This window comes from Ranitomeya variabilis, chromosome 4, assembly GCF_051348905.1.
Source record: "Ranitomeya variabilis isolate aRanVar5 chromosome 4, aRanVar5.hap1, whole genome shotgun sequence".
Classification (NCBI taxonomy): Eukaryota; Metazoa; Chordata; class Amphibia; order Anura; family Dendrobatidae; genus Ranitomeya; species Ranitomeya variabilis.
Genome location: NC_135235.1, coordinates 478,986,888 through 479,230,680, shown reverse-complemented (window position 1 = coordinate 479,230,680; position 243,793 = coordinate 478,986,888). Strand labels below are relative to the sequence as shown.

Genomic DNA, 243,793 nt, shown 5'->3' with positions numbered 1-243,793 from the left:
TTGCAAACTGCTCCAGGTTTCTCATATTTGAAGGTGCGTTCTCCCAACAGCAATTTTACAGCAAACCTGTTAGCAGGATTTTGCTAAGTAAACTACAGGCATTGTCAGATTGACAGATAGAGATACAGACTGTTTGTGCTTTGGGGCGGCCTGAGGGCAGTTCTCTTCTTGGTTTCTCTGGCCTAGAGCACCAATACTCGGTGTACAGTCCTGCCCCGAAGAACTGACATTTCATTAACTGAAAAATTCTCTGCAAAATCCTGCTGACAGGTTCGCTTTAAGATTTCTCCATAAGAACTCTCCAGCGCTTTGTTTCCATCCATTTCTGGGTGCTTTTAGAAGTTTGTTTAGGGTCACTGCCCTGCTGGAAGATCCATGACCTAGGACATAAACTCATTTTTTGACACTGGGCACTAAAACCCTTGGCAAAAATTATGGAATCACTGGCCTTGGAGGATGTTCATTCAGGTGTTTAATTTTGTAGTAAAAAAGCAGATCACAGATATGGCACAAAACTAAAGTCATTTCAAATAGCAACTTTCTGGCTTTAAGAAACACTAAGGTATGTGCACACGTCAGGATTTCTTGCAGAAATTTCCTGAACAAAACCGGACATTTTCTGCAAGAAATCCGCATGCGTTTTTTTTCCGTTTTTTCCGTGTTTTTTGTGCGTTTTTTTCCGGAGCATCCCAATGCATTAAATAGCGGGAAAAACGCGAAAAATCCACAAAATTAATGAACATGATGCGTTTTTTACCGCAATGTTTTTTTTTGCGGAAAAAAGCGCATCATGTGCACAAAAATTTCAGAATGCATTATAATTGATAGGATGCATAGGTATGCGTTTTTATCGCGTTTTTATAGCAAAAAAACCGCGAAAAAAACACGAAAAATCCCGAATGTGTGCACACAGCCTTAAAGTAATCAAGAACAAAAAATGTAGTCAGTAATGGTTACTTTTTTTAACCAAGCATCGGGGAAAAATTATGGAATCACTCAATTCTGAGGAAATAATTGAAAAAAAAAGGTTTTAAAAATATAAAAAAATATAGAAAAAAATCAAATCACTCCCCTTTTGCCCCATTCAAAATAAAACAATAAAAATAAAATCAAACCTACAAATATTTGTTATCGTCGGGTTCAGAATCGCCCAATCTACGGTATCAATAAAAAAAGGATTAACCTGATCGCTAAACGACGTAGCGAGAAAAAATGTCAAAACTCCAGAATTATGCTGTTTTGGTTGCACTAATCTGCACCAAAATGGTACCGTTAAAAACATCAGCTCGACACACAAATAATAAGCCCTCATCCAACCCCAGATCACGAAAAGTGGAGATGCTACAGGTATCGGAAAATGTTGCATTTTTTTAACAAAGTTTGGAATTTTTTTTCGCCACTTAGATAAAAGAGAACCTAGACATGTTTGGTGTCTATGAACTTGTAATGACCTGGAGAATCATAATGGCAGGTCAGTTTTAGCATGTAGTGAACCTAGCAAAAAAAACAAACAAAAAACAACTGTGGGATTGCACTTTTTTTGCAATTTCACCGCACTTGCAATTTGTTTCCCCGTTTTCTAGAACATGACATGGTAAAATCAATGGTGTCATTCAAAAGTACAACTCGTCCCGCAAAAAACAAGCCCTCACATGGCCATATTGACGAAAAAATAAAAAAAGTTATGGCTCTGGGAAGAAGGGGAATGAAAAACGAAAACGCAAAGTCGAAAATACCTCCAGGGGTTAAGTGGTTAAAGGGATAATCATTCAAAGTTTGAAAATTGCTAATCTTTTAACATTTTTGTCAAATGTGATATTTTTTATAAACACAAAACATATTGACCTAAATTTACCATTATCATAAAGTGTAATGTGTCACGAAAAAAACAATTTCAAAATCACTGGAATTTGTTGAGGCATTCCAGAGTTATTACCACACTGGTCAGATTTAAACAATTTGGCCCAGTCACTGAGGGGTTAAAAGGACTGTTCAGCTGATTAATTCTGCCCAAGCCGCAGGCAGTATGATCAGAGCAGAGCTGCATGATTACACCCGGGCATGTTCTTCTCAGAAACGATCAGCGAGTAAATATGAGGGTATGTTTCCACATCCAGGAAACGCTGCGTGTTTGACGCTGCGCAGAGCTGCAGCGTTCAATCCGCAGCGTCCAGATGTTACAGCATAGTGGAGGGGATTTTATGAAATCCCGTCTCCACTATGCGTGGTAACACGCATCCGTCGGCCCTGCGATTCCGGACATGCTGCGCGTCTTTTTAGAACGCAGCATGTCCGTTTACCTTGCAGCGACGCTGCGCCGCCACAAGGTAAAACACAGGGCCCTATGTGTGGGGTGCGATGATGGTGGATGTCTGCAATGAACACATCCGGCATCATCGCGTCTACAGAAGGCGGCGGGGCTTAGGGCGGAGCCGGTTTGCCGCTCCGTCCAAACCGCCGGCCATCCTGAACGTGGACACATACTTAGAGATCCGCTGGGGACCATGAGGAGAGACTGGACGGCTCTAGGTGATTGACGGGTGTCTCCTGTGTGTACAGACATTATCAGGGGACAAGCAGCCTTGTTGCCCATAGCAACTGCTGTTCCAAGTGACACTAAGGGAATGGAAGCGTAAGGCTGCCGTCACACTATCAGTATTTGGTCAGTATTTCACCTCAGTATTTGTAAGCCAAAACCAGGAGTGGGTGATAATACAGAAGTGGTGCAGATGTTTCTATTATACTTTTCCTCTATTTGTTCCTCTCCTGGTTTTGGCTTCAAAATACTGAGGTAAAATACTGACCAAATACTGAATGTGTGACGGCAGCCTTATTGTGACTGGCTGAGACCTGTTCTCCCCGGAGACTGCATTGGTGCTCTGCTTGAGCCGCCTGCAGGCAGTGTGAGACGTGCTTAACCACACTTCTGTCAATGTAAACCAACCACACATGCGCTTTCCCCACCAGATTGCTTTGCGCGTGCGCACTGCGCCATCTGTTAAAGCTGTCAACTGGAAAAAACATAAACAACCCGCAAACCCCGCCCCTTATAAGGCGGTAGGGGGCGGTAACGAACGCCTACACTTTACACCCTCCGAATCCGCCCACATTCTGAGTGAACTGTCAATCATACTGACACGCCCACATTATGAGTAAACTGTCAATCACACTGACACGCCCCCCGAAGGCATTTCATGGAGTCTTCTCTACAAGTCTCCACCCAGTTCTATGGGATACGCCCCTCCTGAGAACTTATCAGCCAATGAATGACTTGAACGGTTGGCAGCGCAGTAACTCATTTGCTTGGCCGCGCCCCTCCCTTGGCTTCTTGTCAGTTAGCAACAAAATGGCCGCAGCTGCCCATTTTCTGCCTCCCATCAGCGGAACAGCGCTGGAGCTCTGAGGGGAAAAGCGAGGAAGACAGCGAGCTGCTGGAGAGGAAGCCCTCCCCCCTAAGCGCCGCCAGGCCCCGCACACACCGGCAGGAGGTGACAGCGCCCCGCACAGGAGCCTGGCCGTGTCCCGGGGGAGAGGAGCCCTGAGCTGTCAGCCGCCGAGCCGAGCGCGTCCTCTCCGCAGCCACAAGCCCGACTCGTCCCGGCGCTGCCTCCCTGGACCCCTGCGCCTCAGCCGCCTGTGCCCCCCTGAGACTGGCCGAGCGGAGGGAGGCGGGAACCGAGAGCCCAGAGCGGACACTGCCATCAGGACCCGGGGGAAGAGGAGAGCAGGTACCGGGGGATGGTGGGGGGCGCGGTACATTCCGCCCGCACTCATTCATGGCTCCTCATAGGGCGCCGAGGGCGCTGCAGCCGATCATCGCTCAGTCAGGGCGCCGAGAGCCCTGCAGCCGATCATCGCTCAGTCAGGGCGCCGAGAGCCCTGCAGCCGATCATCGCTCAGTCAGGGCGCCGAGAGCCCTGCTGCCGATCATCGCTCAGTCAGGGCGCCGAGAGCCCTGCAGCCGATCATCGCTCAGTCAGGGCGCCGAGAGCCCTGCAGCCGATCATCGCTCAGTCAGGGCGCCGAGAGCCCTGCAGCCGATCATCGCTCAGTCAGGGCGCCGAGAGCCCTGCAGCCGATCATCGCTCAGTCAGGGCATATAGATCTCTGCAGCCGATCATCGCTCAGTCAGGGCATCGAGATCTCTGCAGCCGATCATCGCTCAGTCAGGGCGCCGAGAGCCCTGCAGCCGATCATCGCTCAGTCAGGGCGCCGAGAGCCCTGCAGCCGATCATCGCTCAGTCAGGGCATCGAGATCTCTGCAGCCGATCATCGCTCAGTCAGGGCGCCGAGAGCTCTGCAGCCGATCATCGCTCAGTCAGGGCGCCGAGAGCTCTGCAGCCGATCATCGCTCAGTCAGGGCGCCGAGAGCCCTGCAGCCGATCATCGCTCAGTCAGGGCATCGAGATCTCTGCAGCCGATCATCGCTCAGTCAGGGCGCCGAGAGCCCTGCAGCCGATCATCGCTCAGTCAGGGCATCGAGATCTCTGCAGCCGATCATCGCTCAGTCAGGGCGCCGAGAGCTCTGCAGCCGATCATCGCTCAGTCAGGGTGCCGAGAGCCCTGCAGCCGATCATCGCTCAGTCAGGGCGCCGAGATCTCTGCAGCCGATCATCGCTCAGTCAGGGCGCCGAGAGTCCTGCAGCCGATCATCGCTCAGTCAGGGCGCCGAGAGCCCTGCAGCCGATCATTATCTGCTCCTGTAGGATTGCCAGTGACAGCCCAGTCCCAGAGATGCCAGCACAGACTGGCAGGGGCATCGGATGTAGGCGGGCAGTGTGGGGGGGGCTTATATCCTGCACTTACGCCGGTGTTTTGTGTTTTTCTTACCTAAAAGTAATTGGGGCTAAAATTTTAATTTTTGCTATTTGGTTTCCTTAATTTGGAAGCACTTGCCTCCTATAGCCCTGTACATTGTCACTGGCTGCAGAATGAGGTAACTGAGAATCTGTCAGTGAGCTCCATCTGTTGCTCAGAGGGAGACTGTGGCTTCTAGGCTGAGCTCCTCTCTGCTGATTTCTGCCCACAAGTCATATCACAGTTGAATATGCAGGCAATCAAAGCGCCCGTGCAACACTTCTGATAAAATGATTCTGACCCAAAAATACCATAAGAATGGTCAGGATCTGTAAAGGGAACTTGTCACTAATGGGAGTCCTCAGGAAATGCACAACTGGCAACTGGTTGTTACCCTTCTCCTGGTGGGAGGGGCAGGCTCCTCCTACTCAGGCACTGTCTGCAGTGATTGGCTGATGTTAGGACACGCCTGCAGCAGACAGTCCTATATATATCTGTAGGAGGCATAAGAGGAGCCGCACAAAGTTGTAAGGAAAGAGGGCGCACCATAGTATTATAATGCGGGCCTAGGCATCAGTGGGCAGGAGATTACTATAAATCCCATCTGCAGCGTCGAAACCGCACCGAAAGCTTATTGTGGGAATGTAGCCTCGTTAGTTGTTTTGTTTTGTCGCTACATGTTACAAAATTAAAGCAAAAAAAAAAAAAAAAAGTAGCAAAAGTTTGTAAAGGAGGCCGTTTTTACAATAAGGACTTTCCTACAGATTTCCGGCACTGCTGGAATTTTTCCTATGGTGAGTGTCTTGGAGATGCCCCATATAAAAATAAAGATGATTATTATTATTATTATAATATGTCTGGCACCGATGGGGGATTTAAAAATGTAAATAATGGGATATTCAGCGGGAATAAAACGAGCGATATTGATCACTTTTGTCTGGGTGACATCCCCATTTAACACATCTTTTAAGGGGGTTGTCCACTCTGCTGATAATGATGACCTATACTTAGGATGCGTAGATTCATTATCGGTCCTAAATTAGGGAACAGTATGATATGAACACACGGTACTACAGACGGGTATTTCCGATATATCCTGGTGAGACTGTCCGTTTAAGAATCTGCGCTTCGATATCTTGTGTTCATCTGTGACTGGGGATGTCACTGTGTGTGTGTTTTAATCCCAGCATTATAGGGTTAAAGGTTAATAGGCTTTGTGCTCTCTCCGTCCGGCATTACGTGGCTGGTACCGGTGATTTCGGCAGCACACAGTGACACTTCATCCAATACTGTAGCAAGAATAGTATAAAATGTATTTTCTCATTGACCCTGCTGGGAAGATTGGGGAGTAGGGCACAGTCTCTGGCAATGTCTCCTATGTTTCCGGGGAAGAAGGGTGTTTTTAGCTTTCCCAGAGAGTAAATCGATCCTGCCTGTGTGATCTAGCGGGGGTATATTGTGAGCCATGGCGGTTTTTATGTACCGCGTGGGCGGAGATGTCTTACAGGCCACACCCACTTTCCGCCGGAGTCCTTCCTAAATGCAATAAGGGCCGCGTTTCTGCCAGGTATGTCATTGCCCGCGCTCCGTCTAGGGAATGTGAGGTTGGCAGGACTGGCAGCGGGTATAAGCATACTATATGGCGCTGGTGCTTGTGACCAAAATAAAAAAATGGCACTAAGGGGACGTTATTGTGCGTAAGACCTAGAAAAGGTGCAGGTGTTGGCCGTAGTGATGGGGATTCACTTAGGAAAAATCGTCTCGCCGTCATCCTTAAGAAATGCTCTTTATTGTGTTGACTAGCGCAACAATTGGATGTCAGCCTGTACTTTTGAGTGATTTGTTTGATAATTAAAGGAGGTGTCTGATTGGTGGCTCTTGGCTACTGCACTCTCATTGTGCTTTCGCTCTGAGAAACCTCATTCAGACTAACGCATTTTACATCCGTCTGCAAATGTGTGTTGTTTTTTTTTTTTTTTCTCTTTTCACGCAGCGTGTACTGATCTGACCCCGCTTTGGAAAACATCGCCTGTTACAATCAATGGGTGTCTTTAAAGTAATGGATGTCATGGGGGCGCCATCCATATGGCATCAGCTTTTTACACATCAGTCACTGATATGGATTTTATCCGTTTTGACATCTGTGTGACTTTAGTTATTATACAAATATCCAAAATAACTCGGCACTCAACAATTTATGAGGAAAAAGAAAATACAGTTTATTTTGTGTGCAGACATAGAACCAGTTTGTTGAACGGTTTCGGTCCCAGGTGGACCTTCCTCAGAACAGTTCAATTTATCTGGAATGTTAGGATAACACGTATGGCCATTAGGGAAGTCCCTCTAAGAGAACTTGGTTTGCCAGTACTGTGATGCTTTGGGATGCTGCTCTTGACTTCATGTGACAGCTGCAGGGCCTTGTCATTAGCAGTAGTGTGGTTGAGGAAAGTTAAAGCACCAGATTTCACAATCCAAAACTACATAATTTATTAAATGAATTGTAGACCTGATGAAGCTGGTTCATTTACTTTGAAAATCCAAGTCCTAATGGCTGCATAATATTTTGTGAAAGTTTCCATACTTAATAACTAAAATAATATGAGCTTTTTAGGAGTCCATTGTTCATTTTAATTTGCTTGGCTATTCTAACTTAAATCTTCAATAATAGGATTAGCTTTCCATTTCTGATGTGTCACGGCTAGGGGATATTTTCTGGCAAATTATTTTAGTACTGTGTAACTCACACTCTAAAGTCACATCCTGATGATTATTTCAGGATTTCATACCAGCTAGTCTATGATGAACAGGAAGAGCTGCCATACTTTTGAAGGGGTTTCTCCCCAAATCCCAACAATAGTGTATTAACTATACTGTGTTATGTTGATGCATAAGACAAAAGATAATCCTCTACCATATGCATCAACAAAACAGCATTTGCATTTTCACATGCCGGATCTGTCGGCAGCAGGCAACAAACACAGCTCAGCTTCGCACTGCTTAGTAATTACAAGTTGTGTTGTGGAGGAGGGAAGGACAGCTCAGTTCTTCTATAAAGCTGCAAACTGATGTATATACTGATATAGTGGGTGGAAGATATCGGTCAGGCGGGGGACTACCGTATATAGGAGCAGAGTGCACAGAAGCAGAAGGTGGATGCTACACTTAGATTAGCTCCATGATAACTCGGAGTGATGAGGCTAATCAGAAGTACAGAAGAGGGTGGTGTCTGTAGCAGTGAGGAGAAGCAAGGTACTTCTGGGAAATGTAGTTTAAAAAAAAAAAAAAAAAAGAGAGAAATAGGACCACCCATTCTGCTAATAACCATAGAATTTACATGGTTGGAAAACCCTGTTAAAATTGCAATCCATGAGTAGGACCTAAGATGGGAATTCATTAAGACTGTTGTTTCACCATCTCGAAGCAGAAGTTCATCTGAACACCATGTACCAGTATGAGGCGTATGTTAGATTTTCAGGCGCTCTGATAACCAAATGTCACCAATAACATTGCACAGGTTCCGGATTTAATAAAGGCTTTTTTTTTTTTTTTTAATTCTACATTATAGTTATTTTGTTGTGTGCTAACTGGTGACACCTCCTTTTTAACTATTTATGGACCATAGCTCATTTTAATCAGTATATTTTGGAATAATAAGTTCTGCAATTGGATGTGTTGTAAATAAAAATGTTCCTGTGCTGAGATAATCTTATAAATGTGCTGTGTAATGGCTGTGTCTGACCCTACAGGTACATGGTCTAATCATACCACAGCTCCTGGGCAGGGGAGGAAGCAAAAGAGTATACAGACATTACAGCAGGGGATCACAGCTGATTCTTTCTGTGAGGTAAAATATTTACCTGTCTGTTCTTAAAAATGTTTTACCTCAAAAAGAGAATAATTTGCGAGGCTCTGCTCTAATGTCTGTATACTTTTTTCCCACCCAGGAGATGTGGCACGGTCAGACACAGCCATTACACAGTACACAGCAGGGGCACATGTATAAGATTATCTCAGCACAGGAACATTTTATTTAAATACATCCAATTATGGAAATTATTATTATTCCAAGATCTATTGATTTTAAAACTAACTTTTGTTAATTTAAGTTTACATTATACCCGGACCACCTACTTTATGTATAGAGCTATGTTATTTCCCCTACATTTGTAGGCCATCAGTTGGTGATCGAAGAAACTTTATTCATAAGCTAACCCAGTGGTCCCCAACCTTTCTGACCTTGAGAGCCACATCCAGGTCCCGCCCCCTCACAGTAATGACAACCAAAGCCCCCATTATGGGTATAATACTAGCCAAAGCTTTTCCACATAAATCACCTAGGAGCAGAATACCAAGATCCAGGGGTTCCCACAGTACCCCGTTCAGTTTTCTTCCTACACTTCCTACTCTGAGGCCAGGGTTACACTTGCGAGTTCAGTGCGAGAAACTTGCGCCTCAATACCGAAACTGCCGCCAGCACTGGGGACCGGAGCGTGCGGCTACATGTATTTCTATGCAGATGAACGCTCTGAACCGCCGACGACAGTGCTGGGTATTGAGGCGAGAGACTCGCATTGAACTCGCAAGTGTGACCCCCGACCTGCCAGGTAGGATCATCCTGTCTCCAGCATACCATACTTAACCCCTTAATGACCAAGCCAATTTTTTACAATTCTGACCAGTGTAACTTTATGAAGTTATGGCTGTGGAACGCTTCAATGGATCCCGCTGATTTTGAGACTGTTTTTTTCATGACATATTGTACTTCACGTTCGTGGTAAGATTTCTTCGATTTGACTTTCGTTTCTTTATGAAAAGAACAGAAATTTGGCACATGTTGAAAATTCTGCAGTTTTACAAACTTTTAATTCTTGTGCCCTTAAATCAGTCATATCGCACAAAATAGTTAACAAATAACATTTCACACATGTCAACTTTACATCAGCACAATTTTGGATATATATAGAGATATAGATATTACAGTACAGACCACAAGTTTGGACACACCTTCTCATTTAAAGATTTTTCTGTATTTTCATGACTATGAAAATTGTACATTCACACTGAAGGAATCTAAACTATGAATTAACACATGTGGAATTACAGTGGGGCAAAAAAGTATTTAGTCAGTCAGCAATAGTGCAAGTTCCACCACTTAAAAAGATGAGAGGCGTCTGTAATTTACATCATAGGTAGACCTCAACTATGGGAGACAAACTGAGAAAAAAAAATCCAGAAAATCACATTGTCTGTTTTTTTTAATCATTTTATTTGCATATTATGGTGGAAAATAAGTATTTGGTCAGAAACAAACAATCAAGATTTCTGGCTCTCACAGACCTGTAACTTCTTCTTTAAGAGTCTCCTCTTTCCTCCACTCATTACCTGTAGTAATGGCACCTGTTTAGACTTGTTATCAGTATAAAAAGACACCTGTGCACACCCTCAAACAGTCTGACTCCAAACTCCACTATGGTGAAGACCAAAGAGCTGTCAAAGGACACCAGAAACAAAATTGTAGCCCTGCACCAGGCTGGGAAGACTGAATCTGCAATAGCCAACCAGCTTGGAGTGAAGAAATCAACAGTGGGAGCAATAATTAGAAAATGGAAGACATTCAAGACCACTGATAATCTCCCTCGATCTGGGGCTCCACGCAAAATCCCACCCCGTGGGGTCAGAATGATCACAAGAACGGTGAGCAAAAATCCCAGAACCACGCGGGGGGACCTAGTGAATGAACTGCAGAGAGCTGGGACCAATGTAACAAGGCCTACCATAAGTAACACACTACGCCACCATGGACTCAGATCCTGCAGTGCCAGACGTGTCCCACTGCTTAAGCCAGTACATGTCCGGGCCCGTCTGAAGTTTGCTAGAGAGCATTTGGATGATCCAGAGGAGTTTTGGGAGAATGTCCTATGGTCTGATGAAACCAAACTGGAACTGTTTGGTAGAAACACAACTTGTCGTGTTTGGAGGAAAAAGAATACTGAGTTGCATCCATCAAACACCATACCTACTGTAAAGCATGGTGGTGGAAACATGCTTTGGGGCTGTTTCTCTGCAAAGGGGCCAGGACGACTGATCCGGGTACATGAAAGAATGAATGGGGCCATGTATCGTGAGATTTTGAGTGCAAACCTCCTTCCATCAGCAAGGGCATTGAAGATGAAACGTGGCTGGGTCTTTCAACATGATAATGATCCAAAGCACACCGCCAGGGCAACGAAGGAGTGGCTTCGTAAGAAGCATTTCAAGGTCCTGGAGTGGCCTAGCCAGTCTCCAGATCTCAACCCTATAGAAAACCTTTGGAGGGAGTTGAAAGTCCGTGTTGCCAAGCGAAAAGCCAAAAACATCACTGGTCTAGAGGAGATCTGCATGGAGGAATGGGCCAACATACCAACAACAGTGTGTGGCAACCTTGTGAAGACTTACAGAAAACGTTTGACCTCTGTCATTGCCAACAAAGGATGTATTACAAAGTATTGAGATGAAATTTTGTTTCTGACCAAATACTTATTTTCCACCAGAATATGCAAATAAAATGATAAAAAAACAGACAATGTGATTTTCTGGATTTTTTTTTTCTCAGTTTGTCTCCCATAGTTGAGGTCTACCTATGATGTAAATTACAGACGCCTCTCATCTTTTAAAGTGGTGGAACTTGCACTTTTGCTGACTGACTAAATACTTTTTTGCCCCACTGTATGTACTTAACAAAAAACTGTGAAACAACTGAAATTATGTCTTATATTCTAGGTTCTTCAAAGCAGCCACCTTTTGCTTTGATGACTGCTTTGCACACTCTTGGCATTCTCTTGATGAGCTTCAAGAGGTAGTCACCGGGAATGGTCTTCCAACAATCTTGAAGGAGTTCCCAGAGATGCTTAGCACTTGTTGACCCTTTTGCCTTCACTCTGCGGTCCAGCTCACCCCAAACCATTTCGATTGGGTTCAGGTCTGGTGACTGTGGAGGCCAGGTGATCTGGTGTAGCACCCCATCACTCTCCATCTTGGTCAATTAGCCCTTACACAGCCTGGAGGTGTGTTTGAGGTCATTGTCCTGTTGAAAAATAAACCGGATGGAATAGCATGCCGCTGCAAGATGCTGTGGTAGCCATGCTGGTTCAGTATGCCTTCAATTTTGAATAAATCCCCAACAGTGTCACCAGCAAAGCATCCCCACACCATCACACCTCCTCCTCCATGCTTCATGGTGGGAACCAGGCATGTAGAGTCCATCCGTTCACCTTTTCTGCGTCGCACAAAGACACGGTGGTTGGAACCAAAGATATCAAATTTGGACTCATCAGACCAAAGCACAGATTTCCACTGGTCTAATGTCCATTCCTTGTGTTCTTTAGCCCAAACGAGTCTCTTCTGTTTGTTGCCTGTCCTTAGCAGTGGTTTCCTAGCAGCAGCTATTTTACGACGAAGGCCTGCTGCACAAAGTCTCCTCTTAACAGTTGTTGTAGAGATGTGTCTGCTGCTAGAACTCTGTGTGGCATTGACCTGGTCTCTAATCTGAGCTGCTGTTAACCTGTGATTTCTGAGGCTGGTGACTCGGATAAACTTATCCTCAGAAGCAGAGATGACTCTTGGTCTTCCTTTCCTGGGGCGGTCCTCATGTGAGCCAGTTTCTTTGTAGCGCTTGATGGTTTTTGCAACTGCACTTGGGGACACTTTCAAAGTTTTCCCAATTTTTTTGGACTGACTGACCTTCATTTCTTAAAGGGCCACGGTCACCCCCTCCAGCCGTTATAAACTAAAAGAGCCACCTTGTGCAGCAGTAATGCTGCATTCTAACAAGGTGGCTCTTTTAGTTTCAGGTTCAAGTATACCCCAAATAAAGTGTTTTTATACTTAGCCACAATTCCTGTCTCTAGCCAGGTAGGCGGGTCCTCACTCCCCAGCTTGGCCAGCTCCCCTGCCGTCACTCACATCTTCCTGCGCTTTCGGCGCCGCCCCCTCAGCGCTGTTATCGTTTCAAAACCGGCGCCTGCACTGTGTACTGGTGTCCTGCGCAGACGCAGTAAGCTCTGGCCGTCTGATGTCCCAGCCAGGCTTGCACACTGCGCCTGCGCGGGCATTGCGGCCAGCCACCTTTGGAATCCCCGCCCCGCACTGTGTTATGCATTATGCACAGTGCGGGGCGGGGATTCCAAAGGTTCCACCTATACAGAATATTCCATGTAATGGCTGATACCAGAGAACAAAAGACATCCACAGAACACCAGGATGGATCGCTGCACATTAAATAGCTGTAGGACCTGCGATGACGTCACTGCCATGTGATTGCCCTAATCACATGGCAGTGACGTCATCGCAGGTCCTACAGCTATTTGCTGTGCAGCAGATCCATCCTGGTGTTCTGTGGATGTCTTTTGTTCTCTGGTATCAGCCATTACACAGAATATTCTGTATAGGTGAAACATAAATATATACTGATAAGAAGACGTTTTCCGGGGATTCCAAAGGTGGCTGGCCGGCGGCCGCAATGCCCGCGCAGTGTGCAAGCCTGGCTGGGACATCAGACGGCCAGAGCTTACTGCGTCTGCGCAGGACACCAGTACACAGCGCAGGCGCCGGTTTTGAAACGATAACAGCGCTGAGGGGGCGGCGCCGAAAGCGCAGGAAGATGTGAGTGACGGCAGAGGAGCTGGCCAAGCTGGGGAGTGAGGACCCGCCTCCCTGGCTAGAGACAGGAATTGTGGCTAAGTATAAAAACGCTTTATTTGGGGTATACTTGAACCTGAAACTAAAAGAGCCACCTTGTTAGAATGCAGCATTACTGCTGCACAAGGTGGCTGTTTTAGTTTATAACGGCTGGAGGGGGGTGACAGTGGCCCTTTAAAGTAATGATGGCCACTCGTTTTTCTTTACTTGGCTGCTTTTTTCTTGCCATAATACAAATTCTAGCAGTCTATTCAGTAGGACTATCAGCTGTGTATCCACCAGACTTCTGCACAACACAACTGATGGTCCCAACCCCATTTATAAGGCAAGAAATCCCACTTATTAAACCTGACAGGGCACACCTGTGAAGAGAAAACCATTCCCAGTGACTACCTCTTGAAGGTCATCAAGAGAATGCCAAGATTGTGCAAAGCAGTCATCAAAGCAAAAGGTGGCTACTTTGAAGAACCTAGAATATAAGACATATTTTCAGTTGTTTCACACTTTTTTGTTAAGTATATAATTCCACATGTGTTAATTCATAGTTTTGAAGCCTTCAGTGTGAACGGAGTATTTTTTAGTGCTCGGAGATTTAGTTTTCATCACGGCAGCTGAATGATTTACAGCTACTAGCCAGGCTGAGTACATGTGGGGGTTGCCTTGTTGCTAGGGAATCCTCACATGTAATCAAGCTGGCTAATAGCTGTAAATCATGCTGCTGAGGCGATGAAAACTTAATCTCCGAGCAGTCATAAATACTCGGAGACCACCCGAGCGTGCTCGGGAAAACCCGAGCAACGAGTACACTCGCTCATCACTATTGACCAGCGATTTCTCATTTTTCCAACAAAATTTACAAAACCATTTTTTTAGGTACCACATCACATTTGAAGTGACTTTGGGGGTCAACATAACAGAAAATACCTCAAAGTGACACCATTCTAAAAACTTCACCCCTCAAGGTGTGCAAAACCACATTCAAGAAGTTTATTAACCCTTCAGATGCTTCACGAGATCTAAAGCAATGTGGAAGGAAAAAATGAACATTTAACTTTTTTCACCAAAAATTACCAACCTTAGATCTAAACTTTATTTTCTCAGAGAAATGGACCACAACATTTGTTGTGCAATTTCTCCAGAGTACACAGACACCCCGTATGTAGAGGAAAGCCACTGTTTGGCAGGGCACGGAAGGGAAGGAGCACCGTTTGACTTTATTTATTTATTTATTTATTTTTTAATTGCAAAATTAGCTGGAATCAATGGTGGGTGTCATGTCGCGTTTGGAGACCTCCTGATGTACGTAAACAGTGGAAACACCCCAATTCTAACTCCAACCCTAACACAACCTTACCTCTGACCCTAATCCCAACCGTAACCCAGCTCTAATCCCAACCCTAACTGCAAAGAATGGAAATAAACACATTTTTTTTTTTTTTTTAATTTTAATTTTACCTAACTAAAGGTACCTTCACACTAAACGACTTTGCAATGAGAACGACAACGATCCGTGACGTTGCAGCGTCCTGGATAGCGGTATCGTTGTGTTTGACACGCAGCAGCGATCAGGATCCTGCTGTGATATCGCTGGTCGTTGCTGAAAGTCCAGAACTTTATTTGTTCGTCAGATCGGCGTGTATCGTCGTGTTTGACAGCAAAAGCAACGATGCCAGCAATGTTTTACAATGGTAACCAGGGTAAATATCGGGTTACTAAGCGCAGGGCCGCGCTTAGTAACCCGATATTTACCCTGGTTACCATTGTAAAAGTAAAAAAAAAACACTACATACTCACCCTCTGATGTCTGTCACGTCCCCCGGCGTCCGCGCTGCTGCTCAGAGCTTCCTGCACTGACTGTGCAGTGCCGGCCGTAAAGCAAAGCACAGCGGTGACGTCACCGCTGTGCTTTAGGGCCGGCGCTTACACAGTGCAGAGAAGCTGAAGGCAAGGGACGCGACAGACACGGCAATGTAAGTATGTAGTGTTTGTTGGTTTTTTTTTTTACATTTACACTGGTAACCAGGGTAAACATCGGGTTACTAAGCGCGGCCCTGCGCTTAGTAACCCGATGTTTACCCTGGTTACCCGGGGACTTCGGCATCGTTGGTCGCTGGAGAGCTGTCTGTGTGACAGCTCACCAGCGACCAAACAGCGACGCTGCAGCGATCGGCATCGTTGTCGATATCGCTGCAGCGTCGCTTAATGTGACGGTACCTTAAGGGGTGATTTTACTATTTTTTTTTTTTTTTTTTTTTTTTTTTTTGATCACTGTGATAGACCCAGGGACACCAGAGGTAATGGGGTTCTCTTTCTTCTGGTATGCTAGATCATATCAGAGGAGAGAGATATGAATGGAAAATCTGACTTTTTGTTTTGTTTTGTTTTGTTTTGTGATTACTGTTATTTGGTGAATAACGGCAATCACAAGACCTGGGGCGGTAAAAAACCGAGCCGAATCATGTTCTCCGGGGTCTCCGCTATCCCTGGTAGCCGAGACACCGGAAATTTTCCGATGCTGGGGGGCGCAATAACCTTATTTCTCAGCATTGTTAAACAGCGGCGCTGAGGAATAAGTACCCTTAACTGTCGCCTTTAAAAGGCATATCGGCCGTCATTAATTTAACCCCTTATCTCTAGACCTCTGAGACCAGTATATGTGCTTCCAGATCTACTCTTCTCTGCCGGGCTACTCGCATAATTCACTATTTTGAGATGTGCTCTTCATACCTGTTTATTACACCTGGAGCTAATGCACTAAGCTGGCAGACAGCAGTGAGCCACAATTCATGGGACCGTGAGCCACAGGTTGGGGACCCATGTTCTAACCACTTGGATGCGGTGATTGCTATTAACCTCTAGTGGGTTACAAAGCCAGTATCCGAGTGATCTGATCTTGATTGTTATAGCGACTTGAACGCTTTGGAAGATTTTAATGGTGCATCTCTAAGATATGCTAGGCAGAAGCTCAATTACAGGAATGGTCAATTCTTGTTGGCTCTGCTTTCTTCTGAGATTATATGGTTAGCCTTTAAAAGGAACCTGTCACCCCCAAAATCGATGATGAGGTAAGCTCACCGTCATCAGGGGCTTATCTACAGCATTCTGTAATGCTGTAGATAAGCCCCCGATGTTACCTGAAAGAGGAGAAAAAGAGGTTAGATTATACTCGCCCAGGGGCGGTCCCGCTGCGGTCCGGTCCGATGGGTGTCTCAGGTCCGTTCCGGCGCCTCCTATCTTCATTCCATGACGTCCTCTTCTGGTCTTCATGCCGCGGCTCCGGCGCAGGCGTACTTTGTCTGCCCTGTTGAGGGCAGAGCAAAGTACTGTAGTGCGCAGGCGCCGGGCCTCTCTGACCTTTCTTGGCACCTGCGCACTGCAGTACTTTGCTCTGCCCTCAACAGGGCAGACAAAGTACGTCTGCGCCGGAGCCGCGGCGTGAAGACCAGAAGAGGACGTCATGGAATGAAGATGGGAGGTGCTGTCCCGGACCTGAGATGCCCATCGGAGCGGGACCGCCCCTGGGTGAGTATAATCTAACGTCTTTTTCTCCTTTTTCAGGTAACGTCGGCGACTTATCTACAGCATTACAGAATGCTGTAGATAAGCCCCTGATGACAGTGAGCTTACCTCACCATCGATTTCAGGGGTGACCAGTTCCCTTTAACTATAGTGGACCAACTATGTGGTCCATGGTTAGTGCCAATAAGAGCACTCAGAATATAGAGTTGGTTCCATTTAATCCTGAGCTTACTCCAATGTTGTTCTAGAGATTGCTGGAGGGAACAGTGGCTCGACTTCTGCAAATCACACATTGATGGCAAATCTTATCTGTGTGCATCAGTCTCTGTCATTCAACTTCCCTTTTAACCATATTCCTGGTAATTATCTATGATATGTGTCCTTGCTGGCTGACCATGTATTGTGCACAAGTATCCCAAATGCAACTTTGTCCTCATTATGGCTCATGACTATTTAATGGAGCACATTTCTAGATTTGTAGAGTATTTTTATATCTTTCCATGTTTTTCATTAGCTGCATCCCATTTTTTAATGTTTTTAAGCTTTTTGGGTTTGGAGAATTCTTGCACACAATTTTGGATATATACAAGTAGATAACCACTTTAGGAGGCATTAAAGCCTAAAGAATTCTCAATGCTACCTTTCCAGCAGACATAGTGTACCATGGAGCCCTAAGCCCCTATAGTGTACCATGGAGCCCTAAGCCCCTATAGTGTGGCCTCAAGGACGCAGTCAGACTGCCGTATAACACAGACAGCGATCACATCATTATGTTTGTAGCCATCGCATCATTATGCTCGGACTGGCCAGCAACTCTTCTGACCTAGGCGTGACGGCATGTATTTCTATGCAGCTGTCACGCTTGGGTCAGGAGAGCTGATGGCCAGTCCGTGAACTGCGATCACTGAGCTCAGCGGCCCTGTTGATGTAGATGGCATGGACCGCTAACTTGTGATTGGCTGCAGAGAGCTTCAATGGACCCAGAGAGGGTGCGTACGTTCGGTATTTGCGGAGATGTAATAGTGGAAAACCCCATCAATGAAGCCCTTAAACTCATCTGAAAATTGCCTGTTGGGTTGGTCTTCTAGAACCTATGGTCATTGCTGCTCTTCTACATGGGGTATATCTTTAGTTCCCATTTGGTATTTGCTGTGATTAACTTAAGGAGTGTGATGAGTTTCTACATAAAAGCTCATCTATTTGACACATGCCTGAACATACTGTAATAAGCCCCAAAATTAGAAGTCCGATGATCAATTGCTTATTCTGAACACTCGATCCCTTGCAGATGCACCCCTTATTGGCCAAAGGGAATCTGTGAAAATTAGTTGTTTTTTTGGCTTTGTGAATACGTGGCATAATCCTCTCCATATTAAACAAGTAAAATAGGGGGTCTTCTGACAGATGGGATCCTACTCTGTAATGTGAAGTCCTGGAAAATAATCCCATTCCAGAGCTCACTTGAAACTCCAGGTCGCTGGGTTATGTCACTATCACTGCTATTGGAATGAAACTCTACAGAGTCCAAAAAGCGATGGACTCAAGACTGGTAAGGTTCTCTGCCCAAAATAGTGGCTAGGTTAGGCTACTTTCACACTTCCGTCTTATGGCGTACGTCGCAATGCGTCGTTTTGGAGAAAAAAACGCATCCTGCAAAGTTGTCTGCAGGATGCGTTTTTTTTCCGTAGACTTGCATTAGCGATGCATTGCGACGGATTGCCACACGTCGTGCGACGGATGCGTCGTGTTTTGGCGGACCGTCGGCACAAAAAAACGTTCCATGTAACATTTTTTTGTGCGTCGCGTCCGCCATTTTCGACCGCGCATGCGCGGCCGAAACTCTTCCCCTTCCTCTCCAGACTGCAGAATGGGCAGTGAATGCGTTGGAAAACTGCATCCGCTGCCACGTCTTGCAGTTATTTCACAGCGTCCGTCGGCCCGACGCATTGCGACGGGCCTGTACCGACGGATGTGTGAAAGTAGCCTTAAATGACATGAAGGCCTATTCTGGCTCTTTCTGGCCATTGAAATGACTAGCGCCTGCTAGGGTACAGAAACAGAAGAGTGTATATATCTTTGTGACTTTTGGGGGAGCTCTAATAGACGAGAAATTATACTTTTGTCTCACGGTAAATGAGTCGGTAAGTGCCCAGTGGGTGGTCCCAAATCCGACAAGTGCACAGGCTCTCCACAGTAAAATGTTGCCCCGCTTCGCCCCCTTGGTGTTGGTTGACTTCTCCCAGCGTTCATTCCTAATTTTTAGTGCTGAATTGTCACACATGCGCTATGGAAACCGGGGCAGGCGCCGTTCTCTTCCCTACCGAGTAACGCCACCTTCCTAATTTGCTGCATCCGGGCATATGTGCAGGGAAAATACTGCACATATGCCACAATTAATGCATGACGTTTCTGTGCAAAATTATTTGTAGTACCCTGGTCCAACGACCACACCGGTAGCCAGTGCCTGCTGGACCAGAGCCCTGTGAACTTCCTCTTCCCTGCTGGCATCTTCTCTGATTAGAGGGTCCACCTGTGTCATGCCGCAATAATGACAGCACCCTAGGCATGCTAATGAGAAGAGGTCCGAGGAGGTTTGCAGGGCTCCAGTCCGTTCTGGTGGCCAACGACTTCTGATGCAGCTGCTGACTAGGATCCTGCAAATCTATATGCTAAAATCTAGTGTGGAGTAACCCATCACTGCTATTGGTATAATGGACAGAAAGAAGGTGACAGATTCCCATTAGGGAGTCAGAAATGCACTTTTGTAGTTGATGATACCTATTTTTTTTGCTTGTTATATAAATTGATATCCTCACCTTTTGTGAACCATAATTGTTCTACATAATTGTAGCATTTGTGCTTTCATGAGCCTGTCTGGGCAAGCAGAAAAACAAGCAGTTTGAGGCGGACGTAGGACTACATATTGCTTCCAATAATGCACCAAAAATGAAACCTAAGAGAGGATAGAAGAATAAATACTGTCCGTATTAAACTTGGTGGCACAAATTCTTATCCTAGGAAGGACAAACCCCACTCTCTGTGATTTCACCTGATTCGGATGGGACCAGAGATGGAGATGGGTGGGCTCTTTGGTGTCTTCGAGCTCTATTTTTCCCTGCAGAGGTCATCACAGACCACTCCTGATGGACAGAGTAGGTGCATAGGTGCGCTCGTTTCTTCTTCTCTTTTAATGTTGACCATTTGCTTCTCGGTCTGGTTTTCTGGGTTTTACAGTGCGCCTTTGCTGGCTCTTCGACCACACAAAGCTATGTCCAGGCCTGCTAATCTGAATGTGTGGTTAGGGCCCATTGTAGGACTGGGCCTCAAGTATGTACAATTAGGGATTGTAGTGAGGGCCCGGATTAGGAGCTGGCTGCTTCTGTGGTGGTTTACAAGCATGAAGGACTCTTGAGAGCTGGAGAAAGCTATTTGAGCTGCCTTATGGCATTTTTATGGCTCGCTGCCCAGATTGGATTCCCCTTATACTGCACTGTAGTCTGCTGATTGCTCTTCAGGGTTGCAGAAGGTATAACCTATTTCTTAACCTTTATTAGAAGCAAAGACAGCGAAAGCATTATCCAGCGGTGACCGCCTGATTCTGCTCGTGACATGGGTCTGATTTTATTTTTTTAATTTATTTATTTTTCTTCTATTTCAATGTATTGGATACATCCTGTAACTCTGTTGTATTTGTTCAGTGCTAAAACATTGCTAAATATATACATACATACACTCTCTCTGGCTACCCAGTGCCATAAGAGGATTTGCTACCTAGCTGTGGTAACATTGCATGCTGTTGTACAGCAGATGGCCTCACTATAAGGCGGCAGAATAAATGGCAGATTGCATGCATTTCTTTATATACATCACTATATAGTGCTTGCTACAAGTCCCTCTCTCCATGATCTGAATTCTCTATCGATTATAATTTTTGAGTGGGAGGAAAGCCGCGTACTTGGAGGAAGCCCACACAAACATGGAGAGAACATAAGACGTTCATATTGCTGCCTTCCTCTTATTCCGTTCTTCCACAGCAGCCAAAGGTGAAATTGTGTTGAATCTGACTTACGGACTAGCGTTATTAGATAACTTATTAAAAAGTAGGTACATTTTGGATAATTTTTTTTTTATATATATATACCCTTTATTCTGCGCAGACCAGTGGGAATCTGCTTCCCGGAACCCCCACTGACCACTCAAAAGACCTCTTAGAAGTGTGCAGCTCAGGAATGCATGGCTGTCTGAGTGCGATCACAGAGCGGAGAATGTATTTAGTAGAAAGTCTTAGACCCCGACTCATAAAGACCAGCTTTGTTCTGGCCGGTCTTGATAAGGGGGCAAGTTGGATTCCGAAGATCCTGATAAATTAGGAGACACCTGCCTCTTAATGAATCTGGAGCATCTGGCAAGAATATGCATGTCCACGTATATTGCCCAGCCCGCATAGTATATTGCCCAGTGACGTAGTATACAGCACAGAGCCACGTAGTATACAGCACAGAGCCACGTAGTATACAGCACAGAGCCACGTAGTATACAGCACAGAGCCACGTAGTATACAGCACAGAGCCACGTAGTATACAGCACAGAGCCACGTAGTATACAGCACAGAGCCACGTAGTATACAGCACAGAGCCACGTAGTATACAGCACAGAGCCACGTAGTATACAGCACAGAGCCACGTAGTATACAGCACAGAGCCACGTAGTATACAGCACAGCCACGTAGTATATTGCCCAGCCACGTAGTATATTGCCCAGCCACGTAGTATATTGCCCAGCCACGTAGTATATTGCCCAGCCACGTAGTATATTGCCCAGCCACGTAGTATATTGCCCAGCCACGTAGTATATTGCCCAGCCACGTAGTATATTGCCCAGCCACGTAGTATATTGCCCAGCCACGTAGTATATTGCCCAGCCACGTAGTATATTGCCCAGCCACGTAGTATATTGCCCAGCCACGTAGTATATTGCCCAGCCACGTAGTATATTGCCCAGCCACGTAGTATATTGCCCAGCCACGTAGTATATTGCCCAGCCACGTAGTATATTGCCCAGCCACGTAGTATATTGCCCAGCCACGTAGTATATTGCCCAGCCACGTAGTATATTGCCCAGCCACGTAGTATATTGCCCAGCCACGTAGTATATTGCCCAGCCACGTAGTATATTGCCCAGCCACGTAGTATATTGCCCAGCCACGTAGTATATTGCCCAGCCACGTAGTATATTGCCCAGCCACGTAGTATATTGCCCAGCCACGTAGTATACAGCACAGCCACGTAGTATACAGCACAGAGCCACGTAGTATATTGGCCAGTCACGTAGTATATTGCCCAGCTACGTAGTATATTGCCCAGCCACGTATGTCAGGCTGGTTTCACACTTGCGTTTTGATCTGCAGCGTTTTTTTTCCTATGTTTAACATTAAAAACGCATGCGGTTTTTTTTTACGCGTTTTGCCGCGTATAACAACGCATGCGTTTTTTTGCTGCATGCGTTCGGTTGCAGAAATGCAACATGTAGTAATTTCTAGAGGCGTTTTTTTGCCGCAAAAAAACGTATTGCTGTCTATGTAAACGCATGCGTTTTTAAGCACATGCGTTTGTTTGCGTTAAAAACGCATGCGTTTTTATAGAAAAAAACAAGAATACACACTGACAAGCCACCCCCACCATCAAGGTGATAAAGGGATCCAAACCCTAACCCTGACAAGCCACCCCCCACCATCAAGGTGATAAAGGGATCCTAACCCTAACCCTGACAAGCCACCCCCCACACCATCAAGGTGATAAAGGGATCCAAACCCTAACCCTAACCCTGACAAGCCACCCCCCACCATCAAGGTGATAAAGGGATCAAAACCCTACCCCTAACCCTAACCCTGACAAGCCACCCCCCACCATCAAGGTGATAAAGGGATCCAAACCCTAACCCTACCCCTAACGCTATGACAGTCAATACTCTACGAGTTTATATTTTTAGTACTCTATAGCAATACCGTATATCTTGGGGTGTCCACATTGAACAAAGCTTTTTATTAGAAGAATGTCCTGGTCACCAGGTCAACATAATAGCCAATTCCTATGGATCCCTAGGATCCCTAGGGGTAGGGTTAGGGGTAGGGGTAGGGTTAGGATCCCGTTATCACCTTGATGGTGGGGGGTGGCTTATCAGTGACCTGGTGACCAGGACATTCTTCTAATAAAAAGCTAACCCTAACCCTAGGGATCCAAACCCTAACCGTACCCCTAACACTAACCCTAACCCTAGGGATCCTAACCCTAGCTATTTCTATTTATAGTGGGTTTTCTAGTTGATTTTGATGATTGGCAGCTGTCACACACTTCTCAGCATGCGTTTCAAAAACGCAAACGCATGAAAAAACGCATGTAAACGCGTCAAAACGCAGCGTTTTTTTTACCCAATGCAAAAACGCATGCGTAAAAAAAGCAGCGTTTTAACGCGTTTACATGGGTTTTTTCACCACCTGCGTTTTTTTTTTAAAACGCTGCAGATCAATTTTCAAGTGTGAAACCAGCCTCACAGGTTTAAAAAAATAAATATTTTTATATTTTATATATATTAATAAAAAATAAACATATACTCACCTTCCAGGGACCCATGTAGTCCTGTCGCTTCCTTCTCGCGCAGGCCCTGTGATGACGTCGCGGTCACATGACCGTGTCGCAGTCGCAGTCACATGACCGTGACGTCATGGCAGGTCCTTCTCGTAGACCATCGTTGGCACCGGAACCTGCCGCTTGCATAGAGCGGTCACCGGAGCGTCGTGAGGAGTGGGGAAAGGTGAGTATATAATGTTTAAAAATACTAATTAAAAAAAACAAAAACATTAGATGTTTTTACTATTGACGCTGCATAGGCAGCATCAATAGTAAAAACTTGGTCACACAGGGTTAATAGCGGCGGTAACGGAGTGAGTTACCCGCGGCATAACGCGGTCCGTTACCGCCGGCATTAACCCTGTGTGAGCGGTGACTGCGGGGAGTATGGAGCGGGCGCCGGGCACTGACTGCAGGGGAGTAGGGAGGGACTAATCGGACTGTGGCCGTCGCTGATTGGTCGCGGCAGCCATGGCAGACAGCTGGCGAGACCAATCAGCGACTAGGATTCCATGACAGACAGAGGCCGCGACCAATGAATATCCGTGACAGACAGACAGGAAGACAGACAGACGGAAGTGACCCGTGGACAATTATATAGTGTGTGTAAAATATATATATATCTAATATATAATTGCCTAGAATACTACTTCCTGCAATTTGTGCCAACTTCCGTGGCTTTGGCCGGAGCTAATGTCCGGAGATAATGTCCGGAGCTAATGTCCGGAGCTAATGTCCGGAGATAAGTGACGTCACCAGTGTCCTACACCCAGGCAGAGCACAGGGGCCCCAGGCAGCATATGGGGCCCCAGGCAGAGCACAGTGGCCCCAGGCAGAGCACAGGGGCCCCAGGCAGCATATGGGGCCCCAGGCAGAGCACAGTGGCCCCAGGCAGAGCACAGGGGCCCCAGGCAGCATATGGGGCCCCAGGCAGAGCACAGTGGTCCCAGGCAGAGCACAGGGGCCCCAGGCAGCCTATGGGGCCCCAGGCAGAGCACAGTGGCCCCAGGCAGAGCACAGGGGCCCCAGGCAGCATATGGGGCCCCAGGCAGAGCACAGTGGCCCCAGGCAGAGCACAGGGGCCCCAGGCAGAACATCGAGCCCCAGGCAGAGCACAGGGGCCCCAGGCAGCATATGGGGCCCCAGGCAGAGCACAGGGGCCCCAGGCAGCATATGGGGCCCCAGGCAGAGCACAGGGGCCCCAGGCAGCATATGGGGCCCCAGGCAGAGCACAGTGGCCCCAGGCAGAGCACACACCAAATCGGAGGCCGAGGGGCCCCGCCAACCAAATCGGAGGCCGAGGAGCCCCGACCACCAAATCGAAGGCCGAGCGGCCCCGCCCACGAAAGCGGAGGCCGAGGGGCCCGGCCCCGCCCACCACAGCGGAGGCCGAGGGTCCCCGCCCACCACAGCGGAGGCCGAGGGTCCCCGCCCACCAAATCGGAGGCCGAGGGTCCCCGCCCACCAAATCGGAGGCCGAGGGTCCCCGCCCACCAAATCGGAGGCCGAGGGTCCCCGCCCACCAAATCGGAGGCCGAGGGTCCCCGCCCACCAAATTGGAGGCCGAGGGTCCCCGCCCACCAAATTGGAGGCCGAGGGTCCCCGCCCACCAAATTGGAGGCCGAGGGTCCCCGCCCACCAAATTGGAGGCCGAGGGTCCCCGCCCACCAAATTGGAGGCCGAGGGTCCCCGCCCACCAAATTGGAGGCCGAGGGTCCCCGCCCACCAAATTGGAGGCCGAGGGTCCCCGCCCACCAAATTGGAGGCCGAGGGTCCCCGCCCACCAAATTGGAGGCCGAGGGTCCCCGCCCACCAAATTGGAGGCCGAGGGTCCCCGCCCACCAAATTGGAGGCCGAGGGTCCCCGCCCACCAAATTGGAGGCCGAGGGTCCCCGCCCACCAAATTGGAGGCCGAGGGTCCCCGCCCACCAAATTGGAGGCCGAGGGTCCCCGCCCACCAAATTGGAGGCCGAGGGTCCCCGCCCACCAAATTGGAGGCCGAGGGTCCCCGCCCACCAAATTGGAGGCCGAGGGTCCCCGCCCACCAAATTGGAGGCCGAGGGTCCCCGCCCACCAAATTGGAGGCCGAGGGTCCCCGCCCACCAAATTGGAGGCCGAGGGTCCCCGCCCACCAAATTGGAGGCCGAGGGTCCCCGCCCACCAAATTGGAGGCCGAGGGTCCCCGCCCACCAAATTGGAGGCCGAGGGTCCCCGCCCACCAAATTGGAGGCCGAGGGTCCCCGCCCACCAAATTGGAGGCCGAGGGTCCCCGCCCACCAAATTGGAGGCCGAGGGTCCCCGCCCACCAAATTGGAGGCCGAGGGTCCCCGCCCACCAAATTGGAGGCCGAGGGTCCCCGCCCACCAAATTGGAGGCCGAGGGTCCCCGCCCACCAAATTGGAGGCCGAGGGTCCCCGCCCACCAAATTGGAGGCCGAGGGTCCCCGCCCACCAAATTGGAGGCCGAGGGTCCCCGCCCACCAAATTGGAGGCCGAGGGTCCCCGCCCACCAAATTGGAGGCCGAGGGTCCCCGCCCACCAAATTGGAGGCCGAGGGTCCCCGCCCACCAAATTGGAGGCCGAGGGTCCCCGCCCACCAAATTGGAGGCCGAGGGTCCCCGCCCACCAAATTGGAGGCCGAGGGTCCCCGCCCACCAAATTGGAGGCCGAGGGTCCCCGCCCAACAAATCGAAGGCCGAGCGGCCCCGCCCACCAGAGCGGAGGCCGAGGGGCCCGGCCCCGCCCACCAAAGCGGAGGCCGAGGGGCCCGGCCCCGCCCACCAAAGCGGAGGCCGAGGGGCCCCGCCCACCAAATCGGAGGCCGAGAGTCCCCACCCACCAAATCGGAGGCCGAGGGGCCCCGCCAACCAAATCGGAGGCCGAGGGGCTTCGCCAACCAAATCGGAGGCCGAGGAGCCCCGCCCACCAAATCGAAGGCCGAGGGGCCCCGCCCACCAAAGCGGAGGCCGAGGGGCCTGGCCCCACCCACCAAAGCGAAGGCCGAGGGACCCCGCCCACCAAATCGGAGGCCGAGGGTCCCCGCCCACCAAATCGGAGGCCGAGGGTCCCCGCCCACCAAATCGGAGGCCGAGGGTCCCCGCCCACCAAATCGGAGGCCGAGGGTCCCCGCCCACCAAATCGGAGGCCGAGGGTCCCCGCCCACCAAATCGGAGGCCGAGGGTCCCCGCCCACCAAATCGGAGGCCGAGGGTCCCCGCCCACCAAATCGGAGGCCGAGGGTCCCCGCCCACCAAATCGGAGGCCGAGGGTCCCCGCCCACCAAATCGGAAGCCGAGGGTCCCCGCCCACCAAATCGGAGGCCGAGGGTCCCCGCCCACCAAATCGGAGGCCGAGGGTCCCCGCCCACCAAATCGGAGGCCGAGGGTCCCCGCCCACCAAATCGGAGGCCGAGGGACCCCGCCAACCAAATCGGAGGCCGAGTGTCTCCGCCCACCAAATCGGAGGCCGAGAGTCCCCGCCCACCAAATCGGAGGATAAGGGGCCCCGCCAACCAAATCGGAGGCCGAGGGGCCCCGCCAACCAAATCGGAGGCCGAGGGGCCCCGCCCAACAAATCGAAGGCCGAGCGGCCCCGCCCACCAAAGCGGAGGCCGAGGGGCCCGGCCCCGCCCACCACATCGGAGGCCGAGGGGCTCCGACCACCACATCGGAGGCCGAGGGGCCCCGCCCACCAAAGCGGAGGCCGAGGGGCCCCGCCCACCAAAGCGGAGGCCGAGGGGCCCCGCCCACCAAAGCGGAGGCCGAGGGGCCCCGCCCACCAAAGCGGAGGCCGAGGGGCCCCGCCCACCAAATCGGAGGCCGAGGGGCCCCGCCCACCAAATCGGAGGCCGAGGGTCCCCGCCCACCAAATCGGAGGCCGAGGGTCCCCGCCCACCAAATCGGAGGCCGAGGGTCCCCGCCCACCAAATCGGAGGCCGAGGGGCCCGGCCCACCAAATCGGAGGCCGAGGGACCCCGCCCACCAAATCGGAGGCCGAGGGGCCCCGCCCACCAAATCGGAGGCCGAGAGTCCCCGCCCACCACAGCGGAGGCCGAGGGGCCCCGCCCACCACAGCGGAGGCCGAGGGGCCCCGCCCACCACAGCGGAGGCCGAGGGGCCCCGCCCACCACAGCGGAGGCCGAGGGGCCCCGCCCACCACAGCGGAGGCCGAGGGGCCCCGCCCACCACAGCGGAGGCCGAGGGGCCCCGCCCACCACAGCGGAGGCCGAGGGGCCCCGCCCACCACAGCGGAGGCCGAGGGGCCCCGCCCACCACAGCGGAGGCCGAGGGGCCCCGCCCACCACAGCGGAGGCCGAGGGGCCCCGCCCACCAAAAGTAAGTGCGGCCCCAAAAGTAAGTGCGCCCCCGGGTGCAAAAGTAAGCACGCCCCCGGCCCCGGGTGCAAAAGTAAGCGTGCCCCCCAGTCCCGTGTGTGAAAAGTGCTGCTGTAAAGCTGGTAGCGCTGTTCAAGCACCATGTATTTCCTTCAGGAAATGCACATCTATATATATAACTAGACTGTGGCCCGATTCTAATGCATCGGGTATTCTAGAATATGCATGTCCCCGTAGTATGTGATTCGCGGCAGACTGTGCCCGTCGCTGATTGGTCGAGGCAACCTTTATGACATCATCGTCGCCATGGCAACCATTATGACATCATCGTCGCCATGCTGTGCCCATCTCTGATTGGTCGAGGCCGCCCGACAAACCGTCGACCACTCCATATAAGGTATGGTCTACAAACCGCCGACCACTCCATATAAGGTATGGTCTACAAACCGCCGACCACTCCATATAAGGTATCCTGTTTGTAGACCATACCTTATATGGAGTGATTTCCAGGACAGACAGACAGACAGACAGACGGAAAAACCCTTAGACAATTATATATATAGATTGTCTAAGGGTTTTTCCGTCTGTCTGTCTGTCTGTCCTGGAAATCCCGCGTCTCTGATTGGTCGAGGCAGCCAGGCCTCGACCAATCAGCGACGGGCACAGCATGGCGACGACGATGTCATAATGGAAATCCCGCGTCTCTGATTGGTCGAGGCAGCCAGGCCTCGACCAATCAGCGACGGGCACAGTATCGACGTAGATGTCATAATGGTTGCCATGGCGACGATGATGTCATAAAGGTTGCCTCGACCAATCAGCGACGGGCACAGTCTGCCGCGAATTCTGGAATCATCATTGTCCATATACTACGGGGATATGCATATTCCGTGGCTTTGTCCGGAGCAAATGTCCGGAGCTAATGTCCGGAGCTAATGTCCGGAGCTAATGTCCGGAGCTAATGTCCGGAGCTAATGTCCGGAGCTAATGTCCGGAGCTAATGTCCGGAGCTAATGTCCGGAGCTAATGTCCGGAGATAAGTGACGTCACCAGTGTCCTACACCCAGGCAGAGCACAGGGGCCCCAGGCAGCATATGGGGCCCCAGGCAGAGCACAGTGGCCCCAGGCAGAGCACAGGGGCCCCAGGCAGCATATGGGGCCCCAGGCAGAGCACAGTGGTCCCAGGCAGAGCACAGGGGCCCCAGGCAGCCTATGGGTCCCCAGGCAGAGCACAGTGGCCCCAGGCAGAACATGGGGCCCCAGGCAGAACATGGGGCCCCAGGCAGAGCACAGGGGCCCCAGGCAGCATATGGGGCCCCAGGCATAGAGTGGTCCCAGGTAGAGCACAGGGGCCCCAGGCAACCTATGGGGCCCCAGGCAGAGCACAGGGGCCCCAGGCAGAGCACAGGGGCCCCAGGCAGCATATGGGGCCCCAGGCAGAGCACAGTGGCCCCAGGCAGAGCACAGGGGCCCCAGGCAGCATATGGGGCCCCAGGCAGAGCACAGGGGCCCCAGGCAGCATATGGGGCCCCAGGCAGAGCACAGTGGCCCCAGGCAGAGCACAAGGGCCCCAGGCAGAACATGGGGCCCCAGGCAGAGCACAGGGGCCCCAGGCAGAGCACAGGGGCCCCAGGCAGCATATGGGGCCCCAGGCAGAGCACAGGAGCCCCAGGCAGAGCACAGGGGCCCCAGGCAGCATATGGGGCCCCAGGCAGAGCACAGGGGCCCCAGGCAGCATATGGGGCCCCAGGCAGAGCACAGTGGCCCCAGGCAGAGCACAGGGGCCCCAGGCAGAACATGGGGCCCCAGGCAGAGCACAGGGGCCCCAGGCAGAGCACAGGGGCCCCAGGCAGCATATGGGGCCCCAGGCAGAGCACAGGGGCCCCAGGCAGCATATGGGGCCCCAGGCAGAGCACAGTGGCCCCAGGCAGCATATGGGGCCCCAGGCAGAGCACAGTGGCCCCAGGCAGAGCACAGTGGCCCCAGGCAGAGCACAGGGGCCCCAGGCAGCATATGGGGCCCCAGGCAGAGCACAGTGGTCCCAGGCAGTTTATGGGGTCCCAGGCAGAGCACAGTGGCCCCAGGCAGAACATGGGGCCCCAGGCAGAGCACAGTGGCCCCAGGCAGAGCACAGTGGCCCCAGGCAGAGCACTGGGGCCCCAGGCAGAGCACAGGGGCCCCAGGCAGCATATGGGGCCCCAGGCAGAGCACAGGGGCCCCAGGCAGCATATGGGGCCCCAGGCAGAGCACAGGGGCCCCAGGCAGCATATGGGTCCCCAGGCAGAGCACAGTGGCCCCAGGCAGAGCACAGGGGCCCCAGGCAGCATATGGGGCCCCAGGCAGAGCACAGTGGTCCCAGGCAGAGCACAGGGGCCCCAGGCAGCCTATGGGTCCCCAGGCAGAGCACAGTGGCCCCAGGCAGAACATGGGGCCCCAGGCAGAACATGGGGCCCCAGGCAGAGCACAGGGGCCCCAGGCAGAGCACAGGGGCCCCAGGCAGCATATGGGGCCCCAGGCAGAGCACAGGGGCCCCAGGCAGCATATGGGGCCCCAGGCAGAGCACAGGGGCCCCAGGCAGAACATGGGGCCCCAGGCAGAGAACAGGGGCCCCAGGCAGAGCACAGGGGCCCAGGCAGCATATGGGGCCCCAGGCAGAGCACAGGGGCCCCAGGCAGCATATGGGGCCCCAGGCAGAGCACAGCGATATTTTGGACCACTGTGCGGTGTTTCAGACCCCCTGTGTGATGTCTGGGGCCCTGTTCTTAAGTATATTAAAGATTAAAGTAACGTATATTAAAGTATATTATAGATCAAATTTGACACGTTTATGAGCACCATTGAGTGATATACTCAAGAATGACATAATTTTTCAACATTTTATGGTTTCAAACTGTAAACACTCAGAGTTTTTTTTACTTCAACCAGAAAACCTTAACGGTTCATAAAAAACTTGACTGTTCAGGATATGATAAAAGTCATAGTATTCTGAATCTTTAACTTATAAAGATACCTTTACATGGGGTGATTATTGGTTCCAGAGAGGCTTTCGGCCGATAATCGTACACATGGCTGGTGACAGGACAATACAATATAAACGTTCAAAGGTAAACACTGATAACATTAAAATCTAATATATAATTGCCTAGAATACTACTTCCGGCAATTTGTGCCAACTTCCGTGGCTTTGTCCGGAGATAATGTCCGGAGATAAGTGACGTCACCAGCGTCCTACACCCGCTCAGGGTGGACAAAGATATATGCCTTCATGGTGCGCGGCACTTTTCTGATTGGTTGCCGCCTGCCGCGAGCGACCAATCAGAAATGTGCCGTACTGTCAAGAATTGTCAAGAGCTGGTGAGTGCAGCCATTTTTTGTTCTTTCTTACTATTATTTATTAATTGTATTATTCTTACATTTGAATAAATAAAGTATATATGGATTCTAGACTCCCGATTCTTTAGAATCGGGCTGCCATCTAGTATATATATATTATCTATTATCTCACACAACACTATGGAGAAATAAAACATTTATAGGTCTTAATATATGGCAAGTGGCAACCCAACCCACCCCCTAAAAAATGTGGTGTTGTTTTTTTGTGAGACTAGTAATATCTAAAAAAAAAATAAAAAATGTAAAGTAGGTCATTATTGTATAGGCCTGCTAAATAAAGTGAATGTGTAAATTACGCTATCGTAAATAGCGATTGGTGTCAGGAATTCTTTCACTTGTACATTCCACCTCCAATAAAATAGCATATAGTAATTAAAAACTTGTATGTACCAAAAATGACAGCATTGAAAACATCTTGTCACTCAAAAATAAATAAATAAAAGCTATCCTATAGCTCAGATGACAAAAAAAAATGTAAGACACATGACTCTGAGTACAGCGACAGAAAACAAGTCACAAAACATTAATAAAACTATAGACATTTGACTTCAATATAATCTTGCTGAGCCGCAGAATGAAGGTAACGTCTTATTTGTGCAGCAAGTAAATAGGGCGAATGTTAATAAAAATAAAAAACTGCGGTTTAGTTTTTTTCCCAATAGTTAACCCATCTTTTATTAGTTATATGTACCCCAAAATGCTGCCACTGACTTTTACAAGACATCTGTAAAAAAAAAACAAAAAAAACCCCAATACAGCTACATCAACAGAAAAATACTGTGGCTTCTGTACAGTGACTGTGGGGGGGAAAAAATGCTTTGTCCCAAAGGCTCAAAATGGGTACGTCCTTAAGTGTTTAAAATACAAAATTAGGAAACTGATAGGGACTTTATTGAGACCTATAACTCTTCCTAAAGGATGGGAAATTTCAGCAGGCTCATTATCATCAGAGACAGGATTACAATGAATGGTTGGCACCTCTATACATGGCTGGTAACACAGGATTCACCAATCACAGTAGACGATGTCACCGCTCTCCCTCCCTTCAGTCCCAGGGCCAGTGTGAAAATGACGATTTCTTATTTTTATTTTTAATAAAGGTTTTGATGTGGGAAAAAAAAAATCATTGGCCAAGTAAAAAAAATAAAAAAATAAAATACATATATCACAAGAACCTGACTTAAAGGGGTTGTCCACTACTTTCAATTAACCCCCCAATGTATCCCCCCAGGGCCCCTGATGAATTGTGCAAATACCTTCCGTTGCCGTTTTCGCCTGTGAGCGGCGCTATGCTGGCGGCTGAGTCCGGGTCACGTGACCCCCAGGCTGCAGCCACCGCTTATTTCCGCCGACGTCACATCAATTTCCAGACTCTGGAAATTGACGTGACGTCATGAGCAGGCGTGACCAGCCTCAGAGTCAGCAGTCACTCATCAAGAGTGACTGGGCTGTGGGCTGCAGGGCTGTGCTGGGGGCGGGCGGGGCTAGGCCGGTATGTGCGTGCCGGTGCGCGCCGCTATGGGCGGGGGTCTGAGTGCCGGCGCCGGGATGTGCGGGCGGTGCTGGGGTCTACGGTGGGTCTGCTGGCCGTGCTGGGGTCTGCTGCGGGGCGGTGCGGTGGTGGTGGCGGCGGGGGTGTCTCTCTGTGCAGGCTTCATCCGATGGGACTACAAGTCCCATTGTGCTATGCCTGCTACAGTGACAGTAAGTGACACATTAGCCAATGATGGGACAGTAGTAATCCCATCATCCGGCTAATGTGTTGAATGTAAAAAAAAAACAAAAAACACATGCACATATACAGTACATACATCACGTGACATGTGACATCATGCGACAACATGCAACATACGACATGCAATGACATGCGACATGCAACATGCGATGACATGCAACATGCGACGACATGCAACATGTGACATGCACCATGCGATGACATGCGACATGTGACAACATACGACATGCAACATGCGGCGACATGCACCATGCGGTGACAACATGCGACAACATGCACCTTGCGACGACATGCAACATGCGGCGACATGCACCATGCGGTGACAACATGCGACAACATGCACCTTGCGACGACATGTGACGACATGCACCATGCGAAATGCACCATGCGACGGCATGCGCTACGCACCATTCGACGACATGCGGCGTGCACCATGCGATGACATGCAACATGCAACATATGACATGCGATGACATGCAGCATGCAATGACATATGACATGCAACATGTGACATGCAACATGCGATGACATGCAGCATGCACCATGCGACATGCAACATGCGACGACATGCAGCATGCGGCGACATGCGCCATGCAACATATGCCATACAGCATGCGATGACATGCAGCATGCAATGACATGCGGCGACATGCCACATGCGATGACATGCGACGACATGCAACATGCCACATACAGTACATACATACAGCATACATATAGACATACAGTACATATAACAGAGTACATACTCACCATCACTTGTCACCTTGATCCCCGAAGCCAGTGTCATCTGTAAAAAATATTAAAATAATAAGCAAACATTATACTCCCTGATCCGCAGAAATCCAATTTAAACGAGTGTCCCTCGACGATCTCCCGTGGAGAGCAGGAGCATCAGCTGATGCGACCGCTCTCCAGGGGCTCCAGGAATACAATGATGGAAGGTATCCTTCCACAATGTATTCCTCACAATGTATTCCTACGCCCCTGTGAGAAAATAGTCCCTAGTCTCACTTTATGCCATTGCTGTGTGAGAAATTTTCCCAGGCAGCAATTGCCATAAAGTGAGACTTTGTCCTAAGGTAACCTCTCAGTGATGCACTGCAGGAGCCATTGTCTCCTGTCAGTGTGTCACTGAGGGTCCTATAGAGCAGTGACATCCCTCGATGTCACTGTTCTATAGGGGAGATCGTCGTGGGACACTCGTTATTAATTGGACTACGGCGGACAGGTAGTATACGGTTTATTTTACGTTTTTTGCAGGCGCTGAAGTATGGTTAAATGAAGAATATTAAAATACTTTTTTCCTAATGTGTGCGTGTTTTATTAACCCTTTATTAGTATTGGATTAATAATGGATAGGCATCTTATTGACGCCTCTCCGTTATTAACCCGGCTTAATGTCACCTTACAATAGCAAGGTGACATTAACCCCTTATTACCCCATATCCCACCGCTACACGGGGGTGGGAAGAGAGGGGCTAAGTGCCGGAATTGGCCGGATTTGTGGGGGACCCCACGTCATTTTTTTTGGGGGGTCCACCTATTTTAATAGCCAGTAAAGGCTACGCAGACAGCTGCAGGCTGATATTCATAGCAGGCTACAAATATTGGCCCCCAGCCGTTGGCTTTCCACCTCTGGTGCAGAAAATTGCACGGGAGCCCACGCCGTTTTTTCAGTTTTTTTTAATTAAATTAAACGCTCATTAAGGCCTTTTTCACACTTGCGTCGGTACGGGTCCGTGGCTATGCGTCGGGCCGACGTACTGACCCACGTTGTGAAATTTGTGCACGACGTGGGCAGCGGATGCAGTTTTTCAACGCATCCGCTGCCCATTCTGAAGTTCGGGGAGAAGGGGGCGGAGTTTTGGCCATGCATGCGTGGTAGAAAATGGCGGACGCGATGGACAAAAACGTTCACTTGAACGTTTTTTCGTGCCAACGGTCCGCCAAAACACGACGGATCCATTGCACGAGGGATTCGATGTGTGGCCATCCATCGCGATCCGTCGCTAATACAAGTCTATGGGTAAAAAACGCATCCTGCGAGCACATTTGCAGGATCCGTTTTTTTTCCCCAAAAAATGGATTGCTAAAAACGCAAGTGTGAAAGTAGCCTTACAAACATTGGCCTTTCTATTACCGGTATATATCTATGGATATATCTATCTATAGATATATTTATAGATAGATATATCTATAGATACATAGATGTATCTATCCATATATCTGGCTGCTTTCACACATCAGGTTTTTGCCGTCAGGCACAATCTGGTGAGTTTTGTAAAAAAACGGATCCATTTTTTTCCGCCGGATCCGTTTTTTTCTCATAGAGTTGTATTAGCGCCGGATTACGCCTGATGGCCACACGTTTCATCCGTTTTTTGTGAGATCCGTCTAAAAAGCTGTTTCCGCCGGACGGAAAACACATACAGAGAAAGGTTTTTTCTGTCCGGCAAAAAAACGCACAGCGACGGATCTGGCAAAAAACGTATGAAACTGAGATGTGAAATGATGAATCCGGCCTCTGAATCCGTTTTTTCATGCATGTTTCCATTCAAATCATGCACATTTTCCGTTTATTTCCAAAAACTGCATCAAGAACATGCAGTTTTTTGTGTGGTTTTGGTGCAGTTTTGATGCAGTTTTTGGTGCGGTTTTGGTGCAGTGTTGATGAAATTTTGGTGCGGTTTTGATGTGTTTTTATGCAGTTTTTTGCGGGGTTTTGATGCATTTTAATTCGCTTTTGGTGTGGTTTTTGCGCGTTTTTTTATGCGTTTTGGTGCGTTTTGGAAAGCTAAATAAAGATGTATTATTGAACAAAAAAAAAAAAAGATTTGTGATGTCATTATTGTTCAACATCCTCTTTTACAAAATGTCCAACCCACACTCCATTACACACACAGATAGACATATAGATGATAGATGAAATGGATAGACAGATCTACATATAGATAGATCTATAGATGCATACATCTATCTATTCCTATATCTATCTATAGATATATCTATTGATAGATGTATGGATAGTGTAGGGTGCGTGTCCACTGTCCAGATTACATCCGAATTAGCTGCAGATTGGATGCTGCGTACTTGTAGTCCCATCGGATGATGCCTGCACACACACCCCAAAAGACCCCCCGCACAGCCCCGCACCCCCAGTACACACATACACGCACACAGTCACCGCCCACATTCCGCCCACACACTTCCCTCCTCCCGAGCTGCAGCGTTTCTCGGACCCACATCCGCAGCAAAACTGCAGATCTTTTTTACATCTGGGGTTTTGCTGCGGATGTGCCCGACTCAATGAAAGTCTAAGGGTGCAGAAACCGCACAAAAGAAGTGACATGCTGCGAGAAAAAAAAGCTGCGTTTCGGAGCGGCCTTTTCCGCAGCATGTGCACAACAAGTCTGCGGCTCCCATAGACTTACATTGGTTGTGCACTACACTGCGGATTTGATGCAATTCTGTGCAGCAAAAAACCCTGCAGATCTGCAATCAAATCCGCAACGTGTGCACACAGCCTTAGCATTTAGTGAACCTAGCCAAAAAAAACAAGCAAAAAACAAGTTTGGGATTGCACTTTATTTGCAATTTCATTGCACTTTGAATTTTTTTCACATTTTCTGTTACACGACATGGTAAAACCAATGGTGTCGTTCAACAGTAGAACTTGTCCCGCAAAAAATAAGCCCTCAAATGGCCATATTGATGGAAAAATTATGGCTCTGGAAAGAAGGGGAGCGATAAACGAAAAAAGCTCCAGGGGTGAAGGGGTTTAGAAACATGGATATGGACATATCTATGGAAATAGACCTATCCATCCATCCATCCATCCATCCATCCATCCATCCATCCATCCCTCCCATGGAGTGTGGGTTGGACAAATGTAAAAGAGGAGGTTGGACAGAAATGACATCACAAATCTTTTTGAAGATAGAGGAGGGAGGGGTTGGGGTGTGTTTTGGAGTGGGTGTGCCAGGTGCAGAGTTACAGGCGAGTGCAATGCATCATGGAACTTGTAGTATTAGAGCACAATAACTCAGGAGAAAAGAAGTTGTCGATTAACCCCATGAGAGCTGGATCCAGCACTAAAGATGTGCTGCTACAGCATGATAAAAGGTAATATTGCTAAAATAAACACAGTAAATGTTTTCCGTGGCACATAATAGCAAGATTTATGAAAAAAAAAAAAAGTTATAGTAGTGGACAACTTCTTGAAACAATAGCTAGTTTTCTGATGATGCATTTCATTTTAAGTCTAACTTTTTGGGGTATGAATATTTTTGATTTGGGTATCCCATGATAGGTCATCCATATCAGATCAAGACACCAGGCGTAGCCACCAACCGGCTGTTACCAGATCTGCCATATTGTACAATGGCCGCAGCTGGTAACAGCGGATCGTGGGGGTTCTGGGTGTCGGCCCCGCTGATGTGTATTATAGACCTATCGAGGATAAGTACAGAGTATAGGGAGTCTAAAGTTACCAGCATTTCTGAGCGTAAGCTTTATAGATGTTCTATAGGTTCACCTCTTCACAGTACATGTGCAATTATTTTTGTCCTTTTTTCTCAGGGACATACAGCCAGAGACTCAAAAAGAGGAACATTTGATGGAAGAAAAGAAAAAGAAAAAGCAGGAAGAAAAGAAGAAGAAGGAAGGTGCCCAGAAAAAGGTCAGGGTTTTTATTTATTTGGGGGGGAAGGGGGGGGGACATTGTATTTGTCTGGATTTCCTACTAATTAAAATGCCACTTTCCTGATGGTAGAGGACCTGAATCGGCTGTAGATGTATGGGAAACGCTCTCGAGATACTGGGAATGTTTAAGGTTCTTGAACTTATAAAGTGGCGAGGAGGCAATTAGCAGTGCAGCGGCCATTGTGTGCAGTCATTCCCATGTCCCCGTCCTTCATTCTCTTCTTTCTGTCTCTTTTCGCTGTGTCTTTCTCTTTCCGTGTCCCCTCTTTATTCCATTCCACTATTGCTGGCTCATTCTGTCACGCTTTTTACCTCTTTCTGTCTTCTTTTCCCCCAATTTTTCATATAGTGTTTTTTGCCCTTTTTATTAAACACTTTTTTTTTTTTCTTTCAGGCTGCTGAACAAAAAACCAAAGGTTAGTATGAATCCGCCTCCTGTACATTCATCTCCATGTCTGCTGAGCTCCCTAGCTGCCGGCTTTCAATCTTGCTGCCTGCATATCTGACAGTGCTGAGAATGGGGTCCCTGCACTCATTGTAATTCAGTGCCACGCGGATGGTGAGGTGCCTGCAGCCCTCATGCTTGTGCGGCTGCCATCTTCTCCTGTATCAGGCCATCCATCTTCCCATACACTCGGCCCTGTGTTTACATGCAGAGCATCTGTCTACATCTACAGTAACGATCGCCCGAAGAATAAATGTGAATGCAAATCTCCCCCTCTCTGCTACACTCGTCATTACCAGACATGTATATGTTATCCTAATAGAAACATCATAACCTACTATTTTATACAGGCATTTTATAAAAAAATGTACTCTGTTTCTTTGAGAGATCGTGAATGCATGTTTAATTTAATGTAAGTTCATATCTAAAATATTATACACTATCACTCTAAATATAAACTTTATAGTGTATATATGTATATTTAGCCATCAACTTTTGCTAAGGATAGGTTTTCTGAGTTCTACAGGTAATGGGATTACAGATATTAATATTAGAGAAGACTTGTTTTAGTAAATATGTTCAATCAATTTTTAAAGATCATAAATCTGAAGTATCTTGTGCTTGGATCTCTCTATTTTACTGTTCCTCTGTTAATTGTCCTGGAGGTGCACAGTAAGGCACATAAATGCTGTAGGTCTCCATCCATGGACTCCAAAGCATACACTGACTACTTCTGACTCAAAAATGCAAGTCTACTCAAATATACAAAAATCATATTAATTGATCACAAACGTTTTGGGATTCTGATCTGTTGAGTGATGAAACAAAACTGGAACTTTTTGTGCCTATAAATCAGCAATATGTATAGATGAGGACGAATGAAGCGTATGCCTACAGTGATGAATGGTGGTGACTTAGTGATGCCTACAGTGAAGTTAAGCGGTGGCTCAGTGATGCTCTGGAGCTGCTTGCTTTGCTTCATCTGGCATTGGAAACTTGACGTGTGTAGAGGGCATCAAGCAATAATCAGGAAATCCTAGGTGAAAACCTCACGCCTTTTGTGAGGAAGCAGAAAATTGGGTATCTTTTGACCTTCCAGTAGGCCAATGATCCCAAGCAGCATAAAGAAAGTTTGGTTTCAGAAGAAGTCATCACATTCGCCTGACCAAGTAAAAAAAAAAGCCTTTAATTAGATTTAAAGAAGGTGGTTGCACAACATATACCGAAGAATATTAGTGAACTTGAAGCTATTGCCCATGATGAATGGCCTAAGATTCCCCCCAGAACTGTGCCAGAAGCTGGTTGTCTGGTAATGTGTTGCGTAGGTAGCGTGTCATAACAGCCAAAAATGCTCTACAAAGTACTAAAGAATCTTGTCATGAAGGCGCTAAATACAATCCTCGATATCGAAATTGCAACTCCAAGAAGGAGATGTAATATGTACATGATGAAAATATGGAAACTAACTTTTAAAAATGTCTCGATTTCTTCAGTATGGATTATGAGTGCCATTCACAGAAATGCGTGCTCTTTCAAGCCTTGACTGTTATCAATTAAGTTATTAATGGAAGTCAGGAATATTGTACCACACTGAATGCACTTGGGCACAAATGATAAAAGTCCTCTTCTGGCAGCTTCCTTTGTAATTGCCTACCAATGATGTCCCAGATGTGTTGATGGAAGACAAATCCAGAAACTCTACAGGCCTTGATTAGGCAACACAGGCAGCTCTTAGTAGAACACGCAACATGCTGCCTTGTATTGTTTTGAAAAACTGCTCCTGGGACATCATGGAGTAATGGCCGTACCACTGATACTACAACCAACCAACCAACCAATGTATCTCTAAGCTCCTGATGTTCCTTTGCAGCGACCGTACATTATGCCTCACTACATCATAACCACAGGAGTAGGACCGATGTGACATACGACATATTCATTCTCTCTCTCTTGTGAAGACCTCATCATGGCATTGTTCACATGGTCTTTAGACCAATCTCCAGGTATCATTATGGCCAAAACAAACACAAGACTCAATGCTGAGAACAGATCTTAATCAGCATGATAGCCTTTTGAGATAAAAAAAATCACCTGTAGATGGATGTCTAGCTCATAGCCTAATGACATTTAGATGCCTTCTGATAGTTTGTGTAGATATTGGGACCAATTTCACTTTCAGTAGTAAATAGATCACTATGTGCCATACTTCTGATCTGAAAAACCATGCTAAGGTACACATTCATCCAGTTTGTCATAGTTCTCCAAACCAGTGGAGCACTCCTAGTTGAACAGTGCTAACATGTCGACTTACTCACATGGAGATTTGAAGTTATTTGAGGTCTCAACTCAAAAAAATTCTGTCCCTCTTAGCGACAAGAGGCAATAATTTGCACATCTACAAACAGGAGGGCTTGTGCAATCATCCCACAAGACTTGATTTAAGGATACATATGACTGAAAAAGAAATTTACTTTTAATTTGGCTTTTATGCCCCTTTTATATGCTGCAGATTGAAGTTGGGTGTTTGAAACTTTGATCATGTGCAGATCTTGACAACACCTGCTACTTCCTCGATTTATGGAATTACACATCCTTCTTTATGTTGCAATTTTAATGTTGCATAGCGTAATTCTGAGTCTGTAGAAATCATCAAAAGTGGCATTTTGTGTTGAATGTGGAGAAACCACTTACTGTATGTTGGTCTTGATGAGCGATCTAAATTGTTCTTGCAATGGGGGGTTGAATAATTTTGTTTGCAGTTGTATAGCCCGTGATCCTGGTAGTTGGCAGGTCCATGAATTTTCAGACTCCTTTTTTTTTTTTTAATCTCTGATCTGTTTCCATTACTCATACATGAACTCATTGTTCCCACATTTGCTTGAAAAATCCAGTCAAAAATCTCACAATTTGCTAGATGTCATTTCAGGTGACTTTTCAGAATAACATATTGTGCACATGAGGAATAATAACACTGTATCAAGCCATTATGCATTTGTATCTTCCGATTATCCCCGTTGCATGCTCTATTCTCTAATTTTCTGATGTATCTAATCTAGAGTGTGGGGACAAGTTGTTTATTATGTCTCTGATGCATGGCGCAGAGAAACATGAAGGATTTCAGCTCTCCAGGCTCTTCATAGCGTTTTTTCAGGAACAGCAGCATTAAGGACATTATACAGCAGTACTAAGCAGTGTAGCTGTGAATCCAGCACTGAGGTGAAGTAAAACATAAGGTCTCTCTGCCTGTTAAATTTGGCTCCCTTTCAACTGAGTTCAATAGGTAGCTGTAATCCTGATTCCTCAGTGTGGCGGCAGTCTGATTTTGTTTTAGCTGTTTTTCAGAGTGACTGATGATGCGAGGGTTAAGTAGGTAGAGATAGAAGCATTTCTATATCTCATAAGATATATATATAATTTTTTTTTTTTTATTTGCTTGTAAAAGTTTGTGTAAATGACAGTGATCAATTAAGGTGCTACGTCCATCATCTTTCCATTTACTATATGGTCCAGTAGCCGTGCACAAATGTAAAAGAGGAAAATGGTAGATCAAAAACCTGAAAAAATTGTGTATATGAATATGCACTTATGCTGGATTCCTGCATTTTTCATGTTCCACTGCACCCTTAGCCAGTTGGTAATTGAGATGATGGTTTCTATTTTCCTATGTGCCATCCAATAGCTGTAAATGTGATGGAAACATGGTGCCCTTTTCTGATTATTTCCATGGTTACAGATCTTTGCTTCAGAAGGTCAGTTCTCAATCTGTGAACTATAATAACATTATAGACAGGTTTGCCAACCTTGGGAATTAAGATATTTCAGAACCACATCAGACAAGCCATTTTTTTTAATTTCTCATTTTTATTTTTTTTTATTTTTAAAGGCTTATTGTGATGGTCACCACTGCGCTATGCTGAGTGACTGTATTCACATTGACAGCCCTGCTCTGCACACATACTGTCAATCATAGTGCTTGGGAGTGAGAACAGCATGCGCACTGTGTAGTAAGAGGCCGCAGAGTCCCTATTTCTGGAAGTGAGCAGCCGCCAGGAGGATATAAATTCCTTTTCTTCCTGTAGTTGCTGCTCCAGTAAAGCAATCTTACATGATTTAGCTATATACCTGCACGTTAACCCCATACAATGGAGGATTCTCTTCTGCCATAGGAATCGACAGAGCAACATTTAGTTTCACATCACTAATGTGTCAGCATCAAGCAACAAACACCGCTCAGTTTGTGTGTCTGCTCTGCACTGCCTAGCTATTACAAGCTCTGTTGTGGAGGAGTGCGGGGGAATGGAGTTCTGCTGGAAACCAGCTAACGGCGAGGTAAAAACACACATGCACGGTGCACCTATACTGATGCAGATGGCAGATGATGAAAGTGGCCAGGCAGAGTAATGTAAAGGAGGAGAGTGTGCACAGAGGCAGAACGTATTCTAAAGGAAGAATACACTGTCATCGCTGGAGGCTGAGCTGTGCGGGCAGGAGGCTGAGCTGTGCGGGCAGGAGGCTGAGCTGTGCGGGCAGGAGGCTGAGCTGTGCGGGCAGGATGCTAGCTGAGACTACACTGTTCATGATGGACTAGGAGCCCTGGAACTATAGCAGGACAACTCTAACTGGAGGATAAATAGAGCCTGGTGGGACATTTTGGGGAGTGATAACGCAGATTTAAAAATTAGTTATATTGGCAAAAAATTAAGGTGTACTTTTTTTTTTATTAGAAGACTACATTATGGTTTGTGGAATAACCAGGCACCCCCATTTAATGAAAATTGAGGACCTAATTTATCATCATTGTATTATATTGTGACTGGTTGTTGGCAAACAGTCAAAGAAGGGTAGATTTATCAAAATTGTCTAAAGATAAAACCAATATTTGTTCCCCATGGCAACCAATTATTTGTTGTTAATAAGTTGTGTTCTCACTGGTTGCTATGGGCAACTGACAGTTATTTTTTAGACTGGTTCGATAAGCTAGGACCATTGTGCGGGTTAATTTTTCAGGCATAGTTTTAAGATTTGAAAGCTGTGCTCTGATTGGCTGTTCTAGCTAGCAAAACCAGTTCTTTTCCTCCATAGTGTTGACACACAAGGCGGTGGTATTTTACATTTCTGCCAATTGTCTGAGTTCTTACTGTGGCTGGATTGATGAAGTCAAAATCTAGTTGTAAAGGGGCAGCAAAGACTTAGGTGATGGAGTGTAGCTTAACATCATTAGGAACCTCCTTTTTTATTAATTTCCTATAACCGTGGTGATAATGAAGTGTGATTGACTGGGAGTGGCATTTAATTAGTAGAATTCAATTTATAGCCATAATGACATTAGACATTCATACAGATATTGCGCTCTCCCAGTCATTCCTCATTGGTGACACGCAGTAAGTTAATTTAGCTTTGCTTCTTGGGGGACATTTGTGAGTGGTGGCTTACAGGTCTCCATAGCGACGGACTGACGAGCGAGAGCCGTCATGCACGGTAACGAATACTGGAGCATAGCTTAGCACAGGGAGAGGACGCCCGTCACTCTACAAACACTGACAGATGGGTCTTGTTTGTCAGACGTCTGTATTCAGGCTGTGCTGCCTCTTGTGATCTCAAGAACCTTTCATTTACATTCATAGGGCACCTGGAGGCTGGAGTTCTGTTCTTGATCGGTCTTCTTGTCCCAATACTTCTTCTTTTTTTTTCTTATATTATGGAAATGTGTGTGTATGTATATGTATATATATATATATATATTTTCTTTTCAGACAGTACACGTGATTCAGGGTTTATGGTTTGCTTCTAATATCTTTTATCCAAAAGGCATATGTATTATACTACAAATATAAGTATTCAGGTAGCTGTCCATTGTATTATGATGCAGTCAGACGGCCATATACCGTAAATCAGACTTCCATGCACAGATTGGCTGGCGGCTCTCCTGACCTGCGCATGACGGCAGCTGTCACACCCAGGTCAGGAGAGCGGCCAGCCAGTCCATGCATTGCATTCTGATCTCAGTCCCAATTTATACGGCCATCTGACTGGACCCTTACTTGGATAGTTTACAACAGATCTAATTATTCTATTCCCAACATACACCCCTTAATGCCCGCCATTACGCATTTAAACGGCGGCAGTTAAGGGTACTTATTCCTCAGCGCAGCTTTTTAACAGCGCTGAGAAATAAGGTTATAGCGCCCCCCCAGCGTCTGAATATCTCCAGGGTTTTGGCTGCGGGGGTAGCTTAGACCCCGGAGAACATGATTAGGGTCGCTTTTTACTGTGCCTAGTGTTACCACAAAAAAAAAAAAACAAAAGGTCCAATTTCCCATTTATTTCTCTCTCCTCTGATATGATCCAGAACATCAGAGGAGAGAGAAATGAGACCCCCCCCCCCCCCAGTCCCTCTGGCTCTGTATCCCGGCCCTCAGTGTTGTCTTCTGGGAAGAAAATGGTGGGCGCATGCGCAGTGCTAACGCAGAGATCTGCCGGCCGGCACCCGGTAACAATAGATCTCATATTGGTTCATTATGATCACTGTGATAGACCCTATTATGGTGATCAAAATAAAAAAAAAATTGTAACTCAAACCCTACTTTATCACCCCCTTAGTTAGATAAAAATAATAAATTTTTTTAAAAAGTATGTATTTCCATTAGTGTTATGGCTGGGGTTGTCCCTTTTTAATTCTACATATATACATGTCTCCATTTTTATATCTGTGTAAAATGGACCGTTTTTCTCCTTGTTATCTGTCTTGCTTCCACATGATGCCTGTTTTTATTAAAAAAAAATTCTCATAAATTAAAAACTAAAGCTGAACTTTTATTTACTAATTTTAAAGGGCATCAGTAGGACCAACCCTGCCGAGCTGTCTGTATGGGCATGCAGGTCATAGGAAGCTGAATAGAATGATACCTTGATATCTGCGATCTGATGTCTTAGAGCTTATTCACATGTTATTCTTTTTCATGCATGAGGAAAAACTGATCAGCAATGATTTCGGTCTGAGTTCTTCCAGGGTTTCGTCTTGGCTTTTTCAGTTTTTCTCGTATGTTGGGGGGTGAAGATCAAAAAAATTTTGGCCACGTTCTCCTGTCTAACAGTCCGTGATTTTTTTTTTTTTTTTTTTTTTTTTTTTTTTTCATGGAGCCATAGATTTGCATTGTCAATTTTGATCTGACTCTCAGACCAACAGTTGGACGTGTGTCGGAATTTGCCTCTGCTGACTGCTTGGTCTGCAAAAAATCATGGTGATCGATTATACTATTATAGGTACGAGTGCTACCCATGAAAAATATGCATCTCAATTGTACTCAAAAAACTGTGAATGATCCCCTCTTCCATAGAAATTAAAGTTTTCCTAACATGTAAATGAGCTGTTTTGATCTATGGGCAAGAAACTGATCTCCCCGAGAATCTGCCTCCAGAGATTATTTAAAATTAAAGGGGGTGTTACCAGAGTGAGACATGTAACAATGGAAAAAGTCTGCACTCCTGATCTCACTACAGTGATGAGTGTGATTACAACAGAGTACAGCAGAGCTGAGCTTTGTTTCATTACAAACACATCACAGCTTCTCCTCTCATTATAACTAAGCTTCAGCTTCCATCTCCAGGCAGGCATTGTGGGGGGAAAGGCACAGACGTGGCAATGCACATGAAAAATCTTTTATATAGTCATGGTTGAAAGTGTTGGCACCCTTGAAATTGTTCCAGGAAATGAAGTATTACTCACAGAAAATGATTGCAATTACACATGTTTTGTTGTATACACATGTTTATTTCCTTTGTGTATTGGAACAACACAAAGAAACTGATGAAAAAAACAAACAAAAAAAAACAAAAGGTAAATTGGCTATAATTTCACACACAACCCCAAAAATGGGCTGGACACAATTGTTGGCTGAGGGTGTTGAGGTTTGTTCACACGTGGCGTTTTTGCTGCGTTTTACAGTACCAGCAAATCCTATGAGATTTCCGAAATCTCATACAAACACTTTTTTTTTTTTTTTTCTGTCATCAGTATTTTGCGTTTTGCTTTTTTGTTTTGCACAATGCAGCAGCAGCATGTCACTACTTTCAGTGTTTTATTAGCGTTTTTCACCCATTTAAAGTAATGGGTGGTGAAAAAACACAGATATCAGGTTTTTCTGCGATTTTATTTTATTTTTTTAAATACCAAAACCTTATGAAGCAAAATGTTTTTTTTTTCTCACTAAACTTTATCAGCATGCACAAGAGACAAATGTAGCATGACAAAAACGCAGCAAGAAAAAACAAGCAAAATCTTTCTTTTTTTTCTGCAGCTTCTTTACTGCCAAGAGAGCAGGTTTTGCTGCAGAAAAAATGCTGCAAAAATGCCCAGTGTGAACATAGCCTAACATTTGCATTTGAACTATTTGGTTGCACACCGTTTGGAATAAATAACTGGAATCAATTGTTTCCTATGGTCATCTAGAATAATTTCAAGGGTGCCAACACTTTCGTGTGTGTGTATATTATGACATCAGGATAGAAGTGCTGCATATACCCCCTCCTCAGAGATGAGTAGTATTCTGGGTTTTGGTAATTTTATAGGTAATGGGTGACAGCGTAATATCTTCTTGGACCAAAAAAAACCCAAAACCCTCTTATGTTAGGGTAGAAGTTTCTATCAAGGTTTATTACATCAGCTGATCTTTACTCACATGTAGAATACTGCGTAATATAACCTTCGATATTATTAGAATGGAGCTATCTGAGCCAGTAGTAAAGCAAGGTTAGTGAGCATAATGTCATGGCTCTGGTGACTGCATAGGCCCGGATGTAGTGCTCACATTCATGTAGCACCACTGCCTCTTGGTGGCCATCTGCATTTTTTACAGGCTCGAAATTTACAACATTAAGGATACAAACAGCGCTGTATCTATGTATGTATACGTATATATATGTATGTATATGTGTGTGTGTGTATATATATATATATATATATATATATATATATATATATATATATATATATATATATATATATATATATATATATATATATATATACATACACGCACATACACGCACACACACTACTGTGCGAATACAGTGCATGTAACAGTTTGGGCCTACAGTTAACCCCTTAGTGACAGAGCCAATTTTGTACTTGACCCCGGAGCTTTTTTCTGTTTTGCGTTTTCGTATTTCACTCCCTTCCTTCCCAGAGCCAAAACTTTTTTATTTTTCTGTCAATATGGCTTATTTTTTGCAGGACAAGTTGTACTTTTGAACGACACCATTGGTTTTACCATGTCTTGTACTAGAAAACGGGAAAAAAAATCCAAGTGCGGTGAAATTGCAAAGAAAGTGCAATCCCACACTTGCTTTTTGTTTGTCTTTTATTCTAGGTTCACTGATGAATCTCACCTGCCATTATGATTCTCCAGGTCATTACGAGTTCATAGACACCAAACATGTCTAGGTTATTTTTTATCTAAGTGGTAAAAAATATTCCAAACTTTGCTAAAAAAACAAAAAACAAAAAAAACATTGGGCGTTTTTCAGTTACCCGTAGCTTCTCCATTTTTCAGGATCTCTGTTTGGGTGAGGGCTTATTTTCTGCATGTCGAGCTGTCGTTTTTAATTACACCATTTTGCTGCAGATACGATTTTTTGATCGCCCGTTATTGCATTGTAATGCAATGTTGCGGCAAAAATTTTTTAATTCTGGGGGGGGGCGTGACTATGTAGTGAAGGAGAGGACGTGTCTTGAGAGAGCTCCCGGGATTGTGTAATTATCCTGCACTCCAGACCCCCTTTCAGGACGCTGTACTTACCGACGCTGGGTTCCCTGGGAAGGAGGAGGCTGTCGGCTTCTGTGGAAGGGCTATGAACGTAAGGATGAATGGCCTCGTGGAGATCAAAACATCCAACACCGCGGAGACACCATCGCGTGTTTCTCAACGCAGTGATCCAGAACACTGCCCCCATCCCTTATGGGAAATATGCAAATGCATGTAGAAAAGCTGCGGAGACACCATCACGTGTTTCTTAACGCAAGCAATGAATAGCCAGGTCTTTTGATCTCCATGAGGTCATTCATCCTTACGTTTATAGCCTTTTCACTAGGCACTGCTCCTAATAACCAGTTTCCTACTCCACACTGATGAGGGGCAAATACCCCGAAACAGCTGTCTGTGGATGGATACCATGTTTTGGCATAGGTGGTTTTCCTTTATTGGATGCTGCCCTTCCCGTGGTTGTTCCTTCCCGGTGACAGACCTGGCTATTCATTGCTTGCGTTGAGAAACACGTGATGGTGTCTCCGCGGCTTTTCTACAGGCGTCTGTGGAAGGACGCTGCAGAGTTCTGGAGGAGCCGGGGACAGAGGAGGCCTGGACGGGCTGTGAGCTCCACGTGTGGAGGCTGCTGTCTTCCAGGGGAGCGCTCGGCCAGGAAGTAGCGCGGCGCCAGCTCCTGCTGTGATTGGGCCCCCCCCTTGGACTCCGAAGGACACTCGGCATCATCGTGTGAGAGCCGCGGGATTCTGACGCGCCGGGAGCAAGGGGAGCTCGCACTAACGGCGGCGCCTGTTTGAGACGGCGGCCATTTTCAGATCGCGCGCTCTGGCAGTAGGAGATGCGACGCTGCCCATTACTATTCCAGTGTGGTTCGGGGGGTGAGCACGTATCCGAAACACATTGAGGGGACGCGCAGTGTGTGCTCTGAAAAATTGAGACCTGCACTCCCCTATTAATCAGTCACTAGACCCGGCTGCACCATTACTTTGGAGGGCTCTTGGAGCCCCCTCCCTGGTGCTGCTACTGCGGACGCCACAAGCTCTTCCTGGTGCATGAAACTCTGGTGAGATTCCAGGGTTGTCGCACCTATATCTCCTGGCAACAGAACTGCCTTTTTATGATATAAACACTGTATAACAGCCCTGCTGTGATTGTGTGGAACTCTTACAAATATAACTCTGGTTGTCTTTCTGTACCACATAGCAGCTAGCCATGCATCGATCCAAGGGATCAGGAGTGGCTGACAAACTAAAAGAATTTGCCAGAGTTGGCCCCTCTGATGATGCACGGTCCCTCAGAAACAATCCCTCACAAGCTCAACATAAAAATCACCTTTCTGATAGTAATGAGGAGAGTGAGCAGGAAGATCTGACTCTTAAACAGGCGTCTGAACAATTAATGCAGGCCATATCCCTAAATAGAACATCCCTCTCCGAAAAAATAGAGGATGTACATATGGAGGTGGGACGTCTTCGGCAAGATATGTAGGCTTATCTTGCAGGCATGGACGCATTACAGAGGTGGAAACAAGAGTGTCCCAAATAGAAGATACCATTAAGCCCATGGAGGGGAAAAATTGGCAAAAGTCGCTGGCTCTATAAATGCTTGGAAACAAAATGCAGACGACTTAGAGAATAGACTACGTCGGAATAATATTTGAATCATTGGTCTGCCGGAATGCTCAGAAGGTCAGCAACCTGAAAAATTTCTAGAAGGCTGGCTTAGGTCTTCTCCGAGAGATGAATTTTCTCCAATGTTCTCTGTGGAAAGAGCTCATAGAGTTCCTACAAAATCTCTCCCTCCCGGGGCCCCACCTAGACCTTTCCTGTCACGTATTCTTAATTGCAAAGATAGAAATGTTATTCTACATCTGGCACGGCAAAAGAGCCCCATCAAGTTCAACAATGCTACAATTTCAATTTTTCCTGACTTCTCTATGGAACTTCAGAAACAGCGGGCAAGGTTCATGGAAGTTAAGAAGCAACTCAGAGATAAGAGTGTTATATATTCAATGATTTATCCAGCTCGCCTCCGAATCTACGAAGGTTCCTCTATATTCTTCACAAATCCTGCAGAAGCGGCTGGATGGCTCCGGGCCCACGGGAGGTCCAACGCAAAGGAATTCTGAGATATTCCTGATTAAGCAGTATTCTTCTAATGATTTTAAGTGAAGAGCTCTCTCTGTGGGCCTCCAATTTACCAATAATACCGGACGCTGAATCCAGCAGGGTTATCCCCATACTTATTTGATGATAGGAGTGCAGGACTCTGCTCCTATACTGTTTGGTTCCTGTTCTGTTTTTTCTTTTATATTGGTTTTATTTGGTATTTAGGTAGAAACCGCCGCAAACGTTATTTTTGTTTTCTGTGTGCTGTCTCTGACCTTTATTTGAGTAACAATGTATACTATACTTTGAAGAGTAAGCATGGAATCTGAAATAATTTTCTTCCGGGGGGATTTAATACCTCGTACATTCCAGGTCATACATATTAAGGTATTCTCACAGATTAGACGCCATCATCCCCACATTGTGGCCTTGGTGGAGACACACCTGACCAGAGATACGGCCCGATGTGTATAGAAACCATGGGTACAATGGTATATCCACGCGTTCCACACTAGCTACTCGAGAGGGGTTTCGTTATTGATACACAGAGATGTTAGATGGGAGTCCCGACTGGACTCAGAAGGCCGTTTGGTTTTTGTATATGCATTAATTAACTCTCGTGAATGTCTCATATTGTGTGTTTATAAACCCCCTCCGGCTAATACATCAATCCTTCGGATGGCAATGAGTTTTGCCTTAAATTATCCGGATGCACATGTCATCTGTATGGGAGATTTCAATTTAGTCATGGATAATTGTCTTAATAGACTGAGGCTGGGTTATGAGATATCTGGGGAGCCCCCCTCTCCGTGTCTGACTCCGTCTCAATTGGCAATATTTATGGAGAGCAGTGGATGGTTAGATCTGTGGAGGATGCGTCACCCTGGGACGAAAGAATATACCTGCCACTCGTCCACTAGACGCTGTCTGTCCCGCATAGATTATACGGATCCGGCGGATTGGCAATGTGGGTAGATAGCATAGAACATGGCAATAGGGGAATTTCGGATCATAGCCCGATCATACTTAAACTTAAATATGGGCAACCAAATAACTGTATTGTCTGGAAGTTGAACCCCTTTTGGTTAAAATTAATAGACTCTAATGACAGAACGGTAGACCAATTGAATTGTTTCATTTTGTCCCACCCAGAACCTCAGAACATTAATTTATTTTGGAATACCCTTAAGGCATATCTAAGGGGATGTTTGTCTTTTACAATTTCTTATGTAAAAAGGGTAACTTCAAAGGAGGATGACGAGATGGAGCAACGACTGAAAGACACTGAAGCTGCATATATATCTAACCAAACCAATGGTAATAGAATTGAGTGGCTAACTTTGCAAAGATTATATACCCAGCATATAGACACTAAGTCTAAACGTAAATTGTTCTTCACACGTCAATCATATTTTGAATTGGGAAACCAAGCAAGTACATTTTTAGCTTTTCTAGTACGTCAACATATCACATCTAATACGATATTACAGATCCGTACACCTGATGGCTCATTGGTGTCCACGACTGAAGAAATACTTCATTGTTTTCACGATTATTATAAATTGCTATATGAGTCTAAGAGCGGCCTCGATACTTTAGAATGTCTAGACTATCAGACATAACATTCCCCACACGGAGTCCCACCCAGCGGGCCTTTATGGATGCTGAATTCACTTTGGAAGAGGGAGAATATGCTATAGCAGACATGGTCTCCGGGAAGGATGGGTTTCCCATTGAATTATATAAGAAATATCGGGATATTCTAGCACCACTTTTATTGAAGGTATTTCTGGGTGTATGGGGGGTGGATCTATGCCAGACACCTTTTATGAGGCAAACATTATTGTACTCAGAAAGGAGGGGAAACACCCTCTGGAGTGCGGATCCTATCGCCCCATATCGTTAGTAAATGTAGACTACAAAATCTTTACTTAAGTCTTGGCCATCAGAATGAATTCACTTATATTAGATCTTATACATCCATATAAAACTGGCTTTATGCCTGGTAAGAGCACTTCTATTAACACCAGGCGAGTCCAGTCGGTAATCCAATGCAGTTCTTTAATATCGGGCAATAACTGGGCATTAGCATGGCTGGATGTGGCCAAAGCTTTTGATTCTCTTGAGTGGCCCTTTCTGTCTGCATGCTTGCAAAGATATGGTTTTGGGGATAAATTCTTAAAATGGGTTAGTGCATTATACATGAAACCTAAAGCCCATATAATTGTAAATGGCTCCATTTCTGAGCCCTTCTCACTATATAGGGGGACCCGTCAAGGTTGCCCCCTCTCCCCAGCTCTTTTTGCCCTTGCGATAGAGATAAGATCTTCCCCTGATATTAACGATATAGATATAGCGGGTCGTGTGGATACCATTGGTCTATATGCTGACGACATGGTAATATTCATGGATAAAGCGGAGGAAACACTGCCGCCACAGCTAATTGCCACTATAGATAAATTTAGTAAATTCTGGGGCCTATATATAAATTGGGATAAGTCTGCTTTATTGCCTCTTTCTCATGCCCCAATGTCTAATCTTGATACCCTTTCCTCGTTACCCATTGTATCTAACTTCAAGTATTTGGGTATCTATATGTCGCAGTACAGTGAATCGGACTTACAACTTAATGCTTATCCATTGCTAGAATTGGTCAAATCCAAATTTACATCATGGAGCAAACTCCCACTATCCGTAGCAGGCCGCATCAACCTAATTAAAATGATACTGCTCCCTAAACTCAGCTATTGTCTTCAACATAGCGCAGTAATATTACCTAAATCTTTTTTTCACAAATTTAAATTCTCAAACTACCTCGTTTATATGGGGAAATTCTAGGCCTAAACTTAAGCTGGCTGCTCTGCAGAGACCTAAACAGAGGGGTGGGGCGGCAGTACCCGATTTTTTTTCTGTATTGTCTGGCCGGACAAGCTAAGGCAATAAATGGATGCCTAATAATTATCTCCCTAACTCTGAGAGCCATTTGCTTCACTCTGCTCGTGCCGACACTCCGCTGGGTCTTCTGGAATCGGAAAAGGTTGGTGTCCCCCGTTTGCTACCTTTGCTTCGATTAGCACGGTCAACCTGGAGACCAATTAAAAAGGTTGTAGGATTTAAAGATATAGCTGAAATGCCCTTATGGAAAAATAATTATTTTCCGGTACTATTAAACCACCCGTCTACTGATTTTTGGATTTTCTATGGTGTCTCCTTGGTGGGTGATCTGTATGACCGGGGGGCCTTTGTCATTTGAACAATTGCAAGCTAGATATAACATCCCAAGGTCTCAATTTTTTCGTTATTTACAATTGAGATCGGCCTTTCAATCATATATGAGAAGTATGGGAACAGGCCATGCCATCTCGTCTCTACCCCTGAGGGTACGTGTCCACGGTCAGGATGGCTAAGCCCCGCCCCCTTTCTGGGACGCGATGATGCCGGATGTGTTAACTGTACACATCCGGGATCATCGCACCCTCGCATAGCGCCCTGTGATATTACTTGCGGCGACGCAGCGTCGCCGCAGGTAGCACGGACATGCTGCGATCTGAAAAGACGCGCAGCATGTCCGGAGTCGCAGGGAAGTCGGATGCGTGTTTCCACGCATAGTGGACACGGGATTTCATAAAATCCCCTCCACTATGCTGGAACATCTGGACGCTGCGTGTTTGACGCTGCAGCTCTGCGCAGCGTCAAACAAGCAGCGTTGACTGACCGTGGACACATACCCTGATAGGTATTCTTAACTCGCAAGGTCCTCAGGGCCTTATCTCCTCTTTGTATACTTAGATGCGATCAGTGGGAACTGGGTCTGCTGTTAAGGCCCCGTCTCACATAGCGAGATCGCTAGCGAGATCGCTGCGGAGTCACAAGTTTTGTGACGCAACAGCGACCTCAGTAGCGATCTCGCTATGTTTGACACGTAGCAGCGACCAGGCCCCTGCTGTGAGATCGCTGGTCGTGTCGGAATGCCCTGGACCTTTTTTTGGTCGTTGAGGTCCCGCTGACATCGCTGAATCGGTGTGTGTGACATGGATTCAGCGATGTCTTCACTGGTAACCAGGGTAAACATCGGGTTACTAAGCGCAGGGCCGCGCTTAGTAACCCGATGTTTACCCTGGTTACCATCGTAAATGTAAAAAAAAACAAACAGTACATACTCACATTCTGGTGTCCGTCAGGTCCCTTGCCGTCTGCTTCCCGCACTGACTGTGAGCGCCGGCCGTAAAGTGAAAGTACAGCACAGCGGTGACGTCACCGCTCTGCTGTTAGGGCCGGCACTCAGTCAGTGCAGGAAGCGGATGCCGGGGGACGCGAAGGTGAGTATGTACTGTTTGTTTTTTTTTACTTTTACGCTGGTAACCAGGGTAAACATCGGGTTACTAAGTGCGGCGCTGCGCTTAGCAACCCGATGTTTACCCTGGCTACCCGGGGACCTCGGCATCGTTGGTCGCTGGAGAGCGGTCTGTGTGGCAGCTCCCCAGCGACCACACAGCGACTAAACAGCGACGCTGCAGCGATCAGCATCGTTGTCTGTATCGCTGCAGCGTCGCTGTGTGTGACGGGGCCTTAAGATCTATCAGGGGGAAGTGGGAGGGACTTATCCCTGACGTGCAGGAAGAGGAATGGGAGGAAATTCTAGTGCCACCATCGATTAATAACAGGATGACCCAGTTATATATAATCTATCAATCATATTTGACTCCCGACACGACTTTTTAAGATGGGCCGATTTCAATCGCCATAATGTTTACGTTGTCACTCACCAGATGCAGATTTTACTCATATGATATGGAAGTGTCCCGTCATTTTTCAATATTGGAAAGAGGTGGCGTCATTATTAACATCCCTTTTGTTAACTCCTGTTCCTTTTGAGCCGCTGGTTTGTTTGTTTGGGGTGTGGGATGAGGAGGCTTGGGATCATCATGTAGCCACTATTTCAGTGCAGTAAAATGGTGTCAAAGAAGCTATCCTGGATCTTCTTGTCCACCTTAACCTTAGGCATACAACACAAATCATCTTCACTGAGCCCAGTAAAACCACAGTGCTAATAAAGTTGTTACAGGGTCTTCTATATTTCCTGTATTGCAATAACTGATGTGCTCCCTCTCAGCCTGCCCATCTCCTGTGTCTGTTACATCACCAACCTATCTCCTACCTTCACAATCTGTTTTCCTCTGTGCTGGCCCATGTCCTTCTGTAGGATGGATAAGAAGCACATCTGTAAAAAAATAATATATATTTATAGGTAAATCTCTATGTAGTATAAATATAGCTTTTATTTTATTATATACTGTATATCTTTACCTGTCTATGTATCTTTAAAATTCTTTCATATATACGGTATGTCTGCATGTATGTCTCATATTTGAGTCATCCATCTAAATCTCTCCTATGAATGTGTATGTATATAATAAATCCTAATACATGTACCGTATTTTTCAGACTATAAGACACACCCCAAATTTTAAGAAGGAAAATGGGGGGGAAAAAAATCAATGCGTCAAATGGGGGTCCATATTACAGTCCTGAATTCAGCTTACCAGGGGGGGATCGGCAGCGGAGTTACAGGGGGTGTTTGGTGGTCCGGCGATGATATGACCCAGACTGGTGCGCAAGTTCGGTGGTGCCGGGGGCTACGGCGACATTTTGTGAAAGCCGGAGCCCCGCACATTCATTGCTGCGATGTGGTTTCCGGGAAATCCCTTCCTAGTCTGGTGCTGCAGGGCAAAGATCTCGCTCCCAGCCTGGTGCATCAGGTTCGGTGGTACGGGGGCTACGGTGACATTTTGTGAAAGCCCGAAGCCCCTGCCCTTCTATTGCCTTAATGCTGTGGCCTCCGGGAAAATGGCCGCCAGAGGCGGCACACGTGCAAATTGAGATCTCTGCAATGAGATCTTGGAGCCAAGATCTCAATCTGTGCATGTGCTGCCTCAGGCGGCCATTTTCCCATAGGCCAGATTGATTCCTCAGGTGCAGATTGAGATCTCGGCAACGAGATCTCGCAAGTCGAGATTCCGGAGTTGAGATCTCACTAAATGAGTCTCCCCATCTCCAAGATCCTATCCCAGTATGTAACAAATACCTCCAATTAGAAATGTAGTAATTGTACTAGTCCCCTTCCCCTAGTAATATACTTACCAGCCGCCGTCTTCATCTGTTCTCGGCGCCGCTCTGGTCCTTCTCAATCACTTAATGATCTGCTGGGATCGCTCCAGTATTTGCTAAACAATCAGACTCCATGTAAGTCTATGAGAGCCAGTATTAGGCTACGTTCACATTAGCGGCGGGTGCCGCAGCGGCGCCGCATGCGTCATGCGCCCCTATATTTAACATGGGGGCGCATGGACATGCGGCGCACTTGCGTTTTGCGCCGCATGCGTCGCTGCGGCGCCCGCGTCCGGGCGCAGAGGACGCAGCAAGTTGCATTTTTGCTGCGTCCAAAATCAATTTAAAAAAGGACGCATGCGGCGCAAAACGCAGCGTTGTGCATGCGTTTTGCTGCGTTTTTGTTTGCGTTGTGCGCCGCAGCGAACGTAGCCTTAGGCTCTCATAGACTTAAATTGAGAACCTGTGCCTGTTACCTCTCACAAGATGGCGGATCAGGACCTGAAAGGTGCTGGCTGGAAAGTATATCAATAGGGGCAAGGATCTTACATTAGTGACAGCACTCCAGCGCTTGGCTCAGTGTCTCATGGGTACAAGTGCTGCGCTGTCAAAGAAGTCTGATTTAGATTCTGCGTCAGGGATCAGTCAGTCGCATTCTTCTATGCTTGTAGTACGTGTGCGTCCCTTGATCTGATGAGTATCCCAAAGCTCTCCGTGCTCATGCCCTGGATTTGGCAGGCAGAAGCTGGAGGTCAATCATGTTGACTTCGGCAGTGACGCTTCACCTACAGAGAAGAGTGGAAGAGAAGAAAAGTATTTGTCGATGGGACATCACAGGAAAAAGAATTGCTGTCTGGAGTCACAATACCCTGTGATCAGGAGATCAGCGCCGCCCCCGCAGGCTACTGGTCTCTGCCTGGTATTGTAACATCGATGTATTGCTGGCTCATTACAACAGAGCTGATGACACCCAGGCAGTATCACAAATACATGTTTACATTCTGGTACCTTACAGGTGACAACTTCCCTGATTTGATGTTCCCATGTCTTTTGTCTCCATGTAGAACAAATGCCATGATAAGATTTCATTCTCACTTATCTCTGCAAACTTCCATCTTCTACAGCTCATTCCGACATGGTCCCATTAAAAATAAAAGTATAATTTTAATCCCCAATGAATAAAAAGGTTTCCCTTGCTGTGCCTCTGAATGTATCCTTTATGATACATTGCCTCCACATTGTCCCCCCTTATGAGCTATAACCACTACAGTGAGTGGCAGTTATAGTTCTTACGAAGTATAGCTTCCACTCTGTCCTCCCACATGCTTTCCCCATCTTTTCTGTCCCCTCACGCCCACACCGCTCCTCTCCATACTGACCCCTCTCTATACTGCACATTATATTCTTCTTTACAGGCACATTGTACTAGTCCAAATACCAGTGCATTTTAATGTACCTGTATACTAACAGTAAAAGAAGTCAGTCAGATTTTTTTCCTTCTTCCTATAAAATTACTAAAAATAAGGAAAGCCGTTACAATATTATAATTTTTAATGTGCTTTTAAAAAGTCACAAATCATCAAATATGACATATTTGGTATCCATTCAATCGTAACAACCTATGCAATATAGTGGACAGATTATTTTTGGTCATTTGTAAAAGGCGTAAAAGAAATGTTGTGATATTTTTTTTTAGTCAATTAAACACAAATTTAATAATGTAGAGCCGAAGTAGTGTGAAGGCTACTTTTTTTTCTGCTTTTTATCTGTGTTTTTTTAAACTGTCCGCACCACACTACGCAATAACAATCTGCTCTGATTAGTTTTGCTATTTTTTTTTTTTTGCCTTATTTGATGCAGATATGAAGCCGTGATTAATGCATAATTTATAAAGCATAAAAGCGTCGATTCTGCCCTTAAAAACACAATTTTTTTCCATTTGAGTCCCATTTAAGCCTATAGAGAAAAAAGTTAGAACGTAAACTTCACAGTTCAGCAGCATCTTTTAGACACACCGTGGACAGAGTTTTCATAAAATCACCTCCATTCAGGCTGTGTTTACTGATAGCTTAAATGCTGCAACTTTTTTGTTGCGTTTTTAAGGCTGTGGTGTCCATTATTCTTATTTATGTAGCACCATTGATTCCATGGTGTTGTGCATTTGAAGGGGTTACATCAAAACCCAAATATCACTTACAGTAGAGAAACTAACAATGGCAGACTGGTACAGAGGGGCGGGCTTACGTTCTACAGGATGGTGGGGAAGGAGACAGTAGGGGGTTGCAGTAGTTCCAATGGTGTTGAGGTGGCCGTGTGGTCATTACAGGTTGTAAGCTTTCTTGAAGAAATGGGTTTTCAGGTTTTGTCTGAAGTATCCAAATGTGGTGGATAGCCAGATGTGTTGGGGCGCAGAATTCCAGATGATGGGTGATATTCGGGAGAAGTCTTGGAGGCGATTGGGTGAGGAGCGAATAAGTGTGGAGGAGAGAAGGAGGGCTTGGGAGGACCGGAGATTACATGAGGGAAGATATCGGGAGATTAGTTCGGAAATATACGGAGGACAAAGGTTATGGATGGCTTTGTAGGTCAGTATTAGTAGTTTAAACTGGATATGCTGAGGGAATGGGAGCCAGTGAAGAGATTTGCAAAGAGGAGAAGCAGGAGTGTAGCGAGGAGAGAGATTAATTACGACCCCTGGCAAAAATTATGGAATCACCGGCCTTGGAGGATGTTCATTCAGTTGTTAAATTAATGTTGTAGAAAAAAAAGCAGATCATAGACATGGCAGAAAACTAAAGTCATTTCAAAGGACAACTTTCTGGTGTTAAGAAACACTAAAAGAAATCAAGAACAAAAAATGTGGTAGTCAGTAATGGTTACTTTTTTTAACCAAGCATAGGGGAAAAATTATGGAATCGCTCAATTCTGGGGAAAAAATTATGGAATCATGAAAAACAAACAAACAAAAAAACACTCCAACATATCACTAGTATTTTGTTGCACCGCCTCTGGCTTTTATAACAGCTTGCAGTCTCTGAGGCATGGACTTAATGAGTGTCAAACAGGACTCTTCATCAATCTGGCTCTAACTTTCTCTCATTGTTGTTGCCAGATCAGCTGTGCAGGTTTTAAGCCTTGCCATGGACCATTTTCTTCAACTTCCACCAAAGATTTTCTATTGGATTGAGATCCGGACTATTTGCAGGCCATGACATTGACTTTGTGTCTTTTTTCAAGGAATGTTTTCACAGTTTTTGCTCTGGCAGGATGCATTATCATCTTGAAAAATGATTTCATCATCCCCAAATATCCTTTCAATTGATGGGATAAGAAAAGTGTCCAAAGTATAACATAAACTTGTGCATTTATTGAAGATGTAATGACAGCCATCTCCCCAGTGCCTTTACCTGACATGCAGCCACATATCATCAATGACTGTTCAAATTTGCATGTTCTCTTCAGGCAGTCATCTTTCTAAATCTCGGAACCAAACAAAAGTTCCCTCATCATCACCTTGCCCAATGCAGATTCGCGATTCATCACTGAGTGTGACTTTCATCCATTCATCCACAGTCCACGTGTGCTTTTCCTTAGCCCATTGTAACCTTGTTTTTTTTCTGTTTAGGTGTTAATGATGGTTTTCGTTTAGCTTTTCTGTATGTAAATCCCATTTCCTTTAGGCAGTTTCTTACATTTCGATCACAGACTTTGACTCCAGTTTCCACCCATTTGTTCGTCATTTGTTTTGTTGTGTATTTCCTGTTTTGGAGATACATTGCTTTAAGTTTCTGGTTTTAACGCTTTGATGTCTTTCTTGGTCTACCAGTATGTTTACCTTTAACAACCTTCCCATGTTGTTTGTATTTGATCCAGATTTTAGACACAGCTGACTGTGAACAACCAACATCTTTTGCAACATTGCGTGATGATTTACCCTCTTTTAAGAGTTTGATAATCCTCTCCTTTGTTTCAATTGACATCTCTCTTGTTGGAGCCATGATTCATGTCAGTCCACTTGGAGCAACAGCTCTGCAAGGTGTGATCACTCCTTTTTGGATGCAGACTAACAAGCCGATCTAGGTGTTATTTTTGGGTATGAAAATTTACAGGGTGATTCCATAATTTTTTTTCCCTCAGAATTGAGTGATTCCATAATTTTTTTCCCCTATGCTTGGTTAAAAAAGTAACCATTACTGACTATCACATTTTTTGTTCTTGATTTCTTTTAGTGTTTCTTAAAGCCAGAAAGTTGCCATTTGAAATGACTTTGGTTTTGTGCCATGTCTGTGATCTGCTTTTTTGTCTACAAAATTAAACTGAATGAACATCCTCCAAGGCTGGTGATTTCATAATTTGTGCCCAGGGGTTGTAGTTGGGCAGCAGAGTTAAGGACGGACTGGAGGGGTGCGAGAGTGTTAGGAGGTAGGCCACAAAGGAGGATGTTGCAGTAGTCGAGGCGGGAGATGATCAGGGCATGTACACGTATTCTAGCAGATTGAGAGTTGCCCATGATAAGTTTTTGGTGAGCTTTTGACGCTGCGTATTTCTGATGCATCAAAACCACAGCATCTTACAGTACCAGCAAAGTGGATGGGATTTATAGAAATATCATGCCCCCTGTGTTTTTGTTTTTTTTACTCAGCGTAAACTGACCTTCAGTGCATCTTTCAAATCCGCAACATGTCAACTTCTGTTGCACTTTCATTAGGTGCGGAAAATCTATGAGTAAAAAACACATGCATTTTTAGTACATTTGCACGGTACATCTGCACATGACTGTCTAAAGTTTTGTCAAAGCCAAACACTATGAAGTATCCAACCTAAAGCAGCTTTATCTAAAGCATGACACACAAACGAGACAAAAACCGCAGCAAAAATGTGATAACGATTGTAAAAAATGTACTCAAAAACCCAATTTAAAAACAACCTAATTTACTTAATAGGTGCAGAAATTCTGCAACATCAAAAACTCACCAAAATCTCATCATGGGAATGTAGCCTATCTGTCCACGCAAAGTGGATGTGATTTCATGAAAACTTCTTCCCACTAAAGAAGCTGTTGAATTGTGATGTTTGCCACTTTTCTATTTTCCCCTCTGTTCTTCTATAGTGAGCTAGAAGAAAAAAGCATGTAAAAAAATGCAGGTCTATTTTCTTTTTTTTCTTTTTTTTTTTTAGTGCAGACTGAAAAACTATTGAAGAAAAAAAAAAAAAAAGCATTAAAAAAATCTGAACCAAAAACATTAAGGGGGAAAACCCCTAAAGAAAAAAGAAATGGTAGCAAAAATGTAATGGCCAAAGAAGATTGTTAGTAAGTGGTTGGGTGTAGACTGCTGCAGAAATCAGCAGAAGAAATTAAGCTTTAAGGCTGGTTTCACATTTGCGTAGGGCAGAGCTGCGGAGGGCTGGGTACTTCCCCCGTTAAGTCCCGCCCACTGCCACACCTCTTCCATTCAGCTCCGCCTATGTCGTCATGCGTCCTGCGTACCTATCTTTTACATTGGGTACGCTGGCCATGCGAATGTATGCGGATTTGACGCTGTGCCGAACTGCGTTGAACGCAGCATGTTGCATTTTGTTGCGGTCGGCGCAGCGTCAAACCGACGCATGCGGAGGCATCCGCATACATTCGCGTGGCATGCGTACCCAATGTAAAAGATGGGTACGCAGGATTCATGCCGACGTAGGCGGAGCGGAATGGAAGAGGTACGGCAGTGGGTGGGGCCTAATGGAGGAACTACGCAGCCCTGCCCTACACAAATGTGAACCTAGCCTAAGCCACTTGTGAACATGACCTCTATCAGGGGATGCAAATCCGCTGTCTCCAATCGTCAGGACAATTATGCAATTGGCTAATGACTGATGGACAAGACTGCTGCTGCTTTCACTGCTAGGCCAGAAATTAGGGAGCTCACAGTGAATGTGCAGGTTTAGTATGTATGCATCCAATTCCAACTCGTGGAATATAAATATATATACGGCCACCGACAAGCTTCCCAATAACCAGGGCTGTGGAGTCGGTAAGCCAAAGTTCCAACTCCTCAATTTCCCTGACTCAGACTCCACAGCACTGACTCACTACTAAGCATGTGCATAAAGTGCAGCACAGATTCATCTCAACTAAAAGCTGAGATCCTTAGATCAGGAACAGAACAGTCATTTATAGGACATTTCATAACTTTCCCAAATTGTTATGACAAAATGTGCAGCACATTACTGCATTGACTTACTGTACTTAATTTGTTATATATATTTTAGGAGTCTGTTTATTTTATACCAACTCCACCAAAATGGACACTGACTCCACAGCCCTGCCAATAACCCACAAAAAAACTAGCTGCCACCCCAATCATTTATGCAAGCCAATTGGACACCCGATAGGTAGCATATGGCTTCAAGGGTGCAGTTTACAGAACAAGAGGAACGGAGCTATTAAATTTCATATATTTAATCCTGAAAGGTAGGTAGTGTTTATAAAAATAAAAAAATAAAAAAAATACACAGATGTTACAAAATGGAAACAAACAATATGGGATATACAATCACATAAAATAAAAAGGATAGTCAAAGAAAACGTACTAAACCTGCGTTAATTAAAAGGCTCAGAGGTTTGCGGAGGGAAGCACTCCTTACAGCATCTCCCTAGTGCAACGGACAGAACCACAGAGTACTGTGTCTTCTTGAACTGACAAATGATAAAAACCCAAACTCTGATTTTTATTAGATCAAGGTTATACCTATATACCTCCCCAGTATGAGATCCTCAAATTTCAGGATATCTTCCCCTCAGGAGGTCCCAGGCGGGAGATATTGTAAAATAACAAATTCAGGTGGGGGGGTCTCACCAACTGATAAGAAGCAAATCCAAACAGAGTTACGATGAAACAATATATTTTTATTAATTTACCAAAAATATGAAAGTTAAATAAGATGGATAAAAAACTCAAATAAGGAGGGAAAACACCTGCAGACCGTTATTAACAGATGTAAGTATGTAAGTATTGGTGGGGAGGCAAATGGAGTAAAGGATGGGGGGTCTTAATATTCATACCATGCTGGTTCAATGGAGGTGAGAAGGTCACAAAAGGTTTCAATGCAGTCCACTCATGGGCTCTGCAGTATACGTATGCCAGAGTGCACCATAACAGAGAATTCAGCAAGAAAAAAGTGGCTTATAAATCCTATCCGTTAAAGTCCTACTTAGACAAAGTGTCTACCATTTACCTGCCCAAGGATGGTCACGAGAGAGTGCGGTGTTCCTTCACACCCGACAAGTGCTGTTTCGCTACTCTCTTCTTCCAGGGGAGATATTGCTGTCATGTTTTTTATAGAAATGAAGCATGGTGTAGATAGCATCATTCATCTGAATAATAGTAAGTTGGTTTTCAGCCGGCCTTAGTGATGTGAGTGAATGCATTGTGTTTGTCACTTCACCATGATGCCGAAAATATACAAATGCTTCTCACTAAATTAGAATATGACCGGAAAGTTAATTTATTTCATTTCTTCAATACAAAAGTGAAACTCATATATTACATAGAATCATTACAGAGAGATCAAGTTGAATTGTTTATTTCTGTTAATGTTGATGATTATGGCTTACAGCCAATGAAAACCCAAAGTAATTAGCTCCGTAAATTAGAATATTTTATAACACCAGCTTGAAAAATTATTTTAAAATCTCAAATGTTGGCCCACTGTAATGTATGTAAAGTAAATGTACTCAAAACTTGGTTGGGTCTCCTTTTGCATCAATTACTGCATCGATGCGGCGTGGCATGGAGGCGATCAGCCTGTGGCACTGCTGAGGTGTTATGGAAGCCCAGGTTGCTTTGATAGCATCCTTCAGCTCGTCTGCATTGTTGGGTCTGGTGCCTTCTCATCTTCCTTTCGACAATAACCCATAGATTCTCTATGGGGTTAAGGTCAGGTGAGTTTGCTGGTCCTTCAAGCACAGTAATACTGTTGTTTTTTAAACCGGGTATTGGTACTTTTGGCAGTGTGGACAGGTGCCAAGTCCTGTTGGAGAATAAAATATCCTTTTCCAAAAAGCTTGTGGGCAGAGGGAAGCATGAAGTGCTCTAAAATTTCCTGGATTTGTGGATACTTCACACTAGACCTCAAACAGCTTGGATTGTGTGCGTCTCCACTCTTCCTCCAGACTCTGGGACCTTAATTTCCAAATAAAATGCAAACTTTACTTTCATCTGAAAACAACACCTTGGACCACTGAGCAACAGTCCAGTTCTTGTTCTCCTTGGCCCAGGTTAGACGCTTCTGGCGTTGTCTATTGGTCATGAGTGGCTTGACACAAGGAGTGCGACACTTGTAGCCCATGTCCTGGATACGTCTGTGTGTGGTGGCTCTTGAAGCATTGACTCAATGGCAGTTTTTCACCCTTTGCTATTCAGATTTTGCCATGGATTTGTTGTAGATGTTTTACAGTAAATGTGCTACCAGACGTCATCTTGTCCACTGCTTAGCACTCTTTGTCCCTCATTACAGATGAATTGGATTAATAGGAAGAGCAAAATGGGCACCATTTTGTCATAATTATGTCTAAAGGCGTTATCAGATGCTTGAATATATTTTTTTGTAGACCTGAATAGTTGTAAAAAAAATAAATGGAGCACCCTTGCGGATCCAGGGCAGGTGGCTGATGCTGAACTGCTACGTCTGCTCCAATCAGCAATTTCCAGGACCCCGGCAGCCTGTGATTAACTGCAGTGGTCAGGCGAGTATAAGGCCATGTTCACACGATCCTTTTTTTGATCCTTTTTTTTTCAGGTCCTGATTTGGAAAATCCGCAGTGCAAAACAGCACTGCTGATTTTCCGACTGTTTCTTCTGCGGATTCCTCTGCGGGTTTTCAACAGCACTTTCCTATTGGTGCATGTTGAAAACAGGAGCGGAATCCGCAGAAAGAATAGACATGGTACTTCTTTTTTTCTGCAGGAAAATCCGCGCGGATTTGCCTGGGAAAAAAAGGATAGTGGGCACAGCGGATTTTGTTTTCCATAGGGTAACATTGTACTGTACCCTGCATGGAAAACATCTGCGGATCCGCAGCTGAAAATCCGCTGCGGATCCGCAGCAAAAAAAGGATCGTGTGAACAAGCCCTAAGACCACGTCATCACTGAAACATCTGATGACTTCTGAACAGTTCAGACATTGCTTTGAACATAATAAAAACTAAACCAAGAATATTCTTAGAATATATTCACATGTATTGCATTTTTCAGCTCCCATGTCTTCTATCGTACAAGGACTTGTGACGATATTTTATAAGGACAGCAATTTCAGCTTTTAGAAAGTGAATGATTGAGCGTGTACTCATAGAAACTGCTCACTTTATGGCTGGAGTTATTCACAAGTCGGCATGTAATGAATTTCTCCATGAACGTCTCGATTGATGGCCCATATGCTTGGGAATTAGGCCACGTTCACGCGGTCAGTATTTGGTCAGTATTTTACATCAGTATTCGTAAGCCAAAACCAGTAATGGAAGTAGAAACAAGTGTACCACCCACTCCTGGTTTTGGCTTACAAATCCTGATATAAAATACTGACCAAATACTGAACGTGAATGTGGCCTTTGAGTTGATGCCTGATCGAGGTTTCAGGCGGTATGATTGTATTCTGCCAGTTGTACAGATGGAGGGAGAGTTGGCAGATGGCCCTCCAGCTTACAGTGTGGTGAAATAGTCTGCAGAGGTATTGAGATACGATAACCAAGAAAGAGCACAAACATACTTCTCAACATATCTATCTCCACTTATGAGCCACTTCTCTCCCCCCTGCTGCTAAAATCCATCTTGCTCAAAACCAGACGGACTGCTAGATCATAAATTACAGCTGCTTGCTATCTCACCATTGTGCTGGCTTCACAGCCGTACTGCTGCACATTGTCCTCAGTGCTGCTGCCCCGGAACATGTGCTACAGAGACATGGAGGCGCAGGAATCCTTCATGTCTGTGTGCACAGTGTATGGGAGACCTGATGGAAAGGGAGCCTGCAGAAGGAACACGGGTGAAAAATGCAGGCTACAAGTCTTATAACGGGCAGAAAGTGTAGACACTCTTAGCTTATTCTGAATGACCGGTAAGCTGTCAAATACCTGTATCTGGATGTTTAGGCACCACACCTAGGGATGTCTGATTGCCCCCAAATTTTAGGAGCATCTTCCAGTGATTCCATGAAAAAATACCCCCCTACTACACAAAAAATGGTGCAAAATGATACACCACAGTGAAACACGATGGTCTCCATTATAGTCAGCTGGGACCACTGGGTGCCATTGATGTATGTCCATCACAGTAGTGGTTTCCAGTTCCAGTGTCATAGGAAAGAAATCAAAAACTGTATGTGTGTGTGTGTGTTTGTATATATGAAGGAGGGCTAAACAAGTGTTTTGTTTTTTTTTTTTTCTTTAGTGCCAGAACCAATCAAGATCAGTTCCAACCAGCCCCAGCCTGCTGCTCCCAGTATTTCCACTAGCACTGTCCAAAACAGCAATGGCAAGCGAGCACCTGCCAATGGCCAGCAAACTGTGGCCTCCCGTTACTTGCCACGAGAGGTGCCTCCTCGCTTCCGCCAGCAAGAACAGAAGCAATTGTTAAAGAGAGGACAGCCACTGCCAACTGGGACACTGACCAGTGCTAATACAGGACAGGATACTGGACAAACTGGGGCAAGCCCTCCTCCACAGCAGGGTGCTGGTGGCGCTCACCACCCTGCAAAGACACACTCTGGTAAGAATTACATGTTTTTTTTGCTAGGAGACTAATGGTTTGGGTACTGTAGGTACATGTGCAACTAAATCAGCGCCCCTCCATCTTGAACTATTGCTTTACCTTTTATAAGCTGATATCAACACACATAATATCCGCAGCAGATTTCATAGTAAATTATACTGTATTCACTTTTCCTGGCGTCCTGTTGGTCTCTGTACAACCCAGCCTCACTGAGTTGATGTTTCATCCTAAGTGACCGCTGCAGTCTGCGCTAAACGTGATTGACTGCAGCGGTCACATAGAACAAAACCTAATCACAAGAGGCCAGGTTGTACAGAGATAGAGACAAGGTAGGAAAGCCACAAGAGCGCCGGGATAAGTAGTAGTGATATATTATTTTTAACTTGTGTAGAATATTTTTTCCTCCAGGACTAGCCAATTTTATTTTTCATCCATGGGTCATCTGTTTTAAAGTTCTCAACAATTTGGATTTATTGTGGATTTTTAGTTCCAATCCTCAAACGGAAATGACAGTTTAGAAATCTGCACCTCAAGTCACATTGCTCACAAAAAATATGTGCAGCGCATGGATAGGATATTTTTTAATCTCCTCCCTTTTGCTTATACTGTGGATTTTACTCTCTAAAATCCATATGGAAAATCTGCAGCATCTTCTCACCCATGTGACCAAGCCCTAAAGATTTTTATCAGGGGTCCTATGTCCAGTACCCTATATAATGTTATAGCTATTCTCCGTTTAGGTCCTGCATGTATGGCAGCTTGTATTCTGCTGATGGTGACGGACGGTTAGAATCCGACGGCTGCTGCAGTAAAGAGGGTACTTCTTCTCCTAATAATGGAACAGAATATTGTCCTGCTCCAGTGTGCGTATGTGGGTGGCGGGGGGGCTCGAATCCTCTGGCAGAGCACGCGCGGCTCAGATTTACTGTGTTATTTGCTTGCTAGTCGGTATGCGAGATCTGACTTTAGAGAGCAGATGTTCCAGAAATTCTGTACACGCAGCACAGTACAGGCTGCCGCTCCTCTACAGGGAACACACTCTGGACTGTAGGTGCACCAGCAGATTGCTGCACAGTTATTGGGGGAAAGGGCAACTAGAATTCAGATAAATATGGAATATGTCCAATAATGATGTGCCGCCTGACTGCTATGGGCTCTAAAAGAAAACACACTCTGGTATATTGTTTTAGGAAAGCACTGTTCTCATGAACACACCAGACTCATCAGCTATTGTTGTTTCTGGCAGCCAAGTGGCAAACAATTTTTTTTATTTACGTTTTTTTGGGGTGATACAACAGGTATAGACGTGTAGATGTAATATGCTGCACTTTATGCATGGCATATTAAACTTTAATATTTTTGTCTGGTTGCCATATCGATTATATATTAGGGTGCCAACCTCCGGTGACAGGTAGGGGTAAGAATTGAGTTCTATTGAGGGACTTTAGAGCATTTTGATTACCCCTTTAACTTCAGTCTGTATTTATGTATGTTTATTCACATTGTCTAATTATTCTGAATTTTAACAATTATTGACATAAATATTTTTTTTCTCCAGCTTTGGTTTACTAGTCTTTACAAGTCTGTAATATATACAATTTGACTATGTGTATACCTTCAAATATTCCCTACAATTTGAGCTATGAGATGCCACTGTACAGCATGTCCCTTGGATATAGAGTCTCTGGCTGTAATGTCAGCATGTCCTGGGTTTGGATATAGAGGCCCTGGCTGTAATGTCGGCATGTCGTGGGTTTGGCTATAGAGGCTCTGGCTGTAATGTCAGCATGTCCTGGGTTTGGCTATAGAGGCTCTGGCTGTAATGTCAGCATGCACTGGGTTTGGCTATAGAGGCTCTGGCTGTAATGTCAGCATGTCCTGGGTTTGGCTATAGAGGCTCTGGCTGTAATGTCAGCATGTCCTGGGTTTGGCTATAGAGGCTCTGGCTGTAATGTCAGCATGTCCTGGGTTTGGATATAGAGACTCTGGCTGTAATGTCAGCATGTCCTGGGTTTGGATATAGAGGCTCTGGCTGTAATGTCGGCATGTCCTGGGTTTGGCTATAGAGGCTCTGGCTGTAATGTCAGCATGTCCTGGGTTTGGCTATAGAGGCTCTGGCTGTAATGTCAGCATGTCCTGGGTTTGGATATAGAGACTCTGGCTGTAATGTCAGCATGTCCTGGGTTTGGCTATAGAGGCCCTGGCTGTAATGTCAGTATGTCCTGGGTTTGGATATAGAGTCTCTGGCTGTAATGTCAGCATGTCCTGGGTTTGGATATAGAGTCTCTGGCTGTAATGTCAGTATGTCCTGGGTTTGGATATAGAGTCTCTGGCTGTAATGTCAGCATGTCCTGGGTTTGGATATAGAGTCTCTGGCTGTAATGTCAGTATGTCCTGGGTTTGGATATAGAGGCTCTGGCTGTAATGTCGGCATGTCCTGGGTTTGGATATAGAGGCTCTGGCTGTAATGTCGGCATGTCCTGGGTTTGGCTATAGAGGCTCTGGCTGTAATGGCAGCATGTCCTGGGTTTGGATATAGAGTCTCTGGCTGTAATGTCAGTATGTCCTGGGTTTGGATATAGAGGCTCTGGCTGTAATGTCGGCATGTCCTGGGTTTGGATATAGAGGCTCTGGCTGTAATGTCAGCATGTCCTGGGTTTGGCTATAGAGGCTCTGGCTGTAATGTCAGCATGTCCTGGGTTTGGATATAGTCTCTGGCTGTAATGTCAGTATGTCCTGGGTTTGGCTATAGAGGCTCTGGCTGTAATGTCGGCATGTCCTGGGTTTGGATATAGAGGCTCTGGCTGTAATGTCAGCATGTCCTGGGTTTGGCTATAGAGGCTCTGGCTGTAATGTCGGCATGTCCTGGGTTTGGATATAGAGGCTCTGGCTGTAATGTCAGCATGTCCTGGGTTTGGATATAGAGGCTCTGGCTGTAATGTCAGCATGTCCTGGGTTTGGCTATAGAGGCTCTGGCTGTAATGTCGGCATGTCCTGGGTTTGGATATAGAGGCTCTGGCTGTAATGTCGGCATGTCCTGGGTTTGGATATAGAGGCTCTGGCTGTAATGTCAGCATGTCCTGGGTTTGGATATAGAGGCTCTGGCTGTAATGTCAGTATGTCCTGGGTTTGGATATAGAGGCTCTGGCTGTAATGTCAGCATGTAGTAAGAGCACAGCATGTGTGCAGCAGCTGTGTGCCTGGATCAATACCAGCAGAGTGCAGGAACCAACAAGTGAACCCCATTACAGGTTATTACATTAGTTTATCAGCCATATCATTTGTGCCGGGATCAGGCTTTTCTAACATATGTTAACGGTCCATTAAATAAATTGTCCCCCCCGAAGTCATCCCACATAAGTATATTCTCTGGGCTGCCCCCTTCTGCTCCGGCTGGTCTGGTCATTTGTATATAGTGCTGATATGTACCGTTTTATATCTATGGATTTAAAGAATCCCATTCTCATGTAATAAATGTGACTTTGTCATTATTTTATATTTACCAAGGCAGTGATTAATGTTAAGGCTGTGTTTCCACATTGCGTTTTTTTCTGAGCAGATTTGTTAGCAAAACCTGGTACCAGCAAAGTGCATGAGAAACCTGAAATGTCATGCTCACGTTGAGTATTTTTGACTTGCAAATTTGGTGCAGAACATAAAAATATTGGGCAAAGACGCACCAAAAACTCTTTTTTTTTTTTTTTTTTTTTTGCAGCTGTGTTTTTCCTGCCAAGAAATGGTACAAAAATGTTACTCAACGTGTAAACCTAAATTAAGGCTACATGGCCACGATCGGGAATAGCAGTGCTTTGGACACAGCGTCCAAAACGCTACTATTCCTGATCGTGGGCACACAGTCTAAGGAGGAGGATGGGCGGAGGGGGCTGCGCAGCTTCTTAAGTCCCTCTAACTGCTGAGGAGAGTGAAACCTAAATCTGTATCTTGAGGCCACAGCCATTGCCTGGATCCAGCCAGACGTTTGTCAGAAATGAAAGCTAGCCTGCTTTGTAGCATTGTTATGATTCATTCTACTGATCACATATATAAATATTAATATTTCCAAAGAAACCGGAAATCCCTGCATGTGTTGTGACTGTCGAACAGCCACGAGCCATTCAGCCGCGGAGACTCAAACATATTTTCTGAGCACGCCGAAGACACTTGGTTAGCGCCCAAGCATGTTCGGATAGCACCTTACCGGTCCAAGATTGCGTGGTTTACAGATTTTATGAGGGCGTATTTTTTAATTTTCATTTGAGCTACACCCCTTTGGAAAAAATCATAAAAATTAGCACTAAATAAAAGGGCCCATATCTCTCACAATATGGTGGATTTAAAGAAGATAAAGCTCTACATTCAGGTGAGCACCTAAAATAAAATAAGGGCAAAAACTGGCCACTTTTCACCTCGTGACAGTTTTTTTGTTTTTGTTTTTTTGTACTGCATTCTGGCAAACCTGGTGTTTAACAGATGTTAAAGTGACATTTGTGTAAAAAAACACAGAAAGAAGCAAAGTGGAACTTGCATGTACGCAACAAAAACTTTCATAACAAAAGGGACAAGGCTTGGATGGATTTGTGTTCTGTTGGAACTAGTTAAAACTAAATGATATCCCACTTTCTGTCATGTAAACTTTAGGTGTCACCCCTTCCTGTCCAGTGTCATCATAGGGAGGGTTATACAGGTGACGCCTGCCCCTAACAACGGCAGTAGGAGTTGGTGCCGATCGCTGCTGTTTAACCACGTAAAATGCAGATGTCAAAGAATGACTGATATTTAAGTTTGTCATGCATGCTGCGTTCCTTAGTATATATAACTAGATGGCAGCCCGATTCTAAAGAATCGGGAGTCTAGAATCCATATATACTTTATTTATTCAAATGTAAGAATAATACAATTAATAAATAATAGTAAGAAAGAACAAAAAATGGCTGCACTCACCAGCTCTTGACAATTCTTGACAGTACGGCACATTTCTGATTGGTCGCTCGCGGCAGGCGGCAACCAATCAGAAAAGTGCCGCGCACCACGAAGGCATATATCTTTGTCCACCCTGAGCGGGTGTAGGACGCTGGTGACGTCACTTATCTCCGGACAAAGCCACGGAAGTTGGCACAAATTGCCGGAAGTAGTATTCTAGGCAATTATATATTAGATTTTAATGTTATCAGTGTTTACCTTTGAACGTTTATATTGTATTGTCCTGTCACCAGCCATGTGTACGATTATCGGCCGAAAGCCTCTCTGGAACCAATAATCACCCCATGTAAAGGTATCTTTATAAGTTAAAGATTCAGAATACTATGACTTTTATCATATCCTGAACAGTCAAGTTTTTTATGAACCGTTAAGGTTTTCTGGTTGAAGTAAAAAAAACTCTGAGTGTTTACAGTTTGAAACCATAAAATGTTGAAAAATTATGTCATTCTTGAGTATATCACTCAATGGTGCTCATAAACGTGTCAAATTTGATCTATAATATACTTTAATATACGTTACTTTAATATACTTAAGAACAGGGCCCCAGACATCACACAGGGGGTCTGAAACACCGCACAGTGGTCCAAAATATCGCTGTGCTCTGCCTGGGGCCCCATATGCTGCCTGGGGCCCCTGTGCTCTGCCTGGGGCCCCATATGCTGCCTGGGGCCCCATATGCTGCCTGGGGCCCCTGTGCTCTGCCTGGGGCCCCATGTTCTGCCTTGGGCTCCTGTGCTCTGCCTGGGGCCCCATATGCTGCCTGGGGCCCCTGTGCTCTGCCTGGGGCCCCATATGCTGCCTGGGGCCCCTGTGCTCTGCCTGGGGCCCCATAGGCTGCCTGGGGCCCCTGTGCTCTGCCTGGGGCCCCATAGGCTGCCTGGGGCCCCTGTGCTCTACCTGGGACCACTGTGCTCTGCCTGGGGCCCCATATGCTGCCTGGGGCCCCTGTGCTCTGCCTGGGGCCCCTGTGCTCTGCCTGGGGCCCCTGTGCTCTGCCTGGGGCCCCATATGCTGCCTGGGGCCCCTGTGCTCTGCCTGGGGCCCCATAGGCTGCCTGGGGCCCCTGTGCTCTGCCTGGGGCCCCATAGGCTGCCTGGGGCCCCTGTGCTCTGCCTGGGGCCCCATAGGCTGCCTGGGGCCCCTGTGCTCTACCTGGGACCACTGTGCTCTGCCTGGGGCCCCATATGCTGCCTGGGGCCCCTGTGCTCTGCCTGGGGCCCCTGTGCTCTGCCTGGGGCCCCATGTTCTGCCTGGGGCCACTGTGCTCTGCCTGGGGCCCCATAGGCTGCCTGGGGCCCCATAGGCTGCCTGGGGCCCCTGTGCTCTGCCTGGGACCACTGTGCTCTGCCTGGGGCCCCATATGCTGCCTGGGGCCACTGTGCTCTGCCTGGGGCCCCATATGCTGCCTGGGGCCCCTGTGCTCTGCCTGGGGCCCCTGTGCTCTGCCTGGGGCCCCATGTTCTGCCTGGGGCCCCTGTGCTCTGCCTGGGGCCACTGTGCTCTGCCTGGGGCCCCATGTTCTGCCTGGGGCCACTGTGCTCTGCCTGGGGCCCCATAAGCTGCCTGGGGCCCCTGTGCTCTGCCTGGGACCACTGTGCTCTGCCTGGGGCCCCATATGCTGCCTGGGGCCCCATATGCTGCCTGGGGCCCCTGTGCTCTGCCTGGGGCCACTGTGCTCTGCCTGGGGCCCCATATGCTGCCTGGGGCCACTGTGCTCTGCCTGGGGCCCCATATGCTGCCTGGGGCCCCATATGCTGCCTGGGGCCCCTGTGCTCTGCCTGGGGCCCCTGTGCTCTGCCTGGGGCCCCATATGCTGCCTGGGGCCCCTGTGCTCTGCCTGGGGCCCCATGTTCTGCCTGGGGCCCCTGTGCTCTGCCTGGGGCCACTGTGCTCTGCCTGGGGCCCCATATGCTGCCTGGGGCCCCATATGCTGCCTGGGGCCCCTGTGCTCTGCCTGAGGCCCCATATGCTGCCTGGGGCCCCTGTGCTCTGCCTGGGGCCCCTTTGCTCTGCCTGGGGCCCCTGTGCTCTGCCTGGGGCCCCTGTGCTCTGCCTGGGGCCCCTGTGCTCTGCCTGGGGCCACTGTGCTCTGCCTGGGGCCCCATATGCTGCCTGGGGCCCCTGTGCTCTGCCTGGGGCCCCATATGCTGCCTGTGGCCCCTGTGCTCTGCCTGGGGCCCCTGTGCTCTGCCTGGGGCCCCTGTGCTCTGCCTGGGGCCCCTGTGCTCTGCCTGGGGCCCCTGTGCTCTGCCTGGGACCACTGTGCTCTGCCTGGGGCCCCATATGCTGCCTGGGGCCCCTGTGCTCTGCCTGGGTGTAGGACACTGGTGACGTCACTTAGCTCCGGACATTAGCTCCGGACATTAGCTCCGGACATTAGCTCCGGACATAGCCACGGAAGTTGGCACAAATTGCAGGAAGTAGTATTCTAGGCAATTATATATTAGATGGGCATTTCCTGAAGGAAATACATGGTGCTTGAACAGCGCTACCAGCTTTACAGCAGCACTTTTCACACACGGGACTGGGGGGCGCGCTTACTTTTGCACCCGGGGCCGGGGGCGCGCTTACTTTTGCACCCGGGGGCGCGCTTACTTTTGCACCCGGGGGCGCCCTTACTTTTGCACCCGGGGGCGCCCTTACTTTTGCACCCGGGGGCGCCCTTACTTTTGCACCCGGGGGCGCACTTACTTTTGCACCCGGGGGCGCACTTACTTTTGCACCCGGGGGCGCACTTACTTTTGCACCCGGGGGCGCACTTACTTTTGCACCCGGGGGCGCACTTACTTTTGCACCCGGGGGCGCACTTACTTTTGCACCCGGGGGCGCACTTACTTTTGCACCCGGGGGCGCACTTACTTTTGCACCCGGGGGCGCACTTACTTTTGCACCCGGGGGCGCACTTACTTTTGCACCCGGGGGCGCACTTACTTTTGCACCCGGGGGCGCACTTACTTTTGCACCCGGGGGCGCACTTACTTTTGCACCCGGGGGCGCACTTACTTTTGCACCCGGGGGCGCACTTACTTTTGCACCCGGGGGCGCACTTACTTTTGCACCCGGGGGCGCACTTACTTTTGCACCCGGGGGCGCACTTACTTTTGCACCCGGGGGCGCACTTACTTTTGCACCCGGGGGCGCACTTACTTTTGCACCCGGGGGCGCACTTACTTTTGCACCCGGGGGCGCACTTACTTTTGCACCCGGGGGCGCACTTACTTTTGCACCCGGGGGCGCACTTACTTTTGCACCCGGGGGCGCACTTACTTTTGCACCCGGGGGCGCACTTACTTTTGCACCCGGGGGCGCACTTACTTTTGCACCCGGGGGCGCACTTACTTTTGCACCCGGGGGCGCACTTACTTTTGCACCCGGGGGCGCACTTACTTTTGCACCCGGGGGCGCACTTACTTTTGCACCCGGGGGCGCACTTACTTTTGCACCCGGGGGCGCACTTACTTTTGCACCCGGGGGCGCACTTACTTTTGCACCCGGGGGCGCACTTACTTTTGCACCCGGGGGCGCACTTACTTTTGCACCCGGGGGCGCACTTACTTTTGCACCCGGGGGCGCACTTACTTTTGCACCCGGGGGCGCACTTACTTTTGCACCCGGGGGCGCACTTACTTTTGCACCCGGGGGCGCACTTACTTTTGCACCCGGGGGCGCACTTACTTTTGCACCCGGGGGCGCACTTACTTTTGCACCCGGGGGCGCACTTACTTTTGCACCCGGGGGCGCACTTACTTTTGCACCCGGGGGCGCACTTACTTTTGCACCCGGGGGCGCACTTACTTTTGCACCCGGGGGCGCACTTACTTTTGCACCCGGGGGCGCACTTACTTTTGGTGGGCGGGGCTCCTCAGCCTCCGATTTGGTTGGCGGGGCCCCTCGTCCTCCGATTTGGTGGGCGGGGCCCCTCGGCCTCCGATTTGGTTGGCGAAGCCCCTCGGCCTCCGATTTGGTTGGCGGGGCCCCTCGGCCTCCGATTTGGTGGGTGGGGACTCTCGGCCTCCGATTTGGTGGGCGGGGACCCTCGGCCTCCGATTTGGTGGGCGGGGACTCTCGGCCTCCGATTTGGTGGGCGGGGACCCTCGGCCTCCGATTTGGTGGGCGGGGACCCTCGGCCTCCGATTTGGTGGGCGGGGACCCTCGGCCTCCGCTTTGGTGGGCGGGGCCGGGCCCCTCGGCCTCCGATTTGGTGGGTGGGGACTCTCGGCCTCCGATTTGGTGGGCGGGGCTCCTCGGCCTCCGATTTGGTTGGCGGGGCCCCTCGGCCTCCGATTTGGTGTGTGCTCTGCCTGGGGCCACTGTGCTCTGCCTGGGGCCCCATATGCTGCCTGGGGCCCCTGTGCTCTGCCTGGGGCCCCTGTGCTCTGCCTGGGGCCCCTGTGCTCTGCCTGGGGCCCCTGTGCTCTGCCTGGGGCCCCTGTGCTCTGCCTGGGGCCCCATGTTCTGCCTGGGGCCCCTGTGCTCTGCCTGGGGCCACTGTGCTCTGCCTGGGTGTAGGACACTGGTGACGTCACTTAGCTCCGGACAATAGCTCCGGACAATAGCTCCGGACAAAGCCACGGAAGTTGGCACAAATTGCAGGAAGTAGTATTCTAGGCAATTATATATTAGACTAGATGGCAGCCCGATTCTAAAGAATCGGGAGTCTAGAATCCATATATACTTTATTTATTCAAATGTAAGAATAATACAATTAATAAATAATAGTAAGAAAGAACAAAAAATGGCTGCACTCACCAGCTCTTGACAATTCTTGACAGTACGGCACATTTCTGATTGGTTGCTCGCGGCAGGCGGCAACCAATCAGAAAAGTGCCGCGCACCACGAAGGCATATATCTTTGTCCACCCTGAGCGGGTGTAGGACGCTGGTGACGTCACTTATCTCCGGACATTATCTCCGGACAAAGCCACGGAAGTTGGCACAAATTGCCGGAAGTAGTATTCTAGGCAATTATATATTAGATTTTAATGTTATCAGTGTTTACCTTTGAACGTTTATATTGTATTGTCCTGTCACCAGCCATGTGTACGATTATCGGCCGAAAGCCTCTCTGGAACCAATAATCACCCCATGTAAAGGTATCTTTATAAGTTAAAGATTCAGAATACTATGACTTTTATCATATCCTGAACAGTCAAGTTTTTTATGAACCGTTAAGGTTTTCTGGTTGAAGTAAAAAAAACTCTGAGTGTTTACAGTTTGAAACCATAAAATGTTGAAAAATTATGTCATTCTTGAGTATATCACTCAATGGTGCTCATAAACGTGTCAAATTTGATCTATAATATACTTTAATATACGTTACTTTAATCTTTAATATACTTAAGAACAGGGCCCCAGACATCACACAGGGGGTCTGAAACACCGCACAGTGGTCCAAAATATCGCTGTGCTCTGCCTGGGGCCCCATATGCTGCCTGGGGCCCCTGTGCTCTGCCTGGGGCCCCATATGCTGCCTGGGGCCCCTGTGCACTGCCTGGGGCCCCTGTGCTCTGCCTGGGGCCCCATATGCTGCCTGGGGCCCCTGTGCACTGCCTGGGGCCCCTGTGCTCTGCCTGGGGCCCCATGTTCTGCCTGGGGCCCCTGTGCTCTGCCTGGGGCCACTGCTCTGCCTGGGGCCCCATATGCTGCCTGGGGCCCCTGTGCTCTGCCTGGGGCCCCATAGGCTGCCTGGGGCCCCTGTGCTCTGCCTGGGGCCCCATAGGCTGCCTGGGGCCCCTGTGCTCTACCTGGGACCACTGTGCTCTGCCTGGGGCCCCATATGCTGCCTGGGGCCCCATATGCTGCCTGGGGCCCCTGTGCTCTGCCTGGGGCCCCTGTGCTCTGCCTGGGGCCCCATGTTCTGCCTGGGGCCACTATGCTCTGCCTGGGGCCCCATAGGCTGCCTGGGGCCCCTGTGCTCTGCCTGGGACCACTGTGCTCTGCCTGGGGCCCCATATGCTGCCTGGGGCCCCTGTGCTCTGCCTGGGGCCACTGTGCTCTGCCTGGGGCCCCATATGCTGCCTGGGGCCCCTGTGCTCTGCCTGGGGCCCCATATGCTGCCTGGGGCCCCTGTGCTCTGCCTGGGGCCCCATATGCTGCCTGGGGCCCCATATGCTGCCTGGGGCCCCTGTGCTCTGCCTGGGGCCCCTGTGCTCTGCCTGGGGCCCCTGTGCTCTGCCTGGGGCCCCTGTGCTCTGCCTGGGGCCCCATGTTCTGCCTGGGGCCCCATGTTCTGCCTGGGGCCCCATGTTCTGCCTGGGGCCCCTGTGCTCTGCCTGGGGCCCCTGTGCTCTGCCTGGGGCCACTGTGCTCTGCCTGGGGCCCCATGTTCTGCCTGGGGCCCCATAAGCTGCCTGGGGCCCCTGTGCTCTGCCTGGGACCACTGTGCTCTGCCTGGGGCCCCATATGCTGCCTGGGGCCACTGTGCTCTGCCTGGGGCCCCATATGCTGCCTGGGGCCCCTGTGCTCTGCCTGGGGCCCCATATGCTGCCTGGGGCCCCTGTGCTCTGCCTGGGGCCCCTGTGCTCTGCCTAAGGCCCCATGTTCTGCCTGGGGCCCCTGTGCTCTGCCTGGGGCCACTGTGCTCTGCCTGGGGCCCCATATGCTGCCTGGGGCCCCTGTGCTCTGCCTGGGGCCCCATATGCTGCCTGGGGCCCCTGTGCTCTGCCTGGGGCCCCTGTGCTCTGCCTGGGGCCCCTGTGCTCTGCCTGGGGCCCCTGTGCTCTGCCTGGGGCCCCTGTGCTCTGCCTGGGGCCCCTGTGCTCTGCCTGGGGCCCCTGTGCTCTGCCTGGGGCCCCTGTGCTCTACCTGGGGCCCCTGTGCTCTACCTGGGGCCACTGTGCTCTGCCTGGGGCCCCATATGCTGCCTGGGGCCCCTGTGCTCTGCCTGGGGCCCCATATGCTGCCTGGGGCCCCTGTGCTCTGCCTGGGGCCACTGTGCTCTGCCTGGGGCCCCATAGGCTGCCTGGGGCCCCTGTGCTGTGCCTGGGACCACTGTGCTCTGCCTGGGGCCCCATATGCTGCCTGGGGCCCCTGTGCTCTGCCTGGGGCCCCATATGCTGCCTGGGGCCCCTGTGCTCTGCCTGGGTGTAGGACACTGGTGACGTCACTTAGCTCCGGACATTAGCTCCGGACATTAGCTCCGGACATTATCTCCGGACATTAGCTCCGGACAAAGCCACGGAAGTTGGCACAAATTGCAGGAAGTAGTATTCTAGGCAATTATATATTAGATAAGCGATCGAACAATCCCACGTCCAAGCAAAGTGGGGGTAATAGGACAATTGCCCTGCAAACAAATGTGGGTAGGGGAGTGACTTAAAATAACGCAGAATAATAATAATAAAAAAAAGTATAATAATCTTGAACCACGATGAGAAGGTCCAAGTGGAGAAGTTGGTGGATGTGGTGTGTAGGTGAAAGAGGCAATTGAGGAGTAATCCAATACTTTTGTGGGGTTTTTTTTTCGTGTTTTTTTATTTTAGTTTTTGTTTTAGGTAACTGACTTAAAAGAAAATATAATTAACAAAAAAAAATAGCAAATTAGAACCGGAGTTGGAGGTCCAAGTGGAGGAGGAAGTGAAATAGGTGGAGGCTGATGTGGTGGAGTAGGTGGAACAAGCAAAGGAGGAGGTAGCCAACACAGTTTTATTTTTTATTTGGCTACAGGATCTACCGCCGCACCGTGCAATCTACCCGTGTCTTGTTGTCAGCTCACTGGCTGAAGAAATTCCACGCCAGGGAGCTCCTTTGATCTGGCTTTGTTCTAATTTCCTCGGTGCAGTGGCCAGTATCGGCCAATATTCTGACTAGGGGCCGTTTGTTGTACTTTTTCACCTTGCTCCCTCTTTTGTTGTGTCGTCAGCGTGACCACCCCCTCTTGCTTTGATCTGCACAAGACATTAGTTTGGCCTTCTCTCCTTGTGGGGTATAGGACTTCGTCATCCAACGCATGATCTTTCACGCACTCCTCACCCCTACTCTCCTTGCCCCTTTTCACATAGCAAAAAGACGCTGAAGTTGGCAACTGTTTTGTCATCTTCTGAGATGTTCTGCGGTGGTCCACTGACCGTGTGCACTAGCACTCCCATGTCCTCATCCTCCATCATAGCAAGTCGTTGGGCATCAGTGCACTCAGTTTCTTCCACTTCTGTTGCAGAGCCAGGTGGATGGGCCATGGAACCCCAGCGAGCGGTCTCCTCAAAATGCAGATGAGACTGCTGCGTGTCTTGGGGCCCAGACTGCTTGCCTGATTTGTAAAGAGTAGTAATGAGCGAGTGTACTCGTTGCTCGGGTGACCTCCAAGTATTTATGACTGCTTGGAGATTTAGTTTTCATCTCGGCAGCTGAATGATTTACAGCTACTTGCCAGGCTGAGTACATGTGGGGGTTGCCTAGTTGCTAGGGAATCCCCACATGTAATCAAACAGGCTAATAGTTGTAAATCATTCAGCTGCCGCGTTGAAAACTAATCTCCGAGCACTTACAAATACTCGGAGGTCACCCGAGCGTGCTAAGGAAAACCCGAGCAATGAGTATATTCGCTCATCACTAGTAAAGAGGTGAGGTCGAAGCCAGATGACCTTGGTCCTCAGATGCCAACTCTGTGCTTTCTGCAGGGGACTGGGTGGAAGGAACTGGAGGCACTTTCACCCATCTAATCTAACCCCGCCTCAACATGTCCTGGCCTCACCATTTTTGTAGTGGTACTCGGCCCTACGAAATTATGCAAAATGTCCTGTCACCTGCATGCAGCAGAGGAAGGTGTTTAATTTGAGCACGTAGCAGGCACAGTCCTCTCCCTGCTACAGCAAATGCTACATCAGCATCACAACAGCCATGTCCTCATCTTCTTTGATGCTCTACTCATTAAACTTGACATCTTGGCACTGTCCAGGTTAAAAACTGTTTATCCCCCAGACTTGGATTACGGCGTGGGACAGAACGACACAGGTGAGGGATATTGTTGTTTTTTATTTTTGTTTTATTACAGGAGAAGAGAGATTGAATGGAATAGGCGTTAGGTGAATATAACTGTTTGTTAATTTTAAATTTAAAAAAGTGTGTTTTGTTTTATTTAAAATAAAAGAATTTATTTTTGCTCTGTGTTTATTTACAATACAACTATAGGATTAGTAATGGATAGGTGTCTTATAGACACTTCTCCATTACTAATCTGTGGGGTTTATGTCACCTGACAATACAAAGGTGACATCAACCCCCCAAATATTACCCCACTTGCCACCACTACAGGGCAAGTGGGGAGAGCCGGTCAAAGTGCCAACATTTCTGCTATTTCTAGGTGTGTGGGGGGGTCAGCAATATCCATGGCTCCTTACCAGCCTGAGAATACCTGCTCCCAGCTGACTACTTTAGCTTGGCTGGTTGTCAAAAATGGGGGGGTACCCCACACCATTTTTTTAAAATTATTTAAATAATTAATCTGAGTGGGGACCTCTCTGTTCTTGATAACTAACCTTACTGATTGCTATGGGTTGCAGCCCCAGCTATGAGGTTTGCCTGGATGATTATCAAAAATACAGGGGAACCCATGTTTTTTTTTTTTTTTAGTTATTAACAGCGCAGGCTCCGGCTGATGAATACTCCCATTATTAGTGGCAGCATACTCCCTGTTATTAGTAGCAGCAGGCGTAGGCTGATGGAAGCAGTAGTCCCATCAGCCAACGCCAGTGACCGGAGGTAAACTTTATACCTCTGATCACGGCTGCAGGCTCACTCTGTCATTTGACAGCTTGGGAACTGTGGCTGTCTGGCCAGCGGTAATTTTACTGCCGATCAGAAGCGGTGTTTGCTTGCTTGACAGCGTGACATAGACCTGGTGTTCGGGGGGGCCGAATCCGAACAGTAACATGGACTTCCTGGTGAAGTCTGGGTTCGGTGTCCATGCCCGAACAGTAGGTGTTCGGAACGGATGATGAACTTTACCATTCAGGTTCGCCCATCTCTAGTTTTGTGTTGTCATACTTTTTGTCTATCAGAAAATAAAAAAAGAAGTTTTTGATCATGGAAGAAAAGGAGGAAAAAACTAAAGCACAAAATCAGAGTTCTGTTTTTCTGCACCAAAGTTCCAAATTTCCTGAATGAATATATGTCAGCAGGTTTTTGAAATTTAATTGGAGAACTGCATAATATAGGGGCAGAAACCCTGATCCATCGATGTGCTGCAGTTTCAATACAATCAGTGTTTTATCAGCAGGAGCGTATCACTAAAGGACGACCAAGTCTCACGTGTAGGCCAGTTGGGCTGATCAGTGTAACCCCGCCCCCACCACTGATTTGCAGCTTACTGATAATGTGCACAGAAAGATGTCAATCAGGAGTGTAGTAAAACCACCAGACAAACACTAAATCAGGGATGGGGAACGGGTCTCAAACAAATATGGGAAGTCCAGAGGCAGAAGGATCACCAGGGTATACGGGTCAGCTGCTCTATCCTGGAAGCATGAGGGTGTTAACCCCCGCATGACCAGTCCAGAGAGGGAATAACAGAAGACAAACTCCGGACTGGATCATGACAATTACGATGTTTAGCTCATTCTCCACCCACCTAACTTGATTGACAGCTTGTCAGAATCTCTCTTGCAGCAGAACTCGGCACAAGCTGCAGTGGGAATGCTGTAGACTGAATACACTTGGGACTCACTTTCACTCTTTAGCTTGACTCATCTTAATATCAGGATTATTCAGCCATTTTGATGTTGTATTTCAAAATAAGGACACCTCTCTTATTGGATCTAAGAGTGTCCGATCCACTTTAGCATTCCTTTGAAGTCCACAACAGAGCATTCTGCTCACTATGGAAAAAAAATACAGGAATTAACACTCTTGTCCTTTGGGCTACTCAGGGTAAAATTCATCAACACTGGCGTAAAGCACAATTATGTTACGACAGTCTTCCTAAAGTAGAAAATGGCAAATTCTTTAAGAAAGAGGCCTACTACTTAATGAATTCAGCCCCTCTTTTAAGTGGCGTGTGCCTCCTTGCTCTACGCCAGAAATGCTACTCCAGTCAGGGACTGGAGTAGCATTTCTGTCTTACAAAGCAACTGCATTTTTTTAAGAATTTGACAGGTCGGCATGGTCACTCCCTGTCCCACTCTAGCTCCACCTATTTGGGCAGAGGGGAGTCAAACTGTCGAAAAAGCCTAAAGTACAAATCAGACCACAATAAATGGGACTGGTCGCAGCTCTCCTGACCCAAGCGATACAGCTTTGTAGAAATGCATGAAGCTATCACATTCGGGTCGGAAGACCCTCTGTCAATCTGTGAATTAGCACAATGTGCATAGATGTCTGAATTGGCTTTTCATTAGAATCTTATCCACGACACTGGAATGGAAAAGTGGATTTTTCCATTTTACTAATTTGTCCTGTGGCGTTTATCCTAAAAGGGGTCTGTAAGGTTTTTATGAGACTTATTTCTAAGCCTGTCAGTAATTTGCTTCCACTTAATTTTTGCAAAATCGAGTACAAACGCAGAAAAATAGTGTAGTCATGAAGGGTTCATAAAACGTGCTGGCACCAAAGCTGCCACTTTTATCTTGGTCACAAGGCTATTATTATTTGAGGAGAAAGCTGACTTTTCCACTTTTTTTTTCTTTTTGGCGCGGAGGCGAAAGCAAGATGGAAATTCTGACAGGGCTGCAAATAAAAATGCCAAGGCAAACAAAGAAAGCTGCGGCAATGGTTTTTATTAGAAGGTCTCGCTCCAGCAGTCGAGCAGAAAGGAAGGCAGAGGCTGGCCTGCAGCTAATCTAACGGAGCCGTCTACTCTCCGATTATCCCGAAACACTCTCACTCCCAATACTAAGTGAAGAGGTGTCATTGAGGAGGGGGCCAGCTGTGTGGAGGCCCCTCATGCTCTGCGATTCTCATTTGTACTTCATTCTCTATTATTTTCCCTACATTCTGACACACAACTAAGTTGTAAATTAATATTTTATGTGCTCAGTATGTATTGTGAATTTAAAAGAACCAGTGAAGAATGCCCCCTTATTATTTTCTATGTCCTATCATAACTCATGTGTTACAGCACCCCCACAGGTGGGGAGGAACTATTGCACTGTCCTGAGCTTCTTATTAATAAAATACATTGACACTTACAAATCACCAGAATATGTGACAAGTAACAAGCATGGTCTGATCGTTGAAGTGACCCAAGACCTATACTGCTGAATACAATCTTTTGTTCCCTGTTTTCAGCCAGTTCAATTGGAAAACTAGAGCCACCCGCTCACCAGTCAAATAAAAAAATCCAGAAAAAATTACGTTCACTGCATGTTTTCAGTTCTAATAGTTTCACATCCATGTGTATAAATTACATTACTTTTTGTTAAATTATCTTTTTTTACCTTCTTCGTTCCCTTTTGCAACTGGAGGTCTTAACCTCGCTTAGAGGTTGCCGTGGCATACTGCCAATGGGGCAGGCCACCCAGTTGCTATGAGGCCCTTGTGCTGGCACCTGGCCCTTCTGTCCGTGACGTCATCAACCGTTCAACTGTATCGACATTCTGTATGCTGACACTGTTGAAAGCAATGATGGAGGAGGGAGCATCAGCTGATGATCTCTCCTCCCTCATTCTTCTTCGTCGTCTGACTTCTCAGCGCAGTGAGAGCGATGTCACTACATGGCACCAGCTGCGCTGAGAGGTGCGTCACATCAGAACACTCTTCGCAGAGACTGGAGCAGTGGGGGAACGAGGAGGAGAGCTGAGTATTGTATATTTTTTTTTTAAACCGGTGAATACATTGTTGTGGCCATAATACTGTAAAGTGGACTATGGGGAGTTAATTTTACTAAATCGAGGACTATGAGGAGTGCATTATTCTATATGGTGGACTATGGCGAGTGCATTATATGATATGGGGAACTATGGGTGTGCATTATACTATATGGAGGACTATGGGGTTAATTATGCTATATGGAGGACTATGGGGGGTGCATTATATTATATGGAAGACTATAGGGGTGCATTATATTATATGGAGGGTGCATTACACTATATGAAGGACTATGGGGGTTCATTATATTATATGGAGAATATGGGGGAGTATTATACTATATGGAGGACTGTAGGGGTGTATTATACTATGTGGAGGACTATGGGGGTGCATTATACTATATGGAGGAATAAGTGAGGCCCATCATACTATATGGAAGGTTATGCGGGCGCCATTATACTACAGTTGAAACCAGAAGTTAACATACGCTATATAAAAATACACATATGCATGTTTTTCTCAATATCTGGCATGAAATCAGAATAAACATTTCCCGTTTTAGGTCAGTTGGGATTACTATAATTATTAGTTGCCAAATGCCGGAGTGAGAGAGCGAGGAATGTATTAAGGCATTTTTACTACTTTCTGCAAAGTTAAAAGTTTACATACTCTGTTTACTATGCCTTTAAACAATTCTGGACTACCCATATGATGATGTCATGTGTTTGGAAGCTTTTGATAGTTTTTTTGGCAACATCTGAGTTAATTAGACACACACCTTTTGGATGTATTTTAATGCACACTTGAAACACACGGCTTCTCTGTGTAGCATCATGGCAAAGTATTAAGAAATCAGCCAATATATCAGGAAGAGAATTGTGGACTTGTAAAATCTAGCTCATCCTTGGGTACAATTTCAAGATACCTGAGGGTGCCATGTTCTTCTGTACAAACAAATATATGCAAGTACAAACAAGATAGGAATGTCCAGCCATCATACCGCTCAGGAAGGAGATGGGTTCTGTGTCCCAGATATGAACCTGCTTTGGTCCGAAATTTGCATATCAATCCAAGGACAAAATGAAAATACCTTGTGAAGATGATGGCAGAAGCTGGTAAGATTTTTTTCAATATCCACAGTGAAAGGATTTCTGTATCAACATGGGCTGAAAGGCCACCCTGCCAGGAAGAAGCCGTTACTTCAAAAGAACATAAAAAAGCCAGATTAATGTTTAGAACAGGAACAAAGACCTTAATTTATGGAGACTTGTCGTGTTTTCTGATGAAACTAAAATTGAACTTTTTGGGCATAATGACTATCGTTACATTTGCAGGAAAAAGGGCGAAGCTTGAAAGCCTAAGAACATCATCCCAACTGTGAGACAAGGGGGTGATAGCATCATGTTGTGGGGTTGTTTTGCTGCAGGAGGTACTGGTGCACTTCACAAAATAGATGGCATAATGAGAAAAGATAGTGGCAATACTGAAACAACATCTCAAGACATCAGCCAGGAAGTTAAAGCTTGGGTTGAAATGGGTCTTCCAAATGGACAATGACCTGAAGCATACTGCCAAAATGGTAACAAAGTGGCTTAAGGATAGCAAAGTCAATGTTTTGTAGTGGCCATCACAAAGCCCTGATCTTAATCCTATTGAAAATTTGTGCAAAGCTGAAAAGGCAGGTGCAAGCAAGGCGATCTACAAATCTGGACCAGTTACACCAGTTTTGCCAGTAGGAATGGGCCCATATTCTGACCAACTATTGTGAGAAGCTTGTGAAAGGATATACCAAATGTTTGACGGAAGTTATTCAGTTTAAAGGGAACCTGTCACCTCGTTTTGCCACTATAAGGCTAGTTTCACACTAGCGTTTACCTGATCTGCGGCGGGCTGCGGACTTCCTCCGTGAAGCCCCGCCGCACCTCCGCTGCTAGCTCCGCCTACTTCTGCATGCGGCCTGTGTACCTATATTTAACATTAGGTATGCAGGTCCTGCCGCAGTATGCATTTTGACGCTGCAGATAGAAAAAAAAAAAAAAAAAATGCTACAGGCTGCGTCCTACGCTGGTAGCTGCAGCGTCAAAACGCCGCATGCGGCAGCCTCCGCATACTGCGGCACGACCTGCGTACCTAATGTTAAATATAGGTACACAGGCCGCATGCCGGCCGCATGCAGAAGTAGGCGGAGCTAGCGGCGGAGGGCGGGGCTTCACGGAGGAAGTCCGCAGCTTGCTCCATACGCAAGTGTGAAACCGGCCACTGTCTTTCGGGGCTTATCTACAGCATTCTATAATGCTGTAGATAAGCCCCCGGTCCGAACTGAAAGAGAAGAAAAACAAGTTTTATTATACTCACTCGGGGGTGGTCCGGTCCGATGGGTGTCGCAGGTCCCGGGTCCGGTGCCTACCATTTTCATGCAATGTCCTCATCCTGCTTGCTTCGTGCCGTGCTCCTGCGCAGGCGTACTGATGTGCCCTGTTGAGGGCAGAGCAAAGTACTGCAGTGCGCTGGCGCCGGGAAAGGTCAGAGAGGCCCACCGCCTGCGCACTTCAGTACTTTGCTCTTCCCTCAACAGGGCACATCAGTAGGCCTGCGCAGGAGCGCGGCACGAAGGAAGCAGGATGAGGACATCGCATGAAGATGGGAGGTGCCGGACCCGGGACCTGCGACACCCATCTGATCGGACCGCCTCCGGGTGAGTACTGTATAATAAAACTTGTTTTTCTTCTCTTTCAGGTCGGACCGGGGGCTTATCTACAGCATTATAGAATGCTGTAGATAAGCCCTGAAAGGCAGTGGCCGCATCTTATAGCGGCAAAACGAGGTGACAGGTTCCCTTTAAGGGCATTGGTACCAAATACTAATGAAATGTATGTAAACTTTTGACTTTGCAGTAAGTAATAAAAATGCCTTAAAACATTCTCTCTCTTTCATTATTTCGGCATTCGGAAAATATTAATAATTATGGTAATCCTAATTGACCTAAATTGGAAAAGGTTTATTCTGATTTCATGTCAGATATTGAGGAAAACTTGCATATGTGTGTTTTTATATAGTGTATGTAAACTTCTGGTTTCAACTGTACTGTATATGGAAGGCTATGTGGTAGCCAGTATAATATTTTGAGGGCTATGTGGGGGCCATTATACTGTGTGCAAGCATTTATATCATGTGAAGGTTTGTGTGGGTTCTGTCGTACTATGGGGGCCATTATAGTGTTTGGATGGCTGGTGCTGTTCATTATACAGGGTGTAGTGTATGGGGGCCATTATACTGCATGGAGGGCTGTGTGGGAGTCACGCTTGGGGGATCATACTGTATTGGGGTTACCGTACTTTGCTGCGGGAGTTAAGGTTGGGTATAGTAGGTCATCACACTGTGCGTGTGGAGGGTACTGTGGAGAAATTGACTGTGGGGGTATTATACAGCATTTGTGGGGCCTCATGATTTCTATGTACACCCATGAGCGTTTTTCCATTGCTTTAACTCTAGCTGCTCCGTCTAGTGTTAGTGGCTGCGGTGACAGCCATCTCTGTAACTGAACCCTTGCAGCCGGTACTGAGAACAGCTGATCGGCGGGGGTGCTGGGTGTTGCATACCCACCGATCAGGCTAAGGATAGGTCATCAATGTTAAAGTAATGGGGGACCTCTCTAAAGAGGATCTGTCACTGGGTTAAACATTTGTCAGATTTTGCTCTTAATTTATTCTCTCTGCTCCCACGAGTATTCATTTTTTTTTATAAATCCAATATATGGTTTCAGAGATATGAGCCTTTTTATTTAGTACTAATTTTTATAGGTTTAAGTAATGGAGTGTGTCTCACAGGTTAATAATGCAGAGGAGCCGAACTACTTGCCCCTGTGAATCCCGTGAGTCATGCCCTTGTAAAGACCATGAAAATGTGCACTAAATAAAAAAGGCCCATATCTCTGGAACCTTTATAGCAGATTTACAAAAAAAACCCAGAAGAAATAGTGGTAATAAAATAATAGTGAAAAATGGACTCTATGGACTTGTTGACACGTCCTCTTTAGGCATCACCAATAAGCAGTCTACCAGAGACTGGTGTTTGTGCCTAATGGTTACATATCTATATATATATAATCGTCTAAGGTCCACTTCCGTCTGTTTGTCTGTCTGTCACGGAAATCCAGCGTCGCTGATTGGTCACGCCCGGCTGGCCGCGACCAATCAGCGACAGGCACAGTCCGGCTGCGTATTGGCCCCTCCATACTCCCCTCCAGTCAGCGCCCACATACCGTTTTAGCAGTCCGTTAAACGGACTGCGTTACACCGCGGCATAATGCGGTGTAACTCGGTCCGTTAACGCTGCCATTACCCCTGTAAGTGTGACTAACTTTTTACTAATGATGCTGCCTACGCGAGACCGCTACATCATCACGGGTTATTGCCGCAAGGCATTACTGGGAACGGAGCGTCGCGAGGAACATCGCTAAAGGCCTCGGCTGGATCCGGGGGCCGCCGGAAGGTGAGTATATAACTATTTTTTATTTTAATTATTTTTTTTAACAGGTATATGGTGTCCACATTGCTATATACTGCGTGGGCTGTTATATACTGCGTCGCTGTGCTATATACTATGTGGGCTGTGCTATATACTACGTGGGCTGTGTTATATACTGCGTGGGCTGTGTTATATGCTGCGTGGGCTGTGTTATATGCTGCGTGGGCTGTGTTATATGCTGCGTGGGCTGTTATATGCTAGTTTCTAATAAGGTATTTTATGTCATAGTTTGCATACATTATATCGTTTACGGCCTGTACTGCGCTCTGTTTTTGCATGATGCTCAGAGCTGTAGTTTTCATATATTATTCCAGTTTGAATCAGATTTTTTTTTTTTTTTTTATGCTGTTTTTTCCTTCGGTTGTCTTCTGCGGATTCTGGGTGTACTACATGCTCTGCTGTAGTAAATTGTACAAGTCGTAGTGTTTGCATTAGAAGGTATGAGTTTAACCTTGCAGCCGTCCAATCAAAATTTTTAGATTTTTTTTGTGTGATTTTTAAAAGGAGAATATAGGATATTTGGAAATGCAGAAAGAGAAAGACTGTTGAGTATAAAATTATTATTATTATTTATGTAGAACCATTTAATCCTTTTCCTTGAAATATAAAATCTTTAGCAACCTTGATTAGGGTAAGGTTTGGCTCGTTGACTTTCGAAAGGTCCATTTACACTGGACAGGTTCTGCTCATGTACATGGTTCATAGACGTTTGTCTGAGTGGATAGGTGCTTTTTTATTGGCCTGTTCATGTGGCGTGATATTCCGTATCCGGTTCTGTTTAATGATGTGTGTCGTTTTTTTAAACCTAGAGAATTTAATAGAGATATCGGTATTATTGGGGCTTTATGAAGATATTTCAGGATTTCGGCTCTGGTCATGGTTCCGTGCATTATGTGTATTCCGTTAGTTATTGGGAATACGTCGCTGTCGTTGACACTGAGGAGCGTTGATGAGTCGTAGCCTTTAATAATGGGTCTTGATGACGGCTGGGGACACGTTGCAGCGAGATGCCATTGTAGTTTTCCAGCCCGCCATGTATTGTTGAGGCCCTCTACGCTGCACATGTATAAACAACCCTGGCTTTGATTAATGTGCTTGTGTCGTGCTGCTCCAGACTTGGGAGATGGAGGCTGGGAAGTAATTATAGTGGCTGGCACGGCGCCAGTGTGCACATACATGTGGGTCTTGTTCCGAATGTTAATGCTGGAATTGCTGCTTTTTGACTCTGAGGCTGCTTGAAAGGAAGGAGGGGGCACCGTAGAGGGGGAGATGAAGCTGAGCGAGCAGCATGTTAGTAAGACGCCAATCTCCAACATACCTCTGTTCTTTTGGCTGACTTTCAAACTCTGGGGTATGGGAAGAAGAGGGGGGGAATGTAACGTCGCGTTAATTGTAACGGGGTCCTGATGTGAGAATGTTTTTGTGACACATGAAAGAATTTCGAAGGAAGGAAGATCGGTTTAGTGTCAGATGCAATTACATAACCAAAGCTTAAAGAGTCTGAGGCTGTTGATACCTTCGCCCAGTCTGGGGAGGGGGGGAGTGACCGTGTATGTGTGTTGTGTGCGCGAAGGGGGAGAGTGAGGGAACCTCCCTGTAAGGGCATTTCCAAACCCAGTGCAGCGAAGGCCCAAATGAGCTTGCAGGTTGTCCGCTCCCAGGCTTGCACAGAGGTTTTCTTGGCACGGCTACAGGATGAGGCTTATACTGTGCACAAGCGACATATTGAAGCCGAGAGCCTGGTTGCAGAGAGAGGCGGCTCTGCACACAATGTAGCGTTTCCTAGGATGGTTGGGCGTCACCTTTCCGCAGGTATTTCACTCCCTGTCAGTCCCCCCGACCCGCTCCTCCCTTCCTCTGCCCCAAGCCACAAAAATATTGTTAGCAAATTGCTTGAAATCTGTAAATTGCATAACATCTCTCGAAGGCAGCGGCGTTCTGAGCTTTTTTTTGGCTCTAGTTCAGGTTTCAGAAAATGGCGTCTTCACAGGCTGAGCTGCTTTCCTCTCGTTTGCTGCTTAAGAGGAAAAAAAGGCAGAAAATAAAAAGGAAGAGATTATGTGCAGCGTTCAGGGCTTCTTAATAAGCTGGTGCTGATTTAATTGGTTATGGCTTTCACCGCTCTCCCCCCCCCCCCCATCCCATAACCACCATCATGAACGTCGCATTTGTTTACTCCTGATTCGGGCTTTATGACCGAGGAAAAGTGAGATGTTTGTTTGTTTTCTGCAGCTCGGAAACGCGTGCGCTGCTGGGCCAGCGAGGGTTAATGGCAATGTCTGCTGTTTCTCGGGATTGCAGTCTGCATTTTATTTTTGGCCGCCAGCTCCCGACATTAGCGAGTGGTGCTTGTGTGACTGTGTGCATAGTGGTCACAGTGGGCGTCCCTGTGTTACTGAGTGGGAGCGCACATTACGAGGGGGGATGTAATTAGGGGGGAGAGCGTAATTGGCATCAGACGTGTTTACCGTCTGCTTAGGTACACGATTTAGGATCCCGTGCACGCGTAATATTCAGTTTAACCACTAATTGTCTTGTTTTTTTGCGTTTCTTGCTTGATCCCCCGCCCCATGTAATATATGATATTGTACATAATTGTGTACCACTCAGTGGCCCCTAATCCTAGCCACAATCCAGCTTCCTCGGATCCACCTACTAGGGCAGGTACATTTTACAGTAACCACTAAACATTGGGTAAAAATACAATTTCCATGCATATCTTCCCCTGCTCATACCTGCGCCATTGCAAGACAATCTGGTTCCATTTGGGGACCTTTCATTTAGTTGTTCCATAGATTTTACATTTATTGGAAGTCTTACTGCTTCCCGAGAATGTGGTCACTCTTTTTAGGGGTACCCGGTGAAAACATCCCCCCCTATTATATCTATATGCTTTACTAGGCCTTATTAATAAGAGTTCAACTGGACAGCCCCTCTTACTCCTCAGGGGATGAACTTCCCATGGCTGTTATAGTACAGGTGGGGCAGGTTCAGGCGCACATGTGCACTTGTATCAAATATTAGGCTTTAGGAACAGAAAATAAACATTCTATATGGTGTCTGTACTGTAAATATTATATTGTAATGTTGTATAAATATTTTTATATTATAAAAGAAGAAGAATCTGCGTCGCTCATTTGAAGAGTCCAAAGTGGCGTCCTTGTGAGTTCTCTACCTCCGTTCACAATCCTAGGCCCTTTAAAGGGAATCCGTTACCAGTTATTAGTCCAGCATCCTGTAGGGACAAAGACCCTGATTTCAGTGATATGTTACTTACTAGGCCGCTGATTTACTAGAGGACTAGTAAACCAGCTGCCGTCTAGTCCAACCCGCCCCCTCCCCCCCCCCATCACTAATTGGCAGATTTCTCTTTTATCAGCAGATTATCACTATAGGACTAGTAATCCTGCTGCCATGTAGTCTTCCATATTCATGAGTTCTGTAACTACACCCACACCACTGCATGGCAGCTTTCTGCCTATGCACAGTGTAAATAGAAAGCTGCTAATCAGAGGTGTGGGCAGGGTTATACAGTGATTGGCATTCAGAGAACTGCTAGATCTGCTGCAGAGAAAATAGTGATTTTATCAAAACTGCTGCCAGGAGTCCAGTGATTTACACATTTCTGGAATCCGGATCTCTGCCCCTACATCATCCTGCTCTAAGATGGGGTAGCAAAAACCTGATGAGATTCCCTTTTTGAGGGTTGCTGTCATAAGGTTATCTGCAGGAGCACTCCGCTTCCTTTTCCTCCTAGTTGATGGCAGCGATGTGCTCCTGATAAACGACACTTTGACATGGCTGCACCGCTGGTCCGAACTGTGTGCTGGTTTCCCTCTGAGGACTATAGGAGCTTAGAATTTCACCAGATCCTTTTATCCTTAGGAAGGCAATTGCATGTGTGCCATTCCCTGCCTAGGAAACTGGTCACCTCTGATAGCATGCAGAGGTGGCAGGTAACCTATGCAACAAGCAGTAATCCGAATAAAAGTCTACATTGTTGAGAACGGAGAGGATTTTTTCTATAAAGTAAATTGCAGCATTTATGATGTTGTAAAAACTTCTTTAAAACTGAAATAGAAGAGAGAAGATGGACGCATGTTATATCGTTAAAATAATTTTTAGGGAGCATCTGCAAAGAGTGACAGGCTCTCTTCGTGCCCACTTCAGGTTGTGCCTGTGCTCCCCCACATTTTTCACTCACTTTGTTTAATTAATCTTTTCTCTGCGGGACAGTCTCAATTGTCCATGGTGGGTGCTTAGCTACTTTTATGCCATGCACCACTCCCTCGACAATTAGTGCTCCCCTATAGTGCACAGAATTCGCTCTTCAGACCCTAAAATTATATACTGTCTACATGGGAGTATAAAATATGCTAGAGAGGTTGTTTATAAAAAGTAATCTATACTTTCGCACCTTCCCTACCCCTCATCCTAGCCCTGCCGCTGTTTTATTTTTATTTTTTTAGTATGGCTCTTTACAATGCTATTAGGTCCTATATTATCACTTGATATTCAGCATTATTCGCCGGCCCATGTTGAAGCTGTGAAAAGACAGGATTTGTTTGTACTTCTTAAATCTTGATGTGACCACTCTCTCCAAAATATCATTGAAACTATGTTCTGTGTTTTGCAGTATGCTACGACATGTACCTGCTTGGAGGGGTTGGGGACAGAAGCTCCAACAATAGCATGGCTTACTGCCACGTTGTATTGTAGGGTCATGAGAAGTGAGGGTCTCGTACAGATCACAGCGTGACCTTCTTGATCATCTTAGATGTGAACAAAAGGGAAAGAACTTTAATTTGGTAAAATAAACCTTATGGTAAAGTTGTCCTGCTTAATTTCCCTCCATTTCACGCCTATAGACCATTACATAGACAAAAAATTGTACGTGCTTGCCAGTCTGCCCCGGTTAGCCCCATCTCTGCCATTTTCTAGTCCATTAGGTCAGCCCAGTACACTCTTACACACAATTATCAGTGCCCAATCTTACATTCTGTAGACCATGAAAGGAAATACCGTTTGGATATATGTAATTATGTTGTTTGGTTTGTTTTTGTTTTTTTTCTTGTGTAGGTTCTGACATTTTTCCTTTTTTTTTTTTAATACTTTCCAGATCTCGGTCACAGTGGTCTTGGAGACCATTATGAAAATTCCCATTGGGGACCGCAGCCTACACTCAGAGGTGAAACCAGTTATAGCTGGGATAAAGTGATAATAGACAGGACTGACAAGGAAGCGTGGCCTTCCATTACAGGAACTGAGACTGAATCTGCCTCAGAATGTACTACAGACACTGACTCTGCCTCCAACTGTGGCTCAGAGAAAAGTAGCATGGCTACAACAAGTGCCCAAGGCAACTTCACTGGACATACAAAGAAATCAAATGGCAATAATGGCGCCAATGGAGCACTCATCCAAAGCACTTCTAACCAGAGTGCCATTGGAGCTGGTGGAGCAAATGGGAATGGAAACTTGGCAAGGGTTTGGGGTCAAGCGTCTGGCTCCAACTCTAGCGTTACACACTGCTCCTCTAGTAGTGGGGAAGGAAAGTTGGAAAGCATGATTGGAGAGGGTAGGAGTCAGAACTGCTGGGGTTCTTCCAACTCAAATACCGGCGTAAATCTTAACCTTAACCCTAATGCCAATCCAGCTGCCTGGCCTGTTCTTGGACATGAAGGAACTTTAAGTGGAGGTAACCCTTCAAATATTTGCAGTCCAGTCAGTGCCATAGGTCAGAATATCAGCAACCAGAATGGAAACACTGCAGGTACCTTAGGTGCTTGGAGAAATTTGCAGTCACAAGAGAGCACAGAACCACAAACGTCCACTTCTCAGAATGTGTCTTTCAGCATACAACCTCAGAACCTTAACACTGATGGACCAAATAACACTAACCCCATGAATTCTTCACCAAACCCCATTAATGCAATGCAGACAAATGGACTGCCCAACTGGGGAATGGCTGTTGGAATGGGGAGCATCATCCCACCACACCTGCAAAGCCTTCCTGGTGCTAATGGTTCAGTTTCCCAAGTAAGTGGAGTTGGTGGTGATGGCACAGGCAGTTCGGTCTGGGGTTTATCACCAGGTGGCCCTGCAACTGGAAACTGCAGTTCTGGGTTTAATCAGGAAACTGGAGATACTGCTAGTACAGCAGTAAATGCTAAACAAAATGGATCAGGATGTGTAGCTCAGAAAGATGGAACAGGTGTTAGCGCATGGGATTCAGGACCACCTACCAGCCCAGGAGTACTGGCATGGGGTAGAGGAAGAAGTAATGGAAATATGCATTCTGGACCTTGGAGTCAACCAAACCGTGGCACAAACACCAACATGAATGGTGAATGGGTTAAGGCTCCAAACCAGCATTCCAGTAATGACATCAATGGAAAAGGATCAACAGGGTGGGATAGTATTACCATTCAGAATCCTCCTCAGCAGGGAAGTGATCAAACTAACTCAAGGGCCAAATCTGTATCGTCTGGGGCATCATCAAACGACAGTGCTGGAAATCAAAATGAAGGAAGGATCGGAGAATCTCAGCAAGGGGACAAGAGTTCGCCAGATCAGGGGCAGATGCAGTTGCCAAGACAAGACCTTGATCCAAGGGTCCTCTCCAACACAGGTTGGGGACAGGTCCCAGTTAAGCAAAATATTGCTTGGGAATTTGATGAATTTCAGCGGCCTGACAAGAAGACTATTGGGACTGAAGCTTGGGGCTGTACAAACACACAGCCCCCAAACTCAGGGCGGAAGAGTGAAGGGTCCATCATGAACAGTACAAATACCTCTTCAGTATCAGGATGGGTTGGCCCCCAACCTATATCTGCTCCTGTAAATGCAGGTTGGGTAGAAAATAAAGCGCCAAATGGTCCAGGGGGGTGGGGAGATCCTGCAAGCTCTACTGTTGTCAATGCTGCTGCCAAAAGTGGTCACGCTTGGAGCGGGCCCACTAATCAAGAGGACAAGTCTCCAACTTGGAGTGAGCCTCACAAGTCCAAACCCCAAGGCTGGGGAGAGGGACAGAAATCAAATCCCAGCTGGCCAGCTGGTGGGGGAGACTGGAATGATGTCCCACCTGTTCCAACACATATGACTGATGGGAAGAAAAATGCAGCTGGGTGGGACACTGATGGAAAGTCTGGAACAGGGTGGAGTGAAAATTCCCGGGCTGGGACCAGTGGGTGGGGAAATGGCACAAGCACTAAGGCAAATCCGGGTACAGGCTGGGGGGAACCCTTGAAAACTCCTCAGCAAAACTGGGGTAACAAACCCCAAGACAACAATGTGAGTGGCTGGGGAGGTGCTACGTCTGTTAAACAGGCTGGATCCGGGTGGGTTGGAGGACCAGTGCCATCACCTCCATCAGTCAAGCAAAAGGATGCAAATTCTGACCCTAGTGGCTGGGAAGAGCCTTCACCACCGTCCATACGCCGTAAAATAGAAATTGATGATGGTACCTCAGCTTGGGGAGACCCGAGCAATTACAGTAGTAAAACTGTAAATATGTGGGATAGAAATAACACCGTGGTTCAGACTGTCCCATCACCGAACGCCAACACCACCCCAATCACTCCTCCAAGTACTAGTTTGGTTGAACCACAGCCACCTCATCAGTCAAGTGCCCAGCAAAACCGATCCCCGTTACTTGGTCCAGGTTAGTATTTTGTTTCATCATCTATATTTCTGTAAATTTCTTTGCTACTCTTATTTCCTTCAAGAACTTGAGCCTATGGGATTGTTATGAGTATAAAATAATTATATTAGCATGAAATCACAAATGTAACACTATGTATTTCATCTGTTTTTCTTAACGGGGCTTTTCAACAGACTGAATCAATTCAACAAATCTCAATCAATATCACTTTCTGAACATTTTTGCAATATTTTTGTTTCTCTCTGCTAGTTTGCCTCCACTATAATGTATCTTAAAGGTTTCATCCAAACATTAAAAATTATGCCATATTAACAGCACTGCTTAAATGGACAATGCTCCTTAGCATAATGGGGCCACATGATTACTTATGAGCTGTGACTTGTTTATAGATTTTCCCTGCAGAGTGGCGCTCACTACCACCCTATGTGCATGCAATTGCAACACCGTTTTACACACTTGTTTGTTTCCGCTCGGTGGGTGTACAACAGCGCCACTAAGCAAGGAAAAGGACGAGGAGACCTTTGTATTCTTATTCTTTAGATTTAAAGTGAAAGTCCTAGAGGTTAGAGTCTGACCAATCAAATCACTATTACATTTCCTTGTGATATATCATAATATGACAAGATAGGAATTCCCCTTTAACAGTATTTTTAATTCTAACAATTCATTGACCTGTCATGTGAACACTAAATTACTGGAAGGCAGTATTATTATTATTATTATTATTATTATTGCACCATTTATTCCATGGCACTTTACATGTGAAAAAGGAGTGTGTGTATATATAATAAAAAACAAGTACAGTAATTTAATAAATAATAAACAACACAAATCACGACTGGTACAGAAGGAGAGATTACCCTGTCCATGAGGGCTCACCGTCTACAAGAGTGAATATAATTGGTCAAATCTGTCGCTGTCTAAAAGTTCCAACGTACAGACTCATTCAGATATTTGGAGACCTGTAGTCTAGTTGCAGCCTAATAAAATATACATAATAACACTGGGATAAGAAGTGAAAGATAATATAATATATCAAAATCATGATAAGAGCTCTTTAAAAACAGAGTTTTACATCTTAGACATTGATTGCATTTGGTGTTGAACTGATTTGTCTAGGAGTCCACCAGGAAATTCACCTGTTCTCCTGTGGCCAGTCCGAGCCTTGTTGCATAACCACATGTCCAGTAGATCTTCCTGTGGCCAGTCTGAGCCTAGTTGCATAACCACATCTCCAGTAGATGCACCTGTTCTCCTGTGGCCAGTCCGAGCCTAGTTGCATAACCACATCTCCAGTAGATGCACCTGCTCTCCTGTGGCCAGTCCGAGCCTAGTTGCATAACTACATCTCCGGTAGATGCACCTGTTCTCCTGTGGCCAGTCCGAGCCTTGTTGCATAACCACATCTCCAGTAGATGCACCTGTTCTCCTGTGGCCAGTCCGAGCCTTGTTGCATAACCACATCTCCAGTAGATGCACCTGTTCTCCTGTGGCCAGTCCGAGCCTTGTTGCATAACCACATCTCCAGTAGATGCACCTGCTCTCCTGTGGCCAGTCCGAGCCTAGTTGCATAACTACATCTCCGGTAGATGCACCTGCTCTCCTGTGGCCAGTCCGAGCCTAGTTGCTTAGCCACATCTCCAGTAGATGCACCTGTTCTCCTGTGGCAAGTTCGAGCCTAGGTGCATAACCATATGTCCAGTAGATGCTGGTCCGTCTCTGAGATCCTGAGGTCTCCCTTATTCCTCTCCTACTTGATGGGGTTCCTGAGTCATCCAAGTAGAGAAAGGAAGCAGACATGTCCATGTATGTAACGAGTCACTCTCTATTCTGGTATATGGGAGACTTGCCAAGGTTCTGATGACCCTTGTTTGTGACATTCAAGTGGATTCCCCCTTTTTTCTTTTTCTTGTTTTATATATTTATGGCATAAGCTATACCAACCAGTATATCAGAAAACTATCTAAATATGCATTGATAATTTATAGTTCCCGGATGTAGATGATATTTAGCAGCCTTTTCTATGAAATGAAAGGAAAGCTACTTAGCTGCCATTTCCAGCTAAGGAGAGGCGGCCCGCAGTTTGCATTTTTTTGGATTACTTGACAGGAAGTTGGTAGGAAAATCTCTCCATAGACTCAGCAAGACTCTGCATTCTTACATATTTTCAACTTCATAAATTCCTCAAACTTCTACATTTCTACTTACATTGTGGCAAATGTTACAGTACTGTGGCTACAATATATATGGCTACCCAATTCTGTGTGGCTGAACAACCGAATGACACCAATGTATTATAAATTTTTATTAGCATCATCAATGGTATTCTGCAGTGAGTAGTAATGCTGGGTGGGCTGCCTACTATGTAAAAATTAAAACTAAAGCTCCCAACATAAAGACCCGAACCAATGAGAACTTGACAGGGAATATTGGTAATGTAAAAATAATTTTTATTTATTTAATAGCAATAGTGACAAACATTTTTAAAAAAAATTAAAAAATAAATATATAGATAGATTCCAAGAAAAATGTGCACAATTCAAGCCGCAAAATAACAAGGCAAGCCAAATCCTCATAATATGCCACAGAATAAAATGGCAATCTATCACATATGCACACCAAAGGTAAATGAATAATAGATATATATATATAAAAGCGCATGTGTGCCAGTGATAAAAAGATATGCATCAATATCACAAAAAATCTCAAAAAGTCTCACAAAAAAATCACAAAAGATCATGGTGAAATAGTGACAGAATAAAGTGCTATGTGCAACAAATTAATCACCACCAGGGGAACATTTTGTGCAAAAATTACAAAAACACAGGCTGAAAAGCAATAGAAAGTGCTATGTGCAGATGCAATAGGGATGCCAATTACTTACAATAAATCAGGGGAATGATCCCAGGCTGCCAGCGGCTAGGTAATGTGCACCCCGACGCGCGTTTCAGACACGCAGTCCATCAGCAGGTTTTTGCTACTCCATCTGAGAGCAGCGTAAAGTAGGAAAAGAGACCCTGAATCCACTGATGTATCACTTAGTTTACTGGGTGCAGCAGTGGTGATACAATCAGAGCTTTTAGATTTAGAATGAAGCAGAGCTGGGAAAGCTAACCCCGCCCAGACAAAGCTTTCTGTGTATGAAGTTCATGGACAGTGAGGTGCATAGTTGTTAACCTCTTAGTGATAAATCTTTCACAGTTAGTAAACAGCACATACTTTGACATATGACACATCTGTGAATTCTGTGTTTTCAGCCTCTATCCCCTGCTGTCTTCAGATTACATAGCCAAAACCTGATGATATATTCTCTTTAAGTAGACCTTTTTATTCTTGTCGCTTGCTCTCATAATTATGGTAGAGTTCTCCAACACTACTTTTAAAGGGAATCTGTTACCAGGTTTTTGTCACCTTATCTGAGAGCAGCATAATGTAGAGACAGATACTCTGATTGTAGCAATGTGTCAGCTTGCTCTAGTTTCAATAAAATCCAGTGTTTTATCAGCAGGAGATTATCACTAGAGGACTATTAAACCTGCTGTCATGAAGTCCTTCTTGAGCTGTCTATAACCCCGGTAAACCTGGTGACAGATTCTTATGTTCAAATGGTGCATATTTTAGATGCCGTTGTACCACACAGTTTTTGAAGTAAAATGTGCTTCAGGAAAACGCCAGCAGAGTTTTACCTGAAGGTTCTTTTTTTATGTCTTTATGGACGTCTTTTGCAGTGGCTTTTTTTTTTAACATTCTGTATATATACGGTAATAAGTGGCGGCTTCTAATCTGAAGCTGCCAAAATAATAGACCAGTCACGTCCTTTAAAGGGGTTGTGTCATGTACAAAAGTACATTTTAATCAACAAATCTTGGAATAAAAAATAAACTCCACCATTGGATGTATAAATAAAATGTTCCTGTGCTGAGATAATCTTATAAATGTGCCCCTGCTGTGTACTGTGTAATGGCTGTGTCTGACCGTACAAGATTATAGTCTGATGGTATCACAGCTCCTGGGCAGGAGGGGAGCAAAAGAGTATACGGACAGGACAGCAGGGGATCACAGCTGATTCTTTCTGTGAGGTAGGACAGGTGTACTTTTTTTTGGGGGGGATCATGTGTCTGCTACAAAAGGACATGTGAAAAGGCATATGGATTGTAATAGGTCCGTGATCTGTCTGCAAAAATAAGTGTTCACATGCCCAGAAACTGGTGTGAAAAAACCCAAGTAGAGAGCCTGATTTATAACATTAGATTTCATTGAGTCACATTGACTTCTGTATCCCTGTTATGGATCCTTGTTCTCATAAAAGTCAATGAGGCCTAAAAATACCCACCTGTAATACGACTCCATTGACATCTCGCATGAAAACACAGATCTGTATTCTTAGGCCCCATTGATTTCTTTTGAGAGTGAATGTGACTCTGTAGTGGGCGTTTTACAAATTTATTCTGAGCAAAGTAAATTTCTACTCTATACAGTATATTTCTGTGTCTTAAAGGGGATATGCACTACTCTGACAATCCCTTAAAGAGATTCTTGTCATTTGCTCAAAAATTGAATTAAATGCCTTGTAAAATCACTAAGCTCCACCGATTCTGCTGCTCTGTTCCAGCTTGTGCTGTGTCGCTCCATTGTAGAGATATTCACATTTGTTGCTTTTGAAGCGCAGTATGTGATATTTCTGGTTGCAGTCATAGTGTGGGTATCTTCAAAGTCTTCTCTAGTGTCGTGCGCTTTTTACCCCTGCCTCACAGATTGCTAGATCAGCTGCCGAGCTGTGAAAGTGCACACACTCAGAGACAACTGAAGGAACCCCCAGTTGGACTACAACCGGAAATTTCACATACTACGCTCCAAAAGCAATAATTGTGAATATTTCTGCAATGAAGCGACCCAAAACAAACAGAAAAAGAGCATCAGAATCCGGGTTCCTGCAACTGGACTGCATTTTCATGGTGACGGGCTCCCTTTAAATGCTATATTCTCCAGAGTTAAATATAAATAAGAGAGATTCACCTCCTTCATCAGTGCCATTTCAATGATGTCGGAGCCTGGAATTGCAATAAATTGTTATGCCACGTGAACACTGCAGGCACTCTGCAACCGCAAAATGAGCTACAACGTTCACACTTCCTTCAGATGAACCTTTGACATCTGAAGGAAGTGTGAGAACTGCAGCCAATTAACAATTACTTATTGGCTTCATTGATCACATGGAATAACAATCTCAAGTAAGCCCTTGGAGTAGATGATATGTTATTTTTATTTTACACTTGGGAATATAGTTTTTAAGAAGGAGTTGTCCGAATTCTGGACAACCCCTTTAAGGTTTTTTTATGTAGGATAGCTTATGCCGATAAGACACTTTTAGGGTATGTGCACACGTAGAATGGTCCACTGAGGATTTTTCCGCAGCGGATAAGATAAATCCGCAGGGCAAACAACACTGCGTTTTTCCTGCAGATTTATCGCGGATTTACTGCGGATTTACCGTGGTTTTTGTGCGGATTCCACTGTGGTTTTACACCTGCGGTTTTCTTCTATGGAGCAGGTGTAAAACCGCTGCAGATTCTGCACAAAGAATTGACATGCTGCGAAATGTAAACCGCTGCGTTTCCGCACGTTTTTTTCCGCAGCATGTGCACTGCGGATTGCGTTTCCCATAGGTTTACATTGTACTGTAAATGCATGGGAAACTGCTGCGGACCCGCAGCTCCGGAAACGCTGCGGATCCGCAGCAAAATCCACAGCGTGTGAGCATAGCCTAAAACTTTGCGTATTCTTGTCCTCTTCAGTATGCAGCACGCATCAGTATGTGGGAGCCAAAATCAAGAATGGGTTCAAAACACTGATGGAAATGCTGACCCAAAAATGCACGTGTGAAGGTTGCTATACTGGAAGAAAAAAAAAAAGCTATGCATCACATAGTTTGAGGATCATATTTGCAAATTTGTGGCTAATCTTCTGTACAATGGGTAAAATTTGCAGCAAAAATCTTCCACTTCTCTGCAACATAATGTATATTGAATTTCAAAATTCTGTGGCTAGATTGCATTTCTGTGTGTGTATGTATGTATGTATGTGTGTGTGTGTGTGTGTATGTATGTGTGTGTGTGTGTGTATATATATATATATATATATATATATATATATATATATATATATATATATATATCTATCTATATATCTATATATATATCTATATCTATCTATATATCTATCTATATATCTATATATATATCTATATATATATCTATATATATATCTATATATATATCTATATCTATATCTATATCTATCTTCATTTTCAGTTGTTATGTCTTATATTCTAGGTTCTTCAAAGTAGCCACCTTTTGCTTTGATAACTGCTTTGCACACTCCTGGCATTCTCTTGATGAGCTTCAAGAGGTAGTCACCGGGAATGGTCTTCCAATAATCTTGAAGGAGTTCCCAGAGATGCTTAGCACTTGTTGGCCCTTTTGCCTTCACTCTGCGGTCCAGCTCACCCCAAACCATCTCGATTGGGTTCAGGTCTGGTGACTGTGGTGGCCAGGTCATCTGGTGTAGCACCCCATCACTCTCCCTCTTGGTCAAATAGCCCTTACACAGCCTGGTGGTATGTTTGGGGTCATTGTCCTGTTGAAAAATAAATGATGGTCCAACTAAATGCAAACCGGATGGAATAGCATGCCGCTGCAAGATGTTGTGGTAGCCATGCTGGTTGGTTCAGTATGCCTTCAATTTTTAATAAATCCCCAACACTATCACCAGCAAAGCCCCCCTACACCATTATACCTCCTCCTCCTCCATGCTTCACGGTGGGAACCAGGCATGTAGAGTCCATCCGTTCACCTTTTCTGCGTCGCACAAAGACACGGTGGTTGGAACCAAAGATCTCAAATTTGGACTCATCAGACCTAAGCACAGATTTCCACTGGTCTAATGTCTATTCCTTGTGTTCTTTAGCCCAAACAAGTCTCTTCTGCTTGTTGCCTGTCCTTAGCAGTGGTTTCCTGGCAGCTATTTTACCATGAAGGCCTGCTGCACAAAGTCTCCTCTTAAGGGCTTGTTTCCATTTGCGAGAAACACGTCCGTGTCTTGCATGTGAAAACCAAGCTCTGGCGCCGGCACTTGGGAGCGGAGAGTGCGGCCGCATAGCAACACATGGAGCTGCACGCTCCGCTCCAAAGTGCCGGCGCCAGAGCTTGGTTTCCACATGCGAGACATGGACTTGTTTCTCACAAATGGAAACAAGCCCTAACAGTTGTTGTAGAGATGTGTCTGCTGATAGAACTCTGTGTAGCATTGACCTGGTCTCTAATCTGAGCTGCTGTTAACCTGCGGTTTCTGAGGCTGGTGACTCGGATAAACTTATCCTCAGAAGCAGAGGTGACTCTTGGTCTTCCTTTCCTGGGGCGGTCCTCATGTGAGCCAGTTTTTTTTGTAGCGCTTGATGGTTTTTGCCACTGCACTTGGGGACACTTTCAAAGTTTGCCCAATTTTTTGGACTGACTGACCTTCATTTCTTAAAGTAATGATGGCCACTCGTTTTTCTTTACTTAGCTGCTTTTTTCTTGCCATAATACAAATTCTAACAGTCTATTCAGTAGGACTATCCGCTGTGTATCCACCAGACTTCTGCTCAACACAACTGATGGTCCCAACCCCATTTATAAGGCAAGAAATCCCACTTACTAAACCTGATAGGGCACACCTGTGAAGTGAAAACCATTCCCGGTGACTCTTGAAGCTCATCAAGAGAATGCCAAGAGTGTTCAAAGGAGTCATGAAAGCATATATATAATTTTTTTTTTTTTTTTCTACTATGTGCCGATGGGTTTTGAAACTCGCATCCATATGTATACTTTATAATGACATTGCTTTGGTGCATAATTCTCAACACTCTCCATATCGGGATCCGGCCTAAGGAAGCCTGCAACTAACTGGTGCAATCATCCTAAAGAACAGCATGTCGCCTATAACAGGATCATATCTGTTTCTACTGCAACCGCCTGAGACTTAAGTCTATAATGGCAGAATGACCAGCGTATCAATGTCGCCTCCATAGTGACACACCTGCTGTTTGTTCCCTTCTGAAAGCACTGGCAGGATTAGAGAAAGGTAGATCTGCTTATTAAGATGCTACCTCTTTGTTCTTAGCCGGCTTAAGTGTCCTTTCCAAGCTGTCTATAATGGGAATAGTATTGTATCTGTCTCTGCACCATGTGTCTCCCATAGTAATGAGCGAGTCATGGTGGAAATAAAGGGGGGTTTGATCAGACTGAGTTTTACTAAACCTAAACCTAAATCGCACTAAACCTTGGACCATGCATTGCTCTTTTTTTCAGTGTATGCAACCAGAGCCAAAGCCTACTATTGATCATTCTCCTCTTTATCTGGACCTGTACAAGGACTTGGGGTAATCCGTAGATACAGAAACCAGTGTAGGGCTCCATATCTTTGCAGTTGCAAATTTAGCGATAAAACTGCACGGGCAGTGCCAACATTTCTTATTGTTGGGTAATTCTTATAAAATGGTGACTTGCTGTGTATGTTATATATAAAGAACCTGGCACTCAACTTGAATTTAAGGAATTTATTCTGTAGTACGATCAAAACATTTCGGCCTGGTGTGGCCTTCGTCAGTTACGTACAGTAGAATGACTGAGTGTCCACTCAGTAGATCCGATGGTTCTATAATTTATCTGTAGTCTGCTTTTTGTAACGAGCAGAAAGCACGTCTGAGTGCTGATGGTGTGCGGGTCTTGACGCGGTGTCCACCGCTGTCGGAGTGACACTCCGGGCATCACTCTGACAGCGGTGGAGACCGCGTCAAGACCCGCACACCATCAGCACTCAGAAGTGCTTTCTGCTCGTTACAAAAAGCAGACTACAGATAAATTATAGAACCATCGGATCTACTGAGTGGACACTCAGTCATTCTACTGTACGTAACTGACGAAGGCCACACCAGGCCAAAACGTTTTGATCGTACTACAGAATAAATTCCTTAAATTCAAGTTGAGTGCCAGGTTCTTTATATATCACATGTATATGGTTTGGGAACCTACCTGTGCACCACCGTAGCAGTGCTCACGTGTTTTGCCTATTGCTGTGTATGTTGGCCTACTGTAGTGAAGGGGACCCCATGATTGCCACCGATCAGTGGGACCATAGGCAGCCGTTTTGGAAACCTGGGACAGAATCTCCTGGGCACCTACCCACATACTGGTCTAGCATAAGCAATCACTTTCCTCCCTCGATGTACCATGGTTTTGTTCACATTACCTTTTTCTTCTGTTATTATTATTATTATTTTTTTCTTTAAAAAAAAAATATATATATATATATATATATATATATATATATATATATATATATATATATATATATATATATATATATATATATTTATTTGTTTTATTATTTTTTTTCCTTTTAACAACATATTAATTTTAGGATAAACCACCTGTGCCAAATATATCAATTCTATAGTGGTGTAAGCTAGTTTTTACACTATATGATTTTGAGCCACAAATACCCTACATAGACTGAGCTGAAGGGGATGTCTGCCATTTAGACATCTATGGAAGAGCATGGATATATTAAACTAAAGGGGTTATCCCATGAACAAAAGTTCATTTTATTCACTAGATCTTGGGATGAAAATAAAGTCCACAATAGGAAGTGATCAAAAAAATGTTCCTGTGATGAGATAACCTTATAAATGTGCCCCTGCTGTGTACTGTGTAATGGCTGTGTCTGACCCTACAGGGACATGGTTGGATCATACCACAGCTCCTGGGCAGGGGAGGAAGCAAAAAAGTATACAGGCATTACAGCAGGGGATCGCAGCTGATTCTTTTTGGGAGGTAAAACATTGCTTAAAAACAGGCAAGGAAATATTTAACCTCACAGAAAGAATCAGCTAAGATTCCCAGCTGTCCGTCTGTATACTCTTTTGCTTCCCAGGAGCTGTGGTGTGATCAGACCATGTTCCTGTGCGGTCAGACACGGCCATTACACGGTACACAGCAGGGGCACATTTATAAGCACAGGAACATTTTTTTTTTAAATCACTTCGTATTGTGGAAGATATAATTATTCCAAGATCTAGTGAATACAATTTTATTTTGTACGTGGGAAAACCCCTTTAAGGCTGATGCTTACCAGTCTTTCCCACCAATAATCTTTGTAAGGCTTTGTTCACACCATGTTTGAACCTTCAGTTGGATTTATATGTTGTGAATATTTCCCAATGCTTACATTTTATGGAAGGCTCCTGCCTTTTGTCACTGTATGGACATAGACTGGCAAATGTTGCCCATAAGCTTCCTTGGTTGAAACAACACATCTGTATTTTTTCTTTTTGTTTTATACTCGCTTTGTGTGACTGCGGACTGCCAAATTGTGATAGTGTGCAATATGCATACTGCCTCGATTTCTCTGTATGCCACGTGCGAGTAGGCAGTAACGTGGCCGTATGTATGCAATCTACACACTTGTGGTCACGTTTTGACTGCACGCCTGCGCTTTTCTAAGTTCACTTCTATTGAATGAAGTCACCTGAGAAAAGTCAGCATGTGACTTCAAGTATGTTAATCGCTTTCATGCATTCAGGAGGCTGCCCACCAGCACTGGGAAGACAGGGGAATCATGACTGTATGCGCATTGCATACCTTCACGATTCATCAGTATGCTGTCACATGAGGTGACTGCAGACTAGACCGGACAACCCCTTTATAAATTAGAATAGATGTAATCTCTCCTTTAAATTAAAAATAATAATAGATGACCACAGGAATGAATGGTATTAGTGCTTTTTAGGACTTTTTAAGCTATTTAGTGCTTCTATAATGTAGGAGAGGCTACTAGAAAATACGATGGAGATTCTTGTTTTGGCCTGCCTGTTTTAGTTGATGTACTATTTTTGTGTGGTTTACGATATTTATTCTTGCTTTCCTCTGTTATCCCTCATGCAGACTGTATTTCATATAATGCCTCTGCCTCGTCAATACCTTTTCACTTTGTGTTTACATGGGTTTCCTCCTACACTCCAAAGACTTACTGATGGGGTATTTAGATTGTGAGCCCCCTTGGGAACAGTGATGCAGTGATGGTAATGTCTGTAAAATGCTGTGAAATATGATGGCATTATGTAAGTAAACAAAAAAAAAAAGTACTTGCATCTAATAACAGGCAGAGAAAAATCATTGACATAGACATGCTGTCCTCATCTACAGAGTGGAGACTCATTGTATCTTATGTGTTTCTTCAGCTTGTCTCCCCTGCCTCCTGCTGGTGATCAGTTTATCACTGTCAGCTCTTAGCAGTGTGAAATTGCATCTCATAGACTACACTGCAAAGTCTGCAGGACCTGTAGATATACACTGGCAGCCAATGTAACATTTCACTTACTATCAAGCAGAAATTAAGAAGCAGATTTATGAAACTGAAAAAAAACAAAGACAGAAACATAATGATTGAATACCCTAAACAGCATAAATAACATAATAACATAAATAAACAGCATAGTGCATGAAAATAATATACGGTACTTAGGTAACATGTTTTTTGATTAAGAAAAAAATGCAAAAGCCATCCCGCCTCATCACGGTGACCATAGTTGGGACAGTCCTATCTCTAAAAGGCAGGCCACACCTTTATATGTACATGATGCAAACAGACTGAAAAGACCCAAAGGTATGAACTGTGATATAAACTGGTGTGCATGTAGCATGTTAGCGCACGTTCACACTGGCCACTGAACAGAAAAACACGAAGACCGAAACATAATGATTAAATACCCTGCAGTAAATAAATAAACAGCATAGTGCATGAAAATAATATAGGGTACTTAGGTAACATGTTTTTGATCAAAAAAATGCAAAAGCCATCCCACTAGTGATGAGCGAGTATGCTCGTTACACGAGTTTCTTCTCCGAGCATGCTCAGGTGATCTCCGAGTATTTGTTAGTGCTCGGAGATTTAGTTTGTGTCCCCGTAGCTGCATGATTTACGGCTGCTAGACAGCTTGAATACATGTGGGAGTTGCCTGTTTGTTAGGGAATCACCACATGTATTCAAGCTGTCTAGCAGCTATGGGGACACAAACTAAATCTCCGAGCACTAACAAATACTCGGAGATCACCTGAGCATGCTTGGAGAAACTCTAGTAACGAGTATACTCGCTCATCACTAAATCCCACCACTTCACGGTGACCCTAATCGGGGCAGTCCTAAGTACTGCAGTTTTGATAATCTGTGTGTGTGTGTGTGTGTGTGTGTGTGCGCGCGTGTGTGTGTGTGTGCGCATGTGTGTGCGCATGTGTGTGTGTGTGTGTGTGTGTGCGCGCGCGTGTGTGTGTGTGCGCGCGTGTGTGTGTGTGCGCGCGCGGTGTGCGCGTGTGTACGCGTGCACACACGCACGCACACACACGCGCGGTTTGTGCGCGTGTGTGTGCGTGTGTATGTATGTAATATAAATATATAATATATTTGAAATTGTGATTGAGAAGTTATCAACGTCCGTTAAAGATTGAAGCTTAAGTAAAAAACTTTCCAGAGGCGCCTTAATCATCTGCTGTATCCTCCTGATTTGGCCCCATGTGGTGATTCTTTTTCTGAAACTCAAAAAATTATTGAAAGCATGAAAATATACAACAAACAAGATGGTAATCAATTGGAGTCGTAGTTTGCAGAACAGGATAACATTTTTTTTTTCCAATCTATTAAAATTACTTTTTGATTGATGCATTAAATGTAAAGAGTGGAAAGGCGATTATGTTGAATAAAATAGTATCACTTCCAAAACGTAGGGGTTTTATTTTCTAGGCTAGGACAGCTATATTTCAGTAGCCCCTGATATTTGTGTGTATATGCACATTTATGTGTATTTTTTTCTGTTATGTGCATCCAATCATGGCAGTGTTTTAATTTTTCTGTGGGCGACGACCCATTGGTAAAGACCCTAAAGTTAGTATATTGGATGCATTGCACAAAAAAGGCCCATTTCTCTATGGCGGATGTAAAAAAAAAAATTAAATAAATAAATAAAATAGTGGAATAGTATGGTTTAAAAAAATACACATGTTCATCTAGTTCAACCGAGGAAGGGAAAGGACAAAGGGAATGGGGTGTGTAGGTACATCCATAATGCATGGGCCAACAGTATTTTTTGTGGTCTCTTTTTCCAATGACTGTAGATTTATCTTGCAATCGTTTCCAAGTTGAAACAAAAATATATTTATATTTGGGAATTGTTTGTGAAAATCTATCCTAAATTGCTATTTTTTATTTTGAGCCATTATGGTGAAGGGGTGGATTATGGCAGGGTTTGGAAATGTCACAATACAATTCTCTTTTCCTAGACTCTGCTGTTTCATTGATGTTCCTGCCTGGCTGGTAAAAGTCCTCTTCTGCAGGCCCTGAGTTGGGCGATAGATTGCACATAATGGCACACTGCCATGGCCAGCAGCAGGCCGTCAGAGTCACTTGGCACAACTAATGTGACAAGGAGCTGTAACAATTATGTTCTAGGCACTAAAGTGGCAAAAATTGCGCCCGTGGTTCTGAATATAGAAGTAAACAATGAAATTCCTAAAAATCAAAATGACCCTTTCTCGTTGATAAGTACTTTTATTATGTATTATGCAGAGAACGGATTCACGATAGTATATAATAGGCTTATGTAATAATGGTTCCATCATACGTAATGCAGATTCACATCCACGTTTTCAGAAATATTTGCATCTAGGCATTCTTTCTTAATGGGATTGTCCAGAATTTTAAGTCTACTTTTTTTTTTTTACCCCCAAAGCAGTGCTGTTCCTGTTCAATGGTTGTGTATGTTATTGCAGCTCAGTTCTATTCATATTAAAGGACATTGTCGAGTCCAATATAATATTAATGAAAGACAAGGCTCTACTCTAGAATTGATAATGTTGTTTAATTTGCAGGCTGGGGAGATATTCCCCCTGTCCATTCAAAGACTGAAGCCTCTTGGAGGGAACCTCCGTCTCCGTCTGCTGCAGTTGACAATGGGACTTCAGCGTGGGGCAAGCCTTCTAATAGTGGTTCAGGTTGGGCCGATGGCTCTTCAGAGTCTCCTGGATCTTACGGAAGGACAAGTGCTCAAACTGCTGCCCCTGTGCTGTGCAAACCAGGTGCGCAGTCAGTTTTTTTTTTTTTTTTTTAGTTTTTATTCTATGTATTTTTTTTACTTTTCCTATAATTTATCCATTGGATAGATATTCTACCAGTATCATATCAGTTAAGGTCCGAGACACACCCCAACTGACCACCTCCAATTTGTCAATAATAAAGGACTGTTACAATACAGAGATCTAAGGAAATATGTTTCAGAATTTCATGAAGAATTTAAATATTTAGTAAAAATTACATATCAGGAGAGCGGAGTTCTTTTAAGACAAATTTTTGGTTATTTTTTTTCCTCATTTATAAGCCAATGTGATCTAGGTGTAGTATAGCCCAGTACTAGTAAGTAAAGTGAGCTCAGGACTCGCATAGGATTTTTGGAATGCATTCACTAGATACATCCAGTTATGCATTTTTTAACAATATTCTCAATATATGCTGTGAAAGTCGGAAGATATTGATGAGACATCGGAACATAACATTCTTAGTGTTTGATTGTTTTCCCAATTCTAGCTCCAAAATCTATGCAAGAAAGCTGGGGAAGTGGAGGAGAGGAAGTTGGCCTCAATCAGTGGGAGGATGACGAAAACGATATGTGGAATAATGCTGCTTCTCAAGACAGTAACTCCTCCTGCAATTCTTGGGGCAATGGCCTCAAGAAAGGACTTTCCAAGGTGTGTACAAGTAGGAATATATTTTAGTAGACAGATCCTCTTTTGTTGAATAATTTTTTTTTAATTCTTAATGCATTTTTTTCCCACTTTTATTAAAACAGGGCATGAAGACCCCAAATAAATCTGATGAGGCCTGGATTATGACCCGATTGACTAAACAACTCACTGACATGGGCTTTCCTGTAAGTTATATTTGAAATGGGATATTTAAAGGTATTGGATGCTTAAAGAGCGTTTCCACTTCATTCTTACATTTAACAATGGGGAGCAACCTGAGGGGCAAAAAAAAAAGACGACACCAGATTGCACCCCTCTCGCTCTAGCAACAGTCTCTGCCAGAGCAGAAACTATGATATTCTGACCACCAGTCACCTGGCCCTGCAGCCTGACGGTGGATTCAGCAGTAATATCATTGGTTGGTGGTCAAGATGTTGTTTCTGGTCTTGAAGAGACGGTCAAAGTGGTATCACTTGATGTGGATTCTGGAGATGAGTATGCCTTAGTTTTTTCTTTTATCAGGGTGGTTCTCTACTGTTAAGTTAAAATGGGAAATGAACTTTCATTTAATTAAACTTTACATAAATCAATAGACGAATATAAGAAACTTTTAATACATCTTGTCAGAGAAATCGGCTTTTACCTTCACTTATGAGCCATGTCTTCCCCTTCCTTGCCTCTTGAACTCATCATCTACTCTGGAAAAAAGTTCCATTCAATCTTGCTCAAGGCAAGACTCTCACCGAGCACAGTAAGGTGTTAGGTTACCTCACCTTACCATACTCTATTGAGAGGGGTGCAGGAAGGAGTGAGAATACAAACATTTACACAGAAAGATTTTGCTGAGCTTTCATACAAGTCATTTACCCCACTCGAGCTGGATTCACATTTACACAGCTCAGTACTGCTGTATAAAACATTCTATGCTGTAGCTTCCCTCTGTGTTTTAACTATGGAATGAAGAGCAGAAATACATTTCTGTATTCTGAAAGAGGTACAGTTGCTAGTCTCTTCCCACCAGCTCAGAATGGATTACAAATGAGAGAAAGTCATAGAATAGCTAGAGGTCGTGCTATCATGCATAAACAGGTTAGCTTCTTGTGAAGTTACTTCAAAGTACAGTTACCCTTTAAAGAACATAGTCATTGCCAGAGACAATTGAATTAATCAGTAAAATTGAAAATTGTTGAACACTTTGCTGTTTATTGGCTGCTGAAGTTTAGTTTCTCCTCCACAGAAAGAGCCTGCGGAAGAGGCCTTGAAGAGTAACAACATGAACCTGGACCAGGCCATGAGTGAGTATTCATGAATGGACAGCCAAGAAGCTTGATTCACTGACAAGTATGATCACTTTGACTAGGAATGTGGTGTAATGCAAAGAGAATTGGCATTAGTCCCCATGTATAATTTACACTGGTGGCAGTAAACATTTGAGGGGTCTTCATTGCGTTGTGACTGTTACACTTTGTATCCCTTACTTTGCAGGTGCTCTCCTGGAAAAGAAGGTGGAAATGGACAAACGTGGATTGGGAATGGCTGACTATAATGCTATGGTCGCCAAGCCCCTGAGCTGCCGCCCACCACCGATCTCCAAAGAGTCTTCCATGGACCGCCCCACTTTCCTAGACAAGGTAGTTGAAGAATGGAGATTTTTTTTCTGTAATGGAATCCAAACCTAAGTTTTTATTTCCTTTGTCAAGTTATAGGAAGGTTCCAAGAAGTGACTTTGTCCAGGTTTCCACAAAACCATGCCGTTCTTATGCTGTAGAATGGGTTGGCCCACCATAAGAACTTAACACCTATGCACAGGATGGGTAATAAATTACTAATCATTGGGGTCCCCAATTTGGATGATGTGATGGTCCCACATGTTCACAAGTGTTCTAGTCAAGGTCTAAGGGGCTGATAGAGTGACATAGTGCAGCTCAAGTAGCTCTCCATTTTGACACGGGTACTCTGTGCCCGAGATTGTGGGGTTGCCCAGAGGTTGGACTTCCAGCAGCAAGCAGTTTATTGCTTAGACAACGTATAGGAGGTAAGTCATGGTGGGCCAACCTGTATAACAAACCTACAGTCATGTTGGCTAATCAGATCTTTTATTTTCTAACCTGTTGTAATAACAATTTGGTTTCTTATTGTTTAATTTAGTTGTAGTTTTGCAAATAGAAAATCCAGTTGTATATAGTCATTTTATTTGTGTCCTGGCTCCACATTGTCTCTCTTCTTCTTCTCCTTAACCTGAGACATGAAGTATCAGGTAACGAGTGGCACTGCTTCTGCAGCACATACATCTCATTCCATGCCAGCTTGTAACTAGAACCCCGCAGAAACCAAATTATCCAATGTCACAATTGTAGCTGTTTAGCAGTCTGTTCTACAAGTGTTATTTATGGGAAAAGGTGGTTCTTTAATGTGCCAAAATATGTAGTGTTAATTATGAGAATGTTTCTAAAGTTTGTCTGCTGTAAGTGCTGCACTACATAACCTTCTCTGCTCCGTGGTGCGGGTTGCTGTGTTTTTTTTAGTAATGGCTGCTAGGGATAGCATTGCCTGGTGCCGTTTGTGTGGTCGGCTGTGTCACAGATACAAGTTGGCGTCACATTCTGAGAAGACTTGATGTCTGCTGTCCTGCAGAATCTAGGTTGTGGGGGTGAAGCCCAGTGAACAGCTGAGCTGAAGAAAAACAGACATCTGGCCATGTGCTCGCCTTCTAAATGTCAGCAAAGCCATGAGGTCATGAGAAATCCCTGGTGACAGAGCTTCGCCTTCCCAAGCTGCGTTACCGGCTCCCGTCCTAGGTTCAGAAAGCATGGACAAATTAGAAGACTGCAGTGAAATATTACAGCTGTTGTCAATCATCAATCATGCGTAGTCTTAAAAGGAACAATCCACATTACCATGTTCTAAACTTAAATGAAAGATATGCAGAATAGGCTGCCATTTTTGTTATTTAACCCCCTAAGGACACAGCCAATCCTCATTTTTGTTTTTTCATTTTTCCTCCCGTTGTTTGAATAACCATAACTTTGATATATGAGGGCTTGTTTTTGTCTGATGAATTCTGACACTATTTATTTTTACCACATAGAACAAGAGAAAATGGCAAAACAAAATTCCAAGTGCGGTGAAATAGTGAAAAACCAAATGCAATTAAAAATAAAATTAAATAAAAAAAAAAAAATATATATATATATATATATATATATATATATATATATATATATATATATATATATATAATTTTTTTTTTTATTTAATAATACTGTTTGTGTTGCCGTTTTCTGAGACCCAGAGCTTTTGTATTTCTCCCATTAATGGAGCGTTGTGAGGGCCTGTGATTCTCACTGTGACCTGGAACTTTCTCAGTCCCAACCAAGTGCATCTAGACAAGGAGGAGGGAGATGCATATAACGTTTTATGTCCTCTCTGAACTTTTACATTCACATTTTGTTTTTCGCGTCTTGATAAATCTCCTAGTGCGCAGACCCCCATGCACCCAGCATAGAGCTGGTGTAACGTTCAGCCACTTGAGAAGAGAATTTAGGGCTCCAGCAGTCTTGGACTGAACTTTTCTATGCCGGCCTCTCGGCCACTATAGCTCTGTAAAAGCTACATTGGCTTTTTTATTCTGGATGATCTCTTTGATGACTAGTAGTAAATATTGTAAATCTTAGTCTGATAACATTGCTTTCCTTCCTTTGTCATTGACTGTCTTGTTGCTTATTCAACTCATTTAATTGTGCCTCCTTTCTCTGGTGCTGATGGACCACCTCCAGCTCACCATCTCTCTTTCCAATCAGGATGGCGGCCTAATGGAAGAGCCCACTACTTCACCATTTTTGCCTTCACCAAGCCTGAAGCTCCCCCATCCAAATAGTGCACTCCCTAACCAGGCCATTGGTGGCATGACACCAGGTCTAAACATGCAGAACTTGAATTCCTCTAGACAGGTAACATGGATCTGTGGGCCTTTCTGTATTGAATTACTTTGTTTTATCGCTGTGCCCATTGCAAGTAGATTTCAGCAAAAATATTTGTAAAACCACGGAACAGCAGCCACGTTGGTAATCTGTGGCCAACAGACCAGAGCCCTGCCAACATCCTATTACCTGTGACATCCCCGGTTTGTCTCCTGATAAGTAGGCCACCGCAACCTTTTACCATTTAAATGAATAGTTGTGTATATTTAGATTAATGCAATGATTTAGATTGATGCAATGTTGATTTCTAACGACCCTTTTAACTTCATATAGATACAGAGTGGCAATCTGGGCATGTTTGGCAATAGTGGAGCAGCACAAGCCAGGTCCATGCAACAGCCACAGCAGCCACCAGTGCAACCTCTCAACTCATCCCAGCCTAGTCTTCGTGCTCAAGTGCCTCAGTTTTTATCCCCTCAGGTTTGTTTATCTTGATTTTTCATATTTATTGGCATCTGTTCATCTGTAGCAGTCATCCTGTGTATATAGTGTGTAAGCACAACGCCCAAACCCATAACCCCAAGAGGGGAGTGGGCAACACTCCATATAACTGTTATACCATATCAGGAACACAAATAAATACTACTGTGATCCAAGAAGTGCCAAAGAGATCAATTAAAACTAATTACTTTTTATTTATAAATAATTTAAAATACAAACATACATATACAAACACAAAAATGCCTCAAAAAACAACCTATTGTGGTCAGCTTGAGCAGGACACTATTTTAAATCCAGCAACAAGAAGCACCCTGGGAGTATGGAAAATTCCACAAATATCAAGTCAAGTACATGATATCTTGAATGTTACAACTGCATAATATTACATAAATTCCCACTTGAATTACACCAATGTGGTTTTTTTTGACCTGTCAGTAGTCATGGTACACTGCTTCAAGTGTTGTTCGCGGACACAGCACGCCATTTGGCTGAGCACGTGTAACAGGAGGCACCGAGCAGGTAATATGTGTGGGGGACGGGGCGCACCGCTTATATTGTCAAGGTATGTGATGCGGACGGTAGGCATTTAAGATGCAGTGGTGATTGCAGCCTTACCCTCAACAACACTTGAAGCAGTGTACCATGACTACTGACCGGTCAAAAAACCCCACATTGGTGTAATTCAAGTGGGAATTTATGTAATATTATGCAGTTGTAACATTCAAGATATCATGTACTTGACTTGATATTTGTGGAATTTTCCATACTCCCAGGGTGCTTCTTGTTGCTGGATTTAAAATAGTGTCCTGCTCAAGCTGACCGCAATAGGTTGTTTTTTGAGGCATTTTTGTGTTTGTATATGTATGTTTGTATTTTAAATTATTTATAAATAAAAAGTAATTAGTTTTAATTGATCTCTTTGGCACTTCTTGGATCACAGTAGTATTTATTTGTGTTCCTGATATGGTATAACCTGTGTATATAGTTAGAGGCAGAGGTTTCTAGAGAGAGTCCAGAAGTTTCTAGGAGCATCCATTTCACAATAATCGTGCACTGTAAACAGGCTGCAGATCACCCACCAAACAAAAGATCCCCTTTCTCGGCAGCACTTTGCCCTGTGTATACAGGACTTGTGCTGCGGAGAACATTGGCAGCTCATGCACACTGAATCTTCTACTGATTGTTCAGTGCGCATCTGAGGCTCGATCTGCCGATGTAAATGGGGTCATAAACGACCGCTGATCGGTGAATATTTACCCATCAATGGTCGTTTCACTCCGAGATATCGTCAACTGTAAAGAGACCTTAAGGCTCTGCACACCGATCATTTTTCTTCTGTCTGTCTGGGCTGTTTCCTGACATATACCTTCAAGGGAAGATTGCGCATTAATGGCGATGTATGCACGTTGCGTGTATGGTTATATGCAGTAATTCTTCTGTGTGAGAAAATGTAGCACATAGGAAAGGAGGATGAAACTGGTGAATGGAGTTTATCTATGCGTGTAACACTTAGTTCATTTAGTGGGTCTTCTCATGATACTGTCGGTTGTTAGTCAGTGACCGTGTCCACACTGTCTGTCTGTGAGTCCTCCATGTTGGTGAAGACAAAGAAGGAGGATGTGCTAAGTGTGAGCAGAAGGTGAGTGCCATAAGTTACTTCAACCCCTTAAGGGTGGGTACCGGGCATATGCGAAAAGGACACTCTTTTGGGTGTAAATGCAGGAAGAACCTTATCTAACAGTAAAATGTTCCAGGAAAGTCTAGATGATGTTCTGGCCTTACAGTCATTCAGATCTCAATGATTTTGCATACATGAAAACACTATTTTCACTTTATGTGCTGGGTCAAATTTGGTCAGTCTCTGTTTTTACCGTCAATGTTTCATCAATTTTTCTTGTGTGCAAAAAAAAAACCACATGGAGGTTTCCCATGTGTGAAAAACAAACAGCACCAGGGCACAGTAAGGATGCGGTTGGTCTACTGTCTGAGCTTTTCATGGACCCAGAGTCTTGAATAGGTAAACTAGAGTGTGTGTGTGTGTGTGTGGACCCCTTGGCCTGAAGTAAAACACAGATATGCTAACACTCACATAAACAATGTGGGGGAAAATAAATCAGTCATGAAAAATGGACGACTACTTTGAGCCTTTCAGGTGTCTGAGGAGTCATACAGGATCATGTAATGGGATGCTCCAAATAATCCTGTCTATACTCCATTGCTAGAAATTATGGGTAGAAGAAAGGCGATTCTGGCAGCTAAACAGGAAAGGGTTCTTTACAGTTAGAGCAGTCAGAATGTGGAATTCCCTACCACAGGAGGTAGTAATGGCCGACACTATAACAGCTTTTAGAAAAGGGCTGGAATATTTCCTGGATTCACATAACATTGATGGTTATAGCTAATTTAACCCCTTCACGCCGCGGCCCTTTTGCGTTTTCGTTTTTCGCTCCCCTCCTTCCCAGAGCCATAACTTTTTTATTTTTCCGTCAATATGGTCATGTGAGGGCTTATTGTTTTGCGGGACAAGTTGTACTTTTGAACATCATCATTGGTTTTACCATGTCTTGTACTAGAAAACGGGAAAGAAATTCCAAGTGTGGTGAAATTGCAAAAAAAAGTGCAATCCCACACTTGTTTTTTGTTTGGGTTTTTTTCTAGCTTCACTAAATGCTAAAACTGACCTGATATTATGATTCTCCAGGTCATTACGAGTTCATAGATAAAACATAACCTAGACATGTTAGGCGTCTAAGTGGTGAAAAAAAAATTCAAAACTTTGCTAAAAAAAAAAAAAAAAAATCGCCGTTTTCCGATACCCGTAGAGTCTCCTTTTTTCATGATCTGGGGTCGGGTGAGGGCTTATTTTTTGTGTACCGAGCTGATGTTTTTAATGATACCACGTTTGTGCAGATACATTCTTTTGATCGCCCGTTATTGCATTTTAATGCAATGTCGCGGCGACCACAAAAACCTAATTCTGGCGGTTCAAATTTTTTTCTTGCTACGCTGTTTAGCGATCAGGTTAATGCTTTTTTTTATTGATCGGGCGATTCTGAATGCGGCGATACCAAATATGTGTAGGTTTGATTTTTTTTAATTTTTTTAATTATTTTATTTTGGATGGGGTGAAAGGGGGGTGATTCAAACTGTTATATTTTTTTTTTATTTTTTCATATTTTTAGAAACATTTTTTTTTTTTTTTTTTTACTTTTGCCATGCTTCAATAGCCTCCATGATAGGCTAGAAGCTGGCACCACTCGATCGGCTCAGCTACATAGCAGCGATCATCAGATCGGTGCTATGTAGCTGAAATGCAGGCTTGCAATGAGCGCCTCAAGGTCTCAAGGACCTCTATGGTTACGATCCTGATGCATCGCCGACCCACGATCATGTGACGGGGTCGGCGATGCTCTCATTTCCGGCCGCGCTGCCGGAAGCGGTAGTTAAATGCCGCTGTCAGCGTTTGACAGCGGCATTTACCAGGTTAATAGCGGCGGGTGAATCGCGATTTCACCCGCTGCTATTGCGCGTGCATGTCAGCTGTACAAAACAGCTGACATATTGCGACTTTGATGTGGGCTCACCGCGGAGCCCACATCAAAGGGGGAGACACGACATGCACAGTAATAGTAATATGAACAATTGATGTAGAAAAGTTGAACTTTATGGACCTATGTTTTTTTTCAACCTTTGTAATCATGTAACCGTTTTCTAGTGTCTGTGTACTTATGTTCATTGAATATCTTCTAGAAACCTTTGGGAATTACTGGAAGTGACTTAATACTTACTAATTCTGCTTAACAGTTGGTGCCGAGGCTTTCCGTCCTTTTGAGGCTGTGTAACACACAGTAGTCATTTGCATTAATAAAGAACCAGTAAATAAAATGTTAGCTCTTCTTATTCCGCAGGTTCAAGCACAGCTTTTGCAGTTTGCAGCAAAAAACATTGGTCTCAACCCTGCACTATTAACCTCGCCAATTAATCCTCAGCATATGACCATGTTGAACCAGCTCTACCAGCTGCAGCTGGTGAGTACTTAGCATCTAATCGTTTCTATCCTTCAGTACGATTTGCCTGCTTAGGATCCCGATTCCCTGTGCCTTCGTCTTTATGCAAAGAAACATTTCTGGAAACATTTTGGACCTTAAGAGGTTGCCATAGGCAGCATTGGCACTCTTATGCCCGCTCTAGTTTTTCAGCACAGGGGTACTGAGGATATTGGAGTCTAGCCCGCTGCATGTTGTAAAATAGTGATGTATTTCTATTAGTTCTTGAGTGATTTCTGCAGACTTGTGCCAGTAATGAGCGGTGCCGTTTGGAAGCCCTGTGTTGTCGCCACTCTCTGACCTATTTCTCATGCACCTGCAGGCGTATCAGCGTTTACAACTCCAGCAGCAGATGTTACAGGCTCAGCGTAATGTTTCCGGACCCATGAGACAACAGGAGCAGCAAGTAGGTCAAACCTGCTTATCTCTGTCCAGCTCTGGCTGCAAACTTGAGTGTTGGTTTGGATTGCCGGCAGCCACAAATGTCTGGCGTGGCTCAGTCATTGCCTTGGGTGCCCGAATAAAATGTTCTTATACGCTCAGTTTCATAAACTTGCCAAGTGGAAGGCAGAATTCCGAATAAGAGAGACATTTCTCCGCTTCTCTTTGGAAGCCTATTTTGTTAGCGTGAAGCTGGCCACTTTGCTGCCGGCAGAACAAGCATTATGCTGACAGCTATATCCTCCAACTCCTCTGATATAAATTCGCAATGCTCCAATTGGGAACAGGTTACTGCCGGACCCCCTCTATTTCTGTAGAATTGGGAAAACTGAACATGACTTCTCCTTCATAGACAAAAGATCGTAATAACTGATGACATTTGGCCATCTGTAACCAGCGACATAGTTTATAGCACCCGATTCTGTCCCTTTATTAACATTTTCTTTCAACTTTTTTCCCCATCATGTGAATAGGGCTGAGCTGCAGTTCTCTGCACATCGATGGCCAGCAGCGTTGGTGTCCAGACATCACTTTTTCAGGGGTCACAGTGCTGCTGCCCATTTATTTTCAGTATCTGTATGGGTTTCGGCTCAGATAAAAAGTGATGACATATCTTTGTAGTATGCAATGAGAAAATGTGCCTAAAATAAACGGATGCATTGCGTCCACAAGAGCACCAAGAGCATTGCGTCCACAACTGCTTGTCAGAAGCGCTACTCTTGAATCAGGGGGGTAATGCAAGTGGAGGACCTCCCTCTCTGATTTGGCATATCCTAATAATGCATAGGGATTGTGGTTATTCTGGTGGGAAAACATGGAACGTGCTTGTTTTTTACATGGAGGTCTACAGTTGTGCTTTGCTTTGGTCAAATTGACCAAAATAACATTCCCATGTATAAGCTACTTTAGCAGTAAATATTTATCTGTACAGTCTTGTATATGTATCTTCTGTCTGTCCGTGTGCCAGTATCTTACACATGTCTTTTGCACTTGTGTTACAGGTTGCACGTACAATCAATAACATGCAGCAGCAGATACAGCAACATCAGCGCCAGCTAGCCCAGGCCTTGCTAATGAAGCAGCAGCAGCCTCCCCATCCTCATCCCCCATTACATCCTCCTGCAGGCAAGTCCGGACTGGACAGCTTCTCGTCCCATCCAGCAGGTTCAAGCCTGGCGGACCTGCACACCAAAGAACAGCAGCCTTCTTCTAATTCCTTCTCTCCGTACCCTATTGGTATGTGTAAGTGCGGAATTAATGTACAACTAAAGATCTGTACTCTATCTACTAACCTGTGTATATGTTATAGCCTTTAATTGCCTTTGCAGTGTTTTTAGAAGGTCTGCCACAATGCCAGTCCAGGGGCTAGAAAAGTGTCTCTCTTTTAATGCTACATGGCGGTAATGTGTCTTCAGGGAAAGCCGTGCCTGCAAAGCTTATGTCATGGCCTGCTAGGTGTGGGGACATCTTTATGATGTTCAAGTGTATGTATATTCGCCCTCACTGGTGCCCTGATTGCCTCCTCTGCTCAGATCAGTGTTTCTCCTGCTTTTAAGATGGCTGCTGCAGTAGATAGGGGAGCAGAGTGTTGATTTTAAACCTTGCCTTCCCGCATTTTCCTGTGATGTAGGATAGGAAAGGCAGGTTTTGGTATGGTTTAGCCTTCCCACTGCACCCCCCATGCTGCAGCGATGGTCATCTTTGAAGCAGGAGGAAAGAATCATCAATTTGTGCTGAGGAAATGGGCAGAGGCAAACAGAGGGCACCAGGGAGGGAGGGAATATACATAAATACACTGTCACACTTAAGTCACGGGATGGAGGGGCATTTCTAATTGACTTTTTATGGCTTCTGTCATACTTTTTTTTTTTTTTTTTTCAATTCGTTGAAAAAAAAAAAAAACTCCATGAAACCTATGAGAAATGACCAGAATAAAACACCATACCCAAGAGCATGTTGTGTTGGAGAAAAAAAAAAACTATATATATATATATATATATATATATATATATATATATATATATATATATATACATATATATACATATATATACGCACACGTATATACATAGAGATTATATATATATATATATATATATATATATATATATATATATATATATATATATATATATATAATCTCTATCTGCTGATTCATTTTGTCATCCTGATTTTACACCCCTAATTAATGGCACGAACGGTATATACGGCACTTTAATGCTGAGTAAATCTTTACCCTTGTAGAAATCCATTTTTCTGTTATAGAGCGATCTGTAGGTGAAATTGTAAGCTAATGAGTCATAATTGCAGTAATTGGCAGTGCGCTTACATCTCTCCGGCCTCTCTCATACAGCCGGCGGGGAATAGCAAGCAGGAAAGCTGTAAGTGCAGTGGGAGAGCGGCAGGAGAACTGTAGCAAGGAGCGTAATGATCGAGGACCGGGCCATGCAGTAGGGGGACGCTAATGTCACCTAAATATGCATCCTCGCACACACATTCAGGTGAAATGTATTGTGGCGCAGAGACTCTCCAGCTCTCTGCACTGCAATTCATGCCGCTGGCCAATCAGAGGCCGGAATGTGACGTCAGCCTGCCAGTGATGCGCTGTGCATGGCAGTGACGTCGTGTGCTGCCCGTGCAGGCAACGTAAAGTCAACTGCCGGCTCCTGTGCTGAATACAGAAGAAAGAGGACTTCACGTAGTGTGAGAATGAAGGAAAGGAGAGTGATCTTTTTTTTTCTTATTGAAATGTGCTGAAGAAGAAGGGAAGGGGCACAGGATGGGGAGCACTATACCACAAGGGGGGACATTATGCCAGTATGGGGGCATTATACCTAGATGGGGGAAATTATATCAGGATGGGGGTCATTATACCAGGAAGAGGTCCAGGATGGGGGAAAATGTCATAGCATGGAGCCCAAGATGGGAGACACTATTACTGGAAGTGGATCTGGAATGTTACAAGGGCCTATACATTTGACCAACATGCAGATGTGGCCCAGGTCCAAATTTTCCACAGTGGCCCATAAGAATCTAGCTACACCACTGGCTGTAAGTGCAGTAGAGAGGAAGGAGAGTTGCCAGTGCCCCATCCACTACACTTGTAACTTATTAGCATACAATTTCTGTTAGTATAAAATCTTGATGACAGGTGCTTTGTAAAACCTGCAGTCACCGTCAGTGGGAATTTAGGAGCTCATCACATACTATTTATACATGAGTAAAGCCGTGTACATTAGGCTTCCATTGGCGACCACAGGCAGCCAGTATGTGATCCTTGAATATGTCTGGGAATGTAGAGTTCTGTATCATAAAAAACCCACACAGCAGCAACCAATATAATGTCATCTCCCAAATGTTCTTTCCTTGTAGTTCCTGGATTAAATCCCAACATGAATGTAAGCAGTATGGACATGACTAGTGGTCTGTCAGTGAAGGATACATCCCAATCTCAGTCTCGTCTGCCACAATGGACTCACCCCAACTCTATGGATAGCCTGGCAAACTCTTCTTCACCTCTTGACCCTAGCCCTGGCAAGCCAAGTAAGACTAAATACCAGACTTTTTACTTTGCTAATTGTTGTTGTAACAGTCCTCAGAAATCCCAAACCATTCTTCATCATGAGGTCATTACTGAAGTAGAGTAACGTGACTCTTGCTGACTTGATACTCATGATATCTATTTTCTTGTAAGACAGATTGCACCAATTTCCTGGAGTAGTCATTTAGTATGTGTGTCTTGTCAGTGGTCATGGGGCAGGCACATAAGCAGACTTCACTAAAGCTGGCCATACACGTGAGCTAGCTGTTGACTGAACATTTATTCGGCAGACAGATATGTCTACTAAGTTCCCCATTATGCATGAAATTTTGCTCAGCCTAGCGTTCAAGTGTTTTTTTTAATGTGTTGGGACCCTAGGAATAGAAGTGACTTGTCTGGTGCAACCTCCAGCTAGCTTCTCCTGGCCAGGAGTGGCACCGGACTAGTCACATCTCTTCCTAAGGTACCTGGCTGGATCTTTAAACTATGTTTTTTCTAAAACTCTCTGGAAGCATTTGTTCAACTGGGTTCTGATTCATGCTGCTTGTGGTTTGGGCAGCTTGAATCAACTGGTTCCCTTGAAGACTATGCCTTCCAGACTAAGGGTACCGTCACACAGTGCCATTTTCATCGCTACGACGGCACGATCCGTGACGTCGCAGCGTCGTATGATTATCGCTCCAGCGTCGTAGACTGCGGTCACACTTTACAATCACGGCGCTGGAGCGATGCCGAAGTCCCCGGGTAACCAGGGTAAACATCGGGTTACTAAGCGCAGGGCCGCGCTTAGTAACCCGATGTTTATCGTGGTTACCAGCGTAAACGTAAAAAAAACAAACAGTACATACTTACATTCCGGTGTCTGTCCCCCGGCGTTCTGCTTCTCTCCACTGTGTAAGCGCCATAGCCGGAAAGCACAGCGGTGACGTCAGACGTCAGCCGGCGCTCACAGTGCAGAGAAGCTGAGACGCCGGAGGACAGACACCGGAATGTGAGTATGTACTGTTTGGTTTTTTTACGTTTACGCTGGTAACCACGGTAAACATCGGGTTACTAAGCGCGGCCCTGCGCTTAGTTACCCGATGTTTACCCTGGTTACCAGCGAACACATCGCTGGATCGGTGTCACACACAACGATCCAGCGATGTCAGCGGGTGATCAAGCGACGAAAGAAAGTTCCATACGATCTGCTACGACGTACGATTCTCAGCAGGATCCCTGATCGCTGCTGCGTGTCAGACACTGCGATATCGTAACGATATCGCTAGAACGTCACGAATCGTACCGTCGTAGCGATGAAAATGGCACTGTGTGACGGTACCCTAAGCAGATCCCAGGATAAGTTAACATGCCTAACAATGTTTTAATACATTTATGTATTATATGTAAATGTGTTTTAGTTAATCCCTTTACCTTCTTTGTTTTACTAATCAGGTAGTCTGTCCGGGAACCTAAGCATTGGTCCTCCTGTAAAACCTTCTATGGAGGACTCCTACAGCCGGTACGATCTTCTCCCAAGCAGTGAATCGCCAACAAGTCCCTCTGTTGCTGTTCCGGATAATTGGTCACGTGCCAAATCTGAAAATGAAAAAATCTCAAATGGATCCAGTATTAACTGGCCTCCTGGTAAATATCTAATGCCACAAAATACCAGTTTAGAGCTGGAGCTGAATATCGTGTCAGCAAAACCTTGTATAAGGTGAATTAATGTAAGGTAAAATATTTGTTTCTGCAGAATTTCATCCAGGAGTGCCTTGGAAAGGATTGCAAAATATTGACCCAGAGAACGATCCCGATGTGACCCCTGGAAGTGTCCCTACTGGACCAACCATAAACACCACGATCCAGGACGTAAACCGCTACCTGCTGAAGAGTGGAGGTATCACAATTGTTATTTGCTAATATTAAACACATACAGCAAGCTGCTCATGTCTAACTGTGGATTGAAGGTCTAAAATGAAAATTATCTTTCCATAGCAAAACTGTCTGATATAAAGTCCACCTGGTCGTCAAGCCCCATTTCCCACACTCAGCCGTCCTTATCTCATGAGCTGTGGAAGGTACCTAGAAACACTACAGCTCCAACAAGACCACCACCGGGGCTAACCAATGCCAAGCCTTCCTCTGCCTGGGGTTCAAACCAGCTGGGGTGGACCAGCTCATACTCAACAGGTATGGATATCCGATATAGTAGGTTTGAGTTGTCACTCACCACACACCTTATACAGACACTTTGATGATAAAAAATGTGATGTCTACACAAAGGAGAAGGACATCTCCAGCTGGTATCATTTTAATTACGAAGATTCTGGTAATCTATAAATGATATCTGCTGTATCAGGCAGCCATCTGAGGCCGTAATACAGCTTTGCCCCTATTAGCCTTCGTGAAGGTTGCTGCATTACTAGCAAAGATTTGGGAATCTGGTAAGGCAAATTGATGAGACTTTACCATATTACCTGTTACAGGTTCAACTTGGAGCACAGACAGTTCGGGAAGAACTAGTAGCTGGCTGGTCCTGCGCAATCTTACTCCACAGGTACGGAGGTGCTACATATTACATGGTGATTAGGGGAGTAAAATGGAGCTAGAAATACAGCGAATCTACATTAGTATGTACAGTACCACAGGCGGTATGGTTCAGTCACTCTTATCACTTATATCTGGTGTCATGACCATGGAAATGCCCTTTCTACTGAAATCCTCATGAATTTCACAGGTATTCCCTTTCCTCCATGTGCTGTCTTATGTCTGGGTCATATGTGACCTTGAAGTAATGTGATGGGGCTCTTTTCCCCATTCTTTATTTAGGATTTTGGGGAAAGCCTCCATGTAAGATCTGTGGCACAAGGATATTGCTTGGGCCCATAGAGGGCTAACGAACGTTATTGTAGTGTGGATCTGAACTAAATGGATGCACTATATATAGTTGTGGAATGGAGACTGTTTGCTTGCAGCCAGATTTGGATCTTGTCATGTGGAAGCAGGAACAATTTTACGGAAAATTATCAAAACATAAAATCTGATAATTGGCGCTAAATATGTGTATAGTAGGGTTGAAAGGGGGGTTTACAGTTTCAGAAAACCCTTGCCCTCTTCTGCAGGTTGTTTTGCCAAGCCAAACTGATCTTTAGTTGCCCTCCCTTTAGTCTAGGGGGGGGGTTTTAACCCCTGCTCCCTGCCGGTGACTGTTACTGTCTGCAGTTTGTTTGTTTTTTCTTTTCATTTTAAATAGACTGCATCTGGACTTTTCTGAAAAGCCCCCTAGGATATTTACACACTGCATCTTTTTCAAGCGGATTCTGTTGCTGAAATTGCCTGAAAAAAACAAAACAGAAAATCAGAAAATGCCCCAAATAAAGAACATATGCATTTCTATGTGAAAAACACTTGCTTTTATATATTTTTGGCTTTTTGCCATCTTTTAGCTGATTCAGGTTGCTAACAACGACAAGTAGTTAAAAAGAAGTGACGTCCTTTCTTCCGGCATTTTCCTTTCGGAAGGCGCTATTTAGGAAGGCGTACTTTACAAGTTCATGGGAATGCTGAAAAGACACCCAGAAGATGACTGGATGTCTTTTAATTGTCATACCATCATTTTTGGTTAAAAAATGCTAGCAGTTTCTTCATTAATCAATGGAGTGAAAAAAAGACAGTAAAAAAGATGTCACAGAAACCATGGGAAACCCCTAAAAAAAAAAGGGTGTCTGATCAGTGTCTGCACCGTCCAAATGTGTTTAACCCCTTAGATACTGCAGTCAATGGTGAGTGCATCATATAAATGGTTAATAGAGTATAGGGGCTTCCTCTTTATCCCAATTGGTGCCCTCAGATCATGATTTTGTGGTCCTGATGTTTGCCATGGCAATTCATGACCAAATAGCGGCCTTAGAGTCTGACTGCTGTTGTAACCTGTTCAGAAGTTAGCGACATTTAAGTGGTAAAAATACACATTTTCATTTATCATGTCACTTTGCATTAATTCCTGAAAATTCCGCAGCATGTTGTTTATTCCGCAGCATGTTCATTCTTTGTGCGGATTCCGCAGCGGTTTACACCTGCTCCATAATAGGAATCCGCAGGTGTAAAACTGCATGTGAAATCCGCGGTAATTCCGGGATAAAACCGCAGGTAATCCAGAGTGCGGTTTACCTGCGGATTTACAAAAACAGGTGCAGAAAAATCCGCAGACATCCCACCTACGTGTGCACATACCCTTCATGTTTTTCTATGGTATGACTATCAGGATTAGGCCGGGGTCACACTTGCGAAATACATGCAACCGCACACTCCGGTCTGAGTGCCGGCGGCAGTGCCGGGTATTGAGGCGAGTTTCTCGCATTGCACTTGCAAGTGTGACCCTGGCCTTAAAGGGATAATCATTCAAAGTTTGAAAATTGCTTTTTACATTTTTGTCAAATTTCTGATATTTTTTATAAATAAGCACAAAATATATCAACCTAAATTTATCATTATCATAAAGTATAATGTGTCACAAAAAAAACAATCTCCACACCAATGGGATATGTTGAAGCGTTTCAGATTTATTACCACATAAAATTACACAGGTCAGAGTTGAAAAATTGGGCCCGGTCACTGAGGGGTTAAAAGGACTGTTCAGCTGATTAAGGCTATGTGCGCACGTTGCGGATTCGTATTCAGTTTTCAATATGTCGTGGGGTGCGGTTTTTAAAATGGTATCGCTTTTGGGGGTTTCCCAATTTATGGGACCCCGAAAGTCACTTCAAACATGGATAGGTATCTAAAAAAAAAATACATTTTGTAGATTTCCTTGAAAAAAATGAAAAATTTCTGCTACATTTTTAAACCTCATAAAATACAAACAAAATAAAAGAACATTTTATAAATGGTGCTGATGCAAAGCAGGCATGTGGTAAATGTTATTCATTAATGTTTTGTTGCGGTACAACTATCTGGATTAAAGGGATAATCATTCAAAGTTTTAAAAATTGCTAATTTTTTAACATTTTTCTCAAATTTCTGATATTTTTTATAAACACAAAACATAATGACCTAAATTTATGTCTCAAAATCACTGGGATTTGTTAGAGTTCAAGAGTTATTAACACACATAAAGTGACACTGGTCAGATTTAAAAAATGTGGCTCCGTCACTAAGGGGGTAATATGACTTTCAGTCCCCAAATACTTGGATTTTGGGCCCAGGGGGTAATGACGTCTAGTTGTATTGCAGATTGCATAATTACGTCACTAATTAAACTCGTTAAGTGGGACGTTGCATTGGCTCTTTAATTATTGTGTAATAAATAAAAGCTGTTAGTTTTTCCTAATCTTGTGTTATATAAATCTGATGGCGTTGTCTTACGACACAGATTGATGGTTCGACGCTGAGGACGCTGTGCCTGCAGCACGGCCCGCTAATAACATTCCATCTGAACCTTACTCAAGGCAACGCCGTGGTCAGGTACAGCTCCAAGGAGGAAGCTGCAAAAGCCCAGAAATCCCTACATATGTAAGTGTATGATGAGGATTATTGCTTCTAGTTAGTATTAATGGCTGTTTGTTATTTCTTTGTTAACAAGACGTAGGCTGCAGTCACACATTGGAATCGCGGCAAAAGAAACCGCATCACTTCGCGACCATTTCCAAAAATCAAATATTCTGTGATGCAATCCGTCACCTCCTATCTAAGTCGTGACATAGTCTATCATCACTGAATACAGATAGTACCCATGAATTGGGAGTGATAAATCAGTCCAGGAGGAGAAAGAAGCAGATTGCTCGAAAATATATTAGAGCTTCTTCTTTGATATATGACCTAAAAATGAAAGCAATGGTTACTCTTTAGATGGCTGATTCTGTGTTTCTTCTGTACAGGTGCGTCCTGAGTAACACTACTATTCTGGCAGAGTTTGCTGGGGAAGAAGAGGTAAATCGTTTCTTGGCACAAGGGCAGTGTTTGCCCCCTACTTCCAGCTGGCAGTCTAACACTGGGAATAGTCAGCCTCGACTGGGTGGAGGTGGCGGCTCTCACAACATGGTGCGCAATGACACCGCCCACTGGAATCCTCCTTGTTTAAGCGGCAAGGGAAGCAATGACCTTCTATGGAGCAGCGTCCCGCAGTACTCCAGCAGTCTGTGGGGCCCGCCTGGATCAGACGATGCGAGGATCATTCGCAGTCCAACACCTCTCAACACTCTGCTACCAGGAGACTTGCTGAGCGGGGAATCCATCTGAAGACATGTTGCACTTAAATGCTATGAATTTCGAAATCATCAGCACGAACTGAAAACTTCAAAACCAATAATATCCAGTCCTTTCCAGTCCGAGCTTTGCGAAGACTTCATCTTCTACAGACCCAAGTCTTCTCTCCATGCAGTATCTTCTCCTTCTCATCCTCTCCACTGCACCCTTGTGAACTGTTCGGAGAAACAGTATGGGGGCATGGGAGGGAAGGGGAAAGGAAGGGTTCGGGAGAAAAGGGGAAGGGTCTGTCTCTCTTAGTACAAGTGGTCAAGCAATTTTCTTAAGTTTTTAAAGTGTTCAAAGAAGATTAAGAAAAAAAAAATCGATCAACGCTGCTTTTGCTGGGACTTGAAAGTAAGGGCACTTTTCATACGACAGGGCTGGAGAGGGTTGTTTTGAGGGCAGGGGGAATAGTAGGGTGGGGATATAGAAGCCTATTTTGAAACAAGCCTTGGTCTTTTATGCACATCAGATGAGGCCCGTAAGTCAGAGGGGCAGAAGCAAGATCTGCATACTCTTGTCGTTCTGTATGAAGTTAATATTGGTACGGAAACAATGGAAGGATGGCTCTAGCTTGACACCCCCCTTGGATCTGCCTATGCACATAACCTTTGTCCAGAGCCTTTACTCCTGCTATTTTATTTTATTTTTTTCATTAGATCCCTCGAAAGCTTCATATCAGTCATTAGATATACTTGAATCCAGCAGATCTCCTCCATATATTGGCTTCTGTCGGGGCTTGGGGCCTCAGCTATACTGTTTGTGCAAGTGTCTATGCACATTTAAAGGGGCACGTTCCGTGATTTCCAAGAGGTGACGTACAATATAAACGTGCGCACAGGTTCCTTTCCGAAATCCATCCCTCTTTTCTAAATAACTGTTTGCCATTACCGCCCTACTACCCAAAATTCTGTGCACAAACAAAAATATATGAGCAGTTCGGGGGGGGGGGGGCAAAGGGTTTTTATTGTTTCTGGTTCCTTTTTGTTTGTTTGTTTTATTATTGCTTTTCTGCTTTTAAGTCAGTTTTTAAATAGATTTATCTTAGTACTTATATACTTTTATCTTCACCTTTTGACTTTGCACTGAAATTTACAAAGCCGCATTCAGACCTTGCGGCTAACCAATTGGTTAAAAATATCTGTATGATTATGTATATATATATATATATATATATATATATATATATATATATATATATATATATATATATATATTCTCTAAGAGTGTGGAAAGTAGGACAGAGTTAACACGTATCTATGTTTACTCAAGGACTTATTTTTAAGAAAAAAGAAAAAACGAAAAAAAAAAAATTGCAGCGTGCTTATCTCTGAAGAATAACTCACAAACATTTGTCTACCTTTCCAATGATTCATCTTTGGGGAATAATGCATATTTATGGACTCTTGTATCGATTTGGGGTATTTGCTTTGGCACTTGGACTTACAAACTGGAGCAGCCGCCATGAGCAGATCCCTGAAAGGAACACTGCAGAATGCAGGTTTTGAACTGCGTCTAAATGCAGAAGCCTCTCCTGGCTCTAACCTGTTTACAAAACTCTTCGTTTTACGTTACTCTGTGTTTTCTGCTTTTCTCCAAAAACAAGTACAACTTTAAAAGAAAAAAAAAGTTAAAAAAAAAAAAAAAGTAAAATCCAAAAAAAAAAAATTACAGAAAAAAAAAAAACTTCCATTGAATTTCAAAACTCTATTTTCAGATAGCTATTCCTTTACATCTCGGGGAAAGTACCAGTGTTTTTATTAAAGAAAAAAAAAAGAATAACTTTAGCCATTGCTGTGCAACATTTTATTTTTTTCCCCCTTTTTTTATGTTTCATTTTTGTCAATTTTTTTTTTCTGTTGGTGAACGAAAGTTAAAAAAAAAAAAAAAATTTTTTTTTTTTTTAATCACTATCTTGCACATCGTGGATATCTTTCTCAGGAAAATGTGACATTTCCAGAGGAGTAGAACACCACAAAACCATTTCATTGTATTTTTAAGAAGAAAAAAAAAGGAGAAAAAAAAATTTACAAAAAAAAAAAAATTACATAAAAAAGAAAATGTTGGAAAAAAAAAATAGATTACCCAGCTTCAAGCACTGAAAATATAAGGGGGAAAGAACTGATGAATATGTATGAGGACGGCAAACAATCCCTGTTTGTAGCAGTTACACACTTACCAAATAATGGACTTCGAAATGTTTCGAGAGTGCTTTATATGTTAACATACTGCTTTATGTGGAATCAAAAAAAGAAATGATGATTTTCTTGGCTTTTTAAATTAGAAAAAAAAAAAAGAACAAGAGCTGTCGGAAAGGCCTTTATTACGAACACAGCCTGTAATGTAAAGGGAGGTCGAACCTTTCCTGTTTCAAGTTTTTTTTTTGGGGGGGTCCATTTTGGTGTTTATTGAAAGAGCAGGATGGACTATGAGCAATAGGCTTTAATTGGTTTTGTGGTTTGGATCTCTGCAATGGCTGGTGCCATCTCTTATTTGCTAACATGGCCCATGAATTGTTCTGCCTTGTGGGTCGTTTCAACAGGGTTGGCGTTAAATGCCTTCAGTACCAGCTGGGCCTCCATCCCTTGGGGTACTGGAGCGGCTTATAGGATCCTGATCTATGCACAAGCCACGTTTGAGACTGAGCTACCATTGTTTTATTTTAGAAGTTGTGCTAGGTTTTTAATCCAAACTAATTTGTCCTGTGCAAATATTAAACGTCCTTTTCTCACCCTTCTGGCAAAGCAGATGGGGGGGGGGGGATGACTTCAGACAGTACAACCTGTGTATTGTAACCCCATTGTTCTGTGCGTTGAGGGTGGGGTGTATTCATCAGTACTATTGTATGTGTTACTTCATAATGCTACCTCTGTCTGCCATACGCCGCCCCTAGACGGGCGGAGGAACAGACTGTGACATGGGAGGGTGCTTCCTCTCTCATCTTACTTCACAATTAGAATTTGTCTGTTACAGGCACTGGGACAATCCTTAAAATTGTGGCACTCCAAATGGGTCATTAATTTAGAGTTTAGTTTGCTTCATTTTTTTTGTTTTGTTTTGTTTTTTGACTCTTATGTGCATTATGTTGCTGATCTCTCCAGCGCTTGTGCTTTTTTTTTCCTTTTTTTTTTTTTATGTATAAGACAAAAGAAGGTTACATGGTTTACAAAGAAAGCGAGCAGAGTGTCTGACAAGACTTCTTTCGGTGAAGAATGTGTTTGTTTCACTCTTTTCTGTTGGATGCAATATCGTCCCAAAGATTTTAAAGAGAAAGAAAAGAAGAAAAAAAAAAAAAAAAAAACGGGAAAAAGTTTTTACTGCCCTTTTATCTCTAGCTGCAAAAGGGTTAAATGTTAATACACACGTTCTACTGTACGAACAGGTTGTACGATGTAGGCACACAGCAGGAAAGTGCATGACGCTATTGATTGTGTACAAGGCAACGTTAACTGTTCCTGTGTGTGACGTGCAGCAATCTGCAGTTTCCTCTGTACTTGTCTGCAGGAATTCTGTACAAAAATTTTTTATTTTTTTTTAATAACAGCTAACCACTTTTCTGCCAGTGTGAAAACAACGTAGCGCACTACTAATGTATTATATTGTGCCCCTTCCCCTGACAGAAAAGAGGTTAAAGAGCACTTTTTGTCATTTATTGTATTGTGGGGAGTTTTAATTAAGAAAAAAAAAAAATTGAATGCAAAAATGCCACTACACAGTGGTTCTCCCACCAGAAGGGTGCCACCAACGCCTGTCACTCTCCACGATAGCTGCCCACTGAGCATTCATTTTACTGACTGGGGGAGAGGTCTTTGTGCAGAAACACAAGGCATTTGAACATTTCTTCCATGTGAAAAGAGTTCTATAAATATATATAAAAGAATATACAATATATAGTATTGAAGGACATGCAAATCTCTCCAAATATGTTACTGAATTTAAAATGAAAAAAAAAAGCAAACAAAAAAAACTGTGTAATTTTTTTTTCTTTTATGTTTGGGTCTTACAATGTCTGTAACTGAACTTTAAGGACAAGAGGAAGTTTGTGGCTTATTAATGTTTTATTTTTTTTTCTCTAGAATGTGTTTGTTAATGAATTGCACCAAAAGATGCTTTCAAAAAATGTTGAAGCTTCTTAAAAAAAAAAAACTTAATAAACTGCAGTTTTGTTTGTTTTGGGGGTTTTGCTTGGTTGCGATTGCCTTTTGTGTGTTACATGGAGCCTTGGCTTACGATTTTCAATGCATCATTAAAGGGCTGCAGGTTTTCTCTACCCCATTTGAGAGCAGCATAATGTAGGGGCAGAGACCCTTATTCCAGTGATGTATCACTTACCAGTCTGGTTGCTGCAGTGTTGATAAAATCATTGTGCTATCTGCTGCAGATCTACCAGTTCTGAGCTCTGTATAACCCCGTACCCACAGATTTCTTTGGCAGCTTTCTACCCATCTACAGTGTACAATCAGTGGCGGGGTGATACAGAGCTTATGAATATGGAGGACTACATGGCAGAAGGTTTAGTAGTGATAATCTCCTGCTAATAAAAGTGATTTTGTCAAAACTACTTTAAGCAACCTAGTAAGTGACACATCATTGTAATTGGGGTATCTGTCTCTACATCATGCTACTCTCAGATTATGTGGTAAAACCTGGTGGCAAACTCCCTTTAATAAAGAAGAACACCAAGTATTTAAATTTTAAAACTGAATTGACCCAATTTTCAGGTAAGGAAATTCCACTCTGTCACTTCACAACTATCCTTAACAGCTAAAAGAAACACCACTTTCAATTACAGGTCTCAGGTATTTCAGAAGAAAAAGTTTATAGTTGCAAGTTTTATTTCTGCAACAAATCTCATGGGAATATGCCTCTACTGATAAACTTTTTCACTTGCTTGAACTTTAGAATTAGAAATCCACGTCCTAATGGCTACATAATCCCAAGGCTATGTGCACACGTTGCGGAAAGGTGTGCGGATTTTTCGGCACTGATTTTGGTAAATCCGCAGGAAATCCGCACTGCGGAATTACCGCAGATTTACCTCGGTTTTTGCGCGGATTACACCTGCGGATTCCTATTTGAGGAGCAGGTGTATACCGCAGCAGAATCCGCACAAAGAATTGACATGCTGCGGTTAAACAATGCGGATTTGATTTTCCATAGGTTTACATTGTACTGTAAACTCATGGAAAACTGCTGCGAATCTGCAGCGTCAGATCCGCAGCAAAATCCGCATTGTGTTCTCATAGCCTAAGTAAACCAGCCTTATCAGGTTTTGGTGATATACTTAATACTTCATCATTTGCATTTTTTGATTAAGTTGTGTTTTTTTTTTCTTGTGTTATTTTTTGCTCCAAATTCTTCAGTGGCACATCTAGTTCATGAATTTCACAGAAAATCAAAAATGCTCACTTTTTTTTGTCCATAACCTTTTTTTGTGACCTTCTAGAACAAAAAAACAACCTCTAAGGCATGTATTAAAACTTGACTAGCGCTAGGGGGGGGGATTCATAAGTCTGACTGCAGACTTATGAATCCCCACCTAGCGCTTGCACTGTGCGCTGCGGGGATTTGCCCGTTTCTGAGCCGGGACTGCAGGGTATGTATTAGTTACACACACTCCTGGCCAGAGCCTGTCTAGTTGGTGTGGCCTCACTCCATACACTTGTATTGAGCAGTGCCGTACTCCATCTAGTGACACGGTCATCCAGTAGCTGTGGCAGACATAAGAGCACAGCATCGCTCCATACAATTGTATGGAAGCCAGACCGCGCCCACTAGCCAGGCGTATGTATAACACATGCATACCCTCTGGTTCCGGATCGCGGATCAGTGAATCTCCGCAGAGCACAATGACACACAGTTACTGCAGAATTCTCAATTTAGACCGGACAACCTTTTAACTGTAATTGCGGTTGTTTAGTTTCTATTAGGATATCCGTCAAATGCTGGGCACTTAAATTAAAACCAGACTCCATTATAGATAAAGGGACACATTTGATGGTTTTTACATCCATCATGCAACAACTACAGTTTGCAACAAAACTGATGGTGGTTCTGGTGCCATTTTCCTGTACAGATAGTGGTTCTGGTGACGTGTTCATGTAAGGATGGTGGTTCTTTTGATGTGTTCATGTAACAACGGTTGTTCTGGTGATGTATTAAAGGGCCACTGTCACCCCCTCCAGCCGTTATAAACTAAAAGAGCCACTTTGTGCAGCAGTAATGCTGCATTCTAACAAGGTGGCTCTTTTAGTTTTAGGTTCAAGTATACCCCCAAAAAAGCGATTTGATACTTAGCCACCATTGCTGTCTCTAGCCAGGGAGGCTGCTCCTCACTCCCCAGCTCGAAACGCTCCTCTGCCGTCACTCACATCTTCTTGGTCTTTCTGCGCTGCCCCCTCAGCGCTGTTTACGTTTTCAAACCGGCGCATGCGCTGTGTAGTACTGTTCTGTGCAGGAATCCCAGCCCCGCACTGTGTTATGCATTATGCACAGTGCGGGGCTGGGATTCCAAAGGTGGGTGGCCGCACTGCCGCACAGTGTGCAAGCCTGGCTTGGATGGCAGATGGCCAGAGCTTACTGCGCCTGCGCAGAACAGTACTACACAGCGCAGGCGCCGGTTTGAAAACGTAAACAGCGCTGAGGGGGCGGCGCAGAAAGACCAAGAAGATGTGAGTGACGGCAGAGGAGCGTTTCGAGCTGGGGAGTGAGGAACAGCCTCCCTGACTAGAGACAGCAATGGTGGCTAAGTATCAAATCGCTTTTTTGGGGGTATACTTGAACCTAAAACTAAAAGAGCCACCTTGTTAGAATGCAGCATTACTGCTGCACAAGGTGGCTCTTTTAGTTTATAACGGCTGGAGGGGGTGACAGTGGCCCTTTAATCACCAGAACCATCATCCGTACATGAATAGAAAACCAAAATGATCATCAGTACATGAATAGAACACCAGAACCATCAATAGTACATAATATGGTACCGGAATTATCATCAGAAAATAAATACAACACCAAAACCATCATCAGTACATGTATACATCTACAGAACCACCATAAGTACATGACTAGATCAACAAGCTCATAAAAACAGTTGTAATGTCAAGTCAGGTCCATATACATTTGTATCTCATGAACCTACAACTCCCAGTATGTCTTTAGCAATGGTAAGGAGATGCTGGGAGTTGTTGCCATCAGCCATTATTAGACTGCGACCCATACATGAACCACAGTACTGATGAGACGTAGTCAGTATTAGCATATCAAAAAGTAAATATTTACATCCAGGTACCTTATAGGTGACATATTCTCTGATTAAATCTTTTCTTTCCTTTCATCTCCATTTTGTCCTGGCATGATGGTGATTTTTCACATCCACAGCTTTTCTCTGCAGATTCCCTGTTGTCTGCAGCAAATCCCAAAACAGTGCCCTTAACCCCTTCACTGCCGGAGCCGTTTTCGTTTTTTGCTCCCCTTATTTGCAGAGCCATTACTTTTTTATTTTTCAGTCAATATGGCCATGTGAGGGCTTATTTTTTGCGGGACGAGTTGTACTTTTGAACGACACCATTGGTTTTACCATGTCGTGTAACAGAAAATGGGAAAAAAATTCCAAGTGTGATGAAATTGCAAAGAAAGTGCAATCTCACACTTGTTTTTGGTTTGGCTTTTTTGCTAGGTTCACTAAAATGCTAATACTGACCTGCCATGATTCTTCAGGTCATTACGAGTTCATAGACACCAAACATGTCTAGGTTCTCTTTTATCTAAGTGGTAAAAAAAAATTCCAAAGTTTGCTAGAAAAAAAAAAAATTGCACAATTTTCCGATAATGGTAGCGTCTCCAATTTTCATGATCTGGCGTCGGGTGAGGGCTTATTTTTTGCGTGCCGAGCTGATGTTTTTAATGATACCATTTTGGTGCAGATACGTTCTTTTGAACGCCCGTTATTGCATTTTAATGCAATGTTGCGGTGACCAAAAAAACGTAATTTTGGCGTTTTGATTTTTTTTCTCGCTACGCCATTTAGCGATCAGGTTAATCCTTTCTTTTTTTTTGATCGGGCGATTCTGAACACGGCAATGCCAAATATGTGTAGGTTTAACCCCTTCACCCCCAAGGGTGGTTTGCACGTTAATGACCGGGCCAATTTTTACAATTCTGACCACTGTCCCTTTATGAGGCTATAACTCTGGAACGCTTTGACGGATCTTGGCGATTCTGACATTGTTTTCTCGTGACATATTGTACTTCATGTTAGTGGTAAAATTTATTCGATATAACTTGCATTTATTTGTGAAAAAAACGAATATTTGGCGAAAATTTTGAAAATTTCGCAATTTTCCAACTTTGAATTTTTATGCCCTTAAATCACAGACATATGTCACGCAAAATACTTAATAAGTAACATTTCCCACATGTCTACTTTACATCAGTACAATTTTGGAACCAAAATTTTTTTTTGTGACGGAGTTATAAGGGTTAAAAGTTGACCAGCAATTTCTCATTTTTACAACACCATTTTTTTTTAGGGACCACATCTCATTTGAAGTCATTTTGAGGGGTCTATATGATAGAAAATACTCAAGTGTGACACCATTCTAAAAACTGCACCCCTCAAGGTGCTCAAAACCACATTCAAGAAGTTTATTAACCCTTCAGGTGTTTCACAGGAATTTTTTGAATGTTTAAATAAAAATGAGCATTTAACTTTTTTTCACACACAATTTATTTCAGCTCCAATTTGTTTTATTTTACCAAGGGTAACAGGAGAAAATGGACCCCCAAAGTTGTTGTACAATTTGTCCTGAGTACGCTGATACCCCATATGTGGGTGTAAACCATTGTTTGGGCGCATGGCAGAGCTTGGAAGGGAAGGAGCGCCATTTGACTTTTCAATGCAAAATTGACTGGAATTGAGATGGGACGCCATGTTGCGTTTGGAGAGCCCCTGATGTGCCTAAACATTGAAACTCCCTACAAGTGACACCATTTTGGAAAGTAGACCCCCTAAGGAACTTATCTAGATGTGTGGTGAGCACTTTGACCCACCAAGTGCTTCACAGAAGTTTATAATGCAGAGCCGTAAAAATAAAAAATCATATTTTTTCACAAAAATGATCTTTTTGCCCCCAATTTTTTATTTTCCCAAGGGTAAGAGAAGAAATTGGACCCCAAAAAATGTTGTGCAATTTGTCCTGAGTACGCTGATACCCCATATGTGGGTGTAAACCATTGTTTGGGCGCATGGCAGAGCTTGGAAGGGAAGGAGCGCCATTTGACTTTTCAATGCAAAATTGACTGGAATTGAGATGGGACGCCATGTTGCGTTTGGAGAGCCCCTGATGTGCCTAAACATTGAAACTCCCTACAAGTGACACCATTTTGGAAAGTAGACCCCCTAAGGAACTTATCTAGATGTGTGGTGAGCACTTTGACCCACCAAGTGCTTCACAGAAGTTTATAATGCAGAGCCGTAAAAATAAAAAATCATATTTTTTCACAAAAATGATCTTTTTGCCCCCAATTTTTTATTTTCCCAAGGGTAAGAGAAGAAATTGGACCCCAAAAAATGTTGTGCAATTTGTCCTGAGTACGATGATACCCCATATGTGGGTGTAAACCATTGTTTGGGCGCATGGCAGAGCTTGGAAGGGAAGGAGCGCCATTTGACTTTTCAATGCAAAATTGACTGGAATTGAGATGGGACGCCATGTTGCGTTTGGAGAGCCCCTGATGTGCCTAAACATTGAAACTCCCTACAAGTGACACCATTTTGGAAAGTAGACCCCCTAAGGAACTTATCTAGATGTGTGGTGAGCACTTTGACCCACCAAGTGCTTCACAGAAGTTTATAATGCAGAGCCGTAAAAATAAAAAATCATATTTTTTCACAAAAATGATCTTTTTGCCCCCAATTTTTTATTTTCCCAAGGGTAAGAGAAGAAATTGGACCCCAAAAAATGTTGTGCAATTTGTCCTGAGTACGATGATACCCCATATGTGGGTGTAAACCATTGTTTGGGCGCATGGCAGAGCTTGGAAGGGAAGGAGCGCCATTTGACTTTTCAATGCAAAATTGACTGGAATTGAGATGGGACGCCATGTTGCGTTTGGAGAGCCCCTGATGTGCCTAAACATTGAAACTCCCTACAAGTGACACCATTTTGGAAAGTAGACCCCCTAAGGAACTTATCTAGATGTGTGGTGAGCACTTTGACCCACCAAGTGCTTCACAGAAGTTTATGATGCAGAGCCGTAAAAATAAAAAATCATATTTTTTCACAAAAATGATCTTTTTGCCCCCAATTTTTTATTTTCCCAAGGGTAAAAGAAGAAATTGGACCCCAAAAAATGTTGTGCAATTTGTCCTGAGTACGATGATACCCCATATGTGGGTGTAAACCATTGTTTGGGCGCATGGCAGAGCTTGGAAGGGAAGGAGCGCCATTTGACTTTTCAATGCAAAATTGACTGGAATTGAGATGGGACGCCATGTTGCGTTTGGAGAGCCCCTGATGTGCCTAAACATTGAAACTCCCTACAAGTGACACCATTTTGGAAAGTAGACCCCCTAAGGAACTTATCTAGATGTGTGGTGAGCACTTTGACCCACCAAGTGCTTCACAGAAGTTTATAATGCAGAGCCGTAAAAATAAAAAATCATATTTTTTCACAAAAATGATCTTTTTGCCCCCAATTTTTTATTTTCCCAAGGGTAAGAGAAGAAATTGGACCCCAAAAAATGTTGTGCAATTTGTCCTGAGTACGATGATACCCCATATGTGGGTGTAAACCATTGTTTGGGCGCATGGCAGAGCTTGGAAGGGAAGGAGCGCCATTTGACTTTTCAATGCAAAATTGACTGGAATTGAGATGGGACGCCATGTTGCGTTTGGAGAGCCCCTGATGTGCCTAAACATTGAAACTCCCTACAAGTGACACCATTTTGGAAAGTAGACCCCCTAAGGAACTTATCTAGATGTGTGGTGAGCACTTTGACCCACCAAGTGCTTCACAGAAGTTTATGATGCAGAGCCGTAAAAATAAAAAATCATATTTTTTCACAAAAATGATCTTTTTGCCCCCAATTTTTTATTTTCCCAAGGGTAAAAGAAGAAATTGGACCCCAAAAAATGTTGTGCAATTTGTCCTGAGTACGATGATACCCCATATGTGGGTGTAAACCATTGTTTGGGCGCATGGCAGAGCTTGGAAGGGAAGGAGCGCCATTTGACTTTTCAATGCAAAATTGACTGGAATTGAGATGGGACGCCATGTTGCGTTTGGAGAGCCCCTGATGTGCCTAAACATTGAAACTCCCTACAAGTGACACTATTTTGGAAAGTAGACCCCCTAAGGAACTTATCTAGATGTGTTTTGAGAGCTTTGAACCCCCAAGTGTTTCACTACAGATTATAACGCAGAGCCGTGAAAATAATTTTTATTTTTTTTCTCAAAAATGATTTTTTAGCACCCAGCTTTGTATTTTTACAAGGGTAACAGAATAAATTGGACCCCAAAATTTGTTTTCCAATTTGTCCTGAGTACGCTGATACCCCATATGTGGGGGGGAACCACTGTTTGGGCGCATGACAGAGCTCGGAAGGGAAGGAGCGCCATTTGGAATGCAGACTTAAATGGATTGGTCAGCAGCCGCCACGTTGCATTTGCAGAGCCCCTAATGTACCCAAACAGTACAAACCCCCCACAAGTGACCCCATATTGGAAACTAGACCTCCCAAGGAAGTTATCTAGATGTGTTTTGAGAACTTTGAACCCCCAAGTGTTTCACTAAAGTTTATAGCGCAAAGCCGTGAAAATAAAAATTCTTTTTTTTTTTCACAAAAATGATTTTTTAGCCCCCAGTTTTGTATTTTCACAAGGGTAACAGGATAAATTAGACCCCAAAAGTTGTTGTCCAATTTGTCCTGAGTACGCTGATACCCCATATGTGGGGGGGAACCTCTGTTTGGGTGCATGACAGAGCTCGGAAGGGAAGGAGCGCCATTTGGAATGCAGCCTTAAATGGATTGGTCTGCAGGCGTCACGTTGCATTTGCAGAGCCCCTGATGTACCCAAACAGTACAAACCCCCCACAAGTGACCCCATATTGGAAACTAGACCTCCCAAGGAACTTATCTAGATGTGTTGTGAGAACTTTGAACCCCCAAGTGTTTCACTACAGTTTATAACGCAGAGCCGTGAAAATAAAACATCTTTTTTTTCCCACAAAAATGATTTTTAGCCCCCCAAATTTTTATTTTCCTAAGGATAACAAGAGAACTTGGACCCCAGAAGTTGTTGTTCAATTTGTCCCGAGTACGCTGATAACACATATGTTGGGGTAAACCCCTTTTTGGGCGCACGGGAGAGCTCGGAAGGGAAGGAGCACTGTTTTACTTTTTCAACGCAGAATTGGCTGGAATTGAGATTGGACGCCATGTCGCGCTTGGAGAGCCCCTGATGTGCCTGGACAGTGGAAACTCCCCAATTCTACCTGAAACCCTAACCCAAACACACCCCTAACCCTAATCCCAACGGTAACCCTAACCACACCCCTAGCCCTGACACACCCATAATTCTAATCCCAACCCTAATCCAAACGTAAATGTAATCCAAACCCTAACCCTAACTTTAGCCCCAACCCTAACTTTAGCCCCAAACCTAACTTTACCTCCAACCCTAGCCCTAACCCTACCCCTAACCCTAACCCTAAACGTGACTGAAATACGTGGCACTGAAATACGTGGCACTGAAATACGTGGCACTGAAATACGTGGCACTGAAATACGTGGCACTGAAATACGTGATACGTGGCACTTAAATACGTGGCACTGAAACACGTGGCACTGAAATACGTGATACGTGGCACTGAAATACGTGGCACTGAAATACGTGGCACTGAAATACGTGGCACTGAAATATGTGATACGTGGCACTGAAATACGTGGCACTGAAATACGTGGCACTGAAATACGTGGCACTGAAATACGTGGCACTGAAATACGTGGCACTGAAATACGTGATACGTGGCACTGAAATACGTGGCACTGAAATACGTGGCACTGAAATACGTGGCACTGAAATACGTGATACGTGGCACTTAAATACGTGGCACTGAAACACGTGGCACTGAAATACGTGATACGTGGCACTGAAATACGTGGCACTGAAATACGTGGCACTGAAATATGTGATACGTGGCACTGAAATACGTGGCACTGAAATACGTGGCACTGAAATACGTGATACGTGGCACTGAAATACGTGGCACTGAAATACGTGGCACTGAAATACGTGGCACTGAAATACGTGCAACTGAAATACGTGGTACTAAAATATGTGGCACTGAAATACGTGATACGTGGCACTGAAATACGTGATACGTGGCACTGAAATATGTGATACGTGGCACTGAAATACGTGGCACTGAAACACGTGGCACTGAAATACGTGGCACTGAAATACGTGGCACTGAAATACGTGGCACTGAAATACGTGGCACTATGACTGTCAGAAAATGTTCATTAAACGGTTAGGGGTGAGGTTAGGGGTAGAGTTAGGGTTAGGGTTTGGATCTCTTTATCACCTTGATGGTGGTGGGTGGCTTTTCAGTGTGTTTTCTGTTTTTTTTTCGAAAAAATGCATGCGTTTTTAACGCAAACAAACGCATGTGCTTAAAAACGCAAGAAAATACTGCAGGTTGTATTTCTGAAAATGAACGCATGCAGAAAAAAAACGCATGCGTTTGAAAACGCGACCAAACGCGTACAAAAAAACCGCATGCGTTTTCAATGTTAAATATAGGGAAAAAACGCATGCGTTTTTTTGTGCAAAAAACGCATGCAGACAAAAACGCAAGTGTGAAACCAGCGACGCTTTTTATAGCAAAAAAGTTTTTGCGTCTCCACATTTTGAGACCTATAATTTTTCCACATTTTGCTCCACAGAGTCATGTGAGGTCTTGTTTTTTGCGGGACGAGTTGACGTTTTTATTGGTAACATTTTCGGACACGTGACCGTTTTTGATCGCTTTTTATTCCGATTTTTGTGAGGCAGAATGACCAAAAACCAGCTATTCATGAATTTCTTTTGGGGGAGGCGTTTATACCGTTCCGCGTTTGGTAAAATTGATAAAGCAGTTTTATTCTTCGGGTCAGTACGATTACAGCGATATCTCATTTATATCATTTTTTTATGTTTTGGCGCTTTTATACGATAAAAACTAAAATATAGAAAAAATAATTATTTTGGTATCGCTTTATTCTCAGGACTATAACTTTTTTATTTTTTTGCTGATGATGCTGTATGGCAGCTTGTTTTTTGCGGGACAAGATGACGTTTTCAGCGGTACCATGGATATTTATATCAGTCTTTTTGATCGCGTGTTATTCCACTTTTTGTTCGGCGGTATGGTAATAAAGCGTTGTTTTTTGCCTCGTTTTTTTTTTTTTTTCTTACGGTGTTTACTGAAGGGGTTAACTAGTGGGGCAGTTTTATAGGTTGGGTCGTTACGGACGCGGCAATACTAAATATGTGTACTTTTATTGTTTTGTTTTTTTTATTTAGATAAAGAAATGTATTTATGGGAATAATATATATTTTTTTTTTATTATTTATTTAGGAATTTTTTTATTTTTTTTTTTACACATGTGGAAAAATTTTTTTTTTACTTTTTTACTTTGTCCCAGGGGGGGACATCACAGATCATTGATCTGGCAGTGTGCACAGCACTCTGCCAGATCGACGATCTGCTGTGCAGGGCTGCAGGCTTACCAGCGCCTGCTCTGAGCAGACACTCGGTAAGCCACCTCCTTCCCTGCAGGACCCGGATGCCGCGGCCATCTTGGATCCGGGACCTGCGGCGAGGAGGGAGGTAGGAGACCCTCAGAGCAACGCGATCACATCGCGTTGCTCCGGGGGTCTCAGGGAAGCCCGCAGGGAGCCCCCTCCCTGCGCGATGCTTCCCTATACCGCCGGTACACTGCGATCATGTTTGATCGCGGTGTGCCGGGGGCGGTCCGTGACCGCTCCTGGCACATAGTGCCGGATGTCAGCTGCGATATGCAGCTGACACCCGGCCGCGATCGGCCGCGCTCCCCCCGTGAGCGCCGCTGATCGGTGATGACGTACTATCCCGTCGGCGGTCATACGGGCCCACCCCACCTCGACGGGATAGTACGTCAAATGTCGGGAAGGGGTTAATATTTTTTTTATTATTATTGTTTTATTTGATTGGGGCGAAAGGGGGGTGATTTGAACTTTTATATATTTTTTATTATTTTTTTAAACACTTTTTTTTTTTTAATTTTTGGCATGCTTCAATAGCCTCCATAGGAGGCTAGAAGCATGCACAACTCGATCGCCTCTGCTACATACAGGTGAAGCCCAGATCACCTCTATGTAGCAGAAATGCAGGGTTGCTTTGAACGCAGACCACAAGCAATCGGCCATCAACAACCATAGAGGTCTCAAGGAGACCTCTGGTTGTTATGGCAATGCACCGATGACCCCCAATCGTGTGACGGGGTCAGCGGTGCGAGCACTTCCGGCCGCGCGGCCGGGAGCGCTAGTTAAATGCCGCTGTCAAACGATTCCGCTCGCGCTCATTGCGCGCACATGTCAGCTGTACAAAACAGCTGACATGTCGCGCTTTGAGGTGGGCTCACCACCGGAGCCCACCTCAAAGCGGGGGTGCTGCCAGCTGACGTACTATTCCGTCAGCTGGCAGAAATGGGTTAATAAGTGCTATTAAAATGCCCTCTGCATAAATATGTGTCCATGCTATGCCCTAAATAAATGTCCTATGGTATATCACATCCAGAATGTCTGCTCTTACAAGCTATAACTGCCACACTGCCCTTATGAATCATGGCCTATTCCACAACTTTATGGTTATGTAGTGTAATGTGAAATGTAATGTTATGTGATATACTGTGAATTGTGATATGCATTAGCATTGCCGCATTCTGGGGTGACTCTAAGAGGAGACCGAAGAAAAAGGAATAGCGTGATCCAGAGCATAAGTGACTAAGAGAGCGACCTTCTGGAAGCGAGTCCTAGGAGAGGACGCCTAGCCATGAGACCCTGAGCTTGTAACACTGACAGGTAACTTGCCCAAACCAGGAGTGCGCGGGACGAGCAAAGCGTCCCGGGTGGGAGTCCCAGTGCGTCAGGAAAAAAGGATGCGGAACCACAGAACATGTAAATGACCCTTGTTAGTCAGGACTGCAGTACTAAAGCTAGGTTGTGGTGAAGTAGTACAAAACAGTGGGTATAGATTGCACTGTTGACTATTATGGAAGAAAAGTGCTTAAAGTTGAAAGGAAATGTCCATAAGACTATACCCGCTATCCTTTATCAAGTTGCCATTTAGTAAAGCGTTTATTTTGAATGGTGGTCTCCCTCATGTTACTGTGAAACATCTGGTCCTGGCAAACCTGCAATAACGGTTACATGCGGCTTGCATGGGCGTAATGTCCTCACAGCACAAGTCCACACACCCAGCCAGGACCTCCACTTTCGTGTAACGTGCCGGGGTGCAGGAGATGAGCAACCTTGCCCCCACAGCTACTGCCTCACACCACGTTACACTGCCCACATTGCATACTGCCCCGCTTCATACTGCCCACCATTTTGTCCTCCAAACTGTAACCCCTCCTTACACTGTCCTCTTACACAGTATGATGCACCGTATATCCACCATAGTCCCCAATATACACTATACTGCATAGGGGGCTGTGGTGGACATCGTAAAGTCCACCACAGCCTCCCATTACATTGTATGGTCACCACCACAGCCCCCTATATATAGTATAATGTCCCCTATAGTCTTCTATATAATATCCACCACAGACGCTCTTGTAATGTCAACACGTCCATCTCGTAATATTCCCCACAGCCAGCCCCAGAATGTCTCCCAGCAAGCACCTCAATGTCCCGACAACCAGCTACTAATAATGTCCCCACAGTCAGCCCCTATTGTTATAGCCCCTATTTATTGTCAAAAGTAAAATAAGAAAACAAAAAGGTTAAACTCTCCTAATGAAGGTTCCCACTCTCTCTCCCCACTTATCTCCTTCTGAAGTACAGGAGTTGGCGCTGAATGGCAGAATGAGGTCACCACATCATGCCATCCGACGTTCCCTGTGTGCGCCGTCTCCAGTACTGTGCGGGAATTTAGAAGAATTGAAGAAAACACTGGTAAGTATTCCATAGTGTGTAAGAAAAAAAAAATAAATTTATATATATATATATATATATATATATATATATATATATATATATATATATATATATATATATATATATATACACACACATACACACACACACACACACACACACACACACACACAAACACACACACAGTTGTGCGCAAAAGTTTTTGCTTTCTTGGATTTTTTTCAGAGAATATGAATGATAACACCCAAAAAAAATTTCCACTCATGGTTAGTGGTTGGGTGAAGCCATTTATTGTCAAACTGCTGTGTTTTCTCTTTTTAAACCATAATGACAACCCAAAACATCCAAATGACCCTGATCAAAAGTTTACATACCCCATTTCTTAATACCGTGTATGGCCCCCTTGTAGTGCCAAATTTTTAACACTAAGGTTTGGATACGGCTTTAAAGAAGGCTACTACTTGCGATATATTTTGAGATACAAAGGTTAAGTACATATAAAGATTAAATACATATAATGATTAAATGCATATACTCACATCATCCGTCACCAAGGGGCTTTTAAACATCATCCGTCTGGAATATCAGAAGCAACACCAAGACACAGAACCCCTGGGAAATTCACAACACTGAACGGGCGTCCCCAATTCTGCAGGTATCACAACACTGTACACGTGTAAGTACAGGTTCACCAGTTTATGCATCTCTCTTAGGGTACTGTCACACAGTGGCACTTTGGTCGCTACGACGGTACGATCCGTGACGTTCCAGCGATATCCATACGATATCGCTGTGTCTGACACGCAGCAGCGATCAGGGACCCTGCTGAGAATCGTACGTCGTAGCAGATCGTTTGGAACTTTCTTTAGTCGCTGGATCTCCCGCTGTCATCGCTGGATCGTTGTGTGTGACAGCGATCCAGCGATGCGTTCGCTTGTAACCAGGGTAAACATTGGGTTACTAAGCGCAGGGCCGCGCTTAGTAACCCGATGTTTACCGTGGTTACAAGCGTAAAAGTAAAAAAAAAAAAACACTACATACTCACATTCCGGTGTCTGTCCCCCGGCGTTCTGCTTCTCTGCATTGTGAGCGCCGGCCAGCCGGAAAGCGAGCACAGCGGTAACGCGGTGACGTCACCGCTGTGCTTTCCAGCTGGCGCAGACACAGTGGAGAGAAGCAGAACGCCGGGGGACAGACACCGGAATGTGAGTATGTAGTGTTTGGTTTTTTTACTTTTACGCTGGTAACCACGGTAAACATCGGGTTACTAAGCGCGGCCCTGCGCTTAGTAACCCGATGTTTACCCTGGTTACCCGGGGACCTCGGCATCGTTGTTCGCTGGAGAGCTGACTGTGTGACAGCTCCCCAGCGACCACACAACCACTTACCAACGATCACGGCCAGGTCGTATCGCAGGTCGTATCGCAGGTCGTGATCGTTGGTAAATCGTATAGTGTGACAGTACCCTTAGTCATGTTTCTCTGGCCTTATATAGTTATTTGCACTATGTGTAACTCTGGTTTCACCCTGCCCTTCAAGTGGCCAGCTTTCAAGATAGGATGAGGCCAAGATACCAGTCATACATCAGACAATGAGCCATAAACCCATAGATACACAAAAAGCCCACAATGGTTCGATAAAACCACAGTCAGAGGTTAAACCTTAATGTTTTACAATAAAAAAACAAGCATAGAACTGTTTGTGAACTGAAAGGGTTTCAGGTAATAAGCAAACTGTTCTCAAGATTGTGTGTCACTATGAGCATTGTCTGTCTGTCTGAACTGTATGACTAGAAATGCTGATTTATAATGGTCTATGCATTCTGTATATTTCAATATGGACTCAAAATAGCCATTTTTATATTCAAGCTTGAAGTGTTTTGTGGTCGTTATGGATGAGGTTCTTTATTTTCTCAGATGGTAAAGCTGCCCACTCTTTTTTGCAAAAAGCCTCCAGTTCCGGTAAATTTCTGGGCTGTCTAGCATGAACTGCACGCTGGAGATCTCCCCAGAGTGGCTCAGTGATATTTAGGTCAGGAGATTGAGATGGCCACTCCAGAACTTTCACTTTGTTCTGCTGTAGCCAATGACAGGTCAACTTGGCCTTGTGTTTTGCATCGTTGTCATGTTGGAGCGTCCAAGTACATCCCATGCGCAGCTTCCGGGCTGATGATTGCAAATTTGCCTCCAGTATTTGCTGATAACATGCTGCATTCATCTTTCCTTCAACTTTGAACAAGTTTCTGTGCCTTTGTAGCTCACACATCCCCAAAACAGCAGCAATCCACCTCCGTGCTTTACAGTAGGAATGGTGTTCCTTTCATCATTGGCCTTGTTGACCTCTCTCCAAATGTAATGTTTATGGTTGTGGCCAAAAAGTTCAATTTTGGTCTCATCACTCCAAATTACCTTGTTCCAGAAGTTTTGAGGCTTGCCTCTGTGCTGTTTTGCTTATTGTAACCGAGATACGTAGTGGCATTTGCGCAGTAATGTAATGTCTGTCTTCTGGCGACTCGACAATGCAGCCCATTTTTCTTCAAGTCCCTCCTTATTGTGCATCTTGAAACAGCCACACCGCTAGTTTTCAGAGACTCCAGTATTTCAGCTGATGTTATTTGTGGGGGGATTTTTTGCATCCCGAACATTTTTCCTGGTAGTTGGGGACTAAATTTTTGTTGGTCTACCTGACAATGGTTTTGTTTTTACAGAGCTCCTGAACGCTGCTGACTGGCATTATCAATTCCTTGGATATCTTTTTGTATCCCTTTCCTGTTTTATACAGTTCAACTACCTTTTCCCGTAGATCCGTTGACAATTCTTTTACTTTCACCATGACTCAGAATCCAGAAACGTCAGTGGCTGGATCCCAGAATCTCACTTAGCTTTTATGCTCTCACACTGATTACAAGCAACCAGGTCACAGGTGAGGATGTTACCTTTAGTAGCCATTCAAACCAATTTGTGTCAACTTCTGTGCATGTTATCAGGCCAAAATCACCAGAGTATGTGAACTTTTGATCAGGGTCATTTAGATGTTTTAAGTTGTCATAAGAAAAAACAGTAGTTTGACAATAAATGGCTTCACCCAACCACTAACCATGAGTGGAGAAAAAGTGTTGGTGTTATCATTCATATTCTCTGAAAAAAGGCCAAGAAAGCAAAAATTCTGCTGGTGTATGTAAACTTTTGTGCACAACTGTATGGATGTATAGACCACTATGGAAGAACGAAAGAATTGCAGCACTCACTCGATCCTTATATCCATATATGATTGTACAGTGGGGAAAATAAGTATTTGATACACTGCCTATTTGGCAAGTTTTTGCACCTACAAAGAATGGAGAGGTCTGTAATTTTTATCGTAGGAGCACTTCAGCTGTGAAAGACAGATTCTAAAAAAAAAAAAAAAATACAGAAAATCATTGTATGATTTTTACATAGTTAATTTGCATATTGTTACATGATATTTGCAAGTTGCAAGTATTTGATACAATAGAAAAACAGAACTTTAATATTTGATACAGAAACCTTTGTTTGCAAGTACAAAGGTCAGACGTTTCCTGTAGTTCTTGACCAAGTTTGCACACACTGCAGCAGGGATTTTGGCCCAGTACTCCATACAGATCTTCTAAAGATCTTTCAGGTTTCAGGGCTGTCGCTGGGCAACATTGAGTTTCAGCGACCTCCAAAGATTTTCTTTTGGGTTCAGGGCTGGAGACTGGCTAGGGCACTCCAGGACCTTAAAATACTTATTATGGAGCCATTCCTTAGTTTCCCTGGCTGTGTGTTTTGGGTCATTGTCATGCTGGAACACCCAGCCCTGACACATCTTCAATGCTCTTGCTGAGGGAAGGAGCTTGTTGGCCAAAATCTAACAAATTATGACCCCATCCATCCTCCCTTCAATACGGTGCAGTTGTCCTGTCCCTTTTGTTGAAAATCACCCCCAAAGTGTGATGCTTCATGGTTGGGACAGTGCTCTTGGGGTTGTACTCATCAGTCTTCCTCCAAACATTGCGAGTGGAGTTGAAACCAAAAAGTTCTATTTTGGTCTCATCTGAACACGACCTTGTCCCAATCCTCCTATGGATCATCCAAATGGTCATTTGCGAACTTTAAACAAGCCTGGACATGTGCTGGCATGAGCAGGGGGACCTTGCATGCCCTGCAGGATTTTAATCCATGGCGGCATAGGGTGTTCCAAACAGTAATGTTTGAGACTGTGGTCCCAGCTCTCTTCTGGTCCTCCCGTGTAGTTCTGGGTTGATTCCTGACCTTTCTCAGAATCATCCTTGCATGGAGCCGCAGATCGAGGAAGATTGACAATCATCTTGTGTTTCTTCTATTTTCTATGCCAACAGTTCTTGCCTTCTCACCAAGCTGCTTGCCTATTGTCCTGTAGCCCATCCCAGTCTTGTGCAGTTATACAATTTTGTCTCTGGTGCTCTTTGGTCTTGACCATGCTGGAGAGATTGAAGTGTGATTGAGTGCGTGGACAGGTGTCTTTTATACAGGTAACGAAGGTGCAATTAACCCCTTTCTGACATCTGATGTAATATTCCATCCATGTGCCCTGGGCCTATTTGACCAGGGACGGATTATTACATCATCACGATCGCCCGTGCACACGGGTGCTGCCCAGACGATTGCCGCCAGGTGTCAACTGATTCTGACGCACCGCTTCTGAAACTTTAGCCCCCTGAATTCTGCCATCGAACGCGATTGCAGCATTCCAGGAGCTTGCAGAGGAATGACAGCCCCTCTGCCTTTGGATCAGAGACCCAGCGGAGTGATGCAGGATCCCGATCGTTGCCATGGTGACCCGATGTCGTCATGGTGATATCCGGGTCACCAGAGCTTGGAAAGTTGCTTGAGTATGTGTAGTGCATGACCAGCAACTCTCTCGGTCGGTGCAGAGCTGACAGTTTGAGTAGCATGTGGATGCTGCTGCATCCCCATTTTGTACAAGTGATCAGCCTGCAAAAAATTATAGTCTCATAGTGGGGCAATGTAAAAAAGTTTAAAAAAAAAAAATGTAAATAATGTAAAAATATTTAAATAAGAAAATGAAAAATAATTTAAAACAATCAAAAAATATTGTATCTATAAATATTTGCATAAAAAAACAATAAAAGTACACGTTTGGTTTTGCCATGCCTGCAGCGACCTGACCTATAAAACTGTCCCACTAGTTAACCCCTTTAGTGAACACCATTAGAAAAGATAAAAAACAATTCTTTATTATCATACCACTGACCAAACATGGAATAAAACGCGATCAAAAAGACAGATATACCGTATATACTCGAGTATAAGCCGAGATTTTCAGCCCAAATTTTTGGGCTGAAAGTGCCCCTCTCGGTTTATACTCGAGTCACGGTCTGTGGCAGGGTCGGCGGGTGAGGGGGAAAGGGCGCTGAGGCATACTTACCTAGTCCCAGCGATCCTGACGCTCCCCCTGCCTGTCACACTGTCTTCGGGTGCCGCAGCTCTTCCCCTGTACAGCGGTCACGTGGGACCGCTCATTAAACTTATGAATATGGACTCCACTCCCATAGGGGTGGAGCCGCATAGTCATTTCTCTAATCAGCGGTGCCGGTGACCGCTGATAGAGGAAGAGGCTGCGGCACCCGGAGACCAGCTGTCCGGGGGAAGGAGCGGGACGCCGGGAGCAGGTAAGTATCGCATATTTACCTGTCCACGTTCCACACGCCGGGCGCCGCTCTGTCTTCCCGGCGTCTCTCCGCTCTGACTGTTCAGGTCAGAGGGCGCGATGACGCATATAGTGTGCGCGGCGCCCTCTGCCTGATCAGTCAGTGCAGAGAGACGCCGGGACGGGACGCTGAGGAGCTGCAAGCAAGGAAGGTGAGTATGTTTGTTTTTTTTTATTGCAGCAGCAGCACCAGCGTTATACACTCACTGGCCACTTTATTAGGTACACCTGTCCAACTTCTTGTTAACACTTAATTTCTAATCAGCCAATCACATGGCGGCAACTCAGTGCATTTAGGCATGTAGACATGGTCAAGACAATCTCCTGCAGTTCAAACCGAGCATCAGTATGGGGAAGAAAGGTGATTTGAGTGCCTTTGAACGTGGCATGGTTGTTGGTGCCAGAAGGGCTGGTCTGAGTATTTCAGAAACTGCTGATCTACTGGGATTTTCACGCACAACCATCTCTAGGGTTTACAGAGAATGGTCCGAAAAAGAAAAAAAATCCAGTGAGCGGCAGTTCTGTGGGCAGAAATGCCTTGTTGATGCCAGAGGTCAGAGGAGAATGGGCAGACTGGTTCGAGCTGATAGAAAGGCAACAGTGACTCAAATCGCCACCCGTTACAACCAAGGTAGGCCTAAGAGCATCTCTGAACGCTCAGTGCATCGAACTTTGAGGCAGATGGGCTACAGCAGCAGAAGACCACACCGGGTACCACTCCTTTCAGCTAAGAACAGGAAACTGAGGCTACAATTTGTACAAGCTCATCGAAATTGGACAGTAGAAGAAAAACGTTGCTTGGTCTGATGAGTCTCGATTTCTGCTGCGACATTCGGATGGTAGGGTCAGAATTTGGCGTAAACAACATGAAAGCATGGATCCATCCTGCCTTGTATGGAGCATCTTTGGGATGTGCAGCCGACAAATCTGCGGCAACTGTGTGATGCCATCATGTCAATATGGACCAAAATCTCTGAGGAATGCTTCCAGCACCTTGTTGAATCTATGCCACGAAGAATTGAGGCAGTTCTGAAGGCAAAAGGGGGTCCAACCCGTTACTAGCATGGTGTACCTAATAAAGTGGCCGGTGAGTGTATATGGCACAGATTTATGTGGAGCATCTATGGGGCCAAACTGAACGGTGCAGAGCATTCCATATGGGGCAGCTTTATAATGAGCATCTATGGGGCCAAACTGAACGGTGCAGAGCATATAGGGCACAGCTTAATAAGGAGCATCTATGGGGCCAAACTGAACGGTGCAGAGCATATAGGGCACAGCTATATAATGAGCATCTATGGGGCCAAACTGAACGGTGCAGAGCATATATAGCACAGCTTTATAATGAGCATCTATGGGGCCAAACTGAACGGTGCAGAGCATATAGGGCACAGCTTTATAATGAGCATCTATGGGGCCAAACTGAACGGTGCAGAGCATATAGGGCACAGCTATATAAGGAGCATCTATGGGGCCAAACTGAACGGTGCAGAGCATATAGGGCACAGCTATATAAGGAGCATCTATGGTGCCAAACTGAACGCTGCAGAGCATATAGGGCACAGCTATATAAGGAGCATCTATGGGGCCATACTGAACGGTGCAGAGCATATAGGGCACAGCTATATAAGGAGCATCTATGGGGCCAAACTGAACGGTGCAGAGCATATAGGGCACAGCTATATAAGGAGCATCTATGGTGCCAAACTGAACGGTGCAGAGCATATAGGGCACAGCTATATAAGGAGCATCTATGGGGCCATACTGAACGGTGCAGAGCATATAGGGCACAGCTATATAAGGAGCATCTATGGGGCCAAACTGAACGGTGCAGAGCATATAGGGCACAGCTTTATAATGAGCATCTATGGGGCCAAACTGAACGGTGCAGAGCATATAGGGCACAGCTATATAAGGAGCATCTATGGGGCCAAACTGAACGGTGCAGAGCATATAGGGCACAGCTTTATAATGAGCATCTATGGGGCCAAACTGAACGGTGCAGAGCATATAGGGCACAGCTTTATAATGAGCATCTATGGGGCCAAACTGAACGGTGCAGAGCATATAGGGCACAGCTATATAAGGAGCATCTATGGGGCCAAACTGAACGGTGCAGAGCATATAGGGCACAGCTTTATAATGAGCATCTATGGGGCCAAACTGAACGGTGCAGAGCATATAGGGCACAGCTATATAAGGAGCATCTATGGGGCCAAACTGAACGGTGCAGAGCATATAGGGCACAGCTATATAAGGAGCATCTATGGTGCCAAACTGAACGCTGCAGAGCATATAGGGCACAGCTATATAAGGAGCATCTATGGGGCCATACTGAACGGTGCAGAGCATATAGGGCACAGCTATATAAGGAGCATCTATGGGGCCAAACTGAACGGTGCAGAGCATATAGGGCACAGCTTTATAATGAGCATCTATGGGGCCAAACTGAACGGTGCAGAGCATATAGGGAACAGCTTTATAATGAGCATCTATGGGGCCATAATGAACGGTGCGGAGCATATATGGCACAGCTTTATAAGGAGCATCTATGGGGCCATAATGAACGGTGCAGAGCATATATGGCACAGCTTTATATGGAGCATCTATAGGGCCATAATGAACGGTGCAGAGCATTGTATATGTGGCACAGCTTTATATGGAGCATCTATGGGGCCATAATGAACGGTGCAGAGCATTGTATATGGCACAGCTATATATGGATAATATATGGGGCAATAATCAATGGTATGGAGCATTATATATGGCACAGCTTTATATGGAGCATCTATGGGGCAATAATGAATGGTATGGAGCATCTATTTTTATTTTTGAAATTCACCGGTAGCTGCTGCATTTTCCACCCTAGGCTTATACTCGAGTCAATAAGTTTTCCCAGTTTTTTTGTGGCAAAATTAGGGGGGTGGCTTATACTCGGGTCGGCTTATACTCGAGTATACGGTATATAAAAATTGTACTGCTGAAAACATGATCTTGTCCAGCAAAAAACAAGCCACCATACAGCTCCATCAGCGGAAAAGTAAAGTTATAGGTCTCAGAATAACTAATGCAAAAATATTTTTTTCTATACAATTGTTTTTGTGTAAAAGCTCCAAAACGTAAACGATATAAATTAGCTATCGCTGTACTCGTACTGACCCAAAGAATAAAACTGCCTTATCAATCTTACCCCCCACAGAATAGCATAAACCTTTCCGCCCCACCGAAAAAAATCCTGAATTGCTGTTTTTTGTTAATTCTGCCTCTCAAAAATCGGAATAGAAAGTAGAAAGTGATCAAAAAATGTCATGTGCCTGAAAATGGCACCAATTAAAATATCATCACGTCCCACAAAAAAAAAGTCTTCACATAACTCTGTGGGCCAAAATATAGAAAAATGATAGCTCTCAAGATATGGTGATACAAAAACAATTTTTTGCAATGAAAAGCTTTTTTTTAGTGTGTGACAGCAGCCAAACATAAAAACCCCATGTAAATCTGGTATCGCTGTAATTGCACCAACCCGAATAATAGTCACCTAATCACATACCGCATGAGGAATGCCATAAAAAATAAAACCAATCACCTTCTGTTGATTTTTTTTTTTTTTCTTTCTGCCTCCCAAAGTTCGAAGTAAGGCTCGGTGCACATTTATCCTGCACTCTGCGTTGATGCTAACACCGGTGTTTCCGTGTAAATCTCTGAAATACGTGATTCAGATGGAATATCTGGTGGAAGATTCCCTATGATGAGGCAGATGGAAGCATTGTGGATCCTGTCTGACCTGTGATCCGGCAGTGTCCGCCTTTTTAGGAGTGCATAAAAGTGCCGTCGGCCACAGTTTTGTGCTCTTCTAAAAAGGACACTACTGAACAGAGGCCAGACGGAGTCCAGAGTAACTCTGCTGCCTTGTTACAGTGAATGGATCCTGGGGGGGGGGGGGGGTTCATCTGAATCAGGTCACTCAGATTTAGATGGAAACCCCAAAGTAAGTGCTCAGTGTAGAATGCCGGATAATTGTGATCCCTATTGTTATGTAAATTGTTCCAAATAAAAGCTTCAACTTAGTCCACTAAAAAAAGCAAGTCCCCACTCAAGTCCGTCATCTGTTAACAGAGATATAGGGGGCTTCCACGCTACTGGTAGTACAAAGGCTCTGGAAAAGCAAATGGCTCCATAACCCTCCAAAAGAAATTCAGCAAATTCTTCGCTCCCAAATTCAAATGCCTCCTCCCTTCTGAGCCCCACAGTGTGCCTAAACCACATATAGCGTCCACATGTTTGGTATTTCTGAAGCGATTAGAGCCCGCCTAACTTACTGGTGCATGTCTTCAGAAGCACGGGCTGGGCAAAACGTACTGGTGACTGCAACGCACTGGTCACTACAGTGTACTGGTCACTACAACGGCAGTTTGCAATTTTCACTTGGCAACATTGATTGCTGCTTGTTTCTGGAAAATACCCATGGAGTCAAAATTGTCTCTACACACGTAGATAAATTCCCAAAGGGCTCTAAAAGAGGCAATTGGGCTCACATACATTGGCCAATTTATGCACGAAGTACCTTCCTTTTTTCATAGCAATTTTTGAAGATAAATATTTCATGTGTACATTATATAGAGCTCTTTTCCTATTTTCTATGGCAGTAATGCATTTTCAATGTTCTAGAATAATCATTCTTGGTAAATAATGGTGCAACCTTTATCATTTTTCAACAGTTGAATTGTATCTACGATAAAAATTACAAACCTCTCCTCCATTTTTTGTAGTTGGGAACACTTACAAAATCGGCAGTGTATCACATTATTTTCCTTACTGTGTGTGATCTGTGTATGCAGCATGTCTGCATGTGATCTATGTATGCAGCATGTCTCTGTATGTATGTGATCTGTGCAATCATGTCTCTATGTATGTGCTCCATGTACACTGACAAGCAATAGGGTAACAATTAGAGAGAAGCTCGGATGCTCATTTCGAATAACAAGTTCCGGTAGATCCTACACAGAGGTCTGGGGACCAGTGAAAATGTTGAAATAGATGGGAAAAGTGCTGAATGAAAGGAAAGGGATGGGGAAGACACCTGGAAGCATCTCTAACTCACAGATCACTGCTGAGAACAATGGTGTCACACTTTTACTCCACTTTAAAGACTGGCAATAAAAGATTCAAAATCAACGAGAATTTGGAGTTTACAGGGAAAAAATATTAAGAAACATTCTTTCCTGCATTCTGACTTGTAAATAAGGCAACATTTAAAAAAATAATAATTTAAGTAAACCAAAATTGAAAATGTATTAAAACATTGGAAATTTCAGTGTAATTTATGAAGTAAGCAAGAACTGCCGGGGTCACACTTGCGAGTGTAATGCGAGAAGCTCGCACAAGTCTCTCCATCAATACTCGGCATAGCTCTCAGGAACGGAGCGTTCAGCTGCATAGAAATACATGCAGCTGCACACTCCAGTCCCGAGTGCCGGCAACTGTGCTGGTTATGGATGCGAGATACTCATGGGAGTTTCTTGCATTACACTCGCAAGTATGACCCTGGCCTTAGACCAGAGGTGGGGAACCTCAGGCCCCAGGGCCATTTACGACCCTCGATGACCTTTTATCAGGCCCCCAAGCAGATTCTCAGGGACCGCATTCTTGGGCAGGGAGGTGTATTTTGATTACAACCAGCTCATTAATTTCTTCTTGCACACACACTACTGAACACTTAAGGGCATGTAATGAAAGATTATGTCCTGAAACCAGTGCCAGAGTCAGAATGTACTTTGTGGGCGGGGTTTGTATAGCCCCCAAAGGATGGTATAAATATCCAAATGGCCCTTGGCAGAAAGATTCCTCACCCCTGCCTTAGACTGATAAAGGCTATGCGCTAAGTCGAAAGCCTGCCAAAAATTACTAGCAGGGTCATCTATACACTCTTGTAGGCACTAATGGAAGTACCTTATTCAAATATTGTGAACAAAGTGTAGTTGTGGCACTTCTACATTCATGAAAGATGTGCACACAGTGCAAAGCTTGTCAAAAATTACAAACCGGGACATCCATACACCCATGTAGGCACCAACTAGAGTATCTCACAAAAAAAAAAAAATTAAGAACGTGTAGTTGAGGCACTTCACTCAAAGGCTCTGCACACAATGCAAAGCCAAGAAAAAATCGTAGTTACTTACCGATAATGGTGTTTCTCTGATCCCATGACGGCACCACGGAGAGAGAGAGATCCGCCCTCAGGGACAGGAAACCTACAGGTGAAAAAGGCAGTACCTCTCTCCCACATCAGTTGTTTTACAGAGCATTATACAGAACTTTCAGCTGCAATTCAAATGATTATGCAAACAAAAAATTATTCAACTTAAACTTAGAAAAGGCACCGTGTGACTAATTTATTAACTAATTACGGGTGCCATCATGGGATCAGAGAAATACAGTTATTGGTAAGTAACTTCGATTTTTTCTTTCCCCCATGAGGGCACCCCGGAGAGATTGAAATAGATTTTACATTAGGGGGGACCACTGCTTCCAGCACCCTTTTCCCAAAGGTAAGGTCTGAAGAAGAGGATAGGTCCAGACGGTAATGCTTAAAGAATGTAGAGGGAGAAGACCAAGTGGCGGCTCTACATATCTGTTCTATTGAACCTCCGGCTCTCTCCGACCAGGACGACGCCACTGCTCTCGTTGAATGGGCTCTTATCCCCTCTGGGACGGCTGTTCCACAGGAGGAGTAGGATAGGGTGATGGCATCTCTTACCCATCTTGCCAGTGTGGCCTTTGACTCTTTTTGTCCCTTCTGTGGACCCTGGAAGCAGACAAACAGAGCCCTATCCTTCCTACACTCCCTAGTAGCTATCAGGTATTGGACCAGGCATCTCCTTACGTCTAAGGTATGTAACACTTTTTCCCCTTCAGTTTTGGGATCGGGGCAGAAGGAAGGTAGAGAGATTTCCTGGGTTCTATGGAACTGTGATGCAACTTTCCGGAAGTAAGCTGGTTCGGTTCTAAGAATGACCCTATCATCAAGTATTTGCATGAAGGGCGGGTACGCTGATAAGGCTTGCATATCACTAACTCGACAGGCTGAAGTTAAAGCTACTAAAAGGGAGGTCTTGAGGGATAAGATTTTTAAAGGAACTTCAGGTAAGGGCTCAAAAGGGTTTTTAGTTAGAGCATTCAGGACTAAGTTTAGGTCCCAGGGAGGGGCAGTGTGGAGGGAGATAGGCCTGGATCTACTTGAGGCTCTAATGAATCTTGCTATCCAACGATTTTTGGCTAAGTCATAGTTGTACAATGCTCCCAAGGCCGCCACCTGGACTTTTAAGGTGCTAGTGGACAGACCCTGCTCCAACCCTTTCTGCAAAAATTCCAGGATTTTGTTTACTGGGATTTCCCCAGTCAAGTCAGAACCGGACACTGAAATGAATTTTTTCCATACCTTCCCGTATGCTTTAGTGGTCACCGGTTTTCTACTCTGCAGTAGAGTTGATACTAAGTTTGAAGAAAACCCCCTACTGGTTAGGAGTTCCCTCTCAAAAGCCAAGCTGTCATGTGTAAATGTTCTGTGTGTGGGTGATACACTGGTCCTTGGGACAAAAGGTCTGGAATGTCCGGGAGGACCCATGGGTCTGAGATAGACATCATTCTTAGCCATGAGAACCATATTCTCCGAGGCCAGAGAATTGATTTGTCTTCCCGAATCTTCCTTAATACTAAGGGGATTAGGGCTATTGGTGGAAAAGCATAAGCAAGATGATAATTCCAGGGTATTGTAAAGGCATCTAGAGCTACCGGGCCCCCCCCAAGGGTCGATTGCACAGAAGGTTTCTATTTTCCGATTCTGACTGTTCGCAAATAAGTCTATTTCTGGTTGCCGCCAGAGCTTTACAATCTGGTTGAATACTGACTGGTTTAATTCCCGTTCCCCTTGTTTTACACGTGTCTGACTTAGGTAATCCGCCATTCGATTTTCTGAGCCATTTATGTGTAGGGCTGTCAGTGATTTTAGATTGTGCTCTGCTAGATGAAAGATGGATTTTGTCACCTCCATTAAAGCTCGAGATCTGGTGCCCCCTTGGTGGTTCAAGTATGCCACTACTACCTGGTTGTCCGGGAACACACTTACGTGGTGGGAGCAAAGGGATCCCAGAAAGTGGATGAGAGCTAGTTTTACTGCTAGTAATTTTCATGTTCGAGGAGGCTGATTTTTGATCCTGAGACCAGGGACCCTGAGCTACCTGATTTTGTAGATGTGCCCCCCACCCCCAGGGACTTGCATCCGTGGTCAGGATCTTTGGTGGTGGCCATACCCAGGGGACCCCTCTACTTAAATTGGCTGACTCCGCCCACCATGCTAAGGAGTGTACCGTTTTTGCCGAGATATTTAACCGCCCCTCTAAATTCCTGTTTAGGAAAGCGCCTGCATCTAAGATTTCCCACTGTAGATCCCGAGTATGTGTTTGTGCCCATTGCACAGCCGGGATGCAGGCTGTCATTGATCCCAACAGGGACATTGCCTTTTTCTCAGGGTAGTGACCAGGGAGTCTCTTAGATGTGATACCATCTGTATCATATTCTGGATCTTCCCTGAAGGGAGATAGCATTTTTGCTCTTTTGAGTCTAGAATTATCCCCAAGTATTCCTGTACCTGACTTGGTACAATTTTTGACTTGGGTAAATTCAACATTCACCCTAGACTTGTCAGGGACCTCATGACCGCCTCCAATTGTTGTTTGCAGTGGTTGGAGGAGACGCCCACTACCATGAGATCGTCCAGATATGGGACTATTAAGATATTCTGTTCCCTTATGTGGGCCTCATAAACTTCAATGAACTCCGGCACTCAAAAAAATCAGTTCATGTGATTTTAATTATAATCAATTTATTCTCAATCGATTCTCATATATGATGCCACAGGTGATAGTAATATGAACAAAAAAATGTTTACAGACTAGCTACACAACGTTTCGGCTTATCATGCCTTTTTCAAGTTATGTCTGCTTTTAGTAAATAAGTTCCTATATGGATGTGAAGTATGGCATCCCACTGTAACAAGAAATGAAGGTCACAAAGCCAGCAGGGCAGGGAGAGCTTAATGAAGTCCGGGATGTGGAGCCTGGTTGCGTTCACTTTGCTTGTGCTGTAGCAATTTCCACTGTCCAACACCACCTTTTTTTTTGCAGGGACAGTGGAGGCTATATTTTTGTGCATCAGCTCTGTAGCTTATTAGGCTGCCTTATAAGGCTCCCTGATAGCTGCATTGCTGTTTGCACATTGCTGTGCAAGCCAACTGCTTTTTTTTAAAGCAAAAATCCTGTTGCTCCTTTCTGCACAGTTATCTTGTTTATTTGTCCACACTTTTGTGTGCAGCAGTCCATTTTATTGCTGCCATACTTGTCCTGAGATCATTGTAGGGAGATTGAAATTGTACTAAAGTCCTTGTATTTTTTCATATATCTTCCAGCCACTTTCTGCCACTTACATTGTGTTGTTTTATACACTGGGCCTGACTGAGTTTTGGTTCAGTCTCCCCCCAAAAAAAGTGAGATTCAAATTCTCACAAAGTGGATATACTTCAGTCCTGTTAGTTTGTCGAATGTCAGCCAGCCACTTTCTGCCACTTAGATTGCGTTGTTTTATGCACAGGGCCTGAGTTTTGGTTCAGTCTCCCAAAAATAAAAGGGAGATTTAAATTCTCAACAAGTTTATATACACCTTTTACCTTGTTTTACAGTACCATATAACGGTGGTTATTTTGGTTAGATTTTCCAAAAAATGAGGAAGTCTGGTGGAAGAGCCCGTGGGCGGTGGTTGCAAGCTGGTACTGATGGTGGTGGTGCATCTGGTGGTAGTGGCAAAAGCACAATAGCACCTAAGGCTGGAGGTGTTGAGCCAGCGTCATCGTCTGGCTACACAGGGCCTCGAAGGCTCCCTTATCTGGGAGTAGGAAAACAGCTTTTAAAGCCGGAGCAGCAGGAAAAAGTTTTGGCTTTCCTTGCTGACTCAGCCTCTAGCTCTTTCGCCTCCTCTTCAGAAAGTTCAAAATATAAAAGCAGCGAGTCGTCAGTGGATGCTCCCGGTCAGGAACAAGACGTTTCCTTGTGTCCTTCACCCAAACCAAAAGTGAAGGATGCATCAGGCGACACTACAGGTTACTCCAGCTGGAGCTCTTTACCCATACCGTGCCTGAGTTAGAAAGGGAAATTGTTAACTGCCCATTACAAGATGAATCGGACATGGAGTGCACTGATGCACAGCCACAGCTAGATTATGCTGTTCCATTGACTCAGATCACTACATTGCCCTTGCAGTGTACTGAGCCAGAATCTGACCCTGATGAGACTATGGTGCCCCGTCCCGAATGCTATAGCACCTTACACGGTGACACAGAGGAAGGTGCACATGACATTGAAGAGGAGGTGATAGATGACCCAGTTGTTGACCCAGATTGGCAGCCATTGGGGGAAGAGGGTGCTGCTGCCAGTAGCTCAGAAGCAGAGGAGGATGATCCGCAGCAGCCATCTACATCGCAACAGCTGTCATCTGGCAGGCCCGTATCAGGCCAAAAACTTTTGCCAAAAACAAAAACAGTTTTAGGACAGCGTGGCCATCCGGTGAAAGTAGCACAGCGTGCAGTGCCTGAAAAGGTATTCCATAGTAGGAAGAGTGTAGTGTGTCAATTTTTTAACCAAGATCCGAATGATCAGTCAAAAGTTATCTGTAAAAAATTCTCAAAGACCTTCAGCAGAGGAAAGAATCTTCAAAATTTAAATACAACATGCATGCTTAGACATTTAACCAGCATGCACATGCAAGCCTGGACTAACTACCAAACGTCCCGTACTGTTGGTGCACCTGCTCAGAATGAAGGTAGTCAGCAACGCTACATTGCTTCCCTCACTGTAAGCCCACCGGTTAGGACACCACCAGCAGCAAATGTGGAGGTATCGTCGCAAGGCCAAAGCAGTCAGGGAATCACAAGGTTATTGGTAGGAAACACTATGTAGGCCAACATCAAGAATACCATCAGCAACCCTCTCTCAATCTATGTCCACCACCGCTAGTTCCACCATATGCAGCTCTCCAGTCCAGCTCACCCTACTATACTAATCTCGTTAGAGATGATGCCCTACTGGTTGGTTGAAAGCGAAGCTTTCAAAGACCTGATGGCCTACGCAGTACCACGCTATGACCTACCCAGTCGGCACTTCTTCGCGAGAAAAGCCATCCCAGCCCTCCACCAGCATGTCAAAGACCGCATTGTCCATGCACTGAGGCAATCATTCAGTGGAAAGGTGCATCTCACAACAGATGCATGGACCAGTAGGCATGGCCAGGGACGTTACGTGTCCATCACGGCGCACTGGGTTAATGTGGATGCAGGATCCACAGGGGACAGCCATAGTGGGACAGTTCTGCCTAGCCCACTGTCTAGGAAACAGTTGGCTGTAGGCGTTCGCCACCCCTCCTCCTCCAGAAGCAAAAGCTTGTCCACAGAGCGCAGTCACACGACCACTCCATCCGCAGCTGCCAGTGTTGCACATGAGGTGTCCCATTATCGAACAGCTAGTGGTAAGCGTCAGCAGGCTGTGTTACAAATGAAGTGTTTGGGTGACAACAGACACACCGCGGAAGTACTGGCCGAGTACTTGCAGCAACAAACTCAGTCATGGCTGGGCAGTGTAAATCTTGAGGCAGGCAAGGTAGTCAGTGATAACGGAAGGAATTTTTTGGCTGCCATAGCCCTTTCAGAACTGAAACACATACCTTGCCTGGCTCACACCTTGAACCTGGTGGTGCAGTGCTTCCTCAAAAATTATCCGGAGTTACCAGCCCTGCTCCTGAAGGTGCGAAGACTTTGCTCGCACATTCGGCTGTCGCCCGTACACTCCAGCCGTATGCTGAACCATCAGCGATCGTTGAACCTTCCCCTTCACCGCCTAATAATCGACGTTGCAACAAGGTGGAACTCCACACTGTACATGGTTCAGAGGCGTGCTGTAATTAATTTGTGGGAGGATACACATACACGGACAGGCACTTGGATGGCAGACATGGAGTTTTCTGGTGTGCAGTGGTCGAAGCTACAAGACCTCTGTCAAGTCCTTCAGTGTTTTGAGGAATGCACACGGCTGGTAAGTGCAGACGACGCCATCATAAGCATGAGCATCCCACTAATGTGTCTGCTGATGCAAAGTTTGACGCACATTAAGGAGCAGGCGTCTGCAGCCGAGGCGGAGGGAAGCCTTGATGACAGTCAGCCATTGTCTGCTCAGGGAACTCTCCTGGACGAGGTGGCGGACGAGGAGGAGGATGGGGATGAATATTTATGGGAGGATGCTTCTCAGGGGGCAATAGAAACTGGTGGCGTTGCAAGGTCAGGTACAGGGTTTTTGCGGGACACAAGTGATGTTGATTTGCAAGAAATTGCTCCTTAACCCAGCACAAGCAGTGAATTGACACCTGGAACATTGGCCCACATGGCTGAGTATGCCTTGCGTATCCTAAAAAGGACCCCCGCATTATCAAAATGATGACCGATGACGATTACTGGTTGGCCTGCCTTCTGGATCCACAATATAAAGGAAAATTACAAAATATCTTGCCACATGAGAACCTTGAGCAAATATTGACTACCAAACAAGCAACTCTTGTAGATCGGTTGGTTCAGGCATTCCCAGCACACAGCGGCGGTGATGGTTCTCACACGAGCCGTAGGGGGCAACATGGCAGAGGTGTTAGAGGTGCACAAATCCGATGTGGCGTTGGACAGAGGGGTTTTATGACTAGGTTGTGGAGTGATTTCGCAATGACCGCTGACACGACAGGTACTGCTGCATTGATACAAAGTGACAGGAGACAGCATTTGTCCAGTATGGTTACAAACTACTTTTCCTCCCTTATCGATGTTCTCCCTCACAGGTCATTCCCCTTTGATTACTGGGCATCTAAAATAGACACCTGGCCTGAATTGGCAGAATATGCATTACAGGAGTTCGCTTGCCCTGCTGCTAGTGTGCTATCAGAAAGAGTCTTCAGTGCTGCTGGTTCAATACTGACCGAAAAAAGGACACGTCTGGCTACCCGAAATGTTGATGATCTAACCTTCATTAAAATGAACCAATCATGGATTTCAAATTATTTTGCCCCACCTTCCCCTGCTGACACGTAGCTTGCCTGAAAAATGTCTTGCTTTTGGCCTCCTCTGTCATGGTTCTCAATGGCAAGAGAACGTAATAAAGCATACAAAAGGACTAGCTCTTGGAAGATGGGAACTCGAGCTGACCATGAGCTAAACCTACCGCACAACTAACAGTGGCCGGGTAGCGTGCCTACGTTTTATCCCTAGACGCCCAGCGCCAGCCGGAGAACTGACTGACCCTAGCAGAGGAAAATACAGACCTGGCTTACCTCTAGAGAAATTTTCCCCAAAAGGCAGACAGTAGCCCCCACATATATTGGCGGTGATTTTAGAGGAAATTGACATACGAAGTATGAAGATAGGTTTAGCAAATTGAGGTCCGCTTACTAGATAGTAGGAAGACAGAAAAGGGAACTTCACGGTCAGCTGAAAACCCTTTCAAAATACCATCCTGAAATTACTTTAAGACTCTAATATCAACTCATGACACCAGAGTGGCAATTTCAGCTCACAAGAGCTTCCAGCCTCAGAAATATTCAATCACAGAGAACTGGAACAAAAATGCAAAACAAACTTAGGACAACAAGTCCAACTTAGCTGATAGTTGTCTAGGAGCAGGAACATGCAACAGAAAGGCTTCTGGTAACATTGTTGGCCGGCATAGAAATGACTGAGGAGCAAGGCTAAATAGAAAACTCCCACATCCAGATGGAAAACAGGTGAACAGAGGAGATGAAGCACACAAGTGCAGTACCACCAGAAACCACCGGGGGAGCCCAGAAACCAAATTCACAACAGTACCCCCCCCTCAAGGAGGGGGCACCGAACCCTCACCAGAACCACCAGGGCGATCAGGATGAGCCCTATGAAAGGCACGGACCAAATCGGAGGCATGAACATCAGAGGCTGTCACCCAAGAGTTATCCTCCTGACCGTAGCCCTTCCACTTGACCAGATACTGAAGTCTCCGTCTGGAAACACGGGAGTCCAAGATCTTCTCGACAACGTACTCCAACTCACCCTCAACCAACACCGGAGCAGGAGGCTCCACGGAAGGCACAACCGGTACCTCATACCTGCGCAACAATGACCGATGGAAGACATTATGAATAGAAAAAGATGCAGGGAGGTCCAAACGAAAGGACACAGGGTTAAGAATCTCCAATATCTTGTACGGGCCGATGAACCGAGGCTTAAACTTAGGAGAAGAAACCTTCATAGGGACAAAACGAGAAGATAACCACACCAAGTCCCCAACACAAAGACGAGGACCAACACGACGACGGCGGTTGGCAAAATGCTGAGTCTTCTCCTGGGACAACTTCAAATTGTCCACCACATGCCCCCAAATCTGATGCAACCTCTCCACCACAGCATCTACTCCAGGACAATCCGAAGACTCCACCTGACCGGAAGAGAAACGAGGATGAAACCCCGAATTACAGAAGAAAGGAGAAACCAAGGTGGCAGAACTAGCCCGATTATTGAGGGCAAACTCCGCCAAGGGCAAAAAGGCAACCCAATCCTCCTGATCCGCAGACCCAAAACACCTCAAATAAGTCTCCAAGGTCTGATTAGTTCGCTCGGTCTGGCCATTAGTCTGAGGATGGAAAGCAGACGAAAAAGACAAATCAATGCCCATCCTAGCACAGAACGCTCACCAAAATCTAGACACGAATTGGGTTCCCCTGTCAGAAACGATATTCTCCGGAATACCATGCAAGCGCACCACATTTTGAAAAAACAGAGGAACCAGCTCGGATGAGGAAGGCAATTTGGGCAAGGGAACCAAATGGACCATCTTAGAGAAACGGTCACACACCACCCAGATGACAGACATCTTCTGAGAAACAGGGAGATCAGAAATAAAATCCATGGAGATGTGAGTCCAAGGCCTCTTCGGAATAGGCAAGGATAACAACAATCCACTAGCCCGAGAACAACAAGGCTTGGCCCGAGCACAAAACCTCGCACATCTCGCGACAGGGAAGGCCACCAGAAGGACCTAGCCACCAAATCCCTGGTACCAAAGATTCCAGGATGACCTGCTAACGCAGAAGAATGGACCTCCGAGATGACTCTACTGGTCCAATCATCAGGAACAAACATTCTACCAGGCGGGCAACGATCAGGTCTATTGGCCTGAAACTCCTGCAAGACCCGTCGCAAGTCTGGGGAAACAGCAGATATCACTCCATCCTTAAGGATACCTGTAGGTTCAGAATTACCAGGGGAATCAGGCTCAAAACTCCTAGAAAGGGCATCCGCCTTCACATTTTTAGAACCTGGTAGGTAAGAAACCACAAAATTAAACCGAGAGAAAAATAACGACCAGCGCGCCTGTCTAGGATTCAGGCGCCTGGCAGACTCAAGATAAATCAAATTCTTGTGGTCGGTCAATACCACCACCTGATGTCTAGCCCCCTCAAGCCAATGACGCCACTCCTCAAAAGCCCACTTCATAGCCAAGAGCTTCCGATTACCAATATCATAATTTCACTCAGCGGGCGAAAATTTACGAGAAAAGAACGCACAAGGTCTCATCACGGAGCAATCGGAACTTTTCTGCGACAAAACCGCCCCAGCTCCGATTTCTGAAGCGTCAACCTCAACCTGAAAAGGAAGAGTAACATCAGGCTGACGCAATACAGGGGCGGAAGAAAAGCGGCGCTTAAGCTCCCGAAAGGCCTCCACAGCAGCAGGGGACCAATCAGCAACATCAGCACCCTTCTTAGTCAAATCAGTCAACGGTTTAGCAACATCAGAAAAACCAGTTATAAATCGACGATAAAAATTAGCAAAGCCCAAAAACTTCTGAAGGCTCTTAAGAGAAGAGGGTTGCGTCCAATCACAAATAGCCTGAACCTTGACAGGGTCCATCTCAATGGAAGAGGGGGAAAAAATGTACCCCAAAAACGAAATCTTTTGAACCCCAAAAACGCACTTAGAACCCTTTACACACAAGGAATTAGAGCGCAAAACCTGAAAAACCCTCCTGACCTGTTGGACATGAGAGTCCCAGTCATCCGAAAAAATCAAAATATCATCAAGATACACAATCAAAAATGTATCCAAATAATCACGGAAAATGTCATGCATAAAGGACTGAAAGACTGAAGGGGCATTTGAAAGACCAAAAGGCATTACTAAATACTCAAAATGGCCCTCAGGCGTATTAAATGCGGTTTTCCACTCATCCCCCTGCTTAATTCGCACCAAATTATACGCCCCACGAAGATCAATCTTAGAGAACCACTTGGCCCCCTTTATTCAAGCAAACAAATCAGTAAGCAGTGGCAAAGGATACTGATATTTAACCGTGATTTTATTCAAAAGCCGATAATCAATACACGGCCTCAAAGAGCCATCTTTTTTAGCTACAAAGAAAAAACCGGCTCCTAAGGGAGATGACGAAGGACGAATATGTCCCTTTTCCAAGGACTCCTTAATATATTCCCGCATAGCAGCATGTTCAGGCACAGATAGATTAAATAAACGACCCTTTGGAAACTTACTGCCCGGAATCAGATCTATAGTACAATCGCAATCTCTGTGCGGAGGTAGTGAACCAAGTTTAGGCTCCTCAAAAACGTCACGATAATCAGATAAAAATTCCGGAATCTCAGAGGGAATAGATGACGAAATGGAAACCAAAGGTACGTCCCCATGAGTCCCCTGACATCCCCAGCTTAACACAGACATTGCTTTCCAGTCGAGGACTGGGTTATGAGATTGCAGCCATGGCAATCCAAGCACCAACACATCATGTAGATTATACAACACAAGGAAGCGAATAATCTCCTGGTGATCCGGATTAATACGCATAGTTACTTGTGTCCAGTATTGTGGTTTGTTACTAGCCAATGGCGTGGAGTCAATACCCTTCAGAGGTATAGGAACTTCCAGAGGCTCTAAATCAAACCCACAGCGTTTGGCAAAGGACCAATCCATAAGACTCAAAGCGGCGCCAGAGTCGACATAGGCGTCCGCGGTAATAGACGATAAAGAGCAAATCAGGGTCACAGATAGAATAAACTTAGACTGTAAAGTGCCAATTGAAACAGACTTATCAACCTTCTTAGTACGTTTAGAGCATGCTGATATAACATGAGTTGAATCACCACAATAGAAGCATAACCCATTTTTTCGCCTGAAATTCTGTCGTTCGCTTCTGGACAGAATTCTATCACATTGCATAATCTCTGGCGTCTTCTCAGTAGACACCGCCAAATGGTGCACAGGTTTGCGCTCCCGCAAACGCCGATCAATCTGAATAGCCATTGTCATGGACTCATTCAGACCTGTAGGCACAGGGAACCCCACCATAACATCTTTAATGGCATCAGAGAGACCCTCTCTGAATTTCTCCGCCAGGGCGCACTCATTCCACTGAGTAAGCACAGACCACTTACGAAATTTTTGGCAGTATATTTCAGCCTCATCTTGCCCTTGAGACAGGGCCATTAAGGCTTTTTCAGCCTGAATTTCTAAATGAGGTTCCTCATAAAGCAACCCCAAAGCCAGGAAAAACGCATCCACATTGAGCAACGCAGGATCCCCTGGTGCCAAAGCAAATGCCCAATCCTGAGGGTCGCCCCGGAGCAAGGAAATTACAATCCTGACCTGCTGTGCAGGATCTCCAGCGGAGCGAGATCTCAGAGACAAAAATAATTTACAATTATGTTTGAAATTCTGGAAGCGAGATCTATCCCCAGAGAAAAATTCAGGTAAAGGAATTCTAGGTTCAGATGTAGGAGCATGAATAACGAAATCCTGTAAGCTTTGAACCTTCATAGCGAGATTATTCAAACCTGTAGCTAAACTCTGAGGATCCATATTAATCAGGTGAAATCAGAACCATTCAAGGATTAGAAGGAGAGAGAGACGAAGGCTGCAGTAAGCAGAGATGCTAGAGAATCAACTAATGAGCAAACTCAGGAAAAAAAAAAAAAATCTCTGCAGACTTCTTTTCTCTCCTTTCTTCTGCCAATTATTTTAACTCTTGGCCGGCCAAACTGTCATGGTTCTCAATGGCAAGAGAACGTAATAAAGCATACAAAAGGACTAGCTCTTGGAAGATGGGAACTCGAGCTGACCATGAGCTAAACCTACCGCACAACTAACAGTGGCCGGGTAGCGTGCCTACGTTTTATCCCTAGACGCCCAGCGCCAGCCGGAGAACTGACTGACCCTAGCAGAGGAAAATACAGACCTGGCTTACCTCTAGAGAAATTTTCCCCAAAAGGCAGACAGTAGCCCCCACATATATTGGCGGTGATTTTAGAGGAAATTGACATACGAAGTATGAAGATAGGTTTAGCAAATTGAGGTCCGCTTACTAGATAGTAGGAAGACAGAAAAGGGAACTTCACGGTCAGCTGAAAACCCTTTCAAAATACCATCCTGAAATTACTTTAAGACTCTAATATCAACTCATGACACCAGAGTGGCAATTTCAGCTCACAAGAGCTTCCAGCCTCAGAAATATTCAATCACAGAGAACTGGAACAAAAATGCAAAACAAACTTAGGACAACAAGTCCAACTTAGCTGATAGTTGTCTAGGAGCAGGAACATGCAACAGAAAGGCTTCTGGTAACATTGTTGGCCGGCATAGAAATGACTGAGGAGCAAGGCTAAATAGAAAACTCCCACATCCAGATGGAAAACAGGTGAACAGAGGAGATGAAGCACACAAGTGCAGTACCACCAGAAACCACCGGGGGAGCCCAGAAACCAAATTCACAACACTCCTCATACTGACTTCTCCAATTCATCCATTTGCAGCTGCTGAATGTCCACCATAGGCCATTTTTATACCTCCCTAAATGGGCTGACTCCCCCCACAGGGCCGTGGTCACCACCTGGCGCAAGCACCCGTGCGAGTGCCGTTTGCCTGGACAGGTGGGTGGGCCCACTCTTGGGCGACGGCACTGGCACAGGGTCCCTCATAGTACAATAAAGTGTCTCTGACGTTGGTGGAGCACAACCAACGTCAGACACACCGTCGTAATATGAGGGGCCCTGTGCCAGTACCGCCACCCATGAGAGAGGGTTCCCCCCCAGCTCGAACAGTGCTCTACCACTTGCAATACTTACCTCTCCCTGCTCCACCACTGTGTAGTCTGTAGTCTTGAAATCCTTCAATGGCACTGCCAATACAAATTTGTTGAAATGATAGATGATAGTTAAAATATACAGGGGCCCTGACCTCCATTTAGACCAGTTAATACTTTGCGCCTACTACCACTGTCTGCTACTCAGCAGAGGAGCCCACCTCTGTACCTAGCTATGCCACCTGTTTATTTATGAATAATTTCTTGGCAGACATTTAGCCCACTTTATTATTTGGGCCTACTAACTGTGTCTGCCACTCATTACAGTTTTCCTCCACTGAACAAAGCAATGCCGCCTGTTTAGTCCTGTTACCAATTTTGAACTGCATTTAGCCTACTTTATTATTTGGGCCTATATCTGTGTTTCCTCCTCATCCTGCCTATTGCCCAGCCACTGCTAGATGAGTCTGCTGGTACATTGACCCAGACCACTACATTCCCCTTGCACTCTACACAGCCAGAATCTGACCCTGCTAAAGTGCAGGTTCCTTCATCACGTGGGGGGGCATACTCGTTGGCGACGTCACTGGCACAGGGCCCCTCATAGTACGCAAAAGTGTCTCTGCCAGTGGGAGGCGCCACCCGCCGTCAAACACCGCTGTACTATGAGGGGCCCTGTGCCAGTGCCAACGAGTGGGCCCCCCTTGCTTGCTCAGGATCACAGCACTTGCAAAGTTGAAATACTTACCTCTCCCTGCTCCACCGCCGTGACGTATTCCGTGTTTCCTGGGCCCACGAAAATCTTGAGCCAGCCCTATTCCCCCACAACTTTAGCCAAATGACCCCCAGTTTTCAATGCCTAACTATTATTATAAAGTAAATTAAGATTGACAAGCTTAAGTAATAAGAATTGATGTTTTTGGCATTAAAATGAGCACTGTAGGTGTTTTCCTGTCCTCCACTCACTGCCGACTTTGATTCCCCATTGACTTGCATTGGGTTTCGTGTTTCAGTCGGCCCCCGACTTCTCGCAATAATCGGCCGATTTCACCCGACCCGACTTTTGACAAAGTCGGGTTTCGCGAAACCCGACTCGATCCGAACAATGTAAAAGTCGCTCAACTCTAGTGGTAATATGACGACAAATGGGTTGCTCTTCCCTAGGGGGAAAGGAACAAGAAGATGTGCTCTGTTTATGTTTTTAGTCTCATTATATGCCCCCTTCAAGACTCCACCTGCGTATCCCCTGTCCAGGAAGAGTTTACGTAAATCGGCAGCCTGATTCTTGTAATCCATGTCAGAGGAACAATTTCATACTACCCTCAGGTACTGGCGCTTAGGAATCCTCTTCTTCAGTGGGACAGGGTGGTGGTTGTCGTTCATGGAGGCAGGCTTTCTGTAGATTTTAGTTTCTAAATTTCCTATAGGGTTTTTTTGAATAAAGAAGTCCAGAAATGTAAGCTCTGTTTGAAGACACTCAAAAGTAAAGAGTAAGGCCAGGAAGTTGTGGTTCAAATTGGTTACAAAATTAGAAAAAGTGATTGAATCACCATTCCACATGACCAGAACGTCATCAATATAACTTAACCACAATGCCACTCTATTTGAGTCTTTAATGTAATTCTGCCCAAAACCTATGGTGTCCATTATCAGGTATAATAAAAACATATACTTATATTCGTTTTTGTTGATGTATGATCTGGTAAGCCTTTTATTCAAGATGTTGTTTTTTTATTTGACTCTCAAATACCGATGTGGGGTTCATAGATGGTTTCTCATAGTTGGAACGATTATTCAGAATCGTCTGACACAGTTCTTGGTAATCCATACAATCCATTATCACTGCTTCCCTTTTAATAACAAGATGGGGATCATTTTCAAGTGTCTGAAGAGCCTCAATCTCGTTTCATGAAATTCTAACTCCCTCCCCTACTACGAGTACCAAATTCCTCCAGATCTTTTGTTACAAGTTCAATAAACACATCAGTGGTAACTATCTCCCTGGACCTGGGGCATCCTCTGGCTTTTCATTTTCAATTTTGTGATAGCGCCCTGAGTGTTTTGGGATAGCTTCAGATAAGTTGCAGAGAAATCTTAATATCAGGTAGTAGAGAATCCGGGACCCCCATAGCATAACAGAGGCATTTATTCTGTCTGATAAAGTGCGAGGACGCCACACTGGAAGAAATAGTCCCGGCTGGGGAGTTCTGAGGGACAAAATTTGAACACTTGTAGCAGGCAAATTTGTTTTTTTTATTTCAAACTAAATAAATTTTGCACAAACCAAGTTCTACACTAAATATGACAATAGTCAGTGTTTGAACAACTATATTTGTACACCTGTAGCATGCCAATTTTGATTTTTATTTCAAACCAATGAAATTTCCCACAAAGCAGGTTCTACACTCACTGGCCACTTTATTAGGTACACCTGTCCAACTTCTTGTTAACACTTAATTTCTAATCAGCCAATCACATGGCGGCAACTCAGTGCATTTAGGCATGTAGACATGGTCAAGACAATCTCCTGCAGTTCAAACCGAGCATCAGTATGGGGAAGAAAGGTGATTTGAGTGCCTTTGAACGTGGCATGGTTGTTGGTGCCAGAAGGGCTGGTCTGAGTATTTCAGAAACTGCTGATCTACTGGGATTTTCACGCACAACCATCTCTAGGGTTTACAGAGAATGGTCCGAAAAAGAAAAAAAATCCAGTGAGCGGCAGTTCTGTGGGCGGAAATGCCTTGTTGATGCCAGAGGTCAGAGGAGAATGGGCAGACTGGTTCGAGCTGATAGAAAGGCAACAGTGACTCAAATCGCCACCCGTTACAACCAAGGTAGGCCTAAGAGCATCTCTGAACGCACAGTGCGTCGAACTTTGAGGCAGTTGGGCTACAGCAGCAGAAGACCACACCGGGTACCACTCCTTTCAGCTAAGAACAGGAAACTGAGGCTACAATTTGTACAAGCTCATCGAAATTGGACAGTAGAAGATTGGAAAAACGTTGCTTGGTCTGATGAGTCTCGATTTCTACTGCGACATTCGGATGGTAGGGTCAGAATTTGGCGTAAACAACATGAAAGCATGGATCCATCCTGCCTTGTATGGAGCATCTTTGGGATGTGCAGCCGACAAATCTGCGGCAACTGTGTGATGCCATCATGTCAATATGGACCAAAATCTCTGAGGAATGCTTCCAGCACCTTGTTGAATCTATGCCACGAAGAATTGAGGCAGTTCTGAAGGCAAAAGGGGGTCCAACCCGTTACTAGCATGGTGTACCTAATAAAGTGGCCGGTGAGTGTACAGTATATATGATAGTCAATTTTATAACAAAAAAATGCTATGAACTGTACCAGGTCAAGCAGTTATTACAACTTTTAATCCACCATAATTTTACAAAAAGCATTGGTTTTTTTTGTTTTTGTTTTAATAACCACTGTAATGTAATAATAACTGCATTAAACTGGATGACTACTTAAATCCAGAACATTTTTTTGAACGTAAATATCTTGAAAGTGTAGTTGATGTACTCCTACATTCAAACGCTTTGCAGAAAGTGCAAAGTCAGGAAAAAATTATAAGTAAGGTAATCCAGTAATCCTCTTCAGGTGTCTGCTTTTTCTTCTCCTTCCTCAAGAGGCTGGGGAAGAATGCCTCCACCTGCTTCCTGGAGCCCGCCTACCAGGCACCTAGGCACTAAGTAACCTGGCTTTGGGTAGTGCTGGAGCCCCTGAGATGTAGAAATGGGCGACAGCCCACTGTGTCACCTGCACCATCGCCTGTTCCCGCATAGCAAGTTTGGAGCTTCTAAGGACAGTCCGATCGCGGGGGTGGTAGCCCCGTCTCCAGCCACCTCGAGGAGCCTCTCCCAGGCCCGTTCATTTCTCAAGAAGGGTTCATCCTACTCCCTTCCTTCTTGGATCACATCAGTGATGTTGCCTTTCCATTTTTAACAACTGATGTCAATACTTTTCTGTCCAATGATGACAAAAGTATTCTCGGAGTGATACCTTTATTGGCTAACCAGAAAATAATATATGTTTGCAAGCTTTCAGAGCACAGAGGCTCCTTCAGGCAGGATTACAAATATATTAATAAGAAAAAGGCACAACATTTAAGGGATACTACAGTAGGACATTTGTTCATGAGGTGGGAGGGGTAATGCCTGCTTAAGATAAGCCAAGGAAATCAAATTCAAATTAGGCTGTTTTACAAATTACTCTATGGATGACTAATTGAATCCATAAATATTTTTCAATGCTTTTCTGCTGAAATACTATTTCATCCTTTTCATAGTACTCGAGTGTACGAAATATCTCATCTTGTAAGATACTCACATGTAGCTCAGCATTGAGACCACCATCACCATCAATGCCTCTGGCTGTGAAACAACTCAATTAGGCTTCCTACACCGAACTTGACAGATACTTCAATTTGTCAATCCGTTAGCCCCTTTTTCCCTTGTTTCTTCCACACATCAGAGCCTAGTCTATTGACTTTCTTCTCATTGCTCTAAATCACCCTTTTCCAATCTTCTACTGTACACGTTTCTGCAAACTCGAGCCAACGCTTGATACGATATTGAGGTTCTTCATCTTTTTCTGGTGCAAGATTCCAGACTTGTGTAACCTGAATCGCACAGTGCTTGCATGGACATCTGTGATCTCACTATTACAAAGTATCCGAACCACCTCCACTGCCGTGTTTGTCAACTCTAGAACCGATAGACCTTGTGATGAACAGACTTCTTGACTTCGATATTTTGCCTGGACATCCACCTCTTGGCTTATGAATGGATAAACAGACTTCATTTCATATTCTTCCAACTGTTCTGGCACCCACATGATGAAGTTTGGCAATTTTCTTGTCTGAGGAACCGCTATTGATGAGCTGGATCATGCTGTTTCTTTTTTCTTGGGAAATCTTTTTCATGGCTGCTCTACAATTTGATCCAGTGACCTTTTGTTTGAGACCTAATCAGCCTAATAACACACTGAGCTATTAGGGGATGTGAGAACAGGTTGTAATTTGTGGCATAATGTACAGGAAGAAAAATAATTTTTCCATTACAACGAGCAAAACAGTAACAATGCAGTGACATGACAAGAATCTGTATAACTAATCATATGCTAAATAATGTCAAGTCAAATTAATGTATGAGATAGCCAAGATGATTGTCTACAAAATTATGGTAGTCTCAATTTCAAAACAGTAGTGGATGGTGAGATATGGAGCCTGAAAGTCAAAAGTTCAAACATTGTTACCCTTTTGCTCGTCAGCGTATGTATGAGATCTGTGCATCCAGCATGCTGTTGTATGTAGGTCCTCCGTGGATGCAGCAAGTGTCTATTTGTAGGTGCTCCATGTATGTATAGGTCTGTATGTATGTGCTATGCTTATACGTGTATTTAACCGCTTAACGACTGCCGATACGCCTTTTAACGGTGGTAGTTAAGGGTACTTAAACCACAGAGCCATTAATTAACTTCGCTGTGGAAAAAGTGTATAGCACCCCCCAGAGTTTAATTTTCTCCGGGGTCTTGGCTATCGTGGGTATCTGAGACCCCAGAGAACATGATTTGGGTCAGTTTTTACCAACCCCAGTGTTGCGATCGCCGTTATTAACCGCATATAGGCGACCGCAAAAAAAAAGTCAGATTTGCTATTTAATTTCTCTCTCCTCTGATGTGATTGCACATCAGAGGAGAGAGAAATAGGGACCCCCAATCCTACCTCTGGTACCTTCTGGTGTCCCTGGACCCTCCTGCATCCCCCCCCACGGCCGCTGGCGTCTTCTTCCTGGAAGAAAATGGATTTCTCCTATTGGTTCGTTTTGATCACTGTGATAGATCTTATCACAGTGATCAAAATAAAAAAAATGTAAACCCCCCATCACCCTTTGACCGGCGTCACACTAGAGAGTTATACGGATGTATGAGAGGCGCAAAAACTACGCATTGCACACGGACAAATGATTCTCTATGGGGCAGCTCCTATCTGCCGTATATTCCTCAGCTGTATTTTACGGGTGTAGAAAATCACAGCATGCTGCGTTTCTCATCGTATTGCGCAAACAATCCGCCAATGAAAGTCTATGGGGGCGAGAAACATACGGATTACACACGGACCATCAGTGTGACTTGCGAGAAATACGCAGCGGTGTTCTATAGAAAAGCTGGTAATTCAGTGCGGTGTACAGTAAAATCACACTGACAGGTTAGAATAGAATAGATAAAATAAATGTCTACACCCAGTATAGGGATGTGTGTGAGTGTGTGTGTGTGTATATATATATATATATATATATATATATATATATATATATATATATATATATATATATATATATATATATATATATATATATATATATGTCAGTGAGAGATATATATATATATATATATATATATATATATATATATATATATATATATAATATACATAATATACATACATACATACAGTACAGGCCAAAAGTTTGGACACGCCTTCTCATTTAAAGATTTTTCTGTATTTTCATGACTGAAAATTGTACATTCACACTGAAGGCATCAAAACTATGAATTAACCCCTTCCCGACCTGTGACACAGCGTATGCGTCATGAAAGTCGGTGCCAATCCGACCTGTGACGCATATGCTGTGTCACAGAATGATCGCGTCCCTGCAGATCGGGTGAAGGGGTTAACTCCTATTTCACCCGATCTGCAGGGAGAGGGGGAGTTGTACTTCAGCCCAGGGGGGTGGCTTCACCCCCCCGTGGCTACGATCGCTCTGATTGGCTGTTGAAAGTGAAACTGCCAATCAGAGTGATTTGTAATATTTCACCTATGAAAATGGTGAAATATTACAATCCAGCCATGGCCGATGCTGCAATAGCATCTGCCATGGCTGGAGACCCCGATCTGCCCCCACCCCCCCCCCCCCACCGATCGCCCCCCCCAGTCGTCCTTTTTGCCCCGATCTCCGTTCCGCTCCCCTCCTCCCTCCTGTCGGCTCCCCCGGTCCTCCTGTCCGCTCCCCAGGTCCTCCGATCCCCCCCGTGTTCCGGTCCCACCGCCCCATACTTACCTAGCTCCGATGTCCCTCCCGGTGTCCGGCCGTCTGCTTCATGGGCGCCGCCATCTTGGAAAATGGCGGGCGCATGCGCAGTGCGCCCGCCGAATCTGCCAGCCGGCAGATTCGTTCCTGCACATTTTGATCGCTGTGATAAGTTCTATCACAGCGATCAAAATAAAAATAATAGTAAATAAATCACCCCCTTTATCACCCCCATAGGTAGGGATAATAATAAAATACAGAAAATATAATTATTTTTGTTTTTCCATTAGGGTAGGGGTAGGGTTGCACTTAGAGTTGCACTTAGGGCTAGGGTTGCACTTAGGGTTGCACTTAGGGCTAGGGTTGCACTTAGGGTTGCACTTAGGGTTGCACTTAGGGCTAGGGTTGCACTTAGGGGTGCACTTAGGGTTGCACTTAGGGGTGCACTTAGGGGTGCACTTAGGGCTAGGGTTGCACTTAGGGCTAGGGTTGCACTTAGGGTTGCACTTAGGGCTAGGGTTGCACTTAGGGTTGCACTTAGGGTTGTACTTAGGGTTGCACTTAGGGCTAGGGTTGCACTTAGGGCTAGGGTTGCACTTAGGGCTAGGGTTAGAATTAGGGTTAGAATTAGGGTTAGAATTAGGGTTAGGGTTGGAATTAGGGTTAGAATTAGGCTATGTGCACACGGTGCGGATTTGGCTGCGGATCCGCAGCGGATTGGTCGCTGCGGATTCGTATCAGTTTTCCATCACGTTTACAGTACCACGTAAACCTATGGAAAACCAAATCCGCTGTGCCCATGGTGCGGAAAATACAGCGCGGAAACGCTGCGTTGTATTTTCCGCAGCATGTCAATTCTTTGTGCAATTCCGCAGCGTTTTACACCTGCTCCATAATAGGAATCCGCAAGTGAAATCCACACAAAAAACACTGGAAATCCGCAGCTAAAGCGCAGTGCGTTTTACCTGCAGATTTTTCAAAAACTGCGGAAAAATCCACACAAATCCGCAATGTGAGCACATAGCCTTAGGGTTGGAATTAGGGGTAAGACTAGGGTTAGGGGTGTGTTGGGGTTACGGTTGTGGTTAGGGTTGGGATTAGAGTTAGGGGTGTGTTGGGGTTAGTGTTGGAGTTAGAATTGAGGGGTTTCCACTTTTTAGGCACATCAGGGGGTCTCCAAACGCGACACGGCGCCACCATTGATTCCAGCCAATCTTGCGTTGAAAAAGTAAAATGGTGCTCTCTCCCTTCCGAGCCCCGACGTGTGCCCAAACAGTGCTTTACCCCCACATATGGGGTACCAGCGTACTCAGGAGAAACTGATCAACAACTTTTGGGGTCCAATTTCTCCTGTAACCCTTGGGAAAATAAAAAATTGCGGGCTAAAAAATTATTTTTGAGGAAAGAAAAATGATTTTTTATTTTCACGGCTCTGCGTTATAAACTTCTGTGAAGCACTTGGGGGTTCAAAGTGCTCACTGTTGTGAAATTGGATTTTGGGCTCCCCCGGTGGCCACTGGTGGAATTGAACTGGTGTGCATCATCCTCTCTGTTCACCTGTTTCCATCAGGATGTGGGAGTCGCTATTTAGCCTTGCTCCTCTGTCACTTCCATGCCGGTCAACATTGTAATCAGAAGCCTTTCTGTGCATGTTCCTGCTGCTAGACAACTCTCAGCTAAGTTGGACTTTAGTCCTTGTTTGTTTTTGCATTTTGTTCCAGTTCACAGCTGTAGTTTCGTTTCTGTGTCTGGAAAGCTCTTGTGATCTGAAATTGCCACTCTGATGTTATGAGTTAATACTAGAGTCTTAAAGTAATTTCAGGATGGTATTTTGATAGGGTTTTCAGCTGACCATGAAAGTGCCCTTTCTGTCTTCCTGCTATCTAGTAAGCGGACCTCAATTTTGCTAAACCTATTTTCATACTACGTTTGTCATTTCATCTAAAATCACCGCCAATATTTGTGGGGGCCTCTGTCTGCCTTTCGGGGAAATTTCTCTAGAGGTGAGCCAGGACTATATTTTCCTCTGCCAGGATTAGTTAGTCCTCCGGCCGGCGCTGGGCGTCTAGGGATAAAACGCAGGCTACGCTACCCGGCTACTGTTAGTTGTGCGGCAGGTTTAGTTCATGGTCAGTTTAGTTTCCATCCTTCCAAGAGCTAGTTCTTATGTTTGCTGGGCTATGTTCTCTTGCCATTGAGAACCATAACAGTTTGACCGGCCAAAAAGGGTTAAATTAATTGACAGAGAAAGGAGAGAAAAGAGAAGTCTGCTGAAGATTTTTTTTTTTTTTTTCCTTCAGTTCTGAGTGTGCTTGTAATTGAATCTCTTGCAAGTCTGCCTATATTGCAGCCTTTCTCTCTCTCTCTCCTTCTAATCCTGGAATGGCTCTGTGTTCACCTGTTTAAAATGGATATTCAGAGTTTGGCTGCAGGTTTGAATAATCTCACCACGAAGGTTCAAAATTTACAAGATTTTGTTGTTCATGTTCCTATATCTGAACCTAGAATTCCTTTGCCTGAATTTTTCTCGGGGAATAGATCTTGCTTTCAAAATTTCAAAAATAATTGCAAGTTGTTTTTGTCCCTGAAATCTCGCTCTGCTGGAGATCCTGCTCAGCAGGTCAGGATTGTGATTTCCTTGCTCCGGGGCGACCCTCAGGATTGGGCTTTTGCATTGGCTCCAGGGGATCCTGCGTTGCTCAATGTGGATGCGTTTTTTCTGGCCTTGGGGTTGCTTTATGAGGAACCTCAGTTAGAACTTCAGGCGGAAAAGGCCTTGATGTCCCTATCTCAGGGGCAAGACGAAGCTGAAATATACTGCCAGAAATTCCGTAAATGGGCTGTGCTTACTCAGTGGAATGAGTGCGCCCTGGCGGCGAATTTCAGAGAGGGTCTCTCTGATGCCATTAAGGATGTTATGGTGGGGTTCCCTGTGCCTGCGGGTCTGAATGAGTCCATGACAATGGCTATCCAGATCGATAGGCGTCTGCGGGAGCGCAAACCTCTGCACCATTTGGCAGTGTCTACTGAGAAGACGCCAGAGAATATGCAATGTGATAGAATTCTGTCCAGAAGTGAACGGCAGAATTTTAGACGAAAAAATGGGTTGTGCTTCTATTGCGGTGATTCAACTCATGTTATATCAGCATGCTCTAAGCGTACTAAGAAGCTTGATAAGTCTGTTTCAATTGGCACTTTACAGTCTAAGTTTATTCTATCTGTGACCCTGATTTGTTCTTTATCATCTATTACCGCGGATGCCTATGTCGACTCTGGCGCCGCTTTGAGTCTTATGGATTGGTCCTTTGCCAAACGCTGTGGGTATGATTTGGAGCCTCTTGAAACTCCTATACCCCTGAAGGGGATTGACTCCACCCCATTGGCTAGCAATAAACCACAATACTGGACACAAGTAACTATGCGGATTAATCCGGATCACCAGGAGATTATTCGCTTTCTTGTGCTGTATAACCTACATGATGTGTTGGTGCTTGGATTGCCATGGCTGCAATCTCATAACCCAGTCCTTGACTGGAAAGCTATGTCTGTGTTAAGCTGGGGATGCATGGGGACGTACCTGTGGTTTCCATTTCATCATCTATTCCCTCTGAGATTCCTGAATTCTTGACTGAATATCGTGACGTTTTTGAAGAACCTAAGCTTGGTTCATTACCTCCGCACCGGGAGTGCGATTGTGCCATAGATTTGATTCCGGGTAGTAAATACCCTAAGGGTCGTTTATTTAATCTGTCTGTGCCTGAACATGCTGCTATGCGAGAATATATAAAGGAGTCCTTGGAAAAGGGACATATTCGTCCTTCGTCATCTCCCTTAGGAGCCGGTTTTTTCTTTGTGGCTAAGAAAGATGGCTCTTTGAGGCCGTGCATTGATTATCGGCTTTTGAATAAAATCACGGTTAAATATCAATATCCGTTGCCACTGCTGACTGATTTGTTTGCTCGCATAAAGGGGGCCAAGTGGTTCTCTAAGATAGATCTCCGTGGGGCGTATAATTTGGTGCGAATTAAGCAGGGGGATGAGTGGAAAACCGCATTTAATACGCCCGAGGGCCACTTTGAGTATTTGGTGATGCCTTTTGGTCTTTCAAATGCCCCTTCAGTCTTTCAGTCCTTTATGCATGACATTTTCCGTGATTATTTGGATAAATTTATGATTGTGTATCTGGATGATATTTTGATTTTTTCGGATGACTGGGACTCTCATGTCCAGCAGGTCAGGAGGGTTTTTCAGGTTTTGCGGTCTAATTCCTTGTGTGTGAAGGGTTCTAAGTGCGTTTTTGGGGTTCAAAAGATTTCCTTTTTGGGATATATTTTTTCCCCCTCTTCTATCGAGATGGATCCTGTCAAGGTTCAGGCTATTTGTGATTGGACGCAACCCTCTTCTCTTAAGAGTCTTCAGAAATTTTTGGGCTTTGCTAACTTTTATCGTCGATTTATTGCTGGTTTTTCTGATGTTGTTAAACCATTGATTGATTTGACTAAGAAGGGTGCTGATGTTGCTGATTGGTCCCCTGCTGCTGTGGAGGCCTTTCGGGAGCTTAAGCGCTGCTTTTCTTCCGCCCCTGTGTTGCGTCAGCCTGATGTTGCTCTTCCTTTTCAGGTTGAGGTCGACGCTTCTGAAATCGGAGCTGGGGCGGTTTTGTCGCAGAGAAGTTCCGATTGCTCCGTGATGAGACCTTGTGCTTTTTTCTCGCGTAAATTTTCGCCCGCCGAGCGGATTTATGATGTTGGGAATCGGGAGCTTTTGGCCATGAAGTGGGCTTTTGAGGAGTGGCGTCATTGGCTTGAGGGGGCTAGACATCAGGTGGTGGTATTGACTGACCACAAAAATCTAATTTATCTTGAGTCCGCCAGACGCCTGAATCCTAGACAGGCGCGCTGGTCGTTGTTTTTCTCTCGGTTTAATTTTGTGGTGTCCTACCTGCCGGGTTCTAAGAATGTTAAGGCGGATGCCCTTTCTAGGAGTTTTGAGCCTGACTCCCCTGGTAATTCTGAACCTACAGGTATCCTTAAGGACGGAGTGATATTGTCTGCCGTTTCTCCAGACCTGCGGCGGGCCTTGCAGGAGTTTCAGGCGGATAGACCTGATCGTTGCCCACCTGGTAGACTGTTTGTTCCTGATGATTGGACCAGTAAAGTCATTTCTGAGGTTCATTCTTCTGCGTTGGCAGGTCATCCTGGATTCTTTGGTACCAGGGATTTGGTGGCAAGATCCTTCTGGTGGCCTTCCCTGTCTCGAGATGTGCGAGGCTTCGTGCAGTCTTGTGACGTTTGTGCTCGGGCCAAGCCTTGTTGTTCTCGGGCTAGTGGATTGTTGTTGCCCTTGCCTATCCCGAAGAGGGCCTGGACGCACATCTCGATGGATTTTATTTCGGATCTTCCTGTTTCTCAGAAGATGTCTGTCATCTGGGTGGTGTGTGATCGTTTCTCTAAGATGGTCCATTTGGTTCCCCTGCCTAAGTTGCCTTCTTCTTCCGAGTTGGTTCCTCTGTTTTTTCAAAATGTGGTCCGTTTGCATGGTATTCCGGAGAATATCGTTTCTGACAGAGGTACCCAATTCGTGTCTAGGTTTTGGCGAGCATTCTGTGCTAGGATGGGCATAGATTTGTCTTTCTCGTCTGCTTTCCATCCTCAGACTAATGGCCAGACCGAGCGGACGAATCAGACCTTGGAGACATATTTGAGGTGTTTTGTGTCTGCAGATCAGGATGATTGGGTTGCTTTTTTGCCTTTAGCGGAGTTTGCCCTCAATAATCGGGCCAGCTCTGCCACCTTGGTGTCTCCATTTTTCTGTAATTCGGGGTTTCATCCTCGATTTTCTTCTGGTCAGGTGGAATCTTCGGATTGTCCTGGAGTGGATGCTGTGGTGGAGAGGTTGCATCAGATTTGGGGGCAGGTAGTGGACAATTTGAAGTTGTCCCAGGAGAAGACTCAGCTTTTTGCCAACCGCCGGCGTCGGGTTGGTCCTCGGCTTTGTGTTGGGGACTTGGTGTGGTTGTCTTCTCGTTTTGTCCCTATGAGGGTTTCTTCTCCCAAGTTTAAGCCTCGGTTCATCGGCCCGTACAAGATATTGGAGATTCTTAACCCTGTGTCCTTCCGTTTGGACCTCCCTGCATCTTTTTCTATTCATAATGTTTTTCATCGGTCATTATTGCGCAGGTATGAGGTACCGGTTGTGCCTTCCGTTGAGCCTCCTGCTCCGGTGTTGGTTGAGGGCGAGTTGGAGTACGTTGTGGAAAAAATCTTGGACTCCCGTGTTTCCAGACGGAAACTCCAGTATCTGGTCAAATGGAAGGGATACGGTCAGGAGGATAATTCTTGGGTGACTGCCTCTGATGTTCATGCCTCCGATTTGGTCCGTGCCTTTCATAGGGCTCATCCTGATCGCCCTGGTGGTTCTGGTGAGGGTTCGGTGCCCCCTCCTTGAGGGGGGGGTACTGTTGTGAAACTGGATTTTGGGCTCCCCCGGTGGCCACTGGTGGAATTGAACTGGTGTGCATCATCCTCTCTGTTCACCTGTTTCCATCAGGATGTGGGAGTCGCTATTTAGCCTTGCTCCTCTGTCACTTCCATGCCGGTCAACATTGTAATCAGAAGCCTTTCTGTGCATGTTCCTGCTGCTAGACAACTCTCAGCTAAGTTGGACTTTAGTCCTTGTTTGTTTTTGCATTTTGTTCCAGTTCACAGCTGTAGTTTCGTTTCTGTGTCTGGAAAGCTCTTGTGATCTGAAATTGCCACTCTGATGTTATGAGTTAATACTAGAGTCTTAAAGTAATTTCAGGATGGTATTTTGATAGGGTTTTCAGCTGACCATGAAAGTGCCCTTTCTGTCTTCCTGCTATCTAGTAAGCGGACCTCAATTTTGCTAAACCTATTTTCATACTACGTTTGTCATTTCATCTAAAATCACCGCCAATATTTGTGGGGGCCTCTGTCTGCCTTTCGGGGAAATTTCTCTAGAGGTGAGCCAGGACTATATTTTCCTCTGCCAGGATTAGTTAGTCCTCCGGCCGGCGCTGGGCGTCTAGGGATAAAACGCAGGCTACGCTACCCGGCTACTGTTAGTTGTGCGGCAGGTTTAGTTCATGGTCAGTTTAGTTTCCATCCTTCCAAGAGCTAGTTCTTATGTTTGCTGGGCTATGTTCTCTTGCCATTGAGAACCATAACAGCTCACCACACATCTAGATAAGTTCCCTTGGGGGTTTAGTTTCCAAAATGGGGTCACTTGTAGGGAGTTTCTACTGTTTAGGCACATCAGGGGCTCTGCAAACGCAACGTGACGCCCGCAGAGCATTCCATCAAAGTCTGCATTTCAAAACATCACTACTTCACTTCCAAGCCCCGGCATGTGCCCAAACAGTGCTTTACCCCCACATATGGGGTACCAGCGTACTCAGGAGAAACTGGTCAACAACTTTTGGGGTCCAATTTCTCCTGTAACCCTTGGGAAAATAAAAAATTGCGGGCTAAAAAATTATTTTTGAGGAAAGAAAAATGATTTTTTATTTTCACGGCTCTGCGTTATAAACTTCTGTGAAGCACTTGGGGGTTCAAAGTGCTCACCACACATCTAGATAAGTTCCCTTGGGGGTTTAGTTTCCAAAATGGGATCACTTGTGGGGAGTTTCTACTGTTTAGGCACATCAGGGGCTCTGCAAACGCAACGTGATGCCCGCAGAGCATTCTATCAAAGTCTGCATTTCAAAACGTCACTACTTCACTTCCGAGCTCCGGCATGTGCCCAAACAGTGGTTTACCCCCGCATATGGGGTATCACCGTACTCAGGAGAAACTGGACAACAACTCTTGGGGTCAAATTTCTCCTGTTACCCTTGGGAAAATAAAAAAATCAGGGCAAAAAAATTTTTTGGGAGGAAAGAAAACGTATTTATTATTTTCACGGCTCTGCGTTATAAACTTCTGTGAAGCACTTAGGGGTTCAAAGTGCTCACCACACATCTAGATAAGTTCCCTTGGGGGTTTAGTTTCCAAAATGGGGTCACTTGTGGGGGAGCTCCAATGTTTAGGCACACGGGCTCTCCAAACGCGACATGGTGTCCGCTAATGATTGGAGCTAATTTTCCATTCAAAAAGACAAATGGCGTGCCTTCCCTTCCAAGCCCTGCCGTGCACCCAAACAGTGGTTTACCCCCACATATGGGGTATCATCGTACTCAGGGCAAACTGGACAACAACATTTGGGGTCCAATTTCTCCTGTTACCCTTGGGAAAATAAAAAATTCTGGGCTAAAAATCATTTTTGAGGAAAGAAAAATTATTTTTTATTTTCACGGCTCTGCGTTATAAACTTCTGTGAAGCACTTGTTGGTTTAAAGTGCTCACTATGCATCTAGATAAGTTCCTTGGGGGGTCTAGTTTCCAAAATGGGGTCACTTGTGGGGGAGCTCCAATGTTTAGGCACACAGGGGCTCTCCAAACGCGACATGGTGTCCGCTAACGATTGGAGCTACTTTTCCATTCAAAAAGTCAAATGGCGCGCCTTCCCTTCCGAGCCTTGCCATGCGCCCAAACAGTGGTTTACCCCCACATATGAGGTATCGGTGTACTCAGGAGAAATTGCCCAACAAATTTTAGTATCCATTTTATCCTGTTGCCCATGTGAAAATTAAAAAATTGAGGCTAAAATAATTTTTTTGTGGAAAAAAAAGTACTTTTTCATTTTTACGGATCAATTTGTGAAGCACCTGGGGGTTTAAAGTGCTCACTATGCATTTAGATAAGTTCCTTGGGGGGTCTCCTTTCCAAAATGGGGTCACTTGTGGGGAAGCTCCAATGTTTAGGCACACAGGGGCTCTCCAAACGCGACATGGTGTCCGCTAAAGATTGGAGCCAATTTTTCATTCAAAAAGTCAAATGGCGCTCCTTCCCTTCCGAGTTCTTCCGTGCGCCCAAACAGTGGTTTACCCCCACATATGAGGTATCAGCGTACTCAGAACAAATTGGACAACAACTTTCGTGGTCCAGTTTCTCCTTTTACCCTTGGGAAAATAAAAAAATTGTTGCTAAAAGATCATTTTTGTGACTAAAAAGTTAAATGTTCATTTTTTCCTTCCATGTTGCTTCTGCTGCTGTGAAACACCTGAAGGGTTAATAAACTTCTTGAATGTGGTTTTGAGCACCTTGAGGGGTGCAGTTTTTAGAATGGTGTCACTTTTGGGTATTTTCAGCCATATAGAACCCTCAAATTGACTTCAAATGTGAGGTGGTCCCTAAAAAAAATGGTTTTGTAAATTTTGTTGTAAAAATGAGAAATTACTGGTCAAATTTTAACCCTTATAACTTCCTAGCAAAAAAAAATGTTGTTTCCAAAATTGTGCTGATGTAAAGTAGACATGTGGGAAATGTTATTTATTAACTATTTTGTGTCACATAACTCTCTGGTTTAACAGAATAAAAATTCAAAATGTGAAAATTGCGAAATTTTCAAAATTTTCGCCAAGTTTCCATTTTTTTCACAAATAAACGCAGAAATTATCGACCTAAATTTACCACTAACATGAAGCCCAATATGTCACGAAAAAACAATCTCATAATCGCTAGGATCCGTTGAAGCGTTCCCGAGTTATTACCTCATAAAGGGACACTGGTCAGAATTGCAAAAAACGGCAAGGTCATTAAGGCCAAAATAGGCTGGGTCATGAAGGGGTTAACACATGTGTAATTATATACTTAACAAAAAAGTGTGAAACAACTGAAATTATGTCTTATATTCTCGGTTCTTCAAAGTAGCCACCTTTTTCTATAATGACTGCTTTGCACACTCTTGGCATTCTCTTGATGAGCTTCAAGAGGTAGTCACCGGGAATGGTTTTCAATTTACAGGTGTGCCCTGTCAGGTTTAATAAGTGGGATTTCTTGCCTTATAAATGTACAATTGAATGTACAATTTTCATAGTCATGAAAATACAGAAAAATCTTTAAATGAGAGGGTGTGTCCAAACTTTTGGTCTGTACTGTGTATGTATGTATGTATGTGTGTGTGTGTGTGTGTGTGTGTGTGTGTGTATATATATATATATATATATATATATATATATATATATATATATATATATATGTGAAAAAATTGGAACAGCATCAAATTACTACCTTACAAGGCATGCAGAGCTCTTCCGACCAGCAATCCAATGGTCAAAAAGTAATAAACTCAAAAAAAGGAAAAGCAGCACAAAATAATTGAAAAAAGTGGACTTTAATGCCTGAACGGCGTGGCAACGTTTCGGATGTGTTATCCTTAAGGATAACACATCCGAAACGTTGCCACGCCGTTCAGGCATTAAAGTCCACTTCTTTTCAATTATTTTGTGCTGCTTTTCATTTTTTTGAGTATATATATATATATATATATATATATATATATATATATATATATATATTTCATACAGCGCTAGATAGCAGAAAAGCCGCTAATTCAGTTGTCGGCTTTTGCTATCTCCTTCCCAAACCCGAAAGGATATGAGACATGGTTTACATACAGTAAACCATTTCATATCCCTATTTTTTTTTTTTTTTTGCATATTCCTCACTACTAATGTTAGTAGAGTGTGTGTGCAAAATTTGGGGGCTCTAGCTGTTAAAATAAAGGGTTAAATCACAGAAAAAACTGGCGTGGGCTGCCACGCAATTTTCTCTGCCAGAGTGGGAAAGCCAGTGACTGAGGGCAGATATTAATAGCCTAGAGAGGGACCATGGTTATTGGCCCCCCTCCTGGCTGAAAACATCTGCCTCCAGCCACCCCAGAAAAGGCACATCTGTAAGATGCGTCTATTCTGGCACTTAGCCTCTCTCTTCCCACTCCCCGGTAGCGGTGGGATATGGGGTAATAAAGGGTTAATGCCACCTTGCTATTGCAAGGTGACATTAAGCCTGGTTAATAATGGAGAGGTGTCAATAAGACACCTCTCCATTATTAATCCAATAGTAGTAAATGGTTAATAAAACACGCACATTAGGAAAAAAGTATTTTATTGAAATAAAGACTCAGGGTGTTGTAATAGTTTATTATACTCTCAATCCAAATGACGACCCTCGTTCTGTAAAAAGGAAAAATAAAAAAACAACAATATCCCATACCTTCCGTCATTACACTCATGTCCCACGAAGTAAATCCATCTGAAGGGGTTAAATAATTTTACAGCCAGGAGCCTGCTAATGCAGCCGCCCCTGCCTGTAAAAACTGGGGAATGAATGGGAAGCAGGGGAAGGTAGCTACCTAGACTTGCGGTGCTGCGCCCCCTGCTGGCATAATCTCATATGAACTCTAGCGTGAGAAAATATTCAGAAAAATTCCTGCCATCTTCTTACCATGACGTCCTCTTCTTATCTTCACGCTGCGGCTCCGGCGCAGGCGTACTTTGTCTGCTCTGTTGAGGGCAGAGCAAAGTACTGCAGGGCGCAGGGAAAGGTCAGAGAGGCCCTGCGCACTGCAGTACTTTGTCTGCCCTGTTGAGGGCAGAGTAAAGTACACCTGCTCTGGAGCCGCAGCATGAAGACAAGAAGAGGACGTCATCGTAAGAAGATGGGAGGCCCCGGACTGCCCCTGGGTGAGTATAATCTAACCTCTTTTTCTCCTCTTTCAGGATACATCGGGGGCTTATCTACAGCATTCCAGAATGCTGTAGATAAGCCCCTGATGCCGGTGGCCTTAGCTCACCTTTGATTTTGGGGGTGACAGGTTCCCTTTAATGCATGTGACTAGAGTATGAAAGCCGGCCTCCATGATCGCCTGTTAGCTGAGCTGCAATCCGCATATCACCGAGTAGGGAGTTTTATTTCCAACCACAATTCCTTTGCAATTTCCACATGTGCCATACTGCAAAATGTCAGCAAAGAGGAGATGAGAGCTCCTCTATTGTGAAACCTGCAGAATCGGGAATGTATTTCTGGCTGTGACTACAATATATAGTAAGACCTGTGAAAGATAAGTAAGACCATGTGCACATGTTGAGAATTTGGAGAGTTTTTTACCTCAGTATTTGTAAGTCAAAGGCAGGAGTGGGTGATAAATACAGAAGTGGTGACGCGTTTCTATTATACTTTTCCACTCCTGGCTTTGGCTTACAAATACTGAGGTAAAAACTCATCAAATAAATAAAGTGTGCACGTGGCCTATTACAAAGTAACTGCTCTTTAGTTTACGTAATGATGATCTTGCTTTATAGAATAGTTTAGATACAAAAATCCTTATTTAACGAGTCTTTTTTTTCTTTTTTATAATATCATGTAGTATGCAATCACGACCTCCAGAGGGCAGTATGCTCACTCTCTGAGAGCTTTATGGTCATTTCAGCAGTTAGTGTCATAGAGGTAACAGAATTTTCTGTTACTAAATATTAGTTCCAGGCATCTGGATAAGATTCCCTCAGCAGCAAGCCCATGCATATTTGCAAGACACATTTTGAGTAACGGGACAGTCTCTAATGACTATATGGAACAAGCCTGCTGTATTTCAGTGTACAAGTGTTGTTGTGCCATTGGTTCTAAAATACTTAATCCTGCCAGGCCATGCTAGTACAGCTCACTGCAATTGTATGAAGATGCCTGGAGTGAGGAGGGATCCAATCAGAATAATTTCTCTTTTCCTGGTCTGGGGGGTCTGAATTTGGGTTGCTATAGAAGGTGGAGGTGGGCTGCAGGGACAAGGGAGCAAACGGCAATGACTCCTGAGAAAACATCTATTGTGAGTCAAAGGGAATCTGTCAGTAAGATCAACCCCCTCCCTTTAAAAAGTGTACATGGGTATGCAGATCTTAGAAGATATAAAGATATTAATGGATTAAGCTTTCAATCTGTTGCTGCATTCCCAAGAAATCAGCATTTTAATTAGGCATTAAGTGCTCTGGGCGTGACAGAGCACTTCTCAAGCCTTTGCCTCCACAAGTGGCTTCCCCAATAGCCCCAGCCCTCTTCACCTGAATTGATACCTGCTGTCTGGTTTCTTTGCCTGGTACTTGACTTCACACAAGTGAGCTATCAGTCAAGATCAAAAGGCTGGTTTGGGGCAGGAAAATAACCTTAAGGCTGGGATCACACATGCGAGAAAGACGTCCGTGTCTCGCATGTGAAACCCAAGCTCTGGCGCCGGCACTTGGGAGCGGAGCGTGCAGCTCCATGTGTTCCTATGCGGCCGCACGCTCCGCTCCACAGTGCCGGCGCCCGAGCTTGGGTTTCACATGCGAGACACGGACGTCTTTCTCGCATGTGTGATCCCGGCCTAAGGGCTCATTTCCACTGGCGAGGAAAACGGACGAGTGCAATCCGATAAAAAATCGGATTGCACTCGGACCAATGTTATTCAATAGGTGTCTTTTCATTTGCGATTTTTTTTCTCGGCCGAAATCGGACTGAGAAAAAAATCGCAGCATGCTGCGATTTGCTGCGAGTCTCGGACGAGACTCGCCAATGCAAGTCAATGGGTGCGAGAAAAAAATCGCACAGCACTCGCACCATGCGAGTTCTGTCCGATTTTTACGCACCGGTGTCCTTTGAAAAGCCGGCAATTCAGCGCGGTGTACAGTAAAATCACACTGACAGGTTAGAATAGAGAAGATATATACACATACAATGTGTATATATACATATATATATTTCAGTGAGACACCTATATATGTATATTTATATTTAATGCAGCGCTAGATAGCATAAAAGCCGCTAATTCAATTGCCGGCTTTTGCTCTCTCCTTCACAAACCCGACATGATATGAGACATGGTTTACATACAGTAAACCATCTCATATCCCCTTTTTTTTGCATATTCCACACTACTAATGTTAGTAGTGTATAAAAAATTAGATCTCAGCCACATATAAGATCATAAATGGACAAAACAAAAACTCCCCAACAGTATATATGATAATCCGAAAAAAGGAGTCATGTAGTTGTGTACGAAGAAGCCTACGCGAAACGCGCGTAGGGGCTGGCGGTTCCTAGATACACACCACGTCTAACATGGGTGAGGCCCGGTCTTTTACATTTCTTTAGTCTTCCACCTTATATGTATTTCTGGTGGGATTAGTAAGCTGGTACTGCTAGTTATTTATTCTGTTTAACCTGGGTTCTCAAGACGTATACTGAAGGTGTGTCATGTGGTTGTTGTTTACCTGTTTCCATGATTCACAACATTATTCTACTATGACCCTGAGTGTGTACCCTACTATGAGCATTTTAATATAAATGGTTGTTAATAAACATGCTACTTTTTTGTACCTTTAAAGACAACTCCATGACTCCTTTTTTCGGATTATCATATATAATGTTAGTAGTGTGTATGTGCAAAATTTGGCCGCTGTAGCTGCTCAAATAAAGGGTTAAATGGCGGAAAAAATTGGCGTGGGCTCCCGCGCAATTTTCTCCGCCAGAGTGGTAAAGCCAGTGACTGACGGCAGATATTAATAGCCAGGAGAGGGTCCATGGTTATTGGCCCCCCCCGTGGCTAAAAACATCTGCCCCCAGCCACCCCAGAAAAGGCACATCTGGAAGATGCGCCTATTCTGGCACTTGGCCACTCTCTTCCCACTCCCGTGTAGCGGTGGGATATGGGGTAATGAAGGGTTAATGCCACCTTGCTATTGTAAGGTGACATTAAGCCAGATTAATAATGGAGAGGCGTCAATTATGACACCTATCCATTATTAATCCAATTGTCTGAAAGGGTTAAAAACACACACACACACACACACGATTTAAAAGTATTTTAATGAAATAAACACAGCGGTTGTTTTAATATTTTATTGCTCTCTCAATCCATTTGCAGACCCTCGCTTGGCAAAACAATAAACACACAATATACATACCTTCTGCTGACCCGTCTCGTCCCACGAGGTAATCCATCTGAAGGGGTTAAAATAATTTACAAGCAGGAGCCCTGCAAATGCAGCTGTGCTCGTGCTTGTAATTCCCCGGCGAATGAAGGAAATGTAGGTCATTGACCTACATTTCCTTCAGTCGCGGTGATGCGACCCCTGGTGGATGTCCTCATATGACCTGGAGCATGGGAAAAAGTTCCCAGGCTGCAGTTCATGAGAACATCCAGCAGGGGCGCATCACCGCGACTGAATGTAAGTATAGATCACTCTGCTTTCCTTTCAGCACCCGGGGATTACAGGCACGAGCGAGTGGTTTAGCGCAGCTCATGCCTGTAATATTAGTTAACCCCTTCAGATGGATTACCTCGTGGGACATGATAGGACATCAGAAGGTATGTATATTGTGTGTTTATTATTTTTCCAAGCGAGGGTGTTCCTGATGGATTGAGAGCAATAAAATACTAAAACAACCTGTTTGTTTCTTTCATTAAAATACTTTTAAATCATGTGTGTGTGTGTGTGTTTTAACCCTTTCAGACAATTGGATTAATAATGGATAGGTGTCATAATTGACGCCTCTCCATTATTAATCTGGCTTAATGTCACCTTACAATAGCAAGGTGACATTAACCCTTCATTACCCCATATCCCACCGCTACACGGGAGTGGGAAGAGAGTGGCCAAGTGCCAGAATAGGCGCATCTTCCAGATGTGCCTTTTCTGGGGTGGCTGGGGGCAGATGTTTTTAGCCACGGGGGGGGCCAATAACCATGGACCCTCTCTAGGCTATTAATATCTGCCGTCAGTCACTGGCTTTACCACTCTGGCGGAGAAAATTGCGCGGGAGCCCACGCCAATTTTTTCCGCCATTTAACCCTTTATTTGAGCAGCTACAGCGGCCAAATTTTGCACATACGCACTACTAACATTAGTAGTGTGGAATATGCCAAAAAAAAGGGGATATGAGATGGTTTACTGTATGTAAACCATGTCTCATATCATGTCGGGTTTGTGAAGGAGAGAGCAAAAGCCGGCAATTGAATTAGCGGCTTTTATGCTATCTAGCGCTGCATTAAATATAAATATACATATATAGGTGTCTCACTGACATATATATATGTATATATACACATTCTATGTGCATATATCTACTCTATTCTAACCTGTCAGTGTGATTTTACTGTACACGGCGCTGATTTGCCGGCTTTTCAAAGGACACTGGTGCGTAAAAATCGGACAGCAATACGGATGTCATACTGATGTCATACGGATGATGCGATTAAAAATCGCATTGCACTCGCATGACAATCGCATACGTTACATCCGTTTTTTCGGTCCAGATTACGGACCGATTTGTCTCTCGCCAGTGGAAATGAGCCCTAAGAGCTAGAAGCTTGGGAAGTGCTCTGTCACACCCAGAGCACTTAGCACATCGTTTGCATATGAATTAAAACTCAGATTTTTCAGAAATGCATCAACATATGGAAGATATAAAGATTTAGCTTTGAAAGACATGCATTCCAATGTGTTTTTTTTTTGTTTTTTTTTTGAGGGGGGGCGGTTGACCTTACTGACAGATTCCTTTTAATGTAACTGCTGTGTCTTTAGTCTGTTTCTAATAATCATGAAGTCCTGTATGGTTAGTAGTGCATTGCTATATGGGAAGGTCCTTCTATATGAGACACAATAAAACAGACTCCAACCCTCCCCTGTCGCATTTTGCATCTGCAGCCAGAATCTTCTCTGTTAGGTTGGTTTCACACATCTTTCATATTTCTCAAAATTGGTCTGTGTCTTTTTCGGTTTGCTGGTTTCATTTTTTGGTCTTTGTGCCAGTATTTACGTTCCTTGTTTTTTATTCATACTCAAAAAAAAATAATTAGTCATGAGCGAACGTGCTCTGATATAGCGTTATCTGAGCATGCCTGGGTGTTATCCGAGTATCTTGGGAGCGCTCGAATAATATGTTCATGCTCGTTTCACATAGACTTTTCTATAGGACAGGTAAAGAAAATGTCAACGAAAAATGCTTCTAAAAACTAATAAAATAAATGGTTTTTTTCTGCAAACCCCCCTTCCTCCCTCCAAAAAGAGAGGGAACCTCTTGAGAAGACCACCTCTTAATCCAGACCAGACTTCAGTTCTGCAGTTCTTGAGAAGATGTCCAATCCCCTTTTTGGACCATTTTTAAATATAGTTTTGAGTGTATGGTGCCACTTCCAGGACCACAAAAACTCCCTAACTAGAAACTAAAAGTCTGTAGGCACTCACTATTGAAATTCTTCACTGATCCATGGAATCTTGATTACAGCAATGGTGCCATCATGCCACATAGCTGCATCCTCTAGAGCAGTGTTCCCAGGTCCGGTCCTCAAGAGCCACCAACAGGTCATGTTTTCAGGATTTCCTCAGTATTACACAGGTGATTGAATGCTTGCCTGGCCAGGTGATGCAATTATCACCTGTGCAATACTAAGGAAATCCTGAAAACATGACCTGTTGGTGGATCTTGAGGACTGGAGTTGGGGGACACTGCTCTAGAGGCTGTAGGACCGTAATCCTTTACTGGGGCTACTTTGGACTAGTTCAAAGAAAACCTATAGTGATAGGTAAATATGTATGTTTTCAGGTTCAAGCTATAACTAAAAAAATAAATTAATACCCCCCCCCCAGTCAAGCTTTCCCCCAACCCTATGGATAAGCTGTTCATGATTATCTCAATTCTCATGTAGTTTATCAAAATAATATACAAACAATTTAAACTATTGTTATGGTACAGATATAATCTTGATGATGTAATAAATAAACTGCACCCATTCTTCAGAACCCATTAATTTCTATACAGTGTTTTTAAAGCCAAAATATCTGGTCATCAATGAGTTAAACCTACACTAATGCATGGACTACAGTTCAGAAAAGGAACCTGTTGGGTTAAACTCAGTCTTCCTATAGACAATGTCAGTATTATCTGAGTTATTGAGCATTTCATCTCTTTTTATAAGGTGTATTTACTGCTCGGCACAATCTGCTTTTATATATCAGAAAATCACATACAGTTGTTCCCCAAATTGTAGGCTACCATTCAGCAGTAAAGGCTGATAATATACATGGCTGGGTTTCTTGCGTTCTACCCTTTCATTTCTATTCCACAGCCACGTTTTCTGAAGTAGAGATCAATTAAAGCCTTAGGGTACATTCACATATGTCTTTTTCACTGCAGATTTTTCAAGAAATCTCATTCACAGTGCATTCATCCCTTAGGAACATCCTAAAAATCTATTTAATATGCAGTGGGTGAAATTACGCACACTAAGCCATGGAGGAAGGGGAGAAGAGTCTCTTCCCGATGGACTTGGATAGAATAAGGATTTTCATTGTTGATCTTGGAGCTACCATCTGTTGACAAGAGCAACCCTTGAAGAGCATCCCCTGGTATTAGCTCCCAGCGACATGGAGGAATTGCTGGATATAGTATCCAGGGCTGTTAGAGCACTTACTTAGATTTATGATTTATGTTGACAAGAACATCTGTGTTTTATTGACAACTACTACTTGGATCAATGTCATTTTTGGTACCAGATGCATTACAACTACAGCTAATATGTACATCTAAATCAGAAAAGATCCACCATAAATTTAGCAATCAATGTAAAACCGCATTACAACATATGTATGACATGATAAATGATCTACCTAGCTCCTTCCACCCTGCAATATTAAAGTAGGGAAACAATATGGAAGTCATTTCCAATACCTTTATTAGAAATTACAGGCTTCTTCAGCTAAAACATTGTGGTTACAGTGAAAAGTAGCATTGCTCATATGCAATAAAAACACCTACAACAATAACATAATGCAGTCCCATAGGCTACAAGATACGAGGTGTCTACTTTGATCTCTCAATGGACAAGTCATGAAATAACTTCAGACTGGCTAATCTTTGAGTAAACCATGTCTTTTTCAGGAGAGTGCTAGCTTTCTAGGCAGAGCCTCCCTCCCAGTTGTCCAAACACTTCTATGACAATGAGTTCTTTCTATAATGGATAGCTTTTTCCATATTGTATTATTACCCACACATTCCACTTTGTTTTATTTTTCCTCAAAGTCTTAGAAGAGTCAAGTATCAACAGATGCTGCAGCTGTTGGTCTTATTCATTGGAGGTTTCTGGTTCTGCCCATTGGGGATAGTCTCTCTCCTTTTCCTCAGTGCAGGACTTAGTCGACTGGGAAGGTTGACCTCTCTCAACAGTTCTCTGAAGACCTCAGTCACATTTAAGTTCTCTTTTGCAGAGGTTTCCAGTAGACGACAGTTCCACTCCAGCTCCACTGTGGTCATCACATCATCCCGAAAAACCTTCTGGTCATCAACATTGTCCTTTTTATTGCCAACCACTACCATTGGTGGACATTTATCCTCCTTTACATCAAGGATCTCTTCTCGCAACCTTCTTACAATCTCAAGAGAGTCTGGGTTGTCCACAGAGTAAACCAGAGCAAAAGCATCTCCGCTCCTCATACTTAGTTTCCTCATAGCTGGAAATTCATAGCTGCCGGTGGTGTCCAGAATTTCAATTTTCACTTCTTCTCCATCAGTAGTTTCATACTCTGTGCTGTGTAACTCTTCCACTGTTCTCTTGTGCTTGGGTTCAAAGGTGTCCTGCAGAAACCGATGGATGAGTGAGGTTTTGCCCACCCCTGCTGCTCCTAGGAACACCAACCTGATATGATTCTTCTCCTTGACAGATAGTGACATATCTGCACTGCACAGTGGTCATACAGTAAGAGCAACCTGATGTCCTGTGCTTTGGAACAGTGTGCACAGATTCGCAGCACTCTCACTATTTATTCATATTTTTATGAGCTTGCTTTGCCTTTATCCAATCAGACACCGCTGCCTGAAGCAGGAGTGTAGGGGAGGAGGACCTGTCACCATGTTGTGCTTCTGATGTTTGTGTTGAGATGCTGGTGTTAACCTTTTCACTACCACTAAGGATTCATCATGCTGCGTGGTTTCATACCAGGAATTTTAGTACATGAAGCCTCCTGGCTTTGATCTAGTAAAATGTCCACCAGCCACATGGCTGTCAGATTAATAAAGCGCTATTTTCTTATAGGAAAATTCATGTGTCCACTGTGTTCATGTCCTTTTCTGCCGTGGATATAATGTCATGTTTGCATTTGTGTAGATATTGAATCCATCAGACCAATTCTTCTGTTTGTAGGGAAACCTGGATAGTATGCACCAGAAATATTAGACTTAAAAAAGTCTCCTTCTTCCCAGTTGTATGTGGATGGGTGTACACTGTGATGCAGCACACAGTGATACTTATTAATACTGACATACCCCTGAACAGTGCCAGTGTGGCATATGAATGCAGCATACACTGTGCTGAACATGGTGCAGCAGTTCCAATGTTCCAGATTTCTGTGTCCTATAAGGCTATGTGCACACATTGCGGATTAGGCTTAGGAATTTTTTGTGCGGATTCTGCATTTCTTGGCAGAAAACACAGGTGCGGATTTGACTCGTTTTTTGTGCGGATTTACTGCGTTTTTTACCCCTGCGGTTTTCTATAATGGAATGGGTACAAAAACGCTGCAGATCCGCAAAAAAGAAGTGACATGCTCCTTCTCTTAATCCACAGCGTTTCCGCACGGAATTTTCCACACCATTAGCACAGCATTTTTTTTTCCTATTGATTTACATTGTACTGTAAATCGCTTGCGGATCTGCAGCGTCTCTGCATGGTAAAAAACACTGCGGATCCGCAGGAAATCCGCAACGTGTGCACATAGCCTCACAGAGACTTATGTAGCTCGTCCTCGAGTGTGAAGGTTATTGCTTTGTGCTTTGTGTGTTAAACTGCATTTGACTATAAAGAAAAGCCCCTTTTCCAAAACTAATATCATACAGTATGTGGTACAGGGTTCTTTGGATCCCTCGGGCCCTTATGAGTCTGCGACCTCTCCCCACACAAGAGCTGTAATAGCCAACGCTATTGAGAATTGAGAATTCAGAGTTAAAAGGACCCCCCCCCCCCAATACTCTGTGTTCTGCCATTCCTCTATTTTTTTTGCTTTATAATCTGAGAGCAGCATGATGTATGGACAGAGACCCTGATTCCAGCGATGTATCACTTACTGGGCTGTGATACTGTTTCAATATGATCAGTGTTTTATCACCAGGAGATTATCACTACAGGACTAGTTGTCTTTTGCCTCCTAATCAACCCTTTATAACCCTGCCCCCACCACTGATTGAAAGCCTTCTGCCTATGTACAGTATACACAGGAAACTGCCAATCAGAGACGTGGGTGGGGTTAGGCTACGTTCACATTTGCGTTGTGCGCCGCAGCGTCGGCGCCGCAACGCACAACGCAAATAAAAACGCAGCAAAACGCATGCACAACGCTGCGTTTTGCGCCGCATGCGTCGTTTTTTTCATTGAATTTGGACGCAGCAAAAATGCAACTTGCTGCGTCCTCTGCGCACCGACGCGGGCGCCGCAGCGACGCATGCGGCGCAAAACGCAAGTGCGCCGCATGTCCATGCGCCCCCATGTTAAATATAGGGGCGCATGACGCATGCGGCGCCGCTGCGGCGCCCGACGCTGCGGCGAGGACCGCAAATGTGAACGTAGCCTTATACAGAGCTCAGCATTCCAAGGACTGCTAGATGTGCAGCTGAGAAAATGGGTTGTATCAAAATGACCTTAACCCCTTCCCCACATGAGCCGTACTAGTACTGCTCTGTGGGAACTGCGCTCCCGCAAACAGCAGTATTAGTACAGCGCACCGATTGCATAGCCTCACGCTGAGCACCGCTGCAATCATCACACAATCCATGCTAGCACCGATCGCAGGCATTTAACCTCTGATGCCGCTGTCAGTAGTGACAGCAACATAGAGGGGCATTACGCAGGGAGTGGGCTCCCTGCGCGTTTCCATCAGGACAACATGATGCGATCGCGTCCTGATGGTCTTCAGGGAGACCCCCAGGTCCAATATGGTCCTTCCAGGTCCTGCAGGGAAGGTGGCTTCCCAGTGCCTGCAGAGAGCAGGACCTGAGATGCCTCCTTCCCTGCATTGCAGAACATCAGATCAGCAATCTGATGTTATACAGTAATGCCCCATCCTAGGACAATGTAAACAGTAAAAAAATAAAATAAGTGTAAAAATATATATTTTTTAAATCCTCAAATAAAGAAAAAAAGAAATATGTTTCCAATAAATACATGAATTTATGTAAATAAAAAAAATAACCAATAACAGTAACCTCTTCAGTGTACACCGTAAAAAAAAAAAAGAGGCAAAAAGCAATGCTTTATCATCATACCGCCAAACAATAAAATGCAATAAAGTGCGATCAAATAGACTAATGTAACTAAAAATGGTACTGCTGAAAACGTCGTCTTGTCCCGCAAAAAACAAGCCATCGTACAGCTCTATCAGCAGAAAAACAAAAAGTTATAGCTCTCAGAATAAAGCGATGCAAAAATAATGATTTTTTCTAAAAGTAGTTTTTATTGTGTAAAAGCATCAAAACATAAAAAAGATATAAATTGGGTATCACTGTAATCATACTGACCCAAAGAATAAAGCTGCCTTACCAATTTTACCACACGCAGAACGGAATTAAAAAAAAAGCAATTCCTGAATTGCTGGTTTTTGTTCATTCTGTCTCACAAAAATCGGAATAGAAAGCAATCAAAAAATGTCATGTGCCCGAAAATGATACCAATAAAAACGTCAGCTCGTCCCACAAAAAATAAGCCATAACATGACTCTGTCGGCAGAAATATGTAAAAATTATAGCTCTCAAACTATGGTGATGTAAAAGCTAGTTTTCGCAATAAAAAGCGTTTTTGTGTGTGACAGCAGCCAAACATAAAAACTCGATATAAATCTGGTATCGCTGTAATCGCACAGACCCGAAGAATAAAGTCGCCTAATCACTTATACCGCACAAGGAACGGCGTAAAAAATAAATAAAGCCAATTCTTCACATGCTGTTGATTTTTTTCATTCTGCCTCCCAAAGATCGCAGTATGGCTTGGCACACATTTATCCTACGCTCTGCGTTGAGCGCTTACACCAGGGTTTCTGTGTAAATCTCTGAAATACGTGAGTCGGACAACCCCCAGCAGAAGATTCCCTATAGTGAGGCAGATGGAGGCACTGTGTACGCTATAGGACCTGTGATCCGGTGGTGTCCGTCTTTTTAGAATTTCATAAAAGTGCCATCGGCCACAGTTTGGTGCACTTCTGAAAAGGACACCTCTGAACAGAGGCCAGACTGAGCCCAGAGTAACTTTGCTGACTCATTATAGGAAATGGATTCATCGGGGGTTTCATCTGTCATGTCACTCGGAGATTTAGATGGAAACCCCGAAGTTTGTAAAATGGGCTCACATATGGGAGTTCTGATGTGTTGGCACCTCAGGAGCTCTACCAATGTAACATGGCACCCTCAAACAAGTGCAGCAAAATCTGCACTGTAATATGGTGCTTCTGCCCTTCTGAGCTTTGCACTGTGCATCAAAAGTAGTATGGGGTATCGGTGAGCTCAGGAGAAATTGCACAACAAATTTGGGGGTCCATTTTGTCTTGGTACCCTTGTGAAAATACACAATTTGGAGCTAAAAAAGATTTTTGTGGGAAATATGTGAATTTTTTATTTTTACGGCATAACGTTATAAACTTCTGTGAAGCACCTGGGGGTTCCAGGTGTTCAATACACATCTAGATAAGTTCCCAAAGGGGTCTAGTTTCCAAAATGGGGTCACTTGTGTGGGGTTTCCAATGTTTAGGCACATCAGGGGCTCTCCAAACGCGACATGGCATCCGCTAATTATTCCAAATTTTACATTCAGAAAGTCAAATGGTGCTCCTTCCCTTCTGAACCCTGCTGTGCGTCCAAACAGTTGTTTTCCTCCACATATGGGGTATCTGCACACTCAGGAGAAATTGCACAACAAATTGTATGGAGCAATTTCTCCTGTTAGACTGGTGTCACACTTGCGAGTTATGACCTCATAAAGTGACAATGGTCACACTTGTAAAAATTGGCCTGGTCAGGAAGGTGAAAACAGGGTTTGGTGCTAAGAGGTCAAAGCGGATCTTCAGTCATTTGAGAACTGGGTGTTACAATTCCTCATCAAAGGGGTGTGTCAGGACAGACTGATATTGGCACCACTGAATGGACAGTGTTAGGGTGCAGTCAGACAGCCATATAAGTCAGACACAGATCGGACCACAATGCACACACTGGCCGGTGGCTCTCCAGACCCGAGCACGACAGTTTCATACTGGATATTTCTATGCAGCTGCCACACTCTGGTTAGGAAAGCCGCTTCCAGTCTCAGCATGGCGGTCCGATCTCTGTCCAATTTATATGGCCTTCTGACTGCTCCCTAACAATGTGCAGAGACACACCCCTAACTGCTAGAACAAAGTTGTTCATTTATTTTATTTTCCTAATAGGAATTACACATTGCAGTTTATCTAAAATCCATATTGTTATTTCTTTGGTAATACAATTATTTAGTAGAATACAATTGTTAGGGGTTTGACAGGCACACTTTAAAGGGAACCTATCACCCCGTTTTTTAAAGATTAGATAAAAATAGTGTGAAATAGGGGCAGAGCTGGGCTTTACATTACTGCCTCTTTGGTGCCTTTACACCCCCGTTAGGCTGCCGAAATACCTTAGTGAAGTGTCCGTTTTGTCCTGTCACTCAAGTTGGTCAGGTCGGATGGGCGTGGTCACAGCGCTGTTTGTCCCCCAGGATCCTGCTCATCATTACGTTGGTGGCGTAGTGGTGTGCGCATGTCCAGCAGATGAATCCACTGCCCAGGAGATGAATAACGGCGCGGGCTTCGCTATTCGCCGTTTACCGGTGGGCGCGGCCATCTTTCCTGTGGCCGCGCGTGCGCAGATGGAGCGCTCTGCTGCCCGGGCTTCAGGAAAATGGCCACGGGATTCCGCGCGTGCGCAGATGGAGATCGCGGCGGCCATTTTCCTGAAGCCCCGGGCAGCAGAGCGCTCCATCTGCGCAGGCGCGGCCACAGGAAAGATGGCCGCGCCCACCGGTAAACGGCTGAATGGCGAAGACCGCGCCGTTATTCATCTCCTGGGCAGTGGATTCATCTGCTGGACATGCGCACACCACTACGCCACCAACGTAATGATGAGCAGGATCCTGGGGGACAAACAGCGCTGTGACCACGCCCATCCGACCTGACCAACTTGAGTGACAGGACAAAACGGCCACTTCACACAGGTATTTCGGCAGCCTAACGGGGGTGTAAAGGCTCCAAAAAGGCAGTAATGTAAAGCCCAGCTCTGCCCCTATTTCACACTATTTTTATCTAATCTTTAAAAAACGAGGTGATAGGTTCCCTTTAATACAATTGACTGCCCCCTTACAGGATTTAGGCTGAGACAACATAGGTTGAGTGAATAGGGCCCCACTGCAACTTATAAGGTACCAGGTCTGGAAAAATGAAGACTTAAAAATTCCATCCGTTTTTTACTTTTTGCGACTTGCCTGTTATGGATGCAGTACCTTGCAATATAGCAGCATTATACATCATCTACATGTATCTCTAGCTCTAAAAAGATATGGTGGAGCTCCAGAAAAAAATGTAACACTTGTTTCAAGGCTCACCCATAAATAATAATTGATTGTTGGGAACAAAAAGGGATTCTAAAATGTGCACAACATATTTATTATGACATTACCAAGTAATTGTGTGATATTTCCTGATGAAGAAGTCATTCAGACTTTGAAACGCGTTGAATAAAACCACCATTCTTCATGTGAAACATTTTGGACCTACGATTATTCTGCAGCGTGGACCATATCCACGTTAAGGCTGCCGTCACACGTTCAGTATTTGGTCAGTATTTTACATCAGTATTTGTAAGCCAAAACCAGGAGTGGGACAAACAGAGGAAAAAACTATAATAGAAACACGTCACCAAGTCTGTATTTTTGACCCTCTTGTGGTTTTGGCTAACAAATACTGATGTGAAATACTGACCAAATACTGATAGTGTGACCGTAGCCTCACTCTTTCATCTATCTACAGTACGGTCACTCGCTGACCCGTGGTGGATCTGCTGCAGCGGACATACAGCTCTGGCAAAAATTAAGAGACCACTGAAAAATGTTCAGTTTGTCTGATTTTTCTCTTTATAGGTATATTTTTGAGTAATATGTAAAGTGTTCATTTATTCTATAAACTACTGACAACATGTCTCCAAATTTCCAAGCAATAAATTTATATAAGGCAAAATAATTAACCCCAGACCGAAATGTTCCTCCACCACTTTTGCTATGTTCAGCGTTTTTGATGCGTTTCCAACTTTAACATTGCTTTCAACCAATATAAATGCATTCACTGGGAAATGTCATTGTAACATTTAACAACCCTAGCTGGCCATGTGGTGTGTGACACATAAGGAGGCACATCTTGTTTCATTTCTGAAGGAGGGACTCAAAGTCACAAAGCCTATTTTTAGAGGGGGCATCAGGCGGCATTAATACTCTTAAAGGGCCATTATTAAACAGTGGGTCTCCTATGCTGTTATTGCCTATGCAGTGAGTCGCAGGGCTGCCAAGAATTAAAACGCACCCTAATACCCTTTTCACAAGAGGTACAGGAGGGCCTCCTGAAAAAATGTTGCATAGAATGCAAGGCCTGCCCTGCTATCAAGTCATATGCAGCCCAATAAGCCTTTGAACCCAGATACTGGAAGGCCACAGGAAAACCCACTTCAGTGTCTTCAGTTGGTCCTGCCATACAGTTTCCTTATGGATTGAATGCAAGGGCCGCCTTGACCCAAATTTGCACGCACCCCGATTCCCCCCTTGGAAAAAACATGGATGAGGGCCTCCTAAAAAAAACCTGTCACATTACAAAGGAGTGGGTCTGCTAGACTCGTAATGCCCTACACATGCCCAGTGTATGGTCTGACAAACATTTCCCAATGGGGGGTATATTTTTTAAACAATTTTTTATGGGGATCATAGACACCCTTGCCAAAAAATTGACTGGCTGTAGCAGCATGGAACACGTTAACCCTGGGGATCTAGTGGCAGTGGATGATGATCTGTGGTGGAAGGCCTCATTAAAAACTAGGCCCAATTTAAAGGAGCGGGTCTCCTAGACTTGAAATGCCCATACACAAATTGTATGGGCTGACAAACATTTCCCCATGGGGGTAAAAAAATTTTTTAAAAAATTCATCACAAAATAGCTAGCTAGGGTAACACAGCCAAAAAAGGAGAATGGAAGCCTCAAAAGTACACTTTGTAGCCCACAGATAGATGAGGCGTGTCACGGAGCTACCACACTATATATATAATATGCTGTATACCCCAAGGGTATCAGACCAGAAAATGGAATGTATAACTGAAAAGCTAAGATTTGAAGACCACAGATAGACCAGACGTGTGACTGAGATAACAGACTGTTTCAATATGTGGGATGTATTTTTTTAAATTTTAAAAACCACAAAATACAGTATATACACCAAGGGTAGCAGTCTAGCAGACCAAAAAAATGCAATGTATGCCTGCAAAGCAAGGAATTGGACACCACAGATACACCATGCGTCTGACGGAGATAACAGTGATCAAAATGTGTTCTTGATTTTTTGGACCACCAAAATTGTGTCCATAAGTAGGCTATGACACTAAAATAAAACATTTGGACTACTAAAATTGTGCAAACATTTCCCCATTGGGGGTACATTTAAAAAAAATATTTTATGGGCATCCTAGACATCCTTTCCAAAAATTGGACTGTAGCAGCACAGAACCCATTAACCCTGGTGATCTATTGGAGGAGCATGAGGAGATATTGATGAAGGCCTCATTAAAAACTAGGCCCAATGTAAAGGAGTGTGTCTCCTAGACTTGTAATGCCCATACATGCAGTGCATGGGCTGATAAATATTTCCCATTGGGGGGGTACATATTTAAAAAATATTTTATGGGCATCATAGACACACTTGCCAAAAATGGGACTGGCTTAACCCTGGAACACATTAACCCTGGTGATCTAGTAACGGAGAATGAGGAAACATTGATGAAGGCCTCATTAAAAACTAGGCCCAATGTTAAGGAGCGGGTCTCTTAGACTTGTAACGCCCATACACGAAGTGCATGGGCTGACACACATTTCCCCATGTGGGTACATTTTTAAAAAATATTTTATGGGCATGATAGACACTCTTGACAAAAATTGGACTGGCTGTAGCAGCACAGAACACGTTAACCCTGGTGATCTAGTGGTGGATAATGAGGTGACATAATTGATAAATCGTACTGAAATCAAACAAATAAATAAAAATGTGAATCCACCTATGAAAGAAAATAGCAAAAGGGAGGGGTGAACACAGGTTCATAGATATGAAGCCAGAATGTGTCCAACGAGATATGTTTGTCCCTAGCAACAGCTCAGAGACCGGGATATAAATTAAAATATAATATAATAGTATTTCAATATTTTTCTATTGTAGAGATATACACTAGCTCATTAGAGGATGGTCCAGAGATATGAAAAATTTCATTTTTATGACATTTTCCCCTGGGGGAGTAACATTTGTTTTGTTTTCAAATTAGTAATAGGCATCATACAAACACCCTTGCATAAAAATTGGACTGGCTGTAGCAGCACAGAACACGTTAACCCTGGTGATCTAGTGTTTGTGGATGATGAGGATAAGGAGGAGGATAACGCCAAACAGACCAAATCAGGAAGTGTACACCTATGTGTGGTTGTGAAGAGGTACATGAGAATACACCTCCACAAAAAAGACAATGTATTAGAGGTTATGTTTTGCTGTTTTCACTTCGTGGTGTACAGAAGTCTTGTCCAATCAAGCCCTTGTTCATTTTTATAAGAGTCAGCCTGTAAACCTTTTCAGTTGACAGGCGGATGAGCTTATCTGTTATAATTCCACCAGCGGGACTAAAACACGCTCTGACAGAATGCTAGCAGCAGGGCAGGCCAGGACCCAATAATTAAAAGGCACAGAGGACGTTTGGGAAGATGCTAAGGGGAGTACCTTGCAGATCGTACAAACATTGCCTCTGTGCCGGCACGATGGGAGGGTCTGAGAAAACTGTCCCAGAACTTTGCCATTGTTCCCCTGCCTGAGCTGGATTGTACTTCTGTCTCTCTCGCTTGGACTTCTTGGTTGTACAACAAACTCTGAAGTCTGCTGCCAGCGTTCTCACATGGGAATTTTTTAATTACTTCCACTACAAGGGCCCTCTGGTAATGCAACATTTTTGTATACCTGTCTGCCTCTAGTAGAAGAGATTGAAAGTTCTCCTTGTAGCATGGGTCTAGAAGTGTCACCAACCAGTAATGAGTGTATCCATAAATTTTAATAATGTGAGGGAAATGCAGCACAACATAAAGTCAGCCATGCATGCCAGACTGCTAACTGGCAAGACTTCCATGTCCTCACCAACAGGATGACTGACCATGCTGTCCTCCTCCCTGTCCTTAGGCCATCCCTGCTGAACAGATGGTATGACAGCTGTGCTTGTAGTACCGTCTATAGTGCAAGAAAGTAGCTCCTGTTCCTCCTCCTCGTTGTCTACCAATCCACGTTGGGACAACATGAGGCTGGGCTGAATGTAGTCACCCTGCATGGTTCCTTGCTCCATGTCCTCGTGCTCTGCCTGCAATACATCCTCTTTAATTGTGAGCAGAGAGGTTTTCAGAATGCAGAGAAGCTGGATGGTGATGCTAATTATGGCATCATTCATCACCGCTCACCATCTTGGTGCAGTCCTTAAAGTTTTGGAGGATGTTACATATGTCTGACATCCATGTCCACTCCGGAGGTCTTATGTGTAGAGTCTGAACTGAATATCGACAGCCTTCTTGATGCTGGTAGTCAACGACTGCCCTCTTCTGCTCACAAATCCTTTCCAACATATGCAGTGTAGAGTTCCAACGCATGGGGACATCACACACCAGTCGGTGAGCCGGAAGCTGCAAACGCTGCTGAATCATGGCAAGGGCATCTGAAGCTGTAGATGACTTTCTAAAATGGGCAGACAGACGGCGTACTTTCACTAGCAGATCCAGCAGCTCCGGGTAGCTTTTTAGAAAACGTTGAACCACGAGGTTAAGCACATGGGCCAGACAAGGTACGTGTGTGAGCTCACCTTGCCTCAGAGACGCCACCAGGTTACGGCCATTGTCACACACGACCATGCCTGGCTGTAGGTTCAGCGGTGTCATCCAAATATCAGACTGATCTTTCAGCGCTGTTCACAACTCTTCAGCATTGTGCGGTTTGTCATCTAAGCAGATTAGCTTCAGCATAGCCTGTTGCCGCTTGGCTGAGGCAGTGCTGCAGTGCTTCCAGCTCCTGACTGATGTGTTCATTTCAGAGAAGGAGGCTAAAGAGAAGGAGGAGGTTCAGGAGCTGTAGACTGGGGGCAACCCTGATTGTCATAGGGCCCGCAATCCTTGGCGTGGGGAGGATGTGTTCCATCCCAAGGTCCGACTGGGTCCCGGCTTCCACTATGTTAGCCCAGTGTGCCGTCAGTGAGATGTACCGTCCCTGCCCACAAGCACTTGTCCACGTGTCCGTGGTTAGGTGGACTTTCCCAGTAACAGCATTGTTGAGAGCACAGGTAATGTTGTGTGACACATGCTGGTGTAATGACAGTATGGCAAACCGGGAGAAATATGGCGACTCGGGACCGAGTACCTTGGGACGGCCGCCGCCATCAGGTTGCGGAAAGCTGTCTCAATGAGCCTAAAAGGCAACAGTTCGAGCACAAGCAGAAGAGAAATGTTAGAATTTAGGACTGTGGCCTGTGGGGCGTTGGCTGGGTGTTTCCGCTTGTGTTCCAATGACTGGGGTATAGACAACTGAAGGCTGCGCTGGGACAAGGACGTGGATGGGCTTGATGATGATGCTGCTTGACTGTGGGCAACAACAGGTGCAGGGCCAGAGGCATCTTCACGTGCACGGTGGACTGGGAATTGGCTTCTACGCAAAACAGTGCAAGAAGCAGTGGTCTCACCTGCAGACAGTGTTCCTGGAGCATGGGGTTCGGCCCACAAATTCGGGTGCTTTGCTGCCATGTGCCTGATCATGCTGGTGGTGGTCAGGTTGATAGTTTTGCTACCCCTGCTGATGCGGGCATGGCAGGTGATGCAAATGGACTGTTTGGGGTTATCAGCAGAGTCTTCAAAAAATAACCAGACTCGGGAAGATCTAATAGTTGGAATGGAATGGCAACTTCCCTCATGTTGGTGTTACGGGGAACGGATGCACGCAGGGCCGGAATGGGACTTAAATTCAGCCCTGGCATTTTTAAGAACACAGGCCCACTTCTTGTAACTTCTGTAATCTTGCTCTCTAGATAGTCTAAGTACAGGTCAGCAGCATACAACAGAGAGGAAGCCCAACCAGCCTCACTTTAAATACAGCGTGAGAGCAAATAAAATGTTTTGTATGGGGGTAAACAGGGGGTCAGGAGTCAATATACATGTCGGTGTAATGCAGCACAGATGTGATGCAGGCGGCGGAATTTGTTGAAAGACTCAAACACTGGAGATAAGTTCCCTTTAAAAATAGACTTGTTTCCACAAATTTGCAACACAGGGCAGTAAAATGCAAGTAGCAGAAATAAAGGGTGGGCAACCTGGGGGGTCATGATTCTGCAGCATTACAGTATACACACATATACAGTGTATACGTGTATATACAGTGGGGCAAAAAAGTATTTAGTCAGTCAGCAATAGTGCAAGTTCCACCACTTAAAAAGATGAGAGGCGTCTGTAATTTACATCATAGGTAGACCTCAACTATGGGAGACAAACGGAGAAAAAAAAATCCAGAAAATCACATTGTCTGTTTTTTTAACATTTAATTTGCATATTATGGTGGAAAATAAGTATTTGGTCAGAAACAAACAATGAAGATTTCTGGCTCTCACAGACCTGTAACTTCTTCTTTAAGAGTCTCCTCTTTCCTCCACTCATTACCTGTAGTAATGGCACCTGTTTAAACTTGTTATCAGTATAAAAAGACACCTGTGCACACCCTCAAACAGTCTGACTCCAAACTCCACTATGGTGAAGAAGACCAAAGAGCTGTCAAAGGACACCAGAAACAAAATTGTAGCCCTGCACCAGGCTGGGAAGACTGAATCTGCAATAGCCAACCAGCTTGGAGTGAAGAAATCAACAGTGGGAGCAATAATTAGAAAATGGAAGACATTCAAGACCACTGGTAATCTCCCTCGATCTGGGGCTCCACGCAAAATCCCATCCCGTGGGGTCAGAATGATCACAAGAATGGTGAGCAAAAATCCCAGAACCACGCGGGGGGACCTAGTGAATGAACTGCAGAGAGCTGGGACCAATGTAACAAGGCCTACCATAAGTAACACACTACGCCACCATGGACTCAGATCCTGCAGTGCCAGGCGTGTCCCACTGCTTAAGCCAGTACATGTCCGGGCCCGTCTGAAGTTTGCTAGAGAGCATTTGGATGATCCAGAGGAGTTTTGGGAGAATGTCCTATGGTCTGATGAAACCAAACTGGAACTGTTTGGTAGAAACACAACTTTTCGTGTTTGGAGGAAAAAGAATACTGAGTTGCATCCATCAAACACCATACCTACTGTAAAGCATGGTGGTGGAAACATCATGCTTTGGGGCTGTTTCTCTGCAAAGGGGCCAGGACGACTGATCCGCGTACATGAAAGAATGAATGGGGCCATGTATCGTGAGATTTTGAGTGCAAACCTCCTTCCATCAGCAAGGGCATTGAAGTTGAAACGTGGCTGGGTCTTTCAACATGACAATGATCCAAAGCACACTGCCAGGGCAACGAAGGAGTGGCTTCGTAAGAAGCATTTCAAGGTCCTGGAGTGGCCTAGCCAGTCTCCAGATCTCAACCCTATAGAAAACCTTTGGAGGGAGTTGAAAGTCCGTGTTGCCAAGCGAAAAGCCAAAAACATCACTGCTCTAGAGGAGATCTGCATGGAGGAATGGGCCAAAATACCAACAACAGTGTGTGGCAACCTTGTGAAGACTTACAGAAAACGTTTGACCTCTGTCATTGCCAACAAAGGATATATTACGTAAGTATTGAGATGAAATTTTGTTTCTGACCAAATACTTATTTTCCACCATAAAATGCAAATAAAATGATAAAAAAACAGACAATGTGATTTTCTGGATTTTTTTTTCTCAGTTTGTCTCCCATAGTTGAGGTCTACCTATGATGTGAATTACAGACGCCTCACATCTTTTTAAGTGGTGGAACTTGCACTATTGCTGACTGACTAAATACTTTTTTGCCCCACTGTATATATACTGTATATATATATATATATATATATATATATATATATACACACACATACAGTACATATACAGACACATAAGGTGCATATATATATATATACACATACACAAACTACAGACACATGACCTGCACATATACACACTGTACACATTGAGCATACACATATATACTCACTCCTTTCTGCAGGCAGCTGGATTTCTTCATGTGACATTACTTTCTAGGAGCAGGGGATTTCAATTCCATTGCTAGTGGTTGCACACACAGGCCTGAGACCTCCTCTCACCCTCAGCCCTGCATCCTCCAGCACTGATCCTCTCACCCTCAGCCCTGCCTCCTCAAGCACTGATCCTCTCACCCTCAGCCCTGCCTCCTCCAGCACTGATCCTCTCACCCTCAGCCCTGCCTCCTCCAGCACAAATCCTCTCACCCTCAGCCCTGCATCCTCCAGCACTGATCCTCTCACCCTCAGCCCTGTATTCTCCAGCACTGATCCTCTCACCCTCAGCCCTGTATTCTCCAGCACTGATCCTCTCACCCTCAGCCCTGCATTCTCCAGCACTGATCCTTTCATTCTCAGCCCTGCATCCTCCAGCACTGATACAACAGAGGAGGGAAGGCTGCATCTTCTATTGGAGGAGCTCAGCCCTGTAATCTTCCATAGTCTTTTTCTCCTCACAGCACTCACCCCACCCACCTCCTCCCATTGGTCTCTGTAGCTCCCCTGCTTGATTTCATTGGCTGGGTGCTACAGACAGCAGCTGTGCCTTGTGCGGCCTCTAGGAGAGGTATATAAATTATCCCCGGCCATGAGCAGGAGCTGGGAGATAGCCCGGGGATAAATGCCTCCCTGCCCCCAGCCCAGCTTACCTCCACTCTTCCTCCTGACTGCTGACTCCTGTCCCACTGCTGATGTTTGCATGAAAAGAGCAGTTGAGGCCGCGCCTCCTTCTCCTGCTCCTGTACTGTCACCACATCAAAGGGGCTCCTGCAGAGGGAGCGGCCCATGGCAGGTGGCAGCCCCTCTGGCAAATGCCAGAACTGCCCGATGGCCAGTCTGGCCCTGGATGCACGCCTTCTGTCTGTGGCCATCACACTGCTTCTTCCTGCCTGTTGGGGTGATATGCCTCCTTCCCCATGTGTGCTGCTGTCCTCACTCTGCATGTCCTCCTGCCAGGTTGGGTCAGTCACTATGTCATCCGCCACCTCATCTTCTACAACCGCACCCTGCTCCTCCTGATTTTCTGGCATTTGTGTCATCATCATCCACCTCTTGTGACAGTTTTCCCACCAGTGCCTTCGTGTGACCGTGGCTGTTCAAATCTTTGGGCATTGCTACATGTGATCTCATCTGGCCCCACTTCAAGTTGACTGGCCGAGAGTCCAGAATCTTTAAAAGGAAAACTGAACAGCTCTTTGGAGTGTCCAAGTGTGGGATCAGTTGTCTCAGGGCACTCGGCATACTGGGAGGAAGGAGGATCAGGGTGAGTAATATCCGGTCCACACTCATGGCAACTCAGACTTGACCATGTGGAAGACATGGTGGTGGTGGCTAAGTGACTGGAAGCATTATCCTCTATCCAACCAACAACTGTTTCACACTGCTACAGAGGGCTATTAAATGCATAAAGTATGAGAACATGATATAAGGAACCTGGTTATGGTAAAAATTTTGAATGGGCAACACAGGCATAGTTAGATAAATGTGTTGAGGTGGTAGGCCAGTCTGAAGAAATGCGTTTTTAGGGCACGCTTAAAACTGTGGGTATTGGGGATTAATCGAATTAACCTGGGTAGTGCATTCCAAAAACTTGTAGCAGCACATGAAAAGTCTTGGAGACGGGAGTGAGAGGTTCTAATTATTGAGGATGTTAACCTCAGGTCATTAGAAGAACGGAGGGCACGGGTAGGGTTGTAGACTGAGACGAGGGAGAAGATGTAGGGTGATGCTGAGCCATGGAGTGCTTTGTGGGTGAGGGTAATAAGTTTATACTGAATTTTGGAGTGGATGGGTAACCAATGTAATGACTGGCACAAGGTAGAGGCATAGGTGTAAAAGTTGATGAGGAATATCATCCTGGATGCAGTATTCAAGACAGATTGGAGAGGGGAGAGTTTGGTAAGCGGACACCGATTAGTAGAGAGTTACAATAGTCCAGATGAGAATAAATAAGATAAACAGAAAGAGTTTTTACAGAGTCGAAAGTACGAAAAGGTCGAATTCTAGAAATGTTTTTGAGGTGCAGATAACAAGAGTGAGCCACTGATTGGATGTGGGAGGTGAATGAAAGCTCTGAATCAAGTATGACCCCAAGACAGCGGGCATGTTGCTGGGGAGTAATGGTAGAACCACACACGGAAATTGCAATGTCGGGCATAGGTAGGTTAGTAGAGGGAGGAAACACAAGGAGTCCAGTTTTTGACAGGTTCAGTGTCAGATAGAGGGAGGACATGTTGTTGGAGACAGAGGTAAGACAATCACTGGTGTTTTTTTAAAAAAGGTCAGCGTGATGTCAGGAGAGGAGGTGTATAATTGGGTGTCATCAGCAAAGAGATGGTACTTGAAACCAAATCTACTGATTGTTTGTCCAGTAGGGGCAATATACAAAGAGAGGAGGAGAGGGCCAGGAATGATCCTTGAGGAAACCCAACAGTAAGGAGTAGATGACAGGAGGAGGAGCCAGCAAAAGATACAGTGAAGGAGCTGTCAGAGAGATAGGAGGAGAACCAGGAGAGAATGGTGTCCTTGAGACCAGCGGAGCGGAGCATAGTGAGGAGCTGATAATCCACACTGTCAAATGCTGCAGAGAGATCCAGGAGAATTAGCATGGAGTAGTGATTTAGCTGTTAATAGATCATTAGAGACTTTAGTGAGGGCAGTTTCAGTCCAGTGTAAAGAGCGGAAATCGGATTGAAGAGGGTCAAGAAGAGAGTTATCTGAGAAATAGCAGATAAGATGGTAGAGGACCAGTCATTCAACGAGTTTAGAGATGAAGGGAACATTAGAGACAGGTCTATAGTTAGCAGCACAGTTTTGGTCGAGGGATGGTTTTTAACCCCCAAGGGTTGTTTGCACGTTAATGACCAGGCCAATTTTTACAATTCTGTCCCTTTATGAGGTTATAAGTCTGGAACACTGCAACGGATCCTGATGATTCTCACATTAAGAATATTGTACTTCATGATAGTGGTAAAATTTTGTTGATATTACCTACGTTTATTTGTGAAAAAAAAACGGAAATTTGGTGAAAATTTAGCAAATTTCCAACTTTGAATTTTTATGCCCTTAAATCACAGAGATATGTCACACAAAATACTTAATAGGTAACATTTCCCACATGTCTACTTTACATCAGCACAATTTTGGAAGCAAAATTTTTTTTTCTTAGGGAGTTATAAGGGTTAAAAGTTGACCAGCAATTTCTCATTTTTACAACACCATTTTTTTTAGGGACCACACCACATTTGAAGTCACTTTGAGGGGTCTATATGATAGAAAATACCCAAGTGTGACACCATTCTAAAAACTGCACCCCTCAAGGTGCTCAAAACCACATTCAAGAAGTTTATTAACCCTTCAAGTGTTTCACAGGAATTTTTGGAATGTTTAAAAAAATAAATGAACATTTAACCTTTTTTCACAAAAAATTTACTTCAGCTCCAATTTATTTTATTTTACCAAGGGTAACAGGAGAAATTAGACCCCAAAAGTTGTTGTACAATTTGTCCTGAGTATGCTGATACCCCATATGTGTGGGTAAACCACTGTTTGGGCGCATGGCAGAGTTCGGAAGAGAAGGAGCGCCGTTTGACTTTTCAATGCAAAATTGACTGGACTTGAGATAGGACGCCATGTCGCGTTTGGAAAGCCCCTGATGTGCCTATGCATTGCAACCCCCCACAATTGACACCAGTTTGGAAAGTAGACCCCCTAAGGAACTTATCTAGATGTGTGGTGAGCACTTTGACCCACCAAGTGCTTCACAGAAGTTTATAATGTAGAGCCGTAAAAATAAAAATCATATTTTTTCACAAAAATGATCTTTTCGCCCCCAAGTTTATATTTTCCCAAGGGTAACAGAAGAAATAGGACCCCAAAAGTTGTTGTGCAATTTGTCCTGAGTACGCTGATACCCCATATGTGCGGGTAAACCACTGCTTGGGCGCATGGCAGAGCTCGGAAGGGAAAGAGCGCCGTTTGACTTTTCAATGCAAAATTGACTGGAATTGAGATAGGACGCCATGTCACGTTTGGAGAGCCCCTGATGTGCCTAAACAGTGGAAACACTCCAATTCTAACTGAAACCCTAACCCAAACACACCCCTAACCCTAATCCCAACCCTAACCATAACCCTAACCACACCCCTAACCCGAACATACCCCTAACCCTAATCCCAACCACACCCCTAACCCCAACCCTAATCCCAACCACAAATGTAATCCAAACCCTAACTTTAGCCCCAACCCTAACCCTAACTTTAGCCCCAACCCTAACTGTAGCCCTAACCCTAACTTTAGCCCCAACCCTAACCCTAATGGGAAAATGGAAATAAATACTTTTTTTTATTTTATTTTTCCCTAACTAAGGGGGTGATGAATTGGGGTTTGATTTACTATTTATAGCGGGGGGGGGTTTAAGACGCTTTTTGTTGCAAAAAATAGTTTTGCGTCTCCACATTTTGAGAGCTATAATTTTTCCATATTTTAGTCCACAGAGTCATGTGAGGTCTTGTTTTTTGCGGGACGATTTGATGTTTTTATTGGAACCATTTTCGGGCACGTGACATTTTTGGATCGCTTTTTATTCCAATTTTTGTGAGGCAGAATGAACTAAAACAGCTGTTCATGAATTTCTTTTTTGGGGGGGGCGTTTATACCGTTCCACGTTTGGTAAAATTGATAAAGCAGTTTTATTCTTCGGGTCAGTAAAATTACAGCGATACCTCATTTATATCATTTGTTATGTTTTGATGCTTTTATACGATAAAAACTATTTTATATAAAAAATAATTATTTTTGAATCACTTTATTCTGAGGACTACAACTTTTTTTATTTTTTCACTGATGAAGCTGTATGGTGGCTCTTTTTTTGCGGGACAAGATGACGTTTTCAGCGGTACCATGTTTATTTATATCTGTCTTTTTGATCGCGTGTTATTCCACTTTTTGGTCGTCTGTATGATAATAAAGCATTTTTTTGCCTTGTTTTTTTTTTTACGGTATTCACTGAAGGGGTTAACTAGTAGGACAGTTTTATAGGTCGAGTCGTTACGGACGTGGCGATACTAAATATGTGTACTTTTATTGTTTTTTTTTATTTAGACAAAAAAATGTATTTATTGGAACAATATGTATATATATATTCAGGAATTTATTTATTTTTTACACATGCAAATATATTTTTTTCACTTTCTTACTTTGTCCCGGGGGGGGGAGACATGACTATATAGTGTCATGACAGCGATCTGACAGGCAGTGCTGCAGGCTTGCCGGCGCCTGCTCTCAACAGGCGCTTGCAAACCACCTCCCTGCAGGACCCGGAAGGAGCCCCGCAGCCATTTTGGATCCGGGGCCTTCAGGGAGGAGACATTGTTCCAAGGGTCTTAGGGAAGCACGCAGGGAGCCCCCTCCCTGCGCGATGCTTCCCTATGCCGCCGGAATGCTGCAATCATGTTTGATCGCAGTGTTCCGGGGGTTAATGTGCCAAGAGTGGTCCATGACAGGCTTCTGGCACATAGTGCCGGATGTCAGCTGTAATAGTCAGTTGACACCCGGCGGCGATCGGCCGCGCTCCCCCCCCCCCGTGAGCGCGGCTGATCGGGTATAACGTACTATCCCATCCCTGGGAATTAAGTCCCAGGTCACCTCAACGGGATAGTACATCATATGGCAGAAAGGGGTTAAGTAATGGATGTATGATCGCATGCTTAAATGAGGAGGGAAAGATACCAGAAGAGAGAGAGGTTAAATATTTTTGTTAGGTGAGTTGTGACAGCAGGGGAAAGGAACTGGAGGAGATGTGACGGAATATGTTTACAAAGAGAGTAAATCCGGCCATGCACATAATAAGGCAATAGTGACAGCTTTTAGCCAACAGTCATCTCCACCAACCTCCACATAAACATGCACACTCAGCATAAGACAGAGACAGATATCAAGCCATTCACATGCTGCCTTTATGCGAGCACGGTCAAACATAACCTGACACTGCCATTTGACTTGTGTATCCCAGCAGCTTGATACAAGTCCTGTTGGCTATGCAGGCTGATGGCCAGATCAGACATGAGATAGTCAGTTTAGCAAATGCTTAATTCCAGTTTCTGTAGTTGAAAAATGATTGTTGACATCTACAAAAGTTATGAAATTCAGTCAAGTAGTCCAGCAGTGGTCTACTGTCATATGTGTGGGATTATTAATAGGCAAGGAGGTCATTTTAGGACAAAGACATGTAGTATTGAAATGAAAATATTTTACGTTTACCAGCATTTTTATGGAAAACCCTGATAACACATTGTGCCAAAAGAAATGTCCATATGCAGTAGGGTCTGCTGTTATTGTCCAGAAATAGTGCCACTCTTGCCTGTGAGATGTGACTGGTACTGAAGCTCTGTCCCATTTAGGTTAATTAGGCACATCTGCAGTGCCCCATACAGACCATGGACAAGAGTAGTGCTTTTTCTGGGAAAAAAAAAACTATTTTTTTGTTAGCGTTTTTTTTTTTTTTTAAGTCTTTTGGCATCTTCAGGTTTTATTCAATGGAGTAATTCATGGCAAATCGCATCTGTCCTTCACAGCTAAATTCCCACAGCTAGGCATACTGTACTGGGGAAAATGTATTAACATTTGCATTATATATGCCAGCCTCAAAACAGATCTATTAACAGATTTTAAAACATAGATCTCTTAGAACTAATAAGGCTGGTGTACTTGCCTCAAGAATCCATGCCAGAATGACTGTATAATTCTTTTAGAATTATTTCTGCCTGATATTAACCCCTTCACAACATCTGCCATATATGTTCGGCATCGCGGGAAGTGCATTCCCGCAAACCACTGTACATGGATGGCGTGATGATCATGCTGGCTCACGTCATGCGCCGGCGCGATCAAACATGGGTGTCTACGCTATATGAGAGCTGAGATTCTGTGGCAAAGCCCATGATCGGTACTAGCACCAATCGCAGGTGATCAAACCCCTCAATAGCGACAGTGACATCAATCGGATTGCAGAGGGAGGGAGCTCCCGCTCTGCACAACATGATTTTGATCGCATTGTGCCAATGGTCTTCATGGTGACCCCAAGCCAAAAGATGGCTGCGGAATCACTCAGGTACGGAGGCCTGTAGGTTCCTGCTCAGACCAGGAGCTGACACGCCTCCTCCCTGCCTTTGAGACGCTGATCTAGTGCCCTGCAATGCAAACACTTTGAACAGTATTAGGTAAGCGATCAGGGCAGGGAAAGCTGATGTTCCATACTGGGACAAGGCAAAAGAGTTTTTTTAAACAGTTTACATTTTTAAAAAAAAATTAATTATAAAACAAAGAATAAAAAAATGAAAAAATATTAATTCAATAAATACATATATTTATGTAAAAACAAAAATAAACAAAAAAAACTGTCAATTGTTAACCCCTTCAGTGAACACCGTACAAAAAAGTAAACAAAAACATGTAAAAAAAATTATGCTTTTCATCATACCGCTGAACAAAAAGTGGAATACAACACAATCAAAAAGACGAATGTAAATAAAAATGGTCTTGATGAAAACATCATCTTCTCCTGCAAAAAAACATGCTGCCATACAGCTCCATCAGTGGAGAAATAAAAAAGTTATACCTCTCAGAATAAAGTGATGCAAAAACAATTTTTTTTTTATAAAATAGTTTTTATTGTGTAAAAACAGCAAAACTTAAAAAACTATATAAATGTGGTATCGCTGTAATCATACTAACCTGAAAAATAAAGTTGTCTTATAAATTTTCCACATGGTAAGTGGCATTACAAAAAAAATCCCTGAATTGCTAGTTTTTGTTCATTCTGCCTCCCAAAAATTGGAATAGAAAGCGATCAAAAAATGTTATGTGCCCGAAAATGATGCCAATAAAAACATCAACTCATTTCGCAAAAAAGAAGCCCTCACATGACTCTGTTGGCAGAAATATAGAAAAATTATTGCTCTTAAAATACTGTTGTGTGAATACGTGTTTGCCCCCTTCCTGATTTCCCATTCTTTTGCATGTTTGTCACACTTGAATGTTTCAGATCACTAAGCAAATTTAAATATTAGACAAAGATAACACAAGTAAACACAAAATGCAGTTTTTAAATGAAGATATTTATTATTGAGGGAAAAAGAAATCCAAACCTACAGCTCCCTGTGTGAAAAAGTGATTGCCCCCCTCATGACCGTTTAAAACATAAATTAGCTGTTGTTTACAATATGTTTGAGAAGCTGAGCTCAAATTCCCTAGCCACACCCAGGCCTGATTACTACCTGCTCTCAATCAGGAAATCACTTAAATAGGACCTGCCTGACAAGGTGAAGTAAACCAAATGATCCTCAAAAGCTAGACATCATGCCGCTATCAAAATAAATTTTGAAACAAATGAGAAACAAAGTAATTGAGATCTATCGGTCTGGAAAAGGTTATAAAGCAATTTCTAAAGCTTTGGGACTTTAGCAAACCAAAGTGAGAGCCATTATCCACAAATAGCAAAAACATGGAACAGTGGTGAACCTTCCAAGGAGTGGCCGGTCTACCAAAATTACCCCAAAAGTGCAGCGACGACTCATCCAATAGTTCACAAAAGACCCACAACAACATCGAAACAACTGCAGGCCTCACTAGCCTCAGTTAAGTTCAGTGTTCATGACTCCACCATAAGAGAGAGACTGGGCAAAAATGCCCTGCATGAGAGAGTTCCAAGAAGAAAATCACTGCTGAGCAATAAGAACATAAAAGTTTGTCTCTGTTTTGTCAGAATACATCTTGATGATCCCCAAGACTTTTGGGAGAATTCTCTATGGACTGACGAGACAAAAGTTGAACTTTTTGGAAGATAAATGTCCCATTACATATGGTGTAGAAGTAACACAGCTAGTGATGGGCGAAGCCCCAGATGTTCGGGATCAGTGGGTTCACCCAAGTTTTTTGTAAAGTTTGAGTTCAGGGCCGGACATGACATGAACTTGTGTTCGAACCCCGAACTTGGACTTTACACATATGGGATGGGGCGGGGGGCTGTAAAGAAAAGCAGAAAATTAATAATAAACATTAGAATTATACTTACCTGTCCAGCGACGCATCCTCCCGTCCCACTGTCTCCCGGCCGCATCTGTTTCCGGGGCCACATATTAACTGCCGGCAGTATTCACTGCACAGGGCAGTCTTTGGCTTTTTCTGGCAGTGTTCGTGCGGTGATGTCAGATTTCAGAAAAAGGACATCATACCAACAGTAAAATATGGTGGTGGTAGTGTGATGATCTGGGGCTGTTTGGCTGCTTCAGAACTTGGAAGACTTGCTGTGGTAAATGGAACTATGTATTCTGCTCTCTACCAAAAATTCCTGAAGGAGAATGTCCAGCCATCTGTTTGTTATCTCAAGCTGAAGCACTCTTGGATTATGCAGCAGGACAATGATCCAAAACAGAACAAGTCCACCTCTGAATGGCTTAAAAACAAAATTAAGACTTTGGAGTGGCCTAATCAAAGTCTTGACCTTAATCCAATTGAGATGCTGTGGCATGACCTTAAAAAGGCAGTTCATGCTCAGAAACCCTTCAATGTGGCTGAATTACAATTCTGCAAAGATGAGTGGGCCAAAATTCCTCCAGAATGTTGTAAAAGACGCATTGCCAGTTACCGCAAATACTTGATTGCAGTTGTTGCTGCTAAGGGTGGCTCAACCAGTTATTAGGTATAGGGGACAATCACTTTTTCACACAGGGCCCTGTAGGTTTGGATTTCTTTTTCCCTTAATAATAAAGACATTCATTTAAAAACTGCATTTTTTGTTTACTTATGTTATGTTTGTCTAATTAAATTTGCTTGATGATCTGATACATTTAAATGGAACAACCATGCAAAAGAATTGGCCTTCCTTCCCTTATGTGCCCTGCCATGTACCAAAACCAACAATGTACCAACAGGAATTCCACAAGGAATTATATGGTCCATTTTCTCCTGTTAGCCTTGTGAAAATGAAAAATTTGGGGCTAAAGTAAGATGTTTGTAAGGAAAATGAATGTATTAATTTTCATGGCTTAACGTTGCAAAATTCTGCGAAGCACCTGTGGGATAAAGGTGCTAACTACACCTCTAGATAAGGTCCTTGAGGGATGCAGTTTTCAAAATGGGGTCACTAGTAGGGGTTTTCCACTGTTTAGGCAAATCAGGGGCTCTGCAAACATGACATGACGTCTGTTATCTATTCCAGCTAATTTTGCACTACAAAAGGTAAATGGCGCTCCTTTCATTCCGTGCCCTGCCATGTACCCAAACAGTAGTTTTCCACCACATATAGATGATAATATCAGCTCACAGCTGTCTGCTTTACCTTTGCTGGTTTCATAAAATATCTATCCTATTTTTCTGTCTATTCTATATCTAATATCTTTCGATCATCTAGCTATAACTTTATACTAGATTGCTGTATTATTTTTAAAAACGCTTTCGGACTGCATACGCATGTCATACGGATGCTAGGCGAGAAAACAAAATCGCACCCTCGCATAGCACTGGCATGACATACGGAATGACACATATGACACTGGTCCAAATTTTTGGGCTGAACACCCGAGCGATTTTTTTATACGCAGAAGTGAGCGAACACTAAAACTGAGGTGTTCATGTTAGAACCGCTCAATAAAAAATGACAATGTGGGGCAATACAGATACCCTAAGTGATGTCCGCTGGGTGTAAAAGTGCGATGCAATACACAGACGTTCTCTTTGGTGTTCTCTGAGGGTCAGGCCTCTCTTCTCTGATACTGCATGAAATATAACAGTGGCGAAGTCTTAATCTGAGCTTTTCTTTGAAATGTTCTTTCCTAACCAAATTACTGGATTGAATTTGCCATATTGTCTGTAAGCATCGAGGAAGAACTTGGCATTTCATTACATTACTGGTATCTATAAATGTTCTATAATTTCTAAAATTACATTTCTAGGGTTCACTTTTTTCTATAAAATTTTGAAGCTAAGGCAATGATGAATCACAGAAGGTTCTGTATTTCATTACAACATGAGGATTATATTACCAGGTCTACTTTGATCCACCTGATAAAAGGGAAGAGAAAACGTATTGAATTCTCATATAATTCTGCTCGTGTCGAGCCACCGCGCTCCCTGTTATCTGACTTCACATGGTAGAGCGATAATGGTTTATCTGACACAAGCCTGCAGCTGCCTCATTATCGTCTACTGCTCCAGAGAACAGTGGGAAGCCCCTGATGTAAGCCACATGGGGGAAGGGAGCCGGGAAACATGGAGATTTTATATTCAGATTTTTTTTTTTTTGCTTTTCAATTCAATTACAAGCAGCATCTGTAATGTAATAGTCAGGTACCATCGCCTGTATTAGTACATAAAAAAATATAAAAATGTATATCTATACACCAATATATTCCGTATTCCTAAAATTTGTATACAAAATCTTTTAAAATATTAATTAAAATTATTTTTAGCTTCTTCAGCTACATGATATGAATGTCATCGGTTTATACACAGGAGTCCTGCTAGAAATCCTGTCCCTTTTGTGATTCAGGCCTTACAAAAAATTTTTTTTACCTTTCACAGGTATGTATAATATGGTAGACTGCAATTTGTTGTCTATCAAGGGACATCAAAATACAGGTAGCGATTGAGAGAAACCTGTAATCATCTACTAAAAGCCCCCATCACACCACTCAAGCACTATTGAAACACAGAATGAAACGCACAGCATGTATTCAAGGATGAAAACTAGAATACTTGGACCCTTCTTGCAAAGTCAGACCCCATACCACATAAATAATTGAGCACCAACCTGAAGATGGATTATGGAGTTATATCAAGTATCCCCCACAAAGAAGAATCCACATAGTAATCCTGAATAGCCCCCCTTTGGTTTCCTAAAAAAGGGACATCATGTCTGCACCTTAGTTTTCCCCACAGATTTATCTTTTTAGAAATAAAATAAAACATAAAATGGCGATCCTTCCACCGATATTTAACAACTATCCACGAAATAGGTGATAACCACATGATTGGTTGAGGCTTGACTTCCAGGACCCCACCTTTTCCAAGAATGTGTGTCCCCATGTGAATGGAGCTCTCTGCCCATGCATGACCACTGTTTTCACTGGCTGTAGGAACAATGGTAGTACATGAGCACTACCACTCTATTCACGAGTCTGTAGGAGCCATGATTTCCGGATCAGTGGAGGTCATAGCAGTCTGACCCCTACAGATTATATATTTATCACCTATGTAGTGGATACAATAAATGTTGTTCTTTTAAAGATCCTTAAAAGCTTATACAGAGGAGGTTGTCAGTTTTTGAAAATCCCTTTTATTACTGATTGCCATACTGTCTGGAGACCCTGAGTGTCTCACTATTGAGAGCCCCAGTAACTATTTATGATGTATTGGGGAACCCAGATCTGTTCATCCACTTTTGCTGCGGCCCCATAACTGCATGAAAGCATCGACTTTTTTTTTCACATAGCCAGTGAACCCATCCTCAACTGAGTGTAATTTGGAATATAAATGGTTACACACACTGTATAATTTGGGAGTCTACTTTTGCAGTATTCACATACAGTTTTTAATTTGAATATTCAATTTTTTTTCACTCCATGTTTTCCTAGAATAGAGCAAAATCCATTTTTAATAGATATGCCCATGAGAGATTTGTGTAAGTAGATGTCTGCCTTAATTAAAGTGTTGTATTTCAGCAACATAAAATAAATTACCAAAATAAGTGGACAATAGGAAATTGTATATTGTCTGTGAGCAGCTAGACAGAGACAGGAATACACCATCAAGATCAGACAGTCAGATAATGAGAATATCATATATACAGCTACTAGTCATTATGTCCTGATGCCCCCACGACATTAGAGATTTGGATTCTTATATTTAGGAAGCATACAAGATGTAACTCAAGCAAAAACTAAGCTCACAGTATATTGAGATTTCACAGACCTATAGAAATAGCATGCAATAATATTCCCTTTCAAGGTCTTCTGGGGTAAAAAAAAAAGCATGACTACTTTCTTCCAAAAACAGCCCCACTTCCTAAACTCCCAGAAGAGTTACCCAGCAGAACTCAAGAACTACAGGAGAACGGGTATTTACTTTTATATCAGTTTTTTATGAAGTGGTTCTTGACCAGAAAAGTCACCTGTAACTGATCTACCAGCTATGGTCCAACATTTGTAGACATCATGGTATATTTGTATACATCATTTTTTAAATATCCATCATCCCTGCTACCAAGTCATTTGGAGAATTCTTTTAGTTCCAGGCTGGAATTGATAAGATGTGACAAGTGACCTTTCCAATGATAATCCTCAAATAGACAGCTACTGACATAATTTATTGAGTGCCCTAAACCATGGCAGACACCCTGACAGATAGCGCACCCCTCTCTATATGACATTGCCAGAAGACAAAAATGACACCCCATATGTAAGCTGCAGCCTATACTGCACCCTCCCTATGTTGGTACACGTCATTGCTGAAGGGCAGAGGAAGTTCACAAGTCATAAGCAATGCTTGACTGCAAGAGAGCAATGCCCTGCTATATATAAACCAGAAAATAATGTTATCAATGCACTGATCCACAAAACGTTTCAACATTTTAACTATTATGCGTGAAGAATTTATTCATATTCACACGTTACAACGCTCTGTGCTCAAGAATGGATGGTCGACATCATGTTGCAATGACTGATATTATTGTAGCACTGATCATTTTATAAAACAGTATGGATAGAAGGTCTCCATTGTAATACAGCATGTAGTGGGACTCGGGAGTGAAGAAATTCAATGACTGGAAGATGCTTAATTAAAATTAAGAATTACATTATTAAAGAGCAATTCCACTTAATTTATACTCAAAACAGTCTTTACAGATTATGATAATTACTCTGCTATGGTTTGTTAAAGAGATATTATGGTTTTAGCAAATAAAGGTTATCTAATATATAAAGCTGAATGTGTGTATGTGTGTATGTATGTATGTATGTGTGTGTGTATGTCCGGGATTGGCATCTGAACCGTCGCAGCTACAGCCACAAAATTTTGCACAGTCACACGTCTGGACCCTGAGAGCGTCATAGGCTATGTTGTGAGGTGAAATTTTAACCCCGCGCTTTCCAATTCACCAAACAATTTTGCCCCTATCTACATAATGGGGAAAAAGTGAAAGGAAAAGTGTTGGAGGCAAATTAACAGCTGCCAGATGTGAACAAGGGGGACTTAAAGAATGACAGCGATGGCGCCAAAGAGTATATACTGTACAGTTGCTAAGGTGGGGCCCCGACATGGGATAATCACCACACCACCACGGGGATATGAACACACACACAAAATGCGCCACACACTACCATGTGCTCGAACACATATACCACCCTCAGCGCACATTTCACCACACATACACCAACCTCGCCACATCAAAGTCGAAACACAAAAGTCGCCGCTCAAAACTCGCCACGCGCAAAACTCTCCACATGCAAAACTCGCCACACGTGCAAAACTCGCCACATGGAAAACTCGCCACACGCAAAACTTGCACACGCGGAAAAATTGCCATATGCACAAAAGTTGCAACACATGCAAAAGTTGCCTCACACAAAACTTGCACATACTCAAAAGGCACCACACATAAAACTCGCCACGCGCAAAACTCGCCATGCGCAAAACTTGCTGCACACAACTTGCTACACTAACCTGTCACATGCAACTCGACACACAAAAAGTTGCTACACGCATGTTGCCACACAAAACTCATTTCATAAAAGTCGCTACATGCATGTCGCCACACGCAACTCAACACACACAACTTGACACACGAAACTCGCCCTAAAACACACACAAGTCTGGTATTATCCTTCAAAAATAAAAATCTGATTAATAAGCAGACAAACTACAAGAGCAACAAATGTACCATATAGGAATCCGGCAGCTGTCAGTCACATGACCAGTCTATTATGTGTATGTGTGAGCTAATATATACTGCCAGGGGGTGGGCTTCCTGTAACAGGCTGGGGATTTATCAGGCTGCCAATTTAGCTTACAAATACTGAGGTAAAAATACTGACCAAATTACGTGTGAACGAGGTGTAATACAGGAGGAGATGACATACAGATATATACTATATACAGGAGGAGATGACATACAGGTATATACTATATACAGGAGGAGATGACACACAGGTATATACTATATACAGGAGGAGATGCCACACAGATATATACTATATACAGGAGAGATGACACAGGTATATACTATATACAGGAGGAGATGCCACACAGATATATACTATATACAGGAGAGATGACACAGGTATATACTATATACAGGAGAGATGACACACAGGTATAAAGTATATACAGGAGGAGATGACATACAGGTATATACTATATACAGGAGGAGATGACACACAGGTATATACTATTTACAGGGGAGATGACACACAGGTATATACTATATACAGGAGGAGATGACACATATATATACTATATACAGGAGAGATGACACACAGGTATATACTATATAGAGGAGGAGATGACATACAGGTACATACTACATACAGGAGGAGATGACATACAGGTATATACTATATACAGGAGGAGATGACACACAGGTATATACTATATACAGGAACAGATTACCTACAGGTATATAGTATATACAGGAGGAGATGACATACAGGTATATACTATATACAGGAGGAGATGACACACAGATATATACTATATATAGGTGAGATGACACAGGTATATACTATATACAGGAGATTACATACAGGTATATCTAATATATAAAGCTGAATGTGTGTATGTATGTATGTGTGTATGTCCGGGATTGGCATCTGCACCGTCGCAGCTACAGCCACAAAATTTTGCACAGTCACATGTCTGGACCCCGAGAGCGTCATAGGCTATGTTGTGAGGTGAAATTTTAACCCCGCGCGTTCCAATTCACCAAACAATTTTGCCCCTATCTACATAATGGGGAAAAAGTGAAGGGAAAAGTGTTGGAGGAAAATTGACAGCTGCCAGATGTGAACAATGGGGACTTAAAGAATGAGAGCGATGGCGCCAAAGAGTATATACCGTACAGTTGCTAAGGTGGGGCCCCGACATGGGATACTCACCACACACGGGGATATGAACACACACACAAAATGCGCCACACACTACCACGTGCTTGAACACATATACCACCCTCAGCACACATTTCACCACACACACACCAACCTCGCCACATAAAAGTCGAAACACAAAAGTCACCACTCAAAACTCGCCACGCGCAAAACTCGCTACATGCAAAACTCGCCATATGCAAAACTAGGCTCACGCAAAACTCGCCACACGTGCAAAACTCACCTCATGGAAAACTCACCTCATGCAAAACTTGCACACACAGAAAAATTGCCACATGTACAAAAGTTGCACCACATGCAAAAGTTGCCTCACACAAAACTTGCACATACTCAAAAGGCACCACACATAAAACTCGCCACGCGCAAAACTCGCCATGCACAAATCTTGCTGCACACAACTTGCTACACTAACCTGTCACATGCAACTCGACACACAAAAAGTTGCTACACGCATGTCACCACACAAAACTCATTTCACAAAAGTCGCTACACGCATGTCGCCACACGCAACTCAACACACACAACTTGACACATGAAACTCGCCCTAAAACACACAGAAGTCTGGTATTATCCTTCAAAAATAAACATCTGATTAATAAGCAGACAAACTACAAGAGCAACAAATGTACCATATAGGAAATGCGGCAGCTGTCAGTCACATGACCTGTCTATTATGTGTATGTGTGAGCTAATATATACTGCCGGGGGGAGGGCGTTCTGTTGGCTGGGGATTTATCAGGCTGCCAATAGCAACCAATCACAGCTCAGCTTCTATTTTGCTACAGTTAATTAATCTGAGCTCTGATTGGTTAATATAGGCAACAAAGACATTCTCAGTATAACAAAGCTAATATATGTTGTGAGATGCTTCTATTAGCTTAGTTTTTGCCTTTTAATAATTACATTTCTATTTATTTGTTTTGTGGTTTTTGTGTGCAGAATAAATTTTTGTTAACACATTCTATTTTGCTAACAGCAGTCATTAACCCGGGCGAAGCCGGGTAGTACAGCTAGTTCTTTATATAATAAAAAGATATACAATTTTCCAGTATTCTTTCTGTATCAATTCTTCCTTGTTTTCAAGATACCTGAATGCTATTATACAACATACTCACCTTCATTGTTTACTTCCTGTTGATAAAAACCTGTGATGGTCACGTGATAGTCATGTGATAGTCATGTGATGGACACACAGGTGCTGAGCTGATTATAAAGGCACAGCTCTGATTACTGTACTGTAACAAGCAATATCCTGTGTGTCAGTCACATGATTGGAAGAAAACAATGAAGGCTTCCATTACAGGCTGTAAATGCTATAGAGATCAAAAACTTAAAAAAATTGGTAAAAGATTTTGGAAAACTGTAACTTTTCATTGTAGATTAAATAACTAATTTACTGAAACCATAATACCCATTCATGTGTACAATAGGCACAGCTGCAGATGAGCTCTTCTATTAGGACTGCAGGACGCAGCTATTTAGCCTCTACCCTGCACACTTTTTGTCTTTGGGGATTAATGTATAATGAGGATGTAAAAGTTTTCTCTGCAAATTGCATCTAAACCATGACTAAAGCGCAATGTTGCCTAGACATGTAAAAGTTAACCTTGGTCACATAACTACCACGTACATCTGTTCTGATCCTCACTCCATGGGGATGGAGTGGTAAAGCTCCACCGGGCAGGATTGGGAATGTGTTTGAAGTCTTTACCTATTTTGGGGGTAGAGTCTGTTCTAGGATCTGAATTTATTCTGGTGTCTGGTCTATTGTCCTTACTTATTTTGAGGGTTTTATGTACTAATTGGTCTAGTTAGAAGTCTGTGTTTATTTTTTTGGACTGTAGCTACAGGGGTGTTCATGAAGGATTTCCCCTGACCCACTTCCTGTGGACTGAGAGCACTGAAACTTGGAACAGTTATTAGTCCTTCTCTACATAGGTGCCACCAAAAGACACACACTTATCCCATCTCTGTAGGAGTCAACTGGATGCTCCAAAAGCCACGTTGTGACTTTGGAAATCAGAGTCTCATCATCTGGAAAATGCTTGCCCTTCAAAAATAACTTCATTGTTGGAAAGAGGTGGAAGTCCGATGGTGCGAGGTCAGGTGAATAAGGGGGATGGGGTAGAATTTCAAAGCCACAGGAGAATGATTCAATTTGGGCAACATGTGAGTTGTGAACTGGTGCATTGTCGTGCAGAAGGCGGACACCTTTGGTGAGCATGCCACATATCTTGGTTTTGATGGCCTCCCACAATTTCCGCAGCAGTGAAGCATAGTATGTCCTAGTGATCATGGTACCCTTTGCTAGGAAAACCTTCAATACTATTCTGTGCTGGTCCCAAAATACTGTGAGCATGACCTTCCTGCCAAGGGTTGGGCATGTGCCTTCTTTGGAGGCGGTGAGTCATGATGCTTCCATTGCATCGACTGGACTTTGATTTCAGGATCATAGTGATGGACACAGCTTTCATCCTGTGTAATCAGTCTGTTGAAAAAGTCCTCCTGGTTTCCATGGCACATCATCAATAGAGCCTGAGAGCATTCGACTTGCTCCTGCTTCTGGAAAGGAGTGAACAGCTGGGGAACCCAGCGAGTGGTTACCTTATGCATGTGAAGATGGTCTTAGATGATTTTTTCCATGGACCCCACAGTAATCTTGACATTTTGGGCTAGGTGGTGAATGGTTACGCGGCGATTTTCCAAAATGGCGACCTTCACTTGCTGGATGGTGTGTTCATCAATAGCAGAATGGTGGGTCGCCCTGGAATTGGAGCTGTTTGTACCGACGTCTGACCACATTTGAATTGATGATGCCAGTTTTTGACTACATCATATGATGGGGAATCATCACCATAAACCTCTATCATCTCATCGACCATCTCCTTGTGCGGTTTGGTGTAACTGCTCTTTATTCCATTGGGTCCATTATGAAACCTCACAGCACTTCAGCACCTGTAAAATCAAGACAGTTATCAGTTCTGAGTTGTAAATTGGCATGTAACCTATAAAGACTTATATCATTACACATGTGCAGTTTCAACATCCTGTGATAAATAGAAGTGAGTCAGGGGAAATCTTTAATGAACGCTCTCATATATTAGGGTCTGGTATGTACTCTGTTTTTATTCTGGAATTGTATTTATAGGATCTGTATTAGTTTATGGGCTTGGATCTGCTGTTTATTTAGGGGGTTGGTCCATTATTCTTGTGTCTGTTTTTATCTTGCACCCCCTGATGAAGCTTCATTTGAGTATCTCAGCTTGCCCTGTGATTCTCAAACGAAGTGTCATCAAAAAGGAAGTAGGGAAAAAACAGAAAAGCAGTTAGTGTAGTTAAAGAAGGATAGGGAATTTTTAATTCTATTATATTAGAAAATAGTTTAAATCGTGGCATTAAATAGATAGGGATTTAACATGAAAATAATTTGTATTTCGGACCACCCCTTTAATCTATGCTTCGTTTTACATGTGGCTATATTTTCATCCCTACTTATTTTGGGGTCTAAGACATATTTATTCAGGATTTTGGGACTTTTTGGAGGTTTTGACACGTAGTTTTGTACTAATTTTGTGAATTGTTTGGGGTCTATGTGACTAGGTGGGCATACAGTATGTTAAAAATTTGTGTCACTAAGCACACCACACTTTTGACTCTCCTGTATGTAACTGCAAAAAATTAAGGAAGGTATGTGTGTTATATGCAGTATACAAGTTGTGGCACTGGCATGCCTGCACGCTGCCCCTCTCCCCCGGCAGGCATGCCAACACACACCACTGCGGTCCCTGTCCTGCACTCCCACCTCCTTCTCATCGGCTGCTGCCTGGGGTACGGACACGGCACGCAGATCCTCGAGCTCTGTGCTTAGGGGGCGTGCTCCCTCCTTCTTAAAAAAGCAGCGCGCACCATCCTAAAGTGTCCCCAATAGCTGGGAGACACATTATTTAAGGCACCTCCACCTGCATGGTGGTGCATGTTCAACGTTGTTGGTCTGTTCCTAACACGGTTGGTAGTTCTCAGGTCTCTGTCTGCTAGTTACTGCTAGTGACTGTCTGTCCCTAACCTCCTTGCTAGTATTTGCCTAGTCAGTCTATATTACAGCCAGAATAGCCTGCACCTTCCGTGCCAGTCTGTATAATAGCCGGAACCGCCTGCACCTGTCATGCCAGTCTGTATAACAGATGAACCCGCCTGCGCCTACAGTGCCAGTCTGTATAACAGTCAGACCTGCCTGCACCTGCCATGCCAGTCTGTATATCAGCTGGACCCATCGGCACCTCCCAGTGCCAACCTGTATATCAGCCGCACCAGTCCGCACCTGCCAGTGCCTGCATCAGCGGTCCTCTCCTTCCGGGCCTTTCCAGCTATTAGTCCCTGGAGGGTCAGTTGACGTGCCTCCATAGTGTGTCCTGGAGTAATACCTGGTGTTCATAGGGAGCCAAGCCTAACCCCATCATCAGGGGCTCTAGTGAAGAGTCAGGTGCTCACCTAGTCACACCCCTCCATGCTGTCCTTGGACCAAGGCACAGTAGTTCCACCACTCCCATTACAGAAGTGTGCTAGCTACGAAAGTGACCATGACCCGTTGAGTGTCAGTCACTGTATTCCTGTCCCTAACTGACTGCATAAGTTTTAGTGACTACAGCTCTGGCAAAAATTAGGAGACCACTGCAAAATGTTCAGTTTGTCTGATTTTTCTCTTTATAGATATATTTTTGAGTAAAATGTAAATTGTTCTTTTATTCTATAAACTTCTGACAACATGTCTCAGAATTTCCAAGCAATAAATTTTGTATTTTTTTTCTGAAAAAGAAAAATGGTCAAAATTTGTTTAAAAACCCAGTTTCAGACCTCAAATAATGCAAAGAAAACAAGTTCATAATCATTTAGAAGCAACAATACAAATGTTTTAACTCAGAAAGAGTTCAGAAATCAATATTTAGTGGAATAACCAAGATTTTTAATCACAGCTTTCATGCGTCTTGGCATGCTTTCCACCAGTCTTTCATACTGCTTTTGGCACGAAAATGTAAGCAGTTCTTTGTTTGATGGCTTGTGACTATCCATCATCCTCTTGATTACATTCCAGAGGTTTTCAATGGGGTTCAGGTCTGGAGATTGGGTTTCCCATGACAGGGTTTTCATATGGTGGTCTCTTAATTTATGCCAGAGCTGTATATGCCACTCACCTGTCAGTAGGAGTTAGTGACCATATGCATGTCTCTGGCTGTCCATATGCCTTTCTGCATGCATTTAGCTCCTGCGAGCACAATTGTATGATTGCCAAGACAGCATGCCAAAGTCAGAAAACTAGTGTAATCAAATGGATACTAAGTAATTCCAAATAAACAGTATAGAAAGCAAATTTTATAGTAAGCAGTGACAAATGCCAATACATCACAATAATACCAGGTGCCTGCATGTGGACTCACAAAATGTTAATTTTGACCCTAGTACCCAGGTCAATGACACTTTAACCCATGCTTCCATACATGCTCATGCAAATGATGCCATGTTAACCCTTGTGCCAATTTGATAAGTACACAAACCTTCTACAGCAGATTAATTGGGAGCAACATAAACAGCCAATATGGTAGGCAGTCATCGAAGACCCATAGCAACGTGCTGTAAAGCAATGTGCAGTTTGGCTGCATTTGGCGTTTAGTCACCATACTCAGTTAGTGACCATTTAGTCACCATAGTGTAACAAATATGATGTAAATCACAGTATCATCATTATTAAATGGGTTTTCCCCTCAAACAAAGTACTTCTTAATTAATAGATCTTGGAATAATAATAAGTTCCACAATTGGATGTGAGCTGAGGCAACGAGCCGTTACAAAAACTCAGAGACCACCGAAGCATGCTCTGAAAAACCAGAGCAACGAGTACACTCACTCATCACTAATAATAATAACTTCCCCAATTGGATGTGTTTAAATAAAATGTTTCTGTGCTGATAATCCTATAAATAATCTTATAGATGTGCCCCCGGTGTGTACTGTGTAGTGGCTGTGTCTGACCATACCGGTACATGCTCTGATCATACCACAGCTCCTGGGCAGGGGAGGCGAAACTAAGAGAGTATAGAGGCAGGACAGCATGAGATCACAGCTGATTCTTTCTGTGAGGTAAAACATGTCTAACAATAAGCAGGAAAAACTTCCTCACTAGAAGGGTCAGATGTGATCCCTGTCTGTTGAACCTGAATACCTATTTTGCTCCTTCTCTTGCCCAGGAGATGTGGTATGTGCTTTGTTAGTGGGACAAACTCTTTATGCTAAGAAGAACATGATTGATAAACTATTAAGGAAGATGAAATAAAAATTGTGACATACATACATACATTAATTATAGTCACTGTCAAGTCTCTATTATTATTTATTATTATACCGCCATTTATTCCTTTGCACTTTACATGTGAGGAGGGGTAAACATCATAAAAAAACAAGTACAGTAATCTGAAACAAGAAGTCACAACTGGTATAGAAGGAGAGAGGACCCTGCCCGCAAGGGCTCACGGTCTCTAGTGGGCGTTACATGTGTATTTCATGATTGCTCAATGTTTCATCTCGTATAACTAGTTAGTCAAACTTACAAGCTGAAATTTCTTCAAAATATCATGTCACTTCTGGGAAAATGCTTCCTTTTTTATCTATTTTTGATTATGCTGTCAGCATCTGTATTTGTCCTTCTATTGATTCTTATTCTTCCTGGCAGCTGTCTGGAAACTATGATTTAGTACGACATTTTGATGTTTCATAGTTTTTGCTTCTCGCCTCTTGCATATTCTCCAATAGAAATAATATTTTCATATCCAAGCTTACAGTTTGATTCCTGAATTTCTTTCTTCCAATATTCCCATTCCATCCCATTTTCCATCAATTTGGTCTGTAACATTTATGAATGACTTTTGTGCTTTTGGTCATACGTAGGTAGGGGGGATGTTCTCCAACTTGGAATATGATGGTTGGGTTGGTTTTAAGCTATCTTTGATGCATGTAAATGCAATCACTTTCCTCTCATACATACACTGTGTTCCAAATTATTATGCAAATAATATTTCCTCATATTTTCTCTACATTACCTATGTGAATTGCATTCATTGTTATTTTCCAGTCATCTACTATTCTAGTATAATTGCAATGTTTTGGAACAAACTGCCTATGAAAACAGTATCTTTTTTAAAAAAAATAAACACTCAAAATGCATGTTCCAAATTATTATGCACAGCAGAGTTTTCAACCTTTTTTATTTTATTTTGAACAAAAAAATGGTCAATTGTGAAGTTATAAGCACTATCAGCTTATTACAAAATGAAATCAAACAGTTTTCAAGTGAAAACTTTATTCTAGGTGATGTTACATTTGCACATAGGACCCCTTGTTCGAAAGAAGCTTCTGAACTCTCTCGTCCATTGAATTTGTCAGTTTTTGGATGGTTTCTGCTTCAATTGTTTTGCATGTGGACAGAATACCCTCCCAGAGCTGTTGCTTAGATGTGAACTGCCTCCCGCCATCATAGACACTCCTTTTGATGATGCTCCAGAGGTTCTCAATGGGGTTGAGGCCAGGGGAAGATGGTGGCTACACCATAAGTTTGTCCTCTTTTATGCCCATAGCAGCCAGAGATGCAGATGTGTTTTTTGCAGCATGAGATGGTGCATTATTATGCATGAAAATGATCTTGCTGCGGAAAGCACGGTTCTTCCTCTTGAACCATTGCAGGAAGTGTTTTTAGAAACTCCACATAGATTATGGAGTTCATCTTTACCCCTTCAGGGATCATAAAGGGGCCAACAATCTCTCTCCCCATGATTCCAGCCCAAAACATTACTCCACCTCCTCCTTGTTGGCGCCTTAGCCGTGTTTTCATGGGGTTTCCATCAACCAGCCATCCTCCACTCCATCCATCTGGACCATTGAGCATTGCACGGCACTCATCGGTGAACAAAACAGTTTGGAAGTCCGTCTTCATGTATCGTTTGGCCCACTGGAGCCGTTTCTGCTTGTGTGCAGTGAATAGAGGTGGTTGACAGGATGGCTTACGCACCTCTGAAGGACCCTGCATCTTGTTGTTCTGGGGACGTTGGAGGCACCAGCAGCTTCAAAAACTTGTCTGCTGCTATGACAAGGCATTTTTGCAGCTGCTCTTTTAACCTTACGCAATTGCCTGTTGGAAAGGGTCCTCAATTTTTCCTTATCAGCACGCACACGTGTGTTCTGGGAATCAGCTACATACTTCTTGATTGTGCGATGATCACGATGAAGTGTCTTGGCAATGTTGATTGGAGTCATGCCTTGACCTAAATACTCCACAATTTGTTGCTTCTCAGCAGCCGACACATCCTTTTTCTTTCCCATTTGGCCAAAAATGTAGGCTGCTTAATAATGTGGAACAGCCTTCTTAAGTAGTCTTGCCTTTATTTGGACACACCTGCCAAACTAATTTGCACAGGTATCTGCAATTGCTTTCAGTGGTATAAAGAGCCCTGACACACATCACCATCAATGAGTTTAAATGACAAACAAAAAAATTCTAACCTTATCACTCCTAAACTCTTTCTGCATAATAATTTGGAACACAGTGTATATATAGGTGTCTCACTGATATATACACTCACCGGCCACTTTATTAGGTACACCTGTCCAACTTCTTGTTAACACTTAATTTCTAATCAGCCAATCACATGGCGGCAACTCAGTGCATTTAGGCATGTAGACATGGTCAAGACAATCTCCTGCAGTTCAAACCGAGCATCAGTATGGGGAAGAAAGGTGATTTGAGTGCCTTTGAATGTGGCATGGTTGTTGGTGCCAGAAGGGCTGGTCTGAGTATTTCAGAAACTGCTGATCTACTGGGATTTTCACGCACAACCATCTCTAGGGTTTACAGAGAATGGTCCGAAAAAGAAAAAAAATCCAGTGAGCGGCAGTTCTGTGGGCGGAAATGCCTTGTTGATGCCAGAGGTCACAGGAGAATGGGCAGACTGGTTCGACCTGATAGAAAGGCAACAGTGACTCAAATCGCCACCCGTTACAACCAAGGTAGGCCTAAGAGCACCTCTGAACGCACAGTGCGTCGAACTTTGAGGCAGATGGGCTACAGCAGCAGAAGACCACACCGGGTACCACTCCTTTCAGCTAAGAACAGGAAACTGAGGCTACAATTTGTACAAGCTCATCGAAATTGGACAGTAGAAGATTGGAAAAACGTTGCTTGGTCTGATGAGTCTCGATTTCTGCTGCGACATTCGGATGGTAGGGTCAGAATTTGGCGTAAACAACATGAAAGCATGGATCCATCCTGCCTTGTATGGAGCATCTTTGGGATGTGCAGCCGACAAATCTGCGGCAACTGTGTGATGCCATCATGTCAATATGGACCAAAATCTCTGAGGAATGCTTCCAGCACCTTGTTGAATCTATGCCACGAAGAATTGAGGCAGTTCTGAAGGCAAAAGGGGGTCCAACCCGTTACTAGCATGGTGTACCTAATAAAGTGGCCGGTGAGTGTATATATATATATATATGTATATATACCTATTCTATGTGTATATATCTATTCTATTCTAACCTGTCAGTGTGATTTTATTGTACACCGCGCTGAATTACCGGCTTTTCAAAGGACACCGGTGCGTAAAAATCGGACAGCACTCGCATGGTCCGAGTGGTGTGCGATTTTTTTCTCGCACCCATTGACTTACATTGGTGAGTCTGGTCCCAGAATCGCAGCAATACGCAGCATGCTGCGATTTTTTTCTTAGTCTGATTTCAGCTGAGAAAAAAATCACAGATGAGATGTCACCCATTGAATAACATTGGTCCGAGTGCAATCCAATATTTTATCGGATTGCACTCGTCTGTTTTTCTTGCAAGTGGAAATGAGCCCTTAGAGGAAAAGTATCATAGAAACATATGCACCACTTCTGCATTTATCACCCACTCCTGGTTTTGGCTTACAAATACTAATGTAAAATACTGACCAAATACTGCAAGTGTGACGGCAGCCTAAAGGTTTAAAATCCTGGACTGCCTGCAAGATCCCTCTGCTCAAGAAGGCACATGTGCAGGCCATAACTCAACTCGCTGTGTTTGGAGGAAGAGAAATGGTGCCTATGGCCCAAAGAACAATGTCCCCACTGTTAAGCATGGAGGTGGAAACATTATGTTTTGGGGTGTTTCTCTTCTAAGGGCACAGGACTACTTCACAGCATCAATGGGAGAATGGATGGAGCCATGTACCACGATTCACCCGCTGCTACTAACTAGTTAAATGCCACTGTCAAACGCTGACAGCGGCATTTAACTAGCGCTTCCGGCCGTCCGGCTGGAAATGCGCTCATAGCTGACCCCCATCCCATGATTGGGGGGTCAGCGATGCGTCGGCATGACACCCAGAGGTCTATTGAAGACCTCTATGGTTGTTGATGCTGGATTGCTGTGAGCGCTACCCTGTGGTCGGCGCTCATAGCAATGCTGCAATTTTACTACATAGGAGCGATCTGAGCTTCGCTCCTATGTAGCAGAGACGATTGAGTTGTGCCAGCTTCTAGCCTCCCATGGAGGCTATTGAAGCATGACAAAAGTAAAAAAAAATGTTTTAAAAAATATGAAAAAAAAAATAAATTAAAACTTAAAATCACCCCCCTTTCGCCCCATTCAAAATAAAACAATACAAGAATCAAATATGCACATATTTGGTATCACCGCCTTCAGAATCGCACGATCTATCAATAAAAAAAAGGATTAACCTGATCACTAAATGGAGTAGCGCAAAAAAAATTAGAAACGCCAGAATTAAGTGTTTTGGTCGCTGTGAAATTGCATTAAAATGCAATAACGGGCGATCAAAAGAACATATCTGCACAAAATGGTATCATTAAAAACGTAAGCTCAGCACGCTGAAAATAAGCCCTCAACCGACCCCAGATCACGAAAAATGGAGATGCTACGGATATATCGGAAAATGGCACAATTTTTTTTTTTAAAAGCAAAGTTTGGAATATAGCAGGTCAGTTTTAGCATTTAGTGCACCGAGCAAAAAAACAAACAAAAAACAGTGTGGGATTGCACTTTTTTGCAATTTCACCGCATTTGGAATTTTTTTTCCCATTTTCTAGTACATGGCATGCTAAAACCTATGATGTCGTTCAAAAGTACAGCTCGTCCCGCAAAAAATAAGCCCTCACATGGCCATATTGACAGAAAAATAAAAAAGTTATGCCTCTGGGAAGGAGGGGAGGGAAAAATGAAAACGAAAAAACAAAAAATACCCGGGTCATGAAGAGGTTAAAATTGACATACCCTTAAAATTATAGACTGTTCATGTCTTCAGAGGTGTACCTAGGTTTTCTGGCACCCGGGGCAACAATTCAGTTTGGTGCCCCCCCAGCTGCTCTTCCTAATTCTCTCAATATTCAGTGAAAAACTGAGAGAAGCAGGAAGAGCACCTCATTGTCACGTGACAGTAAGTATGAAAATCACATATGAATGAAGAGGCCATGTGATGACTGCTGGCACCTGAAAGCAGAGCTGAATCCTGACAGTTAGGATATTACACGTTGTTAGGATTGGCTACAGGGCTTCATTTTATAATTTAAGGGCTCATCCAGGTTTGAAATGAAAGTCTGCAGTCATTCTATGTGACTGCAGGCTTCTGAATTCTCACAGCGCAAGCACTGCATGCTTTTAGGATTTTCCCTGGTCGGTGACAAGAGTGGATGGTCATGTCAGCACAAGTATGTGATTTGTATACTTCTGGCCACATTCCGACTAGACCTGCCCAACCTCAGTCAATTCATTTTCATTGATATAGGCCACACATGTCTAGTCAGCAAGTGATCACATGTATGCAAATCGCCAACACCAGGGAATCCTAACAGCATGAAGTGTGCACTGTGAGAATTCTGAAGTCTGCAGTCACATAGAATGACTGCAGATTAGTGATGAGCGAGTATACTCGTTACTCGGGTTTCCCCGAGCATACTCGGGTGGTCTCTGAGTATTTTGGTGTGCTCGGAGATTTGGTTTTGTTGCTGCAGCTGCATGATTTGCGGCTGCTAGACAGGCTGAATACATGTGGGAATTCCCTAACACACAGGCAACCCCCACATGTATTCAGGCTGTCTAGCAGTCGCAAATCATGCAGCTGCGCCGCCGAAAACTAAATCTCCGAGCACGCCAAAATACTCGGAGACCACCCGAGCATGCTCGGGGAAACCCGAGTAACGAGTACACTCTCTCATCACTACTGCAGACATACCATACAAACTTGGACAATCCCATTAATGTTCCTAACTAGGATTGAGCGACCTTGACTTTTTTAGGGTCGAGTCATGTTTCACGAAACCCGACTGTTGGAAAAGTCGAGTCGGGCGAAATCGGCCGATTACTGCGCAAAGTCGAGGATCGGCCGGAAGACGAAACCCTATGCACGTCAATGGGGATTTTTTTTTTTCTCTCTCTCTCTCTCTCTCTCTCTCTCTCTCTCTCTCTCCCCCTCCGTCCCAGCACTGAAAATTTCGTTTTACACATTCCAAATCGCTACTGCGCACAAGCGATAAAATGATGATAGGCGTGCACGCCCTAACCCCTATGTCGTCACTCTGCCCACGCTCCTTCATTGACTGTAAAAATGGCGCTAAACGCGTCATACGAAACGCGACTTTGGCGCCAAGATCGCGTACCGCATGGCCGACCCCACACAGGGATCGGGTCGGGTTTCATGAGACGCCGACTTTACCAAAAGTCGGCGACTTATGAAAATGAACAATCCGTTTCGCTCAACCCTATTCCTAACATAAATAACAATATGAGAATTAGTCAGTATCACAAAAAAAAACATTTACATCCAGGTACCTTATAGATGACGCTGTCTCTGGAGTCCCCTCTTTCTTTTCATCCTCATGTTGTCCAGATACCATGATGACTCTTCTCATCCACAGCCAGAGCTCGTTTCTGCAGACTTCCATCTTCTCCGGTCTTGTGCAGCACATCCCGACACAACGCCCTTAAAGATAGCAGTGTTGTTATAATGTTCCGGAATAAAAATATCTGCCCTAAGCTGAGCCCCTAAATAAATAATTGCCCCTCACTATATTCCCAGCACAAAATATGACCCTCACTGTCCCTTTTATGGTACATGCCCTCCACACAGCCCTCTCTCTTTTCCATACTTCGCACTGTCTTCCCATGTTGTGTCCCTCCTATAGAGCCCAGTCTCTATACTGTGCCCCTTCATTACACTCCTCCTACTTGGCATACTGTCTCCTCCTGGCTGTTACCCTCACACTACTCAGTATCTATTCTGTGCCCATTCACACTTTCCTTCCCCATACTGTCTGCACACATTTCTTCTTCCCTCCTCATGTACGTTCCCCTGCTTACTATACTGCCTCCTCACTTATTTACCCCCTCGCTCTCCATATTTCCTCCTCACACATCCCCCGACTCACCATACTGTGTCTGCACACATCTCATTACCCTCGTTCCCATAGTTCATCCTCACACATTCCATCACCCTCGCTCCCAATACTGTCAGCACACATTTTTCCCTTCACTACTCACTCACCCTCCCACAGAATATATCCACTCCCCTTCGACAGAATAAATCCATCCATCCATCCATCAATAAATCCAATATACACGTTCTCCCCATTTTTGTCCTGCTGTTGACTTGATGTCATAATAAATATTGGATGTTTTAACGGACGGTGAGTGCTCTTCCTCTACTGCTTTTTTCGCAAGCATAATCCAAACCCTAACTTTAGCCCCAACCCTAACCCCAACTATAGCCCCAACCCTAACTTTATCCCCAACCCTAACCCTAACTTTAGCCCCAACCCTAACCCTAACTTTAGCCCCAACCCTAACCTTAACGTTAGCCCCAACCCTAACCCTTACCGGAAAATGGAAATAAATATATTTTTTTAATTTTATTATTTTTTCCTAACTAAGGGGGTGATAAAGGGGGGTTTGATTTACTATTTAGGCTGCCGTTACACTAGCAGTATTTGGTCAGTATTTTACATCAGTTTTTGTAAGCCAAAACCAGGAGTGGGTGATAAATGCAGAAGTTTTGCATATGTTTCTATTATACTTTTCCTCTAATTGTTCCACTCCTGGTTTTGGCTTACAAATACTGATGTAAAATACTGACCAAATACTGCTAGTGTGACGGCAGCCTTATAGTGGGTTTTTATAGCGGGTTTTTGTTTGGCAGCTGTCACACGCTTAGAGATGCTTTTTATTGCAAAAAATAGTTTTTGCATCACCACATTTTGAGAGCTATAATTTATCCATATTTTGGCCCACAGAGTCATGTGAGGTCTTGTTTTTTGTGGGACGAGTTGACGTTTTTATTGGTACCATTTTTGGGCACATGACATTTTTTGATCGCTTTTTATTCCGATTTTTGAGAGGCAGAATGAACAAAAACCAGCAATTCCTGAATTTCTTTTAGGGGGGGGGCGTTTATACTGTTCCATGTGTGGTAAAATTGATAAAGCAGCTTTATTCTTCGGGTCAGTACGATTACAGCAATACCTCATTTATATCTTTTTTTTATGTTTTGGCGCTTTTACACAATAAAAACTATTTTATATAAAAAATAATTGTTTTTGCATTGCTTTATTCTGAGAGCTATAACTTTTTTGCTGATGACACTGTATGGCGGCTTTTTTTCCGCAGGACAAGATGACGTTTTC

General features: G+C 44.4%; 1 protein-coding gene and 1 pseudogene across 4 annotated transcripts; one reads left to right on the top strand and one right to left on the bottom strand.

The window, feature by feature from the left end:
- The first annotated feature begins 3,309 nt into the window (after positions 1 to 3,309).
- TNRC6C (trinucleotide repeat containing adaptor 6C) lies at positions 3,310 to 134,540 on the top strand. Of its 3 annotated transcripts, none has more exons than XM_077251853.1 (22): positions 3,310 to 3,728; positions 37,659 to 37,758; positions 38,176 to 38,197; positions 66,637 to 66,954; positions 94,322 to 96,865; positions 110,824 to 111,030; positions 111,536 to 111,696; positions 111,798 to 111,878; positions 112,931 to 112,988; positions 113,179 to 113,324; positions 115,470 to 115,643; positions 115,947 to 116,093; positions 120,023 to 120,142; positions 120,483 to 120,566; positions 121,603 to 121,843; positions 123,974 to 124,144; positions 125,577 to 125,768; positions 125,878 to 126,021; positions 126,120 to 126,314; positions 126,611 to 126,681; positions 129,496 to 129,635; positions 130,001 to 134,540. In XM_077251853.1, the coding sequence occupies exons 2-22, from the start codon at positions 37,696 to 37,698 to the stop codon at positions 130,359 to 130,361; spliced, it is 5,640 nt and encodes a 1,879-aa protein (XP_077107968.1). In that variant the 5' UTR covers positions 3,310 to 3,728; positions 37,659 to 37,695; the 3' UTR covers positions 130,362 to 134,540. The 3 variants fall into 3 exon arrangements, with proteins under 3 accessions (XP_077107968.1, XP_077107970.1, XP_077107969.1); XM_077251855.1 differs by having other exon boundaries at positions 3,311 to 3,728; positions 115,494 to 115,643; positions 121,603 to 121,837; XM_077251854.1 differs by having other exon boundaries at positions 3,311 to 3,728; positions 121,603 to 121,837.
- A 63,547-nt stretch (positions 134,541 to 198,087) lies between these two features.
- On the bottom strand, positions 198,088 to 199,224 carry LOC143769049 (ras-related protein Rap-1b pseudogene; annotated as a pseudogene). The gene has a single exon (XR_013214184.1). The product of XR_013214184.1 is annotated as a ras-related protein Rap-1b pseudogene (transcript).
- Positions 199,225 to 243,793: the final 44,569 nt, after the last annotated feature.

Excerpts from the sequence above, each read along its gene's own strand:
- TNRC6C (XM_077251853.1), top strand. The coding sequence starts at position 37,696 with ATGGAAGAAAAGAAAAAGAAAAAGCAGGAAGAAAAGAAGAAGAAGGAA. Across the intron at positions 121,844-123,973 it reads TCCGTACCCTATTGGTATGT|TTCCTGGATTAAATCCCAAC; the intron begins GTAAGTGCGGAA and ends CTTTCCTTGTAG. Across the intron at positions 129,636-130,000 it reads GCCCAGAAATCCCTACATAT|GTGCGTCCTGAGTAACACTA; the intron begins GTAAGTGTATGA and ends TCTTCTGTACAG.